General features: G+C 43.2%; 9 protein-coding genes, 1 long non-coding RNA gene and 1 pseudogene across 34 annotated transcripts in view; 6 read left to right on the top strand and 5 right to left on the bottom strand.

Moving 5' to 3' along the window:
• p2rx5 (purinergic receptor P2X, ligand-gated ion channel, 5) overlaps positions 1-8,965 on the top strand; it is a 26,976-nt gene extending 18,011 nt beyond the window's left edge. The window contains exons 8-13 of one of the 2 annotated variants that reach the window (XM_046307536.1): positions 4,839-4,972; positions 5,169-5,262; positions 5,357-5,422; positions 7,588-7,670; positions 7,791-8,012; positions 8,097-8,965. In XM_046307536.1, coding sequence (XP_046163492.1) covers positions 4,839-4,972; positions 5,169-5,262; positions 5,357-5,422; positions 7,588-7,670; positions 7,791-8,012; positions 8,097-8,109 — 612 coding nt within the window. In that variant the 3' untranslated portion in view covers positions 8,110-8,965. Of the gene's footprint in view, positions 1-4,838; positions 4,973-5,168; positions 5,263-5,356; positions 5,423-7,587; positions 7,671-7,790 lie in introns of both variants that reach the window. The other variant, XM_046307534.1, reaches the window with a different exon arrangement.
• An 843-nt stretch (positions 8,966-9,808) lies between these two features.
• On the bottom strand, positions 9,809-11,118 carry emc6 (ER membrane protein complex subunit 6). Of its 3 annotated transcripts, none has more exons than XM_046303599.1 (2): positions 10,930-11,118; positions 9,809-10,782 (listed from the first exon to the last, which is right to left on the bottom strand). In XM_046303599.1, the coding sequence occupies exon 2, from the start codon at positions 10,732-10,734 to the stop codon at positions 10,399-10,401; it is 336 nt and encodes a 111-aa protein (XP_046159555.1). In that variant the 5' UTR covers positions 10,735-10,782; positions 10,930-11,118; the 3' UTR covers positions 9,809-10,398. The 3 variants fall into 3 exon arrangements, with proteins under 3 accessions (XP_046159555.1, XP_046159556.1, XP_046159557.1); XM_046303600.1 differs by having other exon boundaries at positions 9,809-10,779; XM_046303601.1 differs by having other exon boundaries at positions 9,809-10,776.
• A 187-nt stretch (positions 11,119-11,305) lies between these two features.
• shpk (sedoheptulokinase) lies at positions 11,306-15,470 on the top strand. Of its 2 annotated transcripts, none has more exons than XM_046303596.1 (7): positions 11,306-11,564; positions 11,749-11,890; positions 11,972-12,182; positions 12,408-12,560; positions 13,861-14,036; positions 14,314-14,514; positions 14,963-15,470. In XM_046303596.1, exons 1-7 carry the CDS (start codon positions 11,415-11,417, stop codon positions 15,355-15,357), a joined length of 1,428 nt encoding a protein of 475 aa, XP_046159552.1. In that variant the 5' UTR covers positions 11,306-11,414; the 3' UTR covers positions 15,358-15,470. The 2 variants fall into 2 exon arrangements, with proteins under 2 accessions (XP_046159552.1, XP_046159553.1); XM_046303597.1 differs by having other exon boundaries at positions 11,310-11,564; positions 11,999-12,182.
• A 13,017-nt stretch (positions 15,471-28,487) lies between these two features.
• On the top strand, positions 28,488-55,866 carry LOC123999782 (annotated as a pseudogene).
• A 14,740-nt stretch (positions 55,867-70,606) lies between these two features.
• Positions 70,607-155,995, bottom strand: fam222ba (family with sequence similarity 222 member Ba). Of its 17 annotated transcripts, none has more exons than XM_046303591.1 (5): positions 155,739-155,995; positions 112,769-112,860; positions 88,582-88,638; positions 87,050-87,177; positions 70,607-74,953 (listed from the first exon to the last, which is right to left on the bottom strand). In XM_046303591.1, the coding sequence occupies exons 4-5, from the start codon at positions 87,129-87,131 to the stop codon at positions 73,152-73,154; spliced, it is 1,884 nt and encodes a 627-aa protein (XP_046159547.1). In that variant the 5' UTR covers positions 87,132-87,177; positions 88,582-88,638; positions 112,769-112,860; positions 155,739-155,995; the 3' UTR covers positions 70,607-73,151. The 17 variants fall into 17 exon arrangements, with proteins under 17 accessions (XP_046159547.1, XP_046159543.1, XP_046159545.1 ...); XM_046303587.1 differs by having other exon boundaries at positions 112,794-112,860; XM_046303589.1 differs by lacking the exon at positions 155,739-155,995 and adding an exon at positions 146,786-146,905 and having other exon boundaries at positions 88,578-88,638.
• Positions 155,132-159,804, top strand: eral1 (Era-like 12S mitochondrial rRNA chaperone 1). Its single transcript, XM_046303598.1, has 11 exons — positions 155,132-155,401; positions 155,796-155,960; positions 156,172-156,299; positions 156,426-156,503; positions 156,672-156,718; positions 156,810-156,871; positions 157,132-157,244; positions 157,431-157,754; positions 157,943-158,092; positions 158,393-158,473; positions 159,426-159,804. Exons 1-11 carry the CDS (start codon positions 155,296-155,298, stop codon positions 159,546-159,548), a joined length of 1,377 nt encoding a protein of 458 aa, XP_046159554.1. The 5' UTR covers positions 155,132-155,295; the 3' UTR covers positions 159,549-159,804.
• A 1,770-nt stretch (positions 159,805-161,574) lies between these two features.
• LOC124000702 lies at positions 161,575-163,047 on the bottom strand. The gene is made up of 2 exons (XR_006832651.1): positions 162,906-163,047; positions 161,575-162,413 (listed from the first exon to the last, which is right to left on the bottom strand). It is a non-coding gene; the product is annotated as an uncharacterized LOC124000702 (long non-coding RNA).
• Positions 163,048-177,135: 14,088 nt separating this feature from the next.
• Positions 177,136-182,295, top strand: LOC123998805. 3 transcript variants are annotated; one of them, XR_006832343.1, is made up of 6 exons: positions 177,136-177,684; positions 177,965-178,067; positions 178,281-179,017; positions 180,156-180,302; positions 181,475-181,610; positions 181,854-182,295. XR_006832343.1 is itself a non-coding variant. In XM_046303966.1 (5 exons), exons 2-4 carry the CDS (start codon positions 178,565-178,567, stop codon positions 181,502-181,504), a joined length of 630 nt encoding a protein of 209 aa, XP_046159922.1. In that variant the 5' UTR covers positions 177,136-178,067; positions 178,281-178,564; the 3' UTR covers positions 181,505-181,514; positions 181,854-182,295. The 3 variants fall into 3 exon arrangements, 1 of the variants encoding a protein (XP_046159922.1); XR_006832342.1 differs by having other exon boundaries at positions 177,136-178,067; XM_046303966.1 differs by having other exon boundaries at positions 177,136-178,067; positions 181,475-181,514.
• Positions 182,296-182,855: 560 nt separating this feature from the next.
• LOC123998804 (flotillin-2a) lies at positions 182,856-215,855 on the bottom strand. Of its 3 annotated transcripts, none has more exons than XM_046303964.1 (11): positions 215,627-215,855; positions 203,285-203,366; positions 194,882-194,972; positions 187,824-187,947; positions 187,414-187,532; positions 187,118-187,231; positions 186,896-187,015; positions 186,434-186,648; positions 185,859-186,042; positions 185,448-185,597; positions 182,856-184,951 (listed from the first exon to the last, which is right to left on the bottom strand). In XM_046303964.1, the coding sequence occupies exons 1-11, from the start codon at positions 215,673-215,675 to the stop codon at positions 184,913-184,915; spliced, it is 1,287 nt and encodes a 428-aa protein (XP_046159920.1). In that variant the 5' UTR covers positions 215,676-215,855; the 3' UTR covers positions 182,856-184,912. The 3 variants fall into 3 exon arrangements, with proteins under 3 accessions (XP_046159920.1, XP_046159919.1, XP_046159921.1); XM_046303963.1 differs by lacking the exon at positions 194,882-194,972 and adding an exon at positions 194,158-194,248 and having other exon boundaries at positions 215,627-215,853; XM_046303965.1 differs by lacking the exons at positions 203,285-203,366; positions 215,627-215,855 and adding an exon at positions 194,158-194,248 and having other exon boundaries at positions 194,882-194,905.
• Positions 215,856-226,713: 10,858 nt separating this feature from the next.
• On the top strand, positions 226,714-273,687 carry si:ch211-283g2.1 (sodium- and chloride-dependent GABA transporter ine). The gene is made up of 14 exons (XM_046305936.1): positions 226,714-226,728; positions 235,469-235,687; positions 237,072-237,206; positions 237,467-237,677; positions 256,989-257,121; positions 257,385-257,519; positions 259,718-259,821; positions 260,005-260,129; positions 260,345-260,457; positions 263,258-263,398; positions 269,441-269,540; positions 269,614-269,714; positions 269,841-270,008; positions 272,159-273,687. The coding sequence occupies exons 2-14, from the start codon at positions 235,540-235,542 to the stop codon at positions 272,285-272,287; spliced, it is 1,743 nt and encodes a 580-aa protein (XP_046161892.1). The 5' UTR covers positions 226,714-226,728; positions 235,469-235,539; the 3' UTR covers positions 272,288-273,687.
• A 2,278-nt stretch (positions 273,688-275,965) lies between these two features.
• LOC124000655 (dehydrogenase/reductase SDR family member 11) overlaps positions 275,966-288,358 on the bottom strand; it is a 44,154-nt gene continuing 31,761 nt past the window's right edge. Inside the window, exons 2-7 of the mRNA XM_046307203.1 lie at positions 283,453-283,662; positions 278,430-278,524; positions 278,087-278,216; positions 277,781-277,873; positions 277,608-277,673; positions 275,966-276,857 (exon numbers count right to left, since the gene is read on the bottom strand). Coding sequence (XP_046163159.1) covers positions 276,816-276,857; positions 277,608-277,673; positions 277,781-277,873; positions 278,087-278,216; positions 278,430-278,524; positions 283,453-283,662 — 636 coding nt within the window. The 3' untranslated portion in view covers positions 275,966-276,815. The remainder of the gene's footprint in view (positions 276,858-277,607; positions 277,674-277,780; positions 277,874-278,086; positions 278,217-278,429; positions 278,525-283,452; positions 283,663-288,358) is intronic.

Genomic DNA, 288,358 nt, shown 5'->3' with positions numbered 1-288,358 from the left:
AGTGATGTACTGGGCCGTACGCACGACCCTCTGTAGCGCCTTACGGTCAGATGCCGAGCAGTTGCCATACCAGGCGGGGATACAACCGGTCAGGATGCTCTCAATGGTGCAGCTGTAGAACCTTTAGAGGTTCTGGGGACCCATGCCAAATCTTTTCAGTCTCCTGAAGGGGAAAAGGTTTTGTTGTGCCCTCTTCACAACTGTCTTAGTGTGTTTGGACCATGATAGTTTGTTGGTGATGTGGACACCAAGGAACTTGAAACTCTCGACCCGCTCTACTACAGCCCCTTTGATGTTATAATGGGGGCCTGTTCGGCCCGCCTTTTCCTGTGGTCCACGATCAGCTCCTTTGTCTTGCTCCCATTTAGGGAGAGGTTGTTGCCCTGGCACCACACTGACAGTTCTCTGACCACCTCCCTATAGGCTGTCTCATTGTTGTCGGTGATCAGGCCTACCGCTGTTGTGTCGTCAAAAACTTAATGATAGTGTTTGAGTCGTGTTAGGCCACACAGTCATGGGTGAACAGGGAGTATAAGAGTGGACTAAGTACAAACCCCTGAGGGGCCCCAGTGTTGAGGATCAGCATGGCATACGTGTTGTTGCCTACCCTTACCACCTGCGGGTGGCCCATCAGGAAGTCCAGGATTCAGTTGCAGAGAGAGGTGTTTAGTCCTAGGGTCCTTAGCTTAGTGATGAGCTTCGTGGGCACTACAGTGTTGAATGCTGAGCTGTAGTCAATGAACAGCATTCTCACATAGGTGTTCCTTCTGTCCAGGCGTGAAAGGGAAGTGTGGAGTGCGATTGAGATTGTGTCATCTATGGATTTGTTGGGGCGGTATGCGAATTGGAGTGTTGTATAGCATTGAAGCTCGTTTGGAGGTTAGTTAAGACAGTGTCCAAAGAAGGGCCAGAAGTTTACAGAATGGTGTCGTCTGCGTAGAGGTGGATCAGGGAATTACCCGCCGCAAGAGCGACATCATGGATATATACAGAGAAGAGAGTCGGCCCGAGAATTGAACCCTGTGGCACCCCCATAGAGACTGCCAGACGTCCGGACAACAGGCCCTCCGATTTGACACACTGAACTCTGTCTGCAAAGTAGTTGGTGAACCAAGCGAGGTAGTCATTTGACAAACCAAGGCTATTGAGTCTGCCGATAAAAATACGGTGATTGACAGAGTCGAAAGCCTTGGCCAGGTTGATGAAGATGGCTGCACAATACTGTCTTTTATTGATGGCGGTTTGATATCGTTTAGTACCTTGAACGTGCCTGAGGTGCACCCGTGACCAGCTCGGAAACCAGATTGCACAGCGGAGAAGGTACTGTGGGATTCAAAATGGTCAGTGATCTGTTAACATTAACATGGCTTTCGAAGACTTTAGAAAGGCAGGGCAGGATGGATATAGGTCTATAACAATTTGAGTCTAGAGTGTCACCCCCTTTGAAGAGGGGAATGACCACGCCCGCTTTCCAATCTTTAGGGATCTCGGATGATACGAAAGAGAGGTTGAACAGACTGGTAATAGGGGTTGCAACAATGGCAGCGGATCATTTTAGAAAGAGAGGGTCCAGATTGTCTGGCCCTGCTGATTTGTACGGGTCCAGGTTTTGCAGCTCTTTCAGAACATCTGCAATCTGGATTTGGGTGAAGGAAAAGCTGGGGAGGCTCGGGCAAGTAGCTGTTGGCCGGGGTTGGGGTAGCCAGAAGGAAAGCACGGCCAGCCGTATAGAAAAGCTTATTGAAATCTTCGATTATCATGGATTTATCGGTGATGATCGTGTTACCTAGCCTCAGTGCAGTGGGCAGCTGGGAGGAGGTGCTCTTGTTCTCCATTGACTTTACAGTGTCCCAGAACTTTTGGGAGTTAGAGCTACAGGATGCACATTTCTGTTTGAAAAAGCTAGCCTTTGTTTTCCTGACTTCTTTGAACCGTTGCATATCGCGGGGACTATTCGATGCTATTGCAGTCCGCCACAGGATGTTTTTGTGCTGGTCAAGGGCAGTCAGGTCTGGAGGGAATGAATGGCTATATGTGTTCTTAGTTCTACATTTTTTTAAGGGGCATGCTTATTTAAGATTGTGAGGAAATTACTCTTAAAGAACGACGCATGATACCTGGGCCAGGTCGATTAGAAAGGCCTGCTCACAGAAGTGTTTTAGGGAGCGTTTGACAGTAATGCAGGGTGGTTGTTTGACCACGGACCCAAAGCGGATGCAGGCAATGAGTCAGTGATTGCTGAGATTCTGGTTGAAAACAGCAGAAGTGTATTTGGAGGGGAAAGTTGGTCAGGATGATATCTATGAGGGTGCCCATGTTTACGGATTTAGGGTTGTACTTGGTGGGTTCCTTGATAATTTGTGTGAGATTGAGGGCATCAAGTTTAGATTGTAGGACTGCCGGGGTGTTAAGCATATCCTAGTTTAGGTCACCTAACAGAACGAACTCTGAAGATTGATGAGGGGCAATCAATTCATATATGGTGTCCAGGGTGCAGCTGGGAGCTGAGGGGGGTCTATAAAAGGCGGCAACAGTGAGGGACTTAATTCTGGAGAGATTAATTTTTTTAATTAGAAGTTCGAACTGTTTGGGCATAGACCTAGAGAGTATGACAGAACTTTGCAAGCTATCTCTGCAGTAGATTGCAACTCCTCCCCCCTTTGGCAGTTCCATCTTGATGGAGAATGTTGTAGTTGGGTATGGAAATCTCCAAATTGTTGGTGGCCTTCCTAAGCCAGGATCCAGACACGGCAAGGACATCAGAGTTGGCGGAGTGTGCTAAAGCAGTGAGTAAAACAAACAACAAAACAATGTTAACATGCATGAAACCAAGGCCTTTTTGGTTACATAAATCAACAAATGAGAGTGCCTGGGGGCACGCAGGGCCTGGGTTAACCTCCACATCACCCGAGAAACAGAGGAGGAATAGGAAGAGGGTACGGCTAAAAGCTATCAAAACTGGCCGTCAAGTGCGTTGGTGACAGAGAATTAAAGGAGCAGATTTCTGGGCATGGTAGAATAGATTCAGGGCATAATGTGCAGACAGGGGTATGGTGGGGTGTGGGTACAGTGGAGGTAAGCCCAGGCACTGAGTGATGATAAGAGAGGTTGCATCTCTGGACATGCTGGTTATAATGGGTGAGGTCACCGCATGTGTGGGAGGTGGGACAAAGGAGGTATCTGAGGCATGTAGAGTGGGACTAGGGGCTCCGCAGTAAACTAAAACAATGATAACTATCCTAAACAACAGTATTCAAGGCATATTGACATTTGAGATATTTAAAGCAATCACAGGTGTTGATTGGGGGAGTGATCTAAGACATCAACAGGTAAGACAACAACAGCTAATCAGCTAAGACAACAACAACAACAGGTAATATGGTATGGAATGGGCAGAGAGGGTAAGTTAACTACACACGGGGGCTGGCGAAAGAGGTATTGTAGTTGTAGTAATTTTGTTTGCTAGCTGGGAGATGCGCCTGGCTCGCGGATAATTGGTGCTGGCTTCGGGGCAGGAGCGTTAGCCACTATAGCCACTCGGTAGCAGCTAGCTTTCAGCGATGATCCGATACAAAGGTCCAGCGCGTATGGCAAGTATACGGTGGAGTAGTGGATTCTAGCCGTGTTGGGGGTAGAGTCCGGGAGGCAACGGCTGAGTAGCGGGTGATCACAGAGTAGGCCGGGAGGTGGGCCTGTCTCAGGGCTAGCTTCGGGGCTGTGTCACTCGGTGGCAGCTAGCTAGCTGTGATGATCAGGAGTAATGGTTCAGGGTTTACGGCAGGAATCTGGCATTGTAGTGGAGAAAAACAGTCCGAGGCTGGCAGGTGTTATCCAGGCTAAAAAAACGGCTGGTGCCTGTGCAGAAGGTAATGGCCGCTAGCAGTGGCTAACAATGACTAAATAGCTCATAGCTAATTTTCTGGTTAGCTTCTGATGGCTAGCTTCTGAAGGAGGTTCTGGCTATAAGGTCTTAAAAAAATAGCGGATCCGTGTCACATTGAGTGTGGCGGGTTACCGGAAGGTATATTTAATTTAAAAATGGAAGAGATTGAAAAATAAATTGATATATTGATAGATTCAAAAAAAAGACGAAAAACACAAAAAGTAAATGAGAGGACGACAAACCACGTCATGATATTACAATCTCGGACCACAGTCCACTCACCTTCTCCCTGAGATTGGGTGACATTGTACCAAACGAGAGGGTCTGGAGGTTGAATCCTCAGCTCCTCACAGAACCAACATTCTGTGAATATCTTAAAGACCAAATTACATTTTTCTTTGATACCAACGACAACACAGAGACTTCCCCAGCATTATTGTGGGAAACACTGAAGGCTTATCTGAGAGGCTGTATCATCTCCTTTCAGGCTGCCAGGAGTAGGCAAAATAGAGGAAAACTGGAAGAACTGGAAGGACAAATTCACTTACTGGATAGGGAGAATGCTAGCCATCCATCTATGGAGAAACATTAAATAAATTACCTCTTTAAAATTAGCTACCCTCTTTCTTTCTAGATGTCCTTGTTTTGTATGTCGTGTTTTGTATTATTTGTTTTGCACCCAGATCTCTGGGTCTTATTGTTCCTGTATGCTCTTTTATGTTTAGATAAGAATTGTATACCTGTCTTGTATACCTATACACCATGCTTTTGTGTGTTTAATAAAAAATATTTGAAACAAGAAAGTACATCTTGAATAGCGCTGCAATAGAGTCATCCTCCATATTTAGAGCAACGCTTATCTCTCTCTCTCTCTCTCTCTCTCTCTCTCTCTCTGTCTCTCTCTCTCTAACTCTCTCTCTCTGTCTCTCTATCTCTAACCCTCTCTTTCTCTCAGGGTGGGTCAGTTGGAATTCTGATTGAGTGGAACTGTGATTTGGATAAGGACTACTCACAGTGTAACCCAAAATACAGCTTTACTCGTTTGGATATCAACTTAAACAGCACTGTCACGTCAGGCTACAACTTCAGGTACATCTTGACATGCATTAATAAGCAGATTGCACTTCAAGCAGATTTAATAATCAATGCCCTCATTCTGAAAAGGTATTAGCTTCAACTAATAAGGCTTGAGCTCTCTCCAACTACTGCATTTAATCTTAGATCTATCTCTACCAGGCAGTTGTTGACATTTCTGTTCCAAACAGCTGATTTGAATGTTTTCCAGATATGCCCGGTATTACAAAGATGAAGCTGGAGAGAGCTTCCGGACTTTATATAAAGTCTATGGGATTCGCTTTGATATCATGGTGAATGGACGGGTATGAGAGTGATTCTTGCTACACTTACTTGAATGTGTTGATAGTATTCATATTACAGTCTGTCAGATCAAATGTTCTTTATTGTGTTTTTCAGGCTGGAAAATTCAACATCATTCCCACAGTAATAGCTATTGGGACTGGGTTCGCTATTATGGGCATGGTAAGTATTTTAATAGATTTGTGTATTCATTTGTTTCCAATAGACATACTGGTCCCCCAAAATATATTCCTCTGGGATTCTATGTCATGTAGCATGGCCAGATTGGATGTTATCAAATTATTTTGATATATCATCACGAGAGCGATCCCCTGTCATTGTTCAATGAAAGAGTAATCTTCTTAATTCCAAATCGATCTCTAGCTCATATCCCCTTGCTTAGGCACTCCTGTAGATCTGAAACAATAGGGTAGGCCTAAGCAATATGCAGTGTTGGGGAGTAATGAACTACGTGTAAATCAGCTAGTAATTTAACTACATTTTGCAGTACCTTGGTGGTCGTTGAACTAAATCAAAGATTGCCTATTATATTGACAAGATATTCGGTGACCGCTCTAACAATAGAATACTCCTCAAAGATGGAAGTTATGCAGGAGGATGAGAGATCAGGTGGGACCATTCTAGATGACGAGAGGGCAGATATGTGTGAACAACAGGCCATAGAGCTAGATAGAGGACTCATCTTTGTATCTGTGCAATTATAGCGTGAAAGCATGGGCAGCGCCATTGAAGCTCCATTTTAAAGTAGTTGTAACGTCGTTCGTCTGTTGTATGAAGAGAGTCAGACCGAAATGCAGCGTGTAGGTTACTCATGACTTTAATGAAAATAATCGCGGTACATGAAATAACTGTATATGAAAACAACAAACGAAACGTGAAACCTATTACAGCCTATCTGGTGACTACAACACTAAGACAGGAACAAACACCCACAAAATACAACGCGAAAGTCAGGCTGTCTAAATACGGTTCTCAATCAGAGACAACGACAAGCACCTGACTCTGATTGAGAATCGCCCCAGGCAGCCAAGCCTAACTAGACACACTCCTAATCATACACAATCCCAATTACTACAAACCCCAATACGAAACACAACATATAAACCCATGTCACACCCTGGCTTACCCAAACATATACCAAAAACACAAAATATAATGACCAAGGCGTGACAGTAGTCAATTTTCTTCTTCATTGGCTGCTCGCTCCCAACTCATAGCAATCGCCACCCAGTTGTCTACTTTAAAATGGTGGAAGGCCTCAATAGCAATGTCCATGCTGAAATGGGTTATATCCATTATGTATTTCTATAAGAGGCACAACTCCGATACAGTCGTTTTATCAAAGTTGCCGAAATGCCATGTGCCTGCCTTCACTTATATTAGTGCATTCGTAACAACCTAACCATTACGAAACTTATATTCAATCAAATGAGCCCCACGTAACAAATCAGCAATACATTTTTTTTGTTGACCAAATTCGCCACTGACTTCCATAAAAAAAATGTTGACAGATTTTGGGCCGAGTAAAACCAATCGTTTTCGCCTTTTCCTCTCTGACTAAATTCAAATCTAAGTAGTGTTTTCAGTAGTTAATTACTTTTGTTATTGGAACTACACACCAAAAAAATGGGTGAAGTATGGAATCATTTCCTCTCGTTTCTGGCATTAGTCCTGCCTAATTCTCACTTGAGACATGTTTTTTTTTGTTTAATAGGCTAAATAACACATGTTAACAAAGTGATCTGTTCTTGCAATTTGTGGTTTTTGAAATGTAAGATTTATATGAACATTTTTCACCAAGTAGTTTGGATGAAGTGAACTACTTTTAAAAATTAACTTAGTTAAGTAAACTATATTTATCTTAAGAGCTTTATTAAGGGATTTATTTCTTAAGTAGCTTTATTGTATCTTAACTTCATCCAGTGTGAAGTAATTTGTAGTTTATTATGTTGTTAAAATATACTTTCAGAGTAGCTTCCCCAACACTGGCAAGATGACTACATTTTCTTTTGCCTATCAAATTCTGTCAGACCTACAGGAGTACCTTGGGTGTATAGGGGCTAATTTGGGATTCAGAAACCCTCTGCCTCCTTGTATAAGAATTTAGTGCCCTATTTTAGTCATATTATTTACCAGAGAAGACAGCTCTTTGAAGTCTGCTGTTTACATTCACAGGACACTTAGTGTTTTTTTGTTTTTGCTATGGCCTAAGAAGTTACCTCAAGCCTTATGTTTTTTGTTGTTGTTTTATTTATATCATACTGATTACTGTGATCTATTGTATGTCTTGACCTAAACCTGGGCTTTGTGTTTGTTTTTCGTTTCAGGGAAAATTTGTGTGCGATATGATATTCATCTACATGATGAGCACGAGTTCCTACTTCCGAGACAGGAAATTTGAGATTCTCAAGTAAGACACCATGACATGGTATTACTATTAAATACAGAATTTACACTTTGTATTTTAATCAATTAAAGTATGTATTTGAAGTCTAGGATTGCTTGCTCTGTAAAAACATCCCTTTAACAGGAAAGAACGGATTAAGAAGCACAAAGAGAGTGCGAAGACAGTGGTGAACCGAGACACAAGAAAACATAGGACACATGCTGGGGAACAACATGAGCTCACCACACTCTCTACCAAAAAAGAGGAGAAACCAGAGACCGCCACTCAGGACACAGAGAAACAGGACCTTAAAACTGGGGAGAAAAAGGAGGTTCATATTCTCTCTCCGCGAACTGTGGGGCAACGGTATAATACTCACCCTCCACGACCACGACACTAACCAATTAATGCAGAGTGAGACACATTTTTATTTACCCTTTATTAACACAGGTTGGCCGATTGAGGTCAGAAGACTTGTTTTTCAAGGAAGACGTGAGACAAAGAAAGAGGTGCTGCTATCGTCAAGACGGCTAGACTGGGTCCTCTAGCAGGTGGAAAGGGAAACGAGGGTGGGTGAGGTGGTGATCCTGATGCCCACCCTCCTTCTTCTCTACCAGCGGAGGTTGCTGATGCTGACACTTGGCTTTGGTTTTCCAATGTCTCAAGAGTGATGTGTGTGCTGATTGGAAATGATGGTGACTGATAGGCTAGCAAAGAGAAATGGCAATGCTCTCCTCTCCTTACACTTTACTGGCGCAATGACAATGCAGACGCTCTACGTAGCGAGATATTTATCAAAGAGAAAAAGCACTATTGCATTTCTGTGGTATTATATTTGTTTAAGATGGAAGCATTATGCATCTGGTGTCAATTAGGCCATGCAATCATACCATGGTAGAGGCCTGAACTAGGTTATGCTGGCTGTGGTGTTTCTTCACACCTAGAGACAGCTTGTGGTATAATTAAATCCTTGTGAGTCATATTATGGAATTCCACATATCGTGAGATTAGGCCTAAAATTGCTTTCTCACGTCATTGGAAAATACACTGGGTGTGAGGTTGTCTATCATAAATACTTTGCATTTAATGTGATTACTTGTCATTTCCATCATGTATTGACTGCACTTATTTGTGAAGGAACTGTTTTTCTGAGTGATTTGTGATGTTTTTTTTGTGCTTCCCAGGACTGTTTTTGTATTTAAAAAAATATCTATATTAGTGCATATCTATGTTGTACTATACAGGGCGCATTTGAAAAAGAGACCTAGATCTCAAAATGTCTTCCCTGTTAAAATAAAGGTAAAATAAAATATAAATGTCCTGTGACTAAAGGAGTGGTTTGTAATGTATTGGCTTGATATTCAAACCATTTTTCTATTGGTAATGCATTTGTATGGGCAATAGCCATACAAATATTTAGTATCAGGCCCATCACCCTGTAGCCTACTACTTATCACTATGTTTATAACCTAGATATGCTTATTATAAAACATGTCAACTGCTAGATGAGAACTTGGAAAATTCAGTTATCCTATAGATGCAATAGAGCAGGGAAACAATAACATACTGCAGCAGTTCAGTGCACGAGATAAATATTTTATTAGTATACAAATAGAGTTGCTGACTTATACACTACATGACCAAACTTATGTGGACACTTGCTCGTCCAACATCTAATTTCAAAAACATGGGCATTACTATGGAGTTCCCCCCCCCCCCTTTCGCTTCTATAACAGCCTCCACTCTTCTGGGAAGGTTTTCCACTAGATGTTGGAACATTGCTGCGGGGACCTGCTTCCATTCAGCCACAAGAGCATTAGTAAGGTCAGGCACCGATGTCGGATGATTAGATCTGACTCGCAGTCGGCATTCCAATTCATCCCAAAGGTGTTTGATTTGGTTGAGGTCAGGGCTCTGTGCAGGGCAGTCAAATTCAATCCACACCAATCTCAACAAACCATTTCTGTTTGGACCGTGCACAGGGGGCATTGTCAAGCTGAAACAGGAAAGGGCCTTTCCCAAACTGTTGCCACAAAGTTCAAAGCACAGAATCGTTAAGATTTCCCTTCACTGGAACTAAGGGGCATAGCCCGAACCCCCCAAACACACCCCAGACAATTATTACTCCTCCACCAAACTTTACAGTTGGCACTATGCTTGTGTGCAGCTGCTCGGCCATGGAAACCCATTTCATGAAGCTCCCGACAGTTTGTGCTGATGTTGCTTCCGGAGGCAGTCTGGAACTCTGTAGTGAGTGTTGCAACTGAGGGCAGACGATTTTGACATGTTACAGCACTCGACGGTCCCGTTCTGTGAGCTTGTGTGGCCTACCACTTCACAGCTGAGCGGTTGTTGCTCCTAGACGTTTCCACTTCACAAAAACAGCACTTACAGTTGACCGGGGCACCTCTAGCAGGGCAGAAATGTGACGGCATCCTATGACAGAGCTACATTTAAAGTCACAGAGCTCTTCAGTAAGGCTATTCTACTGCTAATGTTTGTCTATGGAGATTCCATGGCTGTGTGCTCAGTTGTATACCTGTCAGCAACGGGTATGGCTGAAATTGCCAAATACACTAATTTGAAGGGGTGTCCACATACTTCTGCATATATAGTGTACTTCCAATAGCTGCATAAACAGTTAATCTAACATATTTCATCAATCACCTATATCTACAAACAGTGTGTGGGCAGTTAACAATTCATTTCTCTGACATCAGGGTTAAAACCAAAATCATTCTGGTCAACTATATTAGTACACATGCACCATTCCGTAGAGGAAGGTCCAGAACAGGACGTAGGTGAAAAGACCTCCAACGAGCCCTCCTGTGAAGAGCATCCTCCGAGACTTGAAGCACTTGTTCCACCTGCGACTGGCCTTGAGGATTAGAAGAAGGGAGAGTAGAAACGAGGCGAGGAAATAGAAGATAAATCCATACAGTCCTGTGAGCCCAAGGATGCCCGCTGTTGCCCCGGACAGAGCCGACACAGACGTCCGACAGTAGTCCAGCATGGCGGCGTTGCCCCTCACAGCGACCTCGCTGATGAACTGTGGTCCCTCTCGTTTTGCTACGATGACTGAGGACATGTCTGCACTTGATTTGATTGCCAACGATAAAAGCTGCGGCTGCTGCTGCAAAAAAAAGCATTATTGATTACATGTTGCCTAAAACTTTCATGATCTTGAACAAATTGTGAATCATTTGTCAATCTAGCCTATTTTGTTACTAACGAAAGTGCTAGCTAAATTGACATCTGGACTGTAAGCTAGCTGGTAACTCACCGAATGAAAAAAATAATATACAGTGCTTCGTTTACTTCACAAACACATCAAATGGACATAATTTGTGACACGTAATATTCATACAGAATGTATTTAGTAACGGCTTCGCTGCTGGAATATAATTACAGAAATAAAGCTAATTCAACCTAGCTAGCACAGCAGATGCGACCCGTCATTCTGAATCGGCCATTTTCTTGTTAAATGCATTCTGGGACATTTGTTTTTGTATCAACTGCTCGCTTTTTATGAAGTCACTGGATGAATGTGTTCAGTTATCTACTTTTAATCACCCAAATATTTTATTTTATTAAATTACCTTCACATTTTGTGATATTTTTAAGATATATTTGTTGTGACCTATGACCTTTGTAATGAACTTTGGTCTCTACGGTGACTGCCTGGGATCAAAATAGTAGAGCACTGTTTATAAACACTGCGCTCTGGATAAAACGTACAGTTATTAATTGGCTAAGGAGCCTAATGCTATGCGGGGAGCAACCATGGCGAAATATGTACTCGGCATAGACGTAGGAACTACTTCAATCAAGGTCGTGTTACTTGATATTAACTCAAAAACAGTAACGGATGGCTTCTCTTTGCCAACCAAGGCATATATCGTCAGCGACGAAACGCATGTATGTGACAGGTGACAGGCACCTCTCTCTGGATCACCGCACATAATGAGCTTTCACTCTTTCAAATGTACAGCATTTTAAGCCTTTCAAGCTGGTGTGCATTTTTATCTCAAATTGGTCGTAATCTTGTTGATTTATAGACCTCTTCTTAACTATATATTATATTATTGGTTTTCCTTTGCAGGCCAAAGAGCAGGACTCTGTACAAATCATAAGGACTCTGAATGAGTGCATTGCCTCTCTGCCCATAGACAAGCTCCAGAATGTCAGTAGAATTGGGGTGTCTGGACAAATGCATGGGGTTGTATTCTGGAAAGCACAAACAGGTATAACCATAAAGTGTGTCACCCACTATTATGTGGTATACATTTTTTTATGTAGAAATCACAACACTTTATTCAAACAAGTCCTGTACCATCACTGTCTACCCTCAGGCTGTAATTGGTCAGGTGGAGACAGCCGCCACCTCTTCAGCCCTAGAGACACCAGTCATCTAATCACCTGGCAGGATGGGCGCTGCAACAGTGATTTCCTGTCTACTCTTCCAAACCCAGACTCACATCTCAGCATAGCCACAGGCTTTGGTTGTGCCACTATCTTTTGGTACATGAAATACAGGTACATAGGCCTATAATATTATGCCTACATGTTTGGCTGATTTTGAGAAATAGGTTTACTTCATATACAGCCAGTCGACTCCTGATAAGTACACATGTAGGATAAGTGTATGTATATTACACCCAGTTTACACTTATCCTATGTGCACTTATCAGGAGTTTAGTCTATAGACTAATAGATTCAGAAAGCTTGTTATTATTCTTTTCACTGTGTGTTTGAATGCAGGCCGGGGTTCCTGTCTGACTTCATGGTGGCAGGAACCATCCATGACTATGTGGTGTCCATGCTGTGTGGCTTGGAGAGCTGTGTCATGACTGGCCAGAATGCAGCCAGCTGGGGCTACTTCAACACTGCCACCAACCAGTGGAACATAGACATGTGAACAAAATATCCTGGCCTTCTTCCTCTTCTAGCACCAATTGTTTGCTTTTTAGTACAAAATATGTTATTACTAACATACTACATACTGAACATAATATGAATGCATGTGTTGTGTTGTGTTGTGTGTTAGCTAACACGTACAGGTAACTGCCAAAATAGAGGAAACACAAGCATAAAGTGTCTTAATAGGGCATTGGGCCACCACGACCCAGAACAGCTTCAATACACCTTGGCATAGATTCTAAGTGTCTGGAACTCTATTGGAGAGGACACCATTCTTCTACGACAAATCCATAATTTGCTGTTTTGTAGATGGTGGTGGAAATCCTTGTCTTAGGTGCCGTTCCAGAATCTCCCATAAGTGTTCAATTGGGTTTACATCGTTTTCATGTTCATAAAACCATTCAGTGACCACTCATGCCCTGTGGATGGGGGCATTGTCATTGTATGGGGTCATAGCCATGGTAGCCAAAATAATGGCCTGCCCAGTATTTTATTTAACTAGGCAAGTCAGTTAAGAACAAATTCTTATTTACAATGACCTCCTACCCCGGCCAAACCCGGACAACGCTGGACCATTTGTGCGCCGCCCTATGGGACTCCCAACCACGTCCGGTTGTGATACAGCCTGGAATCAAACCAGGGTCTGTAGCGACGCCTCGATCACTGAGATGCAGGGCCTTAGACCGCTGCGCCATGATGGGATGTTAATTGCTTAAAGTCCCAGTGCAATCAAAATCTAGATTTTTCTGTGTTTTGTATATACTTCCACACTATGGTGTTGGAAGAATACTGTGAAATTGTGAAAATTATGATAATGCCCTTTTAGTGTAAGAGCTGTTTTAAAAGACAGCCTGTGGTGGGATGGAGTTTTGGCCTGCCTGGTGATATCACCATGCGATAAATTAGTCAATAGAACAAAAAGAAAGACTGTTCTAAACCTCTCTGCCAATAGCAGCAGTTTCCCCTCCCCACTCAGACCACTCCCAGACAGTCCTAGCAAAATTCTTGCTAGAGAAATTGCTCTTGCTAAAAAGCATTTTTTTGTTTCTTTTTGACCATTTTGATCGAAAACAATCACAGGAAATTATTTATTGTTACCTAGAAATGATTTAATATTGACATAAAAACGTCTGCATAGGGACTTTAATAAACTCAATAACCACAACTCAAGTGTTTCCGTTATTTTGGCAGTTACCTGTATCTTTGTGTGTGTGTGTGTGTGTGTGTGTGTGTGTGTGTGTGTGTGTGTGTGTGTGTGTGTGCGTGTGCGTGTGCGTGTGTGTGCATGCTCTAGTCTGAAGGATGCTGGCTTTCCTGTGCACCTGCTCCCTGAGTGTGTGCCGTCTGGCTGCATGGCTGGTCAGACGTGCTGTGAGTGGCATGGCATCCCTGCCAGCACACCTGTAGGGGCAGCCCTGGGGGACTTCCAGTGTTCTGTCTATTCCAGCATGACTGACAGGACGGAAGCAGGTGAAGTTTGGTGAAGAGGGGCAGTTTGACGTTTGAATGTCAATATTATTGCTGAATGAGGATTGAATAGGTGTAAGCTATATATGGTAACAGCTCGATTTTAAACTTTCCAATAGGCTAGGTGGGAAATTCAGAATTCTGTGCTTACACCTATTCATCTTTCAGATCTACTGGAGTGCCTAAATGCTAATGATAGGAACTAGGGATTGATTAAGCTTTTGCTTTTGAAATTAAACTTTGATTATAATAAGGTAACCGTTTCTGTGCCTCTTTGCAGTTCTCAATATAAGCACCTCAGCCCAGCTGACCTATGCCATGCCACTTGACTTCACTCCGCCAAATATCCCTGATCCCACCTCTTCGATCTCCTACTTCCCTTACTTTGATGGCTCCTACTTGGCGGTGGCAGCATCACTCAACGGAGGGAACGTGATGGCCACTCTTGTAGGCATGCTGAGTGGCTGGATGAACGAGCTAGGTAAATTAATCCATAAACTTTAACCTACTGTCATTGACTTAGTCACAAACCCTGTACGTTTGTGTCACTTGCAGAAGGCATGTTACAGTGCCTTGCGAAAGTATTCGGCCCCCTTTACTTAATTTTTTTGTGAAGAATCAACAACAAGTGGGACACAATCATGAAGTGGAACGACATTTATTGGATATTTCAAACCTTTTTAACAAATCAAAAACTGAAAAATTGGGCGTGCAAAATTATTCAGCCCACTTCATGATTGTGTCCCACTTGTTGTTGATTCTTCACAAAAAAATACAGTTTTATATCTTTATGTTTGAAGCCTGAAATGTGGCAAAAGGTCGCAAAGTTCAAGGGGGCCGAATACTTTCGCAAGGCACTGTAAGTCCATGAGAGCTAGTCCATGAGAGCTACTTAGTCATTACACCTATTTAATCTTTTTACCTAATAGAGGTGGAAGTGAGCGACTCCAGCTTGTATGAGAAGCTGATCAGATGTGCTCTTGGAGTGGACAGTAGTGACCTGAGGGTTAGTCCTACCATCCTGGGGGAAAGACATGACCCGCTCAGCCTGGGCCAGGTGTCCAACATACACCCTTCCAACCTCTCCCTGGGCCACATGACCAGAGCGGTGTGCCGTGGTGTTCTGGACAATATCACCTCCATGATGCACCCGGTCTTCCTGCTGGAGGCCGGAGTGCAAAGGATCAAGGGCAGTGGGAGTGCCTTATCCCGTAACGCAGTACTCAGACAGGAAGCAGAAAGGGCGTTTCCTCTGCCTGTGGAATATGGACAGGATGTGGACTCAGCTGTGGGTGTGGCGATAGTCTTTCATGACAGAATGTGAGTTATGATTCACACAGAGGAACTATTTGTTTACTTGCATATTTGAATACTTTAATTGTATTTTTTCTGAATGGCTAACAGAGACTATTACAATAAACATCATGTTTATTTTACATTCCAGTGATATCCTCAGACATGTTTATTAATGAATACTATTGGAAATTCATAGTGCAATCTCCAATCAAGATGATGTCTCACATTTATAGTATGAACTAAAAGTTAAATTAGGCCTATAGTAAGTGGTAATTGGTAATGTATAGTTAACTACAGTTTTTTAAAGTACTTTATTAATGTTTGCATTATTGCACTTGAAATTTCAACTAAAACATTGTTCTGCTACTGCTAGCTTACATATCAGTGTTATTAGTAATAATTACTTAGGTAAGATTTTAGTATTGATAATGATTACAACTGTTTTTACTTAATGATTCAATTGTTATGTTATAATGGTATGTAAATAAATCCTAAATCTTGTTGATGCCTCTAACTATATATCAGTCTATTCTTATCAGCAGAGGTTTTCTGACCACAATATTAGTCACAGGAACAGACTCACCAACAACAAAGCATGTTGATAGATCTGAGAAAAGGCAGACTCTCGGGAAGCTCTGCAAAGTGGTTCTGAAAGAAAGAAGAACTGAATGTTATATGTCATATGAAAGATGAAGTAAACCCCCTGTGATGAGACATTAAAAACAATAAGTAAGTAAAGAATCATCTGATAATATGTATTTTAACCTTTATTTAACTAAGCAAGTAAGTTAAGAACAAATTCTTATTTTCAATGACAGGCTAGGAACAGTGGGTTAACTGCCTTGTTGAGGGGCAGAACGACAGATTTTGTACCTTGTCAACTCGGGGATTCGATCTTGCAACCTTTCGGTTACTAGTCCAACGCTCTAACCACTAGGCTACACTGCCACCGCTGTATAATTACACTGAACAAAAATATAAATGCAACATGCAATTTCATTTTTTTTTACCGAGGTACATATTTGTATTTTTTATTTCACCTTTATTTAACCAGGTAGGCAAGTTGAGAACAAGTTCTCATTTACAATTGCGACCTGGCCAAGATAAAGCAAAGCAGTTCGACAGATACAACGACACAGAGTTACACATGGAGTAAAACAAACATACAGTCAATAATACAGTATAAACAATTCTAAATACGATTTGAGCAAATGAGGTGAGAAGGGAGGTAAAGGCAAAAAAAGGCCATGGTGGCAAAGTACATACAATATAGCAAGTAAAACACTGGAATGGTAGATTTGCAATGGAAGAATGTGCAAAGTAGAAATACAAATAATGGGATGCAAAGGAGCTAAATAAATAAATTAATTAAATACAGTAGGGAAAGAGGTAGTTGTTTGGGCTAAATTATAGGTGGCTATATACAGGTGCAGTAATCTGTGAGCTGCTCTGACAGTTGGTGCTTAAAGCTAGTGAGGGAGATAAGTGTTTCCAGTTTCAGAGATTTTTGTAGTTCGTTCCAGTCATTGGCAGCAGAGAACTGGAAGCAGAGGCGGCCAAAGAAAGAATTGGTTTTGGGGGTGACTAGAGAGATATACCTGCTGGAGCGTGTGCCTCAGGTGGGAGATGCTATGGTGACCAGCGAGCTGAGATAAGGGGGGACTTTACCTAGCAGGGTCTTGTAGATGACATGGAGCCAGTGGGTTTGGCGACGAGTATGAAGCGAGGGCCAGCCAACGAGAGCGTACAGGTCGCAATGGTGGGTAGTATATGGGGCTTTGGTGACAAAACAGATTGTACTGTGATAGACTGCATCCAATTTGTTGAGTAGGGTATTGGAGGCTATTTTGTAAATGACATCGCCAAAGTCGATCATTGGTAGGATGGTCAGTTTTACAAGGGTATGTTTGGCAGCATGAGTGAAGGATGCTTTGTTGCGAAATAGGAAGCCAATTCTAGATTTAACTTTGGATTGGAGATGTTTGATATGGGTCTGGAAGGAGAGTTTACAATCTAACCAGACACCTAAGTATTTGTAGTTGTCCACGTATGTTGGACAGGCGGGTAGGTGCAGGTAGCGATCGGTTGAAGAGCATGCATTTAGTTTTACTTGTATTTAAGAGCAATTGGAGGCCACGGAAGGAGAGTTGTATGGCATTGAAGCTTGCCTGGAGGGTTGTTAACACAGTGTCCAAAGAAGGGCCAGAAGTATACAGAATGGTGTCGTCTGCGTAGAGGTGGATCAGAGGCTCACCAGCAGCAAGAGCGACATCATTGATGTATACAGAGAAGAGAGTCGGTCCAATAATTGAACCCTGTGGCACCCCCATAGAGACCGCCAGAGATCCGGACAGCAGACCCTCCGATTTGACACACTGAACTCTATCAGAGAAGTAGTTGGTGAACCAGGCGAGGCAATCATTTGAGAAACCAAGGCTGTCGAGTCTGCCGAAGAGGATGTGGTGATTGACAGAGTCGAAAGCCTTGGCCAGATCAATGAATACAGCTGCACAGTAATGTTTCTTATCGATGGCGGTTTGATATCGTTTAGGACCTTGAGCGTGGCTGAGGTGCACCCATGACCAGCTCTGAAACCAGATTGCATAGCAGAGAAGGTACGGTGAGATTCGAAATGGTCGGTAATGTGCTTGTTGACTTGGCTTTCGAAGACCTTAGAAAGGCATGGTAGGATAGATATAGGTCTGTAGCAGTTTGGGTCAAGAGTGTCCCCCCCCTTTGAAGAGGGGGATGACCGCAGCTGCTTTCCAATCTTTGGGAATCTCAGACGACACAAAAGAGAGGTTGAACAGGCTAGTAATAGGGGTGGCAACAATTTTGGCAGATAATTTTAGAAAGAAAGGGTCCAGATTGTCTAGCCCGGCTGATTTGTAGGGGTCCAGATTTTGCAGCTCTTTCAGAACATCAGCTGAACGGATTTGGGAGAAGGAGAAATGGGGAAGGCTTGGGCGAGTTGCTGTTGGGGGTGCAGTGCTGTTGACCGGGGTAGGAGTAGCCACATGGCCAGCCGTAGAAAAATGCTTATTGAAATTCTCAATTATGGTGGATTTATCAGTGGTGACAGTGTTTCCTATCTTCAGTGCAGTGGGCAGCTGGGAGGAGGTGTTCTTATTCTCCATGAACTTTACAGTGTCCCAGAACTTTTTTGAGTTAGTGTTGCAGGAAGCAAATTTCTGCTTGAAAAAGCTAGCCTTGGCTTTTCTAACTGCCTGTGTATAATGGTTTCTAGCTTCCCTGAACAGCTGCATATCACGGGGACTGTTCGATGCTAATGCAAAACGCCATAGGATGTTTTTGTGTTGGTTAAGGGCAGTCAGGTCTGGGGAGAACCAAGGGCTATATCTGTTCCTGGTTCTAAATTTCTTGAATGGGGCATGTTTATTTAAGATGGTTAGGAAGGCATTTTTAAAGAATATCCAGGCATCCTCTACTGACGGGTTGAGATCAATATCCTTCCAGGATACCCCGGCCAGGTCGATTAGAAAGGCCTGCTCGCTGAAGTGTTTCAGGGAGCGTTTTACAGTGATGAGTGGAGGTCGTTTGACCGCTGACCCATTACGGATGCAGGCAATGAGGCAGTGATCGCTGAGATCTTGGTTGAAGACAGCAGAGGTGTATTTAGAGGGCAAATTGGTTAGGATGATATCTATGAGGGTGCCCGTGTTTTAAGGCTTTGGGGAGGTACCTGGTAGGTTCATTGATCATTTGTGTGAGATTGAGGGCATTAAGTTTAGATTGTAGGATGGCTGGGGTGTTAAGCATGTTCCAGTTTAGGTCGCCTAGCAGCACGAGCTCTGAAGATAGATGGGGGGCAATCAGTTCACATATGGTGTCCAGAGCACAGCTGGGGGCAGAGGGTGGTCTATAGCAGGCGGCAACGGTGAGAGACTTGTTTTTAGAGAGGTGGATTTTTAAAAGTAGAAATTCAAATTGTTTGGGTACAGACCTGGATAGTAGGACAGAACTCTGCAGGCTATCTTTGCAGTAGATTGCAACACCGCCCCCTTTGGCAGTTCTATTTTGTCTGAAAATGTTGTAGTTTGGAATTAAAATTTCAGAATTTTTGGTGGTCTTCCTAAGCCAGGATTCAGACACAGCGACATCCGGGTTGGCAGAGTGTGCTAAAGCAGTGAATAGAACAAACTTAGGGAGGAGGCTTCTAATGTTAACATGCATGAAACCAAGGCTATTACGGTTACAGAAGTCGTCAAAAGAGAGCGCCTTGGGAATAGGAGTGGAGCTAGGCACTGCAGGGCCTGGATTCACCTCTACATCGCCAGAGGAACATAGGAGGAGTAGAATAAGGGTGCGGCTAAAAGCAATAAGAATTGGTCGTCTAGAACGTCTGGAACAGAGAGGTTTCTGGGGGCGATAAAATAGCATCACGGTATAATGTACAGACAAAGGTATGGTAGGATGTGAATACAGTGGAGATAAACCTAGGTATTGAGTGATGAAGAGAGAGATATTGTCTCTAGAAACATCATTGAAACCAGGAGATGTCATTGCATGTGTGGGTGGTGGAACTAATAGGTTGGATAAGGTATAGTGAGCAGGACTAGAGGCTCTACAGTGAAATAAGCCAATAAATACTAACCAGAACAGCAATGGACAAGGCATATTGACATTAAGGAGAGGCATGCTTAGTCGAGTGATCAAAAGGGTCCGGTGAGTGGAGAGGTTGGTTGGGGGTCACGGCGATTTAGACATCTCGCCCGGCCATCGGTAGCAAGCTAGCATAGGATGGAGGTCTGTTATTAGCCACCTCTTGCGTTCCGTCACACAACAACAACAAAAATAAAAACAATAGATATAGTTATAGAGGCCCAAGAAGAAAACATAATAATAATAATATAAATAAATAAATAAATTGACAGATTGTCTATTCAGATAGCAGCCGATAAGACAGCTAACGGTTAGCAGGCCGCAGATGGGCGTTCAGGTAACGTCGCGACGGAGGAGCCAGCCAGATAACTCCTTCCGGTAGATAACGTCGGCAGTCCAGTTGTGAAGGCCCGGTGGGGCTCCGCGTAGGCAGTAAAACGGGTCCGGATAGGTGACTGCAGCCCAGGAGTGATTGATGGAGCTGGCTAGCTCCGGAATAATTGATTAATTGATAATTAATTGATGTTTGCTCCAGAATCGACGAAAGCCGATAGTGACACGGATAGCAGCTAGCTAGCTGTGAGATCCAGGTATGAATGTCCAGAGTTAGCGGTTGAAATCCAGGGACATGGAGAGAAAAATTGGTTCAGTATGTTCCGAGCCGCGCTGTGCTGTACAAAACTGGCGATAGATTTTCGAGCTAAAGGATAGCTGATGACCACAAACCGTGGTTAGCTGAATACTAACGATTTGCCAGTAAAGAAGCTAACTAGCTTCTGAACTAGCTTCTGAACTAGCTTCTGGATTAGCTTCTGGGCTAGCTTCTGGCTAGCTCCTTGCTAGCTTCTGGCTAGTTTCTGGCTAGCTTCTTGGAGTTTCTGGCTAGCTTCTTGGAGGATTACAGATTTGAGGTAAATAATACTTTTTAATAAATATAAATTGGTGAGGCGGGTTGCAGGAGAATGTTTTGAAGATGAGTTGATGGAAAATGTTAAAAAAATGTATGTGAAAAAGATGTAAATATATATATATACTGGACACGACAAGACGAGGACAAAAGATGTCTGAACTGCTATGCCATCTTGGTAAAGATGAAGATAAAGATATAAAAAAATCAGTCAATGGAAATCTGTGGATTTCACATGACTGGGAATACAGATATGCAGCTGTTGGTCACAGATACCTTAAAAAAAAGGTAGGGCCGTGGATCAGAAAACCAGTCTGTATCTGGTGTGACCAACATTTACCAACATGTTGGTGGATATTGGCGGGAACTGGAACATGCTGTCGTACAGGTTGATCCAGAGCATCCTCAATGGTTGACATGTCTGGTGCGTACAGTATGCAAGCCATGGAAGAACTGGGAAATTTTCAGCTTACAGGAATTGTGTACAGATCCTTGCGACACGGGACTGTGCCTTATCTTGCTGAAACATGATATGATGGCGGTGGATGAATGGCATGACAATGGATCTCAGTATCTCATTATGGTGTCTTTGTGCATTACAATTGCCATCAATAAAATGAAATTGTGTTCGTTGTCTGTAGCTTATGCCTGCCCATACCCTAACCCCACCACCATCATGAGGTTCTCATCAGAAAACCTCTCATCCACATGACGCCATACATGCTGTCTGCCATCTGTCCAGTACAGTTGAAACGAGGATTCATCCGTGAAGGGCACGCTTCTCCAGCGTATCAGTGGCCATTGAAGGTGAGCGTTTTCCCACTGAAGTCTATGCCGAACTGCAGTCAGGTCAAGACCCTGGTGAGGAGAACGAGCATACAGACAAGCTTCCCTGAGACAGTTTCTGACAGTTTGTGCAGAAATGTTGGTCTCAGACGATCGTGCAGGTGAAGAAGCCGGATGTGGAGGTCCTGGGTTGGTGGGGTTACATGTGGTCTGCAGTTGTGAGACCAGTTGGACGTACTGCCAAATTCTCTAAAAAGACGTAGAGCCGGCTTATGGTAGAGAAACAAACATTAAATTCTCTGGCAACAGTTCTGGTGGACATTCCTGCAGTCAGCATGTCAATTGCACGCTCCCTCAAAACTTGTGGCAAATTTTAGAGTGACCTTTTATTGTCCCCAGCACAAGGTGCATCTGTGCAATGATCATACTGTTTAATCAGCTTCTTGATATGCAACACCTAACAGGTGGATAGATTATTTTTTCAAAGAAGAAATGCTCACTAACTGGGATGTAAAACAGAGAAATAAGCTTTTTGTGCGTATGGAACATTTCTGGGATCTTTTATTTCAGTTCATGAAACACTTTTACTTTTATGTTGCGTTTATATTTTTTGGTTCAGTGTAGATTAATCATCTACTTTTGTGTTATTACATTGTTTTGACGTATACAAAGTATTCAAGAAGATAGATGCCTGTGCCTCTACTAACTAGACAGTATCATTAGGTCTTATAGGGATATTAGAAAACCTCTGGTCAGTTGTGCAAAATGTTGTAGGCTACTAAATGTGTGAAGTAATGAGAAGGGGATGATATTTTGGCTAAGCATTTGCAACATAATGTTGTACAACAAGGGGCAAATCAGGACACTGAAATTAACTTTTGAAGCAGAGTGTCAGGACCCGGTGTCACGTTCTGACCTTTATTTCCTGTGTTTTGTATTTAGTTAGTATGGTCAGGGCGTGAGTTGGGTGGGCAGTCTATGTTTGTTTTTCTAGGTTTTGGGTATTTCTTTGTTTTTGGCCTAGTATGGTTCTCAATCAGAGGCAGGTGTCATTAGTTGTCTCTGATTGAGAATCATACTTAAGTAGCCTGGGTTTCACTGTGTGTTTGTGGGTGATTGTTCCTGTCTCTGTGTTTGCACCAGATAGGACTGTTTTAGGTTTTCTCACGTTTGTTGTTTTTGTTAGTTATCTCATGTGTAGTTTCTTTATAAATTAAAGAACATGAATAACCACCATGCTGCTTTTTGGTCCGCTTCTCTTTCACCAGAAAACCCTTACAGAATCACCCACCAACCAAGGACCAAGCGGCGTGGTAAACAGAGGCAACAGCAGCAGCAGGAGAAGCGACAGGTGCAGAGGGAGCAGCAGCAGCAAAGGCAGCAGCAGGAGAAGCAACAGAGGCAGCCGCAACAGCAGCAGGAGCAGCAGCAGCAGCAGCAGTGGGAGAGGCTGCACTATTTGGATAAATGGACTTGGGAGGAGATCCTTGACGGGAAAGGACCCTGGGCAGAGCCAGGGAAATATTGCCGCCCCAAAGCCGAGCTGGGGCAGCGAAGGCAGAGAGGCGGCATTATGAGGAGCTAGCACGGCAGAGCGGCTGGAAGCCCGAGACGCACCCCCAAAATTTTCTTGGGGGGGGCACAGGGAGAGTGTGGCAGAGTCAGGAGCCAGACCTGAGCCAACTCCCCCTGTTTACCGAAAGGAGCCATGGATGTTATCCGAGCTGTCGGCGAAGCTGAGGGCTGAGTCTGAGAGGGTCGAGGAGTTATTGGACAGAATGGAGGAGAGTGAACGGATGGGAGATGAGGAGACACTCGAGGAGGTGTTAATAGAATTGGGGGAGTGCGAAGAGAGAGAGCAGTTGATTTGGCGTAGTATGCAAGGCATTCGCCCTGAGGTGTGTGTCCCCAGCCCGGTACCACCAGTGCCGGCACCCCACACCAGGCTGTCTCTCCGTCCTATCAACACAGGTGTTCCCTCCTGTCCGGCGCTGCCAGAGCTCCCGCTCCTCAGTCCAGAGGTGCCAGAGCTTCTCAGTCCAGCACTGCCAGAGCTTCTCAGTCCAGCACTGCCAGAGCCTTCCTCTCCAGCACTGCCAGTCTGCCCAGCGCCGCCAGTCTGCCCAGCGCCGCCAGTCTGCCCAGCGCCGCCAGTCTGCCCGGAGCCTCCCGCCTGTCCGGTGCCGCTGCCGGAGCCTCCCGCCTGTCCGGTGCCTGCCGGAGCCTCCCGCCTGTCCGGTGCCCGCCTGTCCGGAGCTGCTCCCGCCTGTCCGGCGCCGCTGCCGGAGCGCCTGTCTCCCGCCCGCCTGGCCGGAGCGCCTGTCCGGCCCGCGTCCCGCCTGTCCGGCGCTGCGGAAGCCTCCCGCCTGTCCGGCGCCGCTGCCGGAGCGTCCCGCCTGCCGGGCGTCCGCCTGGCCGCCTGTCTGTCGGCGCCGCTGCCGGAGCGTCCCCGCCTGGCCGGAGTGTCCCGCCTGTCCGGCGCCGCTGCCGGGGCGTCCCGCCTGTCCGGCGCCGCTGCCGGAGCCTCCCGCCTGTCCGGCGCCTGTCCGGCGCCCCGCCTGCCGGCGCCGCTGCTCCCGCCTGTCCGGCGCCGCTGCCGGAGCCTCCCGCCTGTCCGGCGCCGCTGCCGGAGCCTCCCGCCTGTCCGGCGCCGCTGCCGGAGCCTCCCGCCTGTCCGGCGCCGCTGCCGGAGCCTCCCGCCTGTCCGGCGCCGCTGCCGGAGCCTCCCGCCTGTCCGGCGCCGCTGCCGGAGCGTCCCGCCGGAGCGTCCACCGGGATCAACAAGAGTTCTCAGAGTACTAGGGCTGGGTGCTAACATACAAACACAGAGCAAAGAACAGAGGAAAACAAAGGGTTCAAATACAATCAGGGGAAACGAGGCACAGGTGCAAATAATAATGGGGATCAAGGGAAAACAAAAGGTCAAAAGGCACAATGGGGGCATCTAGTGACCAAAGACCGGAACAACCCTGGCCAAATCCTGACACAGAGATTGTGAAATGCTGAATTAGCTAATTTTACCTTGCCATCCAACTTTGAGGATTTACTAACAATGTTGATCCAACTATCAACTATCAAATCAAATCAAATTTATTTATATAGCCCTTCGTACATCAGCTGATATCTCAAAGTGCTGTACAGAAACCCAGCCTAAAACCCCAAACAGCAAGCAATGCAGGTGTAGAAGCACGGTGGCTAGGAAAAACTCCCTAGAAAGGCCAAAACCTAGGAAGAAACCTAGAGAGGAACCAGGCTATGTGGGCTGGCCAGTCCTCTTCTGGCTGTACCGGGTGGAGATTATAACAGAACATGGCCAAAATGTTCATAAATGACCAGCATGGTCAAATAATAATAATCACAGGCAGAACAGTTGAAACTGGAGCAGCAGCACGGCCAGGTGGACTGGGGACAGCAAGGAGTCATCATGTCAGGTAGTCCTGAGGCATGGTCCTAGGGCTCAGGTCCTCCGAGAGAGAGAGAGAAAGAGAGAATTAGAGAGAGAGCATACTTAAATTCACACAGGACACCGGAAAGGACAGGAGAAGTACTCCAGATATAACAAACTGACCCTAGCCCCCCGACACATAAACTACTGCAGCATAAATACTGGAGGCTGAGATAGGAGGGGTCAGGAGACACTGTGGCCCCATCCGATGACACCCCCAGACAGGGCCAAACAGGAAGGATATAACCCCACCCACTTTGCCAAAGCACAGCCCCCACACCACTAGAGGGATATCTTCAACCACCAACTTACCATCCTGAGACAAGGCCGAGTATAGCCCACAAAGATCTCCGCCACGGCACAACCGAAGGGGATTTTGTGTTCTATGTTTTTATCAATAGGGATACAGTATGTATACATATGGTGCTTATGCATAAACAAGAGCCAATGGCTAAACTGATGTCAATTTACTTTTGAATATAATGTTAACAACAATACCTTTACAATAAATCTGTTATTTGTCAATTTTCATAACAATTAGCTAAGATCCTTTGTGCATCTCCTGGTCACTATCATTGCTGTCGCAGCTGTGCTACAGAGGCCGGGTCAATAACCCCAAGGGTCAGCCATGTAGCCTTTTAAGCTCTCAGAGCAGAGCTCTCTCTGGTGGTAATGTACTCTTATACTCTCTGATACTCCCTGCGTGTGTGTATGAATCTCACTACTACTCACAGTTGTAGTGAGTAAGATTCATACACCCTCTGCTTGTAGAGGTTGAATTGTCTTGTGGTTGTGGATTTAAGACCTTTATTTAATATAAAGATGATATGATAGACAGAGACATAAGAGAAAATGTGATCCAACAGACCACTCAGAGAAATGCTCTTTATACTGGCACGGAAGGAATTAATTCATTTCTTTATAAGTACACAGTTATCTGTATGTTAGATCCCAGATGGTTTCATGTCCTTGTTTGAATGATTGGACCATAAGTAGGTGTTGATGATAGCTTTCATTTGTTTTGTTTATGTGAGAAGCTTTCAGTTCTTCTATTGCTTTAACTGAAATGTAGGAGAGTTTTTAAAACTGTAAACATTCACTTCAGTCAACATGTTGTGCATGAGATCACTGAGAGAAACTACTGTGTAGGCTACCAGTAGATACCATGAAGATAACCAAATCACAATTTCTCACTGTTTGGCATTGCATGCACATTATTACTTACACGTGTCTGAAACTGCAATACTAAAATGTATTGTTTCCATGACGATACATGATGTCATTGTCTACAATTCTAGTCGTTTTTAAACAAGGCCTGCACAGGAGGACAATTCAAATGTATACAGTTACAGACAGACTGTATCAGAGCAGATTAAAAAGCACAACAACTAGATTACTTAGCCTGAGTTTCAGCTATACTGCGGTTAATGTGATGTCCTATTAGAATGAGAAAAACAATAATGTTTTCAAGTGAGAAACATAATATACATTGTGGTGAGGGAGATGTGAATGTTGACAAGCTGCAGTTGGTAGAAGCTGTAGTTTTGTTTTTGTATATCTTTTTATTAGTAGGGAGGGGTTGGTAATCATATTTTTTTTTGTCTGAGAGGAAGCCATCTTGAGCCCCAATGGGTCCAGCAGCACTATGAGACAAGTAGATGAGGATCCAAAAAGTAGATCAAGTGACAGCAAAATGGCCACATCAATTATGCATACAGACATGATCTCATAGAGTGGATAAGAGTCTTTGTTCACATGCACATTGTTTTACGCTGAGCGAGTGTGGTGCCATGCAAATAGACACGAGGGACACATTAGTTTTACAATAATGTATCAGCAGAATAGCAATATATTGCTCAAAAAACAAATGTGACTAATGTTGTGCATTATATGATTTGTTTTCAGAATGCTGTAGCCTCTAAAACACAGTTATGTAGATTTGTCTCAATTATATGGTTTAATCAAGGGTATCAACCTGAAATGTTTGATGAGAATGAGACGGATATAGATGTGCTGGGTTATAAATGGGGAAGGACACGTGGTTGAATTATGGTCTTGACTTCTTTCTGATCTTCCACATGTGATGTTCACCTCATTGTGGGCAGAGAAAAACTTTACCGTTTCACTCTGAATCATTGTCTACCCCTTCCTCTTTTTTAAGGCATGTTGAGGGAAATAATAACAAAACAAGTCGTTCACGCCATCCTCCTCCATGGCGCCAGTGATCCTGCCACCCTGACCTTAACAGAGCCTTGTTTATTCTCAACATATTTGGTTAGGTCATCTCCCGAGTGTGACTTGTGTGGGCAAAACTCATCCAGAACGCCGCAGCCCGTGTTTCAACCTATTTCTTTGTTGGTCTAGTATGGTTCCCAATCAGAGGCAGCTGTTTATCCACCTCTGTTGTCCCTCTGATTGGGGAAAACTCAATGGTGGAACAAACTCCCTCACGAGCCAGGACAGCCAATCTTTTGAAACCCACCTTTTAGAATTGTGGGATCTTGTTTTTCCCACTGGATGTCATTGTTGCTGTCTAGCCCTGCAGAAATGTAAATGTAAATGTAAATCATTGTCTACCCCTTCCTCTTTTTAAGGTTGAGTTAACAAAACAAGGTTTTGTATTTTGTTGTTTTGTCGGTGTTCAGTATTTAAAATCATGGACACTTTCCACGCTGCGCTTTGGTCTCATTCATCTAACGACGGACGTAACAGGGAGAAATCATTTAAATCCCCATAGTAATTATTAATTCTGATCAGTTTCATTTGGTGATTATTAACCATGTGTCTCAGTAAATGCTGTCCTAATTTTAAACTGAACTGGGAATATATTTTCTGTCATTTGAGTAAAGAATGGGTTTAAGGCCTGGTTAAAGTTTTCTATTACAGTTGTAATGGAGAAGTACTAATAAATAACCAGCTTTGTTAGCCATCTGGGGGTGAAACATCACATATCTTAAAGCTGGTGTATTCAGAGGTCAACTCTCCTGCCATGTTTCAGAGGATCTATGAACATTTGAAAGGCACCTTTTAGATAAATGTAAGAAATCATTTTTGGTCATATGTAAATTCAATGTCAAGTTATTAAAATGTGTATGACCAAATAATATTTGACCAGGTCAAAACTTAGGAAGAGAACCATGAATGCAGTCCCTCACTGCATTAAATGTAATTAAATTAGATTTGGTAAATCCTCTCAGGGGATTTATAACATACTGAACACACTGTATTTACATGAATGTGATGTGTTATCATTGTATCGTCTCTTCCAGACCATCGGTGTGAGGAGTCATTATGAGCAAGGCAATGGACCTAGAGTACACTACCTTCTCTCTGGAGACAGTTGACAGGAAGAATGATGAGAGGGCACAGAGCAGACAGGTGAAGAAGCCTGACCACCATGGACATACTAAAGATAAGATTCAATCTCAACTTTGACAAGTGAGACGTGCCGTTCACTGAACATAATAACACATACTGTGCTGAATGGGGACAATTGGTGTTTATAGCCATATTGTAGTAACAATAATAACAGTTTTAACACTGTTTGAGAGGACACACCTGTCTTCCTCAGGGGGAAGGATTTGTTAATCAGAAGCTCATTTACAATATCATTAGAATAAGGCCTTTTGTTTTAAAGCTCTTTTGGTCAAGACCATGTGTATTTTGTTTTCTAATTGAAAAATAAATGCTTTCCCAATACTAAAGTCTAACATGTTTCTTTGTAGGAAAAGAAAAGGTTTGGAGGAGAACAACGAGGAGGGGGCGCTGTTTGAGGCTGTGTCCACTGGGAATGTCATGAAGCTTGAGGGTCTGGTTCAGTACCTGCATCAGTCCATGAGGAAGCTCTCCAACACTGAGTGTTAGGCAGACTGTGTATTATATTCTGTAGTATTGTATAATGTTTGCATTTTAGGATACCATTGTACATTAGTACTTTACAGCTTCATGTCCACACCCCGGGTACACTATAGCCTTAACCCTAGCCATTACCCTAACCCTATCTTCATGTCCACATCCCAGTTCAACCCTAACCTCAACCTTAACCCTAGAATGGTTATAAATTGTACTTATAGCTGTAACCTTAGCCTTAACCCTATCCCTAACCCAAGTACATTGTAAGTACAATGTAAGAATGAGTTAATTACAATATTTGTTACACTGTGATTACACAGTTATAAGGGCCCTGTAATGTAACGCAGGTAGCCTAGTGGCTAAAGTGTTGGGCCAGTAACTGAAAGTTTGCTGGTTCGAATCCCTGGACAGACTAGGTGAACAATCTGCCGGAGTGCCCCTGAGTAAGGCACTTAACCTTAATTGCTCCTGTAAATCGCTCTGGATAACAGCGCCTGCTAAATGACAAAAAAAATGAACGTAAATGGATAATATTTTTAGTCTGTGTATTCTTTTATACTCCATTCTTTCACCTCCTGCTCTCCTAGATCAATCGTATGGTAAAAACACCCTGCTGAAGGCTCTACTGAATCTGAGAGACGGCAGAAATAACGCAATTACATTTCTCCTTGACATCTCAGAGAAGATGGGGGGACATCAAATAATTTATAAATGTAGCATACACCGACAGCTATTACAAAGGTGAACTTTCATATAACCAGAATTATCATTACATGTTGTTCATCTATTCTACACCATGCTTCTGACAACTCAGTTTTATGTACACAGCCCTCAACCAATGTAATATAAAAATACAGTCATGTTAGTTTATGTGTAAGGCCATGCATTTTCTGACTGTCTATCCTTTCTTTCTCTGTATCATTCAGGGCAAACAGCCCTTCATATTGCCATTGAGAGAAGGAGTGCCTATTCTGTTCAGCTATTGATCAAGGAAGGAGCAGAAGTCCATGCCGAAGCCTGTGGGAAATTCTTCCAGCCTCATGAACTACTCAGCTTCTGCTGTAGTTTGTTGAGTGTGTCAGTATCACTGAGCCTTGAACAGTGCCCTCCTCTGGTAGGTTTGCAACAGACTTTCCTGCTTGTCAGACCTCTAGTCATTCCTCTGAGAGAATAATAATTCCCTTGTTAATGACTTAGGGAATTGTATGAAAGTGTTTTGTGAAACCTTACAGAAAGTGTGTTTGCATATCCAGAAAATACAATTGTCACTGTTGTGGTGGGTAGAGTGATGGAAAATACATTAAAGTGAGGGAAATGTGTTCCAGGTGAGCTGACTCTGCCCCTGGCTGTTTGCACCAACCAGTCTGAGGTAGATGACTTCCTGCTGGAGAACTCCTACCATTGGGTGGATGTGAGAGAGAGGGACTCCCTGGGTAACATGGTGCTGCATGCCCTGGTGGTGGTGTCAAGTGATAACACACCAGAGAACACAGACTTCATCACCTCCATGTACGACTACATCACCTCTCTACTGCTGCTCGCCTGCACCCCAGGTGGAGGCTGGAGGACTTGGACAACAACCAGGGCCTGACGCTTATAAAACTGTCTGCCGAGTTTGGCAAGATCAGGATTAGGAACGTGTTTGATATGGAGTAATGTTGTATGGTTGTTCGGCCCACTACTCTATGTAGACCTACTGGAGAACAGATCAACAGTTTGTTGTTTACAAATTAAGCCATCTGATCTTTAATGTAATATTTTGTTCATGTTAGACATCAGAAGAAAATACATTGTTCCTCCATATGTGTTTATGATAATGTGCTACATCCTTCCATTACGTGTTGGCCAATTGTTGTATTCTTCCTCTAGCTGTTTGAGAACATGATGCATCATGAGTTTCATGAGAGGGAGACCAGACACCTGTCCCGTAAATTCACTGAGTGGGTGTACAGACCTGTCCCTTCCTCCCTGGATGATTTGGCCTCACCGTGACTCCTAGGAGAATAATTCTGCCCTGGAGATTGTCTACAGTGTTAATATAATAAGGATCAAATCATTAGCCCCATTTGGTGCTACAATGCATCCGTTGTCCTGATTCTGTTCACATGTATCTACACTGTGTCTGCATTTTGACCAGATTTCCTGATCCCTCCCTGTATGCAAATGATTTCAGAAATATTCTTTCAAAATAATATGTATTTATTTAAAGACACATATTGATGGCCTGAGAAAATGGTGCCTCCTGTCAATGATTTAAGAGGGCTGGATAATGATTATTTAAATGATTTCACTGTTCAGCTCCGTCTACACACAATGTGCCTGACTACATTCGGAGGTGGTCAGGAAGATCAGATCACAATGCATCTTTTAATCGTCTAAACCTGTCTAGAAAAGTGGGTACAATCAGAATGTGCACAAGATTAAGGACATGTTAGCACCAGGTTTAAATGGGGCTCTAAATGCCATATCCTGTCGTTGTGTCCTTGAGAAAGGCACTCAACCCTTATCTGCTCCAGGGGTGCTGCGCGGTAGTTGACCCTGTGTTCCAACCTCTCTGTGGGTGTGTCTCGGGGTACGTGTACTGTAAGAAAATGCATTTCAAGAGAAAGAGAGACCAAAAGTAAGACCTACTTGCATCAAAGCGTGATTCTACCCACTGGGCACAGATGTCAATTCAACGTCTATTCCACATTGGTTCAACTTAATTTAATTGAAATGACGTGGAAACAACGTTGATTCAACAAATGTGTGCCCAGTGGGTAGTAGTATCCATTTTATTTTAGAATGCTTAACATTGAGCCTCTGAACTGGAGGAGTGGGACAAGTTCACTGCTCAGATGTTTTTCGTAACTGCCTACAAGAGGAAGAAGGGAACGGTGAGGTCTTTCTGCATGATCACAATAAGATACATTATTCTAGCTGAAAGTGAGCAACTCAGTTTGGATCCAGGCGAACATCATGCAGGAGATCAAATCAGTGTTGCCAAAGTGCTGTCCATAGAAACAATTTTCACTTCAGCTCAATTTCTCTCACTCTCTGATATCCAGCCACCTTTTACTCTGGAGCATACCAGACAGTAATTCCTGAGTCTAGTGGGTCAACTTTTTACAGCAGTGGAAGCCTGTCACTTATTCCCAGGAGGGGTGTGTGCATGTGTGATGTGTGATTTTACATACTGTATGTGTGAAAGCCATCCTAAGCCATGCCATGTTGCTCATGGACGTTTATTGGCAGCTCTATGCATGTGTGGCTAGGAAATGACTGTTTCATACTGTAAGTGTCAGAGGTTATTTTTTGGAGTGAGTGATAAAACTCGAGTTCAAGTTGACTTTGTATGTAGTTTTCTGCAGACGATCTTCCTGTCCTCCTCTGTGCTGTACTGCTGTGGGAGGGTGGAGTACCTGGGGTTCTTTGTGCTGTGTCTGTCTCTCAGCCGGGTCACCCTGTGCTACTTCTCCAGGGGATACGGACACATAGGCATCTACAGTGTTATGATAAAGAAGGTATAATGGATACCAGGGCCTGTTTTCACAAAGACTCTCAGAGTAAGAGTGCTGATATAGGATCACTTGCCTTTTAGATCATATTGAATAAAATGATATGGACAGGGGGGGGACCTGATCCTAGATCAGCAGTCCTGGACAGGTCCTGGTCACACTCCTATAGATAAGCTATAGGATTCATTGCCATGGGGTATTTACAATAAATGTATGAATCGGACAACATTGGTGTCGTGACCCAGCTGTAGTTATAATCCACAGTTCCTTTGATACTCTCTTTTTTACTATGTCTTCTTTTTCCTTTGCAGACGATCCTAAGTGATATCTTGCGCTTTCTCTTTGTCTACGTTGTCTTCTGCTTTGGTTTTTCAGCAGGTATTTCATTTCTCTTCTGTCACGTTTGTATGCAGGGACACAGAAACACAACCCGTCAGTGGCTCATGAATTCAAAATGAATCTGTTTATTCTTCCAACACCATCAAAGGACCTATCAAAACTGTTAGATAACAGTTCCCTCGTACAATGACACTTCTAAAACACTGAAAACAAATGAGACAGTATAAACCAACAATATGATTTATATTTTTAAAAACTGTCAATGGACCGTAATAACGCATTCTCGGTCCCTCCACAGCAGTGGTGTTACAGACTTTGGTTTTTCCATTTATATTTTGAGGTTGGATGTGGTGTCACCTTATTAGTCAGTAGGTGTTACACCTGTGCTGGTTTGTCCATCTCATTAATCGGAAGGTGTTTCACCTGTGCTGGCCCATGTGATATTTAAGAGTGACTGGCCCAGTGCTCCACTTGTCTTAAGAGATGTGGAGGGTTAGCACCTTTAGTTGGCTCTCCCAATTTTATTTATAGAAAAACAATCCTTTATCTGATTTCCCTTGTTTTCATTTTTCTCCACCTTTTGGTTTGTGTCCTGCCTTTAAGTTTGGTGTAGGTTTTTCATTTTGTTTGCCTCTGTAGCGTGCTTAATTCTTCATTTATGGAGATTTATTTGCCACCTGCAGAGAGTTGACAGACTGGTTGCAGTGTCAGCTCTTACGCACCTTCTCCCAAGCAGTGGTAATTTTAGCATGTACATCTTGGTGAGGTAAAAAAAGTGGGATGTATGCCAGCAAGGCCACTGCACAACACTAAACAATACATTAATTGCACTATACCACTGCTACACCTGGCTATCAGCGGAACCTTGTCTGGTAGCGAAACAGTTCATTCAGCCTCATTTACTGCCTTTACAAAAACAGCTGATATGGCTGACTTGCTTAAACAAATGTTGTTTCTACTGACTATTGAGATGTACAAACTATGACATAAGGGGACAACAAGCGGAGAAGAGGCAATCCGTAATTTCCATTAAAACATTGAGTGAGCTAGGAAGGACGCAGTCAATATAACTATTTGTGAAGCACTTTTGAAATGTACAGCGACAGAATTCAGAACATGGGCCGTACTTTGTGTTCTCCCTGTACACCAGGTCAGAACCGTAAGATAAAAACGGGGGCATATAAGCAGACAATGAAAGCTCTTACAATATTCGATGATAACATTTCTCAAAAACAAATTATAGGCTACATGTGCACCACCAAGTCAGAACAGTAGGTGAAAATAGATCAAATTATTAGGGTGAGGCACTTGGGGTACTAACAGCTTACTACACAACATATACTTATGTATACTGTAGCTAAGAAAGTAATACTATCTCCTTGGCATATTACATAACTTATGCAGCAGCATACAAGACATGTTTGACTCACCTTGTTGTGCTGTGCTCACTTGAACAGGAAGGTGGCACAGCGGTCCTTTGTGTGTAACTTTGGCATCAAACTTTGTCATCAAAGTCTGGCGTTCTCTGGATTTATGGTGCTTTCAAGACAACTGGGAACTCAAAAAAACAAGGTTGAATCATGACGTCAGTGATCTCCAGAAAGAGGCCAGAGTTCCTGACTTGGAACTCCAAGTTGGATTACCGTTCAATTATATTTTTCCGGGCAGAGCTAATTTTTTTCCTCAAGTTCCCAGCTGTCTTGAACTCACTGAAGTCTGAGATTTCCCATTTCCGAGTTTCCTGTTGTTTTGAGCACCGCAAAAGTCAGGCTGGATTGACAGCATAGCCAATGTATTCAACATTTTCTGGCCCATGGTGTTGCATGCTTATCCTTTTAAGCTTGGAAAAGAGACCCCAGACTTGGACCACACACCCTCTCCACTGAGTAGCAGGCTAGTGATTGCTTTGCAGCACTTGCAGTTAGCCACAGATTCCTTCCTAACCACTCATTGTTGAATTAGCGATTTCAAACTTGTTGTGTAATGTTTATGTCCAATGGCCGATGAGAACTGGGAACTCAAATAAATAAAATTTGAATCATGATGTGATCTTCAGGTCGTAGCTCTAGAAAGAGGCCCATGTTCCCAATTCCGAGTTGGATATAATACAATTCCGAGTTGGATGAAAGTTCAAAACTTTTTTCCCAGTCGTAGCTCAATTTTTCTGAGTTCCCAGTTGTCTTCAACTCACTAAAGTCAGATTTTGCAGTTCCGAGTTGCCAGTTGTTTTGAATGCGGCGCAAATCATGCTTCAGTCCAATCAAAGCTACTGTAGATATAACGTGATTTGACATAATTTTATCTGTGGCCAATGACCTTGAGCCTTCTTGGATGGGCACTTCTAAGGTAACTCTATGGCAGCACCCAAGGGGTGAGTGACAGAACATGAGTGACAGAACACTGAACATTTTGGAGCTGCCTTACTCAAGAAAACAAAACAAAAAACATGTTTGTCGTGCACTCAGCCATACAATCTCCATAGACAAACATTGGCAGTAGAATGGCCTTACTGAAGAGATCAGTGACTTTCGATCTTCAAACAAGTCCGTTTGTCAAATTTCTGCCCTGCTAGAGCTGCCCCGGTCAACTGTAAGTGCTGATATTGTGAAGTGGAAACGTTTAGGATCAACATCGGCTTAGCCGCGAAGTGGTAGGCCACACAAAGCTCACAGAACGGAACTGGTGAGCGCTGTAGTGCGTACAGTGTCAAAATGGTTTGGTTCGGCCTCCCAAGTGGTGCAGTATGTCTGAGTGTTGGAGCGTGCCCCTGGCTATTCGATACATGTAAAAAACAACAAAATGGGGCCATATGGTTTGATTAATATAAGGAATTTGAAATTATTTATATTTTTACTTTTCTTAAGTATATTTGAGCAATTACATTAACTTTTGGTACTTAAGTAGGATTGTACTGGGCGACTTTCACTTTTACTTGAGTCATTTTCTATTAAGGCATCTTTACTTTTACTCAAGTTTGACAATTGGGTACTTTTTCCACCACTGACTACCAAGTTCCAAACTGCCTCTGGAAGAAACATCAGCACAAGAACTGTTTGTTGAGAGCTTCATAAAATGGGTTTCCATGGCCGAGCAGCTGCACACAAACCTAAGAACTCCATGCGCAATGCCAAGCGTTGGCTGGAGTGGTGTAAAGCTTGCCACCATTGGACTCTGGAGCAGTGAGATGCATTATCTGGAGTGATGAATCTCGCTTTACCATCTGGCATTCTAACGGACGAATCTGTGATTGGCGGATGCCAGGGAAATGCTACAGTGTCTTGCAAAAGTATTCACCCCCCTTGGCATTTTTCCTATTTTGTTGCCTCTCAACTTGGAATTAAAATATAGATTTTTGAGGGTTTATATCATTTGATTCACACAAGATGCAAAATATGTTTTATTGTGAAACAAACAAGAAATAAGACAAAAAATAGAACTTGAGTCAATACTTTGTAGCAATTAGAGCTGCAAATCTAGCCACTGGGATTTTTGCACATTCTTCAAGGAAAAACTGCTCCAGCTCCTTCAAGTTGGATGGGTTCTGACTTGAAACAATCTTTGTCATAACACAGATTCTCTTTTATTTGTAATTATTTTACCCACCTTTACTCCCCAATTTTGTGGTATCCAATTGGTATCCTGTCTTGTCTCATCGCTGCAACTCCCGTACGGACTCAGGAGAGGCGAAGGTCGAGAGCCATGCATCCTCCGAAACACAACCCAACCAAGACGCACTGCTTCTTGACACAACGCACATCCAAACCGGAAGCCAGCCGCACCAATGTGTTGTAGGAAACACCGTACACCTACCGACCTGGTCAGCGTGCACTGCAGTTGGTAGCCACTGCGATGCAGTGCCTTAGACCACTGCGCCACCTGGGAGGCCCCCATACCTCAGATTCTCAATTGGATTGAGGTCTGGGCTTTGACTAGGCCATTCCAAGACCTTTAAATGTTTACCCTTAAACCACTCGAGTGTTGCTTTAGCAGTATGCTTAGGGTCATTGTCCTGCTGGAAGGTAAACCTCCATCCTAGTATCAAATCTCTGGAAGACTGAAACAGGTTTCCCTCAATAATTTCCCTGTATTTAGTGCCATCCATCATTCCTTCAATTCTGACCAGTTTCCCAGTCCCTGTCGGTGAAAATATCCCACAGCATGATGCTGCTACCACCATGCTTCTCTGTGGGGATGGTGTTCTCGGAGTGATGAGAGGTGTTGGGTTTGCGTCAGACAAAGATGAACGGAGCAAAGTACAGAGAGATCCTTTTGTGACTAGGGGGCAGTATTTTCATTTTTGGAAAAATAACGTTCCCGTAGTAAACAGGATATTTTGCCAGGACAAGAATATGCATATAATTGACAGCTTAGGATAGAAAACACTCTAAAGTTTCCAAAACTGTACAAATATTGTCAGAATATTAACAGAACTGATATTGCAGGCGAAAGCCTGAGAAAATCCAATCCGGAAGTGCCTCATGTTTTGAAAGCGCTGCGTTCCAATGCTTCCCTATTGAGCAGTGAATGGGCTATCAACCAGATTACTTTTTCTCCGTATTCCCCAAGGTGTCTACAGCATTGTGACGTAGTTTTACGCATTTATGTTGAAGAATACCTGTAAGCGGCTACATTGCGCAACTGGTCACCTGATGGCTCCCAGAGTGACTCTCGCATAAAATACAGAGGTAGCCATTATTCCAATCGGTCCAACTGAAAAACGAATTGTCCCGATGGATATATTATTGAATAGATATTTGAAAATCACCTTGAGGATTGATTATAAACAACGTTTGCCATGTTTCTGTCGATTTTATGGAGCAAATTTGGAATATTCTTCGCCGTTTTTGTGATAAAAAATAATATTTTTGGAAAAAAGGTACATTTGCTATCTAACTCAGAGTCTCGTGAGTGAAAACATCCGAAACTCATCAAAGGTAAACGGTTTAACTTGATTGCTATTCTGATTTCCGTGACCAAGTTACCTGCAGCTAGCTGGGCAAAATGCTATGCTAGGCTATCAATAAACTTACACAAATGCTTGTCTAGCTTTGGCTGTAAAGCATATTTTGAAAATCTGAGATGACAGGGTGATTAACAAAAGGCTAAGCTGTGTCTCAATATATTTCACTTGTGATTTTCATGAATAGCAATATTTTCTAGGAATATTTATGTCCGTTGCGTTATGCTAATTAGTGTCAGTCGATGATTACGCTCCCGCATGCGGGATGGGGAGTTACTAGAGTGAAAACCTGCTCCAGAGCGCTCAGGACCTCAGACTGGGACGAATGTTCACCTTCCAACAGGACAACAACCCTAGGCACACAGCTAATAAAATGGAGGATTAGCCTCAGGACAAGTCTCTGAATGTCAATTGAACATCTCTGGAGAGACCTGGAAATAGCTGTGCAGTGACACTCCCCATCCAACCTGACAGAGCTTGAGAGGATCTAAGAAAATTTGGAAAAAGTCAAGGGGTCTGAATCCTTTCCGAATGCACTATACTTCATCCAAAGTAACCCCAATATGTACCTTAGCAGATATCTTCCCCAACAAGTCAGCTTTTACTTGATCAATTATGGCCATTTTTTGACCCACAACCAAAACTGGAATTCGAGTAGACTTGCTTTATCCAGTCATCTTCTTCAATATAGACCATACATCCCCCAGCTCAGTACCCCTGCCTATTGTAAAGCAGAACTGTCTCCATGCATTTCTCTATGACAGACTTAAAAACCCTGCAAACTAAAAAGTCTATCTTTCCTTTGGAAGTCAACTAGATTCTCAGTAGTCATATTCCTATGCAACACTCTGTAAGCACTATTTCTTTCTTGAATAGCCGCAGTGCACTCTTCAGTCCACCAATGAACCACCTTCCTTTAGTCACCCACTTCACTCACTGGTAGATATAAATTCTCAGCACTTAAAATCAGATGTCACAGAGGCAGCACATACATCAACCGGCCTTTATAAATACAACTCTCCAAATTACTTTAAGCAATGATCACCAAACGTTTCCCAGTCTGCTTTATGAAAGCCCCATCTTCTGAATGGTACCCTATCTGGAATAATAACATCAAAGTTCATGGTACTCGAAACCGGGAAATGATCCCTTCCAACAGTAGAATGTTTCATTCCATTCCATTCACACATAGATGCAATAGAGTTAGAAGCCATTGTGAGGTCCAGGCAGGATGTAACCCCTTTAACAACATCAACTCTTGTACCACAATCATCGTTAAGACATACTAATGCTCTTGTTTCCATCATATCTTCCACAATAGTACCATTAGCATCTGTATCTCTACTTCCCCATAAACTACTATGTGCATTAAAGTCGCCGCACAATATCTCTCTAGAGCTCAATTCTCCTGATATTTCATCAAAGATCACTACAGATAGTTGACGACAAGGGTTGTACAAATTGTATAACTTAATATTACTACATGCACTGTAGATTTCCACCATCAAACATTCATATTCAGATGGGACAGTTATATTATATACAACCACCACCCTGTACAATATCAGATCTGATTGAGCAATAACCAGGAAAAATAAAACAAGATGTGGTCCAAGTCATGTTTTTTGAACACATATCACATCATGTTTGATCTCTAAATCAATTTCATACACAGTTGAAGTCGGAAGTTTACATACACTTTAGCCAAATACATTTGAACTCAGTTTCTCACAATTCCTGACATCTAATCCTAGTAAAAATTCCCTGTCTTAGGTCAGTTAGGATTACCACATTATTTTAAGAATGTGAAATGTCAGAATAATAGTGGAGAGAATTATTTATTTCAGCTTTTATTTCTTTCATCACATTCCCATTGGTCAGAAGATTAAATACACTCAATTAGTATTTGGTAGCATTGCCTTTAGCATTGCCTTTTGATTGTTTAACTTGGGTCAAACGTTTTGGGTAGCCTTCCACAATCTTCCCATAATAAGTTGGATGAATTTTGGCCCATTCCTCCTGACAGAGCTGGTATAACTGAGTCAGGTTTGTAGGCCTCCTTGCTTGCACATGCTTTTCAGTTCTGCCCACAAATTTGATATGGGATTGAGGTCAGGGCTTTGTGATGGCCCCTCCAATAACTTGACTTCGTTGTCCTTAAGCCATTTTTCCACAACTTTGGAAGTATGCTTGGGGTCACTGTCCATTTGGAAGACCCATTTGCGACCAATCTTTAACTGATGTCTTGGAATGTTGCTTCAATATATCCATGTAAATTTTCCTCCTCATGATGCCATCTATTTTGTGAAGTGCACCAGTCCTTCTTGCAGCAAAGCACCCCCACAACATGATGCTGCCACCCCCGTGCTTCACGGATTAAATGGTGTTCTTCGACTTGCAAACATTGCACTTTTTCCTCCAAACATAACGATGGTCATTATGGCCAAATAGTTCTATTTTTGTTTCATCAGACCAGAGGACATTTCTCCAAAAAGTACGATCTTTGTCCCCATGTGCAATTGCAAACCGTAGTCTGGCTTTTTTTATGGAGGTTTTGGAGCAGTGGCTTCTTCCTTGCTTAGCAACCTTTCAGGTTATGTCGATATAGGACTCGTTTTACTGTGGATATAGATACTTTTGTACCTGTTTCCTCCAGCTTCTTCACAAGGTCCTTTGCTGTTGTTCTGGGATAGATTTGCACTTTTCGCACCAAAGTACGTTCAGCTGCGTGGTCCCATGGTGTTTATACTTGAGTAATATTGTTTGAACAGATGAATGTGGTACCTTCAGGTGTTTGGAAAATGCTCCCAAGGATGAACCAGACTTGTGGAGGTCTATAATGTTTTTCTGAGGTCTTGGCTTTTGATTTTCCCATTATGTCAAGCAAAGAGGCACTGCGTTTGAAGGTGGGCCTTGAAATACATCCACAGGTCCACCTCCAATTGACCCAAATTATTTCAATTAGCCTATCAGAAGCTTCTAAAGCCATGACGTCATTTTCTGGAATTTTCCAAGCTGTTTAAAGGCACAGTCAACTTAGTGTATGTAGACTTCTGACCCACTGGAATTGTGATACAGTGAATTATAAGTGAAATAATCCATCTGTAAACAATTGTTGGAAAAATTACTTGTGTCATGCACAAAGTAGATGTCCTAACTGACTTGCCAAAACTATAGTTTGTACATAATAAATTTGAAAAACGAGTTTTAATGACTCCAACCTAGTGTATGTAAACTTCCGACTTCAACTGTATCTTAAACTCCTGAAACTCCCGCAACAAGGCTTCTGGCATTCCACTGAAGGAAAAACAAAAACCATAACTCTAATGATCATTATACTGAGACTTTACATCATTAGTATTATTAGGAGTCAACATGTCAACAATCATGGTGACAGTAACACCTGTTACTCCTGAAAACTCGGTTGCTGCTTCCACAATGATCTTCAACTTGGCTGTACTTCTTTCCACACAGTCAGGTTGATAACCCTTCTAATGAAGGATATAAAGTAAATCTGATTAACTATTAAGGTGTCCTTTCACACTACACATTTGTGAGAACAATTATTATATGTATATATTCAGGTGTATTTTACTCCCCTTTTCTGCCAATTTCAATTACGATCTTGTCTAATTTCTGCAACTCATGCGTCCTCCAATACATGACCCGCCCACTTAACCCGGAAGCCAGCTGCACCAATGTGTCAGAAGAAACACCCTTCAACTGAAGACAGAAGTCAGCCTTGCAGGTGCCCGCCCCGCCACAAAATAAGCAGCATTTCCTACAGTAGGTCCACTTATTCCAGGAGTAACCCTATTATCTCCATCATTCTGCTTGTTCCACCAATCTGCCTTGCAGCCTCTGCATGAGACATTATGAGTGATTTTATATATTTGGGCCTCTGTAGCCTATTTCTGCACCTGGCATCCACCAATGCTGCAATGTGTTCCCCCCCACAATTACAACAGCTAACCTTGACATTGTTCCCACATTCACCATAATCATGTTCCCCTTCACACTTGGCACATCTTTTCTTTCCTTTGCACAGAGCCGCTACATGTCCCATTCTTTGGCATTTCACACCTTAATGGAGTAGGAACAAACTCTCTAACAGTGAATGCCAGAAAGTCCATCTGTAATTTATTAGGTAAAAGCTTCTCAAACATTAATATTAATGACAGGCTTTCACTTCTCTGCACCTCTTTCTTACTGAAAAGCATTTTGGCTTCAACCACAATGCCCCCCTCTACATTTTATTTAACATAATCTATGGACACATTGGAACCCCAGAAATGACCCCTCTCCAGGGACATGACTTGTGATTTTCTTCCCATTCAGAGTGTTCATTTTCAGAATCTTCCCTTGCTGAACATGGTCAGCACAGAATATTAAGTCTACCACTACCAATGAACCGGGCTAATGACTTCAACTATATTTTTCTTAACACCATTCGATAACCGAAAACGGTGCAGATGAGACCCCTTGGTCGCATCAAACACGATTACAACTTTCCACTCCGATACATCATTACTTTTGTTTTTCACTACCTTCACCCTCTTCACGTTCTCAACACTAGAAGTGCCACAGCTGTCAGCAGCACTACTAGCAGTGCCATTCTTTTTACTTTTACTTTTCACCACAGACCATTCAAGTCTATGAATTTCATCATCCCCACCCATACCATCAGAACTATCATCCATATAGACTACAGTCCAGCACAGCTGTTGCTAAAACCGTCTACCACAATATATCACTTTGGATTCTATTTCACTTCCTAGTTTCTGTCACGTTCGTTATAAGGGTCGGACCAAGGTGCAGCGTGGTATGTGTACATTCTTATTTATTTAAAGAATGACAGTTTCCTTCACGGAAGGGTTGCTAAAGGGTTGATCTCACTCTTGAGAAGGCTGCAGTTCTTGCAGATGAGTTTGTGTTGACACATAAAACTACCTTCATAAAAAAGCACCCAGTAGTTATCCCTATGCAAAAAGCTATCCAGAGAAGTCACCAACCACGAGGTTTCAGTCTTTTTCTACAGTGGCCAAAGATAAGGATCGGCAGAAAACTGTTTTTTGTATCAGCCAATTTGTCATTACTGCCATGAGAAAGGACACATTGTCTCTCAGTGTCCTAAGTTGAAAAAGGAAAATGAGACAGAGAAAAAGCTGTTTCTACTTGTGGGAGCACTCCAACCAACTAAGTCTCTGGTTGGGTCAGGTGTATCTCTTAAACAATATTTTGGATCAGATGTGTATGAACCCTTTGTTTCAGACGGGTTCGTGTCTCTGCAGAGTGGCAATGCTGTTAAACTCTATGCGCACCGAACCCGTTAGCGGGATGAAATTCGACAACATACGGTGATCGCTACATAAATAGTCATATTAAACATTCCCGAAAATACAAGTGTCTCACATGGGTCGAAAGCCTAGAATCTTGCTAATCCAACTGCGTTATCAGATTTGAAAAAGGATTTACTGCGAAAGAATACGATTCAATTATCTGAGAACAAAGCCCCATAAAAAAATATATATTTCAACCAGCACAGGCGTAACATCACAAATTGCAATAAAATAAATTGTTTACCTTTGACGATCTTTCTCTGTTTGCAATCCCAATGCTCATTGTTACACAATAAATGGTCTTTTGTTTGATAAAATACATTTTTATAGCCTAACACGAAACATTTTGTGAACCACTTGTGTCATGATTTCAGTCTCATTCCATTTTCGACGACACATTCGATGTAAATACACACATGTTTGGTTTTAGTGCAATCAACTGGTTTGTTTGTTTGTAACACAACCAAACCTGATGGGTCATTTCGCCGGACATATTGACTGAAATAAACCGATTTGAAGACAACAAGTAGTGACATCATTATGCACCAATGATATGACCGCTGTTTCGTTGATGACTGTATTTTAACCCAATACTCACTGATCATCTTGAAATCTAGCCAATGAGCTGAGGTAAACGGCAATATGTAATGTTTATATGTTGGAAGACCAACCCATGTAGTAAACTCCGGCGTAAAGAGGGTCATTCGCCATTGAAGATTCACACCGGAAGGAGCCACGCATGTTACGCAAAGCATTGTTTTGGTAAAGCACATCTTCAGCTGTTTATATATCAATCATTATGGTGACTAAGTCATGGAAAGCTAAATCTAAGTTTAGATATACAGATGTACAGTGCCTTGCGAAAGTATTCGGCCCCCTTGAACTTTGCGACCTTTTGCCACATTTCAGGCTTCAAACATAAAGATATAAAACTGTGTTTTTTGTGAAGAATCAACAACAAGTGGGACACAATCATGAAGTGGAATGACATTTATTGGATATTTCAAACTTTTTTAACAAATCAAAAACTGAAAAATTGGGCGTGCAAAATTATTCAGCCCCCTTAAGTTAATACTTTGTAGCGCCACGTTTTGCTGCGATTACAGCTGTAAGTCGCTTGGGGTATGTCTCTATCAGTTTTGCACATCGAGAGACTGACATTTTTTCCCATTCCTCCTTGCAAAACATCTCGAGCTCAGTGAGTTTGGATGGAGAGCATTTGTGAACAACAGTTTTCAGTTCTTTCCACAGATTCTCGATTGGATTCAGGTCTGGACTTTGACTTGGCCATTCTAACACATGGATATGTTTATTTTTGAACCATTCCATTGTAGATTTTGCTTTATGTTTTGGATCATTGTCTTGTTGGAAGACAAATCTCCGTCCCAGTCTCAGGTCTTTTGCAGACTCCATCAGGTTTTCTTCCAGAATGGTCCTGTATTTGGCTCCATCCATCTTCCCATCAATTTTAACCATCTTCCCTGTCCCTGCTGAAGAAAAGCAGGCCCAAACCATGATGCTGCCACCACCATGTTTGACAGTGGGGATGGTGTGTTCAGGGTGATGAGCTGTGTTGCATTTACGCCAAACATAACATTTTGCATTGTTGCCAAAAAGTTCAATTTTGGTTTCATCTGACCAGAGCACCTTCTTCCACATGTTTGGTGTGTCTCTCTTTCATGTTTTTTCTCCATTTTTTTTTTTGGGGGGGGGGGGGGGGTGTTAGAATACCATTTTGGTATTTTGTATATAGTTATTCCATTCAAAATGTATAACTCCACCAATTTGGCCACTTGGGTACATTTGGGCTACCTGTGTGGGACACCTGGGTGACTTCATGATAAATGTCATGTAGCACACTCATTTTGGAAGTCATCATTATGAAACTTTGCACAAGTACTGTTGCCCTCTTATGTTTTTCACTGAATTTGTCCCCATTATCCTATCTGAATGTTTGTTTTGTCTTGTTCATTTTAAAGATGATGATACAACAATAAAAATGAAAAGACTTATGTTTTTTTCATTCTATTATCTAAACCAGATCTATTGTGTTATATTCTCCTACATTAAATTCTCATTTACACAAACTTTAGAGTGTTTTCTTTAAAATGAAACCAAGAATATGCATATCTTCGGTCCTGGGCCCGAGCTACAGGCAGTTAGAATTGGGTATGTCTAAAGGCGGAAATTTAAAAAAGTAGGGGGGTAGCTGTAAGAGGTTTTAAGCAGCAGGTGAAAATACTGCCAGACACTGGAGGAGCCCAGTTCTTCATTTTGGACGGTGTTTTGCCTTAGTTTGACACTTTTTACAGTTACAGTGAACTGATTACGGTGTGTTAGTACAAGAAGTGGAGATGGGGCTACATGTAAGTTTCTTTGTATAATGTGGAACTCGAGTCTGATCTTATTTCTGGTTCCGTTGTCGTTGGAGTGAGGCCTAGTGAAGGGGGTCTCAATCATTTTCGGAAACGATTTGGCTGGAGGGAAGTTCGTGCCAAATCCTGTTGTTTGTAAGGAACCCAGAGTAGAACCCTAGAGTGTTCCCAGAGTGTGCCATTACATGTGCTATGTCTAAGAAAGTCACCGGGAGCAACTCTAGTGTTGAGGATGTCAGCAATCCCACCACGGTCGATCTGTCTGAGATGTTTATGGGTGACCCTGATTTCAGTAAACCTGAGTTGACCTCTCCTTTGAAAACCCCAAAGGTGAGCACGTTTGTAGGACCGCTGAAGAAAGAGAGGTTCCCTATAGTTGACACTTCAATGTCTAGGAAGCATCAGAGTAAAGATGTTTCCCTCTCCTCTCCTTTTGCTGAGATACAGTACATCCAGAGAAGGAGTTTGATGAAGTTTTGTGGGTTACTTTGACAGAGATGGTGTTCTAATAAGGAAATGGGATTCTCTCTCCACTTCTGGTGAAAACGATTGGCACGGTGTATCTCAAATTGCCATTCCAGACAAGAGGTATTGAGGTTGGCTCACAGTGGTAGTATGACAGGCCATCTTTGGGTCAACAAGATGTATGACCATATCTTGTGTAACTTTGTCTGGCCGGGTCTAAAACAGGATGTTGTGTTTTAATGTAAATCCTGTCGCGTTTTCCAGCGGACAGGTAAACCGTACCAAGCTGTAACTGTTACACATTTGCAGAGCATTCCTGCTTTTGACAAACCTTTCAGCCGGTGGTGGATTGTTTTGCTCCTTTGCCCAAAACAAAAAGTGGCAACCAGTTTCTCTTGACCATCATGTGCGCTGCTACTTGTTTCCCTGAGGCCATTCCACTGAGGAAAATCTTGGGTCCCAGTATTGTTAAGGCACTGGTAAAATTATTTTCAACATTTGGACTTCCGCAAGTGCTACAGTAGTTGGGTGTTACCCATTACCACTATAGTGCATACCTCCCAGAGTTTCAAGGTGCATTTGAGCAATTTCACGAGACTTTGAAGTCTATGTTTAGATCGTACTGCTATGGGTTTGGGAATAACTGGGACTGTTTGCAGCGCTAGAGGTTGTTCAGGAATCTCTTGGTTTTATTTCGAATGAGCTTATGTTTGGACATCATGTCAGAGGTCTTTTGAGCTTGCTGAGAGAGCGGTTGCAAGAAGACACCTTAAACACAAAAAACAATCTGTTGGAACACGTTAGTGCTTTCGATACAGTTTACCAGTGAGAATCTGGAGAAGGTGCAAATGAAAATGAAAGCTTGGTACAATTGAAAGGCCCGATCCTTCACTTTCGATGTTGGTGACCATGTCTTGGTTTTGTTACCTGTTCTGGTGTCACCGTTGCAAGCTCGTTATATTCAGGCCCTTACCCCATAGTGAAAAAACGTAGTAATCTGGAATACATCATCATCATTTTCCACTACAAGACCATGGTCCTTACCTACGAAACAGCAAGAGGAACTGCCCCTCCCTACCTTCAGGCTATGCTCAAACCCTATATCCCAACTCGAGCACTCCGTTATGCCACCTCAGGTCTCTTGGCCCTCCCACCAATACGGGAGGGCAGCTCCCTCTCAGCCCAGTCGAAGCTCTTCTCTGTCCTGGCACCCCAATGGTGGAACCAGCTTCTCCCAGATGTTAGGACAGTAGAGTCCCTGCCCATCTTCCGAAAACATCTGGAACCCTACCTCTTCAAACAGTATCTTAAATAATCCCCCCCCCCCACAAATTATAAGAATTGTTTAGCAGTACATGCACTTGACCCCCCCTTCTAGCTCGGACTCTACTGATATTATTGAGGAAAATGTACTTTCTATGCCTGTGATATGTGGTTGACCCACCTAGCTATCTTAAGATGAATGCACTAACTGTAAGTCGCTCTGGATAAAAGTGTCTGCTAAGTGACTAAAATGTAAATCATCACCTCACCAAAGCGCAGGAAAAAAACATGGCTGTGTCAGCATGTTGAAATCATACTTCACCCGTTACGTTTGGGCGGAGAAGTCGGTGGAATCTGGTAGTGATGTTCTGCCTGTGGCCACTGCTGTCACATTTGACTATAGTCTTCCTCAAGAACACGAGGAAAGCCCAATATACCCAGTGTCTGTGGGGTGGCTGAGTAACTCAGAGATTCTTGAAAACCTTGCTGTCTTTTTGACACACTTGTCTCCAGAGGAAAAAGGCAACTTTCTTTTAGAATATCAGGGTTTATTCTCAGATGAGCCAACTCAGACAAATGTACTAGGGTATGACATTGACGTTGGGGACTCTGTCCCAATCAAACAACATGCCTATCGAGTGAATACTGAAAAGAGAAAGAAACTCTGCAGTGAGGTGGAGTTCATGCTTGAGCATGGCATTGCACAACATGGCAACAGTCCATGGAGTTCACCCTGTATATAAGTACCTAATGCGAATAGGTCTCTGTGGTTTTGTTTTGATTTTCGGAAACTCAGTGCCGTTACCAAGTCAGACTTGTACCCTTTGCCCCGGGTCGATGATTGTGTGGACCATGCAGGCACTGCTAAGTACATTAGCAAGTTCGATTTCCTGAAGGGATGTAGGCAGGTTTCTAAATGAGCGCGCCAGAGTTGTCTGCTTTTGTCACTCCTGATGATGTGTTTTCCTACCTTCGTCCCCCATTGCTGATTGCCTTTCAAGTGTGTATCCCTGCCTCAAATATTTTTTGACTGCATGTTTTGCTGTTTAAAAAAAAAATGTTTTGTTTTGCTTTCGTTTGTTCCAAGGGGATGAGAGTCATAGAAACCTACATGATTTTATCTCTGTTTCTCAAAAACTTCTGAGTTTTAGGCAGAGAAAAAAAAGAGAGAAAAAAGGTGACTGTCTTGTATTTAATTGTTGACAGCCAGTAGACATCATGTTTATATTGGAAAAGGCGATGCATTTAAGTGGTGATGCATTTAAATGGATCATATTGAGAGATGGAAGTTGATTTCTGTTGGTTGTGTGCAAACTTGTACAACAAAAATATTGTATGTATTTGTTGTCTTAAGGGTGAAGGTATTATAGTCTTTGGGGTTTCCATTTGTATTTAGAGGTTGGATGTTAGCATGTGGGACACACTGATTGGTATCACCACGTTAGTCAGGTTTTACACCTTTGCTGGATTGTCCATCTCGTCAGTTGGAAGGTTTTTCACCTGTACTGGCCCGGGTGAAATTTAAGAGTGGCTAGCCCAGTTGTCTTGAGAGATGTGGAACGTTAACACCTTTAGTTGGCTCTCCCTATTTGATTTGTCTGATTTTCCCTGTCTTTGTTTTGCTCCACCTTTTGGTTTGCTTCCTGCTTTTAAGTTTGGTATGGGTTTTTCTTTTGTTTGCCTCTTCCTGGGCACATTTACTGGGTGTCTTTTAGGTCCCAGTTATTGTTGCTAGTCAAATTTTTATTGGACACCACCATGAGTGTCTTTCAGAAACCCTCCTAAAACCCCACCTGTTTCATTTTTGTTGTTGTCAGCGGCTCTTTGTTAGTTCCCCACTCTGTTTGAGCACCAATTTTTGGTTTTCTTCCTGGGGAACATAACAGTGGTCACTTTGCTAATGGAACCTGAATCAACGGCCAATAAAACAGCACATTCAATAAACAACACAGCTGAAAAAAGGTATAACCTTTTTCCCTCTCATTAAAGAGGATTCATTTAGGAAACGTCTCTCACAACACCATGGAGCTGTTCAAGTTCACCATTGGCATGGGAGACCTCGAGAGTTCACAGAGGGGTTATAATTGATTTTCCAGATGAAGGCTCTTTGAAAAGAAAGGAGGGGCACTCTCCTTGACCTCATCCACTAATGTCTAGCACCCACCTAGGTGATGCCAAAGCAGCCATTATATATGGCATATACAGTTGAAGTCGGAAGATTTTCTCACAATTCCTGACATTTAATCCTAGTAGAGAATGATTTATTTCAGCTTTTATAACTTTCATTACATTCCCAGTGGGTCAGTAGTTAACAAACGCTCAATTAGTATTTGGTAGCATTGCCTTTAAATTGTTTAACTTGGGTCAAATGTTTTGGGTAGCCTTCCACAGTCTTCCCGCAATAAGTTGGGTGAATGTTGGCCCATTCCTCCTGACAGAGCTGGTGTAACTGAATCAGGTTTGTAGGACTCCTTGCTCGCACACACTCTTCCAGTTCTGCCCACAAATCTTCTATAGGGTGGAGTGGAGGTCAGGGCTTTGTGATGGCCACTCCAATAACTTGAATTTGCTGTTCTTAAGCCATTTTGCCACAACTTTGGAAGTATCATTGTCCATTTGGAAGAACCATTTGCGACCAAGCTTTAACTTCCTGAATGATGTCTTGAGATGTTGCTTCAATATATCCACATAATTTTCCTCATGATGCCATCTATTTTGAGAAGTGCACCAGTCCCTCCTGCAGAAAAGCACCCCCACAACATGATGCTGCCACCCCCGTGCTTCACAATTGGGATGGTGTTCTTCGGCTTGCAAGCCTTCCCCTTGTTCCTCCAAACATAACGATGGTCATTATGGCCAAACAGTTCTATTTTTGTTTCATCAGACCAGAGGACATTTCTCCAAAAAGTACAAGAGTTCAGTGTGCCAAATCGGAGGGCCTGTTGTCTGGACCTCTGGCAGTCTCTATGGGGGTGTCACAGGGTTCAATTCTCAGGCCAACTCTCTTCTCTGTATACATCAACGATGTTGCTGCTGGTGATTCTCTAATCCACCTCTACTCAGACGACACCATTCTGTATACTGCTGGCCCTTCTTTGGACACTGTGTTAACTACCCTCCAGACGAGCCTCCAGATGAGCAGTTGGAGGCCTTTCGTGGCCTCCAACTACTCTTAAATGCAAATAAAACTAAATGCATGCTCTTCAACCAACCGCTGCCCGCACCTGCCCCTCCATGCAGCATCACTACTCTGGATGGTTCTGACTTATAATATGTGTGTCAGGGGTGCGTAACCGGTGGCAGGGAAGTCAGATGCAGGAGAGCAGAACTAGGTAATAGCCGGAGCAGGTTAATACCAAAACCAACGGCATAAAGAATTACAAGACATGGGTACAAAACCCGTCGCGCACCAGTCAACATGTGCACCAGCATTTACAATAAACAATTCCACACAAAGACATGGGAGGGAACAGAGGGTTAAATAAACAAAACTTAATGAGGGAAATGAGAACCAGGTGTGTAGGAAAACAAGACAAAACAAATGGAAAATAAAAAATGGATCGACAATGGCTAGAATACCGGTGATGCCGACCGCCGAACGCCACCCGAACAAGGGGAGGAACCGACTTCGGTGGAAGTCGTGACAATGTGGACAATTACAAATACCTAGGTGTCTGGTTAGGCTGCAAACTCTCCTTCCAGACTTACATTAAGCATCTACAACCCAAACTTAAATCTAGAATCAGATTCCTATTTCGCAACAAAGCATCCTTCACTCATGCTGCCAAACATACCCTCGTAAAACTGACTATCCTACCGATCCTAGACTTCGGTGATGTCATAAATAAAATAGCCTCCAACACTCTACTCAGCAAATTGGATGCAGTCCATCACAGTGGCATCCGTTAAGTCACCAAATCCCCATATACTACCCACCACTGCGACCTGTATGCTCTCGTTGGCTGGCCCTCGCTTCATATTCGTCGCCAAACTCACTGGCTCCAGGTCATCTATAAATCGTTGCTCGGTAAAGCCCTGCCTTATCTCAGCTCACTGGTCACCATTGCAGCACCCACCCGTAGCACACGCTCCAGCAGGTATATTTCATTGCTCACCCCCAAAGCCTATTCTTCCTTTGGCCGCCTTTCCTTCCAGTTCTCTGCTGCCAATGACTGGAACGAATTTCAAAAATTACTGAAGCTGGAGACTCACATCTCCCTCACTAACTTTAAGCATCAGCTGTCAGAGCAGCTCACAGATCACTGCACCTGTACATAGCCCATCTGTAAATAGCCCATCCAACTACCTCATCTCCATATTGTTATTATACATATATATATTTAGCTCCTTTGCACCCCAGTAGCTCTACTTGCATATTCATCTTCTGCACATCTATCACTACAATTGCTGAATTGTAATTACTTCACCACTACGGCCTATTTATTGCCTTTACCTCCCCAATCTTACCTAATTTGCACACACTGTATATATATGTTTTTCCTATTGTGTTATTGACTGTATGTTTGTTTATTCCATGTGTAACTCTGTGTTGTTGTTTGTGTCGCACTTGCTTTCTTTGCCAGGTTGCAGTTGTAAATGAGAACTGTTCTGAACTGGTCTACCTGGTTAAATAAAAGTGAAATAAAACAATAAAAAACATGTCAAGCAAAGAGCCACTGAGTTTGAAGGTTGGCCTTGAAATACATCCACACTCAAATGTCAATTAGCCTATCAGAAGCTTCTAAAGTCATGACATCATTTTCTGCATTTTCCAAACTGTTTAAAGGCACAGTCAACTTAGGGTATGCAAACTTCTGACCCACTGGAATTGTGATACAGTTAATTATAAATGAAATCATCTGTCTGTAAACAATTGTTGGAAAAATGACTTGTGTCATGCATAAAGTAGATGTCCTAAACGACTTGCCGAAACTATAGTTTGTTGACAAGAAATTTGTGGAGTGGTTGAAAAACGAGTTTTATTAATGACTTCAACCTAAGTGTATGTAAACGTCCGACTTCAACTATACTAGCTATCACGGTGGAAAAGTGGGGAGTTATTTATGGCAATAAGGATTTTTTTTTTCTAGGTACCATTACAAGGAGGTGTTCTGCTGCTAATCTCCTACATCATGCTCACATACATCCTGCTGCTCAACATGCTCATCACCGTCATGAGCCGCACTGTGGAGAAGATGTCCCTGGAGAGCACCAGCATCTGGAAACTACAGGTGATCCACCACGGACTGATGGACAAACGGCCGGACTGACTGATGCAAGGAAATGGCACTGTGCTGCTCGTTTTGGTGGACAGTTTGATCATAGCTCATTCATTGTTATGAACATATGTGTCTACAGCAGGCAATCACCATCCTGGACCTGGAGAGGAGCCTGCCCTGCTGCCTGAGTAGGCAGCTTTGTTCTGGGGTGGGCAAGGACCTGAGAACCAGGGCTGGAGAGATGGACCGCTGATGGTGTTTCAGGTTGCCAATATACAGTGTATTCGGAAAGTATTCAGACACCTTCCCCTTTTCCACATTTTGTTACATCACAGCCTCATTCTAAAATAGATTAAATACATTTTCCTCCTCATCAATCTACACACAATACCCCATAATGACAAAGAGAAAACAGGTTTTTTGATTTTTTTTGCAAATTTATTACAAATAGAAACCAGAAATACCTTATTTACGTATTTATCCAGATCCTTAGCTATGAGACTCAAAATTGAACTCAGGTGCATCCTGTTTCCATTGATCATCATTGGGATGTTTCTACAACTTGAGTGGAGTCCACCTGTGGTAAATGCAATCGATTGGACATGATTTGGAAAGACACACACCCGTCTATATAAGGTCCCACAGTTGACAGTGCATGTCTTTGCAAAAACCAAGCCACGAGGTCGAAGCAATTGTCCATCTGGGGAAGGCTACCAAAAAATGTATGCAGCATTGAAGGTCCCCAAGAACACAGTGGCCTTCATCATTCTTAAATGGAAGAAGTTTGGAACCACCAAGACTCTTCCTAGAGCTGGCCGCCCGGCCAAAGTGAGAAATCGGGAGAGAAGGGCCATGGTCAGGGAAGTGACCTAGAATTTGATTTAAATATGACAGAGCTCCAGAGTTCCTCTGTGGAGATGGGAGCACCTTCCAGAAGGACAACAATCTCTGCAGCACCCCACCAATCAGGTCTTTATGGTAGAGTGGCCAGACGGAAGCCACTCCTCAGAAAAAGGCACCTAAAGGACTCTGACCAAGATTCTCTGGTCTGATGAAATCAAGATTGAACACTTTGTCCTGAATGTCAAGCGTCACATCTGGATGAAACCTGGCACCATCCCTACGGTGAAGCCCGGAGCGGCAGGTATGCTAGTGGTTAGAGTGTTGGACTAGTAACCGAAAGATTGCAAGATCGAATCCCCGAGCTGACAAAGTAAAAATCTGTCATTCTGCCCCTGAACAAGGCAGTTAACCCACTATTCCTAGACCATCATTGACATTAGGAATGTGTCCTTAACTGACTTACCTAGTTAAATAAAGGTACAAAATAAATAAAAAGCAAGTCTTCTTATTGGTGTCCTTTAGTGGTGTTTTTTTTAAAGCAATTCAAACTTGAAGGCTGAATCACAGTCTCCACTGAACAGTTGATGTTGAGATTTGTCTGTTACTTGAACTCTGAGGCTGGTAACTAATGAATTTATCCTCTGCAGCAGATGTAACTTTGGGTCTTCCTTTCCTGTGGCGGTCCTCATTAGAGCCAGTTTCATCACAGCACTTGATGGTTTTTGGGACTGCACCTAAAGAAACTTTCAAAGTTCTTGACATTTTCTGGATTGACTGAATTAAAGTAATTATGGCCTGTTTTTTCTCTTTGCTTATTTCAGATGTTGCCATCATATAGACTTGATCTTTTACCAAATAGGGCTATCTTCTGAATACTAGCCCTACCTTGTCACAACACAGCTGATTGGCTCCAAGGGAAAAAACCCCACAAATGAACTTTCAACAAGGCACACCTGTTAGTTGAAATCCATTCATGAAGCTAGTTGAGAGAATGCCAAGAGTGTGCAAAGCTGTCATCAATCAAGGGGTGGCTACTTTGAAGAATCTCAAATATATATTTTATTTATTTATTTGGATAACAGTTTTTTGGTTACTACATGTTTCCATATGTGTTTCATAGTTTTGACGTCTCCACTATTATTCTGCAATGTAGAAAATAACAAGAATAAAGAAAAACCCTGGAATGAGTAGGTGTGTCCAAATTTTTGACTGGTACTGTACCTGTACATTCCTACTGGATAACATACAAAATAAATAATGAACTCCATAGTTTTGATTGCATCCAATATCAGTAACAGGACAATCATCCCAACACAAAACCATTTCAACAAGAACCCATCACATCAGGGAAATAAAATATAAAGCCCCTCATTCAACTTTAGCTGTGAGAGTGTGTGTCTAGAATTGAATGACTGATTGCACTGCTGTCATGCACAGCAGCAGCTGGTACACAGTGTGCTGCATCATTGATCTGCTGTCTGTGACAGCTGATGGATGTCATAGACTCAGAGACAGTAATTGGTGCATGTGTCCTCTGGACTTGAACCTGTCATCTCAGAGTGGAGGAAGTCAACTGGAATAAATGGATCACCAACCTGGGCATAATCAATGTGGTTCTAGGGAGCGGAGATACGGCAATGGGGTCTCCTACACACCATACCAGAGGTAGGCCTAGTAGTGCAGGGGGGCTGAGGAGAAACTATTTGAGTTTATGGTTTGAAGGCATTTTCACCCCTATTGGATCACATTCTAATATTATTCTGTCCAAATTAGTACTATTCAAATGCTATGAACAGTATATTTATGAGCAGTATAAATTTGCTTCCTGCAACACAAACTCAAAAACATTCTGGGACACTGTAAAGTCCATGGAGAATAAGAACACCCCATCCCAGCTGCCCACTGCACTGAAGATAGGAAACACTGTCACCACCGATAAATCCACTATAATTGAGAATTTCAATAAGTATTTTTCTACGGCTGGCCATGCTTTCCAACTGGCTACCCCTACCCCGGTCAACAGCACTGTATCCCCCACAGCAACTTGCCCAAGCCTTCCCCATTTCTCCTTCTCCCAAATCCAGTCAGCTGATGTTCTGGGCTGCCTCTCCTTCCAGTTCTCTGCTGCCAATGACTGGAACGAACTACAAAAATCTCTGAAACTGGAAACACTTATCTCTCTCACTAGCTTTAAGCACCAGCTGTCAGAGCAGCTCACAGATTACTGCACCTGTACATAGCCCATCTATAATTTAGCCCAAACAACTACCTCTCCCCCTACTGTATTTATGTATTTATTTTGCTCCCTATTATTTCTATCTCAACCTTGCACATTCTTCCACTGCAAATCTACCATTCCAGTGTTTTACTTGCTATATTTACTTTGCCACCATGGCCTTTTTTCTTTGTTGCCTTTACCTCCCTTATCTTACCTCATCTGCTCACATTGTATATAGACTTATTTTTCTACTGTTTTATTGTAAATTAGAACTTGTTCTCAACTTGCCTACCTGGTTAAATAAAGGTGAAATAATAAATAAAATAAATATATCGCCATTAAAACACTGTATCAGTCATCTTGGCGTGCATTCAGCTGAAACTTTTTCTCCACAGAGAGGAGCTGAAGGGCGTTCCTGGGGACTGGGGAGTGATAACAATGGGGAGCAGGTGTGCGCAATGATGGTTGCCAGGTGTGCGTAATGTGGGTTGTCAGGACTGGTGGTTAGTAGACTGGCGATGTAGAGCGCCAGAGTGGGAGTTAGCGTGACAGCACCCACCTCCTGGCGCACGGCTCCAGCTGCAGGATGGACTCAACAGCGCTCCTCTGGACTATACCCCTCCCAGTCCACCAGGTACTGGAGCCGACCCCACGATGTTTGGAGTCCAGGAGGGACGTGACTGCATAGACAGAGCTCCCATCGATGTCTTGGGGAGGTGGAGGAGTGTTGCTAGGGATGGCAACAGCCAGGGGACCAGGAACCATTGGCCCGAGGAGGGAAACCTTGTTGACCCTCCGGAGGACCTTGAAGGGGCTGACTTGAAGTGAGGCTGACTGTGACCCCCTGTTTCTCCATGAATGCTTTCCATACCATGATGTGAATAGGATGCCATGATTGGAGATGATGTCCTTCCTCTGGAAGGCCATAGTGCCGGAAGACCTGCTAGAACAGTGCCTCAGTGACCTGGAGAGCGGTATGGAGAAATGGGAGAGAGGGATAAAAAAGCAGAAATTAGAGAATCTGGCAACAACAACCATAATAGTAGTGAAACCCTCAGAAGAGGTGAGATCAGTGATGAAATCAATGAACAGATGAGACCAAGGCCGCTGAGACACAGGAAGGGGAAGGAGTGTGCTGGGGAGATTTAGTTTGGGCACATAGCGAGCAGAAGTTGACATAGCGAGCAACGTCCTGCGCCAAGGTGGGGCCAGCAGTACTTTCCGGAGATGCATTGAATAGTGCAGGTGATATCTGGGTGCCCAACGATGAGGGATGTGTGTGCCCAAGTCAACAGCCGATCCCTTATCACCGTGGGAACGTAGGTGTGCTCTGGAGGACAGATAGCAGGCGCGGGTTCCCTCTACAGAGCCTGGCGAAGGTCCTCATCTACGTCTCAAAGCACAGGGGCAATGACTCAGGAGGACGGGTAGCCTGGGGCGGCAGGGTAGCCTAGTGGTTAGAGAGTTGGACTCGTAATCGAAAGGTTGCAGGATCAAATCCCCGAGCTGACAAGGCAGTTAACCCACTGTTCCTACGCCATCATTGAAAATAAGAATTTGTTCTTAACTGACTTGCCTAGTTAAATAAAGGTAAAACAAACTTGGGAGGATGGATTTATTGGTGCACTCAAGACAGGAACCTCTCCTGAATTGCAGAGACGGGACAGGGCATCAGCTTTGATGTTCTTTGAACTTGGGAAATATGACAAGGTGAAGTCGAATCTAGTGAAGAAAAGAGCCCACCTTGCTTGCCGTGGGATCAGCTGTCTGTATTTACTCCAGGTTCCGATGGTTGGTGAGGATGAGAAATGCGCCCTCCAGCCAGTGTCTCCACTCTTCGAATGCCAACTTACCACCTAGAACTCCTGGTCACCGACATCATAGTTTCTCACTGCAGGAGATGGTTTTCTTTATTCTTTTATTAATTATATATTTTTTAACCCTTTTTTCTCCCCAATTTTGTGATATCCAATTGGTAGTTACAGTCTTTTCCCATCGCTGCAACTCCTGTACAGACTAGGGAGAGGCCATTTGTCCTCCCCGAAACATTTGTCCTCCCCGAATGAAAACGTTTTTTTCCTGTAAATTAACAAAGATGTAAACAACTCATTCACTCATAATGTATTCAACATTTTATGGCCAATGGTGTTGCATGTGTATGTTTATCCTTTTAAGCTTGGAAAAGAGACCCTTAAACCCAGACTTGGACCACACACCCACTCCACTGAATAGCAGGCTAGTGATTGCTTTGCAACGCTTTAAGTTAGCCACTGATTCCAACCAAACCACTCATTGTTGAATTTGCGAATGGCTGATGAGCACCACTACGTTTTATCTATAATTTCTCTTCATATGACAAGGATTGAAAAGGATTTGCTTGTAGATTGTCAATTTGATTCAAGATGATGACTGCTTGTCTAGCTTGGTAGCTAAGATTTTTTAATTATGATGTTGACATGTTCAATCCAATCATAGCTATGGTAGATATAAAGTGATTTGATGTCATTTTATCTGTGGCCAATGACCTTGAGCCTTCTTGGATGGACACTTCTCATGTAACTCTATGGTAGCAACAAAGCGGCTTCATTTCAAATCAAATAAAATAAATATTTTTGGTCACATACATATATTTAACTGATGTTATTGCGGGTGTTGCGAAATGCTTGTGTTGCTGCCTCCCAACAGTGCAGTAATATCTAACAATTCACAACAATACACACAAATGTAAAAGTTAAATAATGGAATTAAGATATATATAAATATTAGGACGAGCCATGTCAGAGTGGCACTGACTAAAATACAGTAGAATAGAATACAGTTTAAAATGTACATGTGAAATGAGTAAAACAGTATGTAAACATTATTAAAGTGACTAGTGTCCATTATTAAAGTGAGCAGTGATTCTATGTATATAGGGCAGCTGGCTAGTGATGGCTATTTAACAGTCTGATGGCCTTGAGACAGAAGCTGTTTTTCAGTCTCTTGGTCCCAGCTTTGATGCACCTGTACTGACCTTGCCTTCTGGATGACAGGGGGGTGAACAGGGTGTGGCTTGGATGGTTGATGTCCGTGATGAACTTTTGACCTTCCTGTGACATTGGGTGTTGTAGGTGTCCTGGAGGGCAGGCAGTGTGCCCCCAGTGATGCGTTGGGCAGAACGCACCACCCTCTGGAGAGCCATGCGGTTGCGAGCGTTGCAGTTGCCTTACCAGGCGGCGATACTGCCCGACAGGATGCTCTCAATTGTGCATCTGTAAAAGTTTGTGAGGGTCTTTAGCCTCCTGAGGTTGAAGAGGCGCTGTTCCGCCTTCTTTACCGCACTGTCTGTGTGGGTGGACCATTTCAGATCATGCCGAGTAACCTGAAGCTTTCAATTTTCTCCACTGCGGTCCTGTCAGTGTGTATAGGGTGGTGCTCGCTCTGCTTTTTCCTGAAGTCCATGATCAGCTCCTTCGTTTTGTTGATGTTGAGAGGTTATTTTCCTGGCACGACTCCGCTAGGGCCCTCACCTCCTCCCTGTAGGCTGTCTCGTCATTGCTGGTTATCAGGCCTACTATGGTTGTGTCTTCTGCATACTTGATGATTGAGTTGGAGGTGTGTGTGATCGAGCAGCCATGGGTGAACAGGGAGTGACACTACACTTACAATCTCACACAAACACTGACACTCTCATACAAAACCCATTCATGTACACCACACGCACACGCACACACACACGCACACACACACACACACACACACACACACACACACACACACACACACACACACACACACACACACACACACACACACACACACACACACACACACACACACACACTGCTGCTACTCTGTTCTTTTACTTATTATCTATTCTGATGCCTAGTCACTTTACCCTACGTTCATGGACATACAGTTGAAGTCGAAAGTTTACATACACCTTAGTCAAATACATTTAAACTCAGTTTTTCACAATTCCTGACATTTAATCCTAGTAAACATTCCCTGTCTTAGGTCAGTTAGGATCACTACTTTATTTTAAGAAAGTGAAATGTCAGAATAATAGTAGGGGGAATGATTTATTTATATAATAATAATAATATATGCCATTTAGCAGACGCTTTTATCCAAAGCGACTTACAGTCATGTGTGCATACATTCTACGTATGAGTGGTCCCGGGGATCGAACCCACTACCCTGGCATTACAAGCGCCATGCTCTACCAACTGAGCTATTTCAGCTTTTATTTCTTTCATCACATTCCCAGTGGGTCAGAAGTTTACATACACTCAATTAGTATTTGGAAGCATTGCTTTTAAAATGTTTTACTTGGGTCAAATGTTTTGGGTAGCCTTCCACAAGCTTCCCACAATAAGTTGGGTGAATGTTGGCCATTCCTCCTGACAGAGCTCGTGTCACTGAGTCAGGTTTGTAGTCCTACTTGCTCACATATGCTTTTTCAGTTCTGCCCACACATTTTCTATAGGATTGAGGTCAGGGCTTTGTGATGGCCACTCCAATACCTTGACTTTGTTGTCCTTAAGCCATTTCAACTTTGGAAGTATGCTTGGGGTTATTGTCCATTTGGAAGACCCATTTACGACCAAGCTATAACTTCCTGACTGATGTCTGATGTCTGTCTTTTTTATGGCTGTTTTAGAGCAGTGGCTTCTAACTTGCTGTGCGGCCTTTTAGTTTATGTTGATATAAGACTCGTTTTGTCATGTTTGTCATTTATTATCTTGTCTTGTCCCTGTGCTTCCCATTCTATTCGTTTCCCTCTGCTGGTCTTATTTGGTTCTTTCCCTCCTTCTAGCCCTCTCTCTCCCCCTCCCTCTCTCACTCTCTCGCTCTCTCTTCTCTCTATCGTTCCGTTCCTGCTCCCAGCTGTTCCTATTCCCCTAATCATCATTTAGTCTTCCCACACCTGTTCCCGATCCTTTCCCCTGATTAGAGTCCCTATTTATTCCTTTGTGTTCCGTTCCTGTGCCGTCGGTTCCTTGCATTGTATTCACCATGCTGTGATTGCGTTTCGCCCTGTCCTGTCGTGTTTTTGCCGTGATTGTGTATCACCCTGTCCTGTCGTGTTTTGTGCCTTCATCAGACGCTGCGTGTGAGCAGGTGTCTCAGTCGACTACGGCCTGCGCCACCCGAAGCGACCTGCAGTCTGTGGCCGCTTCTCCAGTTGTTTTCCCTCTACAAATCTAGAGGATTTCAGTTATTCCGTTTTGAGCATTAATAAACTCTGTTTCTGTTAAGTCGCGTTTGGGTCCTCTTTCACCTGCATGACAGAAGGAACCGACCAAGGAATGGACCCAGCGACTTCAGACGCTCGTTACACTGCCGTCGAGATCCAAGGAGCCATGCTCGGCAGACACGAGCAGGAATTGTCTGCTGCTCGCCATGCCGTGGAGAACCTGGCCGCTCAGGTTTCCGACCTCTCTGGACAGTTCCAGAGTCTACGTCTCGTGCCACCTGTTACTCCCTGGCCTGCCGAGCCTCCAGAACCCAGGGTTAATAACCCACCCTGCTACTCCGGGCAGCCCACTGAGTGCCGCTCCTTTCTCACGCAGTGTGAGATTGTGTTCTCTCTCCAACCCCACACATACTCTAGAGAGAGAGCTCGGGTTGCTTACGTCATTTCACTCCTTACTGGCCGGGCTCGAGAATGGGGCACAGCTATCTGGGAGGCAAGGGCTGATTGCTCTAACAGATTCCAGAACTTTAAAGAGGAGATGATTCGGGTTTTTGACCGTTCAGTTTTTGGTGGGGAGGCTTCTAGGGCCCTGGCTTCCTTATGCCAAGGTGAACGGTCCATAACGGATTATTCCATTGAGTTTCGCACTCTTGCTGCCTCTAGTGAGTGGAACGAGCCGGCGCTGCTCGCTCGTTTTCTGGAGGGACTCCACGCAGTGGTTAAGGATGAGATTCTCTCCCGGGAGGTTCCTTCAGATGTGGACTCTTTGATTGCTCTCGCCATCCGCATAGAACGACGGGTAGATCTTCGTCACCGGGCTCGTGGAAGAGAGCTCGCATCAACGGTGTTTCCCTGCTCCGCATCGCAACCATCTCCCTCCTCTGGCTTTGAGACTGAGCCCATGCAGCTGGGAGGGATTCGCATCTCGAATAAGGAGAGGGAACGGAGGATCACCAACCGCCTGTGCCTCTATTGCGGAGTTGCTGGACATTTTGTTAATTCATGTCCAGTAAGAGGCCAGAGCCCATCAGTAAGCGGAGGGCTACTGGTGAGCGCTACTACTCAGTCCTCTTCATCTAGATCTTGTACTACTATGTCGGTCCATCTACGCTGGACCGGTTCGGGTGCTACATGCAGTGCCTTGATTGACTCTGGGGCTGAGGGTTGTTTCATGGACGAAGCATGGGTTCGGAAACATAACATTCCTTTCAGACCGTTAGACAAGCCTACGCCCATGTTTGCCTTAGATGGTAGTCATCTTCCCAGCATCAAATTTGAGACACTACCTTTAACTCTCACAGTATCTGGTAACCACAGTGAGACTATTTCTTTTTTGATTTTCCGTTCACCGTTTACACCTGTTGTTTTGGGTCATCCCTGGCTAGTATGTCATAATCCTTCTATTAATTGGTCTAGTAATTCTATCCTATCCTGGAACGTTTCTTGTCATGTGAAGTGTTTAATGTCTGCCATCCCTCCCGTTTCTTCTCTCCCTACTTCTCAGGAGGAACCTGGCGATTTGACAGGAGTGCCGGAGGAATATCATGATCTGCGCACGGTCTTCAGTCGGTCCCGAGCCAACTCCCTTCCTCCTCACCGGTCGTATGATTGTAGTATTGATCTCCTTCCGGGGACCACTCCTCCTCGAGGTAGACTATACTCTCTGTCGGCTCCCGAACGTAAGGCTCTCGAGGATTATTTGTCTGTGTCTCTTGACGCCGGTACCATAGTGCCTTCTTCTTCTCCGGCCGGGGCGGGGTTCTTTTTGTTAAGAAGAAGGACGGTACTCTGCGCCCTGCGTGGATTATCGAGGGCTGAATGACATAACGGTTAAGAATCGTTATCCGCTTCCCCTTATGTCATCAGCCTTCGAGATTCTGCAGGGAGCCAGGTGCTTTACTAAGTTGGACCTTCGTAACGCTTACCATCTCGTGCGCATCAGAGAGGGGGACGAGTGGAAAACGGCGTTTAACACTCCGTTAGGGCATTTTGAGTACCGGGTTCTGCCGTTCGGTCTCGCCAATGCGCCAGCTGTTTTTCAGGCATTAGTTAATGATGTTCTGAGAGACATGCTGAACATTTTTGTTTTTGTCTATCTTGACGATATCCTGATTTTTTCTCCGTCACTCGAGATTCATGTTCAGCACGTTCGACGTGTTCTACAGCGCCTTTTAGAGAATTGTCTCTACGTAAAGGCTGAGAAGTGCTCTTTCATGTCTCCTCCGTTACTTTTCTCGGTTCCGTTATTTCCGCTGAAGGCATTCAGATGGATTCCGCTAAGGTCCAAGCTGTCAGTGATTGGCCCGTTCCAAGGTCACGTGTCGAGTTGCAGCGCTTTTTAGGTTTCGCTAATTTCTATCGGCGTTTCATTCGTAATTTCGGTCAAGTTGCTGCCCCTCTCACAGCTCTTACTTCTGTCAAGACGTGTTTTAAGTGGTCCGGTTCCGCCCAGGGAGCTTTTGATCTTCTAAAGAACGTTTTACGTCCGCTCCTATCCTCGTTACTCCTGACGTCACTAGACAATTCATTGTCGAGGTTGACGCTTCAGAGGTAGGCGTGGGAGCCATTCTGTCCCAGCGCTTCCAGTCTGACGATAAGGTTCATCCGTGCGCTTATTTTTCTCATCGCCTGTCGCCATCTGAGCGCAACTATGATGTGGGTAACCGTGAACTGCTCGCCATCCGCTTAGCCCTAGGCGAATGGCGACAGTGGTTGGAGGGGGCGACCGTTCCTTTTGTCGTTTGGACAGACCATAAGAACCTTGAGTACATCCGTTCTGCCAAACGACTTAATGCCCGTCAAGCTCGTTGGGCGTTGTTTTTCGCTCGTTTCGAGTTTGTGATTTCTTACCGTCCGGGTAGCAAGAACACCAAGCCTGATGCCTTATCCCGTCTGTTTAGTTCTTCTGTGGCTTCTACTGATCCCGAGGGGATTCTTCCTTATGGGCGTGTTGTCGGGTTGACAGTCTGGGGAATTGAAAGACAGGTTAAGCAAGCACTCACGCACACTGCGTCGCCGCGCGCTTGTCCTAGTAACCTCCTTTTCGTTCCTGTTTCCACTCGTCTGGCTGTTCTTCAGTGGGCTCACTCTGCCAAGTTAGCTGGTCATCCCGGTGTTCGAGGCACTCTTGCGTCTATTCGCCAGCGCTTTTGGTGGCCGACTCAGGAGCGTGACACGCGCCGTTTCGTGGCTGCGTGTTCAGACTGCGCGCAGAAGAAGTCTGGTAATTTTTTTTCTGCTTCTGCTCCTGGTCTTGCTGGGTCTCAGTCTGTTCCCTGCCATCGCATCTCTCCTGTTATTGTCCCTGCCCTTGCTGTGTCTCAGTCTGTCCCTAGTTCTCATTTTTTTTTTTTAGAGTAGTACCCTAGTTTCCTTTTTATCGTTTTTCGTTACGGTCCTGAGGAGAGGAGTTGGGTTCTTTCTCGGGACGTGCTGGACCGTTTGATCTATGATTTCCTCCGTTGCCGCCAGTGTTCCTCCTCGAGAGCGCCAGGAGGCGCCCGGTGAGTGGGGGGGTACTGTCATGTTTGTCATTTATTATCTTGTCTTGTCCCTGTGCTTCCCATTCTATTCGTTTCCCTCTGCTGGTCTTATTTGGTTCTTTCCCTCCTTCTAGCCCTCTCTCTCCCCCTCCCTCTCTCACTCTCTCGCTCTCTCTCTCTCTCGTCGTTCCGTTCCTGCTCCCAGCTGTTCCTATTCCCCTAATCATCATTTAGTCTTCCCACACCTGTTCCCGATCCTTTCCCCTGATTAGAGTCCCTATTTATTCCTTTGTGTTCCGTTCCTGTGCCGTCGGTTCCTTGCATTGTATTCACCATGCTGTGATTGCGTTTCGCCCTGTCCTGTCGTGTTTTTTGCCGTGATTGTGTATCACCCTGTCCTGTCGTGTTTTGTGCCTTCATCAGACGCTGCGTGTGAGCAGGTGTCTCAGTCGACTACGGCCTGCGCCTACCCGAAGCGACCTGCAGTCTGTGGCCGCTTCTCCAGTTGTTTTCCCCTCTACAAATCTAGAGGATTTCAGTTATTCCGTTTTGAGCATTAATAAACTCTGTTTCTGTTAAGTCGCGTTTGGGTCCTCTTTCACCTGCATGACACGTTTTACTGTGGATATAGATATTTTGTACCTGTTTCCTCTAGAATCTTCACAAGGTCCTTTGCTGTTGTTCTGGGATTGATTTTCACTTTTCGCACCAAAGTAAGTTTAACTATTGTTTGTACAGATGAACGTGGTACCTTCAGGTGTTTGTAAATTGCTCCCAAGGATGAACCAGATTTGTGGAGATCTACAATGTTTTTTTCTGAGGTCTTTGCTGATTTCTTTTGATTTTCCTATGATGTCAAGCAAAGAGGCACTGAGTTTGAAGGTTGGCCTTGAAATACATCCACAGGTTCACCTCCAATTGACTCAAATGATGTCAATTAGCCTATCAGAAGCTTCTAAATCCATGGCATAATTTTCTGGAATTTTCCAAGCTGTTTAAAGGCACAGTCAACTTAGTGTGTGCAAACTTCTGACCCACTGGAATTTTGATACAGTGAAATAATCTGTCTGTAAACAATTGTTTGGAAAAAGTACTTTTATGTCATGCACAAAGTAGATGCCCTAACCGACATGCCAAAATTAGTTTGTTAACAAGAAATGTGTGGAGTGGTTGAAAAACGAGTTTTAATGACTCCAACTTTGTGTTTAGGGTTAGCCTAACCCTAACCCTAACCCTCCCAACTTCAAATGCCTTGTACCCCAGCATATTCATCTGGTAATGGTACTCACTGGATATAGTGCCATTCAAATATTGTATTCCTTGTGTTACTATTTTTATTTTCATTCTAATGTTTTACCTGTGCATTGTTGAGAAGGTTTTGTAAGCATTTCACGGTTGAGTCTACACCCGTTGTATTCAGAGCATGTGACAAGTAAAGTTTGATTTGATAACAGCTACGTGCGCGTCTATCCAATCATAGTAAGAAGTGTGCAACTGCAGCCCTCAATTCAGGGTGTTGCTGCATGTGGGCATTCCTGCATATGCAGGAACCCCTCTTTATACTTCTATTGGTACATTTTTAAGCTATGACTCCAGTACATAGGCGGGAGGCAGTGGTGCTCCAGAACAGTAGATGGCGGTAATGCACCATAACCTTGGATGCCAACTGCCGATAAACCCCAGGCACGGGTAACAATGGTAGCTAGCTATAGCAAGTACACACTGGTAGAGCGTTTTTCGCCACCTGCCTGTTGGGCACGGTTTTCTCCGGTACAGAGCAGGTGGGAGGCAGGGTGGCACACGGTGTCACTAACTAGCAAGCTACCACACGGTGTCGCTCCTGCCTGCTGTGCTGGTGGCAGGCGGGGTCGACCAGTAGACAGTGTCCTTGGCCCCAGCCTTTCGGGCACTGTTTTCTCCGATACACAGCAGGTGGGAGGTGGGGCGAAACAGTGTGCTAGTTAGCTAATTAGCACACGGTGTTGCTAACTAGCAAGCTAGCTAGTTAGTTAGCACATGGTGTCGCTCTAACCTCCCGCCTGCTGTATTAGCGGGAGGTGGAGGGCAACCGGTAGACTGTGTACTTCACCCCTGCCTGTCGGCACTGTTTTCCCGCAGTGCTGTTAATGATGGTGAGGGCAGGTATTCGGCAGCTGGGAGTGAAGGACACTGTCTATTCCCAATAGCTAGAAAAAGAGGACTCCGGTACACAGCAGGTGGTGGTGAAAAAACTCAGATAATACTTTTATTTACCTTTTGACCCACATTCAAAGTGGCACACAAGCAGGAAGACATCGTACTCATGAGGGGATTCATGAAGGAACTAATGGGATGCCGGGGGGGAGTTTCCACATGCAGGAACGCCCGAACTGCGGGCTGCAGTTGCACTCTACTGAACATAGCAGCCAGAACCTCCAGACAGTGAGACAGACCTGCCCATTGCTTAGTGCCTCAGAGTTGTTTACATGAGACAATACGTTGCCAATGTCATGTTGAAATAATCATTGGCCCTAAGCCCTTCATGGAGAGGTCATGTGATAGTGTCAATCACTCAAGTCCCTTTTTGGGGCAAAATTAGAATTGAGACAGAGTGCATTGAGACAGAGTGCACTTGTATTCCAGCTGCAACTTGTCAATATTCCAAAACTCATTTGTGAGAATCTTATTTCCTCCCACAACCTGTTTTATAACATGATTCCCTATGAAACAATGCCAGACAAACGCATGTGCGGGTAATCGATAGTGAGAAAGTTGTAAAAAACTAAACGGCACTTAAGCTTATTGTAGCCTGGCTGTTCTAAACTCCGACCTGAAAGACCCTTTCTTTCAAAGATAATTCGTAAAAATCCAAATAACTTCACAGATCTTCATTGTAAAGGGTTTAAACACTGTTTCCAATGCTTGTTCAATAAAACATAAACGATTAATGAACATGCACCTATGGAACGGTCATTAAGACACTAACAGCTTACAGACGGTAGACAATTAAGGTCACAGTTATGAAAACTTAGGACACTAAAGAGGCCTTTCTACGGACTCTGAAAAACACTAAAAGAAAGATGCCCAGGGTCCCTGCTCATCTGTGTGAATGTGCCTTAGGGATGCCACAAGGAGGCATGAGAACTGCAGATGTGGCCGGGGCATCTGGCCACATAAATTGCAATGTCCGTACTGTGAGACGCCTAAGACAGCGCTACAGGGAGACAGGACGGGCAGCTGATCGTTCTCGCAGTGGCAGACCACGTGCAACAAGGATGTAACACCTGCACAGGATCGGTACACCCGAACATCACACCTGCAGGACCGATACAGGATGGCAACAACAACTGAGTTACACCAGGAATGCACAATCTCCACATCAGTGCTCAGACTGTCTGCGAGAGGCTGGACTGAGGGCTTGTAGGCCTGTTGTAAGGCAGGTCCTCACCAGACATCACTGGCAACATTGTCGCCTATGGGCACAAACCCACTGTCGCTGGACTAGACAGGACTGCCAAAAAGTGCTCTTCACTGACGAGTCGCGGTTTTGTCTCACCAGGGGTGATGGTCAGATTCACGTTTATCGTCGAAGGAATGAGTGTTACAGCGAGGCCTGTACTCTGGAGCGGGATCGATTTGGAGGTGGAGGGTCCGTCATGGTCTGGGGCGGTGTGTCACAACATCATTGTTGTCATTGCAGGCAATCGCAACGCTGTGCGTTACAGTGAAGACATCCTCCTCTCTCATGTGGTACCCTTCCTGCAGGCTCATCCTGACATGACAATGCCACAAGCCATACTGCTCGTTCTGTGCGTGATTTCCTGCAAGACAGGAATGTCAGTGTTCTGCCATGGCCAGCGAAGAGCCCAGATCTCAATCCTATTGAGCACATCTGGGACCTGTTGGATCGGAGGGCTAGAGCCACTCCCCACAGAAATGTCCGGGAACTTGCAGGTGCTTTGGTGGAAGAGTGAGGTAACTTCTCACAGCAAGAACTGGCACATCTGGTGCAGTCCATGAGGAGGAGATGCACTGCAGTACCTAATGCAGCTGGTGGCCACACTAAATACTGACTGTTACTTTTGATTTTGACCCCCCCTTTGTTCAGGGACACATTATTCCATTTCTGTTAGTCACATGTCTGTGGAACTTGTTCAGTTTATGTCTCAGTTGTTTAATATTAAGTTCATACAAATATTTACACATGTTAAGTTTGCTGAAAATATATGCAGTTGACAGTGAGGACATTTCTTTTTTTGCTGAGTTTATGGCCTGCTAGCTACTACTTGCTAGCATCATTGACAAAAAGAGTTGGAACAAAGGACTCTTCAATCTGCTGAAGCGTTACAGATTCCACTATATAAATGTAAAGGTTTGAACCGACATATGCAGCGTTTACCATGAATGCAGTCTCTGCATGCAGCCTTTTACATGTCAATCATGCAGTAAAGCTGAACTTCCACGATGCGGATTGAATAGAGCTAGCTAACAAGTGATTTTGGGCACTGATAAACAGCTTGTAGCTTGTGCTTTACGAGAGTTTGAAAGCTTGCAGATGAGGAAGTTGTAGACATGTTATTGAATACACTGACTAGTTTTCATGCATTTTTCTACTTGATAATTACTGCATTAAACACCTTAGCTAAATGTAAAATAGCACGACTAAGACCTCCTCGGCAAAAACTTCAAAATGAATGACACATTTCTTGATTTATCTTAGATTAATTCTCACTATTTTAAGGAAGTGGCTATGTTGTTGCAACGGCGACTCAGGAAGGACAAACAACAGTACTTGCCAGGGTTCGATATGTGAACATAACACACATTGACATCAAACCACACCCCTAAGACAACTCTTGGCTTCAGTCATCACCGCTAGCATTTCTTAATGAGTAATCTTCAAAACGAGGCCAAATCAGGAAGTGCAGTTTCACTTTAAATTTCAATGGAGTTATAATGCCGATCTTCTGCGAAACCTCAGCGATATGGATTGAATTTAACCCTTTGTGATACCTTATCCATAGCATTTCACACCTGAATCTAGAATTCTGTGAGCAAAGCATAACTTAATATTTTAACAGCATACAACTTGCTTATGATTACTGTAAATCATGGACTCATTCTGACCGGTATGGTGGACTGTCGTTCTCCATGAAAATTGTGCATAAATACCCATTCACAAAGTTAATTGAAAGGTCACAGAATAATATCCTTTTGCCGCCGTCGATGAATCAACCCCTGCATTGCTCAAATGTCTCTCGATAGAGCGATACTGAACTGAACCCAGACCCCCCCCACTGTGCGCTCTTTATATAACTTCCAATTTCCATCCCTGCCAGACGGATCAAATCCAGCCAGTCCTGCAGATTTCACAGCTTGCTCTGGCTGTGTGACTTCCTGCCACTATTTTGCACCAGATTGCTTTGATACAATCAAAAGCACTGAATGTAATTGGTGCAATCACGTACACCAGATGTAGCAGTTAAACGACATTGTGAGGCCCAAGGGATGTACACTACATGACCAAAGGTATGTGGACATCTGCACAGGGGCATTGTCATGCTGAAACAGGAAAGGGCCTTCCCCAAACTGTTGCCACGAAGTTGGAAGCATAGAATTGTCTAGAATGTAATTATATCATGTAGCGTTTAGATTTCTCGTCACTGGAACTAAGGGGCATGGAACACTGGAACATTATTCCTCCTCCACCAAACTTTACAGTAGTCACTATGCATTTAGTAAGTAGCGTTCTCCTGGCATCCTCCAAACTCAAATTCGTCCGCCAGACTGCCAGATAGTGAAGCGTGATTCATCACTCCAGAGAACTGTTCCAGTCCAATGGCGGCGAGCTTTACACCACTCCAGCTAACACTTGATATTGCGCATGGTGATCTTAGGCTTGTGGTGCAGCTGCTCGGCCATGGAAACCCATTTCATGAAACTCTCGATGAACAGTTCTTGTGCTGACGTTTCTTCCAGAGGCAGTTTGGAACTCGGTGAGTGTGGCAACTGAGGACAGATGATTTTTACACGCTACGCGCTTCAGCACTCGCCGGTCCTATTCTGTAACGGTGGAGCGGTTGTTGCGCCTAGACTTTTCCACTTCACAATAACAGCACTTACAGTTGACCGGGGCAGCTCTAGCAGGATAGAAATTTGACAAACTGACTTGTTGGAAAGGTGGTATCCTATGACGGTGCCATGTTGAAAGTCACTGAGCTCTTCAGTAAGGCCATTCTGCCGCCAATGTTTGTCTATGGAGATTGCATGGCGGTGTGCTCGATTTTATACACCAATCAGCAATGGATGTGGCTGAAATAGCCAAATCCACTAATTTGAATGGGTGTCCACATACTTTTGTATATGTAGTGTATGTAGAGCGAGCCTAAAATCATTCATTGATTGTTGACTTCCTAACTGGGTCCAAATGCAGCAACTGTTCTGAGGTTTCTGTACCTGATTGATAGAGGCAAGGTGCTATCTACAAATCAATGACTATGTGATGATGATGCAGGTAAATCTTTATTTCACACAGTAACCTACTATTGAAATGAAATCTGAGGGACTAAAATGGAAAAAGACATGGAATACAGTCTTATCTAAGGAAATCATTCAAGCAATCAGGGGGTAACACTATAAACCTCAATGGGGGAGGGGGGAGGGTAACCCATGCAGATCTATTAGGCAGTGAGCAGACAGGTATATGGTCTGGACACAAACAAGGTTAAAAAGATTCCAATTTGTTCCATCTGTTCTCACCGAATGAAGGGTAGTAAACTTATACATACAAATAGGCCTACTCATATTTTTGTAAGTTCTGTACAGCTCATCAAATAGGAGAACAGGCATCAAAAGAACATGACATCCATAGAACACTAATTTCAAAGCATAAATTAGAACTTTATTTAATTATTACAATATTACAAAAAGAGTAGCACAACTCTCACGCTTTTGCGTCTTATCTGTCGTACAGCCAGAGTGATATGTAAAAGAAAGGCTTATTGGGCCTTCTTCCATTTCACAGCAATAGTAAAAGGAACAAAGAGGAAAAATAAGATTTAAATAACAAGAAAATCAAGTATTATAAATAGTCACAAGTGAAGCTTTGAAACTTTGATTTTTTTTGTTACAACCCAGTAACTACACAGATTTAAAATATAATTACAAAATATTACTCCATTTCTTGTTTTCATTAAAAAAAAGAATCTAAGGAATTGCTTTTTCTATTAAACAAAAACTGTATAAAAAAATGTTTAACAGAAATTGCTGTTCCTCTGTATGTATCCTTGCAATCTTCCAATCATAATTTTTGATTTTCATTATAACCATGCTTGTTTTCAAAGGAAAGTCCAAGGACCAAATACTTAAGGCTTTTTAAGGGCTGTTTGGGAGGGAGGTGAACAGAATGTGGATGTCAGTGTCCACCCACTCTCACATACAGACACACACTAGCACATACAAAACACACATTTACACTCAACCCACGTCAGCAGGCATCATTCTCACAGACACACACACACTACACTTTAAAGTTAGTAGTATAGTAGGTAAGCCAGTGTACAATAAAATAAACAATGCATTTGCTGTTTAACTTTGTTTAACTCCAAGTGATCTTGCAAGTGATCAATTTGGTCTCTTCAAGCACACTTCATATCAGAATCAGTAGCAACTAGACCTAACCTAACCTAATGATAAATAAAACATTTAAACATAACTCAGGATCAAAACTCATCGTTTGGTTCATCGCTAGTTTCTAATATAATATTAGTAACAATTATATTTCTTCCACTCCAGTAGTAAGGTGTAGTCCTGAACTAGCCCCCTCCCTTCACTAAACAACTGCCAAACAGAACTTTGCATCTCAACAATTCAAGTAATAGTTTTCGGGTTTACCAAAATTATAGGAAAAAATGTAACCAACATAAAATGGCACATATATTAAAAGGTGTTTTTCCTTGTCAATTATGTGACTTTGGCCATTTCAGGATTCAGACAGAATGAACAGATTTGATTTTTTCCCCACTCCATTTAAATAAAAATATGTTATTCCACAATCATGTTGCCAACCTCAATTGGCAATGGTGACAAAATGGATTGTAACAGACACCTGAATTCATTGCAGCATTTTGAGCAAGAGCGCATCGGTTGGTTGGCTCCCCCAGTCAGTCCCCACATTAAATTGCTCCCTGCAGGATCTAGATGTCAATACAGTATATATCTATACTCTGTACAAACATCAACCTGATTAGATTAGATACTTCGATGATAGACAGGAATCAACCTTGAACAGTGGGTGACCTGATTCATAAAACAGTCCTATTACACAAATAAATAAATACGTTAAAAGAAAAAGAAGCCTCTTTGTACATGTGCATATGGCAAGTCTCTCCATCTGTACTTTGTAGTGTCCAGTGACTGACAGTTCCACACTGAACCATTCACTAATTATCTCTCAAGAGGAAAATATATATATATATGCTTTTAATTTCGATGTCACAACGAGATTCACATGTAAACATAATAAGTGAAAATTAGCCACTTGTCCAATAAAACTAGTCGGAGCGGAGAAACCCCCCATCTGACCCTGCAAAAACATCAAGATCCTTATGAGAATGTGTTTTCTTTCCTCCATCAACGATCAGTGCATTTTCATTCATCGTCTGCAGGAGACATCTTTTATGCTTAAAAGAAAAAAAACTCTTAGGACAGATCTGAAGTAAAAATAACTCTGTATCCTCAGATCCAGGCACACTGACAGACAGGTAGGATGGGAAAAAAGGTAGGGAATGACGACAATCACATACATAAGAAACGTTCCCTAGAGGGTGCCTACTGAAAGCACTCATTTACAAAATCAATTGATCACTTGCAAGATTGACTACAAAAAAAGAAAACACTGCTCTTTATTAAATATATTTGTCCTTTTTTTAATGTCAGTGTTCATTTTTACTTAATTTAATTGTATTTGATGTTTTTCCATTCTTAAGACTAAAAGAAGAAGGTTCTTGTTTTTGATAACGGCTGTATAGACAATGCCGGCCATAGCTTATCTTATCTGTACCCTGGGTGCTGGATCTGAGTGGTTCTGCCGTCCCCTGGGCCAACCTCGGGCCCCACCCTGTTCATTGGTGGCCTATGCATCTTGCCTATCAGCCCAAGATTCTGATCTCGGAAGCAGGGCGTCTGAAAGTCCCCGCCCAAGTAATCTGCTGTTTTCATCAGACTAGTCTGGCTGGAGGAGGAGGAAGAGGAGGTGGAGCCGCCGCCCCCGGGCCTGTAATGGCCTCCCCCAGGGGGCCCGCCGCAGTCTAGCGTGGTGGTGCCCCCATGGAACGGCATTGCCAGGTCCTGAGACCCAGAGCTGTCGCTGTTGGGCGTGGGCAGGATGCTGCTGTTCCACACAGCGTGTGGCTGGAAGTAGTGGCCACCATTGGTGTAGTGGGCCAGTGGACCCCCAGGCATGCCGTTGTTGTTGATGGGAGGAGAGGGGGTGGGCTTCTCTATAGGAGGCTTCAGGTTGTATGAATGGCCCCCACACAGCTCCGGGGGGTAGCCCATTCGAGAAGGATGCTTGCAGGGGTGGCCCCCACTCTCCTGCTGCATGTGCTGTAGATAAGCCAACTGCTGTTGGTTCCAGCGCATCTGCTGCTGCTGTTGGTGATTATGTTGTTGTTGTTGATGCTGCTGCTGTTGTAAATGCTGTTGGTGTTGCTGTTGTAAATGCTGTTGGTGCTGCTGTTGTAAATTATGTTGGTGTTGCTGCTGTTTGAGATCATTGTGGTAAACATGCATCCTGTTCATGGCAGCCATGTTGTTTTGGGGGTTAGCGGGGACAGCAGCCTTGTCTGCAGGACACATGATGCAGTTGGGGTGTGGGGGCAGGCCGGGGGGGCAGGCGTTGGTGTGCGGGTTGCTGTGCATGGACACCCTGGAGCAGGCATTGTTGAAGAGGTTGCGGCTGATGGGGCTGGGGTTGGCAATCTGGCCCTCACACATGGAGGTGGCTCCAGCCCCCTGGGCCCGGGCTTGGCAGAACTGGTTGATCTGGTGCACGATGCTGCTCAGGTCTGGCTGGCGACTCTGGTTCAGGCCAGCAGCCATGGTGAGCGGAATGGTTGAGGTAGAGACTGTAACGTTAGGCGGTGCGTCGGCATCGGGCAGCTTCCGGCCACCCTGCAGTCCAGGAGGTGGCTGCCCCTGCTGCTGAAGGTGCTGTTGCTGCTGCTGTTGGAGCAAGAGGGTGAGACCAGAAGGAGGCTGGGGATGGCCCAGTGCTTGGGGGTGGGACAGTGTCTGGGGCCTGGGCAGCCCCTGTTGCGGGTGCTGCTGTTGAGGCATGCAGGGTGGGTGGTGTCTGAGGCCCTGCTGCTGCTGGGGGTGGGTCTGTTGTAGAGTCTGTGGGTGAGTCTGGCTCGCAAGTTGAGGGTTCAGGCTCTGCTGAGACTGGGACCCTCCCTGGCCTTGGGAAGGGGGTTGGTGAAGGTTTAAAGTGCTGGCCGAGACCGCTGCTGTAAAGGGCCCCCGAGGACCAGGGGGGTTCATGATGACCCCAGAGGGGTGCAGGCGCGACCGGCTGCCGTCAAAGTCTTTGAGGATGCCCTTGACGACAGGCACCTTGACGATGGCAAGGAGGCCGGCCTTGGCGTTGGCCTGAGAGGGGGGGTAGGGGCTGTAGCGCTGGCCTGAAGTATCCAGCCCGTTGACTGTGCGGCGCACGTGGTTCCTCTGGGGGACCTTGACACTGTTGGGGAAGATCTTGATGGTCAGGGGGTTGTTGGCAATCTTCTTAGCATAAGCATCCAATTCCGCAGGGGTTGGATACTGAGCGGATCTCATCCTCTGTGTAGTGTCCCCTGGGGTGACAGAGACAGAAAGATAAGAGAGGTGGGTGGAGAGAGAGAAATGTTAACGCAGGTAAAAAGCTAAATGTCAGGTTTCTCGTCAGAGGAGCAGATGTGTGGTAATCTGACCGGAGGTTCTAAGTTTCTCTTCTGAGAAGAACGGAACCGGACTGACTTCAACAACATTCTCACATTCCAAATCTCAGCACTTCCCCTAATATCAAAAACAGCACAGTGCTCTCAACTCATATCTCACAAGGACACAATAGAAGCTGAACCCCAAATGGCACCCTATTATCTTTATAGTGCACTACTTTTGGTCAAAAGTAGTGCAGTATATAGGGAATAATGTGACATTTTGGACGCATACAGAGAGTTTAATCTTGACTGGATTCCCCGAAGCAAGCAAAACATTCCAATCTCTGTTCCTATTCTGAAGTGCCGTAGTTGAGGTTTACATTCAGTCAGTAATGGGTCATTATAAATTGTAGCTAACAACAAGTGTGTGTGAGATGTGAATCAGAGAGTGACAAGGAAGAAAGGACTTACTTTGCCTGCTACTGATTCCCAGACTAAACAAGGCATCACAAATATGTCGTCCCCACGAATGATGCAGCACCCCCCCCCCCCCCCCGGGCCAATTGAGATATCGCGTGTGACTAACATATTTCAGTGGATTACTATAGCTCCTGCCTTGGGCCAATGAGTGTAATTTTGTAAATTCTGGATCTCGATGGTAAGACACATCATTCACCCAAGTTTCGAAATCTGGCCAGAGTTGTACGAGATCTTGCATGCGACTAACGTATGAACGAATGGACGGACAGAGACCGATCCACAGTCCCCTCCCCGATTTCATTGTGGGAGAAAACAAAGAGGAGTGAGGCAGAAAGGGAGAGGAGGCAGTGTTGGTCTCCTGTGTCTGCCAGGGGGATAGTTCTCCTCTGTGTCAAATAGGGAGGGAGGTGGGTAGGGAGGGAATGAGGGAGCGCAAGAGGCAGAGAGAGAGAGGCAAAGAGAGAGAAAGTGCGAGAGAGGTAGAGAAAGAGCGGAGCAGGTCCATGACAACAGACAGTAATCACACAGCGTCTCTCTGATCTCTGGAACACCACTGAGCCCTCAGCCCTCTGACTGAGACATTTGTTACAGCTACTAAGCACCTCACTGGCTATATTTAACAATGCCCCAGTGTGTCTGAAGATGCTGTAGTTTGAGTGTGTGTATGTTTGTGTTTGGGGGAGTGTAAGACTGATAAGGTGTGTGTTTGACATGTGCATTCAGGTGCCCGTGAGTATGTCGTGTGTGTGTTCAGCATGTGCTAAGGTGATGGCGTGTTTCTGTCACTCGGTGAGACTCATTTTCTTTCCCCAACTGTAAAAGTCAGTTATAATGTAATATGAGAGAGAGGGGCCTGCCTCCAGCAATTGTGATCTGGGTTGAGGAGAGCAGAGGTTCTGTACGCAACCTCACCAAGCCTCCCCTCCTCAGGCTGAGCCCTGGGTCTCAAACCCGGTCACCTTCCCTGCCCCAGCCAGCCAGCCTAACCTACATACATACACATGCAGTCACGTCCCAAACCTATTCCCTACATAGTGCACTACTTTTGACCAGGGCCCAAAGTGCCATTTTGGATACACCAACAGATAGTGAGACACAGGCAGTCCCACAGTGATGCCTTTATAAAACACTATCTGAACCAAAGTGAACCCTCATCTTTTAACATCCAAACCATACATTCTTATATTTAGTTATTCTATTCAATTACTATATCTAGTACAACATCCTTCTATTAAATACGTGGTGTTACGGATACAGTTATCCTGTGTGTGTGTGTATCCTGTGTGTGTTTCTTTTCTCTCCTTCTCCCCTCACAGGTGAAAACCATCACTCCCCAATCAGTCAACAATCAATCATCAATCAGAAGATACACCTCCTCCTACTTCCTATCCTATCACAGTTCCTTCCCCATGGTTTAAAAACCCCATCATTTGTTTGTTCTACAGCTCAGCTCAATCTCTAGCTCAATCTCTCTGTAAATGCCATGTCTGTAGGTCTCTGTGTTTCACGCTCGCTTTGTGTCTTAACCTCTCTTTTGTTTAAGCACCTCCAAAGCACTTTGTCATCACCTGTGAGTATTGTTTTTGGTTATGGTGTTTGTTTGTTGCTGGTGGGAAAAAGGGGAAACCAAGACAAGTCGCCCATGGGCATACACTACCCGTAGGTGAACTTTGTTAAATACACTAGGTAGAACTGGGCGGACCACCCACTGTATTTTTGGTTAGTTAGTTAGCTGTTAAAGTAGGCTAGTCTAGCTTAGGGGTGTGTTTTTGTATATTTATTGTTTCTTTCCTTGGGTCCAGCTCAGCCCCTTTTCCTGCTCCCCCCATTATCGTGTGTTTATAAATAAACCTAGAGTTTGACGGTAGATTTCTGTTGTCGTGGTTATTTCGTGCACACTTTTACTTTGTCACAATAATAATTTGCATGAGTTATGTTACGGGTCTCATTACCATCCCCCCCTAGACTGTTGGGCCAAAAGGGAGTCTTAACAAGTGGGGGCTCATCCGGGATCTGTCATAACTGACACCTATGCCGCTCATGTAGATTGTTGTAGTGGTATAGTTCAGTGGTTTGCGTCATAGCTGAAGTAGCATTAGTGTTTGCTATTTTCTTTGGCACTTGTGAAGTAGTGTAAAATGACTATTGATTTGAGATCCTTTTTGGATAACCCTTCGTGGGAGGTTTTTGACAAATGTCGTAGAGTTGATTTAATGACCTTGGCTGACCATTATTCAGTATCAATTCCGCAGAGTTTAGTTAAGGCGGAGGTTAAACGGCTAGTATTAAATGTATTGTTGGAAGAGCAGGTGCTTGTGTTACCGCTGCCTGAGCCTACTACCCCTGTAGGGGATGTTGCTGCTCCTGTAAGCCCATTGGTGTCTGATAATGAGGGAGAGGCTAAAACACCAGCCACATTGTCCCGTTTTGATCCACTCTCCCCACTGTCAAATGGTGATGCCAGGAGGGATGTCTGTTTAGCACAGTTCCAACTGGAGGTGGAAGAGAGCCCAAATTAGGCGAGAGATTCTCCAGTTGGAGATGTGTAAAATAGAGGCAGAAAAAGAACGAGAACAACGGCATTTGGAGATGTGTAAAATTGAGGCAGACAGAGAACAAAGGCAGTTGGAGTTCAAAATGCGCCAGATGGAACTGGAGGCAGACAGCGAGGCTAGCCTCCGGTCCTACTGTGCCTGCTTGTGAGCCGTCCTCACCTGCTGTATCCTCAAACACGTTTGACATTAGTAGGCAGATTGCCTTAGTACCTTTGTTCAGAGAGTCAGAGGTTGACTCCTATTTTTGTGTATTTGAGCGTATAGCCGTAGCATTGAAATGGCCTGAAGAGGTACGGTGCCTATTACTTCAGTGTAAATTAACTGGTAAAGCCCAAGAGGTTTTGTCAGCGTTACCTCTGGAGGACAGTTTGAATTATGAAGTGGTCAAAGCTACTGTTCTTCGTGCCTATGAGCTTGTGCCTGAGGCATACCGACAGAGATTTAGGTCTCATAGAAAGTCTTCTAGTAAGACTTGTGGAATTTGCTAGAGACAAGGGAAATCTGTTTGATAAATGGCATGCTGCTAGTAAGGTAACTGATTTCAACTCTCTCCGGGAGTTAATCTTGTTGGAAGAATTAAAAAATTGCTTACCCGCACGCATTGTAGTTTACCTAAACGAACAAAGTATCCTGTCTGGCAGAAGCGTGCGTCTGTGTTGGCAGACGAGTTTGTGTTGACGCACAAGAGTGTGTTTTCGGCTCAAACCGAGAATAGAGCCACTGAGTTTCCTACCTTTAGCCCTAGTCGGCCAGCAGTAGTATATCAAGCACGCCAGAAGAATGAGCGTCCATGTTTCTATTGTCATAAAGTAGGACATATGATTAATGATTGCTTCCTGCTTAAACGCAAACAAGGGATGCCTCTTCGTGCCAAGCCACCAACAGGTGTTGCTCTAATTCGTACGGTTGTGAGGTCTGCAACAAAACAGGTGCCTCAGGGTAACTGTAGTTTGAAAGACCCAGTCCCTGACTGCCGTTATGAACCATTCATTTTCGAGGGGTTTGTGTCCCTAACGAATGACGAAGCGTCTCAACGACCGGTTAAAATCCTTAGAGATACTGGTGCGGCGCAGTCGTTTATATTGTCTGATGTGTTGCCCTTATCTGACGATACATACTGTGGTTCCAGTGTGTTAGTGCAGGGTATTGAAATGGGTTTTGTACCATTGCACTTTGTAAATGTACACTCTGAGTTAATCAGTGGAATATTCAGAGTGGGGGTACGCCCTATGTTGCCAGTGAAAGGTGTGACCTTTATAATGGGTAACGATATTGCCGGAGGAAAGGTAGTACCCGTATTGGATAAAAGTGACCACTCTCTCTCGAATGAGCTGGCACAGAGTTATCCACATGTGTTCCCCGCTTGTGCTGTCACTCGTGCTCAGGCACGACAAGCGGGTGACGAGATAGATTTGTCGAACACTGTTCTGTTCAAAGAGGTTGATCAAGAGGATGGATTGTGTGATACCTCTGAGAAGCTGATCACCTCTGACAAACAGCCCAGGAAAGAATCAAAGAACGTTGAACTTATTGCTGATGCAATACAGTTACCAGTCACTCGTGAGCAGCTGATTGCTAACCAAAAGGTTGACAACAAGCTTGCTAAATGTTTTTCTAGTGTTGTCTCATTGGAAGATGTGAAGAATAACGTGGCTTACTTCATTGATGGTAATCTCCTCATGCGTAAATGGAAATCCCATGCTGACGCGGATGGAGATTGGAATGCTGTTTACCAAATAGTGACTCCTACAGCCTTTTGACAAAATGTGTTATCCCTTGCTCATGATCACCAGTGGTCTGGTCATTTAGGAATCACCAAAAACTTATTATCGGATCCTTCGACATTTCTTTTGGCCGGGTTTAAAACAAGATGTGGCTCAGTTCTGTCGGACATGCCACACATGTCAGATAACAGGAAAACCAAATCAGTTTATTCCTCCCGCTCCTCTTTGTCCCATACCTGTCATAGGTGAACCATTCGAGCATGTGGTGGTTGACTGTGTCGGACCGTTACCGAAGACAAAATCGGGTAACCAGTTTTTGTTAAGATAATGTGTTGGCAGATGCTTTGTCTCGTGTGTGAAAATGATTTCTGTATGTTTTGCAAGGTTGTTGCTTTGTTGTGAGTATTCATTGAAATACTGTAGTCGCAACCCCTAGGGTTGCTCTTTTAAGGGTGGGAGTGTTACGGATACAGTTATTCTGTGTGTGTGTATCCTGTTTCTTTTCTCTCCTTCTCCCCTCACAGGTGAAAACCATCACTCCCCAATCAGTCAACAATCAATCAATCAGAAGATACACCTCCTCCTACTTCCTATCCGATCACAGTTCCTTCCCCATGGTTTAAAAACCCCATCATTTGTTTGTTCTACAGCTCAGTTCAATCTCTAGCTCAATCTCTCTGTAAATGCCATGTCTGTAGGTCTCTGTGTTTCACTCTCGCTTTGTGTCTTAACCTCTCTTTTGTTTAAGCACCTCCAAAGCACTTTGTCATCACCTGTGAGTATTGTTTTTGGTTATGGTGTTTGTTTGTTGCTGGTGGGAAAAAGGGGAAACCAAGACAAGTCGCCCATGGGCATACACTAAACGCAGGTGAACTTTGTTAAATACACTAGGTAGAACTGGGCGGACCACCCACTATTTTTGGTTAGTTAGTTAGCTGTTAAAGTAGGCTAGTCTAGCTTAGGGGTGTGTTTTTGTATATATATTGTTTCTTTCCTTGGGTCCAGCTCAGCCCCTTTTCCTGCTCCCCCCATTACCGTGTGTTTATAAATAAACCTAGAGTTTGACGGTAGATTTCTGTCGTGGTTATTTCGTGCACACTTTTACTTTGTCACAATAATAATTTGCATGAGTTATGTTACGGGTCTCATTACCATCCCCCCTAGACTGTCGGGCCAAAAGGGAGTCGTAACACGTGGGTAAAAATAAATAAAAAAACTCTTAGAGGGTGGCTAGTCCTGTCTTTTACTGGGGATGAAATGTCTAAAATGTCAAGTAATGCTACCGGGTTCCATCGCAGACTCATCTCCTAATGTGGATGTGAATGGGTTTTAAGTCTTTCCACAAGCTGTAAGTCTCTCTCCATCTACCTCTCCTCTCCTCAGCCTCACAGGCAGCATGCAGTGAGTGGGCTAGGCAGAGTGGCACTAGGCAGAGAGCTGAGCTGTGAAGACTGGCACGGTGGTGTCACAATGCTAAGGGGCTAATTAATCCGCTCTCTTTCTTTAAATGCACAGGAAAAAAAAGGGTGGCAATGAGATGGGCCCCATCGATGAGGATGGGGGCGTGCTGTTGTACACGATAAGCTGCTTATTTTTGTTGACGTTGAGGGAGAGGTTATTTTCTCCCTCTAGTCTCGTTGCGGTCAGTAATCAGGCCTACCACTGTTGTGTCATCAGCAAACTTGACGTTTGAGTTGGAGTTGTGCGTGGCCACGCAGTAATGGGTGAACAGAGAGCACAGGAGGGGGCTGAGCACACCCCTGGAGGCTCCAGTGTTGAAGATCAGTGTGGTGGAAGTGTTGTTGCCTACCCTCACCACCTGGGGTCAGCCCGTTAGGAAATCTAGGATCTCGTTGAACAGGGCGCATTTCAGACCCAAGGCCCGAGCTTAGTGACGAGAATGGAGCGCACTATGGTGTTAAAATCTGAGTTGTAGTCGATAAACAGCATTTCAGATAGGTATTCCTCTTGCCGGGTGGGATAGGGAGGTGTGCAGTGCAACAGCGGGTGAGCTGTTGAATTGAGACTGTTTGGAATCATCCATGTTTCTAGTTACTGTGGTTAAATGCGGAGGTTCACGCTTAAAGTTTTGCGTGAATGCTGCCATCTATCCATGGTTTCTGATTAGGGTATGTTCTAATCGTCACTAAGAATAACATCCTCTATGCACTTCCTGATGAACCCAGAGACAGTCCGTGTATTTGTCAATGTTATTGCCAGAGGGGCCCAGTCCGTGCTCAAAATAGTCCTGTAGCATGGATTCCAAAATTAATAATTTTTGCCCGCAAAAATCACAAAATGAAATCCTGGAGGGACTGCCCAATGGAGGAACACATAGGAAAAGTATTTCACAGTCAGTAACACGCACAACTGTTTTTACCAAACAATATTTAAACTGTAGGGGGGGCCAAATGCTACCTGGCTCATTAATTTCTCTCTCAAGACAAGAGTGACTTAACGAATCTCTTACTGTTTAAATTATGTGGCCATAGGGAATGTAGTTGTGATCTACTTCAGATCTCCGTATCTTTCCATGTAGCCCCTTCAGTAAAGTAGCTGCGTGTATAGAGTAAAATTGTTCTGCTTGCTCCATTTGTTGTACTTCTCTCTACATGCTTCCTGCTCTGTGCTGTGGAGGAATCGGGGGGCCATTTCCACTTTCCAAGCTGCTGAGGTTAACGATCAGCATCCCACTCAGAATCAGTCTAAGAGCAAGTATCGTGTGTGTGTTCTCATCTATTTAAAGTCGCTCTTCAGTCTCTTTCCCCAATAATAAATGAAGCTGCTGCCCTGAGCCCTATATATACTATGAGTGTATTTTGAGGAGTTAGCGAGGTAACTTTGGTCAACTCGGAGTTCAAACGGTACCACAGAAGTGGCTCACCTTTCAGCCAGCTACATTTGTATTTCAACGAATCCTTCAGATCTAACCTGCTCCAGGCAGGCTAACTCAGGGCTTATTACATTGAACTGGAATTAAATGTCTGAGCTGTGAGTTGAAGACTAATGAAGTCAGATTCCCTCCCTCTCACAAAGATTGAGTCAACATAAACTTCATTTGCGGAAGACAACTGATTAAATATTGTATTCATCAAATGTGTTTTTGTGTTAAAATAGTAAATGGTAAAATACCTATCACATTACAGATTTAGAAATGACAATTGCATTTGAAACTTCACGCACAGTTAAACTTTTGTATGACTTAATATAATAATTTTATCGATAGGAATGGGAAAAAATGTACTCGTTCGTTGATAAACCAAATCAAACTTTTACTTTCAGCCCCTTCTGCTTTGATGTGCATTACAGAACACAGCAGCACAGCAAGCGACAGATATTATTACAGTGGACCTTTTTAAAACCAAGCTTGTTCCACTGTACTCTGGCACATGCCTGCCAGAGGAGAGGAGGAGGAACAGAACAACATGGCGGACGTTGGCACTTAGTGAGACTCCCCCTCGCTTGGCACTGTGCTCCTGGGGGTAGGCGGATTACAGTGATTCTGAAATTACAGTCTTGAGCCATAGATGGAGAGAGAGTGTTTTATAACACACAAACCTGCTGCAGGAACTAGCTAGAGGGAGATCTCTGTGCCTCAGGGAGAGGGACAAAAGAGGGGAGGGGGAGCTCTAAATCAAGCTGGTCTGTTGGGGTCTGATCAATAATGCACAGAGAACGTAATCTAAAAGCTTTCCCACACTGATCGTTGGATTCAGTCTTTTAAGATAATTAGATGACACACTGTGCGACGTTTACCAAATATTTTTTTTGATATCAACCTAGACATATTGTATGACTTGCTTGTTCTGTAGAGACATTGTGCGATTGGTTTGTGAGGCTATGTAAGCCGACGTAGGCTAAGTCAAGTGCAGCGGTGTATTAGATCTGCGCATGTGCCAGCACCAGCCAGGATGCATCTTAGAAATAGTTTTCATATACAAACTTTATATGTCCGAACTCTAAATTAAATAGGCTTCCCAAAAATAGCATGGTCGCGATATGGTAAAAAGTTATTTTGATTGGCGATTGTCCATTTATCAAAATCCCACCAGGTGGCCTGATTTCAGATATGTTATGTAAACAAGATTGAGGGAAATCATTCGTCTTGCAAAGCATGTAAACGTTTAGATCATACTATTATATTAATCGGACTATTCAAAATCGTATTATTGTGGGCATACTCAGTGTAGGTTGTGTTCCTATAGGTCAGTCACCAGGATCGGCTCGTAACACCAGCCACACTACACGATTAAGGCTACATGTTTTTGCCAGAACTTTGTCAGAGCCTACGGCCGCACGTAGTGCTACTTAAAATCGGCAGACCTCGACCCTGTCACAATGAGCGTGCCAAGACACTCCACAATCGTTTACGGCCCAAAAATTTGCACACGATGTGAACATTATGTCTGGACTGCAAAATCGTGGCATAAGATGGCCAACATCGTACAGTCGGGGAGCTTGGATAGGAGATTTGAGAAGCTTTCTACAGGACTTGGCACCAGTTCTGAGGGACCAAAAAGAAAGGAGAAAACATGAATGGGTGTCCATTGTTCAAAACAACATGAATCTGTTACTCCTGTTTGGTTGTACATTTTAGGCAAAGTAACCATGTGATCGTAAACCACAGGAATTTCAGAAATGAATTCAATAACAGCAAATACCGAAAATATTTAGGACTATCGACTGAAGTATGCGTGAGAGAGATGTCACCTGGGGTTGGGAGAGAGGGGGTGGGGGTGAGGTGGTATCACACGTTGAGACAGGTGAGACTGTGCGAGAAGGGTGTGTTGCTCACAGATGGGGAGAGGATGTTCACAGCTTTCTGTAAGTATACTTTTTATTTCTCAAATAAATTTTGAGCTCAATAGCAACTATTTTACAAACAAGATATTTGATATGGCTTTGACATACGTAAAGTGCAAAATGCACATTGGCCATTGCATAGGCCTCATTGGGTGCTAGGCTACAACTGCAAAATGTGTTTGTTTTTTACATTACATGTGCTGTTAAGATTAATACATGGCTACTAGCAGCGGGTATTATCTTTAGAGTTAGTGATATAGCTAATGTGCTTTGAGTTTCCCCCAAAATTAGCCCCAAATAAATTAGCCTACGATATTCTAGCACAAAGATTTTAGATTGTAGTGGACAAAGACTAAAATAACATTGAAAGGGCCAAATACAGGGCAACACGCTATTCAGGTAGGATGCAATTTTGGAAATTTTATTTTTTAATTTTTCTGTATTAATAATCATTTGTTAATATCATAATTATTATTGTTTTCATTGTTATTGTAGGCCTGTTTATTCATCTAAACCAGTTCTTTAAAATATGGAACATGTGTTTTGTTTCATTCTGTTCAGACATTTGTTTGCTAAATTTAATTTAATCTGTCTTTAATTGTGTCCCCGTATTTACACTGCATAAAAACAAAACAACAATTTCAAAGGTTACTGAGTTACAGTTCATATAAGGAACTCAGTGAATTTGAATAAATTCATTAGGTGCTAGTCTATGGATTTCACCTCATGCAGCACAACACCTCCTTCGCATAGAGTTGATCAGGCTGTTGATTATGACCTGTGGAATGTTGTCCCGCTCCTCTTCAATGGCTGTGCGAAGTTGCTGGATATTAGCGGGAACTGGAACACGCTGTCGTACACGTCGATCCAGAGCATCCCAAACATGCTCAATGGGTGACATGTCTAGTGAGTATGCAGGCCATGGAAAAACTGGGACACAACTTACAGAAATTGTTCACAACATTGACATCAGCAAACCCGCCCGCCAAACAAGACGCCATACACGCTTGTCTGCCATTTGCCCAGCACAGTTAAAACCGAGATTCATCTGTGAAGAGCACACTTCTCCAGCATGCCAGAGGCCATCGAAATGGAGCATTTGCCCACTGAAGTCAGTTACGATGCCAAACTGCAGTCAGGTCAAGATCCTGGTGAGACCGTTTCTGACATCTTGAACAGAAATGACTCTGTTGTGCAAACCCACAGCTTCCTCAGCTGTCTGGGTGGCTGGTCTCAGACGATCCTACAGGTGAAGAAGCCCGATGTGGAGGTCCTGGGCTGGCTTGGTTACACGTGGTCAGCAGTTGTAAGGCCGGTTGGATGTACTGCCAAATTCTCTAAAACAACAGACTCAACTTATGGAAGACAAATTCATATTAAATTATCTGGCAACAGCTCTGGTGGACATTTCTGCAGTCAGCATGCTAATTGCATGCTCCCTCAACTTGACATCTGTGGCATTGTGTTGTGTGACAACTGCACATTATACAGTGGCCTTTTATTGTCCCCAGCACAAGGTAAACCTGTGTAATGATCATGCTATTTAATCAGCTTCTTGATATGCCACACCTGTCAGGTGGATGGATTATCTTGGCAAACAAGAAATGCTCACTAACTGGGATGTAAACAAATTTGTGCATTTTAGAGAAAAAAAGAGCTGAAAAAGAGCTGTTTGTGCATATGGAATATTTCTGAGAATTTATTTCAGCTCATGAAACATGGGACCAACAGTTGTTGCATTTATATGTTTTGTTCAGGATAGCTTATAAGTAGGACTGTTGTAAAATAAATATCATTAGCCTATTGCTGTCATTTGTTGGGTATGGTAGGCACTAGCCTTTTTTTGTAATTGCTGCAATATAGCCCATTCAATACTTTTGTGACAGTTTAAACCAGTTCGCAATTGGATTTTTTTCTTCTGTTGAGCCATTTTCTTGCACAAAATTAAGTTACAACTGCAATGTTGTGTTTGCCACAAAATAATATCCTGCTCATATTTTCCCTATAAACAATGATTTGACTTACTTCTGATATTACCCTAATAAGGTTGAGAAACTTTTGTTAAGTTTTGGTGTGGTGTGGTTATTAGCCTATTATACTGCAGGCTTACGTTATAAATGCAGTGAGCATCGGTGCGCCAACTGACTCAGAGGAAGAAAGTTTTAGGACTACCATAATTACTCCTATAATCTAACAATGCTTATCTTTATAAAAAATATTTGGATTGAAAATGTACGAATTAGCCTCCTTCCATACACCAATATCTGTATTGCAAGGTGGTATAACGCCGCTGCTACATGTGTACTGCCTTTAAAAGACCTTGGGTCTTGTAAAGGAATGAATGACTTGTGTGAGTGAGTGAGTGAGAGGGAATGAATGACTTGTAAGTGTGAGTGAGTGAGTGTGTGTGAGAGAGCGAGAGGGAATGAATGACGTGTGAGTGTGTGTAGTAGAGTAGAGACCCTTACATTTCTGAAGTCCAGTGTTCATCTGCGTGTGGGAAAGAAGCTGGAGGGAGAGGTCACCTGGCCCTGGCAGGCAGGCCAGCATTTCACACAGACACTAATGCAACATGGGACATTCGTTGCTACTCACACTGCAGAGAGAGAGGGAGGAAGAGAGAGGACAGGAGAGAGGTCAGAACTCATAACATAACTGCAGGGACACATATGCTACATAGAGATACTATAGTAATAGTATATAGCAGAGTGCTGGGGGGGGTTCAGTTCAGGGAGGACACAGTTACCTTTCAATTAGAAAGTGTTTCACACCTGGAGCATCAGGTAGAGGTGACATTTGATGTGAATAACAACTTAAATGAAAACATCAAACAGCCAAGGTAAAACGTGGGGCAGACTCTTCCCCCAGGCCTTGGGAGGTTTAAAATTACTATGTCACAGAGTCAACCCCGTCCACCCCTCCAAAAACAAGTGAAATTCCAAAAAAGCGTCACCACCCTTCTACAACACACCATTTGCATATATTTTTTTATTTGTAAAAAAGCAAACTTCTCCTTTAATGACAGATATGAACTCCACTCACAATGAACCCACTCCAGAGAGCAATAGTAGGAACATGACAGTAAGTAACACATCAATACTACGGTCTAGGGCTGGGCGGTATACTGTATTTTACTATACACACACACACACCGGTATTTATGCACGGACCGGGTTTTTAACTTTACCTTCTATAACGGTATTAGAATGTTTGGTTTGTTAAATGTGATATATATTCTAAATGATATATATATATTCTAACTATATAATTATAATAAACATTATATTTCCACGATTCCAAAAGTTAATCCAAGTGTTTTGATCTAAATCGCAATATTTGGTTAAAAATAAGGTTTAGTATTTTTGCCCATATGGTGGCAGTGTGGAAATGATCTGAAATGAGTGCAGGAAATACAGAAATGGATGGAAATGCAATAAATTATTTTAGGTTGAAGTTGAATTGAACAGTATAAAACAATCCGAATGAAGACCCATTGAAATAATTTAGAATGTGTTTCCACTCTAGGGTCACACACTACTCAAAAGAAAATGTAGAACTTTTATTAATCAAAAACATAAAATACCATCATAAATTTGAAAAATACCATGATATGCTATTTTGGCCATATCGCCCAGCCCTACTACAGTCCGCAACAGCCACAACAGGAGTACATTTAGGGATATCAAACAATGGAGCAGAGAGACCGTATACAATTAAATAAATAACAAGGTACTTTAATAATGAGAGGCTGTATGTGTGTGAGAGCTTGCCACCCAGTAACATCAGCAGAGAGAACAGATTTAATTGCAGACTGCTTCATTTAGTTACAGTATTAAAAACACCACAGATGCTTGTACTGAAGAACAGTCAGGGAGCAAATTAAGTTGACAGAGTGTGTTGCCCCGTGCCCTTCTCCTTTGCTGCTGTGTGGCATCAGAACAAACACCGGAGCACAGACAAACACACACACCGCGTTGTTATGAGGAAGGAAATTACCCACAAAACAACCTTGGCATGGCCGTCTGCCGCAGGGTGCCGGCTTAAAAGTGTCTGTCCCCTGTAGAAGGAGAGAGAGGGTGAGATGAACTCCCTTTAAAAACACAGGAGCTGAAAAAGGTCAGGATGACAGCTCATTTAAATCCTCCCTGGGAGGGGAAACAAAACACGCCTTAATGAAGCTGGCAGTTACACACACACACACACACACACACACACACACACACACACACACACACACACACACACACACACACACACACACACACACACACACACACACACACACACACACACAGAGGTGGAAGGGAGGCTAGGGCTGGGGGAGGCTTGACGGGGGTAATGGGCGGTAGAGGGAGTGCACTTTCTTCACACCACCAGACAGATCATGTTCCATTCTATGTGGCAAAGGGTGATGCTGCGTCATCCTCCCTGACACCCCCCCCCCTCCTCCCTCAGTCCTGCACACTCTTCTTCCTGATTTACAGCCTGACCAGTGGCCAACCATATGGCAGCAATCCCTGCCCTTGATTCAACGTGTCACCACGCATTAACTTTAATTGGCCTGATAGGTTGGTTTTTCCTCCCTGTAAGGATTTGAGGAATAGAAGATTTCAGCACCGGTCTTACAGCTGCAAGGAAGATTCCCCCCTCTCTTTCCATTCTTTCATCTTAGTGCCAATATTTTTCTGCAAGGATGACAATCTTTTCAAGAACACAAAAGACATTGGGGTGGAGGTAGTCAACCTCACATCAACTGCAGACGTGTGGTTGCAGGTGTTTCAAGAAGAATATAGATAGACGAGGATGGGAGGGTTCAGTCAAAACAAGATCTCAATTTATTGGTTTGTTGCACACACACACACACACACACACACACACACACACACACACACACACACACACACACACACACACACACACACACACACACACACACACACACACACACACAAGGGCTTGACATGAAGTTTTTTAGCCACTTATTCAGACAAGGACAGATTTTTTTTTGCAAAAAACCATGGGCCAAAAACGTGACTTTACATTTTGCTGTATGATGCAAGGAACCACTTCACAAAATAAAATGCATGTTAAATCACTGGTATTGACAATGGAAGGCTGCTGGTCTCTGATCTCATATATTATATATGCTACAGTTGTGGCTTTGAGCAAGGCATTTAACAAAACGAAGAAGTGGATCGTGGACTTCAGGAGACAGCAGAGGGAGCCCGCCCCCATCCACATCGATGGGGCCACAGTGGAGAATATGAAAAGCTTCAAGATCCTTGGCGTACACATCATTGAAAATCCTAAATGGTCCACCCACACAGCCAGTGTGGTGAAGGTGGCTCAACAGCACCTCTTCAATCTCAGGAGGCTGAGAATTTGGCTTGGCCCTTAAGACACTTCTTGGCTCTCAATCTTTTACAGATGCACCATTGAAAGAATCCTGTTGGGCTCTCCAGAGGGTGGTGTGGTCTGCCCAACGCATCACCAGGGGCACACTGCCGGCCCTCGACGACATCTATAGGACCCGGTGTCACAGGAAGGCCAAGAAAATCAGGGACCTCAGCCACCCGAGCCACGGCCCGTTCACCCCGCTATCATCCAGAAGGCGAGGTTAGTTCAGGGGCATCAAAGCTTGAACCGAGAGACTGAAAAACAGCGTCTATTTCAAGGCCGTCAGACTGTGAAATAGTTACTACTGGCTGTCCTCCACCCAGTACCCTGCCCTGAACTTTTGTCACTGTTACTTGCCGGCTACCACCCGGTTACTGAACCCTGCACCTTAGAGCTTTATGTTTTTTGCAACTGCACTTGAAGTAACTTTCGAAGTTCTTGAAATGTTCCAGATTGACTGACCTTCATGTCTTAAAGTAATGATGGACTGTCGTTTCTCTTTGCTTATTTGAGCTGTTCTTGTCCAAATACGGACTTGGTCTTTTACCAAATAGGGCTATCTTTTGTATACCACCCCTACCTTGTCACAACACAACTGATTGGCTGAAACACATTAAGAAGGAAAGAAATTCCACAAATTAACCTGTAACAAGGCACACCTGTTAATTCAAATGCATTCCAGGTGACTACCTCATGAAGCTGGTTGACAGAATGCCAATAGTGTGCAAAGCTGTCATCAAGGCAAAGTGTAGCTACTTTGAAGAATCTGTAGGTGTGTCCAAACTGTCTATATATACACACACACCCACACAGTACCAATCAAAAGTTTGGACACAACTACTCAATCAAGGGTTTCTTTATTTTGACTATTTTCTACTTTGTAGAATAATAGTGAAGACATCAAAACGATGAAATAGCACATATGGAATCATGTAGTAACCAAAAAAGTATTAAACAAATTATATTTTAGATTCTTCAAAGTAGCTACCCTTTGCCTTGATGACAGCTTGGCACACTCTTGGGATTCTCTCAACCACCTTCATGAGCTAGTCACCTGGAATGCATTTCAATTAACAGGTGTGCCTTGTTTAAAGTTAATTTTTGGAATTTCTTTCCTTCTTAATGCATTTGAGCCAATCAGTTACCTTGTTGAGCCAACGCCTACCTTGTTGTAGGGGTGTAAAAAAGAGAAAGACAGTCCATCATTACTAAGACATGAAGGTTAGTCAATCCCGAAAATGTCAAGAACTTTGAAAGTTTCTTCAAGTGAAGTCACAAAAACCATCAAGCACTATGATGAAACTGGCTCATGAGGACGAGGACCACATCAGGAAAGGAAGACCCCTCTGCTGCAGAGGATACGTTCATTAGAGTTAACTGCACCTCAGATTGCGGCCCAAATAAACGCATCACAGAGTTCAAGTAACAGACAACTGTTCAGAGGAAACTGCATGAATTAGGCCTTCATGGTGAATTGCTGCAAAGAAACCAATACTAAAACGACACTAATAATAAGAAGAGACTTGCTTGGGCCAAGAAACATGAGCAATGGACATTAGACTGGTGAAAATCTGTTCTTTGGTTTGATTAGTCCAAATTTGAGAATTTTGGTTCTAACCGCCGTGTCTTTGTGAGAAGCAGAGTAGGTGAACAGATGATCTCCACATGTGTGGTTCCCACCGTGATGCATGGAGGAGGAGGTGTGATGGTATGGGGGTGCTTTGCTGGTGACACTGTCAGTGATGTTTAGAATTCAAGGCACACTTAACCAGCTTGGCTACCACAGTATTCTGCAGTGATACGCCATCCCACCTGGTTTGCGCTTTTTATTTTTTTATTTTATTTTCACCTTTATTTAACCAGGTAGGCTAGTTGAGAACAGGTTCTCATTTGCAACTGCGACCTGGCCAAGATAAAGCATAGCAGTGTGAACAGACAACACAGAGTTACACATGGAGTAAACAATTAACAAGTCAATAACACAGAGAAAAAAAGGGGAGTCTATATACAATGTGTGCAAAAGGCATGAGGAGGTAGGCGAATAATTACAATATTGCAGATTAACACTGAAGTGATAAATGATCATGTACAGGTAGAGATATTGGTGTGCAAAAGAGCAGAAAAGTAAATAAATAAAAACTGTGGGGATGAGGTAGGTGAAAATGGGTGTGCTATTTACCAATAGATTATGCACAGCTGCAGTGATCGGTTAGCTGCTCAGCTAGCTGATGTTTGAAGTTGGTGAGGGAGATAAAAGTCTCCAACTTCAGCGATTTTTGCAATTTGTTCCAGTCACAGGCAGCAGAGTACTGGAACGAAAGGCGGCCGAATGAGGTGTTGGCTTTAGGGATGATCAATGAGATACACCTGCTGGAGCGCGTGCTACGGATGGGTGTTGCCATCGTGACCAGTGAGCTGAGATAAGGCGGAGCTTTGCCTAGCATGGCCTTGTAGATGACCTGAAGCCAGTGGGTCTGGCGACGAATATGTAGCGAGGGCCAGCCGACTAGAGCATACAAGTCGCAGTGGTGGGTAATATAAGGTGCTTTAGTGACAAAACGGATGGCACTGTGATAAACTGCATCCAGTTTGCTGAGTAGAGTGTTGGAAGCAATTTTGTAGATGACGTCGCCGAAGTCGAGGATCGGTAGGATAGTCAGTTTTACTAGGGTAAGCTTGGCAGCGTGAGTGAAGGAGGCTTTGTTGCGGAATAGAAAGCCGATTCTTGATTTGATGAGACTTATTTGTTTTTCAACCAGACAATAACCCAACACACCTCCAGGCTGTGTAAGGGCTAATTGACTGAGGAGAGTGATCGAGTGCTGCATCAGATGACCTGGCCTCCACAATCACCCGATCTCAACCCAATTAAGATGGTTTGGGATGAGTTGGACCGCAGAGTGAAGGAAAAGCAGCCAACAAGTGCTCAGCATATGTGGGAACTCCTTCATGAATGTTGGAAAAGCATTCCAAGTGAAGCTGGTTGAAAGAATGCCAAGTGTGTGCAAAGCTATCATCAAGGCAAAGGGTGGCTACTTTGAAGAATCTAAAATATGCATTATTTCATAGTTTGACGTCGTCCATATTATTCTACAACGTAGAAAATAGTAAAAATAAAGAAAAACCCTTGAATGAGTGGACACACCTAAACTTTTGACTGGTACTGTATGTGAGAACACAGACAGATAGAGAGAGAGCAGCTGGAGTAGCAGTGTTCTCTGGGGTGATCCATGTCTCAATCATCGCCAAAAAGTCAAGGGACTGAAGGGTAGCATAGGCTGAAATGAACTCTGCGTTCTTGACCGCCGATCGGCATTTCCAAACTATGCCGGAGACCAGGAATTCTTAAGGATACATTTTTTTCTGTGGAGCTCCTTGTCATTTAGGATATTCTAAGAATATCTTTGAGAGGGGGGAACATTGTCAGAAATACTGAATAGAGGAGAATACCAGCATTCCAACGGTGTCAGAATTACACCCAATTCTGAGCACTTGAGACAGTTTTAGAACTTGAGTGTGCAGCATTGGTTTCATCAACTGTGCACCCGTATCAACTGCATGTCAGCCATTTGTGGTTATAGACGAGTGCTGGTGGAACGTTTTTTAGTACATCGGAATGACAATTACATTAATACATGCAACTAGCTAAATATTTAACTAGTGAGGTAGCCAATTTAAAGCATATTGTGTTGTTTTGCTGGTTATCTAGTTAGTTTGCTGTAGGCTTGGGCGACATACTATTATACCGCATACCGGGGTATTTGGATATAGCCATGGGATGTTTTACAACATCATTGAAACTATTTTATGTTCTTTTTTATGAATTTGAATATTTGTAGCTACTTTTAAGTAAATACCTGCAGTGAACTTGTGCAATACGCTAGACGATAAAAATTGTGTTCTTCATTCTACGTCACATAATTTGTCATTATGAAGTTTACTGGTTGTCCCCAGTCACTTAGTGTTTGTTTGTAAGCACACAATGACAAGAAACTGGAGCCTTTAGTAGCTACTTAGCCATGTAGCTCAGTGGTTACGGTCACTTGGTAACAGCAGAGAATCCCCCCTGGATCAAGTCTTGCTGTCTAATATTTGTTTTCTGCATGCAGCACACTGAATATTTTGTTACTTGAATAACTTTGAGTCTGTCCTGCAAATACTTTCGGTCAAAGACACAAAATGTTTGCAATGTGCTCAGTAGCATTTAGTTAGCATTCTCTATTGGATTTTACATGCATCTGTTTGTTTTGCTAACCTTCGGATTACAGAGGATCAGTGAGGTTTGAAAATGGTGCCCCTTGTGTTCAGTGCCGGTATTACTGAATATCCCGACATGGCAATCTGGATAACACCCAAGTGCACTGGCACACGCAGGGGATGCATAACACCATGCCCTTTTCAGGATTTTCATGACTAACAATTAGCTATAACTGGGCAAATAACTCACAAACTAGCAATGAATATCAACCACAGTAGGCTGACTTTGATCAAGGAAATGCAGGCATCCAATAATTCTACACCGAAGCGCTCTGCAGAGATTGGTAGGACAGTGCACAACACATGGCAACTGGAGGACACTTTGAACCCATTTTGATTGGAGTAGCCTAGTTGTTTGACATTGTGATTTTTGCGGGAATTTATTCTACTTGTCCATTCAGACAACTTAAATCTATAATCTGCTTGTCCAATTGTTTTGGGGGGGGGGACTTCCTTTGCACACAAACACACCTCCCCTGAATGTCAGAAAATTGGGGAGCGCAGAAGCAAAGGTCAGTCTATGGTAATGCTCCAGCTGACACTCTGCTCTATAGTGGTAGAGAGACTACAGCAAGAGATGATGAAACCAGACAGACAGGCAGACAGACAGGGCATTGGTCTCCTACCCAGTGACTAGGCCACATCAACTTGAAATACATATATCAGACAGAAAAAAAACACGGTCTTTCAACAACACAAACACTCAGAAAGTACAGTAAGACCGTTGTTGACAGTCAGGCTCTCTCTAGCACAGCTTTGAGATATCAGATGCTGCAGCTTCATAAGATCAGGGCTCCTCCTCACCACACCCCTGTTCCCCGTGTGTGTGCGTGGCCTCTGCTACGCCAACGGATTCCTAATTGCCCACATGGTATAACCCAGGTGGGTTAGATTGGTATGATATGGACTTTACTCTGCAGTGACCCAGGCAGGCACCTGTATCCAGCTGGATTACAAGCCTTACTAGCTGCAATTGACTGTGTCAACGTCCCTACATAGCTAACCTTGCAGAACATACTGCAAACCATATTGAATACCATTTTATGCACAGTGTACACAATCAGCCTGCAAAAGTGACTATGTGGGAATTACAATGCTGTTAGCTTGCTTACTGGCTAAGACAGTACTTTCCGTTGCCCATTTCAAAACTACTGTAATGTTTAACACAGCTAGACTTTGCCCGCTGAATGAACACAAAATGTGGAAGTGGGATTTTGACTGGACTATACAAGCTTATTCGATGCTAGCTATCTGATTTGTCAATGTGGACATCATGCATTTAGATCTGATGCCCCGGACAATGTGAAAATCACTGTGATATAGCGTACAGCTGAATGAGCTGGAAAACATATGCAAGTGGATGTTTGACCAGACTATACAGCTGGTTAATAATGATTGTTAGTATGTTGTTTTTCCCCTTTCAAAATTGGTAGTTTTAGCTTTTACTTTATTCACTGCTCAGGATCTAGATCAAAAAGCCATGAATAAAGCAGGTGTGCTCTACCATTCCTATGATGTTTTCATCTCTCTAATCTTGTGCTAGGAACTCAAACGTCTAATATGTTCTAAAAGCATTTTCATAACATCACTTTCGACAACGTTACATAACATCGACATGCGTTAGAGACCCATGACACAGCAAGTGACTCTTCAGTCTCCACCACAACAACTCATAGTTGTCTATTTGAGTGAGCCTCTTTTTATAAGAGTTTAGTGATGAGACAATGCTGTACTTGAAAACTGATGCATGCAAGGTCACAAGCACAACTTCAAGCCATTTCGAGACGCCATGACATGTCATGTCAAATTGCTCCAATAATTTGACGCAACACAAGCCTATATCTTTCCTCCATTTCTCAGAGGGGTTAGAAAGACAGGCAGAACAACTCACCCATCTAAAAAAAACAGTGTGAGAGGCGAGGGCCATTTAGAAAATTACACCAGCCAGCTATAATTGCATTAGTCAATATCTACCCACGTCAGGGCAATCTGCATTGGTTAAACATTCAGGCGGAAGTGTTAGGAAATGGATCATAGGGATAATTGCAGAGAAAAACAAACCAACGATTTCGGGGCAGGAAGAGACCAGGGTTCAGCTGTAATGTAGCCTATGCAAGGGGGAAACTAGTGCATTTAATATGTGTTTATGAAAACTAAGAGTGCAGCATCAAAATAAGTAGCATTAGAAAAGATGGTTCCGAAAAATGCCTCCTTGCTATAAAAAAGTGAGAAAACTCTGTTTGGTTGGTTGTGAGTATTAACCACTAGTCCTTAGCAGTCTTTCCCAAATGAAGGTGAAAGCAATTAAGAGAGCTAAGCCTCTGTGTTGTGATAATGACTGAGGGAGAAGGAAAGGAGAAAGCCGAACAGGCTGTGTGCTGCTGTTATTTAATTGCGTGTTTACCCTGAGGTCATAGGGTCAGTAATAGAGCCAAGGAAAAAGCTTGTTGGGAGAAATTCATTGTATCCTAGAGTGTGCGTGAGTGTGTGTGCATACTCCCAGGGACATAGAATTAAATTACTTTTCTTTTGCGAGCGAGGAGAGCTGAATGCCGAGGTAAAAGAAAGAGAAAGGGGAACAGAAAGAAAATAGCTTTTTATCCTTGAATTCCGAACCGGAGCATTCTAAATTAAAAAAGCCCTCGCCTGCTCTTGTGCGTACTGTTCACATCAGTGTGGCCTTCATTAGCCCATCTGGGATGTACAAACAGCAGAGGCGGAACAGGATTAGCTGAAACAGTGCTGTTGCTTGCTCGGGGCCCACAGGCATGTAAGCGGTCGCCGTTCTGTTCCACTGTGTGTGTATACACATGGCGTGTACATGTGGTATGTGTGTGGATACATGGCGTGTGAGTGTAGTATATGTGTGCATACATGGCGTGTGTGCGCGTGTTCGACATTCTCACACAAGAGATCCTGATGACTGTGGCAGATTCTGAGGTGTGTAGTCCAAGGCTGGGCTGGCTGACATTTTTATTTTTCAACCATAGAGATGCCAGCCCTCATCAACCCAGGCTGCTTTTTACAACAAAAAATAATGTGTGTGTAATACTATGTACAGTGTATGTTTAAAATGAGTGAGGGAGGGGAGAGAATGGAAAAAGGAGAAACAAGCAACAGAAAAGTTAAGAAATCAAACAAAGAAATTGCTGCTGTGGTGATGAGGGAGAGAGAAGGGAGACTAGAGCAACTCAGAGCTGGTTTAGACAATAAGAGCCTCTTCACACTTAAGACTTTTCGTAAAAATACCGTCAGCTACACATATTATTAAAATGTAAACCTGCATACTTGCTACATCTTGACCGCTATCTCCGGAGTTGAAGCACGACACTCGCCCGACAGTTGGCCCCTTTGAAGCAGGGCTGTGTAAACAGAACTGCCTCGTTGAGCCAACACTCCTACAGTATAAATGGTAATAGCAAAGCAATGTTTTTGTAACAGCTAAAATGTATAGACATTTTCCTAATATTTGATACTTGTTTTTGAATTTGTACCTGAAATTGCAGTAACAGCCTGTTACAATATGAGAGACACACACACAGTGGCAAGAAAGAGTATGTGAACCCTTTGGAATTACCTGGATTTCTGCATAAATTGGTAATTCAATTTGATCTGATCTTCATCTAGGTCAAAACAATAGACACACAGTGTGCTTAAACTTATAACACACAGATTGTATTTTTCTTGTCTATATTGAATACATAATTTAAACATTCACAGTGTAGGTTGGAAAAAGTATGTGAACCCCTAGGCTAATGACTTCTCCAAAAGCTAATTGGAGTCAGCTAACCTGAAGTCCAATCACAGAGACAATATTGAATATGTTGGTTAGAGCTGCCTTACCCAATAAATAAAAAAATAAAAAAATTGAGTTTGCTATTCACAAGAAGCATTGCCTGATGTCAACCATGCCTCGAACAAAAGAGATCTCAGAAGAACAAAGATTAAGAATGGCTGACTTGCATAAAGCTGGTAAGGGTCACAAAAGGATCTCTAAAAGCCTTGATGTTCATCATTCCACGGTTAGACAAATTGTCTATAAATGGAAAGTTCAGCACTGTTGCTACTCTCCCTATGAGTGGTCGTCATGCAAAGATGACTGCAAGATCACAGCGCAGAATGCTCAATACGGTTAAGAAGAATCCTAGAGTGTCAGCTAAAGACTTACAGAAATCTCTGGAACATACTAACATCTCTGACGAGTCTACGATACGTAAAACACTAAACAAGAATGCTGTTCATGGGAGGACACCACGGAAGAAGCCACTGCTGTCGAAAAAAAACATTTCTGCATGTCTGAAGTTTGCAAAAGCGCATCTGGATGTTCCACAGTGCTACTGGCAACATATTCTGTGGACAGATGAAACTACAGTTGAGTTGTTTAGAAGGAACACACAACACTATGTGTGCAGAAAAATGGTCACAGCACACCAACATCAAAACCTCATCCCAATTGTAAAGTATGGTGGAGGGAACATCATGGTTTGGGGTTGCTTTGCTGCCTCAGGGCCTGGACAGCTTGCCATCATTGACGTAAAACTGAATTCCCAAATTTATCAAGATATTTTGCAGGAGAATGTTAGGCTATCTGTCCGCCAATTGAAGCTCAATAGACGTTGGGTGATGTAACAGGACGACCCAAAACACAAAGGCTTCAACAGAAGAAAATTTGCCTTCTGAAATGGTCCAGTCCGAGTCCTGACCTCAACACGATTGAGATGCTGTGGCATGACCTCGAGAGTAGTTCACCCCTGACATCCCAAGAATATTGCTGAACTGAAACAGTTATGTAAAGAGGAATGGTAAAAAATTCCTCCAGACCATTGTGCAGGTCTGATCCGCAACTACAGAAAAAGTTTCGTTGAGGTTATCGCTGCCATAGGAGGGTCAACCAGTTATTAAATCCAAGGGTTCACATACTTTTCCACCCTACACTGTGAATGTTTACACAATGTGTTCAATAGAGACATGAAAACTTAGAATTGTGTGTGTGTTATTAGTTTAAGCAGACTGTTATGACCTAGATGAAGATTAGATCAAATTTTATGACCAATTAATGCAGAAATCCAGGTATTTTCAGAGGGTTCACACACTTTTTCTTGCCACCACCCATCCACACACGTTCAAAAGTTTGGGGTCACTTACAAATGTCCTTGTTCTTGAAAGAAAAACTACTTTTTTTGCACAGTAAAATAACATCAAATTGATCAGAAATTTAGTGTAGACATTGTTAATGTTGTAAATGACTATTGTAGCTGGAAACAGCTGATTTTTAATGGAATATCTACATAGGCATAAAGATGCCCATTATCAACAACCATCACTCCCGTGTTTCAATGGCACATTGTGTTAGCCAATCCAAATGGATCATTTTAAAAGGCTAATTGATCATTAGAAAACCATTTTGCACTTATGTTAGCACAGCTGAAAACTGTTGTACTGATTAAAGAAGCAATAAAACAGGCCTTCTTTAGACTACTTGAGTATCTGGAGCATCAGCATTTGTGGGTTCGATTACAGGTTCAAAATGGCCAGGAGCAAAGTACTTTCTTCTCAGTCAATTCTTGTTCTGAGAAATAGTCTATTCCATGTGAGAAATTGCCAAGAAACTGAAGATCTCGTACAACAGTGTACTACTCCCTTCACAGAACAGCGCAAACTGTCTCTAACCAGAATATAAAGAGGAGTGGGAGGCCCCGTTGCACAACTGAGCAAGAGGACAAGTACATTAGTGTCTAGTTTGAGAAACAGACACGTCACAAGTCCTCAACTGGCAGCTTCATTAAAATAGTACCCGCAAGAACACTAGTCTCAACGTCAACAGTGAAGAGGCGACCCCGGGATGCTGAACTTCTAGGCTCGTCAAGGTGAATTCATTTATACCCATGTTTCCAATGTTTTCAATTTACCAGATGATTTTCATGATATCGATACAAATTAAGCCTGGTTTGTTGTAATGTTCTAAGTTAGGCCTACTTTACTTTTTATATTGGTGAGAGGGGGTTAAAAATACATTTGATAGGCTAACATTACTTAATGAAGACATTGTTACAATAACTCTGCTTTTGTCTTGAAGATAAAATGTAATGAGTGTATCCTACAGATGAACATTTATTGTGTAACTGGGAGTATCGTGAGTGCAAACATCCAAAGATCAAAGGTAAGCGATTCATTTTATTGCTTTTCTGACTTTCGTGACCAATCTTCTTGGCTGCTAGCTGTTCGTAATGTTTTGTCTGCTGAGAGAGTTGTCCTTACATAAACGCTTGGTATGCTTTCGCTGAAAAGCTTTTTTGAAATCTGACACGCCAGGTGGATTAACAACAAGCTAAGCTGTGTTTTTCTATATTGCACTTGTGATTTCATGAAAATAAAATATTTTTAGTGATTTAAATTTGGCGCTCTGCAATTCAGCGGATGTTGACGAAAATGATCCCGCTAACGGGATGGGCGCATCAAGAAGTTAATGTGGAAAGTGCGAGACAGGAGTGTGAGTGTGGGGCTACTTATTAACTTATTTCTTTCCACTCTACATCCATTCACAGTGCAGAGAGAGGGCTGAGAGGACATGCCTCAGTGAGGAAAAAACTAACTGCTTTCAGAGATGTGATTGTCTAAAAACCAACCACACAGGGAGAGAATCCCCAATGGCTGACATGCATTAAAAACCATATTGAGATCTCTGGGCAGCAATTCAGAGCTGTAGGTTTTTAAATACACAATTTAAAAGTCCTACATTTGATTTTAGTCACACTAAATACACCTAGTGTTAAAAACACCAAGCACTAACCTTTATAATTAAATCAGTCAGGGGTTATTAATAAAAACAGCCGTGGCAAGGATCTGTGGTAGCCATTACGCTTCCTGCTTTGCAATTAAGAGTGACACTTGACAGTTAGGTTTGGAGCAGTCCTGGCCTGCATCTGTTCAAACACAGATTGGTACATGGCGGATGACTGATAACTGAGGGAGAGCGACTTGCACACCACATTACAGGAGAGACCCTGCTCTGCAGTACACCCTCAGGGGTAGGCTAACCATACTACAGCCCTGAGATAGGCCTTATCGTCTTCATACAAGAGCAACATTGTCCCTTTTGTCTTTTCTAAATCCCACATCAATGTAATCTAAGAGCTTTACTCTTTATCAAAGGAGACAACAATGCAGCCACTCAATCACGTGAAGATGTCTGACACCAAGCTATGTAGTGTTTGTAAAAGGGCAATTCCATGATAACGGAATTGAGCTGAAAAATAATGTTTGCTAAACAAAAACCAATGATTTCAAAGTTTAACCATACAAGTCCATGCACAGGACTACTTATAACAATTTACACTGAACATTTAAAAAAAAAACATTTCCTGGCAGAATTGTGCAGATCCAAAGTTCAGTAACAGAATTTCTGTAAAATCTCCTTGTTTTTTTGTGTCCACATTTTCCAAAAACTCATATCTGGTCCAATTTAAGATTCAACGATGTCTGCAGAAAGAATGGGGTGTCAGCTACGACATGATACATTGACGCAGATTTTTTAAATTTTGGCTATTGAACTACAGTAAGTGAAGTGGATTTACACCCGATAACTGAATTTCATCATGTGTCCCTGATCTGTACTACAAAGAAATGCATAATTATGGATATGAATGTCTTCGTGGTGATGTTTCCCAAATAGGTACACAAAAGTTACAAATATGCTTTTTTGTATATTGGGGTATGATTCTACACACTGGCTATTATTTTAATGAGCTCTGCCCCAACAATAGATAATTTGGTTGGTCAAATCTGAACCAATCATAGACATATGTTTCATAAGTTGACATCAAAGTACAGAACAGTAGAGCTCCGTAGAGTACAGTACAGCACAGAACAGTAGAGCTCCGTAGAGTACAGTACAGCACAGAACAGTAGAGTTCAGTTCAGTACTAAGGATATTCACGGTTAACCATTGATCGGTTAGCTGCAGAAAACACATTTAACAGGTCATGCTTATCAGTCTATAGGTTAATCAGCATAATTTACTGGAATTAAATTGGCGCGGGTATATTTTCGTTAGTCATCATGTATCACACGCGCACAGCATACAGCTATCCCATAATGACAAAGAGAACTGTCTAAACAGTTTAGCACTTTTTTTTTATTTTAATTAACAGAAATACCTTATTTACATAAGTATTCAGACCCTTTGTTATGAGACTCGCAATTGAGCTCAGGTAGATTCTGTTTCCATTGACCATCCTTGAGATGTTTCTACAACTTGATTGGAGTCCACCTGTGGTAAATTCAATTGATTGGACATGATTTGAAAAGGCACACAACTGTCTATAAGGTCCCACAGTTGACAGTGCATGTCAGAGCAAAAAATAAGCTATGAGGTTGAAGCAATTGTACGTCGAGCTCCAAGACAGGATTGTGTTGAGGCACATATCTGGGGAAAGGGACAAAAAAACGGGGGGAAAAACTTATGCAACATTGAAGGTCCCCGAGAACATATTCATCATTCTTAAATTGAAGATGTTTGGAACCACCAAGACACGATGGTCACCGACAGAGCTTCAAAGTTCCTCTGTGGAGATGTGAGAACCTTCCAGGAATGCCATCTCTGCAGTATTCCACCAATAAGGCCTTTATGGGAGAGTGGCCAGACGGAAGCCACGCCACAGTATTAGGCACATAACAGCCTGCTTGGATTCAGTCCAAAGAGTTCCATCTTGGCTTCATCAGACCAGAGAATCTTGTTTCTCATAGTCCGAGTCTTTTAGGTGCCTATTTCCAAACTCCAAGTGGCCTTTCATGTGCCTTTTTGGATTCCGTCTGGCCACTCTATCATAAAGGCCATATTTGTGGAGTGCTGCAGAGATGGTTGTCCTTCTGGAAGGTTATCCCATCTCCACAGAGGAACACTAGAGCTCTGTCAGAGTAACTATCAGGTTCTTGGTCACCTCCGTGACCAACATCCTTCACCCACGATTGCTCAGTTTGGCCGGGCGGCCAGCTCTAGGAAGAACCTTGGTGATTCCAACCTTCTTCCATTGAAGAATGGAGGCCACTGTGTTCTTGGGGACCATTGCTGCAGAAATGTTTTGGTACCCTTTTCCAGATCTGTGCCTCGACACAATCCTGTCTCTGAGCTTTACGGACAATTCCTTCGAGCTCATGGTTTGGTTTTGCTCTGACATGCACTGTCAACTGTGGGACCTTATATAGACTTGTGTGCCTTTCCAAATCATGTCCAATTAATTGAAATTTACCTCAGGTGGACTCCAATCAAGTTGTAGAAACATGTCAAGGATGGTCAATGGAAACAGAATCTACCTGAGCTCAATTGCGAGTCTCATAACAAAGGGTCTGAAGACTTATGTAAATAAGGTATTTCTGTTATTTAAAAAAAAAAAGTGCTAAACTGTTTAGACAGTTCTCTTTGTCATTATGGGATAGCTGTATGCTGTGCGCATGTGATACATGATGACTAACGAAAATATACCCGCGCCAATTTAATTCCAGTAAATTATGCTGATTAACCTATAGACTTACGTAAATAAGATATGTTTTCATTTTTTAAGACATTTGCACTAATTTCTAAACACCTGTTTTCGCTTTGTTATTATGGGGTATTATGTGTAGATTGCTGAGGATTAGTATTTTTAAAATCCATTTTAGATTAAGGTTGTAATGTAACAAAATGTAGAAAAAGTTAATGGGTCTGAATATATATATATTTGTTTTTACTTGTTTCAGCAGGAGGGTTGGTAAGGGGCAAGAGAGGAGCAGGGACAGGTCTGTGTGAAAGTGTATGTACATGGAATGGAAGAGAGCGAGAGCGAGAGAGAGAAAGTAGCCAGACTCACGCTAGTTAGATAACAGCAACAAGTTTGTCTATCACAGGCCTCCTGAGTGGTGCAGTGGTCTAAGGCAGTGCTAGTTGTGTCACTAGAGATTCTGGGTTCGAGTCCAGGTCCTGTCACTGACAGCCGCGACTGGGAGACCCATGGGGCGGCGCACAATTGGCCCACCGACACAGTCACCAGGTGGACAGCGTTTCCTCCAACACATTGGTGCAGCTGGCTTCTGGGTTAAGTGGGCATTGTGTCAAGAAGCAGTGAGTCCTAAGCAGTGTTTAGGATGACCTTCGCGAGTCCGTATGGGAGTTGCAGCGATGAGACAAGACTAACTACCAATTGTATACCACGAAATTGGGGAGAAAAAAGGGGTAATACTTAAAAATAAAACTTTTGTGCCTCTTGACTGAATCAAATTGTTGTAAAGAAGCTAGCTAGAAAGGCTAATTGAGGCTATTTTGCTGTGCTCTACATCCAATGTCTTCAACAACTCTATATGAAACAAGAACCTACCTGTTGCGAATTGTCTTTCCGTAGGAAAGCGAGGGCAATGTCGACATAGCCCCAGTCGGGTGATGTCACACAGATGCTCCACAGAGCCATCTAGCTCATGCCGTTTGGGAAACCCACCTTAAGCTTGATCACCAAATAGCAAATAAAAGCATCACCAGCTAGCTACCAATCTATTTTACTTTCACTGTACGATCATTCACAAAAACGAGCCCACTAATATTGTTATTTTTCCATTCCACAAATGGTCTGTGTTGCTTGATATGACCAAGTTAATCCAAATGTATCAAAGAATAGGTAGGTCATGTGTCCACGATTAGTTAGTGGCTACTGCCTGGCCAGTGATCTAGCCAGCTAGATTTCAGTAATTAGCTATCCTCCTAAAAGCGGTGGCCAGTGGATAAACTAGGTTGACGAGTTGAAAATATTTGTCTGAAAACAAACTGGTAGCCAGTTGTTGCATTATGGTGCAATCCTATCTAACCAGCTGGCTGGCTCCTGAAGCATACAGTATGTCCACATGAGCTCCTGAGTCTAGCTAACGGTAGCTAGCTAGCATTGCAAATGAGCATTTCACTAGCTAGCTGAGCTGTTCAATAAGAAAGCGGCTGATATGAATCAAATACTGTAGCTAGCTAGCAAGCCGTCCTCGTAGACAATGTTATTGGGGAGCGGTAATGTCAGATTCGTATAAATTTTTTAACTGTCATTGAATTTGGTGGGTACTACTAGTTTCATATCCGAGGCAAGAGAAATTGTCCACCATGTTGTGTTTTGTCAAGGGCTCAGTGGAGTGAAGTCATGCACTCAAGTCTCAACCGAATCTCCCAAATGGCTTCTATGTTGAGATGCATCAATATTTAGGAAATTGCCCGCCGCCTTCCGTAGGCTGATCATTGTAGCCTACTCCACATTTAGCCAATTTAATTCTGCTATTTTTATTCCATTTTGCATTGATTAGAAAAATCCCACTTCACTTCCTACACATGGAGACTAGAGGTCGACCGATTATGATTTTTCGATACAGATTATTGGAGGACCAAAAAAAGCCGATACCAATTAAAAATCTGCCTATTTTATATTTTTTTTTATTTGTAATAATGACAATTACAACAATACTGAATGAACACTTATTTTAACTTAATATAATACATATATACAAATCAATTTAGCCTCAAATAAATAATGAAACATGTTCAATTTGGTTTAAATAATGCAAAAACAAAGTTTTGAAGAAGTAAAAGTGCAATATGTGCCATGTAAAAAAGCTAACATCTGAGTTCCTTGCTCAGAAGATGAGAACATATGAAAGTTGGTGGTTCTGTTTAACATGAGACCTTCAATATTCCAAGGTAAGAGGTTTTAGGTTGTAGTTAATATAGTATTTATAGGACTATTTATCTCTATACCATTTGTATTTCATATACCTTTGACTATTAGATGTTCTTATAGGCACTACAGTATTGCCAGTGTAAGTATAGCTTCTGGCCCTCTCCTCGCCCCTACCTGGGCTCGAACCAGGAACACATCGACAACAGCCACACTCGAAGCAGCGTTACCCATCGCTCCACAAAAACCCTCTGCAAGGGGAATAACTACTCCTAGTCTCAGAGCGAGTGACCTTTGAAATGTTATTAGCATGCACCCCGCTAACCAGCCATTAGGTTGATAGACTTGAAGTCATAAACAGCGCTCTGCTTGCGAAGAAATGCTGGCAAAACACACAAGTGCTGTTTGAATGAATGCTTACGAGCCTGCTGCTGCCTACCATCGCTCAGTCAGACTGCTCTATCAAATATCAAATCATAGACTTAATTATAACACACAGAAATACGAGCCTTAGGTCATTAATATGGTCGAATACAGAAACTATCATTTCGAAAACAAAACATTTATTATTTCAGTGAAATATGGAACCGTTCTGTATTTTATCTAACGGGTGGAATCCCTAAGTCTAAATATTCTTGTTACATTGCACAACCTTCAATGTTATGTCATAATTACGTACAATTCTGGCAAATTAGTTTGCAATGAGCCAGGCTACCCAAGCTTTTGCATATACCCTAACTCTGCGTGCAATGAACGCAAGAGAAGTGACAATTTCACCTGGTTAATATTGCCTGCTAACCTGGATTTCCTTTAGCTAAATATGCAGGTTTAAAAATATATACTTCTGCGTATTGATTTTAACAAAGGCATTGGTGTTTATGGTTAGGTACAGTCGTCCAACATTTGTGCTATTTTCGCAAATGCACTTTTGTTAAATCATCCCCCAGCGTTGCATCGATTATATGCAGCGCAGGACACGCTAGATAAACTAGTAATATCATCAATCATGTGTGATTATGATTGATTGACTTTTTTTTATAAGATCAGTTTAATGCTAGCTAGCAACTTACCTTGGCTTCTACTGCATTCGCGTAAGAGGCAGTCTCCTTGTGAAGTGCAACGAGAGGCAGGTGGTTATAGCGTGGGACTAGTTAAACTGTAAGGTTGCAAGATTGTATCCCCCGAGCTGACAAGGTGAAAATCTGTCATTCTGCCCCTGAACAAGGCAGTTAACCCACCGTTCCTAGGCCGTCATTGAAAATAAGAATGTGTTCTTAACTGACTTGCCTAGTTAAATAAAGGTTAAATTAAATAAAAAATATTTTTTAAATCTGCAAAATCGGCGCCCCAAAATACCGGCGCCCTAATTAAAATTGCCCATTCTGATTAATCGGTCGACCCCTAATGGAGACCGACTGTAGCGTCACTTTGATTGACCGACAACATTTAGTTTTTTTTAATGGGGCACACTCAAACTCATAAAACTGTTGTTTTATTAAAATGTTGAATGTAATGGTCTATTAAAAAATGAATACTCTCCCAAGTAAATCGAATACTAACGTCCGTTCGGATACTGGAATAACCGTGCCCATCCCTAGTACTGTGCTCTCCAAATTTGTGAACCCAACTGTGGTTTGTGACTTCTATGATTTCCCATTGTAGCCAATCCAAATGGTAGAAATTCCGTTACAGATTTGGTATCAGTAAAAACACTAATTAATCGACAGGCCCATCTTAACTTGTTACTTCTGTGAACTTTCATTATTCTCCCTTCTCATGAGGGAGAGAAATGAGAAAATATCTTAGGTGTTTTTTTATAATGGAATTTCAAGGCACAAAGCAACGTTTCTTCAATTTCTCCAAAATGAAACATAAGTGTTTATTAGTTGGCAGGTGTCTTTACTTCAACATGATTTTGTTTTGATGCATTTCCAATACCTTTTAAGACCTTTTCTGGTAGATGTGTTCTAAGACCCATCTTCTAACTGTTTGACCAGAAATCAAAGCCTTTGCTTCTTCCACATTTTTAGCGACAGAAAAGGGTTGAAAAACATATATGCCTTAATTTCTCAGAAATATAGGCTCAGCTTTCATTTGACACCCAATTTAACATGCTCCTATGAATTCACATGTTGGTGCACATGGATCCTTTTACATGGAAATGACCAAAAGCACAACTGCAGATAGAGAAATACTACATCTGTAGATTGCACATGTACAAGCCAGACAACAGGAGTATAATTGCAATTTTCCAGAAATCCTGGTTGGAGGATTCACAGATTTCCTGCTTAATCCCTCCCGATTCCATGAATCTTGACACTGGGATTTCTAGAAAACCTGGGAATTTTGCAACCCTATACATTTATCGACCAATACTACAGGACAGAGAGAGAGAGGGAGTGTGCATGGTTGGCAGGGTGGGTTAAATGTGAGAATCATGTGGGTTGTAAAGCAGCAGGAAGCTGTGATGCACCCCGAAGGGACACTAGGGTTTCATAAGCCCTAATGTGTCACATATCTGTGGTGTGGTCTTACATCAGAGAAACCTACCACACAGCCACTTATGTATGGAATTACAGGTATGCCCAAGGTAACATTCCCAGCAAAAATGTGTGTATGAGCTGTGAGTGCTTTGAAGGGTGGGTGTGAGATACTGTATGAGTGAGTCAAAATGTGACATAAAAGGTGTGCGTACTGTGTAGCGTGATTCAAAATGTGGACGTGTGCTTCAAAATGTGTGTGATTGAGTGCATACTGCACAAGCAGGCAGGCAGAGAGAGGAGAGCGGAACAGATGCCAGTGTTGTGTGTTATCTGACTGGTCAAACTAGTGAAAAACAGTTTAATGCCTGTCAGCAGCCCAAACACATGACTGCGCACTCCACCCTCTCCATTTTGGTTTAGTCTCAAATGGGCTTGACTCAGTGTCTGTAGAAATGGCATCATATTTCCTATATAGTGCACTATATGGGCCCTGGTCAAATGTAGTGCACTATATAGGGAAGAGGGTGCCATTTCAGACCCAGCCTGTGTTTGTGTGTGGACAGAGCCGAGCTAATGCGCAACAGCATTGTTCCAGGCAGGCTAGCGTAGCAGCATAGGGAAATGAAGATGGAGTGGCTTGATTTCATTTATGAGCAGGTGCATCCATTTTGTGCTGCTCTTCCCCTGCCTCGCTCGCTCATATTCAAGCGCTTATCAGAAATTGGACACGCTGGTGACAAATTGAGCCTGTGATTAAAGGGAGAAAGAGGAAAGCTTTTAAAGTGCTGCTGATTGGGATCCCAGACTGTCCTCACATAGGAATCAGAGGTGGGTTTGTGTGTGTACACATGTGGGACAGTGGTTCCCGACACCCCCCTCTCCAGGTGTTTCAACGGCTATCATTTCTCCTCTGAGTGCTCAGCAAACAGATCCACATCAATGCAGCTGTTCCTCGCTCTGAGGACAGACACACTCACGAGAGGAGACTGCTCCGGTTTGAACTGTTCTGCCTTACTATTATTCGACCATGCTGGTCATTTATGAACATTTGAACATCTTGGCCATGTTCTGTTATAATCTTCACCCGGCACAGCCAGAAGAGGACTGGCCACCCCACATATGTTTGCTCTAATTCTCTCTTTCTTTCTCTCTCTCGGAGGACCTGAGCCCTAGGACCGTGCCCCAGGACTACCTGACATGATGACTCCTTGCTGTCCCCAGTCCACCTGACTGTGCTGCTGCTCCAGTTTCAACTGTTCTGCCTTATTATTATTTGACCATGCTGGTCATTTATGAACATTTGAACATCTTGGCCATGTTCTGTTATAATCTCCACCCGGCACAGCCAGAAGAGGACTGGCCACCCCACATAGCCTGGTTCCTCTCTAGGTTTCTTCCTAGGTTTTGGCCTTTCTAGGGAGTTTTTCCTAGCCACTGTGCTTCTACACCTGCATTGCTTGCTGTTTGGAGTTTTAGGCTGGGTTTCTGTACAGCACTTTGAGATATCAGCTGATGTACGAAGGGCTATATAAATACATTTGATTTGATTTGATGAGACTCCAGCATAGGTCAGCAGCAGCAGCACCAGGGTGTAAGGCAGCTTGATTTAGGAGGAGGCTCACTGCAGCTCCAGTAGTCTGAGCTGTGGGAGAGCTAAGGCCATTAAATCATCCTAAAAGGGCTTAACACACACAAACCATCATGCAGACAGGCAGTGTTACACAACCAGCCACAGAACTGAGCAGAGCAACGCCGCACTCAGTCTGGCTTGGAACATTTATCCACAGCGCCATTAAACTATCCTGATCTCTTATACATATAGCCTAAATACACACAGACACACACACACACAGTCAGAGATGCACACCAAAATGTGGTGAGAGACTAAGCCTTCCCTGCCCTCCCTGTATGCCAGGCCCCTTTCCCTCCATGTGCTGGATTTCCTGGTCGATACAACCCGAAAGCCCAAACAATTATATTTTCTATCCATGTACAGCAGCAGGTAAGGTCAGCTCAATGTCAATGTTGACATCAACACAGGGCCTGTCTGGGATAAAATAGATCCTTCTCTGTGAACCAGGGTGTCTAAAGGTGTGTTGCCAGGGGAAGAATGTGGCAGACATTTGGGATCCCTTCTTGTCCTTTGTGCGTATGCATGCGTGCCCCCACTGCAGAGTGCGCTAGCTCCCGGCCCTTATCCTGCATGGCGAACATCTCACCCGTGTGTCTGCATGGGAACATCTGGCCCTCCCAGGCTCACAGAGCAGCAGCCCCGGCCAAAGCACACCGCACTGCCCGCCCATCCATCTGTCTGTCCAAAGCCAAAGTGTACCACACAGTCTATTTATTCACTACATCCGTCTGTCTGTCATAGCCAAAGCATACCAGTCTCTCTGTCTCCCAAAGACAGCACCTCTCTGCCCTTGCCACTCACTGGGAGAGGAGGAAGCATGGTCTGCATTGCAAATACCCGATTGTCACATATTTATTGAGATATTATTCCCGAAAGAACTAGGAGTATACCAGTTATGGTTAAAATGAGCCACACACACACTCTTGCATCATGCCTTCTCAAACTACCTAACTCACATAGCCATCTTTCCCCTAGCTGTCCAATGTTTAAAGACTGAGGCCCGCTCAAAAGGTTTATGCAATTGAACGCAACATTAACGCACCCGACAGCACATTCTTCGACATTGACCCTCTTTCTCCTGCAATAAGGCCCGGAGGCAACAGTCAGGCTGAGATAGCCGACTTGAGCTGATGAAGGAGGGGACTTTGGATGGAGCAGCCTAATGATAAATTAATCTCTCAGTTATGGCTTGGCTAGAACAGCCCAGACCCAACCAGGGCAGCTCAGAGGACAAATGACCTTTATCAAAGTTGACATGAACTGAACACCACCACCACCTCAATATCACATCAACACTACACCAACAACATCATATCAACACAGCTTATATAGTACACACTGCCTACAGGACAGTGTGTACTAGGCCTATATAAAGTAAATCTGCTGTTGATGTGCACAAGTGGTTATTTCATGTGAACTATTTAGCAGAAATGAGAGACGTGGCTTGCGCTAATCATCCCATCACTATTCCAGCTGCCATGACATAGCTGCACTTCCTCTGCACCTTCAGGAGGTCTGCTAGTCAGGGATAATTGGAGTCTCTAAAGAGCAGACCCATCGGCCCCCCACACACTGCAGAGAGACAGAGAAAGAGAGAGATGGGTGGTACTGGGTAAAGGAATCCTTGGGGCAGGGTGTGGATGGCTGAGCTGCTATACCCTGTTCTGCTCCCTCTCTGTCACATGGGAGAGGCAGGCAGCAGGCAGTGACACAGGTGATTTAGTGAGGAGTCAGGCAGGGTGCAGGGTGGCTTAACACAGCCTGCTGGCCTTAGCAACAGACTAGACATCCATATGGAGTGCCACTGATAAGGCCCAGCTAGTATGTTCGTTCAGCTAGAGCACTGAATAATGGGGGAGGGAAAAACAATGGTGATAGGGAAACTGCACAGTTAAATACACTCCACATACAAAAACAACTTACACAATGTGTAGGTCGAGGTATGAGATTGTTTTTGACCGTAATAAAAGATGGCATTTGATAAGTTAAAGTTGTTTGAAAAAACATGCAGCGACTCAAACTCAAAGCGTGCGAATTACAGATGCAGACTGAATGACAAATGAGTTTGAGGGGGTCTTTAGAGGGGTCTGCAACTCATTTGCTAATCCATCCATCTAACTGTGCGTGCCTCATCTAACAAGAAGAGAGGTGAGTGGAGTGCTGCTGGTATTAAAAATATTGTTGTTCTGGGTGTGTGGGAATCTCTTAGGAAGCATGGCCCTTTGCCCTAAAAGCCTGGCCCAGGCTGTTGAATGGGTTCAGCACTTCACACAATTTTTAACTACGTTTGATTAACCCCAAAACTCAAATTGTGCATTTAAATCTATTAGTTCATTATGCAGCCGTATGTGGGTGGTGATATGGTGATACAAAGTGTGTGTTTGAGAGAGAGAGCAATGTAAAACAGTCCATTCAGGGGAATTAAAGAAGCCAAAAAGGACAGGTTTGTTGTTCTTTCAAAACCAGCTGTCACTAGCAATCAAATCAAAATGTATTTGTCACATGTGCAGAACTTAAAGTGAAATGCTTACCTATAAGCCCTTAACCAACAATGCAGTTAGTGAATATTTACTAAATAAAAAAAGCAACAAAATAAGAATAATGAGGCTATATACAGAGGGTACTGGCACTGAGTTAATGTGCAGGGGTATGGGTTAGTCGAGGTAATATGTACATGGGTGTCATTCAGGTCATTCGTTCAAAGAAGAGCAACAGACAGTAGCAATAGAAAGTCAGCAGTACCTTCATTTTATGAGATTATACATACCACAGTGGTATGATGGTTCCTGTCAGCTTCATGGGAGTAGTACGGAATTTAAGGCAGGCACTCCTCCCTGAGTGGAAAGAAGATTTCCAGAAAGATTAACCCAGCTTCCTTTAATAGCCCCTGACAAGAGGTAAAATCAGACATTACAGGAAGCTATGCTAAACTGCCTCCTCACAGTAGTTAGTAGTTAGCCCCCCTCCGTGTTCGCACTGCTGTTGATCAAAACCCTAATGCTGGCGTCAGTGGTGTGGGTTGGCAAAAATCGAGATCTCCCTATAGGACAGGAGCCTGTCAGGCCCAATTCCTTGTTCTATACAAAAGGGGAAAAAAGAGACAATGGAATGGGACTAACAATGCTTTATACAAAGTAGGCCTAACAAAAGACAAAATAAAACACTCAGGAGAAAAAGTGATCTATAAACTGCACATTGTGAAAATAAGAGATTGTTTGGTATTTTTGACGGTAGGCCTAACAAATCATTTCACATCTTTTTATCTGCCTGAGGACTGGGCCTATATCATGTCTTACGAGAGCGAGATACAAAAAGTTGACTTCGGAAGTTTACATACACTTATGGAGTCTTTAAAACTCGTTTTTCTAAAACTCCACAAATTTCTTGTTAACAAACTATAGTTTTGGCAAGTCGGTTAGGATATCTACTTTGTGCATGACACAATTTTCCCAAACAATTGTTTACAGATAGATTTTTTCACTGTATCACAATTCCAGTGGGTCAGACGTTTACATACACTAAGTTGACTGTGCCTTTAAACAGCTTGGAAAATTCCAGACAATAATGTCATGGCTTTAGAAGGTTCTGATAGGCTAATTTACATAATTTACATAATTTGAGTCAATTTGATGTGTACCTGTGGATGTATTTCAAGGCCTACCTTCAAACTCAGTGCCTCATCGCTTGACATAATGTGAAAATCAAAAGAAAGCAGCCAAGACCTCAGAATTTTTTTTTGTAGACCTCCACAAGTCTGGTTCATCCTTGGGAGCAATTTCCAAACGCCTGAAGGTACCACGTTCATCTGTACAAACAATAGTACTCAAGTATAAACACCATGGGACCACGCAGCTGTCATGCCGCTCAGGAAGGAGATGCGTTTTTTCTCCTAGAGATGAACATACTTTGGTGCGAAAAGTGCAAATCAATCCCAGAACAGCAGCAAAAGACCTTGTGAAGATGCTGGAAGAAGCCGGTACAAAAGTATCTATATCCATAGTAAAACAAGTCCTTTATCGACGTAACCTGAAAGGCCACTCAGCAGAGGAAGCCACTGCTCTAAAACCGCCATAAAAAAGCCAGACTACGGTTTGGAACTGCACATGGGGACAAAGATTGTACTTTTTTAGAGAAATGTCCTCTGGTCTGATGAATCAAAAATAGAACTGTTTGGCCATAATTACCATCGTTATGTTTGGATGAAACGGGGGGAGGCTTGCAAGCCGAATAACACCATCCCACCACAAATTGAGTGCATGTAAACTTCTAACCAACTGGGAATGTGATGAAAGAAATAAAAGCTGAAATAAATCACTCTACTATTATTCTGACATGTCACATTCTTAAAATAAAGGTGGTGATCCTAACTGACCTAAAAACATATCATTTTTACTAGGATTAAAATGTCAGGAATTGTGAGAAACTGAGTTTAAATGTATTTGGCTAAGGTGTATGTAAACTTCAACTTCAACTGTATGCATACACACAATTTTTGTTTTTTCTTTATTTGTATTATTTTCTACATTGTAGAATAACAGTGACACCTATGAAATGACATATATGGAATCAGGTAATAACCAAAAATATATTTTATATTCTTCAAAGTAGCCACCCTTTGCCTTGACAGCTTTGCACACTCCTGGCATTCTCTCAACCAGCTTCATGAGGCAGTCACCTGGAATTCTTTTCCAGCAGTCTTGAAGGAGTTCCCACATATACTGAGCACTTGTTGGCTGCTTTTCCTTCACTCTGCGGTCCAAAGCATCCCAAACCATCTCAATTGGGTTGAGGTCGGGGGATTGTTGAGGCCAGGTCATCTGATGCAGCACTCTATCACTCCTTCTTGGTCATATAGCCCTTACACAGCCTGGAGGTGTGTTTTGGGCAGAGGCGTAAAGTACTTAAGTACAATTATTTTAAAGTACTACTTAAGTAGTTTTTGGGGGTATCTGTCCTATACTTTAGTATTTATCTTTTTTACAACATTTACCTATACTCCACTTACATTCCTAAAGAAGAAAAAAAAATCATTTTACTCCCATTCATTTTCCCTGACACCAAAAAGTACTCAGGCAGGAGTACACACACACCCTTCAATACAACGCCTTGTCCTACCTAGTGTCTCTGATCTGGCGGACTCATTAAACACAAATATTGCATTCGGAAATGATGTGCCCCTATCTGTCCGTAATTGTTTTTAAATAAAAACAAAAATGAGCAGTCTGATTTGCTTAATATATGAGGAATTTGATATATAGCATTTACTTTGTACTTTTACACATGTATGAAAATGTTGTACTTTTTTCACCACTGTACTTATTAAGTATATTTAAAACAAGATATTTGTAAACTTTTACTCAAGTAGTATTTTACTGGGTGACTGAGTTCAGTCATTTGTTATTAAAAGGTATCTTTACTTTTACTCAAGTATGACAATTGAATACTTTATACATAACTAGTTTGAGGTATTGGTCCTTTTGAAAAACGAATGATAATCCCACTAAGCGCAAACCAGATGGGATGGCGTATCGCTGCAGAATGCTGTGGTAGCCATGCTGGTTAAGTGTGCCTTAAATATGAAATAAATTGCCAATGTCACCAGCAAAGGTCCTACCTTGGGCTTGCTCCTACCCATCTTTCCGATTTGGTTCCTGCAGTACATACTTACACGTACGCTACGGTCACAAGATGCAGGCCTCCTAATTGTCCCTAGAATTTCTAAGCAAACAGCTGGAGGCAGGGCTTTATCCTATACAGCTCCATTTTTATGGAATGGTCTGCCTACCCATGTGAGAGACGCAGACTCGGTCTCAACCTTTAAGTCTTTACTGAAGACTCATCTCTTCAGTAGGTCATATGATTGAATGTATTCTGGCCCAGGAGTGTGAAGGTGAACGGAAAGGCACTGGAGCAACGAACCACCCTTGCTGTCTCTGCGTGGCCGGTTCCCCTCTCTCCACTGTGATTCTCTGCCTCTAACCCTATTGCAGGGGCTGAGTCACTGTCTTACTGGTGTTCTTCCATGCCGTCCCTAGGAGGGGTGCTTCACTTGAGTGGGTTGAGTCACTGACGTGGTCTTCCTGTCTGGGTTGGCACCCCCCTTGGGTTGTGTTGTGGCGGAGTTCCTTGTGGGCTATACTCGGCCTTGTCTCAGGATGGTAAGTTGGTGGTTGAAGATAGTGGTGTGGGGGCTGTGCTTTGGCTATAGTTGATGGGGTTATATCCTGCCTGTTTGGCCCTGGCCGGGGGTATCATCGGATGAGGCCACAGTGTCTCCTGACCCCTCGTGTCTCAGCCTCCAGTATTTATGCTGCAGTAGTTTGTGTGTCGGGAGACTAGGGTCAGTCTGTTATATCTGGAGTATTTATCCTGTCTTATCCGGTGTCCTGTGTGAATTTAAGTATGCTCTCTCTAATTCTCTCTCTTTCGGAGGACCTGGGCCCTAGGACCATGCCTCAGAACTACCTGGCATGATGACTCCTTATTGTCCCCAGTCCACCTGGCCGTGCTGCTGCTCCAGTTTCAACTGTTCTGCCTGTGGCTATGGAACCCTGACCTGTTCACTGTAATTAAAATTATTTATGAACATTTGAACATCTTGGCCATGTTCTGTTATAATCCCCACCCGGCACAGCCAGAAGAGGACTGGCCACCCCTCATAGCCTGGTTCCTCTCTAGGTTTCTTCCTCGGTTTTGGCCTTTCTGGGAGAGTTTTTCCTAGCCGCCGTGCTTCTACACCTGCATTGCTTGCTGTTTGGGGTTTTAAGCTGGGTTTCTGTACAGCACTTTGATATATCAGCTGATGTAAGAATGGCTATATAAATACATTTGATTTGAAAGCACCCCCACACCATGGGGAGATCATCCCCTACTCTGCGTCTCACAAAGACACAGTGGTTGTAACCAAAAATCTCACATTTTGACTCATCAGACCAAAGGACAGATTTCCACCGGTCTAATGTCCATTGCTCGTGTTTCTTGGCCAAGCAAGTCTCTTCTTATTATTGGTGTCCTTTAGTAGTGGTTTCTCTGCAGCAATTCAACCATAAAGGCCTGATTCAAGCAGTTGAACTCCGAAGCATTTATTGGGGCTGCAATTTCTGAGGCTGGTAACTCTAATGAACTTAGCTACTATCTTGTCTCATCACTACAACTCCCATACGGGCTCGGGAGAGACTAAGGTTGAAAGTCATGCGTCCTCCGATACACAACCCAACCAGCCGTACTGCTTCTTAACACAGCGCACATCCAACCCGGAAGCCAGCCGCACCAATGTGCCGGAGGAAACACCGTGTACCTGGCAACCTTGGTTAGCGCTCACTGCGCCCAGCCCGCCATAAGAGTCGCTGGTGCGCAATGAGACAAGGACATCCCTACCAACTAAGCCCTCCCTAACCTGGACGACGCTAGGCCAATTGTGCGTCACCCCACGGACCTCCCGGTCGCGGCCGGTTACAACAGAGCCTGGGTGCGAACCCAGGGACTCCGATGGCACAGCTGGCGCTGCAGTACAGCGCCCTTAACCACTGCGCCACCCGGGAGGCAACCTTCACGTCTTAAAGTAATGATGGACTGTCATTTCTCTTTCCATAATATGGACTTGGTCAATTACCAAATAGGGCTATCTTCTGTATTCCACCCCTACCTTGTCAAAGCACAACTGATTGGCTCAAACGCATTAAGGAAAGAAATTCCACAAATGAACCTTTAACAAGGCACACATGCATTCCAGGTGACTACCTCAAGAAGCTGGTTGAGAGAATGCCAAGAGTGTGCAAAGCTGTCATCAAGGCAAAGGGTGGCTACTTTGAAGATTCTAAAATATTATTTGTTTAATACCCTTTGTTACTACATGATTCCATTGTGTTATTTCATATTTTTGATGTCTTCACAATTATTCTACAATGTAGAAAAAGCAACAATAAATAAACTCCCTCGATTGAGTAGGTGTGCCCAAAATGTTGAATAATTTTGAATAATGTAGGGTATGTAACATTATATAAGGTAGCATTGTTTAAAGTGGCTAGTGATATATTTTACATCATTTCCCATCAATTCCCATTATTAAAGTGGCTGGAGTTGAGTCAGTGTCAGTGTCAGTGTGTTGGCAGCAGCCACTCAATGTTAGTGGTGGCTGTTTAACAGTCTGATGGCCTTGAGATAGAAGCTGTTTTTCAGTCTCTCGGTCCCAGCTTTGATACACCTGTACTGACCTCGCCTTTTAGATGATAGCGGGGTGAACAGGCAGTGGCTCGGGTGGTTGTTGTCCTTGATGATCTTTATGGCCTTCCTGTAACATCGGGTGGTGTAGGTGTCCTGGAGGGCAGGTAGTTTGCCCCCGGTGATGCATTGTGCAGACCTCACTACCCTCTGGAGAGCCTTACGGTTGTGGGCGGAGCAGTTGCCATACCAGGCGGTGATACAGCCCGCCAGGATGCTCTCGATTGTGCATCTGTAGAAGTTTGTGAGTGCTTTTGGTGACAAGTCAAATTTCTTCAGCCTCCTGAGGTTGAAGAGGCGCTGCTGCGCCTTCTTCACGATGCGGTCTGTGTGAGTGGACCAATTCAGTTTGTCTGTGATGTGTATGCCGAGGAACTGAAAACTTGCTACCCTCTCCACTACTGTTCCAACGATGTGGATAGGGGGGTGTTCCCTCTGCTGTTTCCTGAAGTCCACAATCATCTCCTTAGTTTTGTTGACGTTGACTGTGACCCAAACAGCGTTCCATAGAAATCCTGGTAGAGAATGAAATGACTGAATAACGAAACACAGCAAATAAGTGAAAGAAATAGGTTTTGTCTATGTTTTACTGGTAATAGGGACATACGTAAATTCCCCCAAAATAACTTTTTTGTCAGTGTGGGGTGTGTGTAACCTTTAACTAGGCAAGTTAGTTAAGAACAAATTCTTATCTACAATGACTGCCTACCCTGGCCTCACCCGGACGACGCTGGGCCAAATGTGCACCGCCCTATGGGACTCCCAATCACGGCCAGATGTGACACAGCCTGGATTCGAACCAGGGACTGTAGTGAAACCTCTTGCACTGAGATGCAGTGCCATGTGCGTGTGTTAACAATTTAACTGTACTAGAATGCTTAAAAAGGCCGCAAAAATTATAAATATGTTATCATTGGCAAGGAAAACAATGGATATCGGTATCGGCCAAAAACCTAATATCTGTGCATGATACACAGACAGGCAGACAGACAGTTGAAGTCGGAAATTTACAAACACCTTAGCCAAATACATTTAAACTCAGTTTCTCACAATTCCTGACATTTAATCCTAGTAAAAAATCACCACTTTATTTTAAGATGGCAGAAATGGCAGAATAACAGCAGAGATAATTATTTATTTCAGCTTTTATTTCTTTCATCACATCCCCAGTGGATCAGAAGTTTACATACACTCAATTAGTATTTGGTAGCATTTCATTTAAATTGTTTAACTTGGGTCAAACGTTTTGGGTAGGCTTCCACAAGCTTCCCACAATAAACTGGGTGAACTTTGGCCCATTAATCCTGACAGAGCTGGTGTAACTGAGTCAGACCTTTTCAGTTCTATAGGATTGAGGTCAGGGCATTGTGATGGCCACCCCAATCCCTAGATTTGTTGTCCTTAAGCCATTTTGCCACAACTTTGGAAGTATGATTGGGGTCATTGTCCATTTGGAAGACCCATTTGCGACCAAGCTTTCACTTCCTGACTGATGTCCTGAGATGTTGCTTCCAAATATACACATAATTTTCCTGCCTCAAGATTACATCTATTTTGTGACGTGCACCAGTCCAGTCCCTCCTGCAGAAAAGTGCCGCCACAAATTGATGCTGCCACCCCCGTGCTTCACGGTTGAGATGGTGTTCTTCGGCTTGCAAACGTCCCCCTTTTTCCTCCAAACATAACGAATGTCATTATGGCCAAACAGTTCTATTTTTGTTTAATCCGACCAGAGGAAATTTCTCCAAAATGTACGATCTTTGTCCCCATGTGCAGTTGCAAACCGTAGTCTGGCTTTATGGCGGTTTTGGAGCAGTGGCTTCTTCCTTGCTGAGCAGGCTTTCAGGTTGTGTCAATATAGGACTTGTTTTACTGTGGATAAAGATACTTTTGTACCTGTTTCCTCCAGCATCTTCACAAGGTCCTTTTCTGTTGTTCTGGGATTGATTTGCACTTTTCACACCAAAGTACATTAATCTCTAGGAGACAGAACGCATCTCTTTTCTGAGCGGTATGACAGCTGAGCGGTCCCATGGTGTTTATATTCGCATACTATTGTTTGTACAGATGACCCTGGTACCTTCAGGCATATGGAAATTGCTCCAAAGGATGAACCAGACTTGTGGAGGTCTACAATTATTTTCTGAGGTCTTGGCTGATTTCTTTTGATTTTCCCATGATGTCAAGCGACGAGGCACTGAGTTTGAAGGTAGGCCTTGAAATACATCCACAGGTCCACCTGAAATTGACTCAAATGATGTCAATTAGCCTATCAGAAGCTTCTAAAGCTATGACATCATTTTTGGGAAGATTCCAAGCAGTTTGAAGGCACAGTCAATTTAGTGTATGCAAACTTCTGACCCACTGGAATTGTGATACAGTGAATTATAAGTGAAATAATCTGTCTGTAAACAACTGTAGGAAATATTACTTGTGTCATGCACAAAGTAGATGTCCTAACCGACTTGCCAAAACCACAGTTTGATACAGGAAATTTGTGGAGTGGTTGAAAAACAAGTTAACGACTCCAACCTAAGTGTATGTCAACTGTATATAGTGCCTTGCGAATGTATTCGGCCCCCTTGAACTTTGCGACCTTTTGCCACATTTCAGGCTTCAAACATAAAGATATAAAACTGTATTTTTTTTGTGAAGAATCAACAACAAGTGGGACACAATCATGAAGTGGAACGACATTTATTGGATATTTCAAACTTTTTTAACAAATCAAAAACTGAAAAATTGGGCGTGCAAAATTATTCTGCCCCCTTAAGTTAATCATTTGTAGCGCCACCTTTTGCTGCGATTACAGCTGTAAGTCGCCTGGGGTATGTCTATCAGTTTTGCACATCGAGAGACTGACATTTTTTTCCCATTCCTTCTTGCAAAACAGCTCGAGCTCAGTGAGGTTGGATGGAGAGCATTTGTGAACAGCAGTTTTCAGTTCTTTCCACAGATTCTCGATTGGATTCAGGTCTGGACTTTGACTTGGCCATTCTAACACCTGGATATGTTTATTTTTTAACCATTCCATTGTAGATTTTGCTTTATGTTTTGGATCATTGTCTTGTTGGAAGACAAATCTCCGTCCCAGTCTCAGGTCTTTTGCAGACTCCATCAGGTTTTCTTCCAGAATGGTCCTGTATTTGGCTCCATCCATCTTCCCATCAATTTTAACCATCTTCCCTGTCCCTGCTGAAGAAAAGCAGGCCCAAACCATGATGCTGCCACCACCATGTTTGACAGTGGGGATGGTGTGTTCAGGGTGATGAGCTGTGTTGCTTTTACGCCAAACATAACATTTTGCATTGTTGCCAAAAAGTTCCATTTTGGTTTCATCTGACCAGAGCACCTTCTTCCACATGTTTGGTCTGTCTTCCCAGGTGGCTTGTGGCAAACTTTAAACACACTTTTTATGGATATCTTTAAGAAATGGCTTTCTTCTTGCCACTCTTCCATAAAGGCCAGATTTGTGCAATATACAACTGATTGTTGTCCGATGGACAGAGTCTCCCACCTCAGCTGTAGATCTCTGCAGTTCATCATGGGCCTCTTGGCTGCATCTGATCAGTCTTCTCCTTGTATGAGTTGAAAGTTTAGAGGGACAGCCAGGTCTTGGTAGATTTGCAGTGGTCTGATATTCCTTCCATTTCAATATTATCGCTTGCACAGTGCTCCTTGGGATGTTTAAAGCTTGGGAAATCTTTTTGTATCCAAATCCGGCTTTAAACTTCTTCACAACAGTATCTCGGACCTGCCTGGTGTGTTCCTTGTTCTTCATGATGCTCTCTGCGCTTTTAACGGACCTCTGAGACTATCACAGTGCAGGTGCATTTATACGGAGACTTGATTACACACAGGTGGATTGTATTTATCATCATTAGTCATTTAGGTCAACATTGGATCATTCAGAGATCCTCACTGAACTTCTGGAGAGAGTTTGCTGCACTGAAAGTAAAGTGGCTGAATAATTTTGCACGCCCAATTTTTCAGTTTTTGATTTGTTAAAAAAGTTTGAAATATCCAATAAATGTCGTTCCACTTCATGATTGTGTCCAACTTGTTGTTGATTCTTCACAAAAAAATACAGTTTTATATCTTTATGTTTGAAGCCTGAAATGTGGCAAACGGTCGCAAAGTTCAAGGGGGGCGAATACTTTCGCAAAGGCACTGTATACACACACACACAATAAACCTCTTTTCAGGACCCCGTCTTTCAAAGATTATTTGTAAAAATCCAAATAACTTCACAGATCTTCATTGTAAAGGGTTTAAAGTTTAAACACTGTTTCCCATGCTTGTTCAATGAACCATAAACAATTAATGAACATGCACCTGTGGAACGGTCATTAAGACACTAACAGCTTACCGACGGTAGGCAAATAAGGTCACAGTTATGAAAACTTAGGACACTAAAGAGGCCTTTCTACTGACTCTGGAAAAACACCAAAAGAAAGATGCCCATGGTCCCTGCACATCTGCGAGAATGTGCCTTAGGCATGCTGCAAGGTGGCATGTGGACTGCAGATGTGGCCAGGGCAATAAATTGCAATGTCCGTACTGTGAGACGCCTAAGACAGCGCTACAGGGAGACAGGACGGACAGCTGATCAACCTCGCAGTGGCAGACCACGTGTAACAACACCTTCACGGGATCGGCACATCTGCGGGACAGGTACAGGATGGCAACAACTGCCCGAGTTACACCATAGAACGCACAATCCCTTCTTCAGTGCTCAGACTGTCCGCAATAGGCTGAGAGAGGCTGGACTGAGGGCATGTAGGCTTTTTGTAAGTCAGGTCCTCACCAGACATCACCGGCAACAACATTGCCTATGGGCACAAACCCATCATCACTGGACCAGAGAGGACTGGCAAAAAGTACTCTTCACTGACCAGTCAAGGTGGTCAGATTTGCGTTTATCGTCTGAAGGAATGAGCGTTACACCGAGGCCTGTACTCTGGAGCGGGATCGATTTGGAGGTGGAGGGTCCGTCATGGTCTGGGGTGGGTGTGTGACAGCATCATCGGACTGAGCTTGTTGTCATTGCAGGCAATCTCAACACTGTGCGTTAAAGGGAAGACATCCTCCTTCCTCGTGTGGTACCCTTCCTGCAGGCTCATCCTGACCTGACCCCACCAGCATGACAATGCCACCAGCCATACTGCTCCTTCTGTGCGTGATTTGCTTCAAGACAGGAATGTCAGTGTTCTGCCATGGCCAGCGAAGAGCCCAGATCTCAAACCCATTGAGCACATCTGGGACCTGTTGGATCGGAGGGTGAGGGCTAGGACCATTCCCCCCAGAAATGTCCGGGAACTTGCAGGTGGTGGAAGAGTGGGGTAACATCTCACAGCAAGAACTGGCAAATCTGGTGCAGTCCATGAGGGGCGATGCACTGCAGTACTTAATGCAGCTGGTGGCCATACCAGATACTGACTGTTACTTTTGACTTTGAACCCCCCCCTTTTTTTTCTGGGACACATTATTCCATTTCCGTTAGTCACATGTCTGGAGAACTTGTTTAGTTTATGTCTCAGTTGTTGAATCTTAATGTTCATACAAATATTTACATGTTAAGTTTGCTGAAAATAAATGCAGTTGACAGTTTTTTTTGCTGAGTTTATACACACAACCATTCAAAAGTTTGGGGTCACATAGAAATGTCACATAGAAATACATGAAATGAGTTTCAAAATGAATAGGCAATAGTGTTGACAATGTTATAAATAATGGTGTCCATCAAACTTTGCTCAAAGAATCCTCCATTTACAGCAATTACAGCCTTGCAGACCTTTCGCATTTTCGATGTCAATTTGTTGAGGTAATCTGAAGAGATTTTACCCCATGCTTCCTGAAGCACCTCCCACAAGTTGGATTGGCTTGATGGGCACTTATGTACCATACGGTCAAGCTGCTCCCACAACAGCTCAATAGGGATGAGATCTGGTGACTGTGCTGGCCACTCCATTATAGACAGAATACCAGCTGACTGCTTCCCTAAATAGTTTGGAGCTGTGCTTTGGATCATTGTCCTGTTGTAGGAGGAAATTGGCTCCAATTAAGCCACAGGGTATGGCATGGCGTTGCAAAATGGAGTGATCGCCATCCTTCTTCAAGATCACTTTTACCCTGTACAAATCTCCAACTTTACCACCACCAAAGCACCCCCAGACCATCACATTGCCTCCACCATGCTTGGCGTCAAGCACTCCTCTGGCCTCTTTTTATTTTTTCTGCGTCTCACCAATGTTCTTCTTTGTGATCCGGACACCTCAAACTTAAATTTGTCTGTCCTTAACACTTGTTTTTCTCTGTCCATTGTCTGTGTTCTTTTGTCCATCTTAATCTTTACTTTTTATATGTCAGTCTAAGATATGGCTTTTTCTTTGCAACTCTGCCTAGAAGGCCAGCATCCTGAAGTCGCCTCTTCACTGTTAACATTTAGGCTGGTGTTTTGCAGGTACTATTTAATGAAGCTGCCAGTTGAGGCGTCTGTTTCTCAAACCAGACACACTAATGTACTTGGTCTCTTGCACAGTTGTGCACCGGAGCCTCCCACTCCTCTTCTATTCTGCTTAGAGCCAGTTTGCGCTGTTCTGTGAAGGGACTAGTACAGAGCATTGTATGAGACCTTCAGTTTCTTGGCAATTTCTCTCATGGAATAGCCTTCATTTCTCAGAACAAGAATAGACTGATGAGTTCCAGAAGGAAGGTCTTTGTTTCTGGCCATTTTGAGCCTGTAATTGAACTAACAAATGTTGAAGCTTTAGATACTCAACTAGTCTCATATATATATATATATATATATATATATATATATATATATATATATATATATATATATATATATATATATATATATATATATATATATATATATATATATATATATATATATCCTACACAGTAATGGAGATAGGTGACAGCAATTAACATTTTGAATGTTTTCCGGTATCCACTCTCCTCCATTCCTGGTCAGCTGGTGGTGTTCATGTTGCTAGACCCTAGCAGCACCTGGGGCCTCATTTATCAACCGTGCGTAAATGTCTTACTAAATTCTGGCGTATGTGGAGATTCTAAAATTATTTGGATGTATCAAACTGTTGCACACACTGATAAATCAGAGCCTTATTATATTTGTGTGGTCGTGAACGAGCGCTACAATCCCGCAAACGTTGGCCGCGTATTCTGCAAGATTGGTTGTCCTTTCAAACAATTGAAAAGTAAATGCTACAGCCCACACGTCAATGCAAAAGACTAATTGTCCAATATTTTGTTTATCAATACATGGTTGTGCATCCATCTCTTGCCTTCATATAGGCTCTGAAATTAAATAGGCTATGTCACGCTCCTAATACACACAGCAATAGGCTACTGTAGCTTATCCATACTGTCAAGGCTACCTACCGGTCTATTGATAAAAATGGTACTATTTGTTGTGTAGCAGTAATAATTTAAAAGCAGTTATGTCAGAAAAGGACATTTCCTTCAATATGATTATGATTTAAGCCTTTATTATAAAAGTTAAATATACATTAAATGACCTGCTGCTGTGCGATTCCCTTACCAATGGCAAATGCATCCTTTTTATCATCAGGCCTACGTTTTGATGATTTTATTAGCTTACCATTGTTATAATTCCTGTGCATCAAACACCTGCCATTTCCCTCAAAGTAAGAATAAGCCTATTTGCTTGCAATACAGTTGATCAACCTACTAGAAGTTTTGCGCAGGCACAGTTTGAGATTTGGTGAGGATACACACTTTCTAGTAAAGTTCAAAATAGTATTTATCCAACCTTTGTGGGAAAACTGGAGCACACAATGTTTAGAGTATTTTTTGTGCGCACACACCTTGATAAATGAGGGCCAGGCCCTGGTTCCTGATGGGGTGAGAGCAGGGGGGTAATTTACGATTCATTACAGAAAGCTGACACGATGGCCTGGCCAACCCATGCAATGAAACCCTGGATTGTCAAATACAGGAAGATGGGTGATTCCCTTTGACTGAGCACACACACACAAACTGAGCACATTATACACTCAGTCAGGCTTGCACAAGCACTTTAAAATGTAGCTCCAGCCTTTCAAATTCCAGCAAGCCTCCATCTCAATCCACGGCAATCTGCAGCTGAATGAAGTGAAAGTACTTCTGTTCTGGGGCCATTTTTCACAATATGAGTAATACAAAGACGATGTGCAGCAGCCGCTACACAACTACATGATAAAAGTTAACATTCTTGCTTCAATTCAATGTATCCTTTGTAAAATCCCCCCCACCCCTTTAATAGGAATACATGGAGGCTACACACACACACACACACACACACACACACACACACACACACACACACACACACACACACACACACACACACACACACACACACACACACACACACACACACACTAGCCGGACGTAATGGACAATTTCATAATTCACTCCAGAGCTCGACAACCGCAAACAAAGGAGGGAAATGGCAAGAGATCCGCCAATCATTGATCACTGAAAGATTTCAGACAAAGGGAGTCCAAACAAAACGAGGATGCTGCTTTTCTTCCCTGTGGCATGTTCTGTGTCACTCAGCAGCTCCATTGCAACCAAATCCTCACAATAAAGGAGGTCACTGACAAGAAACTCTCTTACAAGAGCACTGACCCCATTTTAACCCTATACAGGTGTCATTGTGCTGCTAAAACAGGAAGCAAACGCCCTTTTCAAAGGATGTAGGACCAAGCTAGGAGGTTAAAACTATTAGGGACGATTTCAAGTTTTCATAACAATCGGAAATCGGTATTTTGCTGATTTTATTTTTTTATAAATACATTTTATACCTTTATTTAACTAGGCAAGTCAGTTAAGAACACATTCTTATTTTCAATGACAGCATAGGAAAGGTGGATTAACTGTCTTGTTCAGGGGCAGAATGACAGATTTTCACCTTGTTCAGCTCGGGTTATCCAATCTTGCAACCTTACAGTTAACTAGTCCAATGCTCGTAACCACCTGATTACGTTTCACTCCACGAGGAGCCTGCCTGTTACGCAAATGCAACAGTTTGGGCAGCCTACCTCATTGTGAACTAATTTGCCAGTAATTTTACATAATTATGACATAACATTGAAGGTTGTGCAATGTAACAGGAATATTTAGACTTAGGGATGCCACCCGTTAGATAAAATACCTAACGGTTCCGTATTCCACTGAAATAAACGTTTTGTTTTCGAAATGATAGTTTGCGGATTCGACCATATTAATGACCAAAGGCTCGTATTTCTGTGTGTTATGTTAGAATTAAGTCTGATTTGATAGAGCAGTCTGACTGAGCGATGGTAAACAGCAGCAGGCTTGTAAGCATTCTTTCAAACAGCACTTTCGCCAGCAGCTCTTCGCAAGCACAGCGCTGTTTATGACTTCAAGCCTATGGCTGGTGTAACCGATGTTAAATGGCTAGCTAATTAGCTGGGTGTACGCTAATAGCGTTTCAAACGTCACGCGCTCTGTGATTTGGAGTAGTTATTCCCCTTGCTCTGCAAGGGCCGCGGCTTTTGTGTGATGATTAACGCTGCTTCGAGTGTGGCTGTTGTCGGTGTGTTCCTAGTTCGAGCGAGGAGAGGGACGAACGCTAGACTGTTACACTGGCAATACTATAGTGCCTATAAGAACATCCAATAGTTAAAGGTATATGTAATACAAATGGTAGAGAGAAATAGTCCTATAAATACTATATTATCTACAACCTAAAACCTCTTACCTTGGAATATTGAAGTCTCATGTTAAAAGGAACCACCAACTTTCATATGTTCTCATGTTCTGAGCAAGGAACTCAAACGTTAGCTTTTTTACATGGCACATATTGCACTTTTACTTTCTTCTCCAACACTTTGTTTTTGCATTATTTAAACCAAATTTAACATGTTTCATTATTTATTTGAGACTAAATGTATTTTATTGATGTATTATATTAAGTTAAAGTAAGTGTTCATCCAGTATTGTTGTAATTGTCATTATTACAATTTTTTTTAAATGTTAAAAATCGTCTGATTAATCGGCATCGGCTTTTTTGGTCCTCCAATAATCAGTATCGGTGTTGAAAAATCATAATCGGTTGACCTCTAGTTAAAACAGTACTCTTTATAGTCCTATCTGTAAAGATAATTCATGCTAAAAAAAGCTCATAGGTGTGGTGGTTAGTGAGGAACATGCAGCCTAGCCTAACCTTCTCAAAAGCAAAACAACTCCAGTAAAAGACTAAAATAGCATGGCAGATTGAGACTGCACATCACATAAAAATGCATTATGCTCAACTCCTGGGAAGAGAAAGCGTATGACCTAAAACACTTTCTAATATGGAAATGACAATACTTGAACACATCCGATTGCTTGCCGTGACTTGATTCAGAATAAATTGAATATTGACTGCCGTAGTTCCCTGGGTGATTTCCCTGGCTGGATTCTCTGGTATTCATGTCATACTGCCTAACCTAGTGGACTAAATCAACACTGACTACCTATGAACTGTGATTACAGCCAGCCAAACTCTCTCCTGCAGAAACATCATCAGCCCTGCACTGTACACACACACACACACACACACACACACACACACACACACACACACACACACACACACACACACACACACACACACACACACACACACACAAGGAAGTGCGGCCAGCCGAGGAGGACAAAAACAGGGGACTAGAGGAGACATAAACAACATATGCTAAACTGGATTGAGCTGAGCACAACCCTTGTTTACTACCTCTATAGCAGGGGTGTCAAACTCATTCCATGGAGGGCCAAGGTTTTTTTTCTTTCAATTGAGACCTAGACCAGGGGTTATTTTTCAACCTGGGCCCCTATTCCAGCATTGGGGAACATCCCGCACCCCATCTGCGCAAGCTCGCACACCACGTCTATTTCTATGGGTACAAGCACTGTTCATGACACAAACTGTTCACACCACTCTTATTGGTGGAGAGAATTTTGCAGATTTAAAGCTTAATTCCTGCAATTCTACCCATTTTCTCAGGGAGTGCAAAGAAAATGTAGCAGTTTTAAAGCTAATTTTCTTGCAATTCTATACAAGTGACAAAAAAAAATACAACAATATCTATGGGCTAAAAAACATTAGCTGACATGGACTAGTTGACTAACATGACAAGAGGAACTGATGATGCACTACCCAATTTCGAAATTGTACCTTGTGCATTACAACTTTCAAGAGTAAGTTTAAAGCCAGACTAAGTTCCTTTAAAAAATGTTTTTTTAAGTATGGGAACCACTGACCTACACAACCAGGTGAGGGGAGTTCCTGACTAATTAGTGACCTTATTTCATCAATCAAGTACAAGGGTGAAGCGAAAACCCGCAGACACACGGCCCTCCCTGGAATGAGAATTACACGTGCTCTATATGGTATTAAAACAAGTGTAGTGCATTTCACCCCGGTGCTGATTTCAGGCAGTAGCCCAATTCAGCATGCAGTGCAGAGCAGACAGGCGCTGGCTGCTAAATCCACCAGTCTGTGTACAGAGGGCTCAGTTACTGGTTACTGGCGTTTGGACAATGCAGGTGTCAGACAGAACACAACGCCTGTCTGGAATAGCAATTCAGCTCAGTGCATCTGCGGAGGGACTTGTTTAAAGTGGAGGTCGAACAAGAAGTGACAGTTGGATTTTACTACTCTGACTGAGTGACAACCATTGCTAATACTGCAAATTTTATATTGCTGTATTTCCTCCAGCCTGGCTCCTATGGCTGCTGTCCTCAAGCCTCTCTGTTGCGATCAGCAAAAATAGAGAAAGGATCTGCCACTTTTTCTGACTTGGAAACAAACAGCCATTGACTGACATGCAAGAGATTACCCTGTGAAGGTCACAATTTATCCTAGTCTTCAGGCACCCTTTCACAACAAAAACCCCAGCCCTTTTTACGACAAAACGTCATCTGGCCATTTCCAAATCTCAAGGCATGGTGGTACCATTCACTATCAGCAACAATGATCTCTAACAGGACCAGAGGGTTAGGCTGTATAAAGGCCTATATTCTGATTGGCTCTCTCGAACACAAGAAGATACATTTTTTGTCATTTAACTCTTATCCAGAGATGCATAGATGCTCTTACTTTTTCGTACTGGTCCCCTGTGGGAATCGAACCAACAATCCTGGCGTTGCATGCGCCATGCTCTACCAACTGAGCCACATGGGACCCACACATGCCATTGAGAGGTGCTGCTGATGATAAACTAAGCAGGTTACGGCAAAGTGCAATAGCACCGACCACCACTCACCTCACTAGACTAGCTCGCTCTCCCGCTCTGCCCAGTTTGCCTCTGCTGCACCCTCACCCAGCCCTGCAGTCAGTGCTGGGTCAGCACTGCTCTGATCTGAGGCTCAGGCTGAGCTACTGACTGCTCAATCAGGCCCACAGAAACACTAGTTCCCTGTCGGCTCAGATAACCAACAGCTTTATCACTTGAGAACACGACAGCCATGACACACTAAGCTCTTTCATACTTCTCATTACATCCAGGGGTAAGATTACAAAGGGCAAAAATAAATAATATTCTTCTCATGCAAAACTTTCCACAGCCAGCGCCTTATCTTCAAACAAGAGTAAACAAAAACATTGACCTCGAAAAACCAGAAGAATGTTGTTTTGGTCACGCTCAGGTTATGTTCTTGTTAAGAAATGATAGTGGATAGGATTTAGCTCAATAGTGGAACAGTACCTCCGTCTCTCACCCCGGGAGTGATGACCAATGGACATTTGATATATGGCACACCAAAATTAGCATCCCTCAATGTCCAGGATACGGATTTGAGACCTACAACAAATCACCTGCTGTTTTCTCAGACTTTCACAGTTGTCAGAAAACAAACTCTCAGACATTGAACTCCAGGATCACAGCCAGCCAGGCCAACTCAGTCTTGTGATTAATTAAAATGAAAAATCTATAATGTAATATATCCATCTTGTGTCTCAACCCCGCCAGCTTGATGTTCATGGTGCGGCAGGTAGCCTAGTGTTTAGAGCGTTGGACTAGTAACCAAAAGATTGCAAGAGCGAATCCCCGAGCTGACAAGGTAAAAATCTGTCGTTCTGCCCCTGAACAAGGCAGTTAACCCACTTTTCCTAGGCCGTCATTGAAAATAAGAATTTGTTCTTAATTAACTGACTTGCCTAGTTAAATAAAGGTAAAGTAAAAAAAACTTCATGTCAAGTATCACACTTTCTTCCAGCTCAATTCCCTTATTTATCCATCATCACTTGATCTCCACCTTTACTGTAATAGCTGGTATGATTCTGTCTAACCTAGGGCTGGGGGATGTGGCCTAAAAATAATCTAGATTTTGTTCCAATTTATTGGAGATTCACGGTATATACAGTACCATTCAAAAGTTTGGACACCTACTCATTCCAGGGTTTTTATTTTCTTTTTACTATTTTCTACATTGTAGAATAATATTGAAGACATCAAAACTAAGAAATAACACATATGGAATCATGTAGTAACCAAAAAAAAGAAAAGTGCTCAACAAATCAAAATATATTTTGGTGTTTGAGATTCTTCAAAGCAGCCACCTTTTGACTTGATGACAGCTTTGCACACTCTTGGCATTCTCTCAACCAACTTGATGAGGTAGTCACATGGAATGCATTTCAATTAACAGGTGTGCCTTGTTACAGGTTCATTTGTGGAATTTCTTTCCTTCTTAATGCGTTTGAGAGTTGCAGTGAAAAGAAAGACAAGACAGATGTGTGCTGTGTTATACTTTGAAGCCTGAAGGTTGATTAGATTTTTTTTAAAGCAGTTGTGTGTACTGTTCATGTGAACGGGGCATGTTGAATCCCAATGAATCAATCCTGAATGCTCGCATTGCAAAAAGCAAGGAATAAAAAAAGAGCAGTGACAGCCATGGAGCTAGCGGAGGAGCTGAAGAACTGGAAAAGCCTCCTGCTTTATTTAAGTCTCATGTATGGGAGAATTTTGGCTTCCCTGTCAGATATGATGATGGAACAAGGGTGGTGGACAACACCATTACGGCGTGTGTCACAAGAAAGCTGTATGATCATGGAAATACATTGAGCATGGCCACACATTTAAAGCGTCATCACCCTGGTGTGTCAGTGACGGGAGCCAACTCAGTCAAGAGACAAACTTCTCACAGCGGCATTTAAGCAGCGCTTTGCTGCAGAATCAGACCGGGCTAAAGCCATCACCAAATCTATTGGGACATTTATAGCTGCAGACATGAGGCCATATTCTGTTGTTGAAAACAAAGGTTTTAAAAATATGGTGAAAGTGCTTGAGCCATGCTACAAAATCCCTCGCGCACCCACCTCAGTATGAAGATCATGCCAGATCTTTATGAACAGGAAAATATCAAAATTGTCGACAAATTGTCCAAGGCATCCTCTGTTGCCCTCACTCCCGACAGGTGGACCTCCAGAGCAACGGAAAGCTACGTGAATGTGACTGCTCACTACACCAGGAGTGGGAGATGGAGGAGTGGGAGATGGTGCTACAGACACGCCCCTTCTATGAGAGTCACACAGGCACAAATCCGGGGCAGGTACTGCTAGGAGCAGTAGCAGAGTGGGAGCTAGAGAGGCCCAATAGCAATATCCCAAACACCACAGATAATGCCAAGAACCAAGTAAATGCAGTGATAGAAGGGCTGGGGCCACAGATAGCTTGCTTTGCACATGTGATCAATTTAGCATCCGTAAGGGGAATCACAGTGAACTAGATGGACCACCACCTTGGGAAGATCAGGAAGGTGGTTTCCCTTTTCCACAAAAGCACAACAAACGCTCATGTACTTAACACCTAGCAAGAAATGCTATAGCTACCGACCCACAAGCTCATACACCATGTCACAACAAGATGGAACTCTAATTAAGACAAGTTGAAGCGCCATCTTGAGCCGCAGGCAACTGTATACTCTGCACTGACAGACAATACCCTGAAAAAAATTATAAAAGACATCCTCACCTTGTCTGATGATGATGTGAAAGTAGCAGAGGAGGTCCTCCAGGTGCTCAACCTGAACCCCAGATACCCCCCTAATGTACATGACTACATTCATAGATCTACTGCACTGGATCCAAGGTTCAAGTCCCTGTGTCACCTAGACCCTACCCTACACTGGAGGACATACAGTGATCTCACCACTGAGATCGTTGCCACTGAAGAGGTAGAAAAAAAAAAAGTAAAAAAAAAAAAAAAGTGAATTACTTAATAAATATACTGTAGTCTAATCTTAGTCGATGCTATTGCTATTAGAATCAACAATTTTTTAAAATTTGGAATAATAATAGCTTTTACTCAATGTTATAGCCCACAATTATAGTTCTATGAAATATGAAAATAAATCATTAGTTAGTTAGTTAGTTTAATAGATCAGGTCATTTTTTTCTGCAGGGCCAAGCCACAGAGCCTATGGGGGTGCCACAGGGTTCAATTCCCAGGCCGACTCTCTTCTCTGTATACATCGATGATGTCGCTCTTTCTGCTGGTGATCCTCTGATCCACCTCTACGCAGACGACACCATTCTGTATACCTCTGGACCTTCTCTGGACACTGTGTTAACTAACCTCCAGACAAGCTTCAATGCCATACAACTCTCCTTCCATGGCCTCCAACTGCTCTTAAATGCAAGTAAAACTAAATGCATGCTCTTCAACCGATTACTGCCCGCATCACTACTCTGGACGGTTCTGACTATGTGGACGGTTCTGAATATGTGGACAACTATAAATACCTAGGTGTCTGGTTAGACTGTCAACTCTCCTTCCAGACTCACATTAAGCATCTCCAATCCAAAATTAAATCTAGAATCAGCTTCCTATTTTGCAACAAAGCATCCTTCACTCATCCTGCCAAACATACCCTCGTAAAACTGACCATCCCACCGATCCTCGACTTCGGCGATGTCATTTACAAAATAGCCTCCAATACCCTACTCAATAAATTGGATGCAGTCTATCACAGTGCCATCAGTTTTGTCACCAAAGCCCCATATACTACCCACCACTGCGACCTGTACCCTATCGGTGGCTAAAAACCGATGTCAAAGCCACCGTGCATACCTATATAAATGTAGGTACATGACGTCATGACGCCACGTAAAATTGTGTGTGGATCAAGCAGTCAACAAGTCGAGCAGTCATTCAAAAGACATACAGTAGCACTGTCAAAGCTGTACAAAGAAGTCTGCAAAGAAGCAAACACCGGCCACAAACGATGTGTTTACAATACCGCGTTGGTAATAAAGCATAATTTGTTCGACTGCAACTTCTGGGGTAGCTAGCTAGCACCAATACAACCAGCCTGAAAACAATGACCAGTACAAACTGCAGCCATTTACATTGTTCTTAGCAAAGATTTCGGAATCCTTGAGTTTAAGTATTAGCTAGGTAGCCACTTGTTGTTCGCCTATAGAAATTGATCTTCAGTTCAATAAAATAAATAGCTAGCCAGCTACTTAACCCTGTTGCCCAAAGCTTACGTTATAAGCAGCCAGCTAGCTTCATCTGGCTAGTGAGGCTCGACTGGACCTTGTTATATGTTGTGAAGCTAGCCACAATAAGGATTAGGCACAATAGTGGACTTTGCGGGATGCCTTCAAAATAAAAGTATGACATTGACAGTGATGCAAATGAAAACAAATAGAATTATGCCATACCTTTATTTTGAAGGCTAACCAAAGTCCACTATTGTGCCTAATCCTTATTGTGGCTAGCTTCACATAGATGGTCCGACCACCATTAATCAAATACGAACTGTCTTATAAATTTGGGTTATTTTAGATGATGAAACCTAGATTGTCATTTTGCTATGTTTTGGGGGAAGAACATTGTTTGCATCCATGAGCTAGCTAGCTTTTTTATGACCAGCACTGTAGATGCTAGATAACTTTACCAGCATCATAGCATACATATGGATGGATCGTTCTGACATATGAAATACGAGTAATATTGTAATCAATGTGTAATAACTATATGAATGCTTTAAATTATGTGACGTGCAGTCATAGTCTGGTCCCGGTTGGTTAACAAGTTTATTTGACACATCAAAGTGTTATATTGTTTGACATGCAAAGACCCAAAAGGCGTTCCATAGAAATCCTGGTTGAGAATGAAATGACTGAACAAATGAACAACGAAACAGCACAGCAAGTAAGTGAAATAAATAGGTTTTGATTATGTTTTACTGGTAATGGGGACATGCGTAAATGCCAACAAAATAACTTTTTGGTCAGTGTGAGGTTTGTGTAACCTTTATTTAACTAGGCAAGTCAGTTAAGAACAAATTCTTATTTACAATGACGGCCTACCCCAGGCCAATTGTGCGCTACCCTATGGGACTCCCAATCACAGCCGTATGTGATACAGCCTGGATTCAAACCAGGGACTGTAGTGACGCCTCTTGCACTGAGATGCAGTGCCTTAGACTGCTGCATCCATGTGTGTGTGTTAACTATTTAACTGTATTAGAATGCTTAAAACGCAGCTAAAAAATGTAATATTGGTATCGTTTTTTTTTGCAGGGAAAATAACGGATATTGTTATCGGCCATATGTGTCCATATGAGCGATTCTGTTGGACAAAACCTCAAATACATATAGCGAATTGAAACCGATGAAGTAATCTTTCATCTTTGTTGTTCTGAGTGGAAGGGACTGGGAGGAGCTTGGTGTGTGTAAATAGAAACGTGCAAAGTCACAGCGGAAGGAGAGAAGACCAAAAAACAACATGAGAACAAGTGGACAAATACAAATAAAAACTTGATTTGAGCGATACAGGCATTTGGAATATCGTTCTAAAACATACATTAAAATTAATTATACGAACCAGATCACACTAAAAAACATTTCTGCGTTGCAATAAATTGCCAGATTTGTACAGTTGCTGGGAAACCCGTGTTGCAGAAGTACAGACCTGCTAATGGTATCTTTTAGGATTACTCAGAATGATATGTGACTCGCCTGGCAGCCTCTTGATAGGAGGAGGGGCTGTTGTGGGTGAGAGGTGGGTCAGTGTTCCGATTCGGGCAGCCTTATCTCATGCCATAAACAGATAGCCGTATCAGACTGGCCTCATCCTCTAACTGTTCCTGTCAGATAGAGGAAGGGGCACAAACAACCCTCATGTCCCCAGTGCCTCTACTGGGAAACCTACCCAGGCCAGATCAGCCACTCTGATCATGTCGCCCTGCCCTGTGCTAGTTTAGTAAGAACTGTCACTCCTGCTACTGCATTGCTGTTGAACAAATAGGTAGGAGGCAATGAAGTGTAGTGTGGCTGTGTGGGTCTAGATTTCTGTGATTGCCCTGAAGCCGAAGACAAAACAACTTCATAGTACAAAGTTAGGCAACTGGAGGCCATTGGGCCTGGTGTGGGGTGGAGTGGGGATGATTATGCAGGCTTTACCAGCTAGACAAGGACTTTTTGACTTAATTTCACCTGCTGGCTAACATACAAATCCCCATGAAAAACAGAACACACTACGAAGATATAGCCTGGTCCCAGATCTGGTTGTGCTGTCTTGCCAACTCCTATGGCCAGATCTGGGACCAGGCTAACTAAGATACTGAACCTGGAAGAGAGTTGTAATCGGGCTTATTCCCTCTGCTGTCCTATTGGGACAACATCAACATGACACTGTCCATGTGAGTTACCAAACAAAACACCATGTAACAGCAGACGCACAACCTCTGCCCTGTAAGCAGATCATCTGCTCTGAAAACCATGTTATGACACTACGGGCACCAAACCCTCTGACTGGAATTTAAAAGAGCTGAATGAAACATCCCACTTATAAAACCCAACCATATTCTTTCTTTACCCCCAACCAGACCGCTCCTGTTAACTGGGATGTTTCATAAAACTACATTCTTCCTTTACCCCCTACCGGACCGTTGTTCTTGTTCCTAAGCCCTTCCATGTGACTCACTGCCCAGTAAGAGACAAAACACCTACCCCAACCTTTCTTATAGTATGGGTCGCGACGGGACATGTTAATGGTGGGTCACATCATTGGGTAGGTAAATTGAGATCCCGAGAGTTAGAATATTCAAATATACAATTAGCAATTTCGACATGTGGTTGTGACTCGGTCAGTGACTGACATAAGAGAAACTGTAGCCATACAAGAATTAGCCATGTCAGCTAAAATAAACAACAACTGATTGGTAAATTAGTCTAGCCAGCTATCTAAACTTAAAGTAATCATGGCGAATACCGAACGGGCATGCAGGGCACGAGCCCAGGGGCACTGACTTCGAGGGGGCCACAAACTTCCAGGGGGCCACCATTGATTTTGTTAGTCACTCATCACACAAATATCATTAATATGTGTAGAAACTTGCTTTAAGAGCATTATTTTCTCAATATACCATGGCAAAATGTGTAGAATTACAGGAAATTAAAAAGGATACTTCAGGATTTTAGCAATGAGGGAAGTTAGAGGTAGTTACGTTAACGCTAGTTAGCATTGGCTCCTGGAACTACAGTGCATTCGGAAAGTATTCAGACCCCTTGACTTAGTCCACATTGTTACGTTCCAACCTTACTCTAAAACTGATTAAATGTATATCAATCTACACACAATAAATACCCAATAATGACAAAGCGAAAACAGGTTTAGATATTTTTGAAAATGTATATATAAAAAAACAGAAATACCTTGTTTACATAAGTATTCAGACCCTTTGCTAAGATACTCAAAACTGAGCTCAGGTGCATCCTGTTTCCATTGATCATCCTCAAGTTGTTTCTACAACTTAAGAGTCCACCTGTGGTAAATTCAATTGATTGGACATGATTTGGAAAGACACGCACCTGTCTAAAAACCAAGCCATAAGCCATGAGGTTGAGAGAATTGTCCGTAGAGCTCCGAGAGAGGACTGTATCAAGGCACAGATCTTGGAAAGGGTACCAAAACATTTCTGCAGCATTGAAGGTCCCCAAAAGCACAGTGGCCTCCATCATTCTTAAATGGAAGAAGTATGGAACCATCAAGACTCTTCCTGCATGGTGGCAGCATCATGCTGTGGGGATGTTTTTCAGCAGCAGGGACTGGGAGACTAGTCAGGATTGAGGGAAAGATGAACGGAGCAAAGTACAGAGAGATCCTTGATAACCTACTCCAGAGCCCTCAGGACCTCAAACTGGGGCGAAGGTTCACCTTACAACAGGACAATTTTTTATTTCACCTTTTTTTAACCAGGTAGGCTAGTTGAGAACAAGTTCTCATTTGCAACTGCAACCTGGCCAAGATAAAGCAAAGCATTTCGACACATACAGCAACAGAGTTACACATGGAATAAACAAACAGTCAATAATACAGTAGAAAAAGTCTATATACAGTGAGTGCAAATGAGGTAGAATAAGGGAGGTAAGGCAATAAATAGGCCAAGGAGGTGAAGTAATTACAATATAGCAATTAAAAACTGGAATGGTAGATGTGCAGAAATATATATATATAGACAGATAGATATCGATATATATAAATGCGCAAGTAGAGATACTGGAGTGCAAAGGAGCAAGATAAATAAATAAAGTATGGGGATGAGGTAGTTGGATGGGCTATTTACAGATGGGCTATTTACAGATGGGCTATGTACAGCTGCTATCGACCCCCCTCCGCTTACTTCTGTGCCCTGGACACCATATGTGAATTCATCCCCCCCCCCCCATCTAGCTTCAGAGTTCGTTCTGTTAGGTGAATGGAACTGGGATATGCTTAATACCCCGGTAGTCCTACAATCTAAGCTAGATGCCCTCAATCTCACACAAATCATCAAGGAACCCACCAGGTACAACCCTAAATCCATAAACATGGGCACCCTCAGACATTATCCTGACCAACTTGCCCTCCAAATACACCTCTGCTGTTTTCAATCAGGATCTCAGCAATCACTGCCTCATTGCCTGTATCCGCAGTCAAACGACCACCCCTCATCACAGTCAAACGCTCCCTAAAACACTTCTGCAAGCAGGCCTTTCTAATCGACCTGGCCCGGGTATCCTGGAAGGATATTGACCTCATCCCGTCAGTCGAGGATGCCTGGTCGTTCTTTAAAAGTAATTTCCTCACCATCTTAAATAAGCACGCCCGGTTCAAAAAAATGCAGAACTAAGAATAGATATAGCCCTTGATTCACTCCAGACCTGACTGCAATTGCACAAAAACATCCTGTGGGGGACTGCAATAGCATCGAATAGTCCCTGCGATATGCAACTGTTCAGGGAAGTCAGGAACCAATACACGCAGTCAGTCAGGAATGCAAAGGCTAGCCTTTTCAAGCAGAATTCTGCATCCTGTAGCTCCAACTCCAAAAAAAAAACGTTTTGGGACACTAAAGTCCATGGAGAACAAGAGCAGCTGCCCACTGCACTGAGGCTAGGTAACAAGGTCACCATGATAAATCCATGATAATCGAAAAGTGCCTTCCTCCTGGCTACTACAACCCCGGACAACAGCCGTCTTCATCGACCTGGCCAAAGCTTTCGACTCTGTCAATCACTGTATTCTTATCGGCAGACTCAACAGCCTTGGTTTCTCTAATGACTACCTCGCCTGGTTCACCAACTACTTTGCTGACAGAGTTCAGTGTGTCAAATCGGAGGGCATGTTGTCCGGACTTCTGGCAGTCTCTATGGGGGTGCCACAGGGTTCAATTTTCGGGCCGACTCTTTTCTCTGTATATATCAATGATGTCGCTTTTGCTGCGGGCGATTCCCTGATCCACCTCTACGCAGACGACACCATTCTGTATACTTCTGGCCCTTCTTGGGACACTGTGCTAACAAACCTCCAAACGAGCTTCAATGCCATACAACACTCCTTCCGTGGCCTCCAACAGCTCATGAACGCTAGGTAAAAAAAAAAAAATGCATGCTTTTCAACTGTTCGCTGCCCGCACTCGCCCACCCGACTAGCATCACCACCCTAGAAGGTTGACCTAGAATATGTGGACAACTATAAATACCTAGGTGTCTGGCTAGACTGTAAACTCTCCTTCCAGACTCATATTAAACATCTCCAATCCAAAATGAAATCTAGAATCGGCTTTCTATTTCACAACAAAGTCTCCTTCACTCACGCCGCCAAACTTACCCTAGTAAAACTGACTATCCTACCGATCCTCGACTTCTGCGATGTCATTTACAAAATAGCCTCCAACACTCTACTCAGCAATTGGATGCAGTCTATCACAGTGCCATCCGTTTTGCCACCAAATCACCTTATACCACCCACCACTGCGACCAGTATGCTCTAGTCGGCTGGCCCACGCTACATATTCGTCGCCAGACCCACTGGCTCCAGGTCATCTATAAAACTATGCTAGGTAAAGCTCTGCCTTATCTCAGTTCACTGGTCACGATAACAACACCCACCCGTAGCACACGTTCCAGCAGGTATATCTCACTGATCATCCCTAAAGCCAACACCTCATTTGGGCGCCTTTCCTTCCAGTTCCGTGCTGCCAGTGACTGGAACAAATTGCAAAAAAAACAAAACACTATTCGCTGAAGTTGGAGACTTATTTCCCTCACCAACTTTAAACATCAGCTATCTGAGCAGCTAACCGATCACAGCAGCTGTACATAGTCCATCTGTAAATAGCCCGGCAGGGTAGCCTAGTGGTTAGAGCGTTGGACCGAAAGTTTGCAAGTTCAAATCCCCGAGCTGACAAGGTACAAATCTGTCTTTCTGCCCCTGAACAGGCAGTAAACCCACTGTTCCTAGGCAGTCATTGAAAATAAGAATTTGTTCTTAACTGACTTGCCTAGTAAAATAAATAAAATCTACCTACCTCATTCCCATACTGTTTTTATTTACTTTTCTGCTCTTTTGCACACCAGTATCTCTACTTGCACATCATTATCTGCTCATTTATCACTCCAGTGTTAATCTGCTAAATTGTAATTATTCGCTCCTATGGCCTATTTAACGCCTTCCTCCTCATGCCTTTTGCACACACTATATATAGACTTTCTTTTTTCCCTACTGTGTCATTGACATGTTTATTGTGTTATAGGCTTGTTTATTCCATGTGTAACTCTGTGTTGTTGTCTGTGTCGCACTGCTTTGCTTCTTATCTTGGCCAGATCGTAGTTGTAAATGAGAACTTGTTCTCAACTAGCCTACCTGGTTAAATAAAGCTGAAATAAAAAATAAAAAGGAAAGGCGGCCAAAGGAAGAATTGGCTTTGGGGGTGACCAGTAAGATGTACCTGCTGGAGCTCATGCTACGGGTGGGTGCCGCTATGGTGACCACTGAGCTGAGATTTTTTTAGAATAAGGCTGTATAGTAAAAAATAATTGGAAAAAGACAAGTGGCCTTAATACTTTCCGAATGCACTGTAACTCAAACTTCCTTCATACTGGACACAAAGACACAAATGGTATCCACGAGATCATATGACTCTGGGGAAGTAGATAAACGTCCTCCTTGCACAATTTCCCTAAGTAGGCCTTTAACTTTAATTTCTCTTTCCTCCGTCAAGAGGGTGGGCCACTAAAACGCTTTGCCTGTGAGGTTGACCCCCAAAAAGGAGCATGTTTTCACGTGCTTGGGTCCCAGGAAAACACAGAATTTCTCATTTGGGTCCCAGGTACAGATGAGAAAACACAGTGTGGCTTGACAGCTAGTCTCTCTCCAAAAGCGCAGGGACTCAAGTGTGGTGAATGTGGGGTACAGTGGTTTGACAGCTGTGCTGGAGATCTGAGCTCAACAGAGGTGGGTTAATAATGACACTAGCTAGTAGCCACCTCAGAGATCACATTCGTAATACCTTTCTGTACAGGAAAAGAGGGTGGCCTGTAGCCTCGCTGTGCAAATGGATGATAATTCCAAAAATGTTAGTCATGTAAGACAAGACAAGTCACCTGAGGCCATCTGCTATGCAGACAGAAATTATCTTATGAGCACAAAACCAAAACAGACACCTGTAAGTGATTTAACATTCAAAACCTCTCCTAGAATTTTGAAAGGATGATAAAATGTGATTGTGTTGGTAGCGTACATTGTTTCGGAGAAAATGTTAATTTGCCTCTAAAACGCAACATCAAATGACTGGCTTAAAATAAAACAAAATGATAAGCAGCCAAGTGGCTCATTCCACACAGAAAAGTCTTGCAACATAAAAATCTGTTTTTTTGCTACTGTATTTCACAGTAAACTGGCGGGTGCTGAATGCTAATTGCCACTAATCAATGCATCTTAATCAGCTGAAACATCAGAAAAGTGACTCAAGTTGTCTGTGATCTGTTATTCATAGCCTAGAACTCGGAGGTCTCGGAAAAATTAAGCATGGCTTTGATGTAATCTGGTGTTCCATTGCCACTGCTTAAAATGAGTATGTATGAAGATTCTTGCCTACATTTTGACCTCAGTACAGAATCTTTTGAAGCATAAAATGTTCACAGATGTAGTGTACCTGATTCACACTCTGTGAAGGCAACAATCATCTTCCCTTACAATGACCTATTATTAAATACATTAGCAACAGCTGAATATTAGGTCAGATCTAGAGCAGGGATGGGCAACTGGCGGCCTGCATGACCCCCTTTTGAAGGTCCTCGGATTAATCACCCCCCCCCGGGTCTCAACTTACTGTTGAAAGAGTATGACATGAAAGAATACATTCACGAGGAGCAATTTTGAAATTTGGTTGTACATCGCAGTCTCTCTTGTTATGTCATTCACTGATAGAAATCTGAAAATAAAATCTGTATATGGGCTAATTGACTATCTAAAATTGTTATAGTGGTCGAATTACCAGCCGGGAGGGCCCCCCAAAGATTTGTTTTGTCAGTCTCAATCAGCGATCATATTAAAAATGGCAAATATTTCTCTCCACCCTATGGCAAAATGTATAGAATTGCAGGAAATGTGCTGTAAAACAGCACATTTTCCTCTCCGCCCCATGGCAAAATGAGTATGATTGCATGAAATTAGTTACGAAATTGGTAAATCTTCTCCATGGCAAAATGTGAAGAATTGAAGCAAACTGCTTTAAAACTTGCTTTAAAACTGCAACATTTTCTCTACACCCCCACGGCAAAGTGTAGAATTGCATGAAATGAACAAACTTTTATTTTTATTATTTATTCTCTCCTCTGTCAAGAGGGGGGCCACTAAATACGTGTTGGGGGGGGGGGGGGGAAGCAAGCAAGCAGAACCGTGAGTAACTGCAGCCTCTCATGATGAGTTCAGATTTTTTTGTGGCGCCAACCAAATGTGCCCATCCCTGATCTAGAGCTAAGTATCATGGCAAATGAATCCCATTGGATGCTTGAAGTTTCTCATTTTCAAAATTAGCCTCATTGCCAAATATCTCACCAATTGCTTTCAAGTTTCCTTAAAACTTATTTGACACTAAAACCATGTAGACTTTATATGGGAATATGTCAGTCAAATTCATTAACAAAAGTGTAGGCTACATTTTGAGATTTTAGCCAACCATTTCTGCCCTCTTATTTAAACCACTCTAACACACTTTGATTAATATCCACTATATTGCTCCGCCAGGCTGAAGTGGATTAATGAAAAAAAAACATTGACAAACATGCTTTCCTCTTTATTTGCTCTCAGCTAAAGTCATGTTGCACTTGCAGGTCAATTAAACATGAACTTTAGATAACACTTATAAAGCCAGTAAGGTGCCTTCTTGCATTGGCTAATTAGTACATGCATAGGTCCCCATGCATTGTGGTGTTTTGCACTTGAGAACAATGCCTTTTCGAAATGAGAGACCATTTATCTAGCCACTCTCTCTTCATAATGAATGCATTGTTTCAAAGCCATGCTATTTGAAAGAGCAGAGCCTGTAAAGAAAATAATATGATGAATGATATGCTTAATAATATGATAATGTATATGAGTGGGGAAAATAATATTTTCATTTTCTCATCAGGATGTATTAATACATTAAAGCAAATTTAGACCACATTTCTATTCTATCCGTGTCCTTGTCCAACCATTGAGCCGTCATCATTCTAAACTTGAAATGAGAACAAATGGAGTAGTACAGCATCACGAATGTAATAGTCTTGACTCTTGAGCATCAAAACAAAACTGTCTGGGATTCATTGAAGAACGTTAAATCACTTTAATGGCTCTTCATTGTGATGAAAACATAGCACCCAGACAACAAAATTATCCCTTACAATACTCGATAATTGCACCGAGTCAAGGAGCCTGCGTTTCTCAGGAAACAAGGGTCTGAAATGTAATTATTCACCCTTTGGAAAATGTAGGGCAACTGCACAATGATGTAAAACAGCACTCTCGGGCGAACTAATGTCAAGCTCTCATTTTTGACAGAGTAAGCAGAAGATATCAGAGAGCAGAATGATTAGATCTTCTCTGTCGTAAATTAAATAACCACTCTGGCAGTAAGCAAAGGAAATAAACTTTAAAGAAGTGCCAGACTCCACGAGTAAGGACAGGACATAACACTGCTACATTATACAACCTCTTGGAGGACACTGACATTTTAATTTGTGATCAGCAACTGTACATGAGTAGACAAATCACACCCCATGTCATCACCACTGACATTAAATCACAGATGTATTACACTATTATAAACTGCAGTGGTTCTGCAACAATGCATAAAAGACAAACCTTAATCAGAATAATGAAGCAACAGCAATTGGCCTACATCCCATTACACAAGACAGTGCAAAACTGAGATGTTATTTTGACAGCACAAGTAGCTGAGCAGTAACAGAATAAAACTAACCATTTGACAAAAACGTAACGTTACTCCAGGCTCCAATTGATCATGGGTGGTATTTGATGAATCCGCACAAATACAGCAAAGATCCCATATGCTAAAAATGCATCGTAATAGATTTTCAGAATTGCAGCAAAATAAAATCCACACTTTGTAAGGAGGAGCCACCTAAACCAGATCTGTCGAGGCACACAGGCTGAAACATCCCCCTTTCTCTCCCTCAACTCTGCCCATATATATGTACAATTTTTCCCTCATCAACCCGGAAGTCACAATTTGGTTTATCCCGATTGGATCTCGTCGAATCAGTAAGACTGCCAGCATGTTTACCAATCAAATAGCTTTCTCCAATGTAAAAGGAGTAGGGATTCCGTGCGCAAGGTCGTGTGGCTGCCAGATGAGCATGATGTAAACCTTTTGTTACCTTACCAAACCTCTCACTGGTTTGTGCAAGATGAGGTCGAGATTTCACTTAACGACCAATGGAACTGTCTAAAATGTACAAACCGTGCCCACCCAGGGCACCATGCCTTGCAAAACGAACTCCACCAGTGTTTACCTTGGACTCATCCTGCACAAACTAATAATATGCTGATGTGTAAAGAGATACAACTAAAAAGCTGCGTTGTCGAGGTAGATTTTAGTCAGGCTGAACAGCAAGAAAGCAACAATACTGAGAGTTTGTCTATGAAAAAGAGGCATAGTAGCCATTATAAAACATAGGAAAAAAAGCCATACAAAATGATAACACTTGCTGACATCCTGTCCAAACCGCTTGTTGATTGTCAGATCAATCGCGATATGGTGGCATTGACGCATACCCGCCCCCTGTCTTGTTTCAAAGGCCACTGTTATTAGCTAAGTCAGGTGCTTCTCCAGTCTCTCGCTCAGCCTCCACCCCACAGAAACAGACCTCACATAAAAGGTTTACTAATTTCTCTCTTGGATGGCTACTGGATGATTAGGAGTCTGATCAAAGGAGCACAGCAATGGGGCACCACACTGCCTACTATACGCACAACAAATTCGATCTGGACCACCCACCAGCGGCAGGTTGTCCAAATGTAGAAAGCTGGCAATCAATTCAATATCCACCCCCCACAATAGAACAACACAACCGCTATTCACCCCTCGCCGAGATGAGAATATTTGAAGGAGCTGGCAGGCTTGTAAACTACATAGTTGACTTGTTGAAAATCAACCTGCGTCTAATTGAAAGCAATTAGGTAGTGGCACAATAAAGAAAGGCAAAGTAAAGACATTCTTGATATTCTAGTGAACCAATTGATTACCTGGATAGTTAGATGGCACATGTAACACAATTGTTAGGTAACGTAAGAATGCATAATTCATTTAGTTAGAATATAATGTAAAAGGTAACAGTTTAGCCTCATTGTATAGCCATCTTACAGTCCATTCAATTATGATTGACATATCATCAACATTAGTTAACTGACATAATGCGGGCTAGTTGACACATTCAATAGTGAAAACTGAAGTCTCTCGTTATGCCAAAACCTTAAATTCAGAGTTATTTGAACAAAGGAGAGGCTTTTAATCAAATGTATTGCTATTACAATAGCATGCTAACTGCTGGCTATTGATAACTCGCAGCTAGCTAACGTTAACTAATGAAACACAGAGCGAGCGGATTGATAGCTAATGTTAGAATGACTCCTTTGTTGCCGTCTCGGCTTTGCACACATTTATGACAAGTAATTACCTTCCAATGATGAATGAAATCTCATATTAGATATAAATACTTACTCTCCATGTACCTCCTCGAAAGGCATTGCTTAAAAAATCATCATGGTTTACAAATTCAAAAACAGATTTTTTGCTGTTGGACTGCTGCTGTCTGCGGCAGCAACTTCCGGCGCATGCGCAACTTTCTCAGCACACAGCAAAGTCAATATGGTGTAATTGCAGACCACAATTGTGGGCGTTTCTTGATACGAGTGTTCCCTGATATCAGGAAACGCCCATTGATACCTGCCATTGGTCAGTTCCGGTGTTATGAGTAACCGGAAGGTTGCAAGTTCAAACCCCTGAGTAGGAGCAGTCCTCCATAGGAATGAATGTAATTCTACAGTATTTCAATTAAATTTTTAAAGGAAAACATTACATGTATTTAAGTCCTTTTTTGTAGTGGGGACAGCAACATTTGTACTCTAAAAAAAATACTATGAGAAAAAAAATGTGAGCATACTAATGTGCATACAATGTGCATATAATTATATAAGCTCACATAATATAATTTCACAGTATGCATTAAGGTGTCTGTATTAGAATATACATGTCAAAAAACAGAATGTAGATATTAATAAATGCATTTCTATAGCTTCCAACAGTACCAAGATGTACCAATAGTACACATCATTAGCTACAATACCTCGGTTGTCAAAAACTGTTGTCACCGCGAACAAAATTGGCCACTGACTAATGACAAGCATCAATGGGTGTAACTTAATATCAAGAAACGCCTATATCAGAAAACACCCCTAATTGCGATCTGCAATTACACCCTTCTCAGCCAAGTCAGTCTTCTAGCTGGAAGTTTTTCCCAGGCACTGATCTAAGATCAGTTAGGTTTATATTCCAAATAATGGATTAAGGTTTTGATAGGGTTAGGCTTAGTTGGTTCTAGAACTGTGATTAGGGACATCTTCTACCTGAAACAAGTCCCAAGAAAAGAATAGGAGATATGTCATAATCTATTTAATAAACGTATGCTTGTATTATGAAATGTAATGCTCTACTTAACATTTCCAGAAAATGTTATTAGGTCAACTATTGATATCATTCATTATTGTGCCAACAATTAACGATGTGGAACATGATCATATTGATGGCAATATTCAATGCATAACATCTTGGTAAATAGGCCTACACAATATATGACTGAGCAAAAGTTTAATAATCCAAATAATTTTATGTCTACATTTGCAAGACTAGATTACAATTCATTGCGTATTACAGTAATCCAAATAATTTGTATGTACACAGAATCCAGTATTCAAGTCTTTCACCCACCTTAGTCAATAGAGTCATATGGTTTGTGATTTGATGAAGAATTCAATTGTGCAGTCGGAATTCTCGCATCAAAAGTTTGGACACCTACTCAATCAGATTTTTCTTTATTTTTACTATTTTCTACATTGTAGAGTAATAGTGAAGACATCAAAACTATGAAATAACATATATGGAATCATGTGGTAACCAAAAAACTGTTAAACATATTTTATATTTGAGATTCTTCAAAGTACTCATCCTTTTTATTTTTGAATATTTTTTTACCCCCTTTTTTCTCCCCAATTTTGTGGTATCCAATTGGTAGTAGTTACAGTCTTGTCTCATCGCTGCAACTCCCGTACGGACTCGGGAGAGGCAAATGTCGAGAGCCATGCGTCCTCCGAAACACAACCAAACCAAGCCGCACTGCTTCTTGACACAATGCCCATCCAACCCGGAAGCCAGCCGCACCAATGTGTCGGAGGAAACACTGTATACCTGGCGACCTGGTCAGCGTGCACTGCGCCCGGCCTGCCGCAGGAGTCGCTAGTGCGCGATGAGACAACGATATCCCTGCCGGCCAAACCCTCCCTAACCCGGACGACGCTGGGCCAATTGTGCGCTGCCCCATGGGTCTCCCGGTCATGGCCGGCTGCGACAGAGCCTTGACTTGAACCCAGCTAGCACTGCGATGCAGTGCCTTAGACCACTGCGCCACCCGGGAGGCCCAAGTAAACACCCTTTGCCTTGATGACAGCTTTGCATACTTGGCATTCTCTCAACCAGCTTCATGAGGTAGTCACCTGGAATGCATTTCAATTAACAGGTGTGCCTTGTTAAAAGTCCATTTGTCGAATTTCTTTCCTTCTTAATGCATTTGAGCCAATCAGTTGTGTTGTGACACGGTAGTGGTGGTACACAGAATAAATCCCTATTTGGTAAAAGACCAAGTCCAAATTATGGCAGGAACAGCTCAAATAAACAAAGAGAAATGACAGTCCATCATTACTTTAAGACATGAAGGTCAGTCAATATGGAACATCTCAAGACCTTTGTAACATTTCTTCAAGTGCAGTCGCAAAAACCATCAAGAGCTATGATGAAACTGGCTCTCATGAGGTCTGCCACAGGAAAGGAAGACCCAGAGTTACCTCTGCTGCAGTGGATAAGTTAATTATATTTAACTGCACCTCAGATTGCAGCCCAAATAAATTATTCACAGAGTTCAAGTAACAGACACAGCTCAACATCAAGTGTTCAGAGGAGACTGCGTGAATCAGGCCTCCATGTTCGAATTGCTGCAAAGAAACCACTACTAAAGGACACTAATAATAAGAAGAGACTTGCATGGGCCAAGAAACTTGAGCAATGGACATTAGACCGGTGGAAACCTGTCCTATGGTCTGATGAGTCAAAATTAGCATTTTTTGATTCCAACTGTTATGTCTTTGTGAGACGCAGAGTAGGTGAATGGATGATCTCAGCATGTGTGGTTCCCCCTGTGAAGCATGGAGGGGTGTGATGGGGTGGGGGTGCTTTGCTGGTGAAACTGTCTGTGACTTATTTAGAATTCAAGGCACACTTAACCAGCATGGCTACCACAGCATTCTGTAGCGATACGCCATCCCATCTGGTTTGCGCTTTAGTGGGATTATCATATGTTTTTCAACAGGACAATGACCCAACACACCTCCAGGCTATGTAAGGGCTATTTGACCAAGAAGGAGAGTGATGGTGCTGCATCAGATGACCTGGCCTCCACAATCCCCTGACCTCAACCAAATTGTGATGGTTTGGGATGAGGTTTGGGCAGAGTGAAGGAAAAGCAGCCAACAAGTTCTCAGCATATGTGGGAACTCATTCAAGACTGTTGGAAATCTTTCCTCATGAAGCTGGTTGAGTGAATGCCAAGAGTGTGCAATGAAGTCATCAAGGCAAAGGGTGGCTACTTTGAAGAATCTAAAATATATTTTGATTTGTTTCAAACTTTTTTTGTTACTACATGATTCCATATGTGTTATTTCATAGTTTTGATAGAAAATAGTAAAAATAAAGAAAAACCCTTGAATGAGTAGGTGTGTCCAAACTTTTGACTGGTACTGTATACAGTGCCTTGTGAAAGTATTCGGCCCCTTTGAACTTTGTGACCTTTTGGCACATTTCAGGCTTCAAACATAAAGATATAAAACTGTATTTTTTGTGAAGAATCAACAACAAGTGGGACACAATCATGAAGTGGAACGACATTTATTGGATATTTCAAACTTTTTTAACAAATCAAAAACTGAAAAATTGGGCGTGCAAAATTATTCAGCCCCTTTACTTTCAGTGCAGCAAACTCTCTCCAGAAGTTCAGTGAGGATCTCTGAATGATCCAATGTTGACCTAAATGACTAATGATGATAAATACAATCCACCTGTGTGTAATCAAGTCTCCGTATAAATGCACCTGCACTGTGATAGTCTCAGAGGTCCGTTAAAAGCGCAGAGAGCATCATGAAGAACAAGGAACACACCAGGCAGGTCCGAGGTACTGTTGTGAAGAAGTTTAAAGCCGGATTTGGATACAAAAATATTTCCCAAGCTTTAAACATCCCAAGGAGCACTGTGCAAGCGATACTATTGAAATGGAAGGAATATCAGACCACTGCAAATCTACCAAGACCTGGCCGTCCCTCTAAACTTTCAGCTCATACAAGGAGAAGACTGATCAGAGATGCAGCCAAGAGGCCCATGATCACTCTGGATGAACTGCAGAGATCTACAGCTGAGGTGGGACACTCTGTCCATAGGACAACAATCAGTCGTATATTGCACAAATCTGGCCTTTATGGAAGAGTGGCAAGAAGAAAGCCATTTCTTAAAGATATCCATAAAAAGTGTTGTTTAAAGTTTGCCACAAGCCACCTGGGAGACACACCAAACATGTGGAAGAAGGTGCTCTGGTCAGATGAAACCAAAATGGAACTTTTTGGCAACAATGCAAAACGTTATGTTTGGCATAAAAGCAACACAGCTCATCACCCTGAACACACCATCCCCACTGTCAAACATGGTGGTGGCAGCATCATGGTTTGGGCCTGCTTTTCTTCAGCAGGGACAGGGAAGATGGTTAAAATTGATGGGAAGATGGATGGAGCCAAATACAGGACCATTCTGGAAGAAAACCTGATGGAGTCTGCAAAAGACCTGAGACTGGGACGGAGATTTGTCTTCCAGCAAGACAATGATCCAAAACATAAAGCAAAATCTACAATGGAATGGTTCAAAAATAAACATATCCAGGTGTTAGAATGGCCAAGTCAAAGTCCAGACCTGAATCCAATCGAGAATCTGTGGAAAGAACTGAAAACTGCTGTTCACAAATGCTCTCCATCCAACCTCACTGAGCTCGAGCTGTTTTGCAAGGAGGAATGGGAAAAAAATTCAGTCTCTCGATGTGCAAAACTGATAGAGACATACCCCAAGCGACTTACAGCTGTAATCGCAGCAAAAGGTGGCGCTACAAAGTATTAACTTAAGGGGGCGGAATAATTTTGCACGCCCAATTTTTCAGTTTTTGATTTGTTAAAAAAGTTTGAAATATCCAATAAATATCGTTCCACTTTATGATTGTGTCCCACTTGTTGTTGATTCTTCACAAGAAAAACATCCACCCACCTGCCTGCTGCTCCCCCATTATTGACACCATTTTGAAGCATGGAGAAAATGGCATACATTGAGAGAATGTATCATTCCATTGTGTAGTATATACCATCATGCCTGCCATCATGCCTGTTGAGAGGCAGGTAATGATACATTTTTAATATAGGAATTATTATCTTTCCGCTGGGGGAAAGACAACAACAAAACAAGTTACATAGGCAACATTTTTAAAATATTGAATGGTGATTTGAATCAGCAATACTTCTTTACCATAAATGATAATAATTAGCAAGTATATGATATAATTGATTGTACGTGTCTATTTAGGATCCATATAGATTCTATGAGACATGGAAATACCTTGGTTATCATCCAGACCAGACTGTTACAATGCCCCAAGCCAAATCCTGCCTAGCCTGCAAAGCCTTACTACATCCACACACCACCTCCATCAAGTGAGGAGGGCCCAGGGGGGAGAGCTCTGTCTGAAAGCCCAATCACAGTGGCGTCAGCTGGGGATGGAGAAGTAGCAGCACAGCAGTGGGCACCATCAGGCCATAGTAAAGTTAATGATGCAGAATGGTGTCTTTTCTCCTGCCCCAGAAGAATGTCAATACAGGATGTTTAAGAACGCTGTACCTAATTACGCTTTTTCAATTCACAGCCGACATGATTGATGATTTTTGAAAGGGGGGCATTGTCGATCCACCTCACAGACAAGTCCTATTGATTGCAAGTCTAGATTGACTATTACTTTTTTCTTTAGGCCGTCATTGTAAATAAGAATTTGATCTTAACTGACTTGACTAGTTAAATAAAGGTTCAATAAAAACTTTTTAAAAATCAGAGCATCTACAGTATGTGACCTGGTGGGTGTTTTTTTCAGTGGCTAAATCATTACTTAAAAAGTATTTTGATGAAGGCCTTTATAGAGGATGTGGCAGTTGCAGCTGCTGTGTTGTGTTACTGACTTGCAATCATCTGTAATGGATTGGTGAATGCGCGGTTGCATTGGCAGCTCCCTACCTGCCTTCTCCTACAGCTCCCTCTTGACATGCTCATGTCGCAAGCTTATTTTATCATCAACTTTGTTATTCCTCACCAGCAGCAAGGTTGACAGCATCACTCTAGCACCTGCCTGTTACTTCACATCTAATGCTAGTCTGACTGCTATAGGAGATTCTGGGTAAATTTGATGTGACATAAGTTACTTTCCGCCTGGAGTCAACATAAGAGGAATGGAATTCCCTGTATGTTTTGGGGAAGGTTCCAGGCTCCATTGGCAATGACAATTAAGAAACATTACTGCTATCAAACATTACAGATGCAAGATAGAGAATTTGAATGAATTGGAAAATGAACCAGAACAGAAAATAGATCATCAAGGACAATAACCACCCAAGCCACTGCTTGTTCAGCCCGTTATCATCCAGAAGGCAAGGTGAGTACAGGTGCATCAAAGCTGGGACTGAGAGACTGAAAAACAGCTTCTATCTCAAGGCCATCAAATTATGTGGTCCTTCTGTAGCTCAGTTGGTAGAGCATGGCGCTTGTAACGCCAGGGTAGTGGGTTCGATCCCCGGGACCACCCATACGTAGAATGTATGCACACATGACTGTAAGTCGCTTTGGATAAAAGTGTCTGCTAAATGGCATATATTATTTATTATTATATTATTATTATATGTTAAATAGCCACCACTAGCACATTAGAGGTTAATGCCTCTAATGGAACACTAGTCACTTTAATAATGTTTACATATTTTGCATTACTCATCTCATATGTATATACTTTATTCTATCCCTATTCTACTGTATCTAAGTCTATGCCACTTTGACATTGCTCGCTCAATATTTATATATTCTTAATTCCATTCCTTTACTTTAGATTTATGTGTATTGTTGTGAAATTGTTAGATATTACTGTTAGATATTACTGCACCGTTAGAGCTAGAAACACAAGCATTTTTGCTACACATGCAATAACATCTGCTAAACACGTGTATGTGACAAATAACATTTGATTTGATTTGATCTTCTATGACATTATTCCAAGTGCACTTTAAATGGCAACATGGGCTCTACAATTGATAATTAAATTGTTTGCAGGCATAGTCATTTTGTTATTTTTGGAGGGAGCCCTTTCCCTTTGTGTAAATGTTTTGCAGGCACATTCATTTTGTTATTTTTGGAGAGAGCCCTTTCCCTTTTTGAAGGCCAAAGTTAATGCAGTCATAGAAAGAACTCTGATGGCCATGTGAGGAAAGCCCTGAGGGAGCAATGGCCTTGAATGAATGTGTGGCTGTGCGTGCATGTGAGAGAGAGAGAGAGAGAGAGAGAGAGAGAGAGAGAGAGAGAGAGAGAGAGAGAGAGAGAGAGAGAGAGAGAGAGAGAGAGAGAGAGAGCTCAGTTCAAACATACTGATCCTCAAATATCCTTTAGTTTCCAGTTCCATTAAAAGTATATTCTACAGTGAGTGTCTGCTAAAGGCTCTATTTTTGCTGCTCCCTCTTTTTCGGCAGAGCTTTCAGTTAAATGATGACAGATTGTGAGCTACCTGATATCCTTCATCATTCTTCCCAGTGGAGGTGTTTGTTCCGCCCTGAGTGGGTCCTGGAGGACTAACAAGCAGCCGGCATGTTTAAAGGACTATGGAGAAACATCTGCTCTCTCTTGCTTTACTTGCGATGAGAATGAAAACAACACAATAAAATAGAACAAATCAATCTATCAACTATAAATACACTCCCCTATCCTCAGTGCAGAATTTTGGATGATCAAATCCCCTTTTTGTCAATTTCTTGTGGTAAATTGAGTTTGCAAGAAAGGAATTTCACTTTACTAATGCATGACATTAAAAACTTGAAATTAGTAAGCAAGGCCATTTTGGCAGCTTTGCTGCATATTCCCCAGGATAACGCATTGCTTTAAGTCCTAAAGCCCAGGGTGTTTCGACTACAGTGTTTTTCCAAACTGTGGTGCATGTGGGCACCCCCAGGGGTAAACAAGTCAGCTGGAAGGTGTACATACATAGCCCACTTGGACTGACAATCTGTAATGGCAGACTTGTCTGTTGCTATTTTTTCATGTATATTATCAAGCCATTTTTATCAGTTTGATGATCCATAGGCCTATATTATCCTTACAAGTTTAAGTTAATTTACTTTCAGTTGAGTATTATTTTACCAGAGTTAATTAGCAGAGAGATTGCTATTGTGGCCAATTGCAATGGCTCAGTAGATAAATGATTTATCATGGATGTAATGTGGTCCTTCTCTATGTTATGTGGTTTTCTATATAGTGTTCCAAAATTGCTTTAACCATTTTCGATTGGGGTTGAGAGCATTTGATAAATGGCCTCAGAAGCCAAGCAAGAAAGATCACTGGCGTTTCTTCCTCTTGTTCGCTAGGGGGCAGTAAAGCCAATGCTCGCCACAATCACCAAGCAGACACTCTTCCAAGACAAAACCACTCTTTGGTTTGTCCATCATGGCTGCGCCCCTAGTTCAATGTGAAAGTAAGCGATCATGCTGCCATGAAGTAACCTTGCGCTACATATAGAGTCACCGAAGTATGTTTGAATTTCAGCGATAACTCGGCCAGATAAGTTTATATCATAAATGGCTTTCCGTGTGAGCATCTCGATTTTCGGGAAATCTTTACGTGTTCCGAGAATTGCTAACGTGTCTGCGCCACTGGAAAATGCGTCACCGTTTCTCAGAACGGGTCAGTCATCTACCTTATCTGCTAAACTAGATTTAATATCTCAAAATAATAAGCGATGATGCAAATGTAATAGCATTTCCCCTATCCAGAAATATACTTAATTTTGTCCGAAACAAATGTCTTATTAGATTTTCTTGTCAGGCATGACAGCCATACCTTATAGTTGGCTGACTAGCTAATCAGATATAGTCAGCCAACGTTAGTTATTTCATTTTGAAGAAATTGATCTATTGATGTCAGGTTACATACATGTAATTTAGCTAGAATTAATTTGGAAAAAAGTCAGATTCGTGCGTCATTGTAAACTAACGTTAGGCATAACAGTTGCATAAATTACCTGGCAAGTCTACGCAGTAATGGTGATAATCTCGATGTCTCTGTTGCTTTGGTTTAGGAAGGGCTGCCCGTCGTCCAGGGACCAATAATGGACACGGTTTTCGCTTCACTCCTGCCTGTTTTATTACATCGGATGCGTTTTTGAGCAGACTGGAGAAAGGCAAAGCGGCGGAGACAGATGACACTCTTTATCACTATCCAACCTCAGTTCTGCCCGACAGCGGTAATCACAACTGCTGCCTCTGAAAATTAAAGAGTTGGTTACCTCCGGGTTTAGGGCATCGCAGTACAGTTTCGCCTTATCGAAATGCTGCGCACTGAATGAATGTCTAAGAATATTATATATATATTCCCTTGTATTCTGTAGATCTGTATTATGTATTTCATATTTTACTCATACATCTGATAAGTCAACCCCTAAACTCTTGTTTCAGCTGAACAATTATCATTGCTGGTGAAGGATCCAGATCAACCAGAGAACTCAAAGGTTTTAAGAGTGGCCATCATTGGTGCCCCAAATGCTGGGAAGTCCACACTGTCCAACCAACTGCTTGGCAGAAAGGTACTTTACTTTATTGTAATGGCCAGTTTCTTCACTTTAAGTTGTACACATATGCATCATGAGTCACTCTTAAGTCAGTCAGGAGTGTATTTCCATGAACACCAGTTTCTCTGAACATGATCATAGGTGTTTGCCGTTTCCAAGAAAGTGCACACCACACGGTCCCGTGCCCTTGGCGTTCTCACAGAAGACGACACACAAATTGTGAGAATCAGCTCACAGACCTTGCATTTAGAATTGCAGCAATTTGACAAGTGTTTGTTTGTTTTTCAGGGCAATCTTACATTATGTACAGTATCTGCCCAATATACAAACTTTAGATGTATTAGATAACCAAACTTGTACATGCTTACTTATACATTGTCTCTCTAGATTTTACTGGACACTCCTGGACTCACTACACCTACAAAAGTCAAGAGGTGATTTGTTACACATGTTTCATTACTGTGGTATTATAGTGATTAAATGAAATAGGTGAATTTCCAACAGTGCTATTTATCTTCTCCACAGGCACCAGCTGGAGAAGTCTCTCCTCGAGGATCCTTGGAATACAGTCAAGGAAGCTAGTCTTGGTACTGTGTGACTCTTCACTTTTTGCAACTTTTCGGGCACTCAGATGATTGGCCATAACTCGCCCATTGCTTTAAAGCATTACTCTATGCTTTTTAAACAGTATGTTGTCCCATACATTTTCACATTTCATTTGAAATAAATAATTTTGTGGGCAAATGTCAATGCACTGCATTGATTTTTCATGTATATAGGATTATGCGTGAGTGTCACTGGCCTATGCCATCATCTTAATGTCCTCTTCTTGTTGTTATTGCTTCAGTGGTGGTAATGGTAGATGTGTCAGACAAGTGGGCCTGCAACAAGCTAGACTTTGAGGTCCTGAAATGCCTGACCCAATACCCAGATGTCCCAGCAGTCCTAGTTCTCAATAAGGTACAACTTATTCATCACATGCATGCAAACCTCATCCTCTCCATGGCCTTGTCAATAATAACTGATCATATGTGCTGAGGTGAGATCATGGTTGTCATATGATATTATGCATTATTATGATGTAATAAATTCGGAACTGTCTGCTACATGAATTGGCACATGAACTGTGTAATGTGTATGGCACAGGTTGACATGCTGAAGAGCAAGAGCAGGTTGTTGGAGATCACAGCAGATCTGACATGTGGAGTGGTGAACGGCCGGAAGCTGCAGGTCCGCAGGATGATCAAGCCACCCTGGGCTGAGAGGAGGACAGACAGGGAGGCTAGGACATCAGGGTCTGGAGATGAGGACATGCCGGGTGGTGATGTGGCTCATGGTGAGGGCAGTGAGGCCCAGTCAGGGCTGAGTAAGGAGCAGCTTAGGGTTCTGAAGACCCAACAGGGCTGGGCTCACTTCAAGGACGTCTTCATGCTCTCTGCTGTGGATGGAGAGGATGTGGAGACACTGAAGGTAATGTTAGCATATGGTGATATAGGGACTTATGAATCAATGCATCTAATACTAAATTGACAAGTACATTCAATGTAGAATTATTTGAGTTATTTGAAAGCCATGGACATCAATTGTAGCTATGTTGATGTATAACACTTAACTAACAATTAACAATTGCTGTTGACATCTGTCTGTCTGCTCTACAGAGATACCTATTAGTGGGGGCAAAGCCTGGGTCTTGGCAATACCACAGTGATGTCCTGACAGATCAGACTCCTGAGGAGATCTGCACCAACACTGTCAGAGAGAAGCTTCTGGAATATCTGCCCAAAGAAGTCCCTTACACAATGACGCAGGTGACTCGTCATTACAGACACACACAGACTGCAGAGCCAGACAATGCACTGCACTCATATAGCCATATGCCGATATAGTGCGTGTGCATGTGCATGTGTCAACCATTTTAACTGTCAAGCACTATCTCCCATCCCAGCTTGAGATGTATTGTAGGGCCAGTGTCCAATCACAATTATTTTTGACTCTTTAGTCCCTAATATCTATCTGTATGCCAGATATAGATGTAGCACATATAGAGAAATACTCATGGTAGTACTACTTTTGAAATTATATTAACTTTTTATTTCTCGCAATTGCAGGCCATTGACTTGTGGCACGACAGGGAGAATGGAGAGCTGGATATAGCAGTAAAACTGTATGTGAAGAAAGAAAGTCACATGGTAAGTGTGCTGCATTTCTCAGTACTATTTTCAATGTAGATTTCGATATGTCCCCTGTTGTGAAACATGTCAAGGAGCACCACTACCAACCTAACTACATTACTAATGAACACGTGAGAAGCCATCAGTGGAAGGAGATAAAGACGAGGAGAAAAGCTGCTCTATGGTTTGGCCCTTCACATAGACCTGTCAATGTGTCGGTTCATCTGAACCGTCTCTTTGACGTATTTTCCTCCTCCCTTAAAATCACATCCCCATTGTGAGTCTACAGCTTGATTCTATGTGATATCTCTATCAGGGTTGGGGTCAATTCCACTTCAATTTAGTAAATTCCGGAAGTAAATTGAAATTGCAAATTGAAATTCCGAGCAATGAGGAAAATTGGAATTTCAGTTTTCTTTCTGAGTTGAAATGGAGTTCAGGCCAACTGATCTGTGTCCAGTCACACCCATCTCCACCTAATGTTGCGATATGAAGCTGCTCTACCATGTGTTCTCATACTGATAGTTACATGTGTAGATAAACTGTGTCCTCAGACTCACGAGTTTCAAGTCACGATACCCGGTCTTCTTTAGCCTCTTCTTTAGCCTGTAATACCTTGTAAATATCTGAGCACTCCTTTTTAAACCATACATTTTTAATGGCAGACAGACAGGATGGATGTGAGCCTACATCTGCGTTGGTGCAGCAGTGCTCAAAGTGATTCAAACCTGACCCCTGCACCAGACTGCTCTCTAGGTTTTTATTCAGCTAAGGGAATGGTGACAAAGTTGAAAATCATTGATTTACTGTATATTTAGTTGTTAGGACCTAGTGATTATTACAGTATACATTGTTCATATCTGCTGTGGTAACTGTGGCCCTCTTGTGGACTTAAAACATTGACATATTGAAATGCATGCTCATATTATTATACTGTATTTCATCTGTCCTTCATTTCTCCTGATGACAGAAAATGGTGATTGGCCAGGCTGGTCAGATGGTTGCCAGGATAGCCAGAGAGGCTGGAGACGACCTAAGCACAGTGTTCCTCAGGGAGGTCAAGCTGAGGCTCTCTGTGAAGGTGAAGAACTGACGAGGATTATGATGAACTGAGTGTTATGATCATCTGGGGGACAGTTTTATGGTGGCCTTGTGAATAGGAAATGAACACTGTTGGACTCACTATTTTCAAGGAAAGATCTGACTGGTTTCTACTTCTTAACTATCAAATCAAAGTTTATTTGTCACATGCACCGAGTACAACCGGTGTAGACCTTACAGTGAAATGCTTACTTACAGGCTCCAACCAATAGTGCAAAAAAGGTATTAGGGGAACAATGGGTAAGTAAAGAAATAAAACAACAGTGAAAAATAACAGTAGCGAGGCTAGATACAGACACCGGTTTGTCAGGCTGATTGAGGTAGTATATACATGTAGATATGGTTCAAGTGACTATGCATATATGATGAACAGAGAGTAGCAGTAGCGTAAAAGAGGGGTTGGTGGGTAGTGGGACACAATACTGATAGCCCAGTTAGACAATGTGTGGGAGCACTGGTTGGTTGGGCCAATTGAGGTAGTATGTACATGAATGTATAGTTAAAGTGACTATGCATATATGATAAACGGAGAGTAGCAGGGAGGGGGCACACAATGTAGCCATTTGATTACCTGTTCAGGAGTCTTATGGCTTGGGGGTAAAAACTGTTGAGAAGCATTTTTGTCCTAGACTTGGCACTCTGGTACCGCATGCCATGCGGTGGTAGAGAGAACAGTCTATGATTGGGGTGGCTGAGGTCTTTGACAATTTTTAGGGCCTTCCTCTGACACCGCCTGGTGTAGAGGTCCTGGATGGCAGGCTACTTAGCCCCAGTGATGTACTGGGCCGTACGCACTACCCTCTGAAGTGCCTTGCGATCGGAGGCCGAGCAATTGCCGTACCAGGCAGTGATGCAACCAGTCAGGATGCTCTCGATGTTGCAGCTGTAGAACCTTTTGAGGTTCTCAGGACCCATGCCAAATCTTTTTAGTTTCCTGAGGGGGAATACGCTTTGGACAGACCTGTAGCTAAAATGTGCTGCTGAGAGCTTGTAAAGGCTCATCATGAGTCAGCTAGTGAGATAGCTATCAGAAACAGAGAGACAGCACTCTCCCCTGGAACTTGGTCCCAGCCTCATCTACAGTCACTTCTCTCAAGGGTCAGAATACTGTGTTCTTGCACAAGCATTCTTCTTACGTAAAAGATGACTTGCAGATATTTGTTTTTCCTTTCAGAGCTTCTGTAAGATTTTCTTTTAATTTCAATTTTGACCTCTTAATTAAACAGCTCTATTTTGGTGTGTGTGTGGTGGGGGTTGGGCCGAGCTGTGAAAAGGTTTCTGGTTTATCTTGGGCTTCCAGAAGCTTCCCCTTGGCATTAGACCTCTGCTAGCCTGGCCTGCTGATAATTGAACTGGGAGTAGCACAGTCATGTTCTGTCTGTCGAATGTCCCTGTTGTTCTATCCAGCCCCTGCCTATCTCCGTCTCGCACTCTCTTGCTCAGCTGCCCATTGCAGTCCCCTCAAGCCTCCATTTCTATCACTCTTTCTTTTGTCTCTCATAGCAAAACTCAGCCCGAGAACTGAATTCTCAACTCTTTAATGGAAGGCAAAATGCAGCGCTAACCTGCTTGTAAAATGGGTCAGATAATAGTGATTAGGTTCACCCCCCCCCCCCCGTGAGTTTGCTCTGAGCTTCTTTCTCTATCCAGGCTACCTTGATGAATAACAAGTGTGTGCCCTCTGTGGCCTAAAGGAAGGGCAAAGAGCGAAAAAGAGAGGAAAGGCTGGAGTGTCTCAATGAAGAGACCGAGAGGGCTGTGATGTCTTGTTTACTGTGTACAGAAACAGCTGCTCTCCATTGATTACTGACATTTACACTGCTAACTTGTGTAGAATGCTAGACTTGATCTCAGATTAGACTAACCAACTGCTTTTTAAAGCTGTACACTGTGGATATGAAATTGAATAAATAAACTAAACATTCATACAATTGTATGTGTAACCTGCAAATGCATTAAGGTGGTAACCTTGGTAACAGTATTCCACCTTTAGAGTAAGATGTACACCCAGACATTGATAGTAATTTGCTTTTGAATTAAAACATTTATTTCACAAGTCAACAAACACCTTACAATTAAAATATCTAAATCAGTTCTTATACACAATTCTGGTTCTTGGTATTACTAATCTGTTGTAAACAAATGCTCCTTTGTTGCAAGGAAGAAAAGTCCAGTCCACCCGTTTTTAGTTTCCTTTGTCGCAACTCCAGATGACATTGAGAAGCAGCAATAGAACCCTTACCATTGCTAAAACTCAGTAATGGTAACGGTTTGATCGCCACCCTCTAGCTTCCAACCGCATCTGTCCATCCGTTTGTGTGTGTACTACTGTAGCTATTACATTGAGAGGTGTCAATAGAACCCTTACCATTGCTAAAACTCAGTAATGGTAACGGTTTGATCGCCACCCTCTAGCTTCCAACCGCATCTGTCCATCCGTTTGTGTGTGTACTACTGTAGCTATTACATTGAGAGGTGTCAATAGAACCCTTACCATTGCTAAAACTCAGTAATGGTAACGGTTTGATCGCCACCCTCTAGCTTCCAACCGCCAGCAGCGTCTGTCCATCCGTTCGTGTGTGTACAAATGTAGCTATGACATTGAGAGGCGTCAATAGAACCCTTACCATTGCTAAAACTCAGTAATGGTAACGGTTTGATCGCCACCCTCTAGCTTCCAACCATCAACAGTGTGTGGGGGTGCTGATAGTAGCTAGAAGGGGGAATGAGACCCTGGATAGTACATCATCTATACTGTAGTGTCACCATAACGAACTTACAGTATATGATGATATCCTGTCCAGGGTACAAGACCAACATACAATGTCCCATGATGACTTCACCTAAATGAATAAACCTGTTGGAAAAAAAGAGAATGGATATTACATATTAAACACACACAAACCAATACAGAGAAACCGGTTTGAGTCAATATGTTGTTAATGTATTAACATTGAGAAGTCAACCACCCTGGGTATGAATACAATATGCATGCTATATTCTAGAATGATATTATATTTTCCCAGACATAAAATGCATGCGTGATCCACAGAAATGTCAGGTGTCCAAATCTTTTTGAGGACTCCTATTGCAAGACTAACCAAGTGCAGGTCCCACATTGCATTATATCGATAGCGTGTACATGCGTTCCTTTGATGCAATTGCTTGTGGTTAACTAAAAAAAACACTTGCAGATCCTCATAATAGAGGACCTTCTCTAAACATCAGCTCTCTCCCCTAATGATCCACCTTCAAATGAAGCACAACCGACAGCGGTAGATGTTTCGTGACTTGGTTAGGTGATCAAAAATGTCTGTAAATATCACAGAATTGGCCTTTAAGTGCTCACCTCCACATCTGTTCTGTCTGCGTTGTCCTCAGTCTCCTCTTGAAGAACAAAGTGTTATTTAAGGGTGTTGATGGTGCTCTTAACACGCTGCTCTGGTTTACAACCACCAGCACATCTCCAACAGCACCAGGTTGTTCACAGACCCCTGACAGCTTGGAATGGTCTCCTTTAAGGCCACCAGCTCATTTACATATGGTGATGACATCACAGCTCTGGTCCCCTTATCTATCATGTTCTGGGTCTGGTCCAGTTTGTCTCTGACCAATGACATGCCCCCACCCCTTCTAATCAGACCCCAAACAGTTTTGCAATAACAGGTGTTTGACATCTCGCCTCGACGCCCCTCCATACCCCCATACAAAGTACGTTTTTATGGAAAGAGATACTAGGGCCTTATTTTGGCATGGTTATTTGACCTACACCATATACAGTACATTCGGGAAAGTATTCAGACCCATGACTTTTAACACATTTTGTTACGTTACAGCCTTATTCTAAAATGGATTTTCTTTTAAATTCCCCCTCCTCAATCTACACACAATACCCCATTATGACAACGCAGAAACAGGTTTTTAGAAATGTGTGTAAAACCCCCATCCCGGAAATATTACATTTACATAAATATTCAGACCCTTTACTCAGTACTTTGTTGAAGCACCTTTGGCAGCGATTACAGCCTTGAGTCTTCTTGGGTATGACTCAAGGTGACTGATTGGTGGAGTGTTGCAGAGTTGGTTATCCTTCTGGAAGGTGCTCCCATCTCCACAGAGGAACTCTGGAGCTCTGTCAGTGACCATCAGATTCTTGGTCACCTCCCTGAGAAAGTCCTTTCTCCCCCAATTGCTCAGTTTGGCCAGGAAACCAGCTCTGGCAAGTCTTGATGGTTCCAAACTTCTTCCATTTAAGAATGATGGAGGCCATTGTGTTCTTGGGGACCTTCAATGCTGCAGAAATGTTTTGGTAACCTTCCCCAGATCTGTGCCTCGACACAATCCTGTCTCGGAGCTCTACGGACAATTCCTTCGACCTCGAGGCTTGGTTTTTGCTCTGACATGCACTGTCAACTGTGTATATAGACCGGTGTGTACCTTTCCAAATAATGTGCAATCAATTGAATTTACCACAGGTGGACTTCAAGTTGTAGAAACATTTCAAGGATGATCAATGGAAACAGGATGCACCTGAGCTCAATTTTGGGTTTGAATACTTATGTAAATAAGGTATCTGTTTTTTATAAATTAGCGAAAATGTATCAACCTGTTTTCGCTTTGTCATTATGTTTTTTTGTGAGTAGATTGAGGGAAACATTAATCAATTTTAGGTTAAGGCTGTAACGTAACAAAATGTGTTAAACGAGAAGGGGTCTGAATACTTTCCAAATGCACTGTATACACACACAAGTATGTGGACACCCTTCAAAATTGTGAATTTGGCTATTCCAGCCACACTCGTTGCTGACGTGTATAAAATCGAGCACACAGCCATGCAGTCTCCATAGACAAACATTGGCTGTAGAATGGCCTTGCTGAAGAGCTCAGTGACTTTCAACGTGTCACCGCGATAGGATGCCACCTTTCTAACAAATCAGTTCGTCAAATTTCTCTCTTCGTCAACTATAAGTGCTGTTATTGTGAAGTGGAAAAATCTAGGAGTAACAACGGCTCACCCGCAAAGTGGTAGGCCACACAAGCTCACAGAACTGGACTGCTGAGTGCTGAAGTGCGCAAAAATCGTCGTTGCAAAACTCACTAGTGAGTTCCAAACTGCCTCTGGAAGCAACATCAGCACAATAACCTTTTGGTTGGGAGCTTCATGAAATCGGTTTCCATGGCCGAGAGCTGCACACTAGCCTAAGATCAGCATATACAATGCCAAGCGTTGGCTGGAATGGTGTAAAGTTCGCTGCCATTGGACTCTGAAGCAGTGTAAATGCGTTCTCTGGAGGGATGAATCACACTTCACCATCTGGAAGTCTGACTTACAAATCTGGGTTTGGCGGATGCCAGGAGAACACTACAGTGCCTTGCAAAATGATTAATCCCCCTTGCCGTTTTTCCTATTTTGTTGCGTTACAACTTGTAATTTAAATGGATGATTTTTAATTTGATTTAATATAATGGACATACACAAAATAGTATAAATAGGAAATAGAAAAAATATCTTGTTTAAAAAATTCCCAAAATATTTTCCTTTTAAAAAGATCAGAAACTTTGAACATCCCACGGAGAACCATTAAATCCATTATTAAACAATGTAAAGAATATGGCACCTCAAAAAAACTGCCAAGAGATGGCTGCCCACCAAAACTCACAGACCAGGCAAGGAGGGTATTATTCAGAGAGGCAACAAAGAGACCAAAGATAACCCTGAAGGAGCTGCAAAGCTCCGTAGCGAAGACTGGAGTATCTGCCCATAGGACCACTTTAAGCCGTACACTCCACAGAGCTGGGCTTTACGGAAGAGTGTCCAGAAAAAAGACATTGCTTCACCTCTTTGAAAAATAAAATAAGCAAACACGTTTGGTGTTCACCAAAGGGCAGGTGGGAGACTCCACAAACATATGAAAGAAGGTACTCTGGTCAGATGAGACTCAAATGTAGCTTTTTGGCCATAAAGGCCATAAAGGAAAATTCTATTTCTGACGCAAACCCTACACCTCTCATCACCCTGAGAACACCAACACAATGATGTTTTTCATCAACAGGGACTGGGAAACTGGTCAGAATTTAAGGAAATTCTTGAAGGGAAACCTGTTTCAGTCTTCCAGAGATTTGAGACTGGGATGGATGTTCACCTTCCAACAGAACAATGACCCTAAACATACTGCTAAAGCAACACTCGAGTGGTTTAAGGAAAAACATTTAAATGTCTTGGAATGGCCAAGTCAAAGCCCAGACCTCAATCCAATTGAGAATCTGTGGTATGACTTAAAGATTGCTGTACTCCAGCAGAACCCATCCAACTTGAAGGAGCTGGAGCAGTTTTGCCTTGAAGAATGGGCAAACATCCTAGTGGCTAGATGTGCCAAGCTTATAGAGACATACCCCAAGAGACTTGCAGCTGAAATTGCTGCAAAAGGTGGCTCTACAAAGTATTGACTTTGGGGGGTGAATAGTTATGCAAGCTCAAGTTTTCCATTATTTTGTCTTATTTCTTGTTTGTTTCACCCCAAAAATATTTTGCGTCTTCAAAGTGGTAGGCATGTTGGGTAAATCAAATGATACAATCCCCCCACCCAAATATATTTGAATTCCAGGTTGTAAGGCAACAAAATAGCAACAACTGTAAAGTTTGGTGGAGGGGGAATAATGGTCTGGAGATGCTTTTCATGGTTCGGGCTAGGTCCCTTAGTTCCAGCGAAGGGAAATATTAACGCTACAGCATACAATGACATTCTAGACAATTCTGTGGTTTCAAACTTTGTGGCAACAGTTTGGGGAAGGCCCTTTCCTGTTTCAGCATGACAATGCCCCCTTGCACAAAGTGAGATCCATAAAGAAATGGTTTGTCGAGATCGGTGTGGCCTTGACTGGCCTGCACAGAGCCCTGACCTCAACCCCATCAAAAACCTTTCGGATGAATCGGAATGCCAACTGCGAGCCTGGCCTAATCGCTCAACATCAGTGCCCGACCTCACTAAAGCTTGTGTCTGAATGGAAGCAAGTATCCGCAGCAATGTTCCAACATCTAGTGGAAAGCCTTCCCAGAAGAGTGGAGACTGTTATAGCAGCGAAGGGGGAGTGACCAACTCCATATTAATGGCCATGATTTTGGAATGAGATGTTTGACGAACAGGTGTCCACATACTTTTGGTCATGTAGTGTATCTTTCCACCATCACATTTTAAGAGGTGTTTTGTTTTACATCTTGTCTAATTATTTTTTGTCAATATTCAGACGCACCCAAGCAAACATTGTTCAAACATGACGTGAACTTAACTGGTTATTGAAGTAACTGAATAATTTAACATTATGACTTGAAGAGAACCACCTAAGAAACAGACAACTGAGATGATTCCTCTTGAAACTTTCAAAAATGTGTTGCAACAGCACATCCATACAGATTTTCCCTACCACACAGACTTTATAGTTCATGCCATGGAAATGCAATCAATTGCGGCTTAGATCTTGAGTACAAAGGAAAGGGTACCCAAGCATCAGCAGCTCATTTCAACTGAATATGATGCAATGACTCTTCTTGATGTAGATGTTTGTCGTTTGAATCATCTACATATCAAATATAACTGCAACCATCTTCCAGGAGCTTTCATTGTGGGTGGCATTATATGGCACCATATTTGTATCATATTTCAACTAAATTAAATGTATGGATGATGTACGCGGGAGGTGTCAGGTGACACGGTTTAGGGTGAGGGCTGGGTGAGGGTGACAACCCAGTCACAGTGGAGACTGACTCTCCAGTTTGGGTGCGGACCAAGGGTGTTTGATTGGTTGGGTTGAGCCTAAAGATAAAGACGTTAGCAGGCCTATCTGGGCGGCACCAGACTATGGGCTAGGGAAATAGATTTCCGTGAATTTTACATCGCATTATTTTCTGTGGCCAGGCAAACATGAACGAACACGAGGACATGCATTTATTTGAGTGTTGAATGATTTTTACAAAATGTCTGTCCATCCAGTGACATCAGACAGACATGAGAAGGTCATGTTACTGTATGCTATTTGTTTGTGCCCAGAATGAAGGTTTGTCTATTTGAGTGTCAGGCTTTTACATTTTGTTTTTATCAGAGTTTTATTTACTGTTTTGTCTTGCTTTACTCTGTAGGGATTGTTTCACATTTCACACGTGATAAGTGAAATTAAATGAGCTATTAACATAATGACTTATCAGATGCAAGTATTGGAAAAATAAAAAATGACCTAAAATATCCCCAAAAGAAAATGAACATGCAGGACTCTTGGGTAATACGCCTGATGCAGTGAATTTTGTAGTGTAGTAACTTGAATGAAAGTAAGTTGCTATTTATATACATTTATAGAACTGTTCTGTAATGTTCTGTTTTACCTCCGCAAAACATGAGTCTCCAGTCCATATATGTTCTTTGAGGGCCCTGTATCTTCTTATGCTGGGATAAGATATTTGTAAGCTCTATGAAATGTGCATATAATATGTAGAATGACATATCCATTCCTAATGATACCAAATACTTCACACTGAAAGACGTTATGCTACCAGTAAGAAAAAATATAGTTTACTTATCTAAAAAGGTACTTTGAAAAAGTATACTGAACAAAATTATAAACGCAACAAATCAAGTCAAATCTAATCAAATTTTATTTGTCACATACACATGGTTAGCAGATGTTAATGCGAGTGTAGCGAAATGCTTGTGCTTCTAGTTCCGACAATGCAGTGATAACCAACAAGTAATCTAACTAACAATTCCAAAACTACTGTCTTATACACCGTGTAAGGGGATAAAGAATATGTACATAAGGATATACGAATGAGTGATGGTACAGAGCAGCATACAGTAGATGGTATCGAGTACAGTATATACATATGAGATGAGTATGTAGACAAAGTAAACAAAGTGGCATAGTTAAAGTGGCTAGTGATACATGTATTACATAAGGATGCAGTCGATGATGTAGAGTACAGTATATACGTATGCATATGAGATGAATAATGTAGGGTAAGTAACATTATATAAGGTAGCATTGTTTAAAGTGGCTAGTGATATATTTACATAATTTCCCATCAATTCCCATTATTAAAGTGGCTGGAGTTGGGTCAGTGTCAATGACAGTGTGTTGGTAGCAGCCACTCAATGTTAGTGGTGGCTGTTTAACAGTCTGATGGCCTTGAGATAGAAGCTGTTTTTCAGTCTCTCGGTCCCAGCTTTGATGCACCTGTACTGACCTCGCCTTCTGGATGATAGCGGGGTGAACAGGCAGTGGCTCGGGTGGTTGATGTCCTTGATGATCTTTATGGCCTTCCTGTAACATCGGGTGGTGTAGGTGTCCTGGAGGGCAGGTAGTTTGCCCCCGGTGATGCGTTGTGCAGACCTCACTACCCTCTGGAGAGCCTTACGGTTAAGGGCGGGGCAGTTGCCATACCAGGCGGTGATACAGCCCGCCAGGATGCTCTCGATTGTGCATCTGTAGAAGTTTGTGAGTGCTTTTGGTGACAAGCCGAATTTCTTCAGCCAACTGAGGTTGAAGAGGCGCTGCTGCGCCTTCTTCACGACGCTGTCAGTGTGAGTGGACCAATTCAGTTTGTCTGTGATGTGTATGCCAAGGAACTTAAAACTTGCTACCCTCTCCACTACTGTTCCATCGATGTGGATAGGGGGGTGTTCCCTCTGCTGTTTCCTGAAGTCCACAATCATCTCCTTAGTTTTGTTGACGTTGAGTGTGAGGTTATTTTCCTGACACCACACTCCGAGGGCCCTCACCTCCTCCCTGTAGGCCGTCTCGTCGTTGTTGGTTATCAAGCCTACCACTGTTGTGTCGTCCGCAAACTTGATGATTGAGTTGGAGGCGTGCGTGGCCACGCAGTCGTGGGTGAACAGGGAGTACAGGAGAGGGCTCAGAACGCACCCTTGTGGGGCCCCCGTGTTGAGGATCAGCGGGGAGGAGATGTTGTTGCCTACCCTCACCACCTGGGGGCGGCCCGTCAGGAATTCCAATACCCAGTTGCACAGGGCGGGGTCGAGACCCAGGGTCTCGAGCTTGATGACGAGCTTGGAGGGTACTATGGTGTTGAATGCCATGGTGTTGAATGCCGAGCTGTAGTCGATGAACAGCATTCTCACATAGGTATTCCTCTTGTCCAGGTGGGTTAGGGCAGTGTGCAGTGTGGTTGAGATTGCATCGTCTGTGGACCTATTTGGGCGGTAAGCAAATTGGAGTGGGTCTAGGGTGTCAGGTAGGGTGGAGGTGATATGGTCCTTGACTAGTCTCTCAAAGCACTTCATGATGACGGAAGTGAGTGCTACGGGGCGGTAGTCGTTTAGCTCAGTTACCTTAGCTTTCTTGGGAACAGGAACAATGGTGGCCCTCTTGAAGCATGTGGGAACAGCAGACTGGTATAGGGATTGATTGAATATGTCCGTAAACACATCGGCCTGCTGGTCTGCGCATGCTCTGAGGGCGCGGCTGGGGATGCCGTCTGAGGCCGCATGTTTTCGTTGCAGGCCGTGTCAGTGGCACTGTATTGTCCTCAAAGCGGGCAAAAAAGTTATTTAGTCTGTCTGGGAGCAAGACATCCTGGTCCGTGACTGGGCTGGGTTTCTTCTTGTAGTCCGTGATTGACTGTAGACCCTGCCACATGCCTCTTGTGTCTGAGCCGTTGAATTGAGATTCTACTTTGTCTCTGTACTGACGCTTTGCTTGTTTAATAGCCTTGCGGAGGGAATAGCTGCACTGTTTGTATTCGGTCATGTTGCCAGACACCTTGCCCTGATTAAAAGCAGTGGTTCGCGCTTTCAGTTTCACGCGAATGCTGCCATCAATCCACAGTTTCTGGTTAGGGAATGTTTTTATCGTTGCTATGGGAACGACATCTTCAACGCACGTTCTAATGAACTCGCACACCGAATCAGTGTATTCGTCATGCAAACGTTTTAACAATTTTACTGAGTTACAGTTCATATAAAGAAATCAGTTAATTGAAATAAATTAATCAGGCCCTAATCTATGGATTTCACATGACTGGGCAGGGGCGCAGAATGAGTTTTCCCCCACAAATGGGCTTTATTATAGACAGGAGGCCTTTACTGAATGTGTAAGTTGTCACTCTAAACCAGGGGTAGGCAACTAGATTCAGCTTTCTTTTTTTCGGTGAGGATGGTTTGGAACATCTTTTTGTACACTTCAAATTGACCATGTCACTCTGTATAAAGATAGGAGACAAGCGAGGAATACAAAATAGTTTTTAAAATTTTCTCCACCAAAACAAAAGGGCGAGGTGTAAAGCTCTAAATAATACACGGGACGAGGCCTGTAAAACAACTGCAGTATAACACGTAGCATGGAAACTGATAACAACAGCACAGGTGCTCACAAGACCAACGGACATGGTAACAATAACCGACAAGGACAATGGGGAACAGAGGGCACATATACACATACTAATCAGGTGGAATGGGAACCAGGTGTGCGTAATTAGACAAGACAGTCCAGGGTTGATGGTAATGAATCTAGTTCAGTGACGTCTAGAAGGCCGGTAACGTAGACCTCAGAAGCTGGTGAATGGAATGAGCAGCAGCACCAAGGGGATCCGTGACAGACCACAATAAGAGATTATTTTCAATTACAATCATTTCATACCTTGATTACATTGAGAATTTTTTTTAACGTATTCTTGGGAATACAGATTTCCTAAATTAAATTCCTTTTTAGCTGAATTTCTGGTGATTTTACTGTCTTTTTTAACCTAACCCCATATAAACACAAAAACATCCTATGGCGTTCTGCATTAGCATCGAACAGCCCCCCGTGATATGCAGCTGTTCAGGGAAGCTAGAAACCATTATACACAGGCAGTTAGAAAAGCCAAGGCTAGCTTTTTCAAGCAGAAATTTGCTTCCTGCAACACTAACTCAAAACAGTTCTGGGACACTGTAAAGTCCATGGAGAATAAGAACACCTCTTCCCAGCTGCCCACTGCACTGAAGATAGGAAACACTGTCACCACTGATAAATCCACTATAATTGAGAATTTCAATAAGCATTTTTCTACGGCTGGCCATGCTTTCCACCTGGCTACTCCTACCCCGGTCAACAGCACTGCACCCCCCACAACAACTCGCCCAAGCCTTCCCCATTTCTCCTTCTCCCAAATCCAGTCAGCTGATGTTCTGAAAGAGCTGCAAAATCTGGACCCCTACAAATCAGCCTGGCTAGACAATCTGGACCCTTTCTTTCTAAAATGATATGCCGAAATGGTTGCCACCCCTATTACTAGCCTGTTCAACCTCTCTTTCTTGTCGTCTGAGATTCCCAAAGATTGGAAAGCAGCGGCGGTCATCCCCCTCTTCAAAGGGGGGAACACTCTTGACCCAAACTGCTACAGACCTACATCTATCCTACCCTGCCTTTCTTAGGTCTTCGAAAGCCAAGTCAACAAACAGATTACCGACCATTTTGAATCTCACCGTACCTTCTCTGCTATGCAATCTGGTTTCAGAGCTGGTCATGGGTGCACCTCAGCCACGCTCAAGGTCCTAAACGATATCTTAACCGCCATCGATAAGAAACATTACTGTGCAGCCGTATTCATTGATCTGGCCAAGGCTTTCGACTCTGTCAATCACCACATCCTCATCGGCAGACTCGACAGCCTTGGTTTCTCAAATGATTGCCTCGCCTGGTTCACCAACTACTTCTCTGATAGAGTTCAGTGTGTCAAATCGGAGGGTCTGCTGTCCGGATCTCTGGCAGTCTCTATGGGGGTGCCACAGGGTTCAATTATTGGACCGACTCTCTTCTCTGTATACATCAATGATGTCGCTCTTGCTGCTGGTGAGCCTCTGATCCACCTCTACGCAGACAACACCATTCTGTATACTTCTGGCCCTTCTTTGGACACTGTGTTAACAACCCTCCAGGCAAGCTTCAATGCCATACAACTCTCCATCCGTGGCCTCCAATTGCTCTTAAATACAAGTAAAACTAAATGCATGCTCTTCAACCGATCGCTGCCTGCACCTGCCCGCCTGTCCAACATCACTACTCTGGACGGCTCTGACTTAGAATACGTGGACAACTACAAATACCTAGGTGTCTGGTTAGACTATAAACTCTCCTTCCAGACCCACATCAAACATCTCCAATCCAAAGTTAAATCTAGAATTGGCTTCCTATTTCGCATCAAAGCATCCTTCACTCATGCTGCCAAACATACCCTTGTAAAACTGACCATCCTACCAATCCTCGACTTCGGTCATGTCATTTACAAAATAGCCTCCAATACCCTACTCAACAAATTGGATGCAGTCTATCACAGTGCAATCTGTTTTGTCACTAAAGCCCCATATACTACCCACCATTGCGACCTGTACGCTCTCGTTGGCTGGCCCTCGCTTCATACTCGTTGCCAAACCCACAGGCTCCATGTCATCTACAAGACCCTGCTAGGTAAAGTCCCCCCTTATCTCAGCTCGCTGGTCACCATAGCAGCACCCACCAATAGCACGCGCTCCAGCAGGTATATCTCTCTGGTCACCCCCAAAACAAATCATTTCTTTGGCCGCCTCTCCTTCCAGTTCTCTGCTGCCAATGACTGGAACGAACTACAAAAATCTCTGAAACTGGAAACACTTATCTCCCTCACTAGCTTTAAGCACCAACTGTCAGAGCAGCTCACAGATTACTGCACCTGTACATAGCCCACCTATAATTTAGCCCAAACAACTACCTCTTTCCCTACTGTATTTATTTTATTTATTTTGCTCCTTTGCACCCCATTATTTTTATTTATACTTTGCACATTTTTCCACTGCAAATCTACCATTCCAGTTTTACTTGCTATATTGTATTTACATTGCCACCATGGCATTTTTATTGCCTTTACCTCCCTTATCTCACCTCATTTGCTCACATCGTATATAGACTTGTTTATACTGTATTATTGATTGTATGTTTGTTTTACTCCATGTGTAACTCTGTGTCGTTGTATTTGTCGAACTGCTTTGCTTTATCTTGGCCAGGTCGCAATTGTAAATGAGAACTTGTTCTCAACTTGCCTACCTGGTTAAATAAAGGTGAAATAAATAAATAAAATAAACACACTATTTTTCTATGGGGGGGGGGGGGGGAACACTTGCGGACTGGTTTTGGCTCGCAGGCTGCTTGTTGCCGTCCCCTGCTCTAAACACATCTCTGCATTGACACCCCCCTGCCTTCTTTGCTTTTAATAAAAGAACACAGGACCTGTTATAATTGGCAGGTGAAACTGCCCAGGTGATTAGTGCAGTAGCGGTGCGTGGGTAAAATCACTGGGGAAGCCAAGCCCCCCCCTTAAAAAACATATGTGTTGTGATAATTGCGTTGTTTGCTCTCTAACCTGTTCATTCATAATCCTTGCGAACTTGATATATAGGCCTAAAGGCCGATACAATAAGACAGTGGCAGAATAAATTCAACCTTATAGGATTTATCATAAAACCGCATAGCAACTTCTGTTCAGTAAAGTCCACAGAGCATATTGCATGTACAGTAAGACAGTTACATGACCTACAGCATGGTCAAGCAACTTAATGCAACATTTTCGGACCACTAAACTATTGATTTAGAACCATAGAGAGTTACGGCAAGTCACAAAGAAAACAGGAGCTGCTTCCACTATTCCAGCACCATTTCAACTTCACCATCAAGTCACCTTTGCTTAGTCTAATACAGTGACAACTAAAAGATACCAAAAACAATTTAGTCCAGCCAACGTAAGCTAAATATGATGGGCCTGTCCATGGATCTGATGTATGTGTGTGTGTGTGTGTGTGTGTGTGTGTGTGTGTGTGTGTGTGTGTGTGCGTGCGTGCGTGCGTGCGTGCGTGCGTGCGTGTGTGTGTGTGTATAAAAACATGTTGACTCACTGTATTTGTAGAAAAATGCCAATGCCATCCTCCTCACTTTCATGTTGACAAAATGGTCTATCACTGTGTCATACAGTACACAGTTTATTTTTTGTTGTCCTAGGCTACCTGGCTAAAATGCTTGCTTGCTAGCTTAACTTCCATTTATGGGCTATGTTCGCTAGTTAACATTAGCCTTTTAGCTACATATTGAACTTCCATCCTCTCAGGCCAGGGGCACAATGTATGAATTAATGGTTGGATCAGAATCGCCGTTATAATCATTGGCCAGTGCGGAGAATGAAGTAAAACCACAAATCCAAATCTCCATCCATGGCTAATTTAGCAAAGAGACAATTTTGCTAGCTGGCTAGCTAGCCACCGCAGGACAACAACACAATGAGATGCAAAAATGTACGTTCTGTCAATGATGTATGCTCTCAATGGGATTTGATAGGAGTGATGCCAAATCCAAGCTGGCTTCCCTTGACACTTTCTTTTGGTGCACCAATACCATTCACAGTTGAGCTCACTCAGTTTAGCTCAATGCTGATTGGCTAATTATTTATATCCTTTTTGTCAAGGAGGCCAGATGCTCGCTGGCTTCTCTTTTGCCTTCAATGTTACAGGCGGAAACAATGTCATACTCGTTTGGACCAGACAGCATCAGATAGATGGCCTACACATAGAGAGACAGAGGGGCGCTGTTTTGCTCGGATGCTTTCTCCTGTGAGATACATTCAGTATCTTGCAAATTGAAAGGGAAAGAGAAAGGGAAAGGGGGATACCTAGTCAGTTGTACAACTGAATGACTTCAACTGAAATATGTCTTCCGCATTAACCCAACCCCTCTGAATCAGAGAGGTGCGGGGGGCTGCCATAATCGATATCCACATCTTAGGTGTCCGGGAACAGTGGGTTAACTGCCTTGCTCAGGGCAAAGGACAATTATGAAACACAGAGAGATTAAATATTATTTATTTATTTTTTGTCAATTTTTTGGGGAAGCCTGGCTTCCCACACCACAGGATTAGCACATTGCCAGGGAGTTGGGGGTTTTGAAGTTGGGGAACCCCAATGTCACTGACTATACTGAACACCCCCCACCCACCCTGCTCCCCTCTTTTCACACACCAACATTTAGGCTACTCTAAACTGAAAGATCAAAGTGGGGTTCCGATTGATGTCCCAACACCTCACACACCTCTGTCTTGTCTTCCATATGGGAGGAAAAAGTATAGGGGATTACTGTCTGAATCAGATCTCAAGTGCAGATCACTGAACTCGGTATGAGTTTGGAGTAAATCAGAGTGGGATAACAACAAGAGCACTCACTGACTGGCGCTCCAAGGCCATGTATCTGTATGAGAAGCCACTGTGTGGAGACTACCCATTTTTTATTATTTGTAATTTTTTTAAACCTTTATTTAACTCGGCAAGTCATTTAAGAACAAATTCTTATTTACAATGACAGCCTACCAAAAGACAAAAGGCCTCCTGTGGGGATGGGGGCTGGGATTAAAAAGAAAAATAAATTAAATAAAAATATAGGACAAAACACACATCACGACAAGTGAGACAACACTACATAAAGAGAGACCTAAGACAACAACATAGCATCGCAGCAACACGTGACAACACAGCATGGTAGCAACACAACATGACAACAACATGGTAGCATCACAACATGGCAGCAGCACAACATGGTAGCAGCACAAAAGAGGGTACAAACATTATTGGGCACAGACAACAGCACAAAGGGCAAGAATGCAGAGACAACAATACATCACGTGACGCAGCCACAACTGTCAGTAAGAGTGTCCATGATTGAGTCTTTGAATGAAGTTAAAACTGTCCAGTTTGAGTGTTTGTTGCAGCTCATTCCAGTCGCTAGCTGCAGCGAACTGAAAAGATGAGCGAACCAAGGATGTGTGTGCTTTGGGATCTTTAACAGAATGTGACTGGCAGAATGGGTGTTGTATGTGGAGGATGAGGACTGCAGTAGATTTCTCAGATAGGGGTGAGTGAGGCCTAAGAGGGTTTTTATAAATATGCATCAACCAGTGGGTCTTGCGAGGGGCATACAGAGATGACCAGTTTACAGAAGAGTATAGAGTGCAGTGATGTGTCCTATAAGGAGCATTGGTTGCAAATCTGATGGCCGAATTATTAAGAACATCCAGCCGCTCGAGAGCACCGTTATCTGCCTATCTATAAATTACGTCTCCGTAATCCAGCATGGTCATCTGAATCAGGGTTAGTTTGGCAGCTGGGGTGAAGGAGGAGCGATTACGATAGAGAACCAAGTCTAGATTTAACTTTAGCCTGCAGCTTTGATATGTGCTGAGAGAAGTTTAAAAACTGTGCACACTCCTCAAACAATGGCATGCTATTTTTTCACTGTAATAGCTACTGTAAATTGGACAGTGCAGTTAGATTAACAAGAATTTAAGCTTTCTGCCCATATAAGATATGTTTGTGTTCTGGGAAATGTTCTTGTTACTTACAAACTCATGCTAATCGCATTAGCAGACGTTAGTTCAACTGTCCCAAAAAGCTGCTTCTATACCAATTTACAGAGGCCAGGTCATGAAGGAGGGCTTGCTCATTAAAGTTTTTTAGCAAGCATTGATGACAAATCAGGACAGTATGTTTCATTGAGCAGCCATTAAGGACACCGTTTGTAAAACAGTGATCAATAAGGTCATTAAAGAAAACACCAGACTAATACCTATCAGGATTATTTGTGAGGATAACATCGAGGAGAGTAGCCTTTTCTGGGTGTTTGGAGTCATACTTTGTGGGATTGGTAATATACAACTCTCAGTCCAAGAACTACGATTTATTGTCCACCAGGAATGTTTGTGTTTCATGGATAGACCTTGACAACTAAATGTTATTGGATATGTTACATGATAGTGTTCAAGTGGTCCTAATTGAGTCTTCCAGTACAGTTATTGCTCTTTTCCTATAGAATTAGCATATTCAGTCTATTGTCATAGGTCTATGGAAATCATTTATAACCAAATAGGCTAAACTTGTCCTGAATGACGCAAATAAATATATTGTACTGGATTGGAAAGATACGGTTCGACGACGCAGTTCTTGGAACGTCAGCGGTAAATTTGGGGGTGAAATTAAGTTTCCAACTCTTCAAGTCCGCGTGTCGCTCCAGGGTCGCGAGCTATGGGAACAGTTTGGAGATATCGGAACAGAGATGCTTTTCACCAAAACAGGAAGGTAGAATGTGTGGATGGATGATAAATAATTACCGGTAGCCATTTATAATAATCCCTTGTCCTCGCTGTGTCGTTTTTTTTTGGAGAAGAAAGGCTTTGAAAGAGTTATGCTGTGTTGGAAATGTATTAGAGAAATTATATGTTTCTTTCATAATGACAATTTACCATTATAATTTAAAGGAAAAGTTGTATTGTCTATCCTGCCGCTCTATGTGATTAAATAAGCGATTGAGGCGACCTGTTAGTTCAAAAGTGTTCCAATTTACCGCCTGATGTTATAGGCGCATGTTTCCAAACTGCGTAGTCACTGTGACGGGGTTAAATCCTCGGGCAAAGTACATGCTGATGATGGAGATGGTCTAGTCTGATGATAACAAATACAAGGTAGGCCTACCTCACATACCCCCCTCAGCATTAATATTTATTTCTATTTTGTTATCTATTGGCTACCATGTTTCACAAACAGTTGCAGGGTAGGGATTGTGTTTATAGAGATTGATAAGCTTTTACTAATGTATGCTTGTATAATAACTGCATAAGGTGCTTTTGTTACTGTGTAATCCATGTATATTGACACTATACATCTGTCCTGTACAGTGGAGCAGGGATCACTGGGTAGTGAGTGGTATGACTGAACCCCACCTTTCCAACCACTTCTTCATCCAACCAAACTCACCTGCCCTGGGAGAGAGGTGAATGCAGTGCCCAGCCCCACCTTTCCAACCGCTTCTTCATCCAACCAAACTCACCCGCCCTGGGAGAGAGGTGGATGCAGTGCCCAGTCTCTTTCCACAAGCAAACTCACCCGCCCTGGGAGAGAGGTGGATGCAGTGCCCAGTCTCTTTCCACAAGCAAACTCAACCGCCCTGGGAGAGAGGTGGATGCAGTGCCCAGTCTCTTTCCACAAGCAAACTCACCCGCCCTGGGAGAGAGGTGGATGCAGTGCCCAGTCTCTTTCCACAAGCAAACTCACCTTCCCTGGGAGAGAGGTGGATGCAGTGCCCAGTCTCTTTCCACAAGCAAACTCACCTTCCCTGGGAGAGAGGTGGATGCAGTGCCCAGTCTCTTTCCACAAGCAAACTCACCCGCCCTGGGAGAGAGGTGGATGCAGTGCCCAGTCTCTTTCCACAAGCAAACTCACCTGCCCTGGGATAGAGGTGGATGCAGTGCCCAGTCTCTTTCCACAAGCAAACTGTCCCGCCCTGGGAGAGAGGTGGATGCAGTGCCCAGTCTCTTTCCACAAGCAAACTCACCTGCCCTGGGAGAGAGGTGGATGCAGTGCCAAGTCTCTTTCCACAAGCAAACTCACCAACACCCTCAACTCCAATAGCCTGGTAAGGCTTGGCACGGAAGACCCTGGCACTATCTGTGACACTAAAAGTGCCATGTCACCATGATACTGTTGCAATAGATGATAACCACTGCATGTTAAGTTTGGTGATACAATGAAGTAATAGATGCTTTGCTTTCATATCAGATACCTCTGTAAATATATCAGATACTGCTGCAGATATGAGGATATCACCAGGTTGAGATGGAGTGTATGTATTGGCAGGCATACTTACTTTGGCAGGTTGCCTAGTTTGAATGCAGTGGGTGAGGTAGGTAATACAGGTTCTCCGGTTAGGATAGGGAGAGAATTGAGGTTCCGTTTTAGAGAGAGTCTGTGCTGCTGTTTATTTCCTCTAATCAAACATAATCCATGATCATTTCCATAGGTTTTGTGTTCTAAAAATACACAGAACATATTTTCATCAGCATATTTTACATCATAAACAATATTACTTGTCACATTCCAACACAATCTCAGAGCCAATAGTCAAATCCAAATTAAAACTCCAATAGATTCATTTCAAGGTATAAATGAGATCTTTCCAACATGCAAACATTCCTATCAATATGTGACAACAACTCAACATTTGACCTAATAATTAAATAATCTTTAAATGCACATCAATTGAAACATGACAAGAAAGTAAAATGTAAACAATATTGTGGGTTACTTATAGTTGGCTAATGTGATGCACAGATAATAAATTAGTTTTAGGTGTGCTCAGAGCATAGAGATCTTTAGTACCCAAAAGGCAATATTAACATAGGCAGGGCCATTGTAGACGGATACATTGGGATCTCTATACATCTCTATGGCTCAGAGGTGCCTGCAATTAAATGGACAGTTAGCTAAAAAGTGCAATTAAAGGAACAGTAAACTAAGTGTGATTAAAAGACTATGAAAAATGATTGCCTTTTCTACAATGCTAGCACAGAAGGTTGGTCGCACGTTAATTGGGGAGAAGGTGCTCATGGTAATGGCTGGAGTGGAGTAAGAGGAATGATATCAAATACATCAAACACATGGTTTCCATGTTTGATGCCATTCCATTTGCTCCGTTCCAGCCATTATTAAGAGCCGCTCTCCCCTCAGCAGCCTCCACTGAATACGAGTAACAGGTATCATCATATGTTTTGCAGGTGGTTCTCCACTCCATGCATAAGTACCAGCCCTGCCTGCACATTGTCCTGTCTCCAGACCCCCACAGCCCTCTGTCAGGGGACTACCTGCACTTCACCTTCCCTGAGGCAGCCTTCATCGCTGTCACTGCCTACCAGAACTCAGAGGTAAGGCCACGACACCTTTAGCATCTCACAGGAGATACGGGGCGGCAGCATAGCCTAGTGGTTAGAGCGTTAGACTAGTAACCAGAAGGTTGCGAGTTCAAACCCCCGAGCTGACACGGTACAAATGTCGTTCTGCCCCTGAACAGGCAGTTAACCCACTGTTCCCAGGCCGTCATTGAAAATAAGAATGTGTTCTTAACTGACTTGCCTGGTAAAGGTAAAAGGTCAAAAAAAAAAAAAAAAATGATAATACTGGAACAACTGTAATCTGATTGTGTTGATAAGAGTGCCCTCTGGAGGGTGAATGTATGTATGTATGTATGTATGTATGTATGTATGTATGTATGTATGTATGTATGTATGTATGTATGTATGTATGTATGTATGTATGTATGTATGTATGTATGTATGTATGTATGTATGTATGTATGTATGTATGTATGTATGTATGTATGTATGTATGTATGTATGTATGTATGTATGTATGTATGTATGTATGTATGTATGTATGTATGTATGTATGTATGTATGTATGTATGTATGTATGTATGTATGTATGTATGTATGTATGTATGTATGTATGTATGTATGTATGTATGTATGTATGTATGTATGTATGTATGTATGTATGTATGTATGTATGTATGTATGTATGTATGTATGTATGTATGTATGTATGTATGTATGTATGTATGTATGTATGTATGTATGTATGTATGTATGTATGTATGTATGTATGTATGTATGTATGCTTCCCTACAAGAGATGTGTAAAACTATAATTAATGAGGTGTGCTAATTTACCCAACAAATAACAAAATAGAGATAGACAACAACCCCTTTGCAAAAGGCTTTTGTGACAACAGGCTGAACAGAAAAAAGTGAGAGACCTTCAGATAGCCTTCTAGTAGCTTGAAATATGAACAGCAACTCTCACTTGAAAGTGATGCAATAATGACTCATCATATTTGTTGGTCAATCATCTATTCACCAATATGTTCCTCTTGGTAAACCTGTTAGCGCAGTGGGAAATATGATGATTGTGCAGAATTGGAATGGTACTTAGATGACTCACTGATCAATTAAGTGCCATGTTCTTTTACTCTTTACTGGTACACATCACTATCATGTTACTAAGAAACTTTGAATAATGTGAATTCTTTCTCTCTGTAGGTTCAGAGAAAAGGAAGGACAGAACTCTGACAAACTAAATGTAAGAACGCCTGCGGAATCAAAAACCTTCAAATGGTAGTCAAAGGACCCACAACAACCACAAACACAACACACTTCGTACCTGGGCCTATGACCGGTAGGGTGATGATTGTTAGTTGCAGAAACGTCCATTTGTTTTCAATCTTAAAAGTCTATTACATTGTCAGCTTTTAATATTGAACGAGAATCTTCTTATTCTTAATAGTGAACGAGTATTCTTCTTATCAATCCAGTATTTTCATAGGATGTTGATTTGTTAATGATTATGATAATCTCAAGTTTGTATTTATGATGAATAAACTAGGCTAATATTCTGAAACTGTACACTGTTCAATTTCAGCCCTGGGCAGCATAAGGAGGCCAGGATACTGGTTTACCAAATGTTGCCTCTCCTCTCTTCCTCACACACCACACCCTCCACTGGGCCAGACTCAGTTGGCTTCAGGAGGCCCCTGGCACAGAGCAGCAGACCAGTGGGGCCTCACCCACCTCACCACAGAAGACCTGGTGCCACACCCACACAGCAGACCACTACCAGGTGCACCAGAAAACAGCCCCAGCAGGCTGAGTACTCCCCCCCCCCCACGGGCCAGAGTACATGTCTCTCCATAGCATGATGCTCTACCACCAAAACAGCTTGATGGGCTCTGTGGGGCAACTAAGAGATAGCCATGTGGACATTCAAGTCCCCTCCTCCTCTCTAGAATATCCCTATAAGGCACCTATGCGTGACTTGGATTTTGATGAACAGTGAGAAATAAAGAGATCTCTTGCTCAGTAAACACAACAGGTCAGGTAGACGTTCAAATTTTGCCTCACCACTTGTCGACCTCTAGTGCCACCTCTGGGTAGAGTTGAGACAAATTAATGCAATATTGAGTCATTCCAAGGTAACTGTATAGCGCATCTATCTTTGCAATGTTAGATGTTGTTTAAATGTACATATTTTTCAGTTGTATGATAGGCAAGTGGTTTGCTAGGAGAAGGAACTGGAGACTATTCTGCCCTGACATGTGATTAGTCTAATTAGTAAAGGGAACTAATAATATGCATCACGTCAGAACTAGAACTCACATATTCTCCCTTTTTCTCTGGACATTGTAAATCATGTGAGATTTTGTGTAAGATGTACCTGTACATGCAGAAGAACAGTGGCTTATCAAATCATAGAACATGATAATTAGACTCCTGATGTTTTGATGTTAACATTAGCCCATCCGTTAGTGTCTGTATCGTCATGCCAGAAGAGTTGGCTCCATCCACTACAGCACTACACGGTATGGAAGGAGGATAATGTAACAGGCCACTGGTAACAAATTCTCTGAAAGAATACTGAGGAAACTGTATAAGGCAGACATTTATTATAGGGCAGCACATAATACTTTGCCACAGAGTTGAGGATATGAGTGTGATGTTCACATGCTGAAATATCCATGCAAGACCAGTTTTCCAGTATTATTTAATAGTCTAGAAAATGGATGAATTCACACGAACATTTATTGAGTCTGAATAGATACATTTCAATAATGGGTGATCAATTTAAACATGTTTCATTACAGATACTCTATAGATACAGATACAAGTTAAAAGCCATACAATGTTTGGTCTTCCACCTACATTCTAGATCCGAAAAGGTATATTTTCTGATCTGAAAGTTGCTTCTACCCTGCTGAAATTACACCATCCATTCATAGTAATACATGAGACATTTTTGAAAGAGCATTGACACAAAAATTAGATGCCAAAAAAGAACATACAACGGGAGTTTTTCAGCTGAACAAAAACACAATTTGACCAGGGAAAGCCATCATCAGTATGTCCAGATGGAAATGTTGATGTGTTCTGACTTTATACAATTCAAACCAGCCATTTCATGAAACACAACACAGGTTCCCATCTACATTTACAGTACTGTATCACACTGTTGATCAATCAAATTTTACGGTCTAGTCTACTACTATGTAAATCTTACAAGCGGAGATTATAATAAAATAAACACAGTATTCTTTTGGTGATCAGTAGGGATTAGATAATGACATTTCTCCCCCAGACCAGAGATATACCACAGTTGGCAGCAGGTTGACATTACTGTAAAAAAATGACATTAGAAAAAATGATGCTGAGGTCACGGATTCAGAAAGTGGTTAGATCTCCCCTAAAACGCTAAAACAAGTTTTCATAAAATGAAGCCAACATAGAATGAACTCCACAACAAGACAGTCCAACTCAAATGTGTGGCAAAACAAACTGAAATGTATTCTTGTGTTTGAAGCACATTAGGTAAGGAATGTGGAGAAAGCTGATATATGATTGGATGGTCAACAGGTCGTGGCAGCATTGCATTCCTAGAAAAAGATCATAGGCAGCAAGCACCCTGTAAAAACGTGAAAGTAAATAGTCAGGTAAACTGTAGAGATAAGTTACATAATAGTTTATAAAGAATTTAACAGAATGTAACCAAAAGATGATATAACACAACATTGGCTACCCTAAGAGACTGAAATGCATATCATGCCATATGATGTCTCAATAGTTGGAAAGAACAAGTATTAAAGCTTAGATTGATTGAGGTAATCCAGATGATCAGGACTCCTTGGTCTCTATATTAAGGCTAACTTTGACAGTATATGGCTTCATACAGACTTGTAGATCCATGCACATGTGTTAATGTCTATGTTTTCTGTGTGTTGTCTACCTAAGAATGCACACCTCTCCCATACCTAAGATGAAGAATGAAATGAAAGATTCTACTGAAGAACAAGATATAATGCCAATGTTTCTGCTTTCAAGGCAGATGGCATGAGGATGGGGAGGACAATATTTCTACATCTCTCATTGAGATGGTAAATGGAGGTCTACTGTAGTATCACTACACTATAGAATTGCCAAACCATTACTTTTCCAGAGGTTTAGCCACTTGGTTGGTAACCAGGCACTGACTGCACATTAGAATGAAAAAAAGTAAAATTTGAGACGAAATATCTGAAGTACTTTCCATAACTATACAAAACCACAGGCACATCCAAAGCATTTTGTAACACAATGAACAAAAGAATAACAATGAAGACACAAGGTGAAGACCTGGCGAGACCTTTAAGACCAGAATAAGGCCTGCACAGAACAACCATGATGAATGTCCCTTTTCTACAATGTAGACAAGTGTTAGTACAACAGAATGGGGTAACTACAAAAAATACTAACATGTTTAACAAAAAAGCAGTGGTACATACAGATGATCTGGCCCTATAGAGCTAAGGCACCAGGGATTTAGGAAAATTAAAACATCTAGACTCTTGTAGTAAAAAAAAAACTACTTGTTTTCAAGTGTTTCTAGGTGAAGGCAGTTGATTTAAAGAGTGCATAAAGAAATGTACTGAGTCAAGGTGCACAAGATTGTTTTTATGCTTGAGGGTTGATCATCTTCTGAAGCAAAGGGATCTGTGAGATGATAAGAGAGAGACTGGGTTAGCTGCAGGCTTAGCTAGAACAATGTAGAGCCCTTTGACGTAGTCACAATCAACAAGAGTTGTCCCATTGCCATCACCTGGATATCTGCACATAACTCTGGCTTTGTACCAAATGGCACCCAATTCCCCATTTAGAGCACTACTTTTAACCAGAGCCCATTGCAAAAGTAGAGCACTACATAGCGAGGTATTCGGGACGCACCCACAGATAGTCAGACTCAGTGTAGTCAGAGATTAAACATGGTGGGGATCTGTAGGGAGTATGCTCTCGAATGACTGCAATTCGACTTGGACTTCACAGCAACATTTTATTTCTGTGGTGTGCAAATGTTTATGCATAGTGTAGATTCAGCGTTATAAACATAGCTTACGGAGGCTGGATTTATGGAATGTGTTCACACCTGCAGTGCTTGTGAGTATGGGCTATCTCTCTCTACATTCTACTGAACCCCTCCCCCCTCTCTCACCTTCATCAGGTCCACCCCTGTGAGTGCGTTGACGGACACAGGGAGCTCAGCTAATAGGCGGTTCACCTCGCCGGTCACACGGCCACCGTCCCCGCTCAGGATGACGATCTCATTGGTCCGGGCCAGGGGTGCCGCAACCTTGGCAGCAATCTGTACCAACACAATGACACAAACCTTCTTCACCTGGGTGTTCTTCAGAGAGAACTCATAAACACAGCCTCTAGTTGTCATGTTTAAACCAAATCAAATGATAAGTTGCAATTAAAAAAAAAAACATGTATATATTGATCAATTCTTGTATTTTTTTCATGTCCAAAAGTAGACACAAACTATATCAAATGCTTGTGTGCCGCTCTGTGACAACTTTCCCTTACTACACAACGTTAAATGCCAGTGTCGTGACACACTGACCTTAGGCAGGGCCTCTAGGACCAGAGCAGTCTTTGCAGCATCTCCATAATGTTGGTAGGCCTCAGCCTTCAGCCTCATCTTCTCAGCCTCAGCCTTCCCTATGGCCTCTATGGAACCGGCCTCTGCCTCACCGATACGACGGATCTTCTCTGCCTCTGCCTGGGCAGTCAGCACCTTCTTCATCCTGTTCAGGGGTTGGCAGGAGGGCACATGAAGGGTTAAACTAATAACATCATTGGATTGCAGACTGGATTGCTTTAAACTACAGTATGACAAGCTTCTACACACCCAAACCATTCAAATAGCTATTACTGTATGTGTGAGATGAAGTTGCCCTAGACACTGATCGGTTTTTCAATTTTGGGTAGGATTTTGAAGAGGCTAAGCTGATCCTAGACCTGTGCCTGAGTGTAACTTACACCCAGCATGCTGCATATGTTGACTTGAATGGCAGACACTCTAGGCTCAGGTGGTCCACACACTTCCTATAGTATGACACCTTCCTTTGCATCCAGAATTCCAACAAGCATACACATTGCCCTTATTTTCCATGCACTCAGTGATTGGTCACTCACTTCTGTCCCTCGGCCAGCTGCTGCATCTTGTAGGCCTCAGCCTCAGCCGGCCTCTTGACTGTGGCGATGAGCTCCTTTTCTGTGCGGTCAATCTCCTTCTCCTCGATGGTGATCTGCTTCTTCCTCTGAACCACCTCGATCTCGATCTCCTCCAAACGGATCTTCTGCTGCTCCTTAGCAGCCTGCAGCTCATAGGCCAGCTGGGCTTCTGCTTTCTGGGGGGATAAGAGGCATGGGTCATATTCACCAAGAATGAAATGGAATCAAACGGGCTGAAACGAAAAGGGAATAACTGAACTTGTGTAGATAGTGCTTTATCCGTTGTAAAACTATTTGTTTTGGTGTGCACTAATGAATATGACCAGGGTGATAAGGAGCTTTCACATTAGGCCTAGATTTGACGTCATCGGTTAACTGCTAATGGTGAACCTAATCTAGAGCAATGATGACCATGTTTGATACCTTCGTGTTGACTTCTTGATTGAAAGCAGCCTTCTGCATCTCCAGCCCTCGTTTCGAATCGGCCATCTTGGTGTCTGCTTGGAACTTGACGTCCATCATCTCTTTCTTACAATCTGCTTCCTGTAGAAGGCAGAGACAACATGGTGAGCAGAGGAGGACAGGGAACATTCAGAGTAAATGCTGCAATGTCCTGCAAAGCATTAAGGGAATCTAATTTCTTACCCTGATTCCCGCGTCTCTCTCTGCCTCGGCCACTCCAATATCGGCATCTCTCTGTACTGCGGCCGTCTGACTCTTCCCCAGGGAACTCAGGTACTCCACTTTATCATACACATCCTGACAGGCACAAAACACAGAGGGACTTGATCATTGTGTGGCTAGTGGTGTCACTATAAGAGTGTATAGCTGTAATGAGTGTATATAGAACTACAAGTGTATAAAGCTGCACTAAGAGTATTTACATTTCAAAAGGCCAGACCTGTGCCTAAATAGGACCTGACTGTGCCCCTGTCTATTACCTTGATGGTGAAGCTGAGGATCTCGATGCCCATGCGGCCCACATCAGGCGCTGCCACCTCCCGCACAAGAGCAGCAAACCTGTCTCTGTCTTGGTAGATCTGCTCTACCGTCAGAGTACCTGGAACACAGACCTGGGGTCAGTATCTGCGTGGGACATGAACCACAGATGCTCTGATATGGATTCATCTGAATTGGTGATTTTTTAAATATCTGTTAAACATTGTTAAATTGTTAGTATCCCATATCAGAGGGACTTCAAAGTCTGAGTAGTACATTATATGGCATTACAGAACATGGCATTTTATTTCCAGAGAGCTTAAAGTTCTATAGCATGACCTAATAGTAATAAAGTCATTAGAGACGCAAAAGTACTGAACAGCAGCCTGTGTCTCTGTCAGAAGGTCCCTACCGAGGATAGAGCGTAGATGACCCTCCAGGGTCTGCAGAATGACACTCTTTATCTCGATCACAGATTTCCCCAGGAACTGTTCACAGGCATAGCCCAGCAGCTCATTGTCTACCATCACCTTCACCTGGAGCCAGGGTAATAGACAACATTGTCAGCTGATAGCATGATGATATTGTTAGCACTTCAGAGACACAACTACAGTGGTTATTCTAAGTCAGGGATGGGCAACTGTAGAATTGAATGAAGCAAACTTACTTTAAAACTGTGGGCCCTCATGATGAGTTCAGATTTGTGGCCCCCACCCCCATCTAAGTTGCCCATTCCTGTTCTAAGTGATTATTGGTTATTTCTTAAAAAGTAACTGTCCAGTGAAAATCTTACTTTTAAAAGTTAATAGTCTGTTAACTCATCCAAATAATGTTATTGACTCATCCTATACTCATGTGGCCAAAGCACAGTGAGATCTAGCATTTATTTTCATATTTCTGTTAGGGAACACCTACTCTATGATGTGTGCGTGTGCAATAACTCAATTCGCCGTTGCACTCCTGCACAACTAAATTTTTTGAAGACTTTGGCTAAAGTCTACAAAACGCAGACCACTCTGTTACAGATTCTAGTTTTGGAAAAAGAAAACTGTATGGAGATAAATGTTTCATCAATGAGAAAATTTGCTGAACCTCCGCAATAATCCACCTCATTCCATCTCCTCCCACTGGGCTTCCTCTCATCACCATATTTGTTAGTGAGTGGAAACACCAACCGGATGAGTCACGTTTATACATCCGGTGAAATATCTGGCTCATTATTCTATCTGTTATATAATCGTGTAACTGACAGTTATGGATGAAGACTATCATGAAACTAAAATATATACACAGTACCAGTCAAAAGTTCGGACACACCTACTCATTCAAGAGTTCTTTATTTTTTACTATTTTCTACATTGTAACCCATATGAAATCATGTAGTAACTTAAAAACATATTTTAGATTCTTCAAAGTAGCCACCTTTTGCCTTGATGACAGCTTTGCACACTCTTGGCACTCTCAACCAGCTTCACCTGGAATGCTTTTCCAACAGTCATGAAGGAGTTCCCACATATGCTGAGCACTTGTTGGCTGCTTTTCATTCACTCTGCAGTCCAACTCATCCCAAACCATCTCAATTGGGTTGAGGTTGGGTGATTGTGGCGGCCAAGTCATCTGATGCAGCACTCCAACACTCTCCTTCTTGGTCAAATAGACCTTACACAGCTTGGAGGTGTGTTGGGTCATTGTCCTGTTATAAAACAAATGATAGTCCCACTAAGCGCAAACCAGATGGGATGGCGTATCGCTGCAGAATGTTGTGGTAGCCATGCTGGTTAAGTATGCCTTGAATTCTAAATAAAACACAGTGTCACCAGCAAAGCACGCCCACACCATCACACCCCCTCCTCCATGCTTCACGGTGGGAACCACACATGCGTAGATCATCCATTCACCTACTCTGCGTCTCACAAAGACACAGTGGTTGGAACTAAAAATCTCAAATTTAGACTCATCAGACCAAAGAACAGATTTCCACCAGTCTAATGTCCATTGCTCATGTTTCTTAGCCCAAGCTTGTCTCTTCTTATTGGTGTCCTTTAGTAGTGGTTTCTTTGCAGCAATTTGACCATGGAGGCCTGATTCATGCAGTCTCCTCTGAACAGTTGATGTTGACATCTGTCTGTTACTTGAACTCTGTGAAGCATTTTTTTGGACTGCAATTTCTGAGGCTGGTAACTCTAATGAACTTTTCCTCTGCAGCAGAGGTAACACTGGGTCTTCCTTTCCTGTGGCGATCCTCATGAGAGCCAGTTTCATCATAGCGCTTGATGGTTTTTGTGACTGCACTTGGAAGAAACGTTCAAAGTTCTTGAAATTTTCCAGATTGACTGACCTTCAAGTCTTAAAATAATGATGGACTGTCATTTCTCTTTGCTTATTTGAGCTGTTCTTGCCATAATATGGACTTGGTCTTTTACCAAATACTGCGATCTTCTGTATACCTCCCATATCTTGTCACAACACAACTGATTGGCTCAAACGCATTAAGGAAAGGAATTCCACAAATTAACTTTTAACAAGGCACACCTGTTAATTCAAATGCATTCCAGGTGACTACCTCATGAATCTGGTTGAGAGAATGCCCAGTGTGCAAAGCTGTCATCAAGGCAAAGCGTTGCTACTTTGAAGAATTTGTTTAACACTTTTTTGGTTAGTACATGATTCCATGTGTTATTTCAAAGTTGATGTCTTCACTATTATTCTGCAATATCAAAAATAGTCAAATAAAGAAAAACCCTGGAATGAGTAGGTGTGTCCAAACTTTTGCCTGGTTTTGTAATATATATATATATATATATATATATATATATATATATATATATATATATATATGTGACTAACAGCCGACTGAAGATGGCAGGGCATTCCTGTGGTTGAGTCCGTTTCTGAGATAACATGGACTCTAAACAACGTAATGAAACTTTGTTGCCCCTTGCTGAAACAAGAAAGGTGTTGTAGTAAATGATGAATAGAATGGGCTTGGAACCGGTAACCCTGCAATTTGACTGGTAAACTCAAGGGTACACTTGCAATGGCTGCCTGGTATTGTGATGCATTAATTTTCATGGTAATGTAGAATGTTCATTCAAATGACGTTAACTGATGTGGCTAATGCAGTGGAATATATTTTTTGTAATGTTTTTTGACTCAACAAAATCACAGCACCATTGAGAGGTACACTTTCTGCTTTTCTCCTATGGGTACACTCACAATGGCCACCAGTCATGCCATCATAGACTTGAATGGGGACACATTTTCTATTCATTTGGCAGCAAATGCAGTTAGGAGTGGAGAAAAGGAGAAAATGTGTCTAAAAATGGTAGATATTTATTTGGACATTTGAACAGTTATTACAGAGACTGCAGTCGTTTGGCTGCTGGACAGTTACTTTAAAATGCCATGTATGCCAATAATACTTGTTTTATTTCCCAAGATATGTACATACTCTGCAGTTCTATTTCTAAAACAGCACATCATTATAACCACTCATTTATAAATTCTCCCTACATAGGCCTGCAGGAATAAAACACAACCCTTCCATAAGCGATCCCCTTACATACCTCCCTACCAATGAATCATATCGTCCAGGGTCAGGTAACATGTTATGGATAGTATTACCAAACAGAACCACACCTAAATGACTGGCCTTAGTAACAACCCTGCCATGATTCACAAGGCTGGTTAGAAGTAAAGATATGTTTACCCTAGATCTCTTACTCTTAGTGACTTATTTTTCTTACGTCAGGCAACAGTTTGCGGTCTTACTCTCCTCAAAGCTAAACTCCACTCAGAAACATCCATTCATACTGAGGACTGGAGTCATTAGTCATGTTGTGGAAATGTTGTCCTGCGCAAAACACTGATCTGGAGTGAATCTCAAAAGTATTTTCCTTGATTCCTCTCTGCTCGCCTCCTTCTCAAAACATCACGACGCGAGGAAAACTTGAGGACAAAGTAGAAGATCTCCTCCAATACTCTGTTTCCCTCTGATGTTTTGACAAGGAGAGGACATTTGGAATCGAAGGAAAATACTCCACCCTGGTCTTCGTGAGGACCGAGTGACACCGTCCTGTTATGAAGCGGCTATGTGGGGGACATCACTTATTTTATTTTCAGGTTTACCAATAAAAAAAAAAACAGTATTGCTAAAGTTGAGGATAAATCGATTCACCAGATGAAATATCCTCAGATTGGCCCTATTCAACCAATCTTTGAATCAATGGCGGTTGTGTTGTCCGCTGCAGCTGAAAGGGAAGAGAGTGAGCTGGTCCCTGAGGCGAGAGATGTAACTGGACATAAGACTCCAATGAGACATGCACTCAGAAATGGTCTGTGAGCAATCACACACAGTATAATTGGAGGGAAGATGGCAATCATTTCATGATAAACACTGATTATAAAACGACCACAGATAGACAGACAAACAACCAACCAACGCATCAGCAGGCCACCTGACAGAGACAGCAGGGGGGAGCTGTGCCAAGGAAAGGTCAGCATAGAGATGAGGACTGGTGCAAATGTGCCCTACGCCACCCTTACACCCCCCCCCCCCCGCCCCGCTAACACCACGGTCCCTCCAGCATGCTCTAAAAAGGGTGGGCAGAGTACCTAAGCAAAACAAAGAGAAAAAAATACATGAACACAGAAAATATGAGCCTGATGATCGGAAATAATACAAATGTTTCCTGACTTCAGTGCTTATTGAAACAACCTACTTTCACATGAATGACTTTAGTGGGAAACTACTTTCGTTGTGTTATGTTTTATGTGGGAGGGCCCTGTTATCTGGTTAAAATAGAAGCCGCCCATTTAGGAGGTTGCCAAGAGACAGAACTCACTCTTCCAGTTTCAAACATGTGGACACCTGTTTAGAGCTCTCAATATTGTAGTAAAAGGTCATATATTGAGAAATAAGAGACATCTTATGGGTGTGTTAAAGGTCAAAAGGAAGGTGGGTATATCCACATCTGTACTGAGCCAATCCTATTACTTTGAGCAGGGACAGTCTCATTGAAAAACACATTTCAAAGACTAATCTTCCACATAACTCCTGTTACCATAGAAACCAGGACAGGAGGCTTGTTTAAGCTCATCCAATCATTTAGACCTCATTAGGGAAGTGCAGCGTTAAAGCTTCCTCTGCATCAGTGGGCACATTGTAGTCATGCCTACTGGACAGACTAAGAAAGTAAGAAAATGGAACATCACACAACTTGTGGCTACTGAAGTTTAGAAATTAAATTACTTCTGAAGTATAGATGTAATTGAATTGGTTGTAATAAATTACGCATGCTATACTAGATTAATCGTAAATAAGACAAATGTCCAGTGAGAAATAATAAATAAAATGCAGGGAAACTTGGAACTTGCATACTCACATTGAATTAACATTTGCTAGTTATAACTTTGAAAATCACTGTTAATCAGACTTTCACTGCAGATTGGCCCTAGGGGGGCTAACACAATGAATCAGGCTTTTGGCACAGAGAAAAGGTTACAATACAAAAAGGAAATGAGTGTAAACACAAAATAATGTAAATGTTGGGAGTCAAAAGAAACTTGTCAGACTTTATTCAACTCCCTTGTACCCCTTTCAAGGAAGACTCAAAGGCAGAAATTTACAAGCAATCACTAGACTGTTTCTGCCTTGATACGAAGGTCAATAATTCTCCACAAACAACTAGTTCCACCTGATATTCATGGACATTAGATTCATCACTATAATTCCTGCTTGAGCAATATATAGAGTATATTTAAGCAATAAGGCCCGAGAAGGTGTAGTATATGGCCAATATACCCCGGCTAAGGGCTGTTCTTATGCACGACGCACTACAGAGGGCCTGGACACAGCCTTTAGCCATGGTACATTGGCCATTTATCACAAACCCGAGGTGCCTCATTGCTATTATAAACTGGTTACCAACGTAACTAGAGCAGTAAAAATAAATGTTTTGTCATACCCGTGGTATACAGTCTGATATACCAGCCAATCAGCATTCAGGGCTTGAACCACCCAGTTTATAATTACTAATATACATGGGCCAAATCATTTGCAGCAAGGAGATCATCCTTTTTTAATTAAAAAAAAAGAAATCTATAACAAATCCTGTTTGCAAAATGACGTATCCAGCCAGGGATGAGAGACTACATGAAGTATGGTGTTCACTTCATTACACTTGACCACGGACACAACATTTCTTACATTCCACCATATCAATTTACACAGGCTTTCTTGTTTAGTGTAAAGTAAACAGGGTCTGAAATAACTGAACTCTTGCACAAAGAACCATACATCTCCATTTTGGAAAATGTTGTTGACTTTACATATATTTCTATTTGTATAGTCAATCAGCTTTTTATTTTTTTTAATTTAGACTTGTACAATTGATGGAGGCATTTCTTCTGTCATAACTTCTATCAGGAGAATGATTGACCCTCCATCACGGCCATGGCACCAATCCCCCTTGGGGACGGCAGGTAGCCTGGCAGTTAAGAGTTAGGCCAGTAACTGAAAGGTCACTGGTTCGAATCCCTGAGCAGACTAGGTGAAAACTCAGTCAATGTGCTCAAACAAGACACTTAATCCTCATTGCTCCAGTAAATTGCACTGGATAAGAACTTCTGCTAAATGACTAAAATGTCAAGATGTATGGAGGCTGAACCCAACCCGCCTTGAGCTGAAAGAGGCATTCCAGTCCATTCTCAGAAGGTAGGTATGGTACAGTAGGTAGGTGCTTTACCTGTGCCACCCCAGTGACAGTAATAGCTACACCCTCCGCTGTCTCTACATCCTCACACTTGGGCTGCAGGGTCATAATCTCAAGGGTTATCCTGTGGAGAATGTGGAAAAAATAAAAATAGGCATGTTCTGGAGGGAAGTGATAGCAAATTAATATAAGGGGAGTAAAAACACAAAAGGTGAAGGAAATAAAATATTAACATTCACTCAAAGGACTCCTCCAGGGATGTGACAACAGGATGTAATAGAATGCTTTTTTCCCCCAGAGCTCAAAATATCATTGGATTCTCAAATGTAGTTGTGATGTGAATTGAATCACCATATTGAAATAAATATCAAGTCATGTTAACTTGTTAATCAAAAGTGTAATAGCTAGCAATGGTGGGACCCTTCTGTACATCCCTTTCTCAGAGCATTCATTATGGGGACCCTGTTGCCAAAGCCCATAGGAGTGAGTTAACGAACACAGAGGTTAGCTGTGTAGCAAAGCCCATAGAACAGGTTAATGACAGACCGCTGACTCTCTCTCCCTTTCAGTGCAAAGGGAGAGAACAACATGGCATGGAGAAAGAAGGAAAAACAGAGAGAGAGAGACAGTAGTTAGCCAGTTAGTCCACCCGTTTGTTTGCCTCTGACGTATTGTTTGGTTCTTGACCAGTCAGTCCGTGCCCGACTGTCTGTCTTTCTGGTCTTTGTAGTCTATTCGTGGCTGTCTGAAGAATTACCTGAGCCACCCCTGTCACATCCAAGGGGACACCCTCCAAGGTTTCGATATTCTCACAGCGACAGAGGATGGTCATTATCTCCAGAGACATCCTAAGCAGGTGATAGAGTTGTAGGAATAGGAGAGGCAGGACAGTGAGTGTAGTATATGCGTACAGTAGCTGTTAGGGATGTCAGTAGAGTAGGGTCAGGGGTGAGAGGGGAGGGATTAGAACGAGAAGATACTCTAGGAGGAAGTGGCATCGGTATCTCTAGTCTGGGCCTACGCCATAGACCAGACTCTACAGCAAAAAAGGAACCATTGTGTAACCTGACCACCAGAGTCAGAGAGCTTCAGATGGAACCAAAGGCTTTTCCAGTCTATCAGTGATCGAATAATGCTAGTATTATTCGATCACTGATAGACTGGAAAAGCCTTTGTGTTACTAGTGTTTACATTACAAGCACGAACACTGCACAGCCAGTCAGTTCTCTCCACAACACAACAGACAGAAACAACTAGGACAAAGGGCAAGAGTCACGGGGAAGGATTGGTCAACACAGCAGCATTCTTAAAACCACATCTGAGATTAAGGCACAAGACATTACTCAAAAATGCAAGTCCCTAATGACAATCTCTACTGCTTTGTTGAGGCTCGCTAAACAAGTCTAGAGCAGGGTTTATTAAACTATGGGTCAGGACCCAAAGTGGGCCCTGGGCATGTGAGTTATGAGAATACATATATAAAATCACACACTAATTCTTCTTAATTTTGGTCGTTGGAGGACCGTTAATCTCTCATTTGGATCTCGAGCTGAAAAGGTTTAAGAACCCCTGGTCTAGAGAGTATTGACAACCAAGCAATTGATTGAGTAGTAATAATAATACAATGTGAATATTCAGCCCAAAATGATTTTCACTGCTCTCACACACACACACTATGTCTACAACATGGCTAAGAACACTAACATCAAATCAATGTTAGATCCACTGACTGACAGAGCTAAAGTGCATTTAGAAGCTGGCTGAGTCATCAGAAGCTCCCCATCAACAAGGGTTAAGGTTAGCAGTCTTTCAGCTTCAGTGTCCATGTCTGAGAGAGACAGAGTCAGGGCAGAGGCTGGCTGCAGCATCACTTCCCCAGGCCTCTGACTCCTTCTCTGTCTGTGTTATGGGAGAAAGGGATCAAAGTCTCACTGGGCCAGAGACACTAAGAAGATTGCTGCATCACTAAACGGGAAGAGGCTGGGAGCTATGGTTACCCCCTTCAGGGCCCGGCCCATTCTCCAGCTGGTAGCAGCTAACTACTAATGGCTACCAGCTAATGCAGGTGGGGATGGAAAACAAATACAAACGCTGCACCAGAGAAAAACTATACGTGGATGTCCTTTCTCATATTTAAATCATCCAAAATTATAGGAAAGGTGTTAAAAATATATTAGTACCATTGATGGGAAATATGTGAGGTCCAACTAGAGGCTGGAAATCGGTTTGTGCTGTAAAGCCAACTATGGTCATTGTTTGCATGCCAAACAGAACAAACAGATCAGGAACCAGGCTAGATTAGGATATCTTCTTTCTTAGGGTGTTTTCACATATAGTCCTCTTCAAAAGAACCGATCTCAGTATTTTTAAAGTGAACTCTGGGGGTAACCCCCCCCCTAAAAAACGAAAGAACTCAGTGCTCTTTGTATTCACACTGCCCTTGCCTTTGAATGAGGCCTCAACTCTTTTGCCAATTCAATTAACCTATTTTGTGGTCCAAGTCCTCTTTGCATCAACATTGCTATGTTTAGAAAGGAACCCACAACTTTTTCCAACATTCACTTAATGCACTCTGGGTTTTAACAAAGTGCAGGACAAGCCATTCTATCAGGAAGTGTTATCAGACAGCTAGATATACAGTGCCTTCAGAAAGTACTCGCACCCCTTAACGTTTTAAAAATCTTGCTGTGTTAGCCTGAATTTAAAATGGACTAAATTGACATTGTTACACAATACCCCATAACGTCAAAGTGGAATTGTGTTTTGATTTTTTAAATACTAATTATTAAAAATTAAAAGCTGAAATGTTGAATAAATAATTATTCAACCCCTTTGTTATGGCAAGCCAAAACACAGATTCAACCACAAAGACCAGGGAGGTTTTCCAATGCCTCGCAAAGGGCAACTATAGGTAGAAAAATTTAATAAAACAAGGCACTAAAGTAATACTGCAAAAACTGTGGAAAAGCTATTAACATTTTGTCCTGAATACAAGTTTCAAAGTAGTCTGTTATATTTGGGGAAAATCCAATACAACACATTACTGAGTACCACTCCATATTTTCAAGCATAGTAGTGGCTGCATCATGTTATGGGTATGCTTGTAATCCTTAGACACTTTTTATATCCTGAAAAAAAAACACACTAAACAGAATAGAGCTAAGCACTAGAAAACCTTGATCAGTCTGCCTTCCACCAGACCCTGGGTGATGAATTCACCTTTCAGCAGGATAATAATTATAAAAAATAAGGCCACATCAACACTGAGTATACAAACATTAAGAAAACCTGTTCTTTCCATGACAGACTGACCAGGTAAATTCAGGTGAAAGCTATGATCCCTTATTGATGTCACTTGTTAAATCCACTTTAAAAATCAGTGTTGATGAAGGGGAGGAGACAGGTTAAATAATTATTTAAGCCTCAAGACAATTGGATTGTGTATGTATGCCATTCAGAGGGTGAATGGCAAGACAAAATATTTAAGTGCCTTTGAATAGGATATGGCAGGTGCCAGGCGCACCGGTTTGTCTCAAGAACAGCAACACTGCTGGGTTTTTCACTCTCAACAGTTTCGTGTGTGTGTGTGTGTATCAAGAATGGTCCACCTCCCAAAGGACATCCAGCCAACTTGACATAACTGTGGGAAGCATTGGAATCAACCTGGGCCAGCATCTCTGTGGAAATGTTCCGACACAATGTTCCCTCTAAGCTGCTCTGTGTGCCGAGTAGGCGAACTGTTGCCATATTCATAGGAGTAACAACAATTTGAACACAAGGCAGAAATAATGCGGTGCGACTCGAGATTCACCATCAGCTGGAATCCCCTTTTGGTCAGTGTCAGTGGAGGAAAATGAGAGAGGAGGGATGTTGAGAGTCGGACCCTCAGTCTACTGCTCTCCCTCCGCTAAGACTGAACATCAGATGCAGGCATCCTCAGCCCAGTAAAATTTTTAAAAAGCATTTTGTAAATGTATGCTCACTCAACTTTGCTTCACAAGTAATACAACAACGGATCTATTACCGGTGTGATCATATAGCCTAGCTCAAATTGTGAAAAATATATTTTTTAAATGGCCCAAACAATGCATTTTCAGGGCAACTCAAGCAAAGCCAATATGCGGTGCTAATGTATTAACAATATCAACGTTTCACTTTACTGTGGCAATTGTGACACGCAATATTAGCCACTTTCAATGCAACATACCGAAACAAACTATGTAACAGATTTTATTGTAGGCAGAATGCTTCAGAGTAGGATTTTACTGAATTCACACACACTATTCAGCCTGTACTCTACACAGCCCGGTGCAGCATAAACAGTCAGAGCTGCATTAGGCCTATATGCAAACTGACTATTGCCATTTTTGGATCTGTGAAATTTACTTTGAACTGGACTGTGTTTACAGCACTAGCGGTCACAAGTAGATGTGCATGTTTTGAGATCAAAAGCGAGAGCTGCATTTAGCCACGAGCGCACATTTTGTTCATATTATTAGCCCAGTTATAGGTCATTTGTAGTCGGCAATAGGGGAGCGATTGCTTCCTACAAGAGCACAAAACATATACATTTCTAGACATCTTTGAAAAGTGAGTCAGGTAAAGAGCTTTGTCTTAAAAAGAGTAGTTTTGTATTTTGAGACAGGCTTGAATAAGCTAAGTAGTCAAAAGGCAGAGTGTAGCATAATTTGTATGATACTCTGTAATATATGGTATGGGAATAATAATGCATTCTATTTTGTAAAGTGGTTTCTTGCATAAAACACAACATTTTCAGTCACCTTGTATGAAGGACTAATGTCAAGCCCTGCATGTTTTCTTTTTATTCTAAAGTCTCATGTAGTTCTACTTTGAACACCACACATTCGACACTACTGTAGAATGAATGATAGAACAGCCATTTCCATTTTAAAATGTTATGGGATGCATTTTTTTTTTTTTTGATGGAGAAAAAAGCTTTTCACAATTCCTGACATTTAATCTAAGTAAAAATTATCTGTCCTAGGTCAGTTAGGATCACCACTTTATTTTAAGAATGTGAAAATGTCAGAATAATATTAGAGAAAATTATTTTTCATCACATTCTCAGTGGGTCAGAAGTTTACATACACTCAATTAGTATTTGGTAGCATTGGCTTTCAATTGTTTAACTTGGGTCAAACATTTTGGGTAGCCTTCCACAAGCTTCCACAATAAGTTGGGTGAATTTTGGCCCAATCCTCCTGACAGAGCTGGTGTAACTGAGTCAGGTTTGTGGCCTCCTTGCTCGCACACGCTTTTTCACTTCTGCCCATAAATGTTCTATAGGATTGAGGTCAGGGCTATGTGATGGTCACTCCAATACCTTGACTTTGTTGTCCTTAAGCCATTTTTTCCACAACTTTGGAAGTATGCTTGGGGTCATTGTCCATTTGGAAGACCCATTTGTGACCAAGCTTTAGCTTCCTGACATGTCTTGAGATGTTGCTTCAATATATCCACATCATTTTCCTTCCTCATGATAACATCTATTTTGTGAAGTGCACCAGTCCCTCCTGCAGCAAAGTGGCGTCACAAATTGATGCTGCCACCCCCGTGCTTCATGGTTGAGATGGTGTTCTTCGGCTGGCAAGCCATCCCCTTTTTTCTCCAAACATAACGATGGTCATTATGGCAAAACCGTTCTATTTTTGTTTCATCAGACCAAAGGACATTTCTCCAAAATGTACGATCTTTGTCCCCATGTGCAGTTGCAAACCGTAGTCTGGCTTTTTTATGGCAGTTTTGGAGCAGTGGCTTCTTCCTTGATGAGCAGCCTTTCAGGTTATGTCGACATAGGACTCGTTTTACTGTGGATATAGATACCCGTTTCCTCCAGCAACTTCACAAGGTCCTTTGCTGTTGATTTGCACTTTTCACACCAAAGTATGTTCATCTCAGGCAGACAGAACGCATCTCCTTCCTGAGCGGTATGATGGCTGCGTGGTACCATGGTGTTTATACTTGCATACTATTCTTTGTACAGATGAACGTGGTACTTTCAGTCATTTGGAAATTGCCTGAATGAACCAGACTTGTGGAGGTCTACAATTATTTTCTGAGGTCTTGGCTGATTTCTTTTGATTTTCCCATGATGTCAAGCAAAGAGGCACAGAGTTTGAAGGTAGGCCTTGAAAAACAGACACACCTCCAATTGACTCAAATGATGTAAATTAGCCTATCAGAAGCTTCTAAAACCATGACATCATTTTCTGGAATTTTCTAAGCTGTTTAGAAGGCACAGTCAACTTTGTGCATGTAAACTTCTGAGCCACTGCAATTGTGATAGTGAATAATCTGTCTGTAAACAATTGTTGGAAAAATGACTTGTGTCATGCACAAAGTAGATGTCCTAACCGACTTGCCAAAACTAGTTTGTTAACAATAAATTTGTGGAGTGGTTGAAAAACTAGTTTTAATGACGCCAACCTAAGTGTATATAAACTGACTTCAACTGTACATTATGATGAATGTAGGAAACTGTGGCTATTTCAAGGTGTGGAAAGCTCTTAGAGACTTACCCAGAGATACTCAAAGCAGTAATCGCTGATAAAGGTGCTTCTACAAGTATTGACTTCAATGTTTTCACTTTGTCATTATGGGGTGTTGTGTGTAGATGAGGTGAATTTTTTTAATCCATTTTTGAATTCAGGCTGTAACAACAAAATGTGGAATAAATCAAATGGTATGAATACTTTCTCAAGGCATTGTACTTACTTACATTTTGGAAGCTAATAGATTGCATTTAGTTAAAAGAGACAAAATAATTCTAATCAAGTCGCTTTGGGTAAGAGCGTCTGCTAAATGACTAAAATGTAAAATACTATTAACATGTAAATATGTTAACAATATTTAAATATAACAATAAATAGCAGAAGAATAACTGCAGATGAAATAATACTGTAATTGAAAATTGTACACCCAATGAGAAAACATTTGATGAGAATCACAACTAAAATCAATTCTAGCTCTTAAAGCTTCGGCAGCTTGCCTCTAAGAGCGAGAATTGATTTTAGTTGTGATTCTCATCAAATGTTATTCTTCTGCTATATGTAAATATTATTGTTAACATATTTTTTACATTTTAGTCATTTAGCAGATGCGCTTATCCAAAGTGACTTGATTACAATGATTTTTTCTTATCTTTTAGTGCTTCACACTATCCAAACCCCACAATCAAATAAAGTTTGAAACTCTTAGCTTATAGATTTCAATGCAAAAAATAAATGAATTGGAACTTCCTGAATCCTTGACAATCACTAATCAATATACAAAAATAGCACGAGTTTTGTCTGAAAGAGACCAAGTGTGAAAACAACCGTAAAAGAGCACTACAGGTAGCAAACACTTGAGCCATCCCATGACTCTACTTCACTTTATTTAGAGCCTTAATGGCAAGTATCCTAGCAACTACTAGACAAAAGCAATTGGCTGAATCCCAAATCACCCCCCCCCCCCCCTCCATTTGCACGTTTACACACACCTCCATTTGTGTCCCAAAGCTGAGGGAGTGAAAATTATTGAAGGTGTAATTAGACCTTCAGATAGCCATTTTGACCGAGCCAGCCAGGTTGCAAGCATCAGAGCTAAGTGCTATCCCAACATGCACTGCAAAATGTTTGAATTTCATACATAAGAAAAGAGGTGTGCCTAATTATACGTCACATGCATTTGTTGATGACTGATTTCGAGACTTGACACATGTAACAGACGAAATACCTCCCAAATGAAACATTTAACTGTTACGGAGGTTTATTAATTTGAATTTCATGCTTGTTTTATCATTTAAATGTGGAACATGAATTGCATCATTCAAGTCAAGAGTGTGTCCCGCAGTTAATGGGTTTATTGAGCCCATCGCCACTCTCTGGAAGTCACCCTTGAAGTTGTCAGCATTACGTGATAACGGAGGGCCCTCGAAGCGAGTTGGTAGGAGAGAGGGGGTGGTTTGGGATTCACAACTTGTCTTTATAGCTTGAAGCTAGTTCAGACATCATCCCCAAGACACAGCAGGGCAGAGAGAGAGACACATACCAGGCAAGGCAGGTTAGTTAGCATGGCAGAAACAAAGAGGGAACAAACATACACATAATACATTACATTTATAACATTAACAATACTGTATATGTAGTTAAGGGAAAATGCATCAAATAAATTGTAATGGGATATGTTGTGTTCAAAGATATAAAAACGATCACCGCAAATGTTTTAATCTTTTCAACTTGATTTCACAACTATCATATGCACTGTGGAAAATAAAATGTTTATTTGTTAAATACAGGCCAACTGTAATATTATCTGTCTGTAGCAGGAGAACAGAATTCAGTGAGAATGAACTGCACCTGACCTTCCCTAACCTCTGTCAGTGTTTGTCTTTCCATTTCAATGCTGTGCTGTAGTGTGTACAGGGGTTGTTAGCTGCAATGTGTTCGAGAGCAGCTGAGTAGTGGGTGCTGTGATGTGCTGTGTTTACACACACACCACTTGTCCAGTTTATAATATAACAAAACTCATTTATTTTGTGTTGGTGAAGAGACTATAATATCTAACGTAGATTGGAAATATGTTTAAATGTGTGGTGTAGATGTCAGGATAAATGGGCACAGTTTTAAATATGGCGTACACTAATACACTAATTTGTCTACCAACAAACAATAGGCCTTTGAGGTAAATAATGGCTGGATGTTAGGGCAGTGTAGAGCGATTTCAGTGCCAACAGAAACTGTACTTGAATTCAATATTTCTGAATTTGTAATGCACAAATGTAATCATTGAATTCATAAAGTGAACTTGTATTTTATGATTTGAAACTGAAGATTGCATTCAGTTTTACAATTCAATTTAATATTTAAATTCAACATTTATCAAGTCTAGTTTCAAGCACAGACAATGAATGCAATATTGAAATAAATATTGAATTTTAAAACTGAATGCAATATTTATTCAAGTTCCATTTATTAATTCAATGGTTCACTTTGTTCATTACAAACCCTAAAATATTGAATTCAAATATTTTAGGCAAATTCAATAGGCATATCAAATTCAGAAATATTGTTTGTTGGCACTGAAATCACTCCATTGGTGTACATTTCCAAACTGTAGGCTACCTAAATCCTGTGAATGGGTTACACCTTTTCCTTACCTCTGGATGTCTGTGATGAGCCACCAGGCCCATGACCAGCCTCCCACCACATAGGTCTTCCCATCGGAGCCACAGCAACCCCCTGTTGGCCAACACAGACAACATGAGTATGACATTGTAACCACTATCACTGATGATAACACCATAGAAATAGTTCTGTATTTTACACTGAACACATTGTTAGTCATTGTCATTGCACTGCAGTATCATTATCAGAGTATTACACTATTATTAGACCACAGTAAACCAGACCAGTATCAGACCTCAGTTTGAAGAGCTGAGGTACCAGGGAGGAGTGGGTGGTAGTGGTTGGAATATAGGTCAATAACTCAATCTAACTGAATGTAGATTGGGATTGAAATTCTTTGCTACAGTACTATAACAATGAACCATAAAGTCCATAGGTTATCAAGTCAACCAAAGCTGTACCACCCCTCCACATGCCTACAAACAAACCCAATTTAGTGTTAACCTATTACAGTGTCATATTGTATGTAGTGTTATTCCCCTCTTAGTTCAGTGTATTTGTGAGTGTTTTAGGCCTCATGTAGAAACAAGTTATTTAACTGGATTTACAGTCACAACAAGCCTACTGTAGACCACAAAAGAAACACTCACTAAGAACTTCCCCTTGCTCCACATACACCAACAAACCACAATTGATGGTGGTGACACTTCTACTGCAGGAAAGTTAGCTCACACACAAATGAGAAATCAAGTTCTGGAAAACACAATTGTGCTAACAAATGGCAGTTATCAAAAGGGTTTTTACTGATAGTGGTTGTCGGCTCCCCAGGCTATGATAAGGCCTAGAGTAAATAAACTAACAAAGACAGCTATGATATTAAAGGGGATTATTTTGCCACTCCATTCTTCCGACAGGTTAGATTACTTCACGAAAGCGATGCACGGCGCATTGACGGGGCAGAACTCAGTGTTATGATTGACGGTCAAATAGTTGCTAGCTATGACAAGGAAGCTGCCATGTGGGGAATCGTAGGCAGCTCATATCCTATTGATACCATGTCTTGTTTTGAGTTGTTTTGACTCATCACGTCTATGCTAATATAACATTTGCTAGCTAGCCAACCAACAAGTAACAATGTATTTGAGAGAAAAGTGCTCATTGAGCAAATGTACACTGCTCAAAAAAAATAAAGGGAACACTAAAATAACACATCCTAGATCTGAATGAATGAAATATTCTTATAAAATACTTTTTTCTTTACATAGTTGAATGTGCGGACAACAAAATCACACAAAAAATATCAATGGAAATCAAATTTATCAACCCATGGAGGTCTGGATTTAGAGTCACACTCAAAATTAAAAGAGGAAAACCACACTACAGGCTGATCCAACGTTGATGTAATGTCCTTAAAACAAGTCAAAATGAGGCTCAGTAGTGTGTGTGGCCTCCACGTGCCTGTATGACCTCCCTACATTGCCTGGGCATGCTCCCGATGAGGTGGCGGATGGTCTCCAGAGGGGACTCCTCCCAGACCTGGACTAAAGCATCCGTCAACTCCTGGACAGTCTGGTGCAACATGGCGTTGGTGGATGGAGCGAGACATGACATCCCAGATGTGCTCAATTGGATTCAGGTCTGGGGAACAGGCGGGCCAGTCTATAGAATCAATGCCTTCCTCTTGCAGGAACTGCTGACACACTCCAGCCACATGAGGTCTAGCATGGTCTTGCATTAGGAGGAACCCAGGGCCAACCACACCAGCATATGGTCTCAAAGGGGTCTGAGGATCTCATCTCGGTACGTAAATGCAGTCAGGCTACCTCTGGCGAGCACATGGAGGGCTGTGCGGCCCCCCAAAGAAATGCCACCCCACACCATGACTGACCCACCGCCAAACCGGTCATGCTGGAGGATGTTGCAGGCAGCAGAACATTATCCACAGCGTTTCCAGACTGTCACATGTGCTCAGTGTGAACCTGCTTTCATCTGTGAAGAGCACAGAGCGCCAGTGGCGAATTTGCCTATCTTGGTGTTCTCTGGCAAATGCCAAACATCCTGCACGGTGTTGGGCTGTAAGCACAACCCCCACCTGTGGACGTCGGGCCCTCATACCACCCTCATGGAGTCTGTTTCTGACCGTTTGAGCAAACACATGCACATTTGTGGCCTGCTGGAGGTCATTTTGCAGGGCTCTTGCAGTGCTCCTCCTTGCACAAAGGCGGAGGTAGCGGTCCTGCTGCTGGGTTGTTGCCCTCCTACGGCCTCCTCCACATCTCCTGATGTACAGGCCTGTCTCCTGGTAGTGCCTCCATGCTCTGGACACTACGCTGACAGACACAGCAAATATTCTGCCACAGCTCGCATTGATGTACCATCCTGGATGAGCTGCACTACCTGAGCCACTTGTGTGGGTTGTAGACTCAGTCTCATGCTACCACTAGAGTGAAAGCACCGCCAGCATTCAAAAGTGACCAAAACATGAGCCAGGAAGCATAGAAAATGAGAAGTGGTCTGTGGTCACCACCTGCAGAACCACTCCTTTATTGGGAGTGTCTTGCTAATTGCCTATAATTTCCACCTGTTGTCTATTCCATTTGCACAACAGCATGTGAAATTTATTGTCAATCAGTGTTGCTTCCTAAGTGGACAGTTTGATTTCACAGAAGTGTGATTGACTTGGACTTACATTGTGTTGTTTAAGTCTTCCCTTTATTTTTTTGAGTAGTGTATTCAATAAAATGTAGAGGAAATATAATTTAAAATGTTGTCAATCTTTGCTCCACGGTTGTGAACACCTCGGGTTTGTTGCGCAACAACCCACCAGTCTATTATAGCTGCCTTTCAGAAGGAGCAAATTCAGTTGAGGAATGTAGAGAATGACTGTCAGCTGTAAGGGCAACCAGGGTCATGTTCAATAAGGCACATTGTAGATAAATGTTTCATGCCAAGGGAACATTGTCTGTTCATCTACCCAGACAAGCATGTGTAATATCCCTCCAAAATGTGGAGGAAATGCAGTTTGCCTAAGGTACTGTAGACCTGAGAGGAAATTAAAGAATCATTCAAATCAAATTCATTGCATGAACCACCACCATAATAAATAGCCTAGCATTTTATTGACTAAACACGAGTTTCTAAGCTTCCTTGCGGATCATGAGGACATGGCTTCATGTCACATTAATAAAATGTCTGCCGTTGGGGGCCTCCCGGGTGGCGCAGTGGCTAAGGGCACTGCAGCGCCAGCTATGCAACCAGAGACGCTGGGTTTGCGCCCAGACTCAGTCGTAACCGGCCGCGACCGGGAGGTCCATGGGGCGACACAATTGGCCTAGCGTCGTCCGGGTTTGGCAGGTAGGGATATCCTTGTCTCATCGCGCACCAGCGACTCTTGTGGTGGGCCAGGCGCAGTGCACACTAACCAAGATTGCCAGGTGTTTCCTCCGACACATTGGTGCGGCTGGCTTCCGGGTTGAATGCGCGCTGTGTTAAGAAGCAGTGCGGCTTGGTTGGTTTGTGTATCGGAGGATGCATGATTTGCGACCTTCGTCTCTCCCGAGCCCGTACGGGAGTTGTATCGATGAGACAAGATGGTAGCTACTAACAATTGGATACCATGAAATTGGGCAGGAAAAGGGGGTAAAAAATGCAACAAAAAAAATGTCTGCTGTTGTTTTTCACATGATTTGTGTGATTCAATCCTTTTATAGCGTGTGTGAGTGAGAGAGAAAAAAATTGACCCTTCATCTAAGGTATTCTGGCTTACAGGTTTAAAACTCACAGCAAGGGCGTCAAGCATTTCTGGCTGTTGACCAGAAATGTCCAGCTTTAACGACACCCCCACACACGAGGGGGAGACGCTGGCTTGTCTTGACGGCAAACAATCTTTAACTTATTATTAGGCCTACAGAATGACATTTTAGCTGCAAGGGCATCCCGCTCAGAGGCTATTTACAGTGCCTTCAGAAAGTATTCACACTAGAGGTCGACCGATTAATCGGAATGGCCAATTTTAAGTTTTCATAACAATCGGAAATCAGTCATTTTGGACACCGATTTTGCAGATTTCTTTTACACCTTTATTCAACTAGGCAAGTCAATTAAGAACACATTCTTATTTTCAATGACGGCTTAGGAATGGTGGGTTAACTGCCCTGTTCAGGGGCAGAACGACAGCTTTTACCTGGTCAGCTCTGGGATTCAATCTTGCAACCTTACGGTTAACTAGTCCAACACTTTAACCACCTGTCTCTCATTGCACTCCAAGAGGAGCCTGCCTGTAACGCAAATGCAGTAGAAGCAAAGGTAAGTTGCTAGCTAGCATTAAAAACGTATCTTATAAAAAACAATCATAATCACTAGTTAAACTAGTAATATCATCAACCATGTGTAGTTATCTAGAGTGTCCTGCGTTGCATATAATCGATGCAGCGCTGGGGGATGATTTAACAAAAGCGCCTTTGCGGGAAAAAAAGCACAATCGTTCTACGATTGTACCTAACCATAAACACCAATGCCTTTGTTAAAATCAATACACAGAAGTATACATTTTAAACCTGCATATTTAGCTAACAGAAATCCTGGTTAGCAGGCAATATTAACCAGGTGAAATTGTGTCACTTCTCTTGCATTCATTGCACGCAGAGTCAGAGTATATGCAACAGTTAGGGCCGCCTGGCTCATTACGAACAGATTTGCCAGAAATTTACATAATTATGACATAACATTGAAGGTTGTACAATGTAACAAGAATATTTAGACTTAGGGATGCCACCTGTTAGATAAAATACCGAACGATTCCATATTTCACTGAAATAAATGTTTTGTTTTCGAAATGATAGTTTTCGGATTCTACCATATTGGTGCGGCCCGCCACAGGTGTCGCTGGTGCGCGATGAGACAAGGACATCCCTACCGACCAAGCCCTCCCTAACCCGGACGACGCTAGGCCAATTGTGCGTCGCCCCACGGACCTCCCGGTCGCGGCACCACCCGGGAGGCCAAAGAATGTGTTCTTAACTGACTTGCCTAGTTAAAGATTAAATAAAAAGGTGTAAAAAAATGCCACTCAAATGCCACTCAATTTAAAAATCTAGATGACTTTTTATGCAATATTGCCCAAACCTACGTGCTGGTCAGAGACTCCCAGAACCATTCAGCACTCACTGCATACTGAAATTTTGCAATGAGGGGTGTGGGCCATATTACAAGATGGACGTCTTAATGCAAGTCTCCAAAGTGGAGAGGAGCAATGCTGAAACAGACCCTGGAAGGATGGATTATTTCAGTGACTGACTTGTAGTCACAGCTGCTGCTCTGCTTCCCTCAGAATACTTCAGATGCCAGACAGACTCCACATACTAGAGGCCACCATGGGAGTGAGAATTTACCCCTTAAAAAGCATGGCATCACATTTTGGCTAGCTTCATGCCTGGTTGATTCATGAGCTATGGCTAGGCCTTTGTTTCTTAGAAGAAGAAAAAAGTCCTATTTTACTAAACTTTTTTTATTCTAAGAGAAAATCATAAGTGTTGGAGGGTGGTCTGTTCATAATGGACAGTTATCAAATTGTATTTGTCACATGCACCAAACAATAGGTGCAGACCTTATTGAAATGTTTACCTTCAAGCACTTATTAAACAACAATGCAGTAAAGAAAAAGTGTTAAGTACAAAAAAAGGGTCTGGGCTACGTTCTTAAATAATCGTAAGGTATGCTTTCACCATAAAGCATTTTTTTTTTAAATCTGAGACCGTGGTTGGATTCACAAGAAGTTCATCTTTAAACCTATGTAAAATATGTTTTGTTTTGTGAATTTTTATGAGTATTTCTGTATTTGAATCTCACTGGATATTGGCCAGGTGGGATGCTAGCGTCCCACATACCCTAGAGAGGTTAAAAGGCTACTAAAAATGGTAAATGTCGGTATCGTTTTTGGCAAGGAAAATATCGGATATCAGCCAAAAATGTCATATTGGTGCATCCCTAGTTTAAATGTCTTACTCACATCGGCTACGGAGAGCGTGATCACACAGTCTTCCGGAACATCTGATGCTCTCATGCATGCTTCAGTGTTGCTTGCCTCGAAGCGAGCATAGAAGTGATTTAGCTCATCTGGTAGGCTAGTGTCACTGGGCAGCGCACGGCTGTGCTTCCCTTTGTAGTCTAATAGTTTTCAAGCCCTGCCACATCCGACGAACGTCGGAGCCGGTGTTGTACGATTCAATCCTAGTCCTGTATTGATCCTGTGATGGTTCGTTGGAGGGCATAGCAGGATTTCTTATAAGCTTCCGGGTTAGAGTCCCGCTCCTTGAATGAGGCAGCTCTACCCTTTAGCGCAGTGCGAATGTAAACTAATCAAAGGCTTCTGGTTGGAGTATGTACGTACAGTTACTGTGGAGACGATGTTGTCGATGCACTTATTGATGAAGCCAATGACTGATGTGATGTACTCCTCAATGCCATCGGAAGAATCCTGGAACATATTCCAGTCTGTGCTAACAAAACAGTCCTGTAGCTTAGCATCTGCGTCATCTGACCACTTCTATATTGACCGAGCCACTGGTGCTTCCGGCTTTAGTTTCTGCATGCAAATCGGAATCAGGAGGATAGAATTATGGTCAGATTTGCCAAATGCAGGGAGAGCTTTGTACGCGTCTGTGTGTGGAGTAAAGGTGGTCTAGAGTTTTTTCCCCCTCTGGTTGCACATTTATCATACAAGTAAAACGGATTTACGTTTCCCTGCATTAAAGTCTCCAGCCACCAAAAGCACCGCCTCTGGATGAGCATTTTCCTGTTTGCTTATGGCCGTATACAGGTCGTTGACTGCAGTCTTAGTGACAGCATTGGTTTGTGGTGGTAAATAGACAGTTATGAAGACTATAGATAAACTCTTTATAAATAGTGTGGTGTCTTCACTATCATTAAATTGAAGACTTAGTTTTTAATCAAAGATTCTATGTAATTAGTATTACGTGATTAAACTGATTAATCATGTAACTAGGATGTCGGGGCACCAAGGACAATATTCAGATTAAAGTTATAATTTCCTAAAATAACTTCTCAGATATTTTATATCTGATCAAATAGTCTGATTAATGAATTATTTATTTTACCTCACTTTAGTCTCATTCCAAACGTCGTAAATTGGTTATCTGCACGAACCCAGGCTTCACTATGAGTCATCCATACATCAATTGTCTTAAATAATTTCTTTATTACTAACTAAGTAATTCACAGAAATGCATAAACAAACAACGTCAATATGGTTACAAGAAATGTACAAGAAAGTGCCCTAGTGGGCTAAACCGGCATCGCGGCTTGTTAGACAAAAGGGAAATGGTGGTCGACCAAGAAGTCACTACAGAGTTAATAATTCTAACAATTGAATGCTAATCCTTTACACATGAACGCTCACTCATTCGGGAACAATTGCAATCAATATATATTTACGCTCAGTGTGTAGTCTTGATCGCTGGTGAAAAGTTTGTTTCTTTTGTAGAATTATCCGTCCCTCTCTGTGTGTGGTTAGAGTGGATTGTTCAGATTGACATTCATTCATTCGTTATAGAATGGATGTTTCAGCGGTTGTCGGTCTTCGCATTCAATGATACAGAATTCCTAGCTGCAGACTAGTAATTAATATCAAAGACTTGTTCTTATTCTGTCTGTATCAATAGTCTAAGAGTTTACCACGTGGTATGGTTAAAAGATTCAGCAATGGTCTACAACCTTTGTCCCCTCGTAATGGAGGAAAACATGGTCTGGTGATAATTTCTCAAAGTTGGGTTTTATTCGGAATTGCAGAAAAGGGGCTGTCCCAAGATGCCTGACCCTAACTGGGCTCAGGGGCGGTCCTCTGATATAGTTAAACTCAAAAGGGAATTGGCGTTTCCTTCATTAAACAGACCAAAACCACATTGAAAATTGTGTAAACAGTATCATACTCACTCATTCATCTTATACAACAATTAGATGTAAACCTCATATCTGAGGCTATTATATAAACAGTGTTATGGTAATGTGGCCACACCGTCTCTCATGAGCTTCCCCAAGTTGTAACACAGACCAGTTCGTAGCTGGATTCTTCACCGATCTTTTATACCTTTTCCGGAACATGACATTTGTTCGGACCTCAAGCTTTGAGAGGTGGGAGAAATTCCTTTGTTCTCTATGAAAATTCACTCTCTCTTATACTGTGTGGCCATGAGAAGGGTCTTTTCCTTCTCTTCAGAATTTGCGATCTCTCTGACCACAGCAGTCTAGATGAAGGAGGCAAGGGGGAGGCAGGGAGAGGGGGAGGGGCTTGCTGTACCCAAAGAGGACAACGTCATGACAGTGGTTTACAGCTTATGAGATAGGATTTACTCTCCTGAGGTAGAGGAAATCCTCAAGACTTCCTTACTATTAGATTTTGTGCACCAGCTGTTGTTTACAAATATACACAGACCGTCACCCCTTGTCTCACCGGAGACGGCTGTTCCATCTTGCAGATGCAGAGTAAACCACGCCAGCTGTATGTTATTCACGTTGTCAATTAGCCACGACTCGGTGAAACATAAGATATTACAGTTTAAAACTTCTTCGGGCTAGTGGGCAGTATTCAGAAGTTTGGATGAATGAGGTACCCAAAGTAAACTGCCTGTTACTCAGGCCCAGAAGCTAGGATATGCATATAATTACTATTGTATAGAACACTAAAGTTTCCAAAACTGTTAAAATAATATCTGAGTATAACAGAACTGATATGGCAGGTGAAAACCCGAAGACAATCCAGCCAGATCTCTTTTCAGCTCACCCTTGATTACTATGGCTGTCAATGGGAATCAAAAGGAATACCTCCCAGATTGCAGTTCCGGTATTCTCCATCTTAAATTTTAACATTTATTTACATATTAGGGTACCTAAGGATTGATTAGGAATGTTTGATATGTTTGGAAGAAGTTTATTGGTAACTTACGGGATTCATTTGTATGCATTTTGAACGAGGGAACCGGTGGATTACCGAGTCTAGCGCGCCAATGAAACAAACTTTTGGGGATATAAATAAGGACTTTATTGAACAAAAGGACCATTTGTTATGTAGCTGGGACCCTTGTGATTGCAACCAGATGAAGATCTTCAAAGGTATGTGATTTATTTTATCGCCATTTCTGACTTTCGTGACGCCTCTGCTAGGTTGGAAAATGTACGTAATGCTTTTGTGCAGGGCGCTGTCCTCAGATAATCGGATGGTGTGCTTTCGCCGTAAAGCCTTTTTGAAATCTGACAAAGCGACTGGATTAACAAGTAGTTAAGCTTTTAAATGATGTATGACACTTGTATTTTCATGAATGTTTAATATTACGATTTCTGTCATGAATTTCACGCTCTGCAAATTCACCGGATGTTTTCGAGGCCGGGCACTAGCAGCACGCCTATCCCAAAGATGTTTTAATGTCCCATTGGTATGATATTAGTGATCGTAGTTTGTCTATTTTGTTATCCAATGATTGTAAGTTGGCTAATAGGACTGATGGTAAATTGGCTAATAGGACTGATGGTAGAGGCAGATTACCAACTCGCAGTCGGATCCTTACAAGGCACGATGACCTACATCCCTGATATCTGTCTCTTTCCCATGTGAATCATGGGGATTTGGGCCATGTCAAGTGTCTGAAGTAAATCCTTTGCATCTAACTCGTTAAAGAAAACATTTGTCCAGTACGAGGTGAGTAGTCACTATCCTGATATCTGGAAGCGATTTTCGGTCATAAGAGACAGTGGCAGAAACATTATGTACAAAATAAGTTTAAATTACACGAAAACTCACATAGCACAATTGGTTAGGAGACCGTAAAACAGCAGCCATCTCCTCCAGGGCCATTATGAATTTCATGGGGGATGAGAGAAGCTAGCCTGTGCCTTAACCTAACTTTGACCCCCTAAACCTAACCCCGGACCTTAAACCAAACCATAACCCTAAAGTTACAAAGACAGCTCATGTACTTGCTCAACAACTCTTCGGTCAGTTGCAGCATGGTCATCTAGTGACAAAAGGAAAAGTGAGGGTCACTGTAGTATGGATCACGTGACCATAATAATTTGGGTTTTCATAGTCATCTGGTGACTCATACCTCTGGTTTCAACACAAGGGAAAATCCAAAAGCTGTTCTTTCATTCAGTAAGGAATGTAGTCCTGATAGCCAACAACGATGAGACAGCCTATAGGGAGGTCGTCAGAGACCTGACAGTGTGGTGCCAGGACAACAACTTCTCCCTCAACGTGAGCAAGACAAATGAGCGGATTGTGGACTACAGGAAAAGGAGGGCCGAACACACCCTCATTCACATCAACAGGGCTGTAGTGGAACGGGTCGAGAGTGTCCACATCACCAACAAACTATCACAGTCAGAGGAAGGCCCCAAAAATTGTCAAAGACTCCATTCACCCAAGTCATAAACTGTTGTCTGTTACCGCACAGCAAGCGGTACCGGAGTGCCAAGTCTAGGTCCAAAAGGATCCTTAACAAAATATGTCAGGAAGACCCAAGCCATAAGACTGCTGAACAATTAATCAAATGGCCACCCAGACTATTTACATTGACACCCCCCTTTTGTTTTTTTACACTGCTGCTACTTGCTGTTTATTATCTATGCAGCCACTTTACCCTTACCTACATTACCTTGACTAACCTGTACCCCCGGTCCCTGTACCCCCTGTATATAGCCTTAAATATTTTCCTAGTAAATATTTTCTTAACCAACAATGCAGTTCAAGAAATAAAGTTAAGGGCTTGTAAGTAAATATTTCACATTAAGGTCTACACCTGTTGTATTCGGCCCATGTGGCAAATAAAATATTAGACAGGAAACTGGTTTCTCAAAGAGGTTATGATGAAAACAAACTACTCTGCACTGTAGTAGGCTACACCCCAAACCAGAGTCAAACTACTGCAATCTGTACAAGACGAGTACAAATCTGATTCTCTCTTCTCTAACCAATATTACATAATCAAATCTGATTTTGCTGAGTGATTTGTAATCCTCATACATACCATCTGTCTCAATAATAAAACAATCAAAAGGGTTGATTATGATATCATGCCTAATTTGTGTAACTTTCTACAAAAGACTAAGATAGCCTAGCTACTCACGTATCCTAGTGGACCGAGGGAAGTCTGTCCTTGAAACTGCCTGAAAATTACATTGTAATCTTTCAAGGCATATATGCAGCTACATTTACCAATATAACATAGTTAATTGCATTTCTCCAGTGCTGCTACAGATCAGGGTCTGTAAAGATGGAGTCGGTTTCCAGACCTTAAAAGACCTCACGCTACATCTAATGTCTCTAACTTAACTCATATGGATGAAATAAAGCCATCGGCAATAGTTCCACAAATTCCAGTGGTTTGCTCAGGTTTCACATGTCACGAGTCATGACAACCACATTCCCTCATATTGCCACACTGCAAATAGAAGGCTACAGGCAGTCTAGTATCCAGAAATGACATTTTCAGATGCAAAAAGCATATAACATCATTAGTAAAACCTATTAATATGTTCTTTTAGCAAGTTATTTATACTACGTTTAGAGTTGTACTTTATTTCATGGGTAATATTCCATTAGCTACAATCACTGTGGCTTTAACATACCAGGCCAAATTTCATACCATTTCATCTGTATTACGTAAATCTGCTATGACATTTGTGGTCTGAATGTATAGGTAACTGTAAATCGATCTAGGTAAAATCGCCTGCTAAATGGCTAAAATGTCAAACGTATTAGACCTGACATCACAGACAGCCTGACATACGGGAATGGGCGGTTCCCTTCCCTCACGACTCGGAGACCGTCATTCATAATCAACGTTCCACTTGAATCACTTGATTCATAACGACATAAGTGCGATTGTGGTGCTGTTTACAATCACATAGTGTGTCGTAGAGGTGTGGCATCTAGAGAAAAAAAGTGATACGTACCTCCTGCCCTGAGGAACACATAACTGCAGCGTTTAAAATAACTGGAAACATAATTCAGGTCGGAATGTCGGAGCACTAGAAAAGAGGCCCGAGTTCCCGAGTTGGAATTCCGAGTTGTGGGTGACTGACCGTTCAAATAGATTTTTCCCAGTCCGAGCCCGTTTTTCCCCCGAGTACCCAGTTGTTTTGAACGCGGCAACTGTGAGTCAGCTATCTGTGATCTAGCTAGCTAGCTAACTAACGTCAGAGGAATATAGTAACGGTCTACATTTTCAGAATTGGTAATGACACAATGACGAGGTTATCCATTGGGATAATCACGCGCCAATGTGCATGTCACTGTAAATAACAAGTGAAAGTAACAACTTAATATTTACAAAGTTGAAGATGAATGTAACAACAGTACGTACCTGAAACAACAAGGGCCTCATTTGGTCCAACAGTATAACAATTACCCATGTTATTTCAAAACGCGTATCCCAAACCAAGTGCGTCTGTCGCCTAAAAATCTTCTATGGTATTATGTCAGCGCACAAGCACACGTTTATCGCGTGCCGGTCCTCAAACGTACTTGCGTAATCCCTGCTTTATTATACAGTTTTCATAGACACTGGGCTGATTCAATCATACTGAACCGCGGGGCACCGGTCTATGGCACGTGACGTAACTGGGCAAAAATTGTGAGGGAGGAGCGCCATCTCAAATAAAGGGAATGCGATGAACTTTCAACCAGTGCAAAACACGTCTACCCGGGCGCCCGAGACAGATTAATCGAATCTCCTCATTGATTATTTGTACGGCTAATCGATCCAAGAAAGAACAACAAAAGCGCCTTTAGCGCTTTCTGTTTAAAGGCGCTTTCTGTTTTCCCCTTTTAAAGTGGCTTAGTCTTAGTCCGATTGTAATGAACATTTGGGCGTCAGCACATCGCCCACCGCACTTCTTTATGCACATACAGACAAGTGTAGAATTTCACCAGCAGGCGACACTACACTACAATAAATGGTGATGGGGTCGGGGACTCATGGAATGAACGTGTTCCATAGTGGTTCTGGGCTGTTTATCGCTGAAGTAGGCCTACTGTGTACAGTATTTCAAGTGTTTGACCAGCAGGTTGATTTATTTTGCATCATTGTGCCTAGGAATAAGTATTACCAATTAATCACAGTTCAAACGTGTAGTGTTTTATTGTAGTTTTTACCTGCATTTTGAAGGAACCATCAACATATTGTAATGACCTGACTAGATCATAAATGAACAATTGTCCAGACAGAGGCTTGAGTTTGCGAATTGACGGTTTATTAAACCAACTTTACACAGGCTACTGTTTGGGCCGTAGCACACACCAAATAGATTTACATTACATTTACATTTAAGTCATTTAGCAGACGCTCTTATCCAGAGCGACTTACAAATTGGTGCATTCACCTTATGACATCCAGTGGAACAGCCACTTTACAATAGTGCATCTAAATATTTTAAGGGGGGGGTGAGAAGGATTACTTTATCCTATCCTAGGTATTCCTTAAAGAGGTGGGGTTTCAGGTGTCAGGAAATAGATGACAGATAACCCACAAGCCAATCGTGACCTTCTCTTGTGAAGCCCAGACGTAAGAGAGAGAACAAAGGCTGAACCTGGTCTTAACTTCCAATGCGATCACATGGACCGGTGAATCCCACAAGTCGGCAAGTTTTCCTTTTCCTATTTCCTTTCGGTTTGCCAAGAGAACTCAGTCTCCAATCTCCCAGGCAGTACCTTTCACTCTCTTGTTATACTGCCTTGCTGGCTTTGGTGTTGGCCTTGGTGATCCTACCAGCCTCTCACAGGTATTTTTGGAATGAGTCGACATACTCGTCATGAGTCAACACGTCTTCGATTTTCAAGGAGCCGTGGACTAGCAGCCGTGGAACTCGGCCAAACATCAAATAGAATGGCGCGAATCCTGTCATTTCGTGTGTGGTAGAGTTGTACGAGAAGGTGAGCATCTGTATCATCTGGGGCCATCTTTCTTTTGCTCTCGCTGGTAACGATCGGACCATGTCACCGTTCGTGCGTTTTAATCTTTCAGTCTCACCTTTGCCCATAGGATGATATGGAGTGGTATGGGTCTTTTTGACTCCTGACACTTGTAGCAATCCTGCGATTAAGTGACTCTCAAAATTTGCTCCTTTGTCTGAGTGTATCCGCTGGCGAAAACCATAGACACAGAAGAACTAGTTCCATAACTTCTGGGAAACCACTTTTGCTGGCTGATTCGGGCAAGGAAACACATGTTCCAGCTTCGTAAAATGGTCTGTGATGACGATTACATCAACACTCTCTCCATCCCTTCCTTCTGCTGACCAGAAATCTATGCACATCAGTTCCAATGTAGTGCTGGTCTGTAAAGATTCCAATGGTGGCCTAGCCTCTGGCTCCATTGTCTTGCCAACCACACAGCACTTTCAGTAGGAGACATACTTATTCACTTCCCTGTCCATCCCAGTCCAGAAGATCCTTTGACGTACCAGATGGAGGGTTCTAGTCTGGCTTTGGTGGCCAGCTTCGTCATGCGTTCCCCTCAGAACGATGCCAACTCTGTCCTTAGATCTTCAGTAGAGGATCACGTCCTTGATTTTGAATTTGAAGTCTCATGAGCTCTCTCTCTCCGTGAAGGTCTCCTCCTTCTCTCAACAAAGTGTGCCACTCGGGCCAGCATCTGATCCGCCTTCTGTGTTCTCCGTTTCACATCAGAAGAATGTGAAAGGACTGGAAGAGTAGCCGCTCCCCCTTCATGCTGAAGGATGCTGGCAGAATACTGGGCCAATTGGAAGCTGCACACTGGCACACTCACATCCCACTCCAGACAGGATTCCAAAACTGCTTTCACTCCTTCAGAAGAGACTTGAACTAGGATCTTGCCACCTTGGATGTTGACTGACAGTTTGAATGCTTCCTGGATGGACTCTGAAATCAAGTTTATTTGTGACGTGCGCCGAATACAACAGGTGCAGACCTTACAGTGAAATGCTTACTTACAGGCTCTAACCAACAGGTGTCACACCCTGACCTTAGTATTCCTTGTTTTCTTTATTATTTTGGTTAGGTCAGGGTGTGACATGGGTGATATGTGTGTTTTTTGTCTCATCTAGGGTGTTTTCACTGTCTATTTTTTTGTAGATTTATGGGGTTGTTTCTATCTTGGTGTTTATGTAGGTCTATGTTTGCCTAGATTGGTTCTCAATTAGAGGCAGGTGTTTATCGTTGTCTCTGATTGGGAACCATATTTAGGCAGCCATATTCTTTGGGTATTTTGTGGGTATTTGTTTCCTGTGTCAGTGTTTGTGCCACACGGGACTGTTTTGTTTCCGTTTCACTTTGTTATTTTGTATTTGTGTCATGGTTAGTCTTTTCTATTAAAACATGGACACTTACAACGCTGCTTATTGGTCAGATCCTTGCTACATCTCTTCAGACGAAGAGGAGGAAATCTGTTACAATAGGTAAAAAAGGTATTAGGTGAATAATAGGAAAGTAAAGAAATAAAACGACAGTAAAAATAAAAGCTTTATACAGTAGCGAGGCCATAAAAGTAGTGAGGCTACATACAGACACAGGTTAGTCAGGCTGATTGAGGTAGTTTGTACATGTAGATATGGTTAAAGTGACGATGCATATATGATGAACAGAGAGTAGCAGTAGCGTAAAGAGGGGTTGGTGGGTAGTGGGACACAATGCTGATAGCCCGGTTAGCCAATGTGCGGGAGCACTGGTTGGTCGGCCCAATTGAGGTAGTATGTACATGAATGTATAGTTAAAGTGACTATGCATATATGATAAACAGAGAGTAGCAACAGCGTAAAAGAGGGGTTTGGGGGGGACACAATGCAAATAGTCCGGGTAGCCATTTGATTACCTGTTCAGGAGTCTTATGGCTTACATTTACATTTACATTTAAGTCATTTAGCAGACGCTCTTATCCAGAGCGACTTACAAATTGGTGCATTCACCTTATGACATCCAGTGGAACAGTCACTTTACAATAGTGCATCTAAATCTTAAAGGGGGGGGGTGAGAGGGATTACTTATCCTATCCTAGGTATTCCTTAAAGAGGTGGGGTTTCAGGTGTCACCGGAAGGTGGTGATTGACTCCGCTGTCCTGGCGTCGTGAGGGAGTTTGTTCCACCATTGGGGGGGCCAGAGCAGCGAACAGTTTTGACTGGGCTGAGCGGGAACTGTACTTCCTCAGTGGTAGGGAGGCGAGCAGGCCAGAGGTGGATGAATGCAGTGCCCTTGTTTGGGTGTAGGGCCTGATCAGAGCCTGGAGGTACTGAGGTGCCGTTCCACTCACAGCTCCGTAGGCAAGCACCATGGTCTTGTAGCGGATGCGAGCTTCAACTGGAAGCCAGTGGAGAGAGCGGAGGAGCGGGGTGACGTGAGAGAACTTGGGAAGGTTGAACACCAGACGGGCTGCGGCGTTCTGGATGAGTTGTAGGGGTTTAATGGCACAGGCAGGGAGCCCAGCCAACAGCGAGTTGCAGTAATCCAGACGGGAGATGACAAGTGCCTGGATTAGGACCTGCGCCGGGGGGGGTAAAAGCTGTTTAGAAGCCTTTTGGTCCTAGACTTGGCGCTCCGGTACCGCTTGCCATGCGGTAGAAGAGAGAACAGTCTATGGCTGGGGTCTTTGACAATTTGTAGGGCCTTCCTCTGACACCGCCTGGTGTAGAGGTACTGGATGGCAGGCAGCTTAGCCCCAGTGATGTACTGGGCCGTACGCACTAACCTCTGTCGTGCCTTGTGGTCGGAGGCCAAGCAGTTGCCGTATCAGGCAGTGATGCAACCAGGATGCCAGTAGAACGCTACCTACCCCAATGCATAGTGCCAACTGTAAAGTTTGGTGGAGGAGTAATAATAGTTTGGGGCTGTTTTTCATGTTTCAGGCTAGAGATCTGTGTGGAAGAACTTTACTGGCTTACACAGAGCCCTTACCTCAACCCCATCGAACACCTGAATTGGAATGCCAACTGCGAGCCAGGCCTAACCGCCCAACATCAGTGCCCGACCCCACTAACGCTCTTGTGACTGAATGGAAACGACACCCTGCATAAGTGTTCCAACATCTAGTTAATTGCCATCCCAGAAGAGTGGAAGCTGTTATAGCAAAGGTGGAACAACTCCATATTAATGCCCATGATTGTGGAATGAGCTGTTCGACGAGCAGGTGTCCACATACTTTTGGTCATGTAGTGTATACACTGTATACAGAGTATATAGATATATAAGAAATAGACAGGCCTGTGACTCTTGGAAAAGAGTGCTAGCCCCTTTTGCACGGTCTCTGTTTTACAGTTGTTGCTTTTTTCTTGGAGAAGTCGGATGACTAAACAGATTGTTCCTTCCTACACTTTGTTTTCCATGGTCCTATGATTCTTACAGGATTTTTGGGATGGCGAGAAGGTTCATCATTGTTAAGGTCCTTTAGCCGATTTCTCTGCCTATCAAAGCCCCAACAGTGATACAGTTTGTCCATAACTGTTGTGTCATCTCTAAGGGAGTCTCGTCCTTACTCCCAGTCTCTATGCCTTTAGCTCGTCCTGGGTTGTGGCTATTGTGCTTATGATCCTTTCACAGCAGCCAGCTACTGGCTGTTGAAAAGGGTGGAGAGGTAATATTTCTCCATCTTTTGCTTTACTACTGCCCTTGGTGTCCCTAAGCGTATGTGTGGTCTACCAGCTGCTGTTCGATTCTGCCGCCTATTCAGTTTTTTCTTAGGTTAATGTATCTCACCACATCTTTGACCCGGGTGGGCTTTTATCCCATTGTATCACCTTGGAGCTTATGGTTTTCCGCCGACTGTAAGGTTGTGCGCTACTGGTAAGAAGTCAGGTGCAGGAGAGTGGAGAGTTGTGATCAGGCGCACACTTTAATTGGCAGAAGTAACAACAGACAGACGCAACTGCATCAAAAACCTCCAGCCAAATGGCAAAAGTGCAAAGCGCGACAAGTCACAAATAATGCTAAACCATAAATAATAATGTTAAAACATAAAATACCAGCCTGGCACATAAACATGAAACATGTAACAAAACAATTCCACACAAAGACATCGGGGAAACAGAGGGACTATATATGTAGTGTGATTAGGGAATGTAAACCAGGTGTGCGGGGAAACAAGACAAAACAAATGGAACAATGACAAGTGGAGCGGCGTTGGCTAGAAGACCTGTGATGTCGACCATAGAACACCGCCAGAACAAGGAGAGGAGCCGACTTCGGTGGAAGTCGTGACACCAGACGTTGTCCAGTACGCCTGGTTTGCATCTACCAGGATTGAAGGAGAGCTCAGGCAAGGGTGTTATGCTCTGCGCTCATTGGGCTACCTCCCTCAGAAGAGGGTGGGCCCTTCTCTTTTTGAGAGAATATCCTGTCATATCATGGGCTATTATATATTGATTTATAATGGCGTGGGTGACAGCCTTCAGAGAGGCCTGGAAGGGCCCTCTCCTATAGTTTTTGGGGAAATATTTAATAAAATGTAGATTGTGTGCAACATATTGGGGTTCCCTTCACTTTGTTATGAGGTTTCCCTCAGTTTCGAAGCCTCTGAGGTTTGCTGATGTTGGGACTATACTGGCTTTGGAAAGCATGTCTTTGCGATATGGGAGTTGGCCATATCCTCATTGTGAGAAATTGAAATAAATAATTGAAAGATAATGTGCGTAATCCCGGTTCTCTGATATTATGAGTAAGATATCTTACAGCATTCCCCTGCTCGTAAGAGCACTAGGAAGAGAAGCATGCTTGAGAACCAGAGGACGGGAGAGTGGTTCCTTTTAAGATGAGAGGCTCATCTGATTCGCCACTCTACCTGTCTCCAACAGACGCGTTTGAGAATCCCCATTGTGAGATATCTAACTCATAAGATCAGAGAACCGGGGTTACGCAAGTAACCTTCTATAACCTTTGTTTTGGTTGTAAACATATAACATAAGTTGTATGTACAGTGCATTCATAGAATATTCAGACCCCTTGAGTTTTTCCGCATTTTGTTACGTTACAGACATATTCTAACAATCCTCATAAATCCACACACTATACCCCATAAAAACAAAGCAAAAACAGGTTTTCAAATATAACATAAGTATTCAGTCTCTTTACTTAGTACCTTGTTGAAGCACATTTGGCAGCGATTACAGCCTCGATACTTCTTGGGTATTACGCTACAAGCTGGGCTCACCTGTATTTGGGGAGTTTCTCCCATTCTTCTCTGCAGATCCTCTCAAGCTCTGTCAGGTTGAATGGGGAGCGATGCTACACAGCTATTTTCAGGTCTCTCTTGATGTTGGATTGGCTTCAAGTCCAGGCTGGCTGGAACACTGAAGGATATTCAGAGGCGTGTCCCAAAGCCAATCCAAGATGGCGTAGCAGTCAGATGTCTTTTGTCTTCGCCTTGTCGTGTCCCATGTATTTATCTTTATATATATCTTTTTACTTCGCATATATTTTTTTATATTTTTCTTAACCCCAAATTCAACATACTCTTCTGCAATCTGCCTCACCCAATGTGGTATGGATTTGCTATTTTCTTTACTTTAGAACCGGATCCCCCAACAGAAGCTAGCCAGCTAACTAGCTACTAGCTAGTTGTCAGCTAGCCACTGTTAGTGGTCATCAGCTAACCTTTAGCCAGTACAACTCCTGCCAGTCTGCACAGCGTGATTCAACCCAGAGCTTATCGGACTCCTTTTCTCCATATCTCTGGATTCCTACCGCAAGCTCTGAACCTCTTCACCTGGATGATAACAGCTAGCTAGCTGCTATCCTGATTGGCTTCTCCTGGCTAATGTCCCTGTCCTGAAGCAAGCACCAATTAGCCTGGAGCTAGCCTATGCTAAACCCATCTCCCGGCTAGCTGAAGAGGTCCATCAGCCAATCCTTAGGCTACAATACCTATTTTTCAACAGGCCCCTCCGTCACGGCGTCCCCTGAATGCCAATCTGCTAGCCGCGGGCCGCTAGCTGTCTAGAGCATACCGGACTGTTAGCTGAAGTGGTCCATCAGTCAATTTCTTGAACCTATTTTGCCAATTGGTCTGGACCCTTTTACTACACTGACCCCTGCTGATCCATCACGACTGGTCTGCCGACGTAAACCGCACAATGGGGCTATAAATCGCCGTGTCTTCAGCCCATCCAGCTACTCATTGGACCCTATGATCACTCGGCTACGCATGCCTCTCCCTAATGTCAATATGCCTTGCCCATTGCTGTTTTGGTTAGTGATTATTGTCTTATTTCACTGTAGAGCCTCCAGCCCTGCTCAATATGCCTCAGCTAGCCCTCTTGTCCCACCTCCCACACATGCGGTGACCTCACCTAGTTTAACTGATGTCTCTAGAGACAATACCCCTCTTATCATCACTCAATGCCTTGGTTTACCTCCACTGTATTCACATCTTACCATACCTTTGTCTGTACATTATGCATGGAATGTATTCTACCTCGCCCATAAACCTGCTCCTTTAACTCTCTGTTCCAAACATACTAGACAAACAGTTCTTATAGCCCACAGCCGTACCCTTATCCTACTCCACCTCTGCTCTTCTGGTGATGTAGAGGTTAATCCAGGCCCTGCAGTACCTAGCTCCACTCCCATTTCCCAGGCGCTCTCATTTGTTGACTTCTGTAACCGAAAAAGCCTTGGTTTCATGCATGTTAACATTAGAAGCCCCCACTCTAAGTTTGTTTTATTCACTGCTTTAGCACACTCCGCCAACCCGGATGTCCTAGCCATGTCTGAATCCTGGCTTAGGAAGACCACCAAAAACCCTGAAATTTCCATCCCTAACTACAACATTTTCCAACAAGATAGAACTGCCAAAGGGGGCGGAGTTGCAATCTACTGCAGAGATAGCCTGCAGAGTTCTGTCTTACTATCCAGGTCTGTGACCAAACAATTTGAGCTTCTACTATTAAAAATCCACCTTTCCAGTCTCTCACCGTTGCCGCATGCTATGATCCACCTTCTGCCCCCAGCTGTACCCTGGACATCATATGTGACTTGATTGCCCCCCATTTATCTTCAAAGCTTGTGCTGTTAGGTGACCTAAACTGGGGCATGCTTAACAACCCGGCCATCCTACAATCTAAGCTTGATGCCCTCAATCTCACACAAATGATCAATGAACCTACCAGGTACAACCCTAACTCTGTAAACACAGGCACCCTCATAGATATCATCCTAACCAACCTGCCGTCCAAATACACTTCTGCTGTTTTCAACCAGGATCTCAGCGATCACTGCCTCATTGCTTGCGTCCGTAATGGGTCTGCGGTCAAACGACCACCCCATCTCTGTCAAACGCTCTCTAAAACACTTCAGCGAGCAGGCCTTTCTAATTGATCTGGCCCGGGTATCCTGGAAGGATATAGACCTCATTCCGTCAGTAGAAGATGCCTGGTTATTCTTTAAAAGTGTTTTCCTCACAATCGCAAATAAGCATGCCGCTTCCAAAAAATGTAGAACCAGGAACAGACCAGCATAAAAACATCCTGTGACGTACGGCATTAGCATTAAATAGCCCCCACGATATGCAACTTTTCAGGGAGGTTAGGAACCAATATACACAGGCAGTTAGGAAAGCAAATGCCATCTTCTTCAAACAGAAATTTGCATCCTGCAGCACAAACTCCCAACAGTTATGGGACACTATAGTCCATGGAAAATAAGAGCACCTCCTCCCACCTATCCACTGCACCGAGGCTAGGAAACACTGTCACCACTGATAAATCCACAATAATTGAGAATTTTAATAAGCATTTTTCTATGGCTGGCCATGCTTTCCACCTGGCCACCCCTACCCTGGTCAACAGCCCTGCACCCCCCACAGCAACTTGCCCAAGCGTTCCCCATTTCTCCTTCACCCAAATCAAGATAGCTGATGTTCTGAAAGAGCCGTAAAATCTGGCCCCCTATGAATCAGCAGGGCTAGACAATCTGGACCCTCTCGTTCTAAAATTATCAGCTGAAATTGTTGCAACCCCTATAACTAGCCTGTTCAACCTCTCTGAGATCCCCAAAGATTGGAAAGCTTCTGCGGTCATCCCCCTCTTCAAAGGGGGAGACACTCTATGCCCAAACTGCTACAGACGTATATCTATCCTACCCTGCCTTTCTAAGGTCTTCTAAAGCCAAGTTAACAAACAGATCACCGACCATTTCGAATTCCACCGTACCTTCTCCGCTATGCAATCTGGTTTCCGAACTGGTCATGGGTATACCTCAGCCACGCTCAAGGTTCTAAACAATATAATAACCGCCATCGATAAGAGACAATACTGTGCAGCTATATTTATCGACCTGGCCACGGTTTTCGACTCTGTCAATCACCACCTCCTTATCGGCAGACACAACAGCCTTGGTTTCTCAAATGACTGCCTTGCCTGCTTCACCAACTACTTCTCAGATAGAGTTCAGTGTGTCAAATTGGAGGGCCTGTTGTCCGGACCTCTGGCAGTCTCTATGGGGGTGCTACAAGGTTCAATTCTCGGGCCGACTCTTTTCTCTGAATACATCAATGATGTTGCTCTTGCTGCTGGTGATTCTCTGATCCACCTCTACGCAGACGACACCATTCTGTATACTTCTGGCCCTTCTTTTGACACTGTTAACTAACCTCCAGATGAGCTTCAATGCCATACAACTCTCCTTCTGTGGCCTCCAACTGCTCTTAACCTCTCTGCGCACCGAACCCGTTAACGGGATTAAAATCGACAAGGTGATTGCTACGTAAATAGTCATATTAAACATTCATGAAAATACAAGTGTCTCACATGGTTCGAAAGCCTAGAATCCTGCTAATCCAACTGCGTTGTCAGATTTATAAAATGATTTATTGCGAAAGAATACGCTGTGATTATCTGAGCACAGACCCCCATATCAAACAACTTATTCAGCCAGCACTTGCGTAACGAAATCCCAGATTGCATTGAAATAAATGGTTTACCTTTGAAGATTTTGCTCTGGTTGCAATCCCAAGGCTCATTGTTACACAATGAATGGTCTTTTGTTCGGTTAAATCCATTTTTGCACCAATTATATGACCACTGTCTCGTTGATTGACTGTCTTTTAACCCAATGACCACTGATCGTCTTGAAATCTAGCTGGGTAGATAGCCAATGAGCATAGGTAAACGGCAAAATCCCATGATTCTTTGTTGTAAGACAAACCATTCCATTGAACGCTGGCGTAAGGACCGTTATTTCGCCATTGCCAATTCTACCGCGAAGGAGCAAAGCTTATTACGCACGCAGTATTTCAGTGACTTACATCTTCAGCTGTTTATTTATCCAACATCATGGCGAATAAGTCAAGGAAAGCTAATTCTAAGACTAGATATAAGAATGTAGAAACAATTTTAGAGGAAATTCATCGTGAAAGTGAGACAGATCTGCTTTTTTGAAGACTCCATTTTGAAGACTGAAACTGAGGCATATTTTTTGAACGGAGAGGACATTGTTTTGGAATGGTAAGTTGCTCTCATGCTAATGCCGTTGTTTGAAATTAATATAAAATATGATTTGTGGTTGTTTTTACATTTTATTTGCAATATATAAAGATGTAATGAAATGGGTAAAGTACACGTTAGCTAGTCATTGTGAGTGAGGGTCTGTTTGTTTGTATGAGAACGGCCATAGCCTGTGTGTGTGTGTGTGTGTGTGTGTGTGTGTATATATTTTATATATATATATATATATACTTTGGCCCTTAGGCACATCCATGCCTGCACAAATATATTTGGGCAGATGAACACTTGTGGCAGGAACAGAAGGGACAGGGCTTGGTGTAGTGGTGGTGCTTCAGTTACTGGAGGCAGCAAGAGTGCGAAACTCTATAGAGTAATCCGTTATGGATCGATTACTGCTTGACATAGGGAAGACAGGGACCAGGAATGCTTCTTTCCCAAAAACTGAATGATCAAAAACCCTTTATCATCTCCTCTTTAAAGTTCAGATAATTGTTAGTACACTCAACCGCTTGCCTCCCAGATAGCTGTGCCCCACTGCCGAGGACAGATGCTGAGCCTCGACCAGTAAAAGGTCATTTACCACCTTCACAAGTGAGTAGTGCTATGTGGGGGTCAAAACCAGACTGCTCTCTCTCTTCAGAGTATGTGTTGGGTTGGAGAGGAATGGAAGACTATATCACAAAATATTTTCTGGGTGAAGAAAGGAGTTTGGCACTCAGTGGGCTGCCCAGATTATAACATGGTGGGTTATTAACCCTAGGTTCCGGAACCTTCAATTTAAATCACCTGTCTGTTTCTAAGAAGTAGCTGGTGGCCGAGACCAGTCTACAAAGACTCTGATACTGTCCTGAGAGGTCGGAGACCTGAGCATTGGCCAGGGTCTCAACGGCATGCCGATACAATGCAGCAGACAATTCCTGCTCGTGTTAAACAATCTACTACAAGCAAGGTCACTCCCTCCCTGGAACTCCTGAGAACACACAGTATTCCAGTCTGAGAGAATTTCCAAGGAATAGAAAGTCCTTGCTAATTCTTGACGTCCATTCTTCAGTATTATGATTATAATAAGATCCTTCTGTTATGCAGGTGAATGAGGACCCAAAAGCGACTTGGCGAAAACAGAGTCTTTATTCCACTAAAGGAAATAGGCAATACTCCTAGACAAATCAGAGCAGAAAACAAAACATAAAAAACTAATTCCACTCGTAGTGACGAGGACAGACTGGAGACTCGACCATAAACTGTAGGTTGCCTCGGGAAGGCACCGACCGTAGCAGACTCAGACACCTGCTCACACGCAGCATCTGAGGGAAACAAGACACAGCACGGCGAACAATATACAAGGATCCGACAGGACAGAAATGGAAGACAAGGGGAGAAATAGGGACTCTAATCAGAGGGCAAGATACGGAACAGGTGTGAAAAGATTAGATGATTGATTAGGGGAATAGGAACAGCTGGGAGCAGGAACGGAACGATAGAAAGAAGGGTGAGAGGGAGGGAGAGAGAAAAAAGGGAACGAACCTAAAAAGACCAGCAGGGGGAAAACGAACAGAAGGGAAAGCATAATGACAAGACAATATAAGACAAAACATGACATCCGTACAGTAACATTCTGTTTAGTTATAGTTCTGATTTAAATGTATACATCATTTAGTCATTATTCATAAAAATCCCTTAACAATAGGAGGGCCAAGCACAGGAAGCAGCTCTTTCAGTAGTTTAGTTGGAATAGGGTCCAGTATGCAGCTTGAAGGTTTAGAGGCCATGATTATTGTCATCATTGTGTCAAGAGATATAGTACTAAAACACTTGAGTGTCTCTCTTGATCCTAGGTCCTGGCAGAGTTTGAAAAAAAATATTTCACCTTTATTTAACCAGGTAGGCTAGTTGAGAACAAGTTCTCCTTTGCAACTGCGACCTAGCCAAGATAAAGCATAGCAGTGTGAACAGACAACAACACAGAGTTACACATGGAGTAAACAATAAACAAGTCAATAACATAGTAGAAAAAAAAATCTATATACATTGTGTGCAAAAGGCATGAGGAGGTAGGCAATAAATAGGCCATAGGAGTGAATAATTACAATTTAGCAGATTAACACTGGAGTGATAAATGATCAGATGTGCAGGTAGAGATACTGGTGTGCAAAACAGAAGAAAAGTAAATAAAATAAAAACAGTATGGGGATGAGGTAGGTAAATTGGGTGGGCTATATACCGATGGACTGTGAACAGCTGCAGCGATCAGTTAGCTGCTCAGATAGCAGATGTTTAAAGTTGGTGAGGGAGATAAAATTCTCCAACATAAAATATTTTTGCAATTCGTTCCAGTCGCAGGCAGCAGAGAACTGGAAGGAAAGGCGGCCAAATGAGGTTTTGGCTTTAGGGATGATCAGTGAGATACACCTACTGGAGCGCGTGCTACGGGTGGGTGTTGCCATCGTGACCAGTGAACTGAGATAAGGCGGAGCTTTACCTAGCATTGACTTGTAGATGACCTGGAGACAGTTTTTCTGGCGACAAACATGTAGCGAGGGCCAGCCGACTAGAGCATACAGGTCACAGTGTTGGGTGGTATAAGGTGCTTTAGTAACAAAACGGATGACACTGTGATAAACTGCATCCAGTTTGCTGAGTAGAGTATTGGAAGCTATTTTGTAGATGACATCGCCGAAGTCGATGATCGGTAGGATAGTCAGTTTTACTAGGTTAAGTTATGCGGCGTGAGTGAAGGAGGCTTTGTTGCGAAATAGAAAGCCGATTCTAGATTTGATTTTGGATTGGAGATGTTTGATATGAGTCTGGAAGGAAAGTTTGCAGTCTAGCCAGACACCTAGGTACTTATAGATGTCCACATATTCTAGGTCGGAACCATTCAGGGTGGTGATGCTAGTTGGGCTTGCGGGTGCAGGCAGCGAACGGTTGAAAAGCATGCATTTGGTTTTACTAGCGTTTTAAGAGCAGTTGGAGGCCACGGAAGGAGTGTTGTATGGCATTGAAGCTGGTTTGGAGGTTAGATAGCACAGTGTCCAAGGAAGGGCCAGAAGTATACAGAATGGTGTCGTCTGCGTAGAGGTGGATCAGGGAATCGCCCGCAGCAAGAGCAACATCATTGATATATACAGAGAATAGAGTCGGCCCGAGAATTGAACCCTGTGGTACCCCCATAGAGACTGCCAGAGGACCGGAAAACATGCCCTCCGATTTGACACACTGAACTCTGTCTGCAAAGTAGTTGGTGAACCAGGCAAGGCAGTCATTAACAAAAACCGAGGCTACTGAGTCTGCCGATAAGAATATGGTGATTGACAGAATCGAAAGCCTTGGCCAGGTCGATGAAGATGGCTGCACAGTACTGTCTTTTATCGATGGCGGTTATGATATCATTTTGTACCTTGAGCGTGGCTGAGGTGCACCCGTGACTGGCTCAGAAGAAGGTACGGTGGGATTCGAGATGGTCAGTGATCTGTTTGTTGACTTGGCTTTCGAAGACCTTAGATAGGCAGGGCAGGATGGATATAGGTCTGTAACAATTTGGGTCCAGGGTGTCTCCCCATTTGAAGAGGGGGATGACCATGGTAGCTTTCCAATCCTTGGGGATCTCAGATGATACGAAGGAGAGGTTGAACAGGCTGGTAATAGCGGTTGTGACAATGGCGGCGGACAGTTTCAGAAATAGAGAGTCCAGATTGTCAAGCCCAGCTGATTTGTATGGGTCCAGGTTTTGCAGCTCTTTCAGAACATCTGCTATCTGGATTTGGGTAAAGGAGATGCTGGGGAGGCGTGGGCGAGTAGCTGCGCGGGGAGGGGGGCGGAGCTGTTGGCCGAGGTTGGAGTAGCCAGGAGGAAGGCATGGCCAGCCGTTGAGAAATGCTTGTTGAAGTTTTCGATTATCACGGATTTATCGGTGGTGACCGTGTTACCTAGCCTCAGTGCAGTGGGCAGCTGGGAGGAGGTGCTCTTGTTCTCCATGGACCTTACAGTGTCCCAGATCTTTTTGGAGTTAGAGCTACAGGATGCAAATTTCTGCTTGAAAAGCTGGGATTTGCTTTCCTGGCTGACTGCGTGTATTGGTTCCTGACTTCCCTGAACAGTTGCATATCACGGGGACTATTTGATGCTATTGCAATCCGCCGCATGATGTTTTTGTGCTGGTCGAGGGCAGTCAGGTCTGGAGTGAACCAAGGGCTATATCTGTTCTTAGTTCTGCATTTTTTGAACGGAGCATGCTCGTCTAAGATGGTGAGGAAGTTACTTTTAAAGAATGACCAGGCATCCTCAACTGACCCGATGAGGTCAATATCCTTCCAGGATACCCGGGCCATGTCGATTAGAAAGGCCTGCTTGCAGAAGTGTTTTAGGGAGCGTTTGACAGTGATGAGGGGTGGTTGTTTGACTGCGGCTCCGTAGCGGATACAGGCAATGAGGCAGTGATCGCTGAGATCCTGGTTGAAGACAGCAGAGGTGTATTTGGAGGGCAAGTTGATCAGGATAATGTCAATTAGGGTGCCCATGTTTACGGATTTAGGCTTGTACCTGGTGGGTTCCTTGATGATTTGTGTGAGGTTGAGGGCATCTAGCTTAGATTGTAGGACTGCCGGGGTGTTAAGCATATCCCAGTTTAGGTCACCTAACAGAACAAACTCTGAAGCTAGATGGGGGGCGATCAATTCACAGATGGTGTCCAGGGCACAGCTGGGAGCTGAGGGGGGTCGGTAGCAGGCGGCAACAGTGAGAGACTAATTTCTGGAGGGATTATTTTTTTAAATTAGAAATTCGAACTGTTTGGGCATAGACCTGGATAGTAAGACAGAACTTTGTAGGCTATCTCTGCAGTAGATTGCTACTCCTCCCCCTTTGGCAGTTGTATCTTGACGGAAAATGTTGGTTGGGTATGGAAATCTCAGAATCTTTGGTGGCCTTCCTAAGCCAGGATTCAGACACAGATTTTTCGATCACAGAAGTCAACAAATGAGGGTGCCAGACATGCAGGGCCTGGGTTTACCTCCACATCACCCGAGGAACAGAGGTGGAGTAGGATGAGGGTGCGGCTAAAGGCTATCAAAACGGGTCGCCTAGAGCATTGGGGACAAGGAATAAAAGGGGCAGATTTATGGGCGTGGTAGAATATATTCAGGGCATAATGTGCAGACAGGGGAATGGTGGGGTGCGGGTACAGCGGAGGTAAGCCCAGGCACTGGGTGATGATAAGAGAGGTTGTATCTCTGTACTTGCTGGTTATAATGGGTGAGGTCACCGCATGTGTGGGAGGTGGGACAAAGGAGGTATCAGAGGTGTGAGGAGTGGAACTAGGGGCTCCATTGTAAACTAAAACAATGATAACTAACCTGAATGACAGTATACAAGGCATATTTTGATATTTGAGAGAGACATACAGCAAGGCATAAAGTAATCGCAGGCCTTGATTGGGAGACCTTGCTAAAACAACAGGTGAGACCACAACAGCTAGTCAGCTAACACAACAACAGTAGGTAAAATGGCCTAGGCAGAGAGGGTCGGATTAACTACACACAGAGCCTGAGTTCGTGGCTGGGGCCGACAGATAAAACATAAAGAAACAGAATGGAGTACCGTGATTAATGGACAGTCCAGCAGGCATCAGCTATGTAGCCAAGTGATCATAGTGTCCAGGGGGCAGCAGTAGATGGAACAGGGAAGCCGCCACTATGCTAGCACGCGGGTGGGGATGGTAGGGGGGGTCTGCTCAGACGGAGGCCGGTTGAAGGCACAGCGGATGGAGTATTCGTCGGCAGACCAGTCGTGGTGGTGCGGCGGGGGGCCTTGTCGACAGAGAATGCAAGCCAGATGGCGAAAGAGGTGTTGTAGAATTTAGTTTGCTAGCAGGGAGATGTGCCTGGCACATGGCTAACTGGTGCTAGCTTCAAGGCAGTGGCGTTAGCCAAGGTCCTGAGTTTACAGCAAGGATCCGGTGGAGTATTGGGCTCTAGCCGTGTATGAGTGGGGTTCGGGTGAACAGCTGAGTAGGCCGGGAGGTGGGCCTCAGGGATAGCTTCGGTAGTGGGTGCAAGCTAGCTGTAAAGATCAGAAGTAGTGGTCCAGGGATTACGGCAGGGATCCGGCGTTGTTGTTGAGAGACAGTTCGATACTGGTAGACTGGCGAGTATTATCCAGGCTAAAAACAGGGCTGGTTGTGCAGAAGGTAAAAGCCACTAGCAGTGGCTAACAATGACTAAACAACTTGTAGCTAATTAGCTAGTTAGCTTCTGGAGGTTATTGAATGTATTCTAAAATTAAAAATAATAGCGATTCCGTATCGCATTGGGTGAGGCAGGTTACCGGAAGGTATAATCGAATTAAAAATCTAAAAGAGATTGAAAATAAATATGAGTCCAGTGAGTGGTTGGGCTGGCTGGAAACACGGTGATTCAGACAGTTAGCAGGCCTAGCAGGCTAACAGGTTAGCAGGCTAACAGTTAGCAGGCCAGGTTAGCAAGCAAGCAGATAGCAGGGACTAGAAAGTTAGCCTTTGGGAGGCGTCGCGATGGGGTTAAGTCTGTTTTTGCCTCTTCATGCGGTGAAGTCGATAGACCGGTTGTGGAATTAGTGGGGTTCCAAGTAGTTCTAGATAGCTAGCAGGCCTGAGGGGCCTGTTGGAGTCCTCGGGCAGATTATGTCGGTATTCCAGTCGTAGGGGATCTGCGGGGTTCCATGCCCCATACCGGCTGTAGAAGGGGTCCAGATATTGTAGCCCAGGAGTATGCTTCGGTGGTAGCACAGGAGCTCTGGCCGGGCTAGCTTCAAGCTAAGTGGATGGAAACGCTAGCCAGGAGTAGTCATCCAGGGTTGCGGTTAGCTAGTTGTGAAGATCCAGATGACATTTTTCAGTTTGCAGTGGGAATCCAGGGATAAAAATAATAGGTCCGTTATGCTCTGGTTAGAGTCACGTTGTTCGAACTGGCGAGAGCTATTCGAGCTGAAGGTTAGCTGATGACCGCTGGCAATGGTTTGCTGACTGATAGCTGGTAGTTAGCTGGCTAGCTTCAGTTGAGGGATTCCAGATCCGAAGTAAATATAGATACTTCAGAGAAAATTAAAGCAGATCCACGCTACATTGGGTGAGGCGGGTTGCATGAGAGTATTTAGACGTTGAGGTTTAGCAAAATATTAAAAAAGATATGCAAAGAAAAATACGTAAAAAACTATATATACAAGGGACATGACAGGACAAAGATGTCTGACTGCTACGCCATCTTGGCGTGCATACTCAGGACGTGACGCAGGGCATCCAGGCTAAAGAGTTCAATCCTGGTTTCATCAGACCAGATAATCTTGTTTATCATTGTCTGAGAGTCCTTTAGATACCTTTTGGCGAATTCCTAGTGGGCTGTCATGTGCCTTTTACTGAGGAGTGGCTTCTGTCTGGCCACTCTACCATAAATGCCTAATTCATGGAGAGCTGCAGAGATCGTTGTCCTCTGGAAGGTTCTCCCATCTCCACAGATGATCTCTCAAGCTCTGTCAGAGTGACCATCGGGTTCTTGGTCACCTCCCTGACCAAGGTAATTCTCTCCCGATTGCCCAGCTCTTGGAAGAGTCTTGGTGGTTCCAAACTTCTTCCATTTAAGAATGATGGAGGACACTGGGTTCTTGGGGACCGTCAATGCTGCAGAAGTGTTTTGGTACCACTTCCCCAGATCTGTGCCTTAATACAATCCTGTCTCTGAGCTCCACGGACAATTCCTTCGCCCTCATGGCTTGGTTTATGCTCTGACATGCACCATCAACTATTGGACCTTATATAGACTGGTGTGTACCTTTCCAAATCATGTCCAGCCAATTGAATTTACCACAGGTGGACTCCAATCAACTTGTAGAAACATCTCAAGGATGATCAATGGAAACAAGATGCACCTGAGCTCAATTTTGAGTCTGAATACTTATGTAAATAAGTTCTTTCAGTTTTGAATTTTTAATGAATTTGCACAAATGTCTAAACTTGTTTTTGCTTTGTCATTATGGGATATTGTGTGTAGATTGATGAGGAGGAAAATATCAAATGTAATCAATTTTAGAATAAGGCTGTAACGTAACAAAATGTGGAAGAAGTCAAAGGGTCTGAATATTTTACGATTGCACTGTAGGCTGTTATATGTAGGCTATAGAGATATGTTAACAGCTTGCATAATAATGACACAGGAAAAGCAGAGTCCTGGTTAACCTTTGCCTGCCCTGTTGACATTTGTTATCAAAGAAAACTGCAGTAAACAATATGGTTATCAGAAACAAATTGCCGACCAACGACCCCAGAAACGACCCCAGTAATGGACCTTTTGAAGGACAAGCTTGCCTTCTTGTATAGCTTAATATCATAGGCTTACTATTACCACTCTAGTAGAGTTATATCATATCTGAACTATAAAATGACAAAGCCTGTTCGTTCCATGTGTTATACAATGTTTAGCAGATTGTCACAACATGTTTGGATGCATTTCATGGAACCTTTTAAAACACTAGTACACACTGACCCACAATTATTAAAATTAGCTTCCTAATAGGGGAGTTTCTTTATACAATATGTACACTCACAATGTTCTCAGTGGAAATTCACTTGGCATGTTGAACTATTTGAATGGCACTGCTGGGAAACTTTGGGAAATATGTGTTTTACCTTACAGTAGTTCCTTTGCACTCAGCTAATCATTAATGAGTCATAAAAGACGATTATGTGACTGTCTTTCATTTATTTCTAACCAAGCCTCCCATGACGTTTGGGCCCAGTCAGTAAAGTCACAGAGAAGACACAGACAGAAAGACCCAACCTTGGAGATGGATCTGGACCAAGGCAAGATGGATCAGGAGCCAGGCAGGCCCACATGGAACAGGCAGATAGAGTTCACCCTGGCTGGGATCGGCTGTGCTGTGGGGCTGGGGAACATATGGCGGTTCCCTTATCTGTGCTACAGGAGTGGAGGAGGTGAGAGGAAATTTCTGATGAGTCAGCCCTAATAGAAGACTAAAACCCAATGACTATATAGCATAACCAGACTTACGTCACCTTATTAATTTATATTGTTGAGAATACATATGTTTGTGAATGAAAGTTTTACATTTGTCTGGGTATATGATAGCATGTTTTCTGTTGTCATGTTGATAGAAAATGTCAGGGTGATATTAATGTTTAGTACTGTGGAGGAAAGCTTAATCTTAGAGTAGAGTTTTTTGTACTATGACATAAGATGATGATCCACCACATTTTATTGTGAGTTACTTGAATAATGCCATAATGACATGCCACTTGTCACTGTCATTGGTTATGAATACTATTTTATTGAGTTGTAGTTATCATGGAGAGAGAATTAAGAATTTAACCAGGTATTACATTTTGTCCAATGATCAGAATTAATTCAGAATGTCATAACAACAACATGTAATGTTTCAATTAAAATTATCTTGAGCACTGAGAACCTAACAAGCAATTGACCTTTCTATACACAGCTACAAAAACACAACCTAACTCCTCGTCTGGAAGTTATAAAGCACAGTTCATTCCGCACGTGAGAGGCAATGAGTTTGGCTGGGAGGGGGGTGAATGACTTTATTAAAGATTAGACGAGGTCAGATATGCACCACTGACTCACCAACGCATGGCAATGTTAAACTTGCTGTGAAAATCTAACTTGGGGACACGTTGACACGCTAGTCAAAACATTTCCATGTCTCCCTGTTTTCAATGATGAGAAGGGTGGGTATATGTTCATATTCTAGTTTAAAATAAAATATGGCCTCCCAAGTGGCGCAGCGGTCTAAAGCACTGCATTGCAGTGTTGTGGAATCACTTCAGCCTGGGGTTCGATCCGGCCGTGACTGTGAGTCCCGTAGGGTGGTGCACAATTGGCCCAGCGTCATCCAGGGTAGGGTTTGGCTGAGGGGCTTTACTTGGCTCATCACGCTCTAGCAACTCCATGTGGTGGGTGCCTGTAAACTGACTTCGGTGTTTAGTTGAATGTTGTTTCCTCTGACACATTGGTGAAGCTGGCTTCTGGGTTAAGTGAGCGGGTGTTAAGAAGCACAGCTTGGCAGGTCATGTTTTGGAGGCAATGAGTTTGACTGAGGGAGGGGGGCTTTATTGTTTTGGAGGACAGATGACAGATGACATCGCCTCTCCCGAGCCTGTTGGGGGTTGCAGCAATGAGACAATTTTGTAATTGGATTGCAATTGGATATCATGAAAAAGGGGTAACATTTTTTTTTAAATATGCAACCTCAATCCTATCCCTCTAGGCAATTTCAAGAAACATACTTCAGTCCCACTAAAGTTACTGTGTTACTGATATATTGCTGCTTTATGTCCTGGTCAGGTGCATTCCTGGTTCCCTACCTGCTGATGCTGCTGGTGATGGGAATTCCTCTGCTCTACATGGAGCTGATTCTGGGACAGTACATGAGAAGAGGGCCTGTTCATGCCCTGGCTAAAGCTTGCCCGCTGCTCAAAGGTACTGAAGCATACAGTATCTGTCCCCCCCTCTACTGGAGCATAATTTTAGTGTCGCGTTTTTACATAGTCAAACTAAAAATGGCAAAGTCAAACTAAAACCGTCAGTCAAACATAAACCTATGAAATGGCCCTGGTGTCAGGGTCATAAACATTTTGCTGACTCACTCACTATGTATAAGGTTGTAACTAACTAAGTATTTTAAGATTCATGTAAGTTGTAAATGACAGCAGTGACAATGTTATTTGCCCGTCCCTTAGGAGTGGGCCTGGCGACTGTGGCCATCTCCTTCATCATGTGTACTTACTACAACATCATCATCACATGGGGTCTGTACTACCTGTTCAGCTCCTTCCAGAGTCCGCTGCCCTGGCAAAGCTGCAACAACACATGGAACACCCCCAACTGCACCGATCACATAAACCCGAACACCAGCTCACACTCCTCCACCGCCAGCCAGCAGTTCTTCAAGTAGGTCTTACTCTCAATGTGGGCTAGCCCAGAGCCATACTCCTCTATGTACACTCCCCTATGTACTGTATTTATTTTGACAGTGAAGTTAAAACTGTTAATTTGGCTCTATACTCTAGATCAAATGTTATATACTGAATGATGCGACAGTACAGAATGTCACCTTTTATTTGAAGAGATGTTCATACATGTGTTTAACCATTTAGAAGTGAATCCACTTTTTTTACCTACCTGATTTAACTAGGCAAGTCAGTTAAGAACACATTCTTTTTTTCAATGACAGCCTAGGAACATTGGGTTAACTACCTTGTTCAGAGGCAGAAAAACAGAGTTTTACATTGTCATCTCGGGGATTCGATCTTGCAACCTTTTGGTTACTAGTCCAACGCTCTAACCACTAGGCTACCTGCCGCCCCGCTTGATGTATCTAGTCCCCCATTTGAAGTATTTGGACAAATTCATTTATAGCGTATAAAAGTTTAGTCAAAAGTTTAGCATTTGTTCCCATATTCCTATAATGCAATGACTACATCAAACTTGTGACTACAAACTTGTTGGATGCATTTGCAGTTTGTTTTGGTTGTGTTTCGGAATTATGTTGTGCCCGATAGAAATTAATGGTAAATAATGTATTGTCATTTTGGAGTCACTTTTATTGTAAATAAGAATATGTTGTTGAACACTTCTACATTAATGTGGATGCTACCATGACTACAGATAATCATGAATGAATCGTAAATAATGTTGAGTGGGAAAGATGCACGAGGCGCATGCGCTTACCAATAGGATGCATGGGTAGTGAGTAGCTCCATTATGTATCAACAAAACTGTGGTTATATACAGTACATTCGGAAATTATTCAGACCCTTTGACTTTTTCCACATTTTGTTACGTTACAGCCTAATTCTAAAATGTATTAAATAACAAATGTTCCTTGTCAATCTACACACATTACCCCAGACTTTCAGCATGTATGGCGGCAGAGAAGTCAGACGCAGGAGAGAAATAACTGAGCAGTTTAGTAACAAAAACCCACCGGAAAACAGAATATGTCATGTTTGTCATTTATTATCATGTCTTGTCCCTGTGCTCCCCATGCTATTCGTTTCCCTCTGCTGGTCTTATTTGGTTCTTTCCCTCCTTCTATCCCTCTCTCTCCCCCTCCCTCTCTCGCTCTCTCGCTCTCTCTTCTCTCTATCGTTCCGTTCCTGCTCCCAGCTGTTCCTATTCCCCTAATCATCATTTAATCTTCCCACACCTGTTCCCGATCCTTTCCCCTGATTAGAGTCCCTATTTATTCCTTTGTGATCCGTTCCTGTCCCGTCGGTTCCTTGTATTGTATTCACCATGCTGTGATTGCGTTTCGCCCTGTCCTGTCGTGTTTTTGCTGTGATTGTGTATCGCCCTGTCCTGTCGTGTTTTTTGCCTTCGTCAGATGCTGCGTGTGAGCAGGTGTCTCTGTCGACTGCGGCCTGCGCCTACCCGAGCGACCTGCAGTCTGTGGCCGCTTCTCCAGTTGTTTCCCCTCTACAAGTCTAGAGGATTTCTGTTATTCCGTTTTGGACTTAAATAAACTCTGTTTCTGTTAAGTCGCTTTTGGGTCCTCTTTCACCTGCATGACAGAAGGAACCGACCAAGGAATGGACCCAGCGACTACAGACGCTCGTTACACTGCCGTCGAGATCCAAGGAGCCATGCTCGGCAGACACGAGCAGGAATTGTCTGCTGCTCGCCATGCCGTGGAGAACCTGGCCGCTCAGGTTTCCGACCTCTCTGGACAGTTCCAGAGTCTACGTCTCGTGCCACCTGTTACTTCCTGGCCTGCCGAGCCTCCAGAACCTAGGGTTAATAACCCACCTTGCTACTCCGGGCAGCCCACTGAGTGTCGCTCCTTTCTCACGCAGTGTGAGATTGTGTTCTCTCTCCAACCCAACACATACTCTAGAGAGAGAGCTCGGGTTGCTTACGTCATTTCACTCCTTACTGGCCGGGCTCGAGAATGGGGCACAGCTATCTGGGAGGCAAGGGCTGATTGCTCTAACAAATTCCAGAACTTTAAAGAGGAGATGATTCGGGTTTTTGACCGTTCAGTTTTTGGTAGGGAGGCTTCTAGGGCCCTGGCTTCCTTATGCCAAGGTGAACGGTCCATAACGGATTATTCTATTGAGTTTCGCACTCTTGCTGCCTCTAGTGAGTGGAACGAGCCGGCGCTGCTCGCTCGTTTTCTGGAGGGACTCCACGCAGTGGTTAAGGATGAGATTCTCTCCCGGGAGGTTCCATCAGATGTGGATTCTTTGATTGCTCTCGCCATCCGCATAGAACGACGGGTAGATCTTCGTCACCGGGCTCGTGGAAGAGAGCTCGCATCAACGGTGTTTCCCTGCTCCGCATCGCAACCATCTCCCTCCTCTGGCTTTGAGACTGAGCCCATGCAGCTGGGAGGGATTCGCATCTCGAATAAGGAGAGGGAATGGAGGATCACCAACCGCCTGTGCCTCTATTGCGGAGTTGCTGGACATTTTGTTAATTCATGTCCAGTAAGAGGCCAGAGCCCATCAGTAAGCGGAGGGCTACTGGTGAGCGCTACTACTCAGGTCCCTTCATCTAGATCTTGTACTACTATGTCGGTCCATCTACGCTGGACCGGTTCGGGTGCTACATGCAGTGCTTTGATTGACTCTGGGGCTGAGGGTTGTTTCATGGACGAAGCATGGGCTCGGAAACATAACATTCCTTTCAGACCGTTAGACAGGCCTACGCCCATGTTTGCCTTAGATGGTAGTCATCTTCCCTGTATCAAATTTGAGACACTACCTTTAACTCTCACAGTATCTGGTAACCACAGTGAGACTATTTCTTTTTTGATTTTCCGTTCACCGTTTACACCTGTTGTTTTGGGTCATCCCTGGCTCGTATGTCATAATCCTTCTATTAATTGGTCTAGTAATTCTATCCTATCCTGGAACGTTTCTTGTCATGTGAAGTGTTTAATGTCTGCCATCCCTCCCGTTTCTTCTGTCCCTACTTCTCAGGAGGAACCTGGCGATTTGACAGGAGTGCCGGAGGAATATCATGATCTGCGCACGGTCTTCAGTCGGTCCCGAGCCAACTCCCTTCCTCCTCACCGGTCGTATGATTGTAGTATTGATCTCCTTCCGGGGACCACTCCTCCTCGAGGTAGACTATACTCTCTGTCGGCTCCCGAACGTAAGGCTCTCGAGGATTATTTGTCTGTGTCTCTTGACGCCGGTACCATAGTGCCTTCTTCTTCTCCGGCCGGGGCGGGGTTCTTTTTTGTTAAAAAAAAGGACGGTACTCTGCGCCCCTGCGTGGATTATCGAGGGCTGAATGACATAACGGTTAAGAATCGTTATCCGCTTCCCCTTATGTCATCAGCCTTCGAGATTCTGCAGGGAGCCAGGTGCTTTACTAAGTTGGACCTTCGTAACGCTTACCATCTCGTGCGCATCAGAGAGGGGGACGAGTGGAAAACGGCGTTTAACACTCCGTTAGGGCATTTTGAGTACCGGGTTCTGCCGTTCGGTCTCGCCAATGCGCCAGCTGTTTTTCAGGCATTAGTTAATGATGTTCTGAGAGACATGCTGAACATTTTTGTTTTTGTCTATCTTGACGATATCCTGATTTTTTCTCCGTCACTCGAGATTCATGTTCAGCACGTTCGACGTGTTCTACAGCGCCTTTTAGAGAATTGTCTCTACGTAAAGGCTGAGAAGTGCTCTTTTCATGTCTCCTCCGTTACTTTTCTCGGTTCCGTTATTTCCGCTGAAGGCATTCAGATGGATTCCGCTAAGGTCCAAGCTGTCAGTGATTGGCCCGTTCCAAGGTCACGTGTCGAGTTGCAGCGCTTTTTAGGTTTCGCTAATTTCTATCGGCGTTTCATTCGTAATTTCGGTCAAGTTGCTGCCCCTCTCACAGCTCTTACTTCTGTCAAGACGTGTTTTAAGTGGTCCGGTTCCGCCCAGGGAGCTTTTGATCTTCTAAAAGAACGTTTTACGTCCGCTCCTATCCTCGTTACTCCTGACGTCACTAGACAATTCATTGTCGAGGTTGACGCTTCAGAGGTAGGCGTGGGAGCCATCCTATCCCAGCGCTTCCAGTCTGACGATAAGGTTCATCCTTGCGCTTATTTTTCTCATCGCCTGTCGCCATCTGAGCGCAACTATGATGTGGGTAACCGTGAACTGCTCGCCATCCGCTTAGCCCTAGGCGAATGGCGACAGTGGTTGGAGGGGGCGACCGTTCCTTTTGTCGTTTGGACAGACCATAAGAACCTTGAGTACATCCGTTCTGCCAAACGACTTAATGCCCGTCAAGCTCGTTGGGCGTTGTTTTTCGCTCGTTTCGAGTTTGTGATTTCTTACCGTCCGGGTAGCAAGAACACCAAGCCTGATGCCTTATCCCGTCTGTTTAGTTCTTCTGTGGCTTCTACTGATCCCGAGGGGATTCTTCCTTATGGGCGTGTTGTCGGGTTAACAGTCTGGGGAATTGAAAGACAGGTTAAGCAAGCACTCACGCACACTGCGTCGCCGCGCGCTTGTCCTAGTAACCTCCTTTTCGTTCCTGTTTCCACTCGTCTGGCTGTTCTTCAGTGGGCTCACTCTGCCAAGTTAGCTGGTCATCCCGGTGTTCGAGGCACTCTTGCGTCTATTCGCCAGCGCTTTTGGTGGCCGACTCAGGAGCGTGACACGCGCCGTTTCGTGGCTGCTTGTTCGGACTGCGCGCAGACTAAGTCGGGTAACTCTCCTCCTGCCGGTCGTCTCAGACCGCTCCCCATTCCTTCTCGACCATGGTCTCACATTGCCTTAGACTTCATTACCGGTCTGCCTTTGTCTGCGGGGAAGACTGTGATTCTGACGGTTGTCGATAGGTTCTCTAAGGCGGCACATTTCATTCCCCTCGCTAAACTTCCTTCCGCTAAGGAGACGGCACAAATCATTATTGAGAATGTATTCAGAATTCATGGCCTCCCGTTAGACGCCGTTTCAGACAGAGGCCCGCAATTCACGTCACAGTTTTGGAGGGAGTTCTGTCGTTTGATTGGTGCGTCCGTCAGTCTCTCTTCCGGGTTTCATCCCCAGTCTAACGGTCAAGCAGAGAGGGCCAATCAGACGATTGGTCGCATACTACGCAGCCTTTCTTTCAGAAACCCTGCGTCTTGGGCAGAACAGCTCCCCTGGGCAGAATACGCTCTGGTCGCTTCCTTCGTCTGCTACCGGGTTATCTCCGTTTCAGAGTAGTCTGGGTTACCAGCCTCCTCTGTTCTCATCCCAGCTTGCCGAGTCCAGCGTTCCCTCCGCTCAAGCGTTTGTCCAACGTTGTGAGCGCACCTGGAGGAGGGTGAGGTCTGCACTTTGCCGTTACAGGGCACAGACGGTGAGAGCCGCCAATAAACGCAGGATTAAGAGTCCAAGGTATTGTTGCGGCCAGAGAGTGTGGCTTTCCACTCGCAACCTTCCTCTTACGACAGCTTCTCGTAAGTTGACTCCGCGGTTCATTGGTCCGTTCCGTGTCTCCCAGGTCGTCAATCCTGTCGCTGTGCGACTGCTTCTTCCGCGACATCTTCGTCGCGTCCATCCTGTCTTCCATGTCTCCTGTGTTAAGCCCTTTCTTCGCACCCCGTTCGTCTTCCCTCCCCCTCCCGTCCTTGTCGAGAGCGCACCTATTTACAAGGTACATAAGATCATGGACATGCGTTCTCGGGGACGGGGTCACCAATACCTAGTGGATTGGGAGGGTTACGGTCCTGAGGAGAGGAGTTGGGTTCCGTCTCGGGACGTGCTGGACCGTTCACTCATCGATGATTTCCTCCGTTGCCGCCAGGATTCCTCCTCGAGTGCGCCAGGAGGCGCTCGGTGAGTGGGGGTACTGTCATGTTTGTCATTTATTATCATGTCTTGTCCCTGTGCTCCCCATGCTATTCGTTTCCCTCTGCTGGTCTTATTTGGTTCTTTCCCTCCTTCTATCCCTCTCTCTCCCCTCCCTCTCTCGCTCTCTCGCTCTCTCTTCTCTCTATCGTTCCGTTCCTGCTCCCAGCTGTTCCTATTCCCCTAATCATCATTTAATCTTCCCACACCTGTTCCCGATCCTTTCCCCTGATTAGAGTCCCTATTTATTCCTTTGTGATCCGTTCCTGTCCCGTCGGTTCCTTGTATTGTATTCACCATGCTGTGATTGCGTTTCGCCCTGTCCTGTCGTGTTTTTGCTGTGATTGTGTATCGCCCTGTCCTGTCGTGTTTTTTTTGCCTTCGTCAGATGCTGCGTGTGAGCAGGTGTCTCTGTCGACTGCGGCCTGCGCCTACCCGAAGCGACCTGCAGTCTGTGGCCGCTTCTCCAGTTGTTTCCCCTCTACAAGTCTAGAGGATTTCTGTTATTCCGTTTTGGACTTAAATAAACTCTGTTTCTGTTAAGTCGCTTTTGGGTCCTCTTTCACCTGCATGACAGAATAATAAAAATAAATGCGTACATAACCCAACGCACACCAGGACAGACGTGCACAAGCACTTACAATAAACAATCACCGACAAGGACATGAGGGGGAACAGAGGGTTAAATACACAACATGTAATTGATGGGATTGGAACCAGGTGTGATGGAAGACAAGACAAAACCAAAGGAAAATTAAAATAGGATCAGCGAAGGCTATAAGGTCGTGACTTCGACCGCCGAATGCTGCCCGAACAAGGAGAGGGACCAACTTCGGCGGAAGTCGTGACAGTACCCCCCCTGACGCGCGGCTCCAGCTGCACGTGGACACCGGCCTCGGGGACAACCCGAGCAGGGCGATCCGGACGAAGATGGTGGAACTCCTGCAGCATAGATGGGTCCAACACGTCCTTGACCGCAACCCAGCACCTCTCCTCTGGGCCATACCCTTCCCACTCCACGAGATACTGAAGGCCCGGCGCCTCGAATCCAGTATGGAGCAAACGGAGTACGCCGGGGCCCCCCCAATGTCCAGAGGGGGCGGAGGAAAATCCTGCACCTCAGACTCCTGGAGCGGGCCAGCCACCACCGGCCTGAGGAGAGACACATGGAACGAGCGGTTAATATGGTAATCGGGTGGAAGCTGTAACCTATAACATACCTCGTTCACTCTCCTATGGACTTTAAATGGCCCCACAAACAGACCCAGCAGGCGGAGGGGCAGGTTTCGGGTCGAGAGCCAGACCTGGTCCCCCGGTGCAAACACAGAGGTCTCACTGCGGTGGAGATCTGCATTTGTCTTTTGGCGCGTCACGGCCTGCAGAAGGTGGACACGGACAGCTTCCCATGTCTCCTCCGCGCGCTTGAACCAGTCATCCATTGCAGGAACTTCGGTCTGACCCTGATGTCAAGGCGCCAGAACCGGCTGGTACCCCACTACGCACTGGAAGGGAGATAGGTTAGTGGAGGAGTGGCGGAGCGAGTTCTGTGCCATCTCGACCCAGGGCACGAACGCCGCCCACTCCCCCGGTCGGTCCTGGCAATATGACCGCAGAAACCTGCCCACATCCTGGTTAACTCTCTCCACCTGCCCATTAATCTCGGGGTGAAACCTTGAAGTAAGGCTGATCGAGACCCCAGACATTCCATGAACACCTTCCAGACCCTATACGTAAACGTTTGACCCCAATCAGACACTATATCCTCAGGCACCCCGTAGTGCCGGAAGACATGTGTAAACAAGGCCTCCGCAGTCTGTAGGGCCGTTGGGAGACCGGGCAGAGGGAGGAGAGGACAGGACTTAGAGAAACGATCCACAACAACCAGGATCGTGGTGTTACCTTGTGAGAGTGGAATATCAGTCAGAAAATCCACGACAGGCCGCTGCGGAATGGGAAAGGGGTGTAGCTTACCTCTGGGCAGGTGCCTAGGAGCCTTACACTGGGCTCAAACCAAGCAAGAGGAAACATAAACCTTCACGTCCTTAGCCAAGGTAGGCCACCAGTACCTCCCGCTCAAACAGTGCACTGTCCGACCGATCCCAGGATGACCAGAGGAGGTTGACGTGTGGGCCCAATAGATCAACCGGTCACGAACAGCAGACGGGATGTACAGATGCCCAGTGGGACACTGGACGGAAGCGGGCTCTGCACGTAACGCTTGCTCATTGTCCGTGTCCAGCTCCCACACTACCGGCGCCACCAGGCAGGAGGTGGGGAGTATGGGAGTGGGATCCATGGACCGCTCCTCTGTGTCATACAGCTGGGACAATGTGTCTGCCTTCACGTTCTGGGAGCCTGGTCTGTAAGAAAGGGTAAACACAAAACGGGTGAACAATATAGCCCACCTTGCCTGACGAGGGTTCAGTCTCCTTGCTTCCCGGATGTACTCCAGATTGTGGTGGTTAGTCCAGATGAGAAAAGGGTGTCTAGCCCATTCAAGCCAATGTCTCCACGCCTTCAAGGCCTTGATGACAGCCAACAGCTCCCGGTCCCCAACGTCATAGTCTTGCTCCGTCGGGCCGAGCTTCTTTGAGAAGAAGGCACAGGGGCGGAGCTTCGGTGGCGTACCCCAGCGCTGAGAGAGCACAGCTCCTATCCCAGCCTCGGACGCATCCACCTCCACTATGAACGCCAAAGAGGGATCCGGATGGGCCAGCTTGGGAGCCGAGATAAACAGAGCCCTCAGGTGACCAGTGCAAGCATACCGGGCCCCCCTTCAGCAGTACCTGACCAAAATCCCTGATAAACCTCCGGTAGTAGTTGGCAAACCCTAAGAACCGCTGCACCTCCTTTACCGTGGTGGGTGTCGGCCAATTACGCACAACTTCAATGCGGTCACTCTCCATCTCCACCTCTGAGGTGGAAATGCGATACCTTAGGAAGGAGACAGACTGTTGGAAGAACAGGCATTTCTCAGCCTTGACGTACAGATCATGCTCCAACAGACAACCAAGCACTCTGCGCACCAGGGACACATGCTCGGCGCATGTAGCGGAGTATATCAAAATGTCATCAATATACACCACTACACCCTGCCCTGAAAATCTTGTCTACAAAGACTTGGAAGACTCATGGCGCATTCATCAACCCGTACGGCATGACGAGGTACTCATAGTGCCCAGAGGTGGTACTGAAAGCTGTCTTCCACTTGTCTCCCTCTCGGATACGCACCAGGCTGTAAGCACTCCTTTAGTGAAGAAGCGCGCCCCGTGCATTGACTCTATCGCTGTGGCTATGAGCGGTAGCGGGTAACTATACCTCACAGTGATCTGATTCAGACCCTGATAGTCAATATATGGGCGCAGACCTCCCTCGTTCTTCTTCACAAAAAATCAACTTGAGGAGGTGGGTGAAGTGGAGGACCGAATGTACCCCTGACGCAGGGATATGTTTCCATAGCCTCCGTCACCGCCTGTGCGAGGGGATACATGTGACTTCTGGGTATTGCAGCGTCTACCAGGAGATCTATCTCGCAATCGCCCCGTCGATGAGGTGGTAATTGAGTCGCCTTCTTTTTGGAGAAGACGAGAGCCAAATCGGCATATTCAGGGGGAATGCGCATGGTGGAGACCTGGTCTGGACTCTCCACTGTAGTAGCACCAACGTAAACCCCTAAACACCTACCTGAGCACTCTCACTACCACCCCGTGAGAGCCCTCTGTGGCCAAGAAACAGTGGGGTTATGACAAGCTAACCAGGATAGGCCCAGCACCACCGGAAACGCAGAAGAGTCAATAAGGAAGAGACTAATTCTCTCCGTGTGACCCACCTGCGTCACCATGCCCAAAGGAGCGGTGACCTCCCTAATCAACACTGATGGATGACTATCTAAGGCGTGAACGGGGAAGGGCACATCCACGGGAACAATGGGGAACCCTAAACTATGGGCTAACACTCTATCAGTAAAATTTACAGCCGCGCCTGAATCGATGAGCGCCTTATGCGGGGAATGCAGGGAAAACTCAGGGAAAGTGACAAACATATGTGCAACAGAGGGCTCTGAGTGAGAATGGTGCCGGCTCACCTGGGGTGACGCCAGAGCGCCCTGCCTGCTGCCTCAATCCCCAGAGAAACCCACCCGGCACCGACCGGCAGTGTGACCTCTGCGGCCACAGATGGTGCCGGAGCTGGAACCCCCTCTGGTCTCCCTGGGTACCGCCCCTCCCAGCTCCATGGATATCGGAGAGGGCGTGCGGGAGGTTGGAACCACCCGACCCCGATCTGAACATCCGCGGGTTGCCAGCAGATTGTCCAGCCGGATGCGGATGGACAGGTCCACCAGCTGGACGAACGTGAGGGTGGTGTCTCTGCAGGCCAACTCCGATTGGATGTCCTCACGCAGACTGCAGCGGTAATGGTCGATCAGGGCCCTGTTGTTCCATTTCACGCAGGCAGCCAGGGTCCTACACTCCAGAGCAAACTCCTGGGCGCTCCTCATCTCCTGCCTCAGATGGAAGAGGCGTTCACCTGCTGCTCTACCCTCAGGCGGGTGGTCGAAGACTGCCCGGAAATGGCGGGTGAACTCCTCAAACTGGTCCAACGCCACATCTCCCTCTCTCCACACGGCGTTGGCCCACTCCAAGGCTTTCCCGGTGAGGCACGAGACGAGGGCGGACACCCTCTCACAGCCCGACGGAGCCGGGTGTCCAGTTATAGGTCTAATTGTAACAGGAACCCCTGGCATTTCGCAGCCTTCCCGTCATACTCCTGGAGCAAGGAGAGACTAATCCCACTGGGACCAGGTGGAAGAGGGGCACTCAGGGAAGACCCCGGGTTTTGCTGGTGGAGGCGCTGGAAGAACTCCCTGTCTCTCCCAGCTGTCCATTGTCCGGACAACGCGGTCCATGGCGGTGTCAAGATGGTGAAGCATTGCTGCATGCTCCTGGACGTGCTCCTCCACCCCTTTACCCGGGGTACCTGCTCCTGCTGACTCCATAGTTTGGGTCAGTGATTCTGTAAGGGTTGTGAACTGGCGGCAGAGAAGTCAGACGCAGGAGAGAAATAACAGTTTCCAACGGCGCAGTTTATTAACAAAAACCCACCGGAAAACAGAATAATACAATAAGCAATCACCGACAAGGACATGAGGGGGAACAGTCCCCAAATCCAGAACAGACTTTGGGAGGCGCACAGTACTACATAGAGCCATGACTACATGGAACTCTATTCCACATCAAGTAACTGACGCAAGCAGTAACATTAGTTTTTTAAAAACACCTTAAGGAACAGCGGGGACTGTAAAGCAACACAAACATTGGCACAGACGCATGCATACACACACACAATAACATAATGTCACGTTCTGACCTTAGTTCCTTTATTATGTCTTCGTGTTAGTTTGGTCAGGGCGTGAGTTGGGGTGGGTAGTCTATGATCTTTTTTCTATGTTGTATTCCTGTGTTTGGCCTGGTATGGTTCTCAATCAGAGGCAGATGTCGATTGTTGTCTCTGATTGAGAATCATACTTAGATAGCCTGTTTTCTCCATTTTGGATGTGGGTGATTATTTTCTGTTTAGTTTTTTTCGTCACCTTACAGAACTGGTTCGGTTTCGTTTCATTCTCTTTGTTATTTTATTTAGTGTTTTGAGTTCAAATAAATATATCATGAACACATACCACGCTGCGCTTTGGTCCTCCTCTCCTTCCACAGAAGACAACCGTTGCACATAAGCAATATACATACACATGGATTTAGTACTGTAGATATGTGGTAGTGGTGGAGTAGGGGCCTAAGGGCACACAGTGTGTTGTGAAATCTGTGAATGTATTGTAATGTTTTTAAATTTGTATAAACTGCCTTAATTATTCTGGACCCCAGGAAGAGTAGCTGCTGCAGCTAATGGGGATCCATAATAAATACAAAATACATTGAGCTATGACTACGTGGAACTCTATTCCACATCAGGTAACTGATGCAAGCAGTAGAATTAGATTTAAAAAGCAGGTAAAAATACACCTTATGGAACAGCAGGGACTGTGAAGTAACACAAACATAGGCACAGACACATACACATTTACACACACGTACACATTTTGCGTTGTAGATTTGTGGTAGTGGAGTATGGGCCTGAGGGCACATACTATTTGTGGTAGTGGAGTATGGGCCTGTGAATTCTGTAATGAATGTATTGTAATGTTGTTAAAATTGTATAGCTGCCTTCATTTTGCCAGATCTCAGTTAGAGAGCTAACGGGATCCATAACAAATACAAATACAAAAATTGCCCTGGTATTTCACAAAGATTATCCAAACCCAAAATCGATTCTTCCCTCGCCACCATAAAGAATGAGCCCGGTATTATTAACTATTGTGAACAGCATGGGTAGTAATTGCATAGCTTTAGATTCTGTCCCTGTCACCCCGCTAAATGCAATACTTTTTCATTGTAAATTTTGCCAATTTGACGACCGCACAGAGGCCATATTCCCCTATGCGTTACTTGCAACTGGAAAGCTTGTTGTTGCTCGCTAGTCAGTGAATTGCTTTTCGCTGCAGAATTCATTTGTTGTCAGATTTACCTCTCCGCTTGATTAAAATTTTCTTACCCCAGGCACCGGTAATGAGTTCAAGAGTATGTTTAGCAGTGACTACACGCATTGGAAGAATCTGGTTGACTGACAGATCTGGAAGAATCTGGTTGACTGGCAGATCTGGAAGAATCTGGTTGACTGGCAGATCTAGAAGATCATGGCTGACTGGCGGATCTAGCTGCTTTATGCAGGCTGACAGCTCCTTGCAGACTGACAGCTCCTTGCAGACTGACAGCTCTTTGCAGACTGACAGCTCTGGCTGCTTTATGCAGACTGACAGCTCTGACTGCTTCATACAGACTGACAGCTCTGGCTGCTTTATGCAGACTGACAGCTCTGACTGCTCCATGCAGGCTGACAGCATCCTGCAGACTGGCAGCTCCTTGCAGACTGACAGCTCCTTGCAGACTGGCAGCTCCTTGCAGACTGACAGCTCTGGCTGCTTCATGCAGACTGACAGCTCTGACTGCTCCATGCAGGCTGACAGCTCCTTGCAGACTGACAGCTCCCTGCAGACTGGCAGCTCAGGCTGCTCCGAACAGGCAGGAGGCTCCGGCAGCGCTGTAGAGGAGGAAGGCTCTGATAGCGCTGAACAGGCGGGAGACTCCGACAGCGCAGGAGGGAAGGAAGGCTCTGGCTGTGCTGAACAGGCGAGGCGCAATGACAGCCTGGTGCGTGGTGCTGGAACTGGTGCTACAGGATCGAGGACACGCACAGGAAGCCTGGTGCGGGGAGCTGCTACCGGAGGACTGGTGTGTGAAGGTGGCACAGGATGGACTGGACCGTGAAGGTGTACTGGAGAGCCTGAGAGCAGGACTGGCACAGGACATGCAAGGCTAGGTAGGTACACAGGAGGCCTGGTGCGTGAGGCTGGCACATTTTTCACCAGCCGACTAACACGCACCTCAAGACGAGTATGGAGCGCTGACCCAGGTGCCATTAAATCCCCGACACGCTCCGTCGGATGGATATCGTACCTATAGCACCATGCTAGCAACTCCCTCATTACTCTCTCCTCCACTTTCCCCATTAACTCCTTCACAGTCTCTGCTTCGCTCACCTCTAACACCGGCTCTGGTTCTGGTCTCCTCCTTGGCTCCTCACGATAAACAAGGAGAGTTGGCTCTGGATAGACCGGACCGTGCAGGCGCACTGGAGCTCTTGAGCACCGAGCCTGCCCAACCTTACCTGGCTCGATGCCCACTCTAGCCCGGCCAATACGAAGGGCTGGTATGTGCCGCACCGGGCTATGCACCCGCACTGGAAACAACGTTCGCTCCATAGCATAACATGGTGCCTGCCCGGTCCCTCTAGCCCCCCGGTAAGCACAGGGAGTTTGCGCAGGTCTCCTACCTGGCATAGCCATACTCTGTTTAAGCCCCCCCAATAATTTTTTGGGCTGCTTTTCGGGCTTCCTTGCCAACCGTGTTCCCTCGTATAGTCGGCTCCTATCTCCGACTGCCTCTGCTCTCCTTAGTGCCTCCACCTGTTCCCATGGGAAGCGTTCTCTTCCGGCCAGTATCTCCTCCCAAGTGTAACAACATTTACCATCCAACACGTCTTCCCATGTCCATTCTCCGAATAATTCATCCTCCTTTTGCTGCTCCAGCTGTCGCTGCCTGTTTCCACGCCACTCGGTCCGTGTGTTGTGGGTGATTCTGTAACGTCGTTCTTCGTTTGTAGAATGAGAGTCGGACCGAAATGCAGCGTAGTGGTTACTCATGACTTCAATAGAAAAAGTGACGCATGAAATAACTATACAAAATACAAAACAACAAACGGAACGTGAAACCTAATTACAGCCTATCTGGTGAAACTACACAGAGACAGGAACAATCACCCACGAAATACACAGTGAAAACCCGGCTACCTAAATACGGTTCCCAATCAGAGACAACGAGAATCACCTGACTCTGATTGAGAACCGCCTCAGGCAGCCAAGCCTATACAACACCCCTACTCAGCCGCAATCCCAAATACTACAAACCCCAATACGAAAATACAATATATAAACCCATGTCACACCCTGGCCTGACCAAATATATGACGAAAACACAAAATACAATGACCAAGGCGTGACACCCACCACCCCTGCAATACCAGTTTTGGCGGTGGGTTTCAACCCTGCCATCAAAGCGGAGGTACAAATTCCCGCATCTTCATTAAAATGATCTGCTAGTGCCAGATTGGTGCGCAACGTGTCTTCCATCCTATCAACGTACTAACGTACCCCCTCATTTTGACTCTGAGTGCATCTACTAATTTTGCTAAGGTCAGGGCGGAAACAAAATATTTCCAATATCTGTCACAAATAATTAAATTTGTTCTTGCAAGGTTGCTTGGTCACATGCCACACAAAGCGGACGACCAGGCGGGAGCAGGGTAGTTTCCGACTAATTGTGCCAACATTGCTCTTGGCAATAGGGAACGGACAACATGATCATAATCACCACCATGGAATCCAACATCTCATCCCTGATTCCTTAGGAAACTGATAAATTCCTGATCCTCTTTAACCAGGACAGGTGCTTCTTTCATTATGCTAAGCATTTCAACAATACTCAGTGGCTGGTGTTGGTGTTTAATTTGGTGTGGTGTTATAGGTTGGCCATCTGGCAGTATGGGGTTCCCTCCCTCTGGGAGTATCAGCCCGGGGTAATAAGTCATCGCAACTGCATGAGGACAAACCGGGCGCACCTCTCTATGGTTTCCAGGGTCCTTTGGATCTATGATCCAGTCCAGGACAACTATGTCCCTGCATTTGACCCTGCATATCTTTATTTTGTGCTTTATTGGTTCTACTTTTCTGTTGATAAAACACCAACATCAAAACGCTTGTATATATTGAGCTTGCAATTTGTCATTGATGCCATTGTGCCATGCCACAACAGCATCTCTGATTTCTTTATCTGATAGGAATTTTCCATCAACATGGAAATGATGACCAATTTTATCCAATTTGCTAAATTTTCCCCATACTTGAGCCGAACTGGTTGGTTGTTTGTGATCTTTTTTTAGAGCATCCATGGCTTTGCTAAATGTTTCCTCTTCTTTTCCCCCTTTTACGGGTGTGTGAGACACCATGGATGCTATTTCAACGCTGGTTATTTCTGCCCCTCTCTTGGCGGTGTATAGGGTGTTTTACTCACGTCTCTATTACACGCCCTCTATTAACACATTTGGTTTCTAATAACTTCTTAATGCCCCGGTTCTTGTACAGTCTCATTATTGACAGACACTAATGCCAGAAATCGCCAATACCCCACTCCGGGTATTAATTTATCAGGTATTACCAAACGACAGAGACTTTCGGCATGGACTACTTTTCTACAACCAAACATATAATATATGGATGTGCTAATTTCTCTGAATACCACATAGACTACAGACACCTAAACAGACTCCAACCTCTAATCTAACCTAATTCCTCCTAAGCACATAGTGCCCGCATATCTCCAGTCTAACCTACTGTATTAGGGGCTAAACCATCCTAGGCACACAGTGCCCGCAATGCCTAGTCTAACCTATTAGGGGTCTAAATCCTCCTGAACACGCTGTACCCGCAGTGCCTAGTCTAACCTATTAGGGGGCTAAACCCTTATACAGTGGGCCTATTGAATAAACTCAGGCTTTCAGGTCTGTATCCTTTAATTTGCTTTAGAGACATGCCCCAAGAGATTTACAGTTATGCACACTCAAGTTCTGTTTTTTTGTCTTATTTCTTGTTTGTTTCACAAAAAAATATATTTTGCATCTTCAAAGTGGTAGGTGTGTTGTGTAAATCAAATTATATAAACCCCCCTATTTTAATTCCAGATTGTAAGGCAACAAAACAGGAAAAAGGCCAAGGGAGATGAATACTTTCACAAGCCACAGTATATTTATCACCTTCTAATAGGCGTTGTCAACTCCTTACACATCTAGACAACCAATACATCTCTGTTGCTAGGCAGGAATTTAATTGGTTCCTCTCACTGGTGTCGTCATTGAGCTGCCTGTTACTAAAACCTTTGTGGGTTTGGAAGTGTATGTGTCAGATAGTACTGCAGTAGGAGAGTCATTTGCTTTATCTTGGCCAGGTTGCAGTTGTAAATGAGAACTTGCTCTCAACTAGCTTATCTGGTTAAATAAAGGTGAAATAAAAAATAAAAACAACAATTGTGGTGGGCCTCTCTGGCCCCCTCCCAGAGGTTTCTTCTCACTTCATCTGTTGATTTGACCTCAGACGCAATCCTTACTCCCCTAGTTATGCAGCCAGCCTGCCTTATCAGAGACTAACAATGGCCTTTCACCTCTTTCATCAGAAACATGGAACAGAATATGAAGCTTCTACTCTCAGTAACTTTCCATATTCCTAGTTCCCATCTACCCTTCATTGACCCCAACATATACAGTACCAGTCAAAAGTTTGCACACACCTACTCATTCAAGGGTTTTTCTTTATTTTTTACTATTTTCTACATTGTAGAATAATAGTGAAGACATCACAACTATGAATTAACACATATGGAATCATGTAGTAACCAAAAAGTGACTACTAAAAGTGTTAAATTCCTCTGTTTTAATAACTAATTAAAATTAATCACTCTGTCAATTCATAAGAGGTTGTAAGACCTTTATTGGTATAAAATGGACAGAGACCAGCCTTTGAAATCAACCAGCTGCGTTTATTCTCATGAGTACTGCCCATTACACATTTGACCACAGGTTATAAACTGAAAATGACGTCATTAGTTTCAGTACTAGCCCATGTCATCTCCGCTGTAGTACAATGGCTGTTTGGTTCTCACATGTCTCTCCCTATTTACGATAATATATGACCGAGCCAAGGTCATGCTTGTGTAGATAAGCCTTCTAGCCAGACTGGCTATAAGTTCATTCATTTCTACCATGGTACAGACAGTCATTGTTCTAATTCTTGATTATATTTACACACATTATATTCAGTACTAGGATTAAAAAGAAAATTCATACATATACAGTAACATAGTATTCTGATTAGTCAGTCCTGATTGAAATGTATACATAATTAGTCATCATTGATGAAAATTCCCTTAACAATAAATCAAAATATTTGCCTTGATGACAACATTGCACACTCTGCTTTTCAAGCTCTGTCAAGTTGGTTGTTGATCATTGCCGACTTGAGTAAGAACTGTAACTAGGCCACTAAGGAACATTCAATGTAATTTTGGTATGCAACTCCAGTGTATATTTGGCCATGTGTTTTAGGTTATTGTCCTCCCAAAAGGTAAATTTCTCTCCCAGTGTCAATTGGAAAGCAGACACTTCTCTCCCAGTCAATTGGAAAGTTTTCCTCTAGGATTTTGCCTGTGCTTAGCTCTATTCCATTTCTTTTTATTTAAAAAACTCCCTAGTACTTGACGATGACAAGCATACACATAACATGATGCAGGCACCACCTTGCTTGAAAATATGAAGAATGGTACTCAGTGATGTGTTGTGTTGGATTTGCAACAAACATAACACTTTGTATATAGGACAAAGTTAATTTCTTTGCCACATTCTTTTCAGGTTTACTTGCGTTTTTGCAAGCAGAATGCATGGGAATATTTTTATTCGGCACATGCTTCCTTCTTTTCACTCTGTCATTTAGGTTAGTTTTGTGGAGTATCTACAATGTTGTTGATCCATCCTCAGTTTTCTCCTATCACAGCCATTAAACTCTGTAACTGTTTTAAAATTCCCATTGGCCTCATGGTGAAATCCCTGAGCGGTTTCCTTCCTTCTCCGGCAACTGAGCTAGGAAGGTCACCTGTATCTTTGTAGTGACAGGGTGTATTAATACACCATCCAAAGCATAATTAATAACTTCACCATATTCAAAGGGATATTTAGTGTCTGCTTTTTTATTTTTACACATCTAACAATAGGTGCCTTTCTTTACGAGGCATTGGAAAACCGTCCTGGTCTTTGTGGTTGAATCTGTGTTTTAAATTTACTGCTCTACTGAGGGACCTTACAGCTAATGGTATGTGTTGGGTATAGAAATTAGGAAGTCATTCAAAAATCATGTTCAACACTATTATGGTACACAGACATTATTAATGCACATAGACAGCAAATTGTACTCCTGAATTTATTTAGGCTTGCCATAACAAAGTGGTTGAATACTTATTGACTTCTTGACATTTCAGCTTTTAATTTTGTATTAATTTGTAAAAATTCTGAAACATCATTCCACTTTGACATTAAGGGGTATTGTGTGTAGGCTGTAACAGAACATGTGGAAACATTCAAGGGGTGTGAATACTTTCTGAAGGCACTGTATGAAAATACCCTCAAACAAAATATAATATTCTGTACTGTCTCCTCATATAAACATTTGATGTCAAATCCCAAGTGCTGGAATATAATGAGCCAATTAAAAGTTTTATATTCATTGTATTCCAGGTGAATTTGACCTATGACATAATCTCATTCCACATCACATAAATGTGCAGACACAATCAGTGATTTGATTAATTAGGTAAAACTACCTGACCTATGGTGACCATTGGGGGGGGGGGGTCTCTTAATAATCAGGTTAAAGGTCATTATTACTCAAATAAACAATCCAACCTGAATCAAGTGAAATGTTTATGGCTGAGCAGCAGTTTTGTGATCAATATAACTTAGATTATTGGCATCAGAGCTGTTGTTTGTGTCTCTGTGTGTGTTATGGGTGTGGCGGTAGGCTTGAGGTTAAAGAAGCAGACTGGGAGCTGGAGGGTTGCCGGTTTGAACCCCCGGGATGCTTGCGGGGAGATCTGCAGGGAGTGAGCTGGCAGCCTTGGGTACTGTGACAGCAAAAAATAAAGCAAATGTGTTGTAGTTATAGGATGCTGGAGAGGACAGGGGGAGTGGAGGAGAGCGGGGTGCTGCGATGGGAACTCTTTCTCCTGCTCCTTTTGGCCTGGATCCTCCTCTACTTCTGCATCTTTAAGGGGGTCAAGTCAACAGGGAAGGTAAAAGAGAAAGAAAGAGACAGATAGACATGCTGACACAGAGAGAGAGATCAGGACTAGTTCTATGATATGCTTTCCAAGTAAAAAAAGATGAGTGAGTAAATGTTCTTATCTCTGTTCAGTAATTTTTTACTCTTACGTCGACATAACATTTGGCTCTTTTACATTGATTCAGAGTTAGTCCACGTTTTTGTTGATTTTTGGCCATTGTGAACATTTTATAATATCATATTTTTACTACTATTTCTGTGTGTCTCCTCCAGGTGGTATACTTCACGGCTCTCTTCCCATATGTCATCCTGTTAGCTCTGTTGATTAACAATGTCCAGCTCCCAGGAGCTATGGAAGGCATCCGCTTTTTCATCGTGCCAAACTGGGAGAAACTCCTGGAGTTGGAGGTAAGAGGACTGAGGTACAGGCCCGATCCCTAACCTTGAAGGCAAAGTTTGCTTTTTTACACCCAAATCTCTCTTTTTTGATGTAAATTATATGTTATAGAAGGGTCCAGAACACTTTTTCTCTCGATTTCACTTGTTTTTGAGAAACTTAAAAAAAATACTTTTCCCCTTTTTTATTATAATATATTTTTTACTCCCTTTTTCATGATATCCAAATGGTAGTTACATTCTTGTCCCATCACGGCAACTCCCGTACGGACTAGGGGAGAGGCCAAGGTTGAGAACCGTGCAACCTCCGAAACACAACACAGCCAAGCTGCACTGTTTCTTGGCCAATTGTGCACCGCCCTATGGGTGTCCCGGTCACAGCCGGCTGCAACAGAGCCTGGACTCGAACCAGGATCTCTAGTGGCACAGCTAGCACTGTTTTTGAGAAACTTATCCCAACCAGTGATTCACTTCCCCAATCAAAAGCCCTTGATTAACACTGAGGTTGGTGCTATCGCATACAGGGCTATTGCAGAGATTGTGTACACATAAAATTGTTATTTTGAGCTTTATCCGCACCATTCTTTGTGTAGCTTGCTACTAAAATCTCATAATAAGATGGAATATAAAGTTGCGGATTAAGTTCGGAATGACGCAACATCTACTGACCTGCATCACTATACTGAGAGCTTTTCCGTTTCTAAAATGACGCATTTGGGTGTTTCTGGAACCCCTGTACTGCACAATGAGGATGAGGAAGTGAGTCGCTGGTTTGGCTAAACATAACCCGAAACACAACCAAAACAAACTGCAAATGTGTCCAACAAGTTTGTATTCACAAGCTTGATGTAGTCATTGTCTGCAAGGAATACGGTATCAAACACTAAAGCTTAGACTGCATTTATACACTATAAGCAAATTTTTCTAAATACTTATGACCTCTTCAATGTGTGGGGATTAGACACATAAAGTGATTTAATTGCTAAGTTTTGAGCCAAATAAAAAAAAGTAGCTTAACTGTCCAAATAAACTCAGCAAAAAAAGAAACGTCCTCTCACTGTCAACTGCATTTATTTTCAGCATTTCAGCACGTTAGAATAAGGCTGCAACATAACAACATGTGCAAAAAGTCTTGAATACTTTCTGAATGCACTGTATATACATGATACAGTATGTACACTGAACAAAAGTATAAATGCAAAATGTAAAGTGTTTGTCCCATGAGCTAAAATAAAAGATCCCAGAAAGGTTCCATACTCATAAAAAGCTGATTTCTCTCACATCATTTTGTGCACACATTTGTTTACGTCCCTGTTAGTGAGCATTTTATACTTTGTCAAGATAATACATCCACCTGACTGGTGTGGCATATAAAGAAGCTGATTAAACAGCATGATAATTACACAGGTGCACCTTGTGCTGGGGACAATAAAAGGCCATTTAAAAATGTTCAGTTTGGTCACACAACACAATGCCACAGATGTCTCAAGTTTTGAGGGAGCGCGCAATTGTCATGATGACTGCAGGAATGTCCACCAGAGCTGTTGCCAGAGAATTCAATGTTCCTTTCTCTACTATAAAAAAAAACTCATTCTGATTGGCTGGGCCTGGGTCCCCAGTGGGTGGGCATGGCTCCCAAGTTGGTGGGCCTATGCCTGGGCTGCGCCCCTGCCCAGTCATGTGGAATCCATAGATTAGGGCCTGATGAATTTATTTCAATTGACTGATTTCCTTATTTGAACTGTAACTTTGTAAAACTGTAAAATTGTTGCATGTTGCGTTTATATTGTTGTTTAGTATATATATTCCAGACATATCTTTTTCTGATATTTATTAATTTCTTTCTTTAAATTTTATTTTTGGGAACTATTTGTGTTGCTTTTTTATTGTTAGGTATTACTGCACTGTTGGAGCTAGAAACACTAGCATTTCGCAAGCATTTCCAGTAAACTTTGATTTTACTGGAAATGATTTTAAATAAGCCATAGATAAGGATCTAAATCATATCAAGAGAAGGGGTTCGGGAGGAGTTTTTGTGAAGACATGTCGAGGTCGGGTGCTGCTGGTAAAGAGCTTGGATGTGTAATGGTTAACTGCCATCTAGGGTGATTGTTAGGATAACATTGTTATTCTATCATTGTGGATGAGTTTTATGGTGCTATTGGAGGTACAGTCCATTATTAGACAGAATTCCTTGTGTTTTGTTCCAGGTTTGGGTCAACGCTGCAGCTCAGATCTTTAACTCCATTGGGATAGGCTTTGGCTCCCTCATGGCCATGTCCAGCTATAACAACTTCAACAACAACATATTAAAGTGAGAAGCTCATTTTGAGGAGAGTTTGTAGTCAGGTCAAATCAGTTAAAAGTCAGTTCAAATATATTTTCACATTGTTATGGTGTCCATATTAGGTCAATCTCAGCAGGTGCTGTCCTAATATGGACACCGTACAGCATACTGGATTGATTCATCCATCACATCCCTTTTTTCCCCCCACAGAGACACCCTGGCTATCTCCATCACCAACTCCCTGACCAGTATTCTGGCAGGTTTTGTCATCTTCTCGGCATTCGGCTACATGTCACATCTCCAGAACATACCTGTCAGTGAGCTGGCTGTAGATGGTGAGTTTGTGTGAGCAAACTAAAGATAATTTAGGGAGGGGAAATAATTTTGGACAGCTGACGCAAGACCACACATTTTCATTTAGGAAATGTACCATTTCTAGTTACTGTGCATGTATTTGAGGCAAAGCATACTAATTTCACCAAGATTGTTCCATAAAAGAGTTTAGACACCAAAGTCATAACATGTGTGTTCTGAATTATTTTGCATCTAGGTCCAGGACTGGTTTTTGTTGTTTACCCACAAGCTTTTGCAACGATGCCAGTGGCTCCGCTGTGGGCAATTCTGTTCTTCTTCATGCTCCTGTGCCTTGGGCTGGACAGCCAGGTAGCTAACTGTACATTACCTAACCTAAACCCACTGTCACATGATACTAAATACACTTTTCTCTACTTGAAACAGATGCATTTGTCCTTACGTTGTCTTTTTTATTTATTTAATTTGTACCTTTATTTAACTAGGCAAGTCAGTTAAGAACAAATTATTATTTTCAATGGTGGCCTAGGAACTGTGGGTTAACTGTCTTGTTCAGGGGCAGAACCTTGTCAGCTCTGGGATTCAATCTTGCAACCTTTCGGTTACTAGGCTACCTGCTGCCGGTCACGTTCTCTTTGCTTGGCCACATGGTTAAATTATGGTAATTACTATAAATCTGTGAATACAATATCCAGTAAAATGTATAATCTTCTTTCACAAATGATTCCAGGAACTAAAAATCTATCTTTAACTACAGCAGTTCCAGTTCCAATAGAAAGTAATGCAATGTCAAATCAAATCGTATTTGTCACATGTGCTGAACACAACCTTACTGTGAAATGCTTACTTACAAGCCATTAACCAACAATGCTGTTAAGAAAAATAAGATTAAAGAAAATATTTACTAAATAAAAATGTAAATAAAAAAGGAGTAAAATAACAATAGGAGGCTATATACAGGGGGTACCGGTACCGAGTCAATGTGTGGGGGTACAGGTTAGCCGAGGTAATTGAGGTAATACTGTATGTAGGGATATGCCGATATTAAATTTTTGGCCGATACCGATATTGTTTGAATCCAGGCTGTATCACATCTGGCAGTGATTGGGATTCCCATAGGGCGGTGCACAATTGGCCCAGCGTCGTCTGGGTTTGGCTGGGGTAGGCCGACATTGTAAATAACAATTTGTTCTTAACTGACTTGCCTCGTTAAATAAAGGTTACACACACACCACACTGACCAAAAAGTTATTTTGTTGGCATTTACGCATGTCACCATTACCAGTAAAATATAACCAAAACCTATTTCTTTCACTTACTTGTGCTGTTTCGTTGTTCAGTCGTTTCAGGATTTCATCACAAATGTCAAGCAGTGAAGTTTCAGCTCTGTCTGTCCATGGCCTCTCTTCCTTGGTGCGCACTGTCACTGTGTCCTTTTCTATCTTGTCCAGCTGTTTATGTAACATTTCATGTAAAGCCTGTTTCTTGTCTGCATCAAAGTAGTGGTCCTTGTACCTAGGATCGAGCATGGAGGCGACACAGTAAAGAGGCTCAGAGAGAATGCCACCGAATCACTTGTTCACAGCCTCAAGTACTTTTGTAAGTTTTAACCCCACGGTCTGTGTCGGCAGTTTTTTTGAGCAGGCGTTTCAATGCCATGATAGAGGGTATCACGTCTGCTGCATACGCACAAACATGTTCTCAAATGCCATTGAAATGGCAGTAGCGGTATGAGAACCAGCACATTCTTGAGCATGCAATTCGGATTTCCTCAGTACGAAATCCTTGTCAACCCACTGTGCTGTCAGACTCGGCATGCTCAAGGAGATGACATTGCTGGTCAAAATGTCAGTCATGAAGCTATTAACAGTGACGCCAATAGCAAGTAGCTCATAGATGTGGGTTCCAACAATACTGTTTAACTCCGGTAGCGAAACATCTGAAAAATAGCGCCTACTTGGTAGTGTGTACCGGGGCTCGAGGTGCTTGACCAGTCGGCAAAAACCAACATCATACACGACAGTGAACAGTTGATTGTCAAGGGCAATGAATTACATCATCTTGGCGTTAATGGATTTCGCCTTTGAGTTGTCTTGCTGAAATGTTCTTACTCTTTCAAATGACTGCTCGACTTGAACTTGTTTAGTTGTTGGATGTGTGCACTTAGTATTTTTCTGCTTTTGTTCTGTGTAGCGCTATATTTTTTGTGGTGTCATTACGTCATCTACCTACGTTATATAGGCATGCATGTCAGCTTTGACATCGGTTTTGCCAACATCGGGCTGATGTTGGCATTTTTAGCTAATATCGTCCGATTGCGATTTGCTCACCGATATACCGTGCATCCCTAGTAATATGCACATGTAGGTAGGGTTAAAGTGACAGCCTATCCTTCACATGCAGATAGTGATGCTTAGTTTTCAGTTTGTTTAGGTTTGTCCTACCTGCCAGGTTGAAAGGACAGTCATAAGACTCATTGCCATCCACCGATTGGCCTCATAAAACAGCCATTAAATGATGAGAAAAGAATGTCAAGATTCTAACTGAAGGGCATTGTATTTTTGACACAGATGAAAAAATGCCAAATCATTGTTACCAGATAGTTGCAGTAAGAAAGCCTTTATTATAAGTGTAAAACTAACAAGGACAATGATCCATGCTTTCTGGGAATGCAATAAAGATATGGGAGGAGCTAGAAAGTTGGCTGTCAGAATTATTACAGTGTAAATGTAAATGTAATCTGTCTGTCTGCATATTTCCAGACATGGAATATTCCATCACTCAACTTGAAAAAACGTATCCTGAAAATGTAGACATCAATCAATTTGCCATCATTAACACAATGGAAAAATTGATTTTTTTTATTGAAATAGCATGGGCGACTGAGAAAAACAAATAAGCACAATTTAAGGCCACGTGGCAAACAATATTGCAGGCACTAGGGATGGGGTTGTGAGTATGCGGGTCTGAGCAGATGAGATGTCGTTGTTTGTGTCCGTCTGTAATTTGTTGTTTGTATGTGTATGTTTGTATCTGGTGTGTACTGTATATGTACAAAAAATAAATATTCAAAAATACGTTATTATATTGGTATCTCCATGTTGGAATGTTACCATGTTATGACTTTAAAAAGTATATATATATGTCTCAGTTTGCCATGGTGGAGGTGATGGTGACCAGCCTAATGGATGGGTTTGGAGGTCCCCTGATGAAGTTCCTGAGACACAAGGAGATGCTGGTGCTGGCAGTCTGTAGCACTGCCTTTCTGCTGGGAATACCCCATGTCATGCAGGTACCCTGGAGTGTATGCCTAGACCATATAGGTGTACACTCATCAGACAAATCCAGCACACCAATAATCCAGGACAAGTAGTGGACTAGACTAGTAATAAAGTGCACTTAGGGTAATATAATTATACTCCACCAAAATGTACACTGTTAGATGAAATCGTGCTATATAGAACCAAAAGGATACAATTTTAATAATGTAGTGTGATTAATTCTTTATTAATCTCAGAAACTCAGAACTAAAATCGTATATACAGTAATTGCATCAGATGCTTGATTAGTTTCTAGGTGGAGATGTATGAGAAAAGGTACTAACAAGACTAGCTTAGTCTCCACCTTTTTAAATGCTAAATCTCAGCCAAAGCCCCCCTCTTTCCAAAAACTTTCCACTTGAAATCATAGCTTGAAAACCTTGCCCACACTTTAAGCACCAAATTCACCCAACCCTGATACTTCTAAATAATCAGTGACAGAATGCCAAAGCACTGGAACTACTTCTACTCATTAGTCGTTGCATCCCAGATTATTTTAGCATATGTTACGTCACTTGATGTAACGTTCTGTCCACGAGAGATTAGTTATTTCTTACATCTTGTCAGGACCCGGTTACGAACCTGGGTCTCCAGAGTGAGAAACAGTCACTTAACCAACTGAGCCACGAATAGTCGGCAGAACCCAGAAGATGAGGCAGACACAGCAGTACTTGAGATGGTGTATTTAATGAAGTAAAAAGTGAAGTCCTTCAGGAAAACATGTAACTCCACAACCTCAAAAGGAATTCCACAAGAACAAAGGTAATCCTCCAAGACAAAAAAGGTAAATCCACAAGGTGGTAGGTATAGCATAAAAAGCCTCAAAAGATACTCAAAAATAAATAAACAAGAACAAAAAACAGAATTCCACAAGAGAGTCCACCGGGATCAACAATAGTTCACAGAATACTAGGGCTGGGTGCTAACATGCAAACACAGAACAAAGAACTGAGGAAAACTAAGGGTTTAAATACAATCAGGGGAAACGAGGCACAGGTGCAAATAATAATGGGGATCAAGGGAAAACAAAAGGTCAAAAAGCACAATGGGGGCATCTAGTGACCAAAAACCGGAACAACCCTGGCCAAATCCTGACAGAATCCCCCCCCTAGGAACGGCTCCTGACGTTCCTACCAGCTCTCTCGGGGTGGAGGGCCCTGAACTGACGAATGCGGTCAGAGTCCAGTATGTCTTTGGCAGGAACCCAGGAGCGCTCCTCGGGACCTTAGCCTTCCCGGTCCACCAGATACTGCCAGGACCGCTGCACCCGGCGGGAATCCAGTATCCGATGGACGGTATAAGCCGGCTGGCCTCCAATGACACGAGGCGGAGGGGGAGGTCTGTCTGCCGGGACAAGGGGAGAAAAAACAACAGGTTTTAATAAGGAAATGTGAAACGTGGGATTAATCTTAAGGGATCTGGGTAAGTGTAGGCGATAAGAAACTGCGTTAACTCTCCTGGCAACCTTAAAGGGACCGATGTATTTTTGGGACAGCTTGCGAGACTCCACCCGTAGTGGTAAGTCTCTTGTGGAGAGCCAGACTCTGGCCGGGGCGCAGGGTAGGCCCGGGACGGCGATGTCTGTTGGCTTGTTGTTGGTACCTCTGTGAGGAACGCATAAGATTAAGACGGGTCTTCCTCCACATAAGCCGACAGCGTCTGACGAACTTCAAGGCTGAAGGCACTCTGACTTCTGCCTCCTGGTCCGGGAACAATGGAGGGGCATAGCCAAACTGACACTCGTGCGGGGACATACCAGTGGAGGAGGAGCGCAAGGTGTTGTGCGCGTATTCAGCCCAAACAATGAAGGACGACCATGTGGACGGGTTGTTACGAGTCATACATCGGAGGGTGGTTTCCAGCTCTTGATTCATCCTCTCTGTTTGGCCGTTGGACTCCGGATGGTACCCTGAAGATAGACTGGCAGAAGCCCCCATGAGTTGGCAGTAGGCCTTCCAAAACCTAGAGGCGAACTGGGGACCTCTGTCAGAAACCATATCTTGAGGAATGCCGAAGACTCGGAACACATGATTAATTACCAACTCAGCCGTTTCCTTGGCAGAAGGTAACTTAGTCAGAGGGACGAACCTGGCCGCCTTTGAAAACCTGTCGATTATGACTAGGATAGTAGTATTGCCATGGGATGGAGGAAGGCCAGTAATAAAGTCCAACGAGATATGGGACCAGGGTCTGTGGGGAACAGGTAAAGGGTGAGGAGTCCTTGAGGGCGGAGGTGAGAAGATTTGCCCTGGCAGCACACGGGGCAGGCATTGACGAAAGTGGCAACGTCTTCTTTTATGGTAGGCCACCAGAACTTACGCTGGATGAACTCCAAGGTGCGAACGACGCCCGGGTGAAAGGTGAGGCGATAGGAGTGCCCCCACAGAAGGACCCGAGTCCTCACTGCCTTGGGGACAAACAACCGATTGGCAGGACCTCCTTTCGGGTCCGGTTCAATAGCTTGAGCTCGTCTCACGGTATCCTCAACTTGCCACGAGATCGGAGCCACGATCTTAGCAGCAGGAAGGACAGGCATGTCCGTGTCATCTCGAATGGCAGGAGCGTAGACTCGGGACAGGGCATCCGGTTTGAGATTCTTCGACCCGGGCCAATAGGTGAGGATAAACTGGAATCGATTGAAGAAAAGAGACCATCTAGCTTGTCTAGAGTTCAACCGCTTCGCCTGCTGGATATACTCCAGATTTTTGTGGTCCGTAAGCACTTGAAACGGGTGAGAAGCCCCCCCCGAGCCAGTGTCTCCATTCCTTCAATGCCATCTTAACCGCTAGGAGTTCACGATCCCCCACATCGTAGTTCCTCTCAGCCGGAGTAAGCCGGTGTGAGAAGAAAGCGCACGGATGAAGCTTCTTGTCTTCACCCCTCTGAGACAGGACAGCTCCAACACCAACCTCTGAGGCGTCTACCTCCACCACAAACGGTTCATCCGTAGTCGGTAGTATCAGGATGGGAGCAGAGAGGACGCGCTGCTTGAGTCCTTGGAAGGCCGTCTCAGCTTCTCTTCCCCACAAAAACCTTGCATTGCCACCCTTGGTTAAAGCTGAGAGAGGGGCTGCCACCAAGCTGAAGTTCTTGATGAACTTGCGGTAAAAGTTAGTGAAGCCCAGGAAACGCTGAACTTCCTTAACGGATTTGGGGGTGGGCCAATCCGCTACCGCCCCTACCTTCCTGGGGTCCATTTGGACTCGACCGGGTTCCACTACAAATCCCAGGAATTGTACTCGGGATGAATGGAATTCACATTTTTCCGGCTTAACGTACAGATGGCTGTCTAGGAGGCGTTTGAGTACTTGTCTGACATGCTTTGTGTGTTCTTGAAGAGAGCTCGAAAAGATGAGGATGTCATCCAAGTAAACGAACACAAATATGTTAAGCATATCCCTAAGCACATCGTTTATGAACGCTTGGAACATCGCTGGGGCGTTGGTCAGGCCGAAGGGCATCACCAAGTATTCATAGTGACCAGTAGGCGTGTTGAAAGCGGTCTTCCACTCGTCACCAGGTCTGATCTGCACAAGATGGTATGCGTTCCGCAGGTCAAGCTTAGTGAAAACAACTGCTTCCTGGAGCAGCTCGAATGCTGTGGCCATAAGGGGTAGCGGGTAACGGTTACGGATGGTTATGGCATTGAGTCCCCGGTAGTCGATGCAAGGACGTAATCCACCGTCTTTCTTGGCCACAAAGAAAAACTCTGCTCCCGCCGGGGAGGTGGATGGACGCATGAGGCCTGCTTCCAGAGCGTCCTTGATGTAGGTATCCATAGCAGCTCGTTCGGGTGGAGATAGGGAAAAGATCCAACCCCTGGGGGGGCAAGTGCCCGGAAACAGTTCGATGGGGCAATCATAAGGTCTATGGGGTGGTAGCATGGTGGCCCTCTGTTTGCTAAATACCAGTTTGAGGTCATGGTAACACTCGGGAACTCGGGTCAGGTCGATGGATTCTAAAGACTCGGGAGTAGAACTCGGGAATTCGGGAAAATACAAGTAGCTTGGCACGTAGGACCCCACTGCTTGATAGTGCCCACAGACCAGTCGATGTGAGGGTTATGGCTGTGAAGCCAGGGGTATCCAAGGACGAGAGGGAACTCGGAACAGGAGATCAAATGAAAGTTCATCAATTCCTGGTGTTGTGAAACTGAAAGTCGCAAGGAGGTAGTGACATGAGTGACAAGTCCAGATCCCAAAGGGCTTCCATCCAATGTAGTAACCCTCATGGGGTCACTTAGAGGTTCAGAGGGAACGCCATTCTCCTTCGCCCAGACACCATCCATGAAGTTACCTGCGGCTCCAGAGTCTACCAAGGCTTGAAGGTGAAGCTTGTGGTTGTCCCAGGAAAGGATGACTTGAATGAGCAGACGGGAGTTGGACGGATGGGAGGAGGTTATGTTTCCCGTTACAGTTCCCCCCGGTCTGTACGGGACAGAGCGTTTCCCTGGAGCCCGGGACACGTGGAACGGAAATGGCCCAGTTTGCCGCAATATAGACAGCGTCGCTCCCTCATCCAGCGGTCTCTCTCAGCCTGGGAGATGCGTCCAATCTGCATGAGTTCCGGTGGAGCCAGTGAGGATAAAGGTGGGGACTCGGAGCTGGGACTGATAGGGGCTAGAGGTCTACGGTTGAGTTCTCTCTCTCTCAGACGCTGGTCAATGCGTGAGGCCAACTTGATCAGGGACTCGAGTTTGTCCGGTGGTTCCCGAGTGGCCAGTTCATCTTGGATAGTGTCGGAAAGGCCTTTCAGAAAGCACACCGTGAGCTCCTCGTTGTTCCAGCCACTCGCTGCTGCCACCGTGCGGAACTGGATGGCATAGTCCGTCACGCTGCGCCGACCTTGGTGGAGAGTCAGGAGCTGTTTGGCTGAGTCAGGACCACTGCTTGGGCCTTGAAACACTGGTTTGAATTCCTCAGCAAAGGCAGAGTAGCTGGCACAGCAGGAACTATGGGCATCCCACACTGCAGTAGCCCAGGCCAGGGCTTTTTCCGACAGCAGGGTGATGATATATGCGATCTTAGACCGGTCGGTGGGGAAAGACGAGGGTTGCAGCTCGAAGGAGAGAGAACATTGGGTAAGAAACCCTTTACAAGCACTTGGATCACCTGAGAACCGTTGGGGAGGTGGAAGACGAGGTTCAGCCAGAGGGTTAACTGCCATGGGTACGTGAATCTGAGGTACTGGGACAGGAACTGTTGCCGGGGTAAGTCGATCAGATCTCTGCTTTATGGAAGTCAGCATCTCCGACAGAAGATGAGAATGTCTAGCCATTAAGGCCTCTTGCTGAACCAGGGCGGCTTCGTGGCATTGGACAGTCTCCTGGTGGTGGGACAGCATGGCAACAAGGTCCTGGGAACTGGCTGCCTCTGGGTTCATTTCTGGCTCTGTGTTTCTGTCAGGACCCGGTTACGAACCCGGGTCTCCGGAGTGAGAAACAGTCACTAAACCAACTGAGCCACGAATAGTCAGTAGAACCCAGAAAATGAGGCAGACACTGCAGTACTTGAGACGGTGTATTTAATGAAGTAAAAAGTGAAGTACTTCAGGAAAACATGTAACTCCACAACCTCAAAAGGAATTCCACAAGAACAAAGGTAATCCTCCAAGACAAAAAGGTAAATCCACAAGGTGGAAGGTATAGCACAAAAAAGCCTCAAAAGATACTCATAAACAAACAAACAAGAACAAAAAAACAGAATTCCACAAGAGAGTCCACCGGGATCAACAAGAGTTCACAGAGTACTAGGGCTGGGTGCTAACATACAAACACAGAGCAAAGAACTGAGTAAAACAAAGGGTTTAAATACAATCAGGGGAAACGAGGCACAGGTGCAAATAATAATGGGGATCAAGGGAAAAGAAAAGGTCAAAAGGCACAATGGGGGCATCTAGTGACCAAAAACCGGAACAACCCTGGCCAAATCCTGACAATCTAGTGACCAAAAACCGGAACAATCCTGGCCAAATCCTGACACAGCTGGTATTAAACACTCTCTCTCTTTGACCAGGTGGGGATCTATGTATTCCAGCTGATGGACCACTACACGGCCATAGTGTCTCTCATGTTCCTGGCCTTCTTTGAGGTGCTGGCCATCTGCGGACTTTATGGTGAGACCAGTGTGTGTCTAACATATGCGTGTTAGTCATTACAGGAATGAAATTAATACATTCATTCTGACAGGTGTGAGGAGGCTTTCGGCAAACTTAAAGGAGATGACAGGAAATAGGCCTAATATCTTCTTCAGAGTGTGCTGGATGTTTGTGGCTCCTCTTCTGATCACTGTGAGTCATCCTCATTCACCCTAACAGAACTATAGTGTCTACAAATAACTCGCCATACAGTTGACATTGTCAAATGCAATTGATAAAGGTATTTGTATCATCCCTCTCTCTCCTCTGGTGCAACAGATTATCCTGGTGTTCACAATCATCCAGTTTAAACCAGCTCGCTATGAGGACTACGTGTATCCCCCGTGGGCTCAGGGGATTGGCTGGGTCATCGCTATGGCATCCATCATCTGGATCCCACTCGGAGCTCTTCACACACTGTGGGTTCTGCCAGGCTCCTTCACTGAGGTACTGTATTACTATCTACTATCAATCTCTCTCTCTCTACCTATAGCATCATTTTGACCTTAGTACAACACCTAGCAACCTTGTCAAGAGGTTCTGGATAGGTGGGGCAGTATCCAGATTTTCATATTGTCATTCCGTCCTTCTCTCATCCCAGGATTTATGGTATTGCCAGCTTAGTACACTTGGGGGCATAAAAAAAGGCAAAAAAGCCCATCGGGCGTCAATTACCAGAATGCAGAATTAGCACAATAATTGCGAATTTCCATGGAAGCTACAAGCTAAATATGCTAACAAACACAAACTAAAATAAACTAATTGCAAAGACAGGCAATCCAGCTCATAAAATGATACATATATAGGGAGGCGCTTTGGACATTTGCACAATGTCTCTCATTCACATTCGCTTGTAAATGAACAAAGTTTTAACGAATGCTTGTCTGAAGGAAGAAAAGTACTGGTTCTGCAGAAGCTTGTATACACGCTGAGTCTGTGTGGAGTCTGGAGTCGCTAGGGCAATGGGCCTGCCTGCTCTCCTCGGAGAAGAGGAGGGGGGGACCAGATGGGCCGACAACGGAGAGGAGACAAAAACTCAAGGACATCAAGATAGCAGTGGAAGCTGTACAGATTTCTCAAACATGGCAGAATGCTAACACTATATGATGATCGGTCTCCTTATTAATTCCGCCACTTACTTGAATAACTAGCAAGTTAAACTTAGAGGACGCGTTAATGCAGAATTCTGTGTTTTTACTCAGAAAAAAAGATAAAACACATAAGAAATATCTTGCTGCGTTTTGTAAACGCATGATCTAAAATGCTTTATTGTAATTTCTGCTTGGCATCAGACTAATTTTGAGCTTTAGTTGCTCTTCTCCACTTGGATGAGAATTCACCAATGCATTCTATCAGCAGACAGTGCTCTGACTGATGTGTATTATGGTGGTTAATTTCTTTACTATAAAATGAAGAGAGACAAACTTATCACACAAGTCAGAGTTATACTTAAACTAAATCTTTATTCACTTATTAATACGGGAACAGGTCAATACAACACACACATATAGAGTGAATCGATTGAGTGCTCTACGATAATAATGGCTGGTCAATGAATCACCCTCAGATGATTCGTTGAGAGCCCTGAGACAAAGGCCTTTTATAGCCAAGATACACCCCCTTCAGTCTACATGACAAACAACAGATGTATGGAATGGGTCAGAAGGTTAAGATTTGTATGAAAGTTAATTCACAGCAGACAGTATCTGCAGTAAAAACTGTTCTCATTGTGTAGACATCGTAAATCTCCTGTCATTGTTCAATCTCCAAGAGGCCCACTTTCAGTTCACACAGACACAATAGAGTTATAAGAACCCTCTATTCTGTTGCATAAAACAACCATTTGATGCAATTACACTATTATAACATAATCTTGCATTTTTGCTCTCACAGTAGCTACTTTTCTCCAGCACTTTCGGTGTAGCCTGCTTTTCTCTGGTAAAATGCAAGATTAACAACAGGAAATGTAGCTGGCTACATTCTTTCTATGATAAACATTAGAAATATGAAGGCCATCCATCGTTTTTGCAAAAAATACCAGCTTTTTCATTGTAAGCTCATTTACTTGTGTGGCTGCCTGCCAAATAGCGTTGCACCTCTGTTGTCATCTGATGAAAATGAAGTTATTTTCTGCCGAATGTGTTGCACTAATTCATTTTCGTTGAAGGAAACTGAAGTTGCATGCCCCTGATCACTCTATTGAAGCTAAAAAACACTGACTTCCAATATAAAACGCGACCCCTGTCAATACACAGCTGGACTCAACTGATCTGGGGAACTACGGTAAACTTCATAATGTGACAGGTGAAACGAAGAAAGCGATTTGCTTTATCTCCTAGTGTATTGGACAAGTTGACTGCAGGTATTCACTTAAAAATTAGCTACAAATATTAACATTTATCGAAACACTTCAAAGAAATAGTTTCAATGGTAATGAAAAACCATCCCTATTTCCAAATGTCCCAGTATATGGTATATATGGTCTACCGCCCAAGCCTAGTTCCGGTGTAATGGCTAAGCAAAGTTGTTGGACAGAATTAGTCCAAATTCATATGTTGTTAAAGACTTCTAATAATGTCTTGTCTTCCTCCCCCCAGAGATTAGTAAAGTCAATCACCCCCTATGCACTGGAGAACGAGAGGGGAGGAGACACATACCCAAACATAGCAGTCATCAGCTCCTTAGGTAGAGAAACAGAGAAGCCTCACATTCAGACAAACCTCTGATACGGACTCTCCCTACTGATGGCCTCTGTACCAGCCTGGGATTCTGGGACTATGCAAGGCTTGGAGAGCCAGGTGAGGGTTAATTAAGGATGTCAATCCTGATTCACATTGGCACTGGGAACCACACTGTCTGTGGATGACGTGACAAAAACCGTCCAACAACATTCCTATTGGTGATGTTTGGGACTTCTGCTCATGGGGAAGTGAGTTGTTCTTCATGGAGTGAAGATATATATATATTTTTAAACACTGTTATAGTCAATTATGTAATAACAAATAGAATAAATTATCCTGGACCCAAGAAGATTACCTATCTCTGCTTTGAAAGATCAGAATTGGTCATGAGTGGGTACTGAATAGAATGAATAGACCTTAACCTGTCCATATGTTGCACTGTCTGAACTTTGGTAATATGTTTTCTATATGTAGCCATGGATAACCAAAGTACAACGGTGTGAGAACTGTTAGTTATGGATGTTGTTGTTCTGCCCTTCAAGCATGTTAGCTTTCACTTGAGCAGCACCTTGTGGTTAACACAACTGAGGAGGTATTACATGTATTTCTAGAGTACCCCAGTGAGTCATACCTATAAAATCTAGCAGTCAAACAGGGATATGGTTCAAATTGTTTTTCCATAGTTCATTTTTCCAATAGCGGATTTTAGAAACACTTAAAATAAGGGCTGTGTTTTCATGTAGGCTTACCCTGATGTGACTTTTTGATAACTGTGTAAACCTCACTGGGACATGGTGAATCAATCAATCAAAAAATTCGCATGTATTATCCCCCAAGATGAAATGCCTTTTTAGCTGCTAATGTGGCAATCATAAAGAACTATAAAGAACTAGAAATAACTCTCGATTAACTATCTGTTAGCAAAATTGTCATTAATAAATTGGAAAAATGTCTTTAAATTGACAAGTGTTACATTGCACAATACATGTTAGCAACGGTGTCAGCTAGAGATGACGTGCAGGAGCTTGCAGGAATTTGCATGTCTCTTTTAATGCTAATTAGCATTTTCGAATCAGAGTAATAGAGATGAATATATTGATAAAATTCACCTTGTCCGAGAGAGGTTTACATGGTTATCAAAACGTCACGTCAGAGTAATCCTACACAAAACACAGGCCTTATTTTAAGTGTTTCTAAAATTCCCTGTTGGAAAAATTAATGGTGGTAAAATTATTGGAACCATTTCCGGTTTACCGCTAGGTTTTATGGGTATTATGACCCCCCCCCCCATGGGGCTATATATTAGTAAAACATGTACAGTATGATGCAGTAGCTATGGATCAGCACAGCAGTTAATAAAATAATCTACCAAATGCAGCATTTGGAACATATTGTTAAAATATTCCTTACGTAATATGTTGTTTACAATAAAATGCCACAATATGTTTGATTTTGTTTGATTTGGCTGCTGTGGCAAGGAGACCCACAGCTCCGCTAAAACCATTGACAACTACATGCTGTTTAAGGGATTGTTACATAAATGTTACGACTATTTGGTTTTAATAGTCAGAACTACAAATTCCCCATTTTCCATGCAAAACAATTGTACACATTTACCTCTATCATCAGTTATACAGCAAGTAACTGCATGTTTTTCATGATCCGTAAACATCACTGATCATGTAATTTCAGATACATGAAGGTGCCTATCGATTTGACATGTAGCTAGCTAAGCAAACATCATCATTACCTTGCATCATCAGAGATTGGGCTTTTGGAAAGACTTTGACAGTCGGCACGTCCTGGTAAATTGTCAGTCGGACTACTGTCATCACCAATATAGATGGCAAGTAAATCAAACAACATTTGGATATAGTCATCTAGTTTAACCCTTGAAAGTTTGCTTGTTATCTAGCCATATTGACGTGATCTGTTATTAGCTAGCTAGCGAAATTTACGTGGTCCATCAATCAATGTAGCCTATACCTTTTTTCAATTTTCCACAAAAATGACATACCCAAATCCAACTGCATGTAGCTCAGGACCAGAAGCAAGGATATGCCTATTATTGATACCATTTGAAAGGAAAGACTTAAGTTTGTGGAAATGTGAAATTAATGTCTAGAATAATACATTAGATCTGGTAAAAGTTAATACCAACAAAAAAACGTGCATTTTCTATTTAAAAACAATCATCTTTGAAATGCAAGAGAAAAAGCCATATCATATAGGCGTTTAGGCACAATTTAGACTTTGGCCACCAGATGGCAGCAGTGCATTGCAATACTGCACAATATTTTGTACCAAGTCTGCCAAAAAGTGCCTAATTGGTCAATTGATATATTTAAGTGCATAACAATAGAGAACATACACAACTATGGTAATACAAAATGTAAGATTACACACTCCCAGGAATGTCATACATGACGGATAATTAGCTTCCATACAGAAAAACACTAACCTTCACACATCTAGATGGCCGGGCAGGGTTGGTGTGGAGCCAGATAGTAGGAGTTCAAACTGTAGAACTCAGTTTTATCAAACTGAAAAGTATGTTACATTTTATCTCTGGGACCCTCAAGATGACTGAATGTAAGTACATTATTTACCTTCAGAGGTGAATGTATCAAACCAGTTGACGTGAGTTTGTTGTTGTGCACTCTCCTCAAACAATAGCATGGTATTTTATTTATTGTAATAGCTACTGTATAGCAGTTTGGTCAGTGCAGTTCGATTAACAAGAATTTAAGCTTTTTGCCCATATAAGACATGTCTATGTCCTGCAAAGTTTGCTGTAATTTACATAATTCTAGTCACGTTAGCAACACAAATCCCATAGGGTTAAACACTCTTAAAAACGCTGTTGAAAATGGGAAGTTATTTTATTATTTAACTGGGCAAGTCAGTTAAGAACAAATTCTTATTTACAATGATGGCCTAGGAAGTGGGATAACTGGGATAACAGATTTTTACAATGTCAGCTCGGGGATTTGAACTAGCTGGCCCAACGCGCTAACCATTAGGCTACCTGTCTCACAATGTTATTGTGACGTTTTATTGAAAACGACCTATAGGCTATATATTATGTATTATATCCATTGCAATCTGACAAATGGTCACTTTCCGTGACTCAATTTATTGGAAAAGTCATGAGTATTTTACATAACATTTTAAACAACATATGTTTTAAAGGAAATTATGCCCGATTTAAAATAGGTATAATACTTAAAATAAGTATTATAAGAATAATCAGTAAATATTGTCATTGTAGGCCATATATAAATATATAATAATATATGCCATTTAGCAGACGCTTTTATCCAAAGCGACTTACAGTCATGTGTGCATACATTCTACGTATGGGTGGTCCCGGGGATCGAACCCACTACCCTGGCGTTACAAGCGCCATGCTCTACCAACTGAGCTACAGAAGGACCATATATAATCATACTGTACAACTCTGTCATGTAAGGCAAAATAAAAAGCCAACTGACTCAAGAGCCAAAGGGTGTGCCAAGTTATGATCATCAGTTGATGGTGCCTATATTCTGAGGGGTTTTGTTTACTTACCTGTCTGAGATTATGCCATCTAGTTTATATTTGTTCAATTAACAGAATAACTAACACTGTAGGGTTATTTAGATTGACAGTAAATTGCTATCAAAAGATTAAAAGATTTAACACATGATCAAAACAAATAATGGTGCACAAAAAGGAGCCACCTTGACAATCCCTAAATCATTTTTATTGATAAACATCTACTATATCATACAAGTACACACTTGGGGAGAGTATACAAGTAAGTTACTTCCTCTAGACAAGATGACAGTGTTTTCTTTATACTCCTCCAAATGGATCCAAAGTGCAAAACAATTTAAATCATATGGGAGTGGGGAAATACACTTACTCCAAAGTGATGGGGTTGTGTAATCGTGCTTGAATGTCCCTTATACACATTTTCCGATTAGTGATGGTTGACATGGGTTTTGAAAAACATACGAGCAGACTTAATACCAGGATAACCAAATCTGCTTGTTATTAAAAACATAAGACCGTAGAAATGGATTGAGCATCTATGGTTAGGGAGTACAGAATATCAGCCACATCTACCAATAATCAAAGCTAAAATACCTATACAAAATATATATATATATATATATATAATTATCATTCTTTATTGAATAGCAGTGTTGTCTTCCATCATTTTAAACAGATATGTGTTATGACTTACAAAAACAAAAATGCAATTGATGGCATACTCTTCCCTCTGTCAGGATGGTCAGGTAGAATATATGACCACAGGAGCAACAACCCTCCTCTCCTAAGTTTGCAGTGGCTTCAGAGCAATACACAAAAGACCATGTTGCAGCACTCATAGTAATTCAGTGGTGGTTAAGAGTACCTGCCCACCCTCTGCTCTCCTCACCACACACAACCACCTCCACGCCTCCTCAAACAGATCCCTTCACATCCAGTTGAATCCTAGTTTATTTTCATCGTTGCCGGCAGGGGTCGCTAAGGAGTCGTCACCATGGTTCTATGCTCCTTCAGCTGATTCCTTCCTGCTCAGTTGCTATGACACCTGTTCCACTGGCCTCATCTGCACATCTCCGATCTAGAGGCAGACAAGCAGGGTTACATACACAAACAAACTCAACAAACTGCATGAATGTCCTCTATAAAAGAGGTGTTTCAGACTATGCAGGTCAGGACCATTGACAATGTACACTGAGTGCACAAACCATTAGGAACACCTTCCTGATATTGAGTTGCACCCATTTGCCCTAAGAACAGCCTGAATTCATGGGGGCATGAACTCTACAAGGTGTAGTAAGCGTTCCACAGGGATACTGGCCCATGTTGATGTCAGTGCTTCCCACAGTTGTGTCAAGTTGGCTGGATGTCCTTTCGGTGGTGGACCATTCTTGATACAGGAAACGGTTTAGCGTGAAACCCAGCATAGTTGCAAATCTTGACACACTAAAACCTGTGCTCCTGGCACCTACTACCATACCCCGCTCAAACGGACTTAAATCTTTGTCTTGCCCATTCACGCTCTGAATGGCACGGCACATACACAATCCATGTCTCAATTGTCTCAAGGCTTAAAAAGTACTCTTTAACCTGTCTTGTCCCCTTCATCTACACTGATTGAAGAGGATTTAACAAGTGATCAATAAGGGATCATAGCTTTCACCTGGATTCACCTGGTCAGTCGGTCATGGAAAGAGCCAAATGGTTTGTACACTCTGTGTATAGTACCATTGGTCTATCTAAGAGGAGTTAGTCTTGACTTGAGAAAGAGGCAAGATATAAATAAGTAAGCCAAGTATTGACAGAAGCGACAGACAGAGCACTACATTACCTGGACGTGAGGCGGGGTGCCCAGAACGTATGTGACTGCACTGGCTATGTCTTGTGCTTTCAAACACTGCAGTGGAAAAAAATGCTAATTAGTCAAACATTTCTTCATGTATTTGTATTGAGAGAAGAGGTAGGCCCATCCACCCACCCACACTCCTAGTCTAGCTGCCTTACTTTTATACTCTCATACACAGCAGCTGCTTTCTCTGGATCACTGTTGTGGTGCCGGAAGGCAAACTCAGTCTCCACTATTCCAGGGGATATACACTATGGAAGAGGAAGGCACAAACCATGTTCGTTATTGATGTTTATGTACACAGACACAGACAGACACTCGTACGCACGGACGGACGAACACACACCACAAGCGTGCATATGTACGTACACACCCACAAAACAATCAAATTACATCTAATAATTGTATAATACAGTTGTCAGATTCATATGAAAAAGAGAGAATAATAATGCTGCTCTTCTCACCGTGGCTCTGATGTGAGTCTTTGCTTCCCGCAGCTCTTGCCGTAGCCCCTCCGTTAGAGCAGTGACAGCATATTTAGTGGCACAGTAGAAGTGTTCATCTGCACTAGGTACCATTCTATGTCCCCCCATACTATAGCAGTAAGCGAGGGAGGGAGAAAAGGAGAGAAAGTGAGAATGGCATGTATGTGATACATCCTCTATCCTGTATCCCTCGGACATAGAGGACATAAACCAAGAGTAAAATTGTAGGCCCTCTTTACTGTATCTTCTGAGAGAATCTAAAATCATATAAAATGTCAGTTATAACAGGCATTTAACAGGCTGAAAAGAAGCTGTAGTCTACCTGTTAATATTGATGATGTGGCCATCGTCCACATTCCGCTCTTTCATTGACTGGTAGGCCTCGCGGGTACAAATTGACAGGGCCAGGACATTCACCTATAGGAGAGGTTCAGTCAAATACTTGCACTTGTATCTGCCTTCACAAACAAAAATATAGTCTGTCTAGGTGTATAAGACTGTAGTTATTGTCCTCCACAGTGTCAATTCCAATGCCCTTTGTGAAATTACACCTCATATCCAAGATGGCGGCGCAGTAGGACGTGTATATCTGTCTTTGTCTTATCCCTTGTAAATACCCAGTCTTTTTTTGTATATATCTTAATCTCACTTCTATCTATGAAGTAAATATACTTTCCTACAACCCGCCTCACCAAATGTGTTACGGATCGGCTATTTTTATTTCTTATAACTGGAAGTTCCACCAGGAGCTAACTAGCTACTAGTCTGTTAGCCACGGCTAGCGGTCCCCCCCCGGCATCAGCCAGCCTTAGCTCGGACAACACCTGCCAGTCTGCACAGCGTGATATCAACCCAGAGCATATTGAATTGCTTCTCTACCATATCACCGGATTCCTGCCACTCTGGATCTTTACTCCTAGCTAGCTGCTAGCTATCTAGCTACCTGCTAGCTACCTGCAAACGAGTGGCTACTGTTAGCTAACGCCTCTGTACCGAAGCAAGCACCAGCTAGCCCCATATACCAACTAATTATAGGGCTACAATAACCTCCTTCTGCCAATTGGCCTCAACCCTTTATTGTCGACACGGAGCACCGCCGATCCATCACGACTGGACTGCCGACGTGATCGCCCGATGTGGACTCAACAGGCTGTATTCTGTTACGATGTCGCCACAGAACTATGTTCTAGCCCCAGCCCGTTAGTTTTTTATGAATGCTGCGTACCCTGCTCACCCAGCGTAGTGGTGAATACCGTACAGCACCCGTACTCACCTATTGCTCCTCTTTTGACCCTATGATCACTCGGCTACACTACTGATGCCCCCTTGACTGTTTCAATAACACGGTACCTCATTTTGTTTACATGTTGGCTCCAGCCTCGAACTCAGTTTCTGTATGTATTATGTACTGTACTAGATTATGCCTTGAATCTACTCTACCACACCCAGAAATCTGCTCCTTTTATTCTCTGTCCCCAACACACTAGACGACCAGTTCTTATAGCCTTAAGCAGTACCCTACTCCTCCTCTATTCTTCTGGTGATGTAGAGGTTAACTCAGGCCCTTTAGCCCCCAGTTCCACTCCTATTCCCAAGGTGCTCTCAATTGTTGACTTCTGTAACTGTAAAAGCTTTGGTTTAATGCATGTTAACATTAGAAGCCTCCTCCCTAAGTTTTCCCCCCACTGCTTTAGCACACTCCGCCAACCCTGATGTCCTAGTCGTGTCTGAATCCTGGCTTAGGAAGGCCACCAAAAATTCTGACATTTCCATCCCCAACTATAACATTTTGTGCCAAGATAGAACTGCCAAAGGGGGTGGAGTTGCAATCTACTGCAGAGACGGCCTGCAGAGTTCTGTCATGCTATCCAGGTCTGTGCTCATTTACAAAATAGCCTCCAACACTACTCAGAAAATTGGATGCAGTCTATCACAGTGCCATCCATCACCAAAGCCCCATATACAACACACCACTGCGACCTGTATGCTCTCGTTGGCTGGCCCTCGCTTCACATTCGTCGCCAAACCCACTGGATCCTGGTCATCTATAAGTCTTTGCTAGGTAAAGCCCCGCCTTATCTCAGCTCACTGGTCACCATAGCAGCACCAGTTCTCTGCTGCCAATGTCTGGATAGAATTGCAAAAATCACTGAAGCTGGAGACTCATATCTCCCTCAATAACTTTAAGCATCAGAGCAGCTTACAGATTATTGCACCTGTACATAGCCCATCTGTAAATAGCCAATCCAACTACTTCATCCCCATATTGTTATTATTCTTTTTTTAATACAAATTTGCTCCTTTGCTCCCCAGTATCTCTACTTGCACAGTCATCTTCTGCACATCTATCACTCCAGTGTTTATTTGCTAAATTGTAATTATTTAACCACTATGGCTTATTCATTGCCTTACCTCCCTAATCTTACTTCATTTGCACACACTGTATATAGACTTTTCTATTGTGCTATTGACTGTATGTTTGTTTATTCCATGTGTAACTCTGTATTGTTGTTTGTGCTGTACTGCTTTGTTTTATCTTGGCCAGGTCGCAGTTGTAAATGAGAACTTGTTCCCAACTGGCCTACCTGGTTAAATAAAGGTGAAAAAATAAAATAAAAATGACCTCAGATAACATACTGTTTGGTTACTGGCTGGTCACACAGGTAGAGATCGTGTCATTGTGTGTCACTGTGTCAAATTGTGTCATCTGAAACTGACCGGTCTCCTCCATCATGTGACTTTGAGAGTGACGCCAACGGTGTAACTAAGGAAATAGTGGGGGGTGGCACGGCAAAACAAGGACAGCACACAGATTACACTGTCTAAAAATATACACAGCGTACACATTCATCTTGGCCGCCATGCCAACAGATGGGACAGGCGTTAGAAATGCTCAGCTCCTCTGTAGGGATGGGACTACATTTTGAGCCGGAGGGCTCAGCCGGAGTGGCTTGAATGGAATGGTCTTGAGTTTGATGAATTAGTGTAAAGAAAAGGCCCAGCATAATAGATGGAGGGAAATAATGCCTGGCTTCTTCTACAAGTGGGCCTCTGTGTAGTAGCACCATACCAGGCAATGGGACGACTCCTTGTGAGGGGGGAGTGTGTGTGTTGGCACTGCTTCTAACAGGTCTACTATGTTTAAGTACCCACACACTGGAAGTTTGTATGGTTGTGGGTTCGTTAAAACCTTTGTACGATGCATCACACCGACGCATAACACTGTCTTTATTCGCCACGGCAGCATCCTTCCCTCTGCTTATATATCTATCTCCCCTCTGTAAATTGCATATTCCCACTGTAATCAGACTATAGTATAGTTTTATGTTTATCGTTCCAATATTGTATAATCTGTACGATGTCTATGTGAACTTGTCTGTATTCAGTTTGTAAAGTGTCTATCGCTGGCAGAACCTTCTCACTAGGGCAAATTCTTAAAGTATTTAGACCCCTTCACTTTTCCCTCATTTAAAAAAAAAACGTTTCAGCCTTATTCTAAAATTCATTTTTAAAAATCAATCTACACACAACACCCCATAATGACAAAGCAAAAACAAGTTTCTAGAAATGTTTGCTAATGTATACACAAAAAAATGAAATATCACATTTACATAAATATTTGGTCCCTTTACTCAGTACTTTGTTGAAGCACCTTTGGCAGCGATTACATCCTCGAGTCTTTTGTGTATGACGCTACAAGCTTGGCACACCAGTATTTTGGGAATTTCTCCAATTCTTCTCTGCAGATTCTCTCAAGCTCTGTCAGGTTGGATGGGGAGCGTCACTGCAGATATTTTCAGGTCTCTCCAGAGATGTTCGATCGGGTTCAAGTCCAGGCTCTGGCTGGGCCACAAGGATATTCAGACACTTGTCCTGAAGCCACTCCTGCATTCTCTTGGCTGTGTGCTTAAGGTTGTTGTCCTGTTGGAAGGTGAGCCTTCGCACAAGTCTGAGGTCCTGAGTGCTATGGAACAGGTTTTCATCAAGGATCTCTGTACTTTGCTCCATTCATCTTTCCCTCGATCCTGACTAGTCTCCCAGTCCCTGCCGCTGAAAAACACCCACAGCATGATACTACCACCACGATTTACCGTATGGATGGTGCCAGGTTTCCCCCAGAAGTGACGCTTGGCATTCAGGCCAGAGTTCAATCTTGGTTTCATCAGACCAGAGAATCTTGTTTCTCTTGGTCAGAGTCCTTTAGGTGCCTTTTGGCAAACTCCAAGCGGACTTTCATGTGCCTTTTACTGAGGAGTGGCTTCCGTCTGGCCACTCAACCATAAAGGCCTGATTGGTGGAGTGCTGCAAAGATGGTTGTCCTTCTGGAAGGTTCTCCCATCTCCACAGAGGAACTCTGGAGCTCTGTCAGTGACCATCGGGTTCTTGGTCACCTCCCTGACCATGGCCCTTCTCCCCTGATTACTCAGTTTGGCTGGGCGGCCAGCTCTAAAAAGAATCTTGGTGGTTCCAAACTTCTTCCATTTAAGAATGATGGAGGCCACTGTGTTTTTGGGGACCTTCACTGCTGCATAAATGTTTTAGTACCCGTCCCCAGATCTGTGCCTCGACACAATTTTTATTTCACTTTATTTAACTAGGCAAGTCTTATTTTCAATGACGGCCTAGAAACAGTGGTTTAACTGCCTTGTTCAGGAGCAGAACAACAGATTTGTACCTTGTCAGCTCAGGGATTTGAACTTGCAACCTTTCGGTTACTAGCTCAATGCTCTAACCACTAGGCTACCCTGCCGCCCCAATCCTGTCTAGGAGCTCAACGGACAATTCCATCAACCTCATGGCTTGGTTTTTGCTGTGGTACCTTATATAGACAGGTGTGCCTTTCCAAATCATGTCCAGTCAATTGAATTTACCACAGGTGGACACCAATCATATTGTAGACGCATCTCAAGGATGTTTTTTTATTTGGAATAAATTTGCTAAAATGTCTAAACCTGTTTTTGCGTTGTCATTATGGGGTATTGTGTGTAGATTGAAGAGGACTCTTTTAAAAAAAAAATTTAAATCAATTTTAGAACACGGCTGTAACCTAATAAAATGTGAAAAAAGTTAATGGGTCTGAATACTTTCCAAATGCACTGTACTTGTAAAAGATTATTCTGATTCTACTCTACAACCAAATGTTTTTCACATTATTCTCTATTTAGCTATGGTTGCTACACTTAAGTACAGCAGTTCAGTTGTTGAATAACAACTGTATGACAGCCCAGCACACAGTTACAGTAGTTACTATGTTGTTACTGTTGATTGGAAAGACATTGTACTGTGTGTGTGTATGTGTGTGTGAGAACCCATGTACATTGTGTGTGTGTGCGTTGTCCACTCACATCGATCATGTTCCTCCAGCCGTCGGTCTTGCCACTGAGCAGGGGTTCGTTGTGGGCTAGGCCTGCATTGTTGATACACACATCCACCCCCTGATGCAGTGTCTTGATGGCAGAGAACATGGACAGGATGTCCTCCTCACAGGACAGGTCACACTTATAGGGGATCAGCGTGCCGCTGTAGCCCGCGCTCTGGCACTCGGCTGCCAGCTTCTACAAACGTCACACAAATAGGGATAAGACTTTGATCACAAATCAGGTAAACATGTGATGTGAGAATTTAAGAAACTCCAGACTATAACATGTGTTGGACTTTCTAGATTGACAATTTCTGAAATTAAAATGATTAGTAATAGGCCTAATACATTTGATCTGCCACACTGATTTGAGCTGTAATAAGGGAGACACGGGAAAACACCAAACCAATTAGCGCCCTACCCATTCACCCACACTCTGGGCCGAAAGGAACCACAACCATACAATCAATCCCGGTATATTCCATAAAAGGAAGATAGCCAGGGAAAACCCAGGCTAGTCAGCAGCAGCACTCCTATTACAAATTCTCTAGTCTTGTCTGAAGTTTATCAACAAAGAACACTAATTTTTTGATTATAGAAACACCTGCAATCTTGTTGTTAAGAAATTATTGGTACTCTACCAGTTTCATTTAGGGACACATCTCTGTTTAGACTCAGTGTCTGGCTAAAGGAAATAAGCAATATGTTAATGACCCTTATTAACCATGATGACCCTTATAAAACTAAAGTGACCCTTGACCCTTACTCCTCCACTAAACATGGAGCTATAGAGAGCCACAGTCCCTGTCTCCCTGGCCTTCTCCAGGCCCAACCAGCACAATCAGGTCAGCCTCCCTCAATGCAGGCTTCTAGGATGGAGGGTCTGTCTGTCTGATGCGATTGGACATAGATCCCCCTATCGGGCACAGAACCACCCATCACATGATGTCCCTGTCTGGTCTGCTCTCAGTACAGAATGATAGGGGAGGATTGAGGGAAGAGTGTGTGTGTGTCTAGGGAGCGGGGGGGCGCAGTAGTGGCAGGCAGGGATGATGCCAAGGACTGCATGGCATTCTCAGCCTCTTCCTCTCTCTCTTTTTGAGCCAAAGTGCTGTGACATTTGGGACGAGAGCACTCAGTCTCATGAGGACAGGGCATGGGTGGAGTGACGTGGGGACACACATGTACACACACTAATATTCTATATATCCTAGAGCAGGGATCATCAACTAGATTCAGTCGTGGGCTGATTTTTTTCTTGCGTGGATGGTCAGGGGACTGGAATATAATTACAAATAATGACAAATGCAAATTGACTGCACGAAGCACAGACAGATATATTTGACTAAAACATAATCATTTCAAACCTTGCTTGCATTTGTATACGATCACATATACAGTATCTCTTATGCATGGGAGTACCTTGGAACAGATTAAAAAAATTAAAACCACCTGGGGCTGATTTGCTGGTGTTTTTGCAGTCTTATGTCCAACAATAAATTATTAAAATATTATATATTTTTTGCTCCGAAAACTTGGGTGGGGGAAATAAAAATGACCCGCAGGCCAAATTCGGCCCATGGGCCGCTAGTTGGGGAACTCTGGCCTAGAGAGCCCAAGACTGGGAAGCAGTGATTTAACTAGGATTATATACAGATAAGGCATTATCTCCACACAGAATCCAGGATTTAAAAAGGTTTTTGTAAGCTTTGAATAGAACATTGAATAATTTCTCTAGTTTTACAAAGACATGTCACAACAGAGTTCACAAATAGGGTCATATGAGGGTGCAGTGTATATCCCTAGGATTTTTACAGTAGCAGTGGCAAAGTTAACGGGGGTGCACCCCATGTTTCATTTTACTTTATATACGACTGTGAGAAGTTCACTTCTGGTGACTTTTTAAAAAGGACATTCTACTCCAAAATTAATTAAATTTGTATTATGTTGACACCATATGAAATATAATTTCCCCTGAAATAGTATTATAACCTGTATCTCAACTGACGCTGAATAGCAGCTTTAAATAAATAGGCTGAAGCATGGATTTGTCCATCTGGATTTAACTCACTGGAAAACCCCAAAAGACTTACAATATATATTTGTAGCATTTGATGCAACTCGTCACTCCAGTGTGGTAAGCACTGCTTGCCTATATAGCAACCCACAATGCTCTGGTTTCCTCATTCTTCGTCTCTTCACAAGTCTATTTGGTTACTAGCACATTAAGCAGTTTTCACAAAACTACGTGGGTTACCACTCCACCACGGAGCGTTGAGTGGATTCCTTTCTATTTTCAGGGATTCGGCTTCACTTTACCGAGTGAAGTTACCAGCAGTTTTTTGTTGTCGGATAGATAAGAGTATAGTTGGTATCTGGCCTACACACAATTAGTGCTGTTACTTCTACTCGTGGTCTCTAGCTCTCCATCGGTTCCCACTGTTCGGAGTTGGCTAGCTGAACTGTCGAATGTCTTAGCTGGCTAGCAACCTCTGAGCTAAACCCCTATTCGGTTTGTCTGGAATAACACAAGCGGTGCTGTTTCTTCACCCCATCATTGAAGCAATATCCATTTTAGATTCCCCTGTAAAAGTTCAAATTAGCCATGAGTTTCTACCTCAAGTTAATTGGTTTAGACACCAAGTCAGCAATTGTTATTTCACATGCTCACTTGGCTAGCTAGTCACTCAGGTAATGATAGCGAGCTAATTAGCTAACATCCCTGTACGCACTAAATCAAATCAAAAATCAAATTTATTTATATAGCCCTTCGTACATCAGCTGATATCTCAAAGTGCTGTACAGAAACCCAGCCTAAAACCCCAAACAGCAAACAATGCAGGTGTAAAAGCACTACTTTCACAAAACGTGTCATGGGGAGAAGAGAAAAAAAGTATGTTTTAAAGCTAATTTCCCGCAATTCTACACATTTTGCCATGGCTTTTGCCGTGTTCTTATGTGATCTCAGTGACTCAAACATAACAAAATCAATGGTGGTTGGCCACAGACTGTCTAGTTTATATTTTGGGGATTGTTAGTTCTCAAAGATGATCTTATTGAAAAATACCAGTGGTGTAAAGTACTTAAGTAAAAATACTAAAGTACTACATAAGTCATTTTTTGGGGTATCTGTAGTTTATTTATATTTTTGACTACTTTTACTTTACTACATTCCTAAAGAAAATTTACTTTTTACTCCATACATTTTCTCTGACACCCAAAAGTACTACATTTTTAATGCTTAGCAGGACAGAAACATGGTGCAATTCGAACACTAATCAAGAGAAAATCCCTGGTCATTGCTAATACCTCTTATCTAGCAGAACTCACGAAACACAAATGCTTCATTTGTAAATGATGTCTTAGTGTTGGAGCATGCTCCTGGCTATCCGCAAATAAAAAATAAAATTGTGCTATCCGGTTGGCTTGATATAAGGAAATTGAAAGGATTTATACTATTAGTTCGATACTTAAGTATACTTTAGCACTTGCATTTACTTTTGATACTTAAGTATATTTTAAACCAAATACCTTTTAGACATTTACTCAAGTATTATTTTACTGGGTGACTTTCACTTGAGTCATTTTCTATCAAGGTATCTTTACTTAAGTATGACAATTGGGTACTTTTTCCACCATTAAAAAATACATATTTTCTATCTGGTTTTAGTCGTTTAAGTTTACACTGAAAACTAGGGGTGTAACCCTACAGGTATTTGCGGGGACCTCGGTTCAGTCCGCACTGTGAACCCGAATGAATACAGAAAACAAATATTGAACAAAAATAAAAACACTAGGCCTATAGGCTTTACCTGTGCCTTGAGGAATTATGAGCAAACTTTTTTTCAGGCTAATCCGTTAAACAATTAGACTAATCGAACGTTGTAATCAAAATGCAAATCTTAATTGGCGTACTTCAAACTGCCCTTTTGTGCGGCGCAGCCGTTAACGATTTCTCTACGGTGGTGAGTGGTGGGGGAACATGTATAGTTTCCAGTAGATTACAACGGCAATGGACAGAGAAAGTATGTGGACACTTGACACTGCTCAACAAGAATAGCCTATGCAGCTGCCAACACATTTACACTGACGTCACCCCAGTATTCCTACTACCGGAGCAAGAGAGAAAAACACACACACAAAAAACTATCTCCCCTCTGCATTCAAGCAGCCCTTCACAGCTGATCCTGACCCGGCCAAATAAATTACAAGAGCGATAGGTATGTTTATAGCCGTGGATATGCGCCCATTCTCAATGGTTTAGAAGAATAGGGGTTTCAGCACCTGGTGAAAGTACTTGAGCCACATTACGAATTTCGCCTGCTAGCACCCATTTCAGCAAACAGGTAGTACCCGCTCTATATAAGCAAACTAAAGCCCAAGTAGTCAATGAATTGGCCAATGCACCCTGTGTTGAGCTTACCACAGATGGATGGACCTCCAGGGCTACAGATAGCTACTTAACAGTGACAGCCCTGCAAACGAGAAATACCGTGCTGCAGACATGCCCCCTTTTGTGAGTCACAAGTGCACATATTTTTCTCAAAATAAGAAAACCTTATAGCATAGGCCTAAATAATGTCTGAACCATGTTTACATATTGATTTCACATGCATATTGCACTTTATTTTAGTCTTCTTCTAGAGTAAACATGTGTTTTCATTTAACAAAATGTGTGGGAAATTCCTGATTGTGCTCTCATCAGGTATTATATGGAATCAGTTTATACACTATATTTTCTTAAAGGTGCGATATGCAAATTTCCAACCAGCCATTTCCTGGTTGCGTTTCAGTTTGTGACAAAACAAGCAGTGTAGAGAATCATTGTACCATCTAAACCACTGAAATATTTCCAATAACCCAAAATATTGTATTTTCAGCTGGTTTACAAA

Source organism: Oncorhynchus gorbuscha, linkage group LG16 (assembly GCF_021184085.1).
Source record: "Oncorhynchus gorbuscha isolate QuinsamMale2020 ecotype Even-year linkage group LG16, OgorEven_v1.0, whole genome shotgun sequence".
NCBI classification, from domain to species: domain Eukaryota; kingdom Metazoa; phylum Chordata; class Actinopteri; order Salmoniformes; family Salmonidae; genus Oncorhynchus; species Oncorhynchus gorbuscha.
This window is presented reverse-complemented; position numbering and strand designations above follow the sequence as displayed.

What these genes read in the sequence shown, in the direction of transcription:
- LOC123998804 (XM_046303964.1), bottom strand. Translation starts at nt 215,675, where the DNA reads ATGGGTAATTGTTATACTGTTGGACCAAATGAGGCCCTTGTTGTTTCA. An exon ending in TCATCTACGCTCTATCCTCG is followed by an intron (nt 187,533 to 187,823) that starts GTAGGGACCTTC and finishes TCTGTGTTCCAG; the next exon opens with GTACTCTGACGGTAGAGCAG. An exon ending in CAGCTGGCCGAGGGACAGAA is followed by an intron (nt 186,043 to 186,433) that starts GTGAGTGACCAA and finishes ACCCCTGAACAG; the next exon opens with GATGAAGAAGGTGCTGACTG.
- eral1 (XM_046303598.1), top strand. Translation starts at nt 155,296, where the DNA reads ATGGCTTTCCGTGTGAGCATCTCGATTTTCGGGAAATCTTTACGTGTT. An exon ending in AGTCAAGGAAGCTAGTCTTG is followed by an intron (nt 156,872 to 157,131) that starts GTACTGTGTGAC and finishes TTATTGCTTCAG; the next exon opens with TGGTGGTAATGGTAGATGTG. An exon ending in TGAAGAAAGAAAGTCACATG is followed by an intron (nt 158,474 to 159,425) that starts GTAAGTGTGCTG and finishes TCCTGATGACAG; the next exon opens with AAAATGGTGATTGGCCAGGC.
- si:ch211-283g2.1 (XM_046305936.1), top strand. Translation starts at nt 235,540, where the DNA reads ATGGATCTGGACCAAGGCAAGATGGATCAGGAGCCAGGCAGGCCCACA. An exon ending in AGAAACTCCTGGAGTTGGAG is followed by an intron (nt 257,520 to 259,717) that starts GTAAGAGGACTG and finishes GTTTTGTTCCAG; the next exon opens with GTTTGGGTCAACGCTGCAGC. An exon ending in TTCAACAACAACATATTAAA is followed by an intron (nt 259,822 to 260,004) that starts GTGAGAAGCTCA and finishes TTCCCCCCACAG; the next exon opens with AGACACCCTGGCTATCTCCA.
- shpk (XM_046303596.1), top strand. Translation starts at nt 11,415, where the DNA reads ATGCGGGGAGCAACCATGGCGAAATATGTACTCGGCATAGACGTAGGA. An exon ending in TTTTGGTACATGAAATACAG is followed by an intron (nt 12,183 to 12,407) that starts GTACATAGGCCT and finishes GTTTGAATGCAG; the next exon opens with GCCGGGGTTCCTGTCTGACT. An exon ending in TGGCTGGATGAACGAGCTAG is followed by an intron (nt 14,515 to 14,962) that starts GTAAATTAATCC and finishes TTTACCTAATAG; the next exon opens with AGGTGGAAGTGAGCGACTCC.
- LOC123998805 (XM_046303966.1), top strand. Translation starts at nt 178,565, where the DNA reads ATGCAGTGCCCAGTCTCTTTCCACAAGCAAACTCACCCGCCCTGGGAG. An exon ending in CCCTCAACTCCAATAGCCTG is followed by an intron (nt 179,018 to 180,155) that starts GTAAGGCTTGGC and finishes TATGTTTTGCAG; the next exon opens with GTGGTTCTCCACTCCATGCA. An exon ending in CTGCCTACCAGAACTCAGAG is followed by an intron (nt 180,303 to 181,474) that starts GTAAGGCCACGA and finishes TTCTCTCTGTAG; the next exon opens with GTTCAGAGAAAAGGAAGGAC.
- emc6 (XM_046303599.1), bottom strand. Translation starts at nt 10,734, where the DNA reads ATGTCCTCAGTCATCGTAGCAAAACGAGAGGGACCACAGTTCATCAGC.
- fam222ba (XM_046303591.1), bottom strand. Translation starts at nt 87,131, where the DNA reads ATGCTGGCCTGCCTGCCAGGGCCAGGTGACCTCTCCCTCCAGCTTCTT. An exon ending in GAACACTGGACTTCAGAAAT is followed by an intron (nt 74,954 to 87,049) that starts GTAAGGGTCTCT and finishes CTGTCACCCCAG; the next exon opens with GGGACACTACACAGAGGATG.